This window comes from Manis javanica, chromosome 1, assembly GCF_040802235.1.
Source record: "Manis javanica isolate MJ-LG chromosome 1, MJ_LKY, whole genome shotgun sequence".
NCBI classification, from domain to species: Eukaryota; Metazoa; Chordata; class Mammalia; order Pholidota; family Manidae; genus Manis; species Manis javanica.
In genome coordinates, this window is record NC_133156.1 from 62,050,306 (window position 1) to 62,318,569 (window position 268,264).

General features: G+C 37.6%; 2 protein-coding genes and 2 long non-coding RNA genes across 8 annotated transcripts; 1 reads left to right on the plus strand and 3 right to left on the minus strand.

Moving 5' to 3' along the window:
* Positions 1-6,999: 6,999 nt before the first annotated feature.
* Positions 7,000-11,446, minus strand: TSLP (thymic stromal lymphopoietin). The gene is made up of 4 exons (XM_017677678.3): positions 11,291-11,446; positions 10,404-10,445; positions 9,652-9,786; positions 7,000-7,844 (listed from the first exon to the last, which is right to left on the minus strand). Exons 1-4 carry the CDS (start codon positions 11,444-11,446, stop codon positions 7,731-7,733), a joined length of 447 nt encoding a protein of 148 aa, XP_017533167.2. The 3' UTR covers positions 7,000-7,730.
* Positions 11,447-12,479: 1,033 nt separating this feature from the next.
* LOC108405134 (uncharacterized) lies at positions 12,480-210,773 on the plus strand. 3 transcript variants are annotated; one of them, XR_005059563.2, is made up of 7 exons: positions 12,480-12,926; positions 124,397-124,481; positions 125,865-125,956; positions 126,826-126,904; positions 208,878-209,086; positions 209,803-209,938; positions 210,225-210,770. It is a non-coding gene; the product is annotated as an uncharacterized lncRNA (long non-coding RNA). The 3 variants fall into 3 exon arrangements; XR_005059561.2 differs by having other exon boundaries at positions 209,803-210,773; XR_012129932.1 differs by having other exon boundaries at positions 125,869-125,956; positions 209,803-210,773.
* On the minus strand, positions 111,558-116,862 carry LOC140848794 (uncharacterized). Its single transcript, XR_012129931.1, has 2 exons — positions 116,018-116,862; positions 111,558-113,035 (listed from the first exon to the last, which is right to left on the minus strand). It is a non-coding gene; the product is annotated as an uncharacterized lncRNA (long non-coding RNA).
* Positions 210,774-240,224: 29,451 nt separating the features above from the next.
* Positions 240,225-263,850, minus strand: SLC25A46 (solute carrier family 25 member 46). 3 transcript variants are annotated; one of them, XM_037011926.2, is made up of 8 exons: positions 261,779-263,850; positions 259,498-259,540; positions 258,136-258,193; positions 255,883-255,960; positions 255,328-255,428; positions 247,970-248,026; positions 246,715-246,772; positions 240,225-244,228 (listed from the first exon to the last, which is right to left on the minus strand). In XM_037011926.2, the coding sequence occupies exons 1-8, from the start codon at positions 262,302-262,304 to the stop codon at positions 243,650-243,652; spliced, it is 1,500 nt and encodes a 499-aa protein (XP_036867821.2). In that variant the 5' UTR covers positions 262,305-263,850; the 3' UTR covers positions 240,225-243,649. The 3 variants fall into 3 exon arrangements, with proteins under 3 accessions (XP_036867821.2, XP_017528609.3, XP_036867822.2); XM_017673120.3 differs by having other exon boundaries at positions 262,019-263,568; XM_037011927.2 differs by having other exon boundaries at positions 262,345-262,410.
* Positions 263,851-268,264: the final 4,414 nt, after the last annotated feature.

Sequence of the window (268,264 nt, forward strand, 5' to 3'; positions counted from 1 at the left end):
ATAAGAGATACATCTAAACAAAGACACTCAGAAAAGTTGTGAGTAAAATAGTATAGTGGGCATATATTACTTAGCAAGTAAAATATTATATTTGGACATAACGATGGTAAAGAGAACAATTCTCAATAAATAGCTCTCATGAATTTTTAGGCATTAAATACAGTGTCAACAATTAGAAAGCAAAACTTTAGGCAGGGAAACAACTATAACACCAGTCAACTTTAATTCAGCTCCCTCAGCCTCTCTGATGGAAGGAGACAACAGTTAGGATATGGGTTATGTAAATAGCATAGTTAACAAGGTGGTCCCAAAAGGTATATATCCAACTCTACATGCTTAAACCAGAATTTCAAACTTCCTTTGACCATGGAACATTTATAAAACCGATCATGTATTGTCGTCAGGTCAGGGGTCCCGGATGGTGAGGATGGCGATGCCCTCCAAAAGCAGGCACCGGAGACGAGGCTCGTGGCACAAGTCTAATTTATTGAGGTGGGGTTACAGCTTATATAGTGGTCTCCTTCCTGGTTCTTGGAACTACACTACTCAGGCAGCCTCCAATCACAGCGGCACTAGCTAACCGTACTATGGGGGAGTAGGGTAGGAGAGGGCAGGTCTCCATGCTCAGAGCTTGTCTTCTGGGTACACAGTGTGCTGTGACCTATTCCGGTGAGGTGGGTTTTCCCAACTAGTGGGCCTTAGGGCCAGGGAGCTCAGTAGTCCTGGTCTCTACCCATGCCAGGTCCTACTGGTACCTTCACCATTAGGGTCTGGGCATGGCTCTGTTCTCAGGCATCCCTGAGGAAGGCTACAAAGGCAGCTGCTGCTCGTTGTATACCCACAATGTATCGGTCCACCAAGAAAACCTCAATACATTTCAAAAGTAGAAATATATAATTCACATGTGTTTTTTACATTTGGAAAAGTTCTTACTAGATTAATGCAGTGCGTCATCTTGCACATATCTTGGCTTGGGTGCTATGGCTAGGATGGCCCCTTGCACTGGTGTTCAGAACATTCTGAGTGGAACATGAATGAGACTGTACCCGTGGCTCTTACAGGAGACATTCAAGAATGGGAGAATAGATTTGACAGTCGTTGTTTACCTTTGCATCCTTGGTCTCTTCCAGGTGTGGAATTTAAATGATTACTTTTATATTAAAACGTATCTTGGATAAACAGAAGAAGAAAATACAAAGATTACATGATTTTTAAGTAATGACAAAAACTCAAACGCATTCATTGGGATGACTGTGAGCTCTTTTCAATCCTTCATTCCTCTATGCTCAAAAGTAAATACGGTAAAAACCTTGAGAAAAATTGTGAGGGTGTTTCTTTACAGTTTAGTGAATTCTACAGTCAGTGAATCTGTGGAGTTAATAGGTTTTATCATCCCCTTCCCCATCTTTTGCATAGGAAATTAATTAATTAATAGTGGCCTATGCTAGACCCCAGGGAGTTTTCTGTTATGAGCTTTTAAGGTGCTAAGTCTCTAGGGGAAGGTTTTTGGAAAAAAGGAATGTTCTGATATCCCTCAGGTCAAAGGAAACTGCCTATTTAGCTACCCTCTGAGCTTCTTGCTAAGAGCTGAGTCTTTTGTATCCCCAGTCTTTGGCTAAAGGCCTGGCACTGTAGATGCTCTGTAAATGCTTATTGGATACATAATGTAAGCTTCTTCTTACCTGTAGGCAGTGAAGATGCATTTAGGGACATGGCACCTCCCTCTGCTATCAGCACCAGCCCTCAGGGCAGTAATCAGGGGAAAATTGCCATTCATAGGAAAAATCCTTATCTTCCTATCTGTTCTCTTTTGGCCTGGGCTTTGTGGCTAGGGAGAACCCTGCCACAGGTGTTGACAGCGTTCTGAGTGAAAGATGAGTGAGAGGGTGTCTGTGGCTCTAGTTTGCATCATGTATTCAGAAACAGAATGGATTTGACCTTCCTTGTTTACCTTTGCATCCTTTGTCTCTTCTAGGTGTGGGAAAAGTTCATGGGAAAGAAGGAAGAACTTGAGACAGAATTTAAGAGGATGACTGGAATGCATCCTGAAGCCAAGAACTCTCTCCCCAGGTATTCTCCCTAGAGGCCAAGTCACAAAGCAAGAGGGGAGTGGTCAACGGGCTCCAGCAGAGGGGAGGTAAAGAACTGAAGAAGAGTAAATCTTAAATGTTCTCATCATAAGAAAAGAGAATTATGCAACTAAGTATGGTGACAGATGTTAACTAAACTTTTGGGGTGATCATTTCTGTAAGGTTGAAGGCACTGAGGGGGAGGGGTGAGCACATCAGACACTGATGACTGCCAAAGTCCCCGGCTGCTGCCCCTCCCAACCTGAAAAATGTGCCTTAGGCTAGCCAATCCTCGCAGCGCTGTAAATCTAAGCTCTCCCTCCCCCTACCTTCTTTAAAAACTTGCTGCCTGGGCACGACTTTCCCAGCCTCCATTTCTGTAGACTGAGAAACCTCGCCTAGGAATTGCATTCAAATAAACTACCTGGCCCTTTGTTGCCTCTCGTCGTCTGCTTATTTCGGCTAGAATTTATCTTACATTTGGTGCTGAAATCCCAGGAAGGAGCATGAGCGTGGGGCCCCGACCAGCCACCGGTGGCCCTGTCCCCTCCTTCCCAGACCCGGAACCTCAGCCTACTCTCCACTGCATGGACTATTTTCCGGTGAGTCCCTCAGTTTCCCCTGGTCTGCTTCCCTTCCTAACTCCATTTCACCTGGTCTGTTAGAAATCTTAGCTACATCCAGGTGGGGGCATCTGGCCCCTGGGCATTCAGCCCACCCTCTGCGGGCACCCGGCCCGCCCCTGGCCCTGCAGTACGGGAGACGTCCCTACCCCAGGCCCCAGGCCGTCTCCCCTGACGGCATACTTGGGACGCTGGGTGCTCCTCTCAGTGGAATTAGTTGGGAAGTGGCGCACACATGGGGAACCAGGCCTCGAAAGCAGAGGCTCAGACCCTGTTGCGGTGTCTCATTTCTAATCTGGCTACTCTATTTGTCCCGGGAAGTTCGCAAATAGAAGCTAGTCTTTCTTTGCTCCAAGGCCAGGCCTCAGTATCCCTTGGACAATCAATGTCTCTGGCCCCCTGAGGGAAGTTTCGATTTTAGCCTCCTCACCAACTTAACTAATTATTGCCACCAGAGCAGAGAGTAGGGTGAAATCCCATATGTGCAGGTTTTTTGGATATTGCGCAACCACCCAGACCTTTATGTTGTGTTCAACGACTCAGGTTCTCCTGGCCCGATCTCCAGTTAAAGATTGTCAGCCTCTTACTCTGCCCAGTCCTTCTTCCTTTTCAGATCTGCCAGAAGGCCTCAGTCACCCGCCTCCCTCAGCTCACAACCCCCTCCCCCTCTCTTCACCACCATCTTTAAGTCCTTTGTCTTCACATGTTGCCACCATCTTAAAGTCCTACATTCTCAACCATGCTGTTGTCCTGCTCTCCTCTTCCAGTGGCTGCACCACCCCCTCCCCTCTCCTTCCGCCTTCACCACCCTCTTCCCCCACCAGAACACACTCCTCCTGCCCTCTGGTTCCAGAAGCCATGGACAGGAAGCTGAGAAAGGAGAAAGCAATTAGATATAAGTTATTCAAATCACTGTATCAGTGTATCTGTCTGTGTATATGTTCTTCTATGAAAAGTATTACTAACTGTAGTCATTATGTCTCAAGTTTGTATGTTTGTGTGTCTAAGTGTGTAGATGAAAAATATTTTCCTAATTCCAGATGGTATTAATAAAAATTGATTTAAAAACAAGCGCTTGTGAAAATTGGGTATTCTAAAACTTCCAGAATATCTGATAAAAAATGTTAAGCATTAATGCTAATTTGGGTTTGGCTGAGGCAGGCATGTCCTTGTGGTTATTAGCTGCCTAAGTTTACCTAAGGTCATTTAAGTTGATGTTATCTGCTAAATCTTTTAAGAATAAAATGCTTAAAGGCTTAGCTTTGTCTAATATCCAGTAAAAGTTTTGTAAATAACCTCACATAGTTAAGAATAAGTGAACTAAATAAGTGAACTAAATAAACACCTTAGTAATTGTGTGTTACAGTGTGTATACCTATCTACAGCCTGGAAATCTTTGTGGTAACCTAAAACCTTAAAGCTTTGCTAAGTTAAAAAGATATACTTTGTGCTTAGTGAGAGATTGTGTTGTAAAGCTCATAGTTAACAGAAATTATAAAATGTTCATAAATTTGTCAATCCAAAGAATACTAGTGTAACAATTTATAATAGCCTACTTCTCAGTATTCACTAAATATTAAAGTACCTAATGGTTTTAAGTTCTAATTAAAACTACTTAAAGTAATAAAGAAAACATTTCTGCATACTAAAGAATGTGTCTTGGTAAAAGAAAGTAACTGTTCTAAAGTACAGCTGTTTATTTAGAAAGAGAACTCTAAATGTAAGAAGAAAGTTGTAGAAAGTTTGTAGAAAAATTTAATATGGTCATGATATATAAAATTAAAGCAAATAAGTATCAATATCAAGTACACAGCAAATTAGAATTTTCAGTTAAAAAGACGAAGTTTTCTTAACTGTTAGTTTGCTCTTCATGTTGAAAGATTGCAAAGGGTTCTCTAATTGTTTTATCAAAGCAGTTTCTCATGCTTAAAGTCTCAGTGAGTTGTCAAGAGTATTTAAAAAAATGAGATCTTAATATTAAAAGGACTAAAAGCTAAACTATGCTAACAACTGTGTAACCTTCCTCATTTGCCTTTGAGGTATTTTGCTGTCATTCTGGTTAAATAGATAAGTATTGCTTCATGGCAACCTATAATCCTATTTAAGCAAGTGCCAAAGAAACTTTCTTCTGACAACTTCCTAAAATCAAATGCGAAAAGGTGCTTTTACCTCAAGTTAACTGATATTTTCCAAAGGGCCCCTAAAACATGTCAAAAGAACTTTTTCTCATTGGAGAAAGTATTTAGCTAATTTAGCTTATTTTTATCTGATATATAATTACCTGCTTAATTACCTGAAAAGCACTGTCAAAAAGAATAATGCTAAACTTCGTTACTGAATATTTTGTTACAGAAATATCAGAATTTCCTTATGTCAACTGTCCTACAGTAAGCTCTCATCAGATCTTTAACCATTGTCATTTCTAAGTCTTTTATCATTTGTAGTCACTGTTTATTACTCCTAAACTAGTAAAGAACTAGATTTCAGCAGAACTAGTATTAGTTACATAAGATTAAGTAAACTAAGGAAGATAATTTTGTGACTTTTTGTTTCAAATGTTGCTGATAAAGTGTTTTAAGCTTTTTCTCTTAAACTGACAATAGTTCTGTCAATGACAATACCTTTATGAGCAGATTGAAACTTAATCTTTCTCTCTACCTGATACCTCCAGAATTTAAAAACTCTCAGTGACTATTTTTATATTTCATGGCAGTATGTTTATTTGCACAAGTTCAATAAGAATCTACTTTCCTTGTAAGAAGACCAATTAAAAACACTAGTTATATTACCAAGGCTTTGACTGGAACATCATACCTGAGAGACACATGCATAAACTCAGATATAAACAGCTTTAAGGAACTAAGGTTGACTTTATAAAGCCAAGAAAGCCCCTTGGAAGAACTGGCCTGGTACCTTGCTTACAGAGTTCCCAGCAGCCTTACCAGGTAAGGAAGGTCACTTCCTGGCAGGTGCAGAAACCTCAAGATCTCTTAGAGACCTCAAGAAGAGAGGAATTCACCCAAATCTACAGGTACTGCAGGCGAAGTCTGATGGCAAGTCTGGCTTGGCTGTCTGGCCTCAAGAGGCCTTTAAAAGTTCAATCTGAAATTCCTTACAAGAAGTTCCAGCAAAGCATATTTAAAAGAGCCTATGTAATCAATTGCTCTTCTTGCTGCACTTATGCAAATAATCAAGCCAACTGTTAATTATTTTCTTAATCTGGCTACTTCTAATAAAAATAAGGGTGATTTTAGAGAAAAGCATTGTTTCAATAATGCAGTCTTATGTATACTAAATCCTAATACTAGTCATTGAGATGTAAACTCGATCCAGAACTTCAGTTTCCCCATAATACCTGGCTATGATTCTCAATTAGATTCTTCATAATTCTAGTTCTCACATTCAGCCATGCATTCTTAATCTCATCAAGTTTGTCCATTCAGAATAAAAGCGCCAACCTTCTGAGGCCCTCTCAACTGACCAGTGATAGAAACCTAGCTGCACCCTTTACTGCACCCCTTCTCAGCATGAAGCAGCTGGAGTGGTCATCGCCCCTTTTCCCTAGAAGCAGCTAGAGTCTCTATCTGTAGAAGAGATAATGAAGCAGAGACCATAAGCTTAGACAGATTAAAGTGAGAGCCTCTGGAAAAGGCAAGGCAAGATATTTGCAGTCGGAGCAATGTAACTACATGGTATGAAACTGCCCCCCGCCCCCACTGCCACGATGCCCCTTGTCAGCCAGAAATAGCCAGATCAAGTCGTTGCCCATTATGACCAAAAGGCTGGAATGTAAGGTTGAAGGCACTGAGGGGGAGGAGTGAGCACGTCAGACACTGATGATGTGCCAAAGTCCCTGGCTGCTGCCCCCTCCCAACCTGAAAATGTGCCTTAGGCTAGCCAATCCTCACACCGCTGTAAATTTAAGCTCTCCCTTCCCCTACCTTCTTTAAAAACTTGCTGCCTGCCCTTCTGGGTGCGACTTTCCCAGCCTCCATTTCTGTAGACTGAGAAACCTCGCCCAGGAATTGCATTCAAATAAACTACCTGGCCCTTTGTTGCCTCTCTTCACCTGCTTATTTCAGTCAGAATTTATCTTACAATTTCCAATATATACAATTATCAAATCAGTATATTATATGCTTGAAAGTAATATAATGCTGTATGCCAATTACACCTCAATACAATTTTTTAATTAAAAAAATAGAAATTAAGACTACGTCCCCCGAAAAAAAGAAGTGATGAAAGTGGTGCCCCTCAAGAAAGTGTGTATGGAATTATCAAACTACACTAAAAAAATTCACAAGAAACCAATTTGAAAATTGTTTTATTAAGAAATACAGATAGTGTCAATTATAGAAGAATATATACTTCTTAAAAATGCTTACAAAATAAATTAAAATATAGTCCATAGGTTTAAAAATATATATATTTTAGCTTTAACAAAGGCAGTTCTTCAGGATCTGCTTGCATACACCACTCTTGTCTGTCAGATCACTTAAAATTCAGTATTTTCACAATATTTTGCTTGGAAGTTCTTTCAAATGGCTTCACTCTAGGTACAATTTTTTGTGCAGCCCCTTTTGCTTTTATTTTCTTCTCTTGTCAATTTTGAGTATGAGAACACGAGAAGTGTCAGCACATGTAGAAGAAATACCTGCCTTTTAAACAGAGGTTTACATGCTATTCAGTTCAACCTTCTTTTTCAAGGGAAAAAGCCCTCCTGCCACTTCACTTTAAGAATCTTCCCCTGGAGTAAGGCTTATGTAGTTCCAGCTGAGAGTTACTGTCACAAAGCTAGTGGCTGAGGCATCAAAGCTACAAAGTCTTCCCAGACATTTGAGGGCTATTACTTCTCCCACATTATAGACCTACATTAAGCAATAAAAGTTTACAAAAATAAGTTAAGACACCCTCCGGTAATTAAAAAAATAATGATTTGTGATCCTTTAAATGTCACAGTTAGAGTTAATGTTCCATCTACATAATAAATATTTATTTTGTTACTTGAAATATGATGTGAACAAAGGTTATTTTGTTTCTAAGAAATGCGACTGAAACGATGCCACAAATATATTAAGTATGAGACTTGTTCCAGGCATTTGTTTGTTGTGACTTCTCTGTTCTTTCTTTCCTTCATTGCCTGAGTATTTATCTGTGGAATAGGAGAATTAATAGTCAAAATTAATTGTCATTATCTTTAACAACTGTTGAATGGCAGGTTATATTGTCATTTCTATGCAAATCCATCACTCACTGCGTCCCCAAAACACCTGCTTACTTTGAGCTCCTATGTTCTTTCTCCAGAGAATAGCCCTCCCTTCTTTCCACCCACCTAGACTCACTTCAAGGCTGAGTTACCACCTCCTTCCAAAGGTCTCTGCTAAGTGCTCAGACCTTTCTTTTGGAAACTCTTCTAGCGCTTCTTTCATTGAACTTGGCTCACTTACATGCTGGTTTTGGTGTTTTCCATAGTGCTGAGCACAATGTCTTCTAAGTAGGACACATTAAATATTTATTGAAAGATTAAATAGGTTGATGATTTCATGATGTTCCTGATAAGATCACAAGTTCCTCAAGAACAAGACTTATGTTAATGCCTTTTTATAGGTATAACTCAGTAAACCTATTATTTACACCAATACATCAGTCTCTCCCACTAGCTAGGTGTGCCACACACCCTTAAGGCTTATTGTGAAGAGGAGTCTAAACTTGAGAGAAAAAGATCACAATAATCTTCCTGTGTATTCCTTCACCTGAATTACTCTTGAGTAGTAACAGACTGGGCATCCTAGACACGCAGAACCCAGATCGATAAAGTTCACCAGGTCACTAAGCAAAAACCTTGCAATCTAAAATCTGCTAAATCATAATCAAATATTACTAATCTTCGGGCTCTCCTTTTGGGCTTGGGAGGGGGCTGAAACAAAATCCTCCAGACTCTCCCTTTCTCACATTCTGTCCAGAATTTGATTTAGCTTGTGTTCTGTGTTCTTCTCAAATGATGAATTTTGTTGTGGCCATCTGTAGATTTGCTTGGATCTCCCTAATAGAAGGTATACAGCCAAACAGGTTTTTCACATGGTTGCCTGGTATTGAGTACCCAACTCAAGCTCAATCCAGACTGACTCTGTGGCTTCCATCTTTTATCTTTAACCTAAGGACAGCTTTAGCCACCCAGACACTCAAGAGTGCAGACTGACAAAGTCCCTTGGTTAATAGGCAGCAATCATACACATCTGCACCTATCTTTGTCTTTTTAAGATTTATCATCAGGAAGATTAATTCCCTGCTTTACTTGCCTGCTGAAATAAATCTTTTTTTATGTGCCAGGCACTTTTACAAGTGCTTTTACGTATATTGATTCATTTAATCCACATTACCACTCTAAGGGACTTGCTAATATGATCCATCCTTTTGCAGATGAAACTGAGCATACACAGGCTAAGTAATTTACCCAAGTTTTCACATTAGAAGTTATGGGTGAGGATTCAGTCAGGCATTAGTGTCCAGACTTCCTGCTTCTGGCTCTATACTATTCTATTGAAAGCTATACACTCACTTAAGCGCACGTAACTGCATTATGCAAAAATCCATTACGTAAAAACACCACCATCCTCACAAACAACTAAGCAAACAGGGATGGAGATTTCATATAACATTTTAAGAAGGTAGCACACAGCTATTAAGGTATTTGACTAGACAATGATCCTCAAACTTCTTGAAACACTGGCTTACAGTTTAGACCCATAGTTCTGTCCAAAGAATCGGAACTCTAAAAATAAATACATTTGGGACTAGGTGTCAGTGTGGGACTGACAATCTACAGTTTTTACCAGCTCATTTGCTTAGAATGATAGAATCTGAATAAAAATAACAACGACGCATGCACCGAAGCCCAACTTTAATTCAATATTAGCTCCAATGTTAGAAAGCTCTGAGAGTCCAGTGCATTGGCTTACCTGAATTCCGTAGTAGCCTGGGCACTGGAGAATGAGCGTAGCATTAGTTCTTACTGCGAAAATTTCCTTGGGAAGTGACGGACAGCCGTGCGTGGGGTTGAAGTTAATTTGTTCTATTTTAGTGAGGCAATCCGGCTGCTCACAGGCGGCAAAGTTCACGAGAAAAGGAGAAAACGCCAGGAGAAAAAAGAAAAAAAAAGGAAGTTAAGAAATGAGTGAAAGGGGCAGCGTGGGTAGGGAGCAGAGGGAGGCGCAGCAAAAGCGATGGGAGTAAGAGGAAAGGTTTCGGTCGAGAAGAGGGGGTAAGAGCCCACGAAGGGGAAGGAAGGAAGGGCGACCTGGGCGCAGCCGAGGGTGCAGGAGGAGAAAGGGCGGGCCGACGCTTGCTCCGCCCAAGGCTCGCGGCCGCGCGGCGGACCGCAGGGAGGCGGCGCCAAGCGCCGGGGCTCCGGTTCGGGAGGGGCTCCCCCGACCGCGTTCCCGGGTCCCAGTTCCCTATTTCTCTTTTCTCCTAGGGGATGCGGAAAGGGGAAGATTCTCCCGGAATCCCTCTCGGGCAAGAGACTTCCGCGCCCTAAATTGGAACAGAAGCGGCGAGCCAGGCTGGACATCCGGCAGCCCACTTGTCCCTACTCCACCGGCGTCACCTGGGAGCCCAGTCACCGCCTGGGGTTCTACACCGCTGGATTCTGCCTCCCCGGAATGCCTGGCGTCTCTCTGGAGAAAGCCAGAAGCACCCATCACCGACTCACCGGGTCTTTACAGGAGATGGAGTTGAACTTTGTACTCTTGGTCTGGAAGAAAGAAAAAAAGCATAGGACAAGAAGGGCACTGACTTAAGTACACAGGAGAAATCATCCCTCACTTGCTTCCATGTTTTAAAAATGCTCTGAAAGCCATTTCCACTTAGGCACTTGTTTCCCATGCACCTGTTCTTTGGAGTCTTCAGATAGTGCCTGCCATTATTTCAAACTGGATATCAAAGGATCCTGGTCCTAGAGAGAGAAATCCCCTTTCCCAAAGTGGCACGCCTGTACACAGGGGCTACACATGTGAGCAATGATGCTTTTTTTGAAATGCCCCCATCTGCCCTGTAGCCATTCACTCATTGCACACATGAATGTTCTTTTCAGAAATTCGAATAATCAGGAAAGTGGTTACTACTGTATTAAAAATATCTGAAGGGCACCTTATCCCATTATGTCATCCTAAGACGTGTAGACCGCTGGAAAGACGAAGTGCACCTTCTCCATGGCTGTCCTCACAGGTTAGGGCTTAGTTCACAAGAATTCCCTCTCTTTTACTTCTATTTCTTTCTCAAAACCTTATCCACTGTCCTTTTTTTTACTGTATGATAGACAACATTTTAGCAGAGGATAGACATCCTTCATGCATAATGTGTTACCTAGCAGTATTTGCTCCTAATTAACATCTGCCTACTTAATGTGTGCCAGTTTCTAGATAGTCTTTTTCAGAAGCCAATATTTTTCAGTAAGACTTGTAAAAATTTTCAACAAAATGCTAGGCTATGATTTTCGTATTCAAGTTATTTCTCTTTCCTTGTAAGTTAAATTGCATGTGTACATACTTACTCTTGTGACAGAAACAATTATTTTTAAAAAAATGTTTCTTCACTTACCCCATTCATATATTCCTTCAGGGCTGGATAAATGACATAGTGATACCTTTTTTTAATCTTCTCAAAGTCACAGTCAGTGAAATTGTAGGTTAGCACGAGCCCTACCAATTGCAAGATGAAGATCTTCCTGAAAAAAACTGGCAGAATAATAGGCATTTAATAGCAAATAATAAGACAATGCACTTGGAAACCCAATTCCACTGGTTTAACACTAAACTCCACCAACACTGAATTGCCTCCAGATCTGCAAGGCCTGCCTTAGGGGCAAGAGCCCAGGAACCTTTCTTTGCCTCTCATTCCCAGTGCACGAGAAGCCCATATTCACCCATGCTGTTGCCTTAAGTTGGAGTCTTCCTGATGGTCTAGAGCTTTCTGGCTTCACATATATAATACCTAAACGCCTACGGGCTCTTTTCTCTTAGACCAATGATTTTCCTTGATGTCATTCTCTTCCTTTATAGAATTCTGAATTGATGACATGAAAGGAAAAAATAGGATTAGCCAAATATATGGAATTTTAATGTTGGTAAAATCATCAGGAATTTCCCTCATCTTCTTCCTTTCATCTTTGCCCTAAACCCTTGACATGTTCTGAATGTGTTTCAAGAAAGAGACATCTACATCTTTCTCCTACAGGAAAACCAAGCCCCTTGTTGGGGAAAAACACCCCAACACAGCAGCCACTTTCACGATGAGGTACCACTGCTCCTGCATGGGTCCATCTGAGCATTTCCTTTGGCTGCTTTCCCTGTTCCGTGGCTACTAAGAAAACTCACGTGGTTACTTAATGCACTGCTTCGGAAGGTGGGTACAGTCTCAGGCTTGTACCGTGCTTCCACCTGAAAGCATTAAATATGCAATAGTGGCCAGAACTTTAGGGGCAGGGACGATAAAGAGTTGAAATGAACGGGGAAAGGTCTGATGGGTCTCGCCCTCAAAACACTTTTCAAAGCGCCCTTATCAATTTCAGGAAAGAAGCGCCTACCCCTGGGTGACTGGAGGCGCTCTAGGGGCTGCGGTCTCCTCTAGCCCATTCTATAGGTGTCAAGAACTTTTAGAACCTCCAAGTTCAGCGCCTATCCACCCGCACAGCTCCACTCTTCAGGCCGGCGTAACAAGAGGCGTGGCGGGACCGCGCGGCGCGGGGCGCGACGGGCGCGCCCGGGGAAGGTGCTGTCCTGTGCGCCGCTCTCCCGGGCGCGCGCACGATTCGTGCGCCCCGCAGCCGCGGCGCCGGGCCCCACTTTGCGCAGCCTAGACGGCCACGGTTGCCACGGGTGTGAGTTTAGGTACAAAAGCAACGCGATGGCAGGGTTAGATTTGTACTTGCAAACCCTTGTTGATCCTGAAAAGGGAGTTTAAACGCAGCGAAGTGAGTCAGGGAGAGCTCCTAAGAGGATGCCTAGCCGCCTTCTGGGCTGTAGCAGCGCGCACAGAAGGTGGAAGGGACGGCGAGCCGACACCGACTGGACTTCTGCGGGACGAACCCCGCTCCGCCCGAGCTGGGCCCGCGCGGCCCGGGCTCCTTCCTCCTCACACGCCCACCTCTTGCGTGTCAAAGCTACAGAGCTCTGGTCCTTGGGAAGTTCCTAGGAATCATCGTCGAAGCCAAAGCTGCCGAGGTTGGGCGCCCCACGTGAGTCCTAGCAAATGTCACAGGCCACGCGGCGCCTGGGAACAGCAGCAGGGGGTGGCGAGGGAAGCGGGAAAAGCACACACTCGGGGGTGGGGTGGGGTGGGGACTCGAACCAGAAGTGAACTTTTTTCATAGAAGGCATTCAACAACCGTGCCAGTACAGCTGGGACCTGTTCCCTGGTTATAGCCTAGGAATAAAAATTGGGGTGCTAACAGGAGCGTTGGAAAGCCTCTGATTCATCACTGACTTCAAAGATGGGCTTTTCTGGAACCCTCAGAGTGTAGGGTTTAATGTCATGGCAGCATGCTTTGGGAAAGAAATCGCTCCGCCCCTCTCCCCAGTTACCACCTTTTCAGGATGTTATGAGATGATGCCAAAGCTTGCTTCATTTGCTGTGACATCAGAGATGTTTCTGGTCAGCAGCCGGATATTGGATAGGCAGACGGTAGCTAGAGACATAGATTTCTTCACTAGGTTGGGCAGGGACAGAAGAAAGCAGCCCTCGCTGAAGTTCAGCTTACATTCTTCTAGAGTATAACTGAGCTGCTTTTCTTCCCACTTAAAAACGAAGTTTTCAAGGTAACTATGTTAGTCTGTGCTGAGTTGAGGCAGACAGGGTGCCTTCTCTTCCGGCATCCTGGAAGATTTATCTTTGCCTTTAAACAAACTGCTAAACCCTTGTCCCTGGGGCCTCCGATTTTCCTTATCTATAAATATATGTGGCATCTTAGAAAACTTCCATCATATCAATTTTATACTAAAGAACTCTTGGTAGACTCCGAATTGCCTTGTCATTTATAATCATCCCTCCAAACTTGGCTCCAAGCTGTCTTTCCAGCCGAATCTCCTCCATCCAGGTAGGCTTCTTACAAATCATACTTGAAATTAATATGCTCTAAAGGTGCCCTAAGCTTTCTTCATTCCAACCTCATGCCCTCAGGTGCTGGCATTCTCCTGTCATTCAATGCTCAGTTCACTGGACATCTCTTCCAAAAATGGTCTCTTATCTGGCTGTGACCTCACTTTCTTTTTTAAGCCATATTTATTTTGTACTTCCTTCTTTTGACTTCCACTCATTATGTAATAGTTTAATAATGTTTTACAACCTTTTTATTAGACTGTGAGTTCTTTAGAAGCAGAAAATCTTTTATAATAAGTGATTTATTCAATATTAGTTTACTTTTCCAAAAACATTTGAAGTGACTTGCAGCAAATATGTTAGTGCCAAAATGTAAATAACAGTCAAGGTGAGGCAAAAGAAAGGAACCAAGGAATAAAGGAGGCGAGGATCAGGTGCAGGGAAGGCCACAGAAAAAAACATTATTAGGAACTGGAGAATAAAGGCAAGCTCAAAAGTGAGTTCTGCTATTCCAAACAACCTTGCAAAGGAGACAGTGTGTGATGTGCTCTGAAAGTACACTAGGGGAAGCCAGTTTTATTTATGGTCATTATCATGGCCAACCTAGGGGTCAGTCTTAGGGTTTGTATATAATAGATACTCAATAAATCCTCAATAGGCTGAAGTATATTAACCTTCTTTGAAGATCATTGTCAGGAAACAAATTATTTCCTAGTGAAATAATTTCTCTATAAAGATCTCTTTTTCTAGTTTTTTTTTGCTGCCATATTGCTGGAATCCACTTATGCCTTGCCTAGAACAACCATTCATGTTGAAAGGACATCGCTGAAGATTCCTGGTGGGCTGAAGAGCTTCCTATTTTTCTTTCTATTTGTTCAAATGCTAAAGATGTGAACAGTATCTGTATGTGTGGAGTTTGTGAAATCCTAGGTTAGGTCAAGAATGGTGTCTTCCTTATGGAAGGAAACGGAAGTGAGATTATTTGGTGCACTGTGATTACTCAGAGAGCTTAGGCAATATTTTTACCCATGAGATGGACCAAAAAATGATCCATAACACCGTTCTCTTTTTTCCTTCCTTCAATAGAAAGATCTGTCATTCATTTAGTTCCTTAACATTTTTATTTTTCTTGTTTTAATAATAGTTCCCTTTTTCACTGCTTTATTCTTTCCCTCCCTCATTTTAAATTTACTTCTTTCTTCCTCTTCTTTTAACTGTCATGAATATTTAAAGTTGGCCAGTCCTCATGCAAAACTCAATTTGGTTTTGAAAAAGTAGATCTAAGTTGTCAGGAAAAAAGGATGTTACTGTTTTTTTACCTGGTAAATCATAGAGTTGTTGGACTTAAAAAAATGGATGTCAGATAGGTTACCAGTGAAAAATGGGAGCAATCTCCCTCTGTGGACTAAGAAAAGTAGATGACCAACCTTCACTTGCTAATATTTTAGGAAGTGTGACAATGGACCTTCCCTAGCCAATGGGTGTTCTTTTGGGTCTGGAAGTGAAGTGATTGCTGTAGGTTCCCCAGGACTCTGGTCGTAATAATCATTTCACCTCTGATTTTCATATGCAAATGCAGAAACGAAGGGCCAGACTTTGCAGAGGTGAGTACTCTTTCTAGATATTCTATCCTCATTGTTCATAGTCAGGTATAGTGTTTATGCTATAAGAGGTCGAGTTTATTTATTAACACTTTATTAAGTTTTTATGATGTAAGTAGTTAAATGGTCCATGTATAGTTTGTGCTGACTGTAGCACATGTCCCTTTTGCCCATTAATTTTCATTATACATTTGTAATCAAGCAGCCATGCTGTTGGTCTGAATCATTGATTGGTTTCACCAAACTCCATACTTCCTCTAAGAGCCTTTGGCAGGGGGGGTTCATTTGTAAACCAGTAAGTGGAGTAAGGGACTTTCCACAACAAATGCAAGAATCATCCCTTTTATTTTATTTTATTCTCAAGCTAGTGATACCTGCATAGTCAGACTATGGCTGAGAAATGTTGCCAGATATTTTTGAGTTGTGGAGGCCAAAAGTGTGCATGAAAACCTAGTATTTGCTCTCATTTCTCTGTAAAGAAACAGTTTTACCTTCAGCTAGATGGAGGTAAACATTTTTGCTCACTTAACTGTTTTTCTACAATCTAATAAGAAATTAACAGGGAAAAGAAGGAAGAAGCTGAGCTTTCTTATATTATTTCAAAAGAGTGTGGAAAAGGACAGAACTGAAGGGCAGTTCTAATTTTGGATACCTTTCTCAAGGATATTTATTATGCCGGATATCTCCTATTTTCCCCTCCAGGTAGTCTCTCCCCCTTTCCCTATCCTTCTTTGTACCCCTGGGAAGCTGACCCACAAGGACCACATCAATGGGCTCTCTTGACTTCCAGCTTCAGATTGGGTCTGGCCAATGTTCACAGGATATTGGCAAGAGATCAGAGGGTAGGATGACATATATATATATATATATATATATATATATATATATATATATATATATATATATATATAAATTATATTATTATTTCATCTTGCTACCTTCCAGGTTATATACATTATGTGATTACTGTTGATTTCCCTAATTATGCCCTTTGTACATAGTTCCTTTGTTAAACTCTCCTACAGTTAGCCAGTTTGAGCATGCGATTAGTTTCCTGTGGACCCCTGACCAATAGAGCTATCTATAGTCGTTACCAGTATGTCATCACTTGAAGCCATCAACTAACATTCCTTTCTTCACCTTTTGCGTCTTCCTTGCGGCATTATATTAGTTCTATAACTTTTACATAGGAAATAGTGGTTCTTAATGTCTAATTAAATTCGAATTTTTAGAAAAAAGTTACTCTGCTCTTAACTGTGAAAGATGAGTTATAAGAAATTCTGTGATTTTCCTTTTTATTCAAATGACATCTCTTCCTAGTAATATTGTCACCCAGGATTTGCAGGAAAGCTACACACCTACTTGTATAACTTGCTTCATAGTTGAGCCCTCATTGTTTTTGTATAAAAGTATCTTAAGAAAAAGTGACCATTATGTGAGTCAGGTGGTAGCCATAGGCTTATTTCTCATGTGTTATGTCTGATACTCCAAGTATCTCCTGTATGGTGAATCCTGCTATTATCAATAATGTTATGTGGGTTAAACAATTACCCTAAGTATGTTCTCTCTTAAATCTAATAAGCCCCTAACAATCATTTTATGATCATGTCTTATTAGGGGCTACTTTCTTCCTATAGAGCCAGTCAGGGTTTCTGAGAAAGAACAGCCCAAGAATTCCAGACACATGGTGGTGGTCATGGGAGAACAGAAAAGGAGGAGACTGGAAAGTTGAGGATGATAAGTGGACAGCAAAGAAATATGGAGTCTGAGTTTGACCTGGGGCCAGTCCTCAGGTAGGACCATCAAATAGACAAGATGCTGGGAGGTCAGAGCATGGAGTCAGCAAACTACAGCCCATAGGCCAAATCCTGTCCACCTGCCTGTTTTTGTAAATAGAGCTTATTGTAACACAGCCATATCTATTTATATATAGCATTCTCTTTGGCTGTTTTTGTGCTGTGAAGTCAGTTAAATAGTTGAAATGAAAACCATCTGGCCTGCAAAGCTTCAAATATTTGGTATCGGGCCATGTACAGAAAAAAAATGTATAGACCTCTGGTTTAGAGAATCACACCACTTAGTCTTATGATAGGGTTGGTTGTTGACTCTCTGCAATGTTTACAGTCCTTTTGTTAAATAGAAGATCATCAGCAGTGTGTAAGGGTTCTGTGGCCCCGAATCAGTAATTTCTCCCTGACTGTAGTCTTTTTATCAAGGGTATTTTCCCTCTTTTTGTTCTGCTTTTTACCGTTGTTCATCCAGATTTGTAGTATAAATTTCCCATTTACATTCAGTACCTAGGAATATTGATTAATTGTATTCCCAAGTTCTCCAGTTCTTTCTCATGTACTCCTAATGGTTTTAAGGATTAAACCTCTTTTAGAGAATTGTTGTTTCAGAAATGCATTTGAAAAGAAGAGATGGAATTTAAAAACAAAGATACATAGTAAGTACTTCATACTTAGTTATTTTACAAAACCAGTAAACAACCTCAATGACTCTGTATCTCAGAGATATAGGATACTATCAACTGTTTGAAAAAAAGAGATTTACATACTTGTAGTGCAGTTGTTACACCTATTAGAAGAATGTGCCAGTTTATAACTTCATTGTAATTTAATTCAATGGAATATATTTGATTTTCCTCTAAACTCCCAAACTTCTCTTCTCATATGAGTTGAGTTACTTTCCCTGTATATATTCATATTTTTGTAAAGTCTGAGGCTTTTCATTGGTGACTAATCCTGAAGGGATTTATTCTAGGGACAATAGTTTTTGAGTAATCTTGCTAATTTCAGACCTATATGTTTGAATTTATATCATGATGCTTATATCTGCTTTTTGTTTAGGGCCTAACACATGCCTCAATATCTTAATGTAACTCAATTCTATTTAATGTTCATTAAGCAATTATCAGTTGTACAGAAGTAAATCCAAAGATTCACATAATGTGTAATGGTATTGGTGTTCTGTTTTATAACTCAATGATTAAAAAGGAGACGTGGAAGTTAATAATTAAAATTGCTATTAAATTACTAAAAACGAACAATAATCAAAATAGTTAAAATTAAAATATAGTGATTCTATGAGTAGTACTCAGGAGATGAGGTCAAATGGTTCTAACTATGACCCAAGGCAATTGCTTACAAATTCTGTTTTCTCTTTTTGCCTCACTGGGATAATTTTCAAAGGAGTTAATATATACAAAAACCCTTGAGTGTTTGGGAAAAAGCCCAATTGTGCATTTTATGCATTAAAATGCAAAACACTGAGCATACAGGTCTCCTTTCATCTTCAGACAAACTGCCCACCACTAGGTGTCTCAGTGGGAGTACACAGCATCACATGCACCTGAGAAACCATGTTCCTAGCGTAATTATGTAACGAGCAGCCTTGAGCAATTTTATCTCCTTTTGCAAAGTTCTTGGAATAATCATCTTTGTGAGTCATTTTTCAGTTGCACAGTGAGGCTAAGTATTTGTCCACCTCTGCTAGGGCCGCTGTAGCAGAGTACCACACAGTCTGGGTAGCTTAAACAGACATTTATTTCTCACAACTTTGGGAGTCCATGATCAAGGTGTTGGCCAGTTTGATTTCTGGTGGGAGCTCTCTTCCTGGGCTATAGATAAGTGTATCTTGTCACATAATGAAGAAGGCCAGATCATCTTTCTAGTGTCTTTTCTTAGGACACTAGTTAGAATTAGGACACTAATCCCACCAAGAGGCCTCCACACTCATGACCTAATTACTTCCCAAAGGCCCCATCTCCAAATACCATCACACTGGGGTTAGGGCTTCAACATCTGAATTTTGGGAGCACGCAAACATTCAGTCCATAACATTCATATCTATCTGACAAGTTGTGAAAAGAACCATTTCCTTAAGTGGAAACTATTTAACCATCTTTTCCTTGTTTCCTTTTTCTCTTTTCCTGCCTTTTAAATGAATTCAGTCTCTTTTTTAAAAATTTCATTTTATTGCTTTATTTGCTTATTACAATGGTTATTTTTGTGTGTGTGGCTGCTTTAGAGTTTAGGGCACATATCTTTAGATTATCATAGTCTACTTTCATGTAATATACCATTTCATGTGTAGTATATTATCAAAGTGTGTATTTCTTTTTCTCCTCTTAGCTGTCATATACATTATTTCTACACATTTTTAAAACTCTATAATACATCATTATTCTCTTCAGTCAGTTGTCTTTAAAGATATTTTTGAAATAAGAACAATTTATATATTTACCCATTTATTTCCTGTGCCTTTCTTTTATTGTTGTTTAGGTACATGTTTCCCTCAGGTACAGGAATTTCTTTAGCATTTTTTGTAGTTTCGATCTGCAGGTGATGAATTCTTTCAGCTTTTGTATGTCTGAACCACCTTCTCCACCTTTTTTTTCAAAGATATTTTGCTCAATACAGGAGGTTTTTTCTTTCATTATTTTAAAATTTTATGTAATGTATAATGGCTTGCATCATTTCAAAAAGAAATTTGTCATCCTTATGACATATGGGTAAACATAACATGTCTTTTTCCTCTGGCTGTTTTTAAGATTTTCTCTTCATTTTTTCCCCTAGTTTTATTGAAATATTATTGATATATAGTATGTAAGTTTAAGGTGTACAAACTGATGATTCAATACATTTAAATATTGCAAAATGCTTACCACCATGAGGTTAGCTAATACCTACATCACTTCAAATAATTACTGTTTCTTTTTTGTGGTAAGAACATTTAAAATCTATTCTCTTAGTAATGTTAATGTACGTCATACAATATTATGATCTATAATCACTATATTGTACCTTAGATCCCCAGAAGAAAACTTGGGTAGCTATATTATACCAGACAAAATAGATATTAAAACAAAGACTGTAGTAAAGACAAAGAAGGTCATTATGTAATGGTAAAGAGATCAATTCATCTGTATATATCAAGAGTATATAACAGTTGTAAATATTTATACACCCAACATATAAGCACCCAAATATATAGAGAAAATATTAACAGACCTGAAGGGAGAAATATACAGCAAGATAATAATAGTAGGAGACTTCTGTACCTCACTTTCAACAATGGATAGATTATTCAGACAAAAAAAATCAACAAGGAAACATTGAACTTAAAACACATGGAATGTTCTCCAGGATAGATAATATGTTAGGCCACAAAACAAATGTTAGCAAGTGTAAGAAGATTAAAATCACATCAATCATCCTTTCTAACCACAATGGTATGAAACTAGAAACCATTTACTAGCAAGTAAACTGCAAAATTCATAAATATGTGCAGACTAAACAACATGTTCTGGAACAACCAGTGGGTCAAAGATAAAATTTTTGAAAAGAAATTTAAAACACTTGAGAAAAGTGAAGATGGAAACACAGCATACCAACAGTTCTGGGAAGCAGCAAAAGTAATCTAAGAGGAAAGGTCATAGTGATAAATGCTTACATTAAGAAAAAGAAAGACCTCAAAAAAACAACTTCAGTATACACATCCAGGAATGAGAAAAAGAACAAACTAAACCCAAAGTCAGCAGGAAAATGATATAATGAAGATCAGAGTGGAAATAAATGAAATAGAGGCTAAAAAGACAGTAGAAAAGATCAATGAAACTAAGAGCTGATTTATTGAAAAAATAAACAAAATAGATAAACCATTAGATAGACTAACCAAAGAAAAAAGAGAAAGGACTCAAATAAAAAAGATTATAAATAACAGTAGACATTACTGATGCCATACAAATACAAAGGATCATAAGAAACTATTATGAACAATTATACACAAACAAATTGGATAACCTAGAAGAAACGAATAAATTCCTAAAAACATACAACCTATGAAGACCCAATAACAAAGAAATAGAAAATCTGAACAGATTAATTACTTGTAAGGAGATTGAATCAGTAATTAATAACCTCTCAACAAAGAAAAATCTAGGACCATATGTCTTCACTGATGAATTCTACCAAACATTTAAAGAAGAAATTATACCAATCCTTCCAAACTCTTCCAAAGAGTAGAAGAGAAGGGAATACTTCCAAACTCACTTGACAAGGCCAGCATTACCCTGATATCAAAACCAGACAGGGACACTACAAATAAAATTATAAGCCAATATTGCTGCTGAACATGGATGCAAAAATCCTCAATAAAATATTAGCAAGCCAAGTTCATCAGTACATTAAAAAGATCATGCACTATGATCAAGTGAGATCTAGTCCAGCAATGCAAGGATTGCTCAACATCTCAAATCAATCAGTGTGATACACTACATTACAAAATTAAGAATAAAAATCATAGATCATCTCAACAGATGCAGAAAAAGCATATGGCAAAATTGAACATCCTTTCATGCTAGAAGCTAAACAAAATGAGTATGGAAGGCATATACCTTAACCTAAGGTATATGGTTATACCTTATACCTTAAATATGTTAAATATGGCAAAAGTTAAATATGGCAAGCCCCTAGGTAACATATACAGTGGTGAAAATCTAAAAGCTTTTCCTCTAAGATCAGGAACAAGACTGGAATATCCACTCTCACCACTTTTATGCAACATAGTACAGGAAGTCCTATAGCTCACTTAGGCAAGAAAAAGAAATAAAAGGCATTCAAATCAGAAAGGAAGAAGTAATATTGTTACCAAATGTAGACAACATGATATTATATATAGAAAACCCTAAAGACTCCAAAAAAACTGTTAGAATAAACAAATTCAGTAAGATTGCAGAATGTAAAATCAATATAGAAAATCAGTTGCAGTTCTGTACACTAATAATGAACTATCAGAGAGAGAAATCAAGAAAGCAACTCAATTTACAATAGCATTATAAAGTATAAAATCATGATTTGTAAGTTATTTCATTATGATGTGCTTTAATATAGTTTTCACATGTTTTGTGCTTGGGGTTTGTTGCACTTGAATCTGTAGATTTATAGTTTCCATCAAATTTGGCAAATGGTCATTATTTCTTCAAATATTTTTTCTGCCCTATTCTTTGAGAACACCAATTACATGTATACTGGGCCACTTGAAGTTGTCCTGAAGCTCACTGATGCATTATGCATTTTCTCAACATTTTGTATGTGTTTCATTTTGAATTGGTTCTATTTTTATATGTTTAAGATAACCATTTTTTTCTCCACTGAGTCTAATATGCTGTTAATTTCATCCAGTGTAGTTTTAATTTCAGCTGTTGCATTTTTCCTTTCTAGAAATTTGATTTCAAATTTTGATGTCTTTTATGTTTCTTTGTAACAAGCTCAATCTTTTCTCTATCTTATCAAACATGTGGAATACAGTTATATTAACTATTTGATGCCCTTTCTACTAATTATTTTATCTCTGTCATTTCTAGATTTGTTTCTACTGGTTTATTTTTTTCTACTCATTATGGATAGCATTTTTTTTTTATTTCTTGCATTCAGTTTTTGATAGGATGAGCAATACTGTAGATTTTACCTTGTTAGGAGTTGAATATTTTTGTATCAATATTTTATGCTTTGTTCTGAGACACAGTTATTAGGAAAGTTTTATTCTTTTGAGTCCTGCATTTAAGCTTTGTTAGGCGACATCAGAGTAGTCTAGGGCTAATTTTTCCTCAGGACATGGCTACAATTTTCTAAGAACTCTACCTGATGACTTATGAATTATGAGCTTTTCCACTTCTGTCACATATTATTCTTGGTCGTGTGTGTGCACTAGGGATTATTCCCAGTGCTTCTTTTGGGTGATTCTTTTCCTGGCATTGGTATTATCCTTATATGCATGTGCCAATTAGTATGCAGCTGAAGGCTCCAGGGGGACCTGCATAGTATCCTATAAAGAGAACATGCTTTATAGTGACACAAACTTGCATTCTAATTCCAGCTTTACCAGTTACTAGTTGTGTAATTTTGGTCAACTCGCTTAAATTTCCCTAGTCTCAAGTTCTCATTTGTAAAACAGTAATAATAATAATAACATGTGAAAAATGGAATAATAACAGTAATAATACTCTGGGAGGATATATGTTGTTGGTCCCAGCACAGTTCCTGGCACATGGAAAGTTTTAAATGCCACTGTAGAAGGAAATGGAGATAGTGAATGTTAGTGGAATATAATTTTAAAAAGTAAAGCACACTGTTCAAAATTTGGAAACAAAATTTACTAGAAATGGAAAATCTGTAGTTGATTGTATAAACAGGATTATAACCTTCCAATTCAACTTCCTGCTAAAGATGTGCCAAAGAGATTAGTAAAAAGAAAATGATTCTTTACTTTGAAAATTCATTGTATTATAGTGTAATTTCTTATTTTGCCTTGCATAAATGTAATAAAATATAATGTTTTATTATCTTTTTCAAAAAATTCAATATTTTATATATATGAGTAAGGCTAAGTTACTTACTGTTGGCCACTAATTATTAATGACAGAACTTAAACTAGAATGCAGTTATTTTTCTGCATCTCCAGGTAGCCTGAGTGGAGGAAGTAGAAACACATTTTGTTAAAAATGTCTGAATAATTTTTTCTTAAATCATCCATTTTAGTATTAATTTTCCAAAAACATTAGACTGGCTTTATGTTGCTTTGGTCATTGCACCTTTACTTGGTTGCCTTTACATATACAACCTCAGAAATTCGATCTTATTGCTGCTATATTATCTTGTTTATTTGATTATGAAGTTTGTTTTTAATTTGATTATAAAAGTTAGTTTCTGTATGTTGTTTCATATATATTTGATTATAAAAGGTCTTCTAAATTCAGTTTGTTTTTCATTCCAACATTGACAGTTGAGCTATTATTGTTTCTTTTGTTCCTCTGTTCCTGTTCTCTTACTTTGCTTTATTTCATTTCACTTCATTTCAAATGTTGGCTGATACTGTTTATTTTCACTACAGGCAAGCCTTGCTTCAGTGTTGTGCAGACAATAATGGGTCAGCTCTGGGTTTGAATAGAACCTGATGGGTTTGATTGTTACTCTGGCTTTCAGCTGCTCTAATGTATGTGGCTTAATCCATTACCTCCACTCTTTTGCATTATCTGCCTCCAACTACGGTCACTTCATTTCAGTCATCCTTCTCCCTGTGTCCATCTCCTGCTCAAGGTTCCCAATGGCTCTCTGCTGCCAGAAGGTCGGCAGTGGATGGAAAGGGAGTAGTATGGCAATTACTACTAAAATTGAACATCTATCCAAAATCTGCTGTTCTTCTCTAAATATGTGCTTAGTCTTCTTACAGTTTTCTTTAAGATTGATTTGGGCAATATTAATTTTGTGTTAAATAAAGTTCACATTGGGTTGAACCATTTTGCTTTGTCATTTGCTTTTTACTACTTCAATTCCACATCTGCTTTTTTCTGTTCTCTGCTTTTGCTACCATTTCTCTTTTTGCTTTTCCTACTTTCCTAGGCCAACTTTCGCTCTGTGGTCCATCATGGTACTCATCATTCTATTTTCATTCCCATCTAGTAGCATGGAATTGTATAGTATTACCAGTTAATTATTAAGCTGGTGTCTACTGGAATATGAACAGCTATTCCATCTTGCTCATAATGGACAGATTCTGGCTCGGATGCATTTGCTTCCAATGAATAAGTATTTATTAAGTACTTTATAAGTTTTGCATTTTTCTGATTACTACTGATACGGTGTCTTTAACAAGTTTTCAGTCTTTTAGAAGTGTGCACAGAAGATTAATACATAATGAAGCACTGGAGAGACTAGTATGAATCAATATTGTAAGATAAGAAAAAATGAAAAACAATGTGGCTTGAAATTATTCATTAAAAAACACTTTTTAACATGGTAGAATAGTAGGATTGGAGGACTTAGTTTTATTGGATGTGAGGTCACTATGAGAATCTGACATAAACCAGTTTACAAAAAACTTAGAAGATATTGATATTAAAAGATACCTATCTTTCACATGATTTAAAAAATCTCATCAATTCACTGATTCACCTCAATGAAATGAGGTATCTTTTCATTAAGTCCCACTTGTGAGTGCAGTAGAGATTTCCAGCTATCCTCCAAAAACTGTTCTGTTCTTCTTGACATTAATAAAATTGTGAGCAGAGAGTGACTGTCCACCTGGGGGCTGTATTTCCTAGTTCTCCTTGCAGCTAGGCATTTATGCTCTGTTGTTTGAGAAAGACATGCATTCTTTACTCTTTGAATGACTGGTCTTTGTTCCAGGAGCTGGTCTATCCTAATTAACACAGTGGTAGTCTACCAAAACAGAGTACAAGTTTAAAATAAACCCTCTAGTTCTGCGACAATTAAGACTCTCATGTGTTCTGATACAATTTTGTGGGATATGTTCTATTTGGAGAATTGTTAACTCCAATTTAACCTGTTTCTTTCAAGTCCAATGTACTTGAATCGTGGATGCCACCATCTATAATTAGTCAGCTCCAGATTTCTAAGAGAGCCATGTATAACTTTCCTCAGCTTTTACTTTTGCTCCCTATCAGTTTTGCTACCACTTTTCTCACAGCCACATTGTCCATTATAAAATATTTAAGAAGGGTAATAGTTCTGACCAATGTCTTAAACTGTGCTTGTATGCAACTACTGAGACTTTCTCTTTTAATTTCAACATTGGCTCCAGCCTACACTGTCTCCTTGGAGCAGTGGCAGTCAGCAGAAAATAAGTCCATCCTTGAAATTTGGCTGTACCAATTCTGAAGTCCTGGGGCAATCCTACAGGACCTAGGAACCAGTATTGAGTTCAGGAATATAAATCATATGGCTGACTAAAACACAACAGCAGGAGATTTATTTCAAAGTCTGTAAGTGGTTATTCTGTTGCTTTCAAAGAGGGTAATTAGTAAAAGTAAAGAAAAAAAGTAAAATTGAAACCAATGAATTCTTGATAGCACCTAGTCAGAGATTTGCTGGGAGAAGTTAACAGTGATAGCTAAGGAGAGGTGAGAAGCTTTAGGGTGATTTTGTGGATGTCTCCCATTCTCATGTCACTTAGGTGCATATTTGAAGAGACCACATTTTCCTATGTATCAAATTTCTTAACTGTAGAGTAAATTTAATATTGTCTCTAAATATCCAGATTTCAGATTCTGTTTCTATAATTTTTTCTACGTCAGCGTTCACATGAACCAGAGAAAAGGGAAAAACACTGAACTCATACTGGCTTGCTTATATTGTTTACTAAGCGCTTGTTTCAATGGTTAGTAATAATTATTTTATTAGAATGAACCAATTATCAACAGGTAATTTTGGGAAGAACAGTCATATAAAGCTAGGGTATGTATGCATGTATGTATCTACCTACATATCGATCGTCTATCTACTTGTATACCATTTTTTGGTGTGCCAGACACTGCTCTAATCACTTTATAGATATTGATTCATTTATCCCATTATCCCAGCAATCCTATGAGGTAGATACTATTAATTTGCAAATGAGAAAACTGAAGTATAGGGAGGTAAGTTACTTTCTAAAAGTCATACAGCTAGTATCTGGTGGATTGAAACTCAAACAACTGGGCTCCGGAGGCTGTGATTTTTATGTAAAATGCTGTATTGACAGAAAAAATATCCAAAAAGTTTCCCAGTGATAAAAGACAAAGGACAAAAATACCTACTTGCTTCCCATCCTCATTTTTTAAAGTGTCCATGGGCACACTAAAGTAATAGATACTAAAATTTACTGTGTTCTTATTCTGTGCCTGAAACTGTGATATGATCATCACATAATGCTATCCATTTAATGTTTAAACTACTCCAAGAAGTGTTGCTGTTAGACTGAACTGTACAAAATTGTCCACATTTAACCATTTCTGATTTACAAAATAACAATATCATAAAGTTCCACCTATTGTTGTTACCCTTAACTGCTGAAAGAAGGTAGTATGAATAAGTTACTTTTCCAAAGTTACATAGATTGTGAATGATGGCACTAGTAGCTTTAAATAAAATTTGTGAAATCTAGACCTCATGCTTTCAAACAAAATGCTGTTCTTCTTGTGCCGATGCTGTTTCATAGGACTTCATTACATGGCTATATATTCTACTCTTCTGTTCCTATGTCGACACACATCTTTGCACATACTCAGAGGGCTACTGCTTGTGGTGGCTTCTTTTTAACATTTAGGCCACTTTCAGGCCTTCCTACTCAAAGCGTTGTTTGTGGATCAGCAGCATGGCACTACTTGATGGAAATGCAGAATCTCAGACAGTATGCAGGACTACTGAATCAGAAACTGAATTTTAACAAAATCTTCATAAATGGACATAAAAGTTTGATAAGCACTGTTAGAGCACTCTAAAGGCTCTCTAAAAGCATAAAACACTAGTGAATAAAGGCAGTATAACATTCTTTTTTTTTCTTTTGGTATCATTAATATACAATCACATGAGCAACATTGTGGCTACTAGATTCCCCCCATTATCAAGTCCCCACCACATACCCCATTACAGTCACTATCCATCAGTGTAGTAAGATGCTATAGAGTCACTACTTGTCTTCTCTGTGCTATACTGCCTTCCCTGTGTACCCCCGCTACATTATGTGTGCTAATCGTAATGCCCCTTATTCCCCTTCTCCCTCCATTCCCACCCACCCTCCCTCATCCCTCCCTTTTGGTAACTGTTAGCCTCTTCTTGGAGTCTGTGAGTCTGCTGCTGTCTTGTTCCTTCAGTTTTGCTTCTTTGTTGTTATACTCCACAAATGAGTGAAATCATTTGGTACTTGTCTTTCTCCACCTGGCTTATTTCACTGAGCATAACACCCTCTAGCTCCATCTATGTTGTTGCAAATGGTAGGATTTGTTTTCTTCTTATGCCTGAATAATATTCCATTGAGTATATGTACTACCTCTTCTTTATCCATTCATCTACTGATGGATATGTAGGTTGCTTCCATATTTTGGCTATTGTAAATAGTGCTGCAATAAACATAGGGTTGCAGCTGTCTTTATGAATTGGAGAACTTGTTTTCTTTGGGTAAATTCCTAAGAGTGGCGTTCCTGGGTCAAATGGTATTTCTGTTTTGAGTTTTTTGAGGAACCTCCATACTGCTTTTCACAGTGGTTGAACTATTTTACATTCCCACTAGCAGTGTAGGAGAGTTCGCCTTTCTCTGCATCCTCGCCAGCATTTGTTGTTCCTAGGCTTTTCTATGTTGGCCATCCTAACTGGTGTGAGATGATATGTCATTGTGGTTTTTATTTGCATTTCCCTGGTAATTAGCAATGTGGAGCATTATTTTATGTGCCTGTTGGCCATCTGAATTTCTTCTTTGGAGAAGTGTCTGTTCATATCCTCCACCCATCTTTTAATAGGGTTATTTGCTTTTAGGGTGTTGAGGAGTGTGTGAGTTCTTTATATATTTTGGATGTAAACCCCTTGTTGGATATGTCATTTACAAAATATATTCTCTCATACTGTAGAATGCCTTTTTGTTCTGCTGATGGTGTCCTTTGCTGTACAGAAACTTTTTAGCATGAAGTAGTCCCATTTGTTCATCTTTTATTTTGTTTCCCTTGTCCAAGGAGATGTGTTCAGGAAAAAGTTGCTCATGTTTATATTCAAGAGATTTTTGCTTATGTTTTCTTCTAAGAGTTTTATGGTTTCATGACTTACATTCAGGTCTTTGATCCATTTTGAGTTTACTTTTGTGTATGGGTTAGACAATAATCCAGTTTCATTCTCTTGAATGTAGCTCTCCAGTTTTGCCAACACCAGTTGTTGAAGAGGCTGTCATTTCCTCATTGTATGTCCATGGCTCCTTTATTGTATATTAATTGACCATATATGCTTGGGTTTATATCTGGACTCTCTAGTCTGTTCAATTGGTCTATGGGTCTGTTCTTGGCAGTATAATATTCTTAAGTGGAAGAAATGGGGAACAAATGTACCCTATCATATGTATAATTCTTATGCATCCAGATAGGTGGGACTCACAAGATGAATTTTGCAAGATGTTCAGAAAGTTCAGATGTTGGGATCCTTGCTGAAAGAGAGAAGTGAATTTGTAAGATCTTATCTAATTGGCCAACCCTGTGAGGCTTCTTAATTTCTCTGTCCCTAATGTCAATCTTCTATTGGCTCTATCCCCACCTTATAAAAACAGCTCCATTCCTAAAAATGCTGGTAAAAATTTCATTTTCTCATTTTTGAGGTGTTTAAAAATAAGATGCTAAAAAAAGTGTAAATAAAAAGTTTACTCTAATCCAAGGGTATTTAACCCAGCTCTGATTCATATCCTATTAACTGCAGGGAAAGCCTTCATCCATGCTAAAAGAACTCACAGGAAGAAGTTTTTTCAATTAGGTAGAACATGAATCAGCCCTTGGGAAATCCCAGGAGCTAGAATATAGTTCTATGAGGACATAATTAGGATTTCAGTCTGAGCCAGCAGATACCAAGGATAACAAAAAATGACCAAGGTGGTGAGAAATATGCTGAGGCAATAGATTAGACCTGTGCCATGTGCTGATGTGATTACAGTCCCCACCCCACCAAACCCCCAGTTTAATAGAACTATGAATTGCTACTTCACAGGTAATGGGAGCAAAGAGCACATGATGCATATCAGTTAGTCATATTGTAGCTGGATTAGGCAAGGATGTTAGGTTAGAAAAGATTAAGCCAATGAATATAAAGTTATCATTATTTTAATCAATTTATGTTTTGCATTAATGAAAATTATTATTTTTGTTTCAAATGGTAATTATGAGCATCTGTTTCAAAATTCCAGTTGTACACAGTGGTATTCACAGAAAGTTTCCCACCAAATTCTCAGTTCCTTTCTTAAGAAGCCATCAACATTACCCTTTCCTTGTGATTTTTTTCTGAAGAGAATAATTTCAAGAACTTTTTTACACAATGATAGCTTACTGTAAGCATTGTTTTGCCCTCTAATCTTTTTGCTAAATAGTATATCATGGAGATTGTTCCACATTAGTATATATAAAACTGCCTCATTTTTAATAGCTGTGTAGTGGTCTGCTGGATGTTTGTCATAATTTACTAAACCAATCCCCCTTTTTTTTAAATTAAAGTATCATTGATAGACAATTTTATGTTGGTTTCAAGTATACAACACAGTGGTTCAACAGTTACCCATATTATTAAATTTTCACCCCCTCTAGTGTGGTCACTGTCTATCAACATAGTAAGATGTTACAGAACCATTAACTGTATTCTCTATACTGTACTACTGTCCCCATGACCAACCTATATTGTGCCCCTTAATCCCCTTCTCCCTCTCCCAACACCCTAACCAACCACCCCCCGCCTTGGTAACCACTAGTCTCTTCTTGGTGTCTGTGAGTTCTACTGCTATTTTGTTCCTTCTGTTTTGCTTTGTTTTTATACTCCCCAAAAAAGTGAAACCATTTGGTATTTGTCTTTCTGTGCCTGGCTTATTTCACTGAGCATAATACCCTCTCTATCCATCCATGTTGTTGAAAATGGAAAGATTTCTTTTTATGGCTGAATAATATTCCATTTCGTATATGTACCACCTCTTCTTTATCCATTCATCTGTTGATGGACACTTAGGTTGCTTCCATAGTTTGGCTATTGCAAATAGTGCTGTGATAAACATAGGGATGCATATATCTTTTTGAATCAGCTTTGGGTAAATTCCTAGGAGTGGAATTACTGGGTTAAATGGTGTTTCTATTTTTAGTTTTTTGAGGTGCCTCCATATTACTTTCCATAATGGTTGCATCAATTTATGTCCGACCAACAGTGTAGAAGGGATCCCCTTTATTGTATCCTCACCAGCATTTATTATTTCTTGTCTTTTGGATATTGACCATCCTAACTGGTGTGGGGTTTTAATTTGCATTTCCCTGATGATTAGTTATGTGGAGCATCTTTTCATGTATTGTTTGGCCATCTGAATTTCTTCTTTGGAGAAGTGTCTTTTCAGGGCCTTCACCCATTTTTTAATCGAGTTACTTTAAACCAATCCCTTCTTGATGGACATTTATGTTCCTTTCCATCCTTTGCTTTCATATGTCTTTGTGCATGAGAGAGAACAGTTAAGAGTAGACACTGGAGATGAACTGATTGGATTTAAATCCCTGGTCTCTCAATTACTAGTTAGTGGGGAAGTGACTATACACTCCATGTCTTCTGCCACATGGTAAACAGTATAGTATGCAAGGGTGAGCTGATTTTACTTGAGATGATTGATATATCTCTAGGATTAATTTCTGGAAGTGAAATTGCTATATCAGTGGGTATGTGCCTTCAAATTGTGTTTATAACTTACACAAAAAGTGATTGTGCCTTTTCCTCCATATTCTCTCCAACATTGAGTATGTGAAGTATATTGGGAAGCAAATCTTAAATCTTTTTCTATTTATCAATCAGTTAAAATTCTTATCACTCATAAAGCTTAGAGATTATTGAAGGAGAACCAAAGTCAAAGAGTAAGGTTAAAATAAATTGTTCTCCATTTTTTTCTAGGGTATAATTTATTATTGCTGAACGAGTTAAATGTAATTCAATTTTCATCAACCTAAGTGCTGTGAGACTTCAGTAAACCTTTAGAATTCGTGTCTTATGTGGCAAAGAGCAGCTTGTCTTCTCCAATTATTTCTGTTCTTTCTTCACTTCTACAAGGATAGATTTTATTTTCCAGTGGTCTTGCATTTAAGAGAGGCCATGTGAGTAGTCTGTGTCAGTATAAAGTCAGTGAAAAAAAGAATATAAAGTTGCATCCCCTGCCAAGCCAGTCACCTAGAATATCCTGTATTATCTTCTGTTTGCTCTTTCTTTGTTCTTTGGGTAGCCAGATGTAGAGGATCCTGGAAGGTTCTCAGAGACCCTAGGGAATATAATAGCATTCAGACCCTCGGGATTTATACAAGCTGGAAGGATCCTGGGTTCCTGTACGGCTCTTGGAGGAGAGCACACTTCATGGTCTCCACTAACTAGCATCAACCCCCTTTGAAGGGTGGAGTTCCCAGGAAGGGTCCTTTTGCCTGGTGTCACTTATGCCAATAGAGCAACCCAAGTTCTGTTCAGTAGAGCAGGTTTATTCTCTGGTCAAGGAATGGAGAGGTGTGAGTTCATGCTCTAAAGATACCTTCTCCTCGAAGGGGATGTATGGGAGACTTTTAAGGGGCCAGGAGGTCAGGGGCAGTGATGGGGCATCAGGATTCAGGGGAAAGGGGTATAGTTTCCAGGAGTGGCTGGTGCGCACACAGACTCTCAGGCTCCTTTGCACCCAGCACTGAGTGCCAGGCAGGGCATACCTCTATCCCTGTGGACGGCGATCTTAGTGTGGTGATATATTAGAATAAGGATATAAAGAGCTTAAGAGTAGGTTTAAAGTGAAACCGCGTTGTCATCTTGTACTCCTCTGGTTCTAGCCAGCTCTGTGGTTTGGCCTTTGTGACAGGTATCAGCCTCTGTCTTGTTTCCTGTAAGCAACTACAGCTGTGAAAAGACAGTTAGTTTTTTCTCTTTTCTGGAGCTGTTTTAGAAGGGGACAGGTAAAAGTACTGGAAGAGGGGTGAGGGTCTATGCCTAGGTGGCAATATCAGTGACAAAATAACTGTTCTGTAAATCCACTGAGATTTGTTTGTTATAGCAGATTAGTCTGCTCCAGTGTTTCTCGATATTATTATCACCTCTCAAAGTAGACTTACAGCACTTATGTTCTCATTTGCCCCTTCATGAAATTTTAATGCCACAGGTATTGTATTTATACTTATGTACTATATGTATAGCTTTGCTTTTTAAATAAAAAGTAAGGATTTTTTGCTTGCCATTCCCTTGCCAAGGACGAATTTTACCCCCTTGTGGGTGCAGTTACTATTATTGGTAATGCATGGCCTACCCTGACTAATATCCTTTGAGACACTTTGAGAAAAATCTTTAAATTTTCCTTGGGGTAGTTCAAAACAATAGTACCCAGGAAATAAAGGAGGAAAAAAATTGGCCGACACTCCAGGAGTTATTTTCACTCTAAATTTCTGTTTCGCATTCACAGTCTTCGTAAAGTGCTCTGATTTGCCTGGTAGTCACTGCCAGGAATTTGGGCGGAGCTTGTGCCCCTGAACTCACTCATTACAACACACTGATTCTTCTGTTTGTATGCAGGTGGGGGAGGTAGGAGGTGGAGAGGGAGTTGGGGAAGGGGAGAGTAGCTTATCCTGTTTTGCATTATAGTCATTTTAATGTGACCAGATTGCATAATTAACCATCAGGTGCCCCAGTGCCTCATGGGAGTGAGCAGAGGCAGGATGAGAAGGCCCAAGACCACTGAGGGATGAACATGGGGCTGCTTGGGTTAACATGTTCATAGGAGTCTGTATTTGAAAGGACACTGTCATCTTTACTTTTTCAAAAAATAAGTATCCCAGAAACTTCCTAAAAAGACTAGGAAGGGAGACAGACACAAACACAAGAACTCCTTTTATGTGAACCAAATACTCTGTGTGATGTACGCAAGCATAAATTCTTGCCAGCACTTGTTAATTTTCTGTTTTTCTTTTTGTTTGCTTTGGATAGTAGCCGTCTAATAGGTATCATTTCTTGGTTGGCAACCTTATTTTATAAGGTTGGCATCAGCTTATTTTTCCAATTTGCTATCCAGCTGACCTCATGCTCTTTATTAGGTAATACAATTTACTCCTGCAAATTTGAAATGCCACCTCTGTTACATATTAAATAATCATGTTGTTTTCTAGATTTTATTAGTTATAATATTAAAAAAATTTTTAATTATAAAATTTTCTGGATTCTGTTTCATGTTCATTTGCTGAAACATAGTGTTGCTGGAGGGGAACACAACAGATTGGTAACAGTAGTGACTGTTGCAAGGGGAATAGGGAAGAGGGTAACTGTAGGAAAAGGGAAAGACAGACTTATGTTCCTCTGTGTACTCCTATATCTATACATAGTTTTGGATGAAACCATTAAATATTTACTGTTTTTTTTTAACAAGACAGAAGATAAGTATTGCTGGGTTTGGTTTATTGTCCCAGCAATGTCATCAAGAATCCAGGTCCTTCTGCACTTTCTATTTTGCCATCCACTGGGCACCTCTCATGTCTCCTGTTGGTTTTCATATGAATTTTCTTTCCTTTTCTATAGGCTTTTTTTAAAGAATATTTGAGATGTAGTATTACATTAATTTCAGGTGTGTACCTCCTATGTACATTTCTGAGTCTGGTACTATTTGCAATAATAAAGCTAAGAGGAAAATAGATGCCTGTGGCAGAGATTGCCACTGACTAGGTCTCAAATGTCACTCAGTGGTCTCAGGGTTAAGGTCCTCTGTCCTGAGACTAGAAGGCTCCATGTTCTCAGTTCTCAGACCTGGCACTTTTGGACCTAGGTAGAGGTAGTGGGTTTATTCAGTCTCAGTGAGCCTTGTTTGTGTCCTGACATTAGGAGCTGGTGGGAATGTTCACAGTTGTCATGTTGTGTCATTATAAAGGAATGCCCTAAGATACAGCTCTCAACTCAGGCAATGCATTAGAAGGACTCAGGGAAACTTAAAAACTAGACCCAAGCCATACCCAGGCCAGTTAAATAGGAATTTCTAACATTGGGCTCTAGATTGGGTCTTTTTTTTTAAAGCATCCCAGATGATTTTAATATACTTCCAAAGCTGAGCCACAGCTGTAATGATCCAGTAGGTACTATTGCGAATCTGCAGTTCACCAACAGGGGCACAAAAGACAATAAACAAATTTCTTACTTTTTAGGTCAGTGGTACTCAGGCTTCTCCTGGCCATTTGTGATTAAACCTGTAGTTCTGGAGGAGTTCTAATTTCTGGATCAGAGGATTCTAATATAAAACCATTTGTCAAGTGATCAGTAGTGATTCCAAAAGAGTTGGACTGTCTCTGAAATGATGTAGGAATCAGAGGAGACAGCATGAGATACTAAGACACCCTAATGGATCTCTTGTATTCCAAACACACTCTTCCTTGCCCCCACTGTGGAGTAGTAATCCAAATTCCCCTTAGTGGTCAGTATCAGTCACTCCAGCCAGCACAGTAACTCCCTTCCTTGCCCATTGATTCAGAAAAATGAGAAACCCAAAGTGACCATATGGCAGTCTTAACTTCCAGTTCAGTGGAATCATTTTTGTGTCTCCTGGTGGAAGTATTCTTCCCTCTGGAATTAAGACTTCTAGGCCTGCAGAGCATAAGATTGCAGGAACAGGAAGAAAAAATTTTGCTAGTGGGTCTCTGGGGATAATAGTGGTGCCATTCCCATTTCCACCTGTTAATTCCTGGACCCATGAATTCTGGCAATGGAGGAATAGAACCATATATTGGACACAGATTCAGAGCATACAGCCTCTGGAAAACCGTTGCAAGGTATGTCCACCTTAATGGGACTGTAACTGAGTCTTCAAAGGGCCATTGCACTGTTCCTTTACTGTCTCAGAGGGACAGAGAACATAGGAAAACGGATTTCATGAACATGGGTCCATCGCCATGCTTCTTTTACAGTGAAGTGAATTCCTTGATCAGAAATAGTGCTGTGTGGATACCAAGACGTGAATAAGGCAATGTCATTCTGAAGTCCATGGATGGTAGTTTGGCGGAAGCATTGCATAGGGAAGGCAAAAGTATTAAAATAAAAAGGACATTGTTCTCATGAGATCAAATCAGGAGGAGATTGAGAAAGAATAAATTTGTCAGTGTTTATCACTGGACAAAGGTAAAAGAGGACTGGATCTGGCAGAAATGAGCAGTTTGCTCAGTAAAAATCTGAGGCAGAGTGCCCTCCATTGCAGCTTAGATGAACTCTGAGTCAAGACTCTTGACTCTTTTCTGTGTGATCTGGTTTGACAGGCTTTTAGATCCCAAGTAGGGAATAATTTGCAGATAGAGTAAGAGTAATCTGTCACTGGTAGTTTTCTCTTTTTAAATTAATTCATTGACAAGTATATAAGTAAGTTTTGAGGAGTAGGAACAAGTTTTACAGGGTCTGAGCATCATTTAGACAGAATTTGTTCAATTTATATATTATCATTGAAGCAGAATTAGAAAATGCAATTCTGCAAAAGAAAAATATATCAAATGAAAGTACTATCACTAAAAATGACCATTGTTAACATATTTGGTTCAACTAGAATATCTCTGACTTGACTCCTTCTTAACTGATAGATTGAACAAGATTATTGGTGCTCCCTGTCCCATCCACACAGCATAATTTCGGTTGTCACGGTGTGCTGGACAAGGGTGGCTGCTGAGTACTGACACTTGTTCCTTCAACTGAGTTCTCTCCTCACAGGATCATCAGCTGTTTGTAACTAATTCTTAATTATGTAACTGTTAACCAAGTGTTAAGTGAAATATGAACAAAAAAAGAATGTCATCAATTCTATGCAAACTAGGTTGAATGCTCTGAGAAAATGTGATGAATGGTGGTACATAAATTGAATAATGAATTGAGTGATTTGGTATGAGCAAGATAGCTATAAAAGATAAAAGAATAAAATGAAAATCTAGAAAGATTTTGCATTCAGAATTCTTTAAAACTGTATAGATTTGTTTTTGATTTTTGTAAAATGAAATCACATATGTAATCTTTGGAGAATTTTTTCTTCACTTGGCCGTTTGTGAGTTTCTGTAGTAAAAATTGATTCTATCGTTATAACTCATTCATTTTCACTGCTATGTAGTGTTCAATATCATATTCGTAAATGCAGTAAAATGTATGAGTCCATTATTCTGTTGATAGACACTTTAGTTTGTTTTAATATTTACTTCTATAAACAATCTTGTGATAGAATCTCATTAATAGTACTTTCAGCAAATTTTGGTGGGCAATAAACCCTCTTAGATTAAATGCCCAAAAGTGTATTTATTTTCCATTGACTGAAAATAATAACTTATTCAGATAAATAAGTTGAGGTTCATAGTTTCTTAATTTATTATTTTGAATATATGACTTAATTACCTTCTATATTCTTTTGTTGCAGTGGCATGTCTGCTCTGAGTATAAGTAATTTCTTTGTGAGTAAGCTCTCTTTTTATTTTGATAGTCTGTGGTTTTCTAGTGTGCTTCCAATGTGAATATTCACATCCTTATGGAACATGCTGAGCACTATTTTTTTTAATATTGTACTTTGTCATTCCCTGTATTCTTTTCTTTCAGATTGCTATTGAAAATATGTTCAAAATGTCTGCCACTCAAATATTTCATAACTTTTAATCTCCTTATCTCTCTGTGAAATTTTCTTGGTGAATTCATTTTTACTATATTCTACTTTGATGACTATTATTTCTATTTAGAACTTGTCCCATAAACTCTATTTTCAATTGATGATTTATTATACTGTGTTCTGTGTGTGTGTATGGGCTCCAGCAACATTCATTACTTTGTAATGAGTTTTAATATGAAGGAGCTGCTTACTAAATTGCAGACACGTGGAGAGGAGAGAACAAACTGCAGACCCTTGTGGAGCTTGCCAAGCAAGGTGTTGCCTTCTGAGGTCCAGCTTGAACTGCCAACTGTGCCAACCTTTAACTACACACTTCCAAAAATTTCCACTTCACATTGCTGAAATGAATCATGAAAACTAGCTATGTGAGACAGTAAGTGATAGCAGAAAGACTGACAGGCACACCTCACTCCACAGTTACCAGTCATATGGCCTGTGTGATCTATCAACAAAAATAACAAAAACTGGTTAGTAACTTATAAGTTTTATAGAAGCTATGGCCCATTGAAAATTATTTCCAGCCATGGCTTAATGTCATTTTTATAATTAAGTCATTTTCTATGTAAGTTCTATATGTGGGCATATGGTTACTAAGACATGTGTTGTTTGGGTTGATATCCAGGAAGATAGGAATGACCCAATAGGGGAATTTCTACCCTAAATCTGAGCCTTTTCTGAATCTTAATTTCTCAAACATAAAACTAAAATAAACACTTTTTTTTACCAAAAGGTTGATAAAAATTATTTACATCAAACTAATACGTTGAATTGTAAGAGACATGTCATAAATTTAATCTTACATAGCTTGAGCTGTAATTTTTATAAAAAGCAAGATTTACCCTTTTTTGGATGGATTGTAAAAGTAAAGATTTACCTGGGAAAATATAAAACAGAAAAGCTTCAGGTACTAGGATACTCAAGGAAACTTTTCTTACTTATTGGCAATAACATTGCCAGAGGGTTAAAACTCTAATTTCAAAGGTAACATAGGTTAATTGCAAGAAAATTTAAGGATAGGTAAAAGCTTAAACGAAAAAAAAGTCACTCCTAAATCCACACTACATATATCACTTTCAGCCATTTATCTACGTAAAGTAATGAGTAAATACAGAGCCATACTAGTCAAACTATTTAGTAATAATATGGCAGTAATATTTCCCAATGTTATTTTATATTTTTCTACACATGATTTTACTGGTTACATAATAATCCATATATATCCTATAGATTATATTCCCCTATTGTGGAGCATTTAGATTGCTTCTGTACATGTGGTACTACATTAAAGTCACTTATTTTGTGGAGTTTAGGTTCTAAAATCAACATGCAAGGTAAAATCTCATAGACAAAATTATATCTGAAATTCTCTTAAGCATTTGCCATTTGTAGTGTCACATCAAATGACACTGATATTTGGTCTCTCCATGGGCTCTGTCTTGGTCAGTTTTCCTTCTGGAGTATCTGTATTTTTTTGGTTGTAGGCAACAATATCTACCTCTGGCATTTTTAAGCAAAAGGGTTCTTTATTAGAAGATTATGGGAGATTTTCCTTCATTGGGAATCAATCACTGGATTTGGAAAATGGGCAAAAATCAAGAGATCTTCAAAGGTTGGGCTGCAAGAATAGTCTGGTCCATGCTTCAGAACTCTACTACAATGGATTAGAGCTTTGAATAGTCATTCTATCTGTGTGTCCTTTTCTTATTATTAAAAGTTCTGATTGGTCAAGCTCAGGTTATGTGCTCACTGCTTAGCTATACCAGGGGCAGACAAGAAAGAACCAGGCTCTCTCGGCTTTTGTGGTAGGACATGCCCATTTACAAGAACCTTAATCATTGGGAAATTCCACCCAAAGGGAATTCAGGATATTAACAAGGGGTGGGAAAGCAGTTGGGTACAGGAAGCCAAGAGACAACAACTATTGCCAGTTCAGTGTGCATTTTTCTTGGGAGTTAAATTCCAATGCCCTCATTAGATGTTTACTGGGGGCCATGACCCACAAAAGAATAAAAAGCATCTTTGCATCTCTTTCCTAACATCCAAATGAAGCCATAAAAGACATGAGGCTTACAGCATTGCTTTTAAGCTGAGCAATCCTAAAGAAAGAGTAGTCTGTAAGAAAAATTTGGGTCACAGTGTCCTTTGGCAGCCTCTTTTCCCCTGGCCATCCTGGAAAGCCTCATTATGTCATTTCAGTGGGTCAGCTTAAAGTAATGGATGTCTAGGGATATGCGAGCATTGCTGTGAGACTAAAGAGTTCATTTTCCTTTTGGGAACAGTGACTCCTTTTACTGTGATCCACACATCATACAGAAGCCCATGACTTCTTAGAGTTCCTATTAGGTATTCCTGTTATAAAATCTTATTTGCTGAGAAAGACAAGTACCAAATGACTTCACTCATCTGTGGAGCATAAGAACAAAGCAAAAACTGAAGGCACAAAACAGCAGCAGGCTCACAGAACCCAAGAATGGACTAACAGTTGCCAAAGGGAAAGGGACTGGGGAGGAGGGTGGGAAGGGAGGGAGAAGGGGAATAAGGGTCATTATGATTAGCACACATGACGTGGGTCGGTGGGCACAGGGAAGGCTGTATAGCACAGAGAAGACAAATAGTGACTCTGTAGCATCTTACTATGCTGATGGACAGTGACTGTAATGGGGTGTGTGGTGGGGACTTGATAATGGGGGGAATCTAGTAACCACAGTGTTGCTCATTTGTGATTATATATTAATAATACCAAAATAAAAAAATTAAAAAAAAGAAAATGTGAAAAGCACGAAAAAAAAATCTTAGGTATTTTTTTAGGTGCAAATTAGAACACTGCTCCACATCATCAAAAAAATCTTATTTGCTATTCTTGATATAAATTCATAGTATCAATGTATGGGGCATTTGAAGTTCTCTTTTCTTTCCTTCTGTGCAAAAAATCTACTCCACAGCATCTCTTACCCTATCTAAGCCCTTCCTGTAACTGTTTCTTTCTTCATAAATTAGGGTTTTAATTTTGAACATTTAGCCTAATAAACCATTTAAAATAAATTTTTATCTTACTCTTTCACTTATAAAAAAAGTTTCCCTATTGAATTTTCTTGAGATGGTTGAGCCTCAATAAAGTGCACACATATTTGTCATTTTTTAGCATTTTACAGCTCTCATAACCTTATCGATTGTCCTTGATTCTTTCTTCTCTCATTTCTATTTATTTTCCTGGCTTCTCCACCTTTGCTAGCTTCCCCTTCTATCATCTTCCTGTGTACATTCTCATCCCACAACAGCTGTTTGTCCTCATTGTCTTTCATTTACCTTCAATACGGTGGTCCTGTCTCATTAATAAGATTATCATTTTTTGGAGATCAATTCTTATTACTTTGTTCATTCTGGATTCAAAGCTCTAGTTTATTTGCCCACATCTAAATGGTTATTTCCCTTCCTCTGTGCTACTGCATTTACAAACCATCTTTTAAGATCTATCCTTTTCTCATCTCCCCTTTCTTATCTGGATTCCTACAACTATGATTGTCCAGAACAATCAACTTGGTAACAAAAGACCTATTGTATTGTGTATATGCTTCTTTTCAGCTATATAGGACATTCTTAGAATAATAGGGCTCTATCTTTTAATTATTTTATTATTCTCTTTCTATTAATAACACTTAGCACCTAACATGGCACTGAATACACAAGAAGTAGTTTATCATTTAGTTATTTGGTTCCAAACAAAAGAAAACAACTATGGCTAATATAAGCAAAAGCAAAATTGTAGTAAGGATTTGGGGACCTCTTGGAGCTGATGGGAGCTAGAGCACCAGAGGTCCTCCAGCCCATAATCAGAATGCTGCTGTTGGTCAGGATGGGATTCCAACCCTTCTAAGTCTCAGCCTTACTGCTGAAGATGCAAATGAGAGATAAGAGCATCTGAATGGCTTAGCTGAGATCTCCTGCTCTTCCACTAAGGGAAGAAAGGTCACTAATTAAAGTCTCATCGTGTTGTTTAGAAAGGAAAGAAGCAATTCTACCAAAAATATTACATTGCTGCTAGGAAAGAAAAAAGGACATTGGGAAACAAAACCCCAAAATGTTATATAATATTTTGGTGCTAAATGAACATTTGTTGAATGAATGAGTTAATAACCTTGTGACATTAATCACCAAATTTAGGTTAGTTCTGCAAGACTAGCACATTTATTTGCATGTATTCTTTCTGATTAAAGCTAAGTCAACATGCATGTGATAATTGGAACCTCATAAATTCAGGAGCAGAGAGCCATGCAGGTCATGTATGTTGTCAGGGTAACTTCAGAAACTGCCAAGAAAGCAGGCCCTCATTTGGATGTTTAGATTCTAGACTGCTTGCTAAGAGATAAGTCGAAGCATTTGGTCATATGTTGTCTGAACTCTACTTCAGATTGCATCTAAAATTTAGGAAGAAAAAGCTGCAAAATATAGAAATTGGTTTCAAGATCAGCATGGTAATGAAGAGTTCTAACCCTAGCTCTGCTCTTCCACCAATTCTCTTTGCTGTTAACGAGATCACTTTACCCCTTTTGCTTCTCTGATTCCTCATCAGTAAAAAAGGGGTTTGAAACAGATGAAATTTAAAGTACCATTGTTAAAAATCCTACAGAATCTCTCATTCATGTTTGTTATGGCTTTAACATGCTCCATGATTAAACATCACTTTCAGGAATCACTGAAATGGTGGAGTACTTTTATTGGTTGCTTATCTAGAAATGCCAAACGACTTCAAAAAACTCCTCATAGACTTATTCAGATCAACCCTGAGATGTTCATATGAAATTATGCCCCTTCTCTGCTTTTAGCAGACTATCCCCTGGCCTTCAATGCTGGTCTAAGTCCAACCCTTTTGCTGGTCCCTGAAATCTTTAGCAGTGACAAAATCCAGAGCTCTAGCTGCCACTTTAGTTCTCTCCAGATTTGTGCTCATCTAGGAGAGATTTCTGCCTCTTCACTGGCCTTTCTTTCTTAAAAATGGCTATTTTGCAGCTCACTGGGCCCAAATCTTTAGTCCCAGTTTTTAGATATCTTCCTCTTTGTTTAAAGAGATATGGCTGACAGTTACAGGATCTCATAAATATATATTGCACTAGAATTAGTGCCTAGGTGTACATCCTTTTTATGGGACTTGTACAGACTAACCTTAGGGAGCTTAGCTCTGACTAAGCATTCACATCAAGAGTTTTAAAGTTTAAAGACTCTCCCATAGTTCACAGCTTCACCCAGATTAGATGATGATAAAGAATTAAAGTCATGTGCTTATATAGAGGGGTTTTTTGTCTTATGGACAAAGCAATGTAATTAGGTAAAATTTCACTAATGAATGAACTATTATACTGAAGTGACTTTAATATCCTTGTTGTGAGTGACAAGGCTTTATGGATACCATACTTCTTCCCATCCCAATCCCCAGCACCCTACCATTATATACAGTTATGAAGGTTTTGCACCATACCTCCCCAGCTGTCACCATTCACACTGTACTCTAAAGCAAATGGTGCTACCTGGATTTACTGATTCTTGGGCCAGCCAGAAGAATCTTGAGGGTAGAGGAAATTACTTCCTCCCTAACACATACTTCATCATTCTGTCATGCTCCTCCTCTCTAAGATATATTTTAAGTTCTGTGATTCATAAAACTAAGACATGATGACTATAATTAAACATTATGCTATGTATTACTAGACATATGCCACTTCTAAAATTCTGTTATTGCTCTTATACTTGTCATGCTCTGTTGTACTTACTGCTTTTCTTACTGGAGTGTGAAGTCTTTGGGTATCAAGAATCATGACTTACATATCTTTACAAGCTTAGCAAAGATCATGGTTCCTGGAACACAGTAGGCATATCATCAAAGTTTTTGGAAAAATGGTTCAACAAATGGAGGATGAATGCTTTTTTAGATCTTTGTGAGACAGGGACCGTGGGTGTAGTCAGAGTAGAGTGAGGACCTCTGGAAAAAGCAAAGCAAGGTAATTGCACACTGAGCAATGTAACAATGTGCAAAGAAGTCCCCATCAAAGCTCTGTGTTAAGCATTATGCAAAGTCAAGGTCATACTAATTCTCTAGGGTAAAGATACCAGACTAGGAATATAGACATCTTCAGTGAGATCAGTTAAAGCTCAAAAGGCCAGGAGCAACTTGGCCTGGAATGTTTGAGTGTTCCATAAATAAAAAAGGGAGGGTATCTCAATATAACCCATGACTTCACTGTATCTCAATTATAAACAGCCCTAGCAAACAGACAACTCAGCCCACCTTGGGGGCAGGGCAGGTGGTACAAGTCTGCATCCCTAGCCCTAGCCACATTCCTGAAAATCTCAACCAACTATGAATCCCCTAGACAACACACCATCACAGGCTCTCTTGTCCTCTCCTGGCATGAGCCAGGAGCTCTGTCCTCTCAATAAAAGCCTCTACCTGGCTCTCCTACCTTGGGTGTTTGCTGAGTTCATTCTTCAACTCTGCAAATAACCCCGGCATCATTTGTTTTATGAAGATTTCAATCATTCTAGTGCAAGTATTAGGTTAGAGAAGACAGTAGGGCAGATAATTTAGTAGGTTAGCTGTTTGCTTGCATTTTGTCCTGTGTAGTGATTTGTTTGTTCTATTAAATAACAAAATTCATCCAAGCAAATTTGATGATCTAATTGGCTTTATTAAGTGATTCGTGAATAGGACAGCATTCCACCTAGCAAGCAGAGAGATGTTCCAAATATGAAATGGAAGGTTTTCATAGACAGGAGGGTGGGAGAAGGTTATTAGCAAAATAAATGGGATTGTTTCAGGCAAGTCACTTTTTCTTAGGGGGAAGAGCAGGAAGTCTTAGGGGGAAGATGCGGATCACTCCATCTTCTGTTAGGGTGTATGGAGATGCTCATGGGACAGATTATCTTACTGATGGTGCTGACCAGAAAATTCCTGACTGGCCATGTTTCTGGGGTAGGTTGAGATTGTAATTGGGTTTAAGTATTAGGCCCAGGTTTGGGGACATGACCTAGCAGAAGTGACTCCATGTTGGGCCTGCATGTTTTTTTTAAACAGATTGTTTTATATTATCCTTTTCTCTCAAAAGAATAAAAGTAGCTTACACATATACATAAATTATAATAGGATAAAAGAATACTGGTGAATAAATATGACTAAAGGTAAAATCAGCATAGGAAATTAAAATGTGCCAGGGATACAGTTAATTAAAAAATCCATACCAAGAGTTGCTACATATTTGTTAGAAAGTGAGATATGAAAGCACTTCTGAGCATTCCTCCAACAAAATAAAGAAACAAGCCTAGTAGTGAAATTCATAGTGTTCATGGGCTAAAAAGAAACCATGTACTGAGAAGGCCAGTTTTTATTTGATCCTTAAATAAGCTTTTGGACAATGTCAGATTTGAAGGTGTTTCTATCATGACTCTTCCCCAGTAAGATTCCAAGTGATGCGGTAGGCAGATTATCAAGTAAAACCATGATAAAGAGGATGAGTTTTATTGCTTTTCATTATTCCTCAGAAAATTAGATACCATGATGTGAACTCAAAGAAATAATTGTTTTTAAGTAGCCAAAACAGTATGTTATAGTTAGAGCTATTTAATTTTAGGCCAGATGTAAACACCTGGTAAATTGTATAAATTATACATTATTTTAGGCAATCACCCAAGAATATTGTGTCACACAACCAAGCAGATAGTAAACATTGTCCATTAAAAGTTGATTTACAGAATATATTATCAATGGAAAAGAAAGTAGGGTTGACACACTTTTGTCAAAAATCAGAAATATATTTATTTAATTTATTCGAACATCTATATCTTTGTGATGATCATTCTGTCACTACATGGAGATTGGCCACAGCTTAAACTAGGTTCTTGGTCTACTCTAACATGTTGGAGAGTGGCTGACAGTGGTCTTCTGACTTTCATACAGGAAACAGTTAAAATAATTTTAGCTATTAAATTTTCAAAAGAGAACTTAGAAAAAACTTTATAAGGTCATCAATAATTCAAAACAAAGCACCTAACTTATTATAATTTTTTGTGATTCTTTCAAGCTGATTTAGATTTAAAATATACCTTTCATTCCTAATTAAGTTGATGCCATGATTAGGTTGTTGGATATATTCCCATTGTTACTGTCAGTCCACAGAAAGCGGAGCCTTTCCTTGTTCTGTGTTGAAAAGCCAATATAGGATATGCAAAGTGAATGTCAAGCAGTGCAGACTTTATTCAATGGTCAGAGAATGGAGGAGGAACACAGCTCACAAATCAGCGGCTTGTGAGAGTTGGAAAGTTGTAGATTCAGAGGAAATTTAATGAAGGGATTTGGCACTAAAAGTAAGGGGAGGAATATATGTTTTTTATTGGGATGGTCAGGGAACCTCTGTGTAACTCTGGGGGAAAATCCTAGGGCAAAATACCTTTGAAACCAAAATCAGTCAAAGGGAGAAATAAAGTGGGAGAAACTTATTTCTTACAAGAAGCCGTCCACTTCTGCTCTCCCATGTCTTTTGTGACCTGGCTGCAGAAGAAGAGACCCCACCCAACCTCTCCCGGTCCAGATAAGCCCTCACCCTCGCAATTGCCTATAGATATGGAGATAGACTACTTCTCCCCACCCCTTGGAAACACCTATTGATATGGAGATGCACTAAGGCCAGCTGGGAGATTCTGGAAATACTGTGATCTTACCCACACTCTGAAAACCTCTTAGGGTTACTTGTGGTCATTGTCATGATGATTGTCAAATGTAATGGCGCTAGTTGGAGTGTTATTTAGTATGGAAAGTACATTATAATGAAGTCAGACGTGCTTTTGAGGTCACGTGAGCGCCATCGTGGATCCCACCGGCGTCAGAAGGTCTGGTCCTGAGGAGGAGACTCCTGACTGTAGGTATCTTGTTAATCAAAGCAGGGTGAAAGTTCAGCTAGGACGCTTATACATTACAAAAACTATTGTTTGTTGGAAGATTGCCACCAAAAATACTGATTTTTTATTTTGCTGTAGTCGATTTTAAGGCTGTTTTTGTTGTTATTAGGTGGTAGAATCTGAATTGAAGTCACTCCTATGTAGTTCATACAATAAGCCCATGTTATCAGCATGTAGTATCTTCTATCTATTATCTATAGTAGGTGGTAAGGCGAGCATAGAGACAAATCATCAGAAAGCAGTTTCAAGGTAATAAGGTACCCATTAAAAATAAAAGAGATTCCAGTGTGATATTGCAGGCTGAGCATAGACATTTGAAAGGAAAGGAGCGAAGCGACACATAGCAGCAATTCACCGGAGAGTTCCGCTTTATTAGGGAAAGGTGCTGGGTTATATAGGAGGGGGCATGAATTGATTGAGGTATCACTTCTACGGGGCTGGTGGCTGTTGGCTAGGTGCTGGGATTGGGAGGGGGGCGAGAGGTGATTGGGCTTCAGGTGGCGCCGGCGGGAACTGAGGACCCCGAAGAGAAGCCGGAAGTTTGCCATCTTACTGGTGGGGACCCTTCATTCCCCCCTTTCTCCTCTATGGGTTTGTGGACGTTGCTTTCTCTCTGGCTGCTTCCTGCTGAACAGGGGCGGAGAAGGGAGTGAGGGCTTGAGGATTGGGAGGAAAGGGTTGATAGGACTCCCCGCAGTAAGGACGAGTAGATGTGGACTTCTTCAGGTTTGGAAATCAATGAAGGTTCCCTGTAACCATAGGTTGGCCAAGAGGATATGGGTGTCAGGAGCCAGGCGTCTGTGGCTATTGTTTCCAGGAACAGTTTCCAGTGGAGAGAGGGGTCCATCTCACCGTGTGGTGAGGAGGTCACGTGAGGGTGAGGGATCTTCTGTGGCCAGAAGCTGGTAGTTCCTGAGTAAAAGCTGGTTGAAAGCTTGATTAGAGATTTTTCCGACTTGGGATTTGATGAACTTTATTATACAGGGTAAGAAGAGACAGGTGAGAAGAATGATTATTATGGGGCCTGCAATGGGCCAGAGCCAGGTGAGGAGGGGGTTTGTTAGTATTGACGAGAATGGGTTGGAATTGGAAGCAAAGTGGAGACTGGAGGCAAGGTCAGTGAGTTTGGTAATGTCAGTTTCTACAATGCCAGATTCGTTGATGTAATAGCAGCACTCTTCCCAGAGGAAGACGCAGGTGTCGCCCTTCTCGGCTGTAAGCAGATCTAGGGCCCGCCGGTTTTGAAGGGTGACTTTAGCTAGCGAAGTGACCTGTCTTTGGAGAGAGGCTAGAGAATCGGCAGTGGATGTCAGGGCTCCCTCAAGTTTGGCGTTGAGATCTCTAACTGCCTATAGAGAGTGACCCAAGGCTTCTCCCGAAAACCCTGCCCCAATGGCTGAGGTGATCAAAGAGCTACTGACCATGATGGGAAGGAAAGCAGCTCTTTTTGTGCGCGAGGGCAAGGGAGGTTGGAGCTCAAGGAATTCTGCCATGCTGTAAAGTGTTAACTGTGGGATTAGGGTGATGAGAATGCAGGGTGTATCGGAGTTGAGAGGCAGTGAGTTGAAAAGACTGCTATTACACTAAAAGAAGTGTCCCGGTTGCGTAAAAGTCTTAGAGCCGGAGGTAGGGGTGTAGATAGAGAGGCAGTGAAGTGCGCTGGAGGGGGGTGGAGTTGGGCTTACACAGTGGTGGATGGTGAGATTATCTGCGTATTCTGGTTCCCATAGGGGTATGTCTGCCAGGGGGCAGAGGGGTTGTCTTTCTGCATGGAAGGAGTAGTTGGAAATATTAAGGGGCACGGCAGCCAGCAGTGGGCGCTGTAGTGATGCACACAAGAAACAATTGGCTGTGTTAAGGGTGTGGTTGAGAAAGATGGTGGTGTCCTGAATGAGCTGTAATGAAGAGTAGGAGAAATGGGAAGAGGGGTGGGGATAAGAAGATGAAGAGGCACTATCAAGAGTTTGGATAATGACTTTTTCGGAATGTCTGCTATCTGATGCAACTTGAGAGATCTGGGAATGAGAGGGAACATACTTTCGAGAGATATGAAGGGTACTGTGGGGGGTCGAGGACCCCCCGTAGTAAACTGAGGCTGTGACTCTGGCAGCCCATCGAGAGTCTCAGGGATCTGGGATTGATAAGGAGAATGAGCCATTGGGATATTTCATGAAACGGTTGGAAGAGTAATACTGTGGGTACTGGAAGTTACCTATGTAGTGAATGGTGTAAGACTAGTAGGGACATCTCCTGTAGGTATCTGGCCATCGCCTGCAATAGGCTTGCTTTTGGTCACAGAGGAAGCAGAGGTAGGGAGAATAAGGGTAGCTGCTAGTGAACACTTCAGTGGAGGGAGGAAAGTGGAGGTATAAAGGCTCAGAGCAGCTTTTCAGAGGGCAGTCTGGTGTGGCAATGAGGGCAGTAACTTTTGTTTGATGCTGTGTGTAAGTCTGTCTGACTTTGAATCACCATACAAAGGCTGGGGTGGTGGGGAAGACAATAGGAATGAGGAAAAAAAGCGAGAGAGCAGTAAAGGAGGAAAAAGTCATGATTCGGGTATGGATGGCAAAGGGGGTGAACGGGATTTTGGAGGAAAGAGAACAGTAAGGTCAGGAGTCTGGAGGGAGGGAGAGTCTGTAAACTTTTGTAGGTTAAGAGATCTTTTAGGTGATGTGGGGACAGAATGGTAAGGGGCACTCTGAATGTCAGTTTATGAGCTTCTTTCTGCAAGAGCTGTCTAGCGGCTAATGCTCGTAGGCAGGGGGCCCATCCCTGAACTGTGCGGTCTAATTGCTTGGAGATATAAGCTACTGGGGCAAAGCATATTGGCCTAGGACTCCTAGAGCTTGACTGGACCTCTCATGAATGTATAATGAGAAGGGCTTCGACAAATCAGGAAGATGGAGAGCTGGGGCTTCTACAAGGGCTTGATGGAGCTTAATGAAGGAGTGTCGGGATGAGGAGGATAATGGTTTTTTAGGGGGGCTCTTGCTGAGGTTGTATAGGGGTCTTGCCAACAGGGTGCAGGGAGAAGTTAGGGATCTATGTTCTAAAATATCTAGCTTGGCTTTGAAAGGGCCTAGAAAGGAAAGGATTTTTGTCTTGGTTTTGGGAATGGGCAGGTCAGAGAGGAGCCATTTTCTGTCTAAGGTAATGGACTTTCTTTGTTGAGATAGAAGGAATCTGAGGTAAGTGATAGGAGGGGAAGAGATTTGAGCTTTGACGGGGGATACTCGGTAACTTCTGGAAGCTAGAAGGTTAAGTAGGGAGTCAGTGTCAAGTTGAGACTGTTCCCACGAGAGACTGCAGAGTAGAAGATTGTCTATGTATTATAAGGTGGACTTGGAGTGATCATGATGAAACTGTTTGAGGTCCTGAGCTAGGACCTGTCTAAAAATATGGGGACTATCTCGGAAGCTTTGTGGCAAAACTGACCAAGTGAGTTGTTTAGAATGTCTTGTGTATGGGTCCATCCAGGTGAAGATGAAAAAATCTTGGGAGCAGGGGTCTAGAGGGATAGAAAAACGGGTCTTTGAGATCTAGGACTGAGAAGTGGGATGCTGAGGCTGTATGGATTTGGAACTAAGGGATGGATAGGGACAATGGCTATGTTGATGAGGCGAAGGTCTTAGACAAGGCGGAAAGATCTGTTAGTTTTTTTAACAGCTAATATGGGGGTAGTAAATGGGGAGTGAGTGGGTCTGCTTGAATGATGGGTTGGAGGCCTATGAGGGCTGAAGTGGTTAGGGGGTATTGGGCCTGACAGATATACTGAGAGGGGTCACATAATTTGATAGAGGCAGGGGGACATAGGGCCACGGAGGGGCTTGTAATGTCCCAAACTTTGGGATTTACAGGGTGTATGAGGGCAGAACTGGAGCTTTCATTGGGTAGAGGGGGGTCGTCGGCTATGAGGGCCATCAGAAAGGGAGTACTGGGGGCTGTGGGAGTGGATATAGTTATGGAAACATGGAGGAGGGAAAGGATGTCTCGTCCTAGTAAAGGGATGGGACACTGGGGCATAACCAGGAAGGAGTGGGAGAAAGTTATGGGATTGTCTTGGAATGTGCATAAAAGGGTGGGTGGGGGGTTTAATGGGAAAATCTGTTTACCTCCTACTCTGACTGTAGGAGTAATGGCTGGCGTGGTAGGGCCCCAGTATTCTCGCAAGACTGAGAAGGTGGCTCCTGTATCTAGGAGGAAGGAGATGGGGTGACCGTCTACTGTTAAAGTAACCCTGGGCTCCTGTTTGGTGATGGAAATGGTCGGGCAAGAAGCCCCCGGGCCCCATCAATCTTCTTCTGCCAGCCCCACTACGGCGGGCTTAGGATGGGGGTTGTTCGTCCAGCCTCCCCTTCGGGTGGTTGGGCAATTAGACCCCCAGTGGCCCTTTTTGTGGCATCTGGGGCATGGGGTGGTAGGAGATCTTGGGGAGGGGCACGCCCTTGACCAATGTCCCTCTTTTCCGCACTTGAAACAAGCTCCTGGGGGGGCTTGTTTGTAGAGGGGCGCCCAGGTTGTGGTTTTATCAGCTGGGCCAACATCTGGAAATTGGCCTGATCAGCCTTTTGTTTACGGCATTCTTTCTCCTCCTCCCTCTTATGGAAGACTTTAAAGGCCACTGTTAGGATCTCAGTCTGTGGGGTAGCGGGGCCCTGTTCTAACTTTTTGAGTTTAGCTTTAATGTCGGGGTAGCCTTGAGCTAGGAAGTATGTCATAAGGACATGTCTTCCTTCAGGTGTTTCTGGGTCCAGGCTGGTATACTATAATAGGGCTTGAGTGAGTCTGTCTAAGAACTCGGAGGGGATTTCGTCTCTCTTTTGAATTATGTCTTGGAGCTTTTGAAAATTGACTACTTTACAAGCTGCCCTTTTTCAGACCTGCTATTAAGCAGGAGGCAAAAATATCTCGAGAGCGGAGACTCATGGCAGTGTTATAATTTCAGTGTGGGTCTTGTTCGTGGACAGCAGTGGGGCCAGGGAGATAGGTGGGGTCAGTCCTGTGGGTTTCAGTAGCCTGCATTTGGGCGTAGTCCTAAACTCGTCTACGCTCTTCAGGGAGGAGAGTATTGGCCAGGAGCATTAAAATGTCATGATGTGTGAGGCTGTAAGACTGGAGGGTCTATTGAAACTCCCTGATGTATGTCATGGGATCAGTGGAAAAGGAACTTAGGCATTTCTCTAGTTAGGCTAAATCTCTTAAGGAGAAAGGGACGTGAACGCGCACGATGCCTTCGGATCCTGCTACCTCCCGGAGGGGGGCGATAATTTTGGGAGGCTCTCGGGACTGAGTCTGAGGGGGACTGAAGGGTTCTGGCTCAGTCTGTGGGGGAGTGATGCGGTCTAGCTGTGCCTAGTCGAGCAGGTCCTGAAGTGCAGAAGGGGGGCAAAGAAAATAAAGAAAGATAGAATCGGACCCACATGTCGCCAGCTAGCAGCCCAGCTGCTTGCCTCTACTGCTTTAGTTGGGCTTGAGCTCATGACTCTGAGGTTAAGAGTCCCATGCTCTACTGAGCTACAGCAGGGCTCCAGTTAATTGCTTATGGAATGCATTGTTTTCTATTCCTGCCACATCGGCAAGTGGGGGAAGGGCATAGCTAGAAGCAGGGGTGGTGTTTCTACACATCTTCAAGGTCTCCCTATTTTCAGAGTGAGGAGTCTTGGCAAGATATGTTTTTGTGGACAGATAACTTCTAAGGACTGCACCGGTTGTTCTCTAGCTTGTGCTTTCCCATGCTGCGTTCAGACATGGGGGGAGGTGCTTTCCCATTCTCTCTACAAACATGTGAGAAGACAAAGGCGGTCCCTAACGGGAGAAACAGGTGATGAGGGCAAAGACGGAGGAGACCCCTGGAACCTAGTTAAAGGGGAGCTGAAAGGCTCAGGCTTAATCTGCAGGGAATGAAGGTGGAGGAGATGAGATGGGGGAGGAGATGGTTGGGGAGGAAGGGAGAAGGGCTGTTGTAGGAGAAGAAGGGGAAGGGAGTGAATGGGAGGCTTCTGCGGGGGCGGCGGCTTGCAGGCTAGGAGAACTTGGGAGGGGGCGGGGAGAGGAGGAGGCGGAAAGCTTCGATATAGGGAATCTCCTTCCATTTTTTCAGGCGCTGGCAGTAGTTAAAAAGATCGCGAGTGATGTTAGGATCAAGAGTTCCCCCTGCGGGCCATTGGTTTTTATTGTCTAGGGGGTATGTCGGCCAATCTTGGGAGCAATATTTACGGAGAAGTTTTGGTTTTATATCAGGCATCAGGGAGAGGGTAGCCAGATGCTTAAGCAGGCATTCAAGAGGTGAACTTTCAGGGAGGGATGAGGAGGCTCCCATGGTAAAGGACAGAGAAGAAGACAAACAGGGGAAGACGAGCGGAGATCCTCGGAGTGGAAGCAGACCGCAAGGAGACAAAGGGCGTCCCCGATGATCCTTGGTGGTCTGCGGAAACTCGTATATGAGTCGTAATTTCTTGGGAAGTGTGGGTCGTCACCCAGACTTCCCTAAGAAGGTAGAGTGCCGGAGTCACGAGGTACCTAGCGCTAGGCGTTTTCGGCAGATGGAGCAGAAGGAGGAGGGGGGGAAAAGGGAGCGTTCTCATCCTCGAAGGAGTCACCTCGTTTATGGCTGTTGGAGGGGGGTGCCTGAGAGTTGGCCGAAGCCATAAAGGCTTGAGGTGGGGATTTATGACTATCAGAGGAGGGGCCTGAGCGTCCGCCGCAGCCGTAAAGGCTTGAGGCGGGGATTTATGGCTGTTTGGGGAGGGGCCTGAGGGTCCGCCGCAGCCGTGAAGGCCTTAGGCGGGGAGAGTTCCCTCCTCATCCCCGAGCGTCAGGGCCTTGCCAGACGATCACGGTCAATGGCACTGCAATAGCTCGGGGAAGAGTGGCCCACTCCTGGGGGAAAACTTACCTAAAGGCCAGAGAGGAGTGGTGAGTGTTATGAGCCAGCGCCGGAAAAAGAGGACGAGGGCAAGCTGCTGCTGGTGTCGCGGGGAAGACGGGGCCCAGTTGGGGTGTCCCGTCTCCCGGGTTTCGGCACCAATGAAAGGAAAGGAGCGACACATAGCAGCAATTCACCGGAGAGTTCCGCTTTATTAGGGAAAGGTGCTGGGTTATATAGGAGGGGGCATGAATTGATTGAGGTGTCACTTCTACGGGGCTGGTGGCTGTTGGCTAGGTGCTGGGATTGGGAGGGGGGCGAGAGGTGATTGGGCTTCAGGTGGCACCGGCGGGAACTGAGGACCCCCCCAAAGAGAAGCCGGAAGTTTGCCATCTTACTGGTGGGGACCCTTCACATTTGTTTCCCCTGTCTGTCAGTATCTTTACAATAAATGCAGACTAGGGGGAAGGGAAACCCCTAACAATTGTTCCAGGTAAAATTTAGAATTAGTACCAATTTCCTTCTCTTTACCAAATACCATGTATTTATGGGGGCTGGTGGAAGATTTCTAGGGGAAAATTACTTTTAATGAAAATTACCTTTTAATTACTTTTAATGAAAATTACCTTTTAACTCAGAGCTTCCCTAAACAACTATGTGGCTGAGATTTAAAGGAGTTGTTTAAAAAAAATAAGGCATTTGTTTTTATTTACAAAAGCTAACTGGAAAAGTTCAGCTTTGTGAACTAGTCAGTTAGATGGGTTTCCTTTATTTAGCAAAAAAGGTGGTCTATAGTCCAGAACACTTGTAACTGCATGGATATGTAGATTCATGGGATATCAAATGGCATTTACTTATCTGACTATCTAGAATTAGTAATTTGCATTCTAAAAGAGAGGGCTTGGTTTAAGGTGTAATTTAGTGAATGATATTCTCCAGCAGTATGAAGCAATAAAGTCATTTTTTATAAGGACTATCTCTGTTCCAGTATTTAGTGAAAAATATGAGAGCAGAGGACACCAACAAATAAGAAATTTCAACAAATCTGAAAGAAAGTGTTTGGAGACAGGTTGATGGATAAAACATAGCAAAAAGCTCCACAGCACAGAATGTATTCTGGAAATTATATTGGGGAGGTGGGAGCTGATCCCATTGGTGGAAGTCACAGAATCCATGTGAAGAGTTGCCAGTACCAAGGATACAGTGGATGGGAGGAATAGCTGAAACTAGGGGAAATAATTGGAAATCTCTCTATGAAACAGAAGTCTCTTCAGCTACACAGAACATATCTGTATTCCTTGTTTAAGAATTATTTTTAATTGCAGTAAGATATACATAACATCAAATTTCCCCTATTAACCACATTAAGTGTACAGTTCAGTGATGTTAAGTACATTCACATTGCTGTGCAACCATCACTTCCCTTCATGCCAGAACTCTTTAGCCTACAAATCTCAAACTCTGTATCATTAAACAACATCTCCACATTTCTCCCTAACCCCAGCCCCCTTGCAACCACCCTTCTACTTTTTTTCTCTATGAATTTGACAACTCTAGGTGCTTCATGTAAATGGAATCATGCGGTATTTGTTTTTGTGACTGGTTTAGTTCATGTAGTACAGTGTCCTCAAGGTTCACCCATGTTGTCTCATGTGTCATAATTTCCTTTCCTTTTAAGGCTGAGCAATATTTCATTGTATGTATATATCATGTTTGTTTCTCCATTCATCTGTCTCTGGACACTTGGGTTGCTTGTAAGTTTTGTTTACTGTGAAGAATGCTGCTATGAGCATGTTGCACAAATAGCTGTTTGAGACCCTGCTTTCAGTTCTTTCAGGTATATATACTCAGAAGTGGACTTGATGATGATATGGCAATTTTAATCTTTCCAGGAATCACTGTACTGTTTTCTACAGTAGGTCCACCATTTTACATACCTACCAAGTTCTCTGGGGTTCCAAGTTCTCCATATCCTTACTGACACTCATCATTTCCTTCCTTCCTAACTTCCTTCCTTACTCTCCCCTTTCCTCCCTCCCTTCTTCCTTCCTTCCTTTCCTTTATTTACTTGCTTCCTTCCTTTCTTTCTCTCTCTTTTTTTTTTTTTGGATAGTAGACATCTCAATGGGTGTGAGGTGGTATCTCATTATGGTTTTGATCTGCATTCTCCTAGTGATTAGGGATACTGAGAATCTTTTCATGTGCTTGTTGGACATTTATATATCTTCTTTGGAGAAATCTGTATTCAAGTCCTTTTCCCATTATTTAATCAGATCTTTTTTATTGTTGTTGAATTATTGTAGTTCTTTACATATTCTGTACTTTAAGCCTCTATCAGATATGTGATTTGCAAATGTTTTCTCCCATTCCATGGATTGCTTACTCATTCTGTCAGTTGTGTCCTTTGATACAAAGAAGTTTTTCATTTTGATGTAGTCCAATTATTTATTTTTTCTTTTGTTTCCTGTGCTTTTGGTATCATATTCAAGAAATCATTTCCAAATTGTATTCTTCATTTTTAATATGAGTAAAAAACCCAGATGATCCCAATTTTATTACAATCTTTTCCAAACAATTGCAAAATTGCAAAAAGGAATTGCCTCCAAACTGCTTCTATGAGAATTGGATAATCCTGATACCAAAATAAGATAAGGACATTATGAAAAAAGAAAACTACAGGTCTGTTTTGCTTATTACCGTAAATACAAAGAAAATATTTACAAAAAAAATCCAATAATTATTAAAACATATAATATACTATAGCCATTTGGATCTATCCCAGAACATAAGAAATGTTTAATATTAGAAAAATTCATAAATACAGTTAACCCCTTAATAGATTGAAAAAGAAAAATTCATGTAATTAGCTCAAAAAAAAAACCCCACAAAAATCCATAGGAAACATTTGATAGTATACCCCTCCATTATTTACAACTCTTTGTAAGTTAGAATGGAACTTCTTTAACCTGATAAGCAGCAAATACAATGTCATGCCATAAAGCACTCAAATCAGATGAATTATAGTGGCATTTAAAAAGATAGATAAATCTTAACATAATAAAGACATCCTTTTCACAAAGCTAAAAATAGCATATTCTTAAGACTATATAGATGCAAAAACATATTAGAGCCAATAAATGATTAACATAGGATTCAAGAGGATGGCACCTGAGAAGGGGAAGGCAGGGAGATGGTGGGGAAGGCTGGATGTTTATCTGGAAGACGTGGCTTTCGTTTGGGATGGTGCTTTCATAGCAACTTATTACATAGTTAAAAATAAAGAATCATTCAAATAAATAAAGTGTACCATGCTTGGACTGATGACCACCAATCAACATGAACCATGGATTATGATTAATAGAGTTTCGTAAACCTGAGGTCAAATGAAAGAAAGATCATGGACCATTATTATGTGGGGAATAAAATAGTAGAACAGTACTTGGAGGGTACATGCTGGAGAAATTTGTTTCTTATTTTTTTAAGAATTGCAAGGCTTTGAGGATGATTGTATGCTGATGGAGAAGACGCAGTAATGATAATGAGGCTGAGGACATAGGGGAGAAGGAGAATAACCGGAGCAGGTGGAGCTGACCAGAAGGGCTGGAAAGAAAACACTGGGAGAGATGAGCCTTTGAGGGGAGCATTCTCGTCCCTCCATCAAGGGAAAGAGGGGGGAGCAGTGAGGATGTGGAAACCTGGGCAAGCGTGGTGGCAGGAATTTGAGGGATTCCCCCTGTTATGACTTATATTTTCTCTTTAAAGTGGGAATTGGGTCATCTTCTGAGCGAAAGGGTTTGTGTCTGGGTAAGAAGTGTGGGGAGAGCTGTGGATGCTTGAAATGGCAGTCTGTGCGATGGTGGGTATGAACTCTCGCCTGCACCAGCCCCTTTAGGTTTAGGCACTGACTCCCAGAGGGCCGGTGGATGATAACATATTCTGTGTTTCTGTTGCCACAATGCATCTCTTCATCCTTTTTCCTCCTCTCTTTTTTTTACCCTTACCCATCTTCAGTTCCTGTCAAAAATATCTCCATAAGGACCATATTTCATCTAGCTTTGGTAACACGTCCTTTCTGTATCTCACAGTATGGAACTATGAGTACTCAGGCTTGGCCAGGTGCCTCCCTGGACCATCCACGGTGGACAGTGGGTGGGATCTGCAAGAAGGTGCCATCTCCCATTCTCAGAAGAAGGGGAGGTACTATTTTGGGCATGCAAAAAAATTGAAATCCAGCACATTATTGTAATAATGAATATTATCGAGATTAGGAAGTAAAACTAAATAGAGCAACAATTTCTGGCCAGTATGGAGGCCCTGGTTGAAGTCAGAGAGCATGAATTTCTAATCACAACAATCTATAATGGAATTCTATATGATTTTCACCAGCAGCACTAAGTAACTGATGCAGATGGACTTTGCATTAATCTAAATTTGTCTTTTTCAGAGAGATGGGACAGAAAATAAGTGGGGCAAGACAGTTGATAATATTGGCAAGAGAGAGGATGAAGAGATAGGTGGATGATATGATTAAAAATGTGTATGAAAGGAGGCAAGGAGAAGAGGAAGGACTGGGAGAAAATAGATTAAAAAATAAGTTTATTGGGAAAATATATGTTAGGGAGCTGAAATGGTTTGAGATCGTGGTCAGGGAATTGGAAGTCAATGTTTCAAGAGTGGCTAATTATTTGGGATAATAAGTTTTAGTATCTGGCTGTGGAAGTAGTTTACTAATGTGGAATAAATACAATGGAAATGAGAAGTTAAAAAAACAGATGCCAAGCCTTGGATGGATCATTCATGTAGACACTGGTGTCTTCCAGATTACTGCAAAGTCTGGGGTCAGAGGAGGACATTAAAGCAGATGCTAAAGCCATCAGTGAAAGAGAGGGCAGATACTCTTTTTTCACTTGCTCAGTTTATTAGTTCTGATCAGGAACTATGTTACCCCTAGGGTCTTCAGACTGGGAATGTAGTTTCTTGCCACATATTTATCTTAACATCTTATAACACTTTGGATATGGAGCTTGCTAGAAAAGAATTTTATTGGAGGGAAGCTAGGGTTAATGAATTAATGAATATATTTAATATAATGCTTGTTATGCAGCTAGTATTAGATGTTGTGAGAGTTATTAAAGTTACATTCTCTGACCTTAAAGAGTTTGTGATTTGTTGTGGAAGTTAGGTTTACACACACAAAACAATAAGAATAGCAAAGTAGTGCAGGGTACAACTTGAAAAGGACAGTAGATGTGTATAACAGCTGTGTGGATAAAGGAAAGGTTTTATTAGGCTTTTATAAGAACTTTGAAGAAAAGGAATGATGTTGACTGCTTTAGGAACTCCTCTACTTGTATGGCTTGGAAATATATATATAATACATACAAATGTATGATTTCTTCATCTAAGATGAAACATGTTGTCCAAGAACAGGATAGCCTTTTATTCATTTTCTATTGAGGAGCTCATCAATTGTCTATAACATTTAAAATTTTATGACTCAAGGGAAATTCCCAGTATCGTTCTCTTTATCCTTTCTTTTCTCCAAAGTATATGCTCTCTATTTTGGGAATTTCAAAAAAGCATTACTCATTTTTCCAAAAACTCATAGAGAAAAGTTTTATTTAATGTAATGCTTTTTTCTTTGATTTCTGCCCTAAGTTTTCATAATTTCCATTGATCCATGTACAGTTGAAGTAATAGCTTCTTTTCCATGATCTGAGCAGGAGGCTGTCATCTCTATTTAGCATGAAAAAAATCAATTGGTTTTTTGCAGAGGTTATTAAAAATTAAACTATTCAGTTTATTAAAATTATGCCCTTGGGCTAGTCAGTAGTGCCATGATGAGCCTCAGCTAAAATGCCTTTTCAGCCAGTCACAATATTGTTATTCAGGTTTCCTTGCTAGGAGACGTGTCCTAACTCTTGCCATGGCAAACTCAACAGTGCCACAGCCAACAGTGCCTTTGCCAACTAGAAAATCCTTCTCAAGACAGATACAAGAGAAAGGAATCTTTCTTCTTGCAGTGAGGCCACAGTAGTAAAAGCTCATTGAATTACTTCATATTCAGCAAGTCTTGTAGGGGGAAAAGCTAACAAAACTTACAAAGTAATAATTTCCTTAAATCTTCCAACTGAGAAAGCCAAAGAAAAAAATGATAGTTTTGGTATTCCTGTTACAGGGCTCGCCCAATGGTGTGGCCCAAAAACCTTGGACTGAAACTGAAGGCAGGTGAGAGAGGAAAAACTATAAAAAGAAATTACCATCTAAAGTGAAATAATTTTAAAAAATCTAGTGACCTGAGAACAAATAATAATGAGTCTGCCAATAGTTTTGCCTTTGAATGTAAATTTCTTTCTATATATACCTCTTGGGAAAATCCCTGTAATTTAGAATTATGTTCCTACTTCATTTTCCCATTTTCACCTTATCATTGACTGTAAAACCTTAAGGAGCACACTTGATCTACAACACCTAGGGATTCTAGTACTTTCAAGGAAAAGCAAACTGTTAAGTAAATACTCCTTTCAAATGAAAAATGATTGGCAGAGTGAATATTAGAGAGCAGAGGAAAACCCTTCGACCCTCAGGCTGGAGGAGAGGTGGGGCCGGCAAGTGTGTGTGTTTCCCAGATGCTCTCTCCTGTATTCGAAGAGAAGACAGCAAGGCTAAGACCCTGAGAAACTTTAAGACTGAGGATTTCATCTTTGTGGTCCATAACCAGATACAAACAAACAATGGCCATTACTCCTGCTGGCTTTTCCTTGGGGACCCCCAGCATGACAAGTCAGGGGAGTGGGGCTGACTTCATGTCTGCCAGCTACAGATTTTGTGGCTTCCTGACAGCAGCTGTTTTCATTAGGTTCACAGAGAACTGAAGGTAGTGGGCCAGCCCCTCCTCCCATGAGTGGGTGACAGGAGAAGGGGAGAAGGTTGCAGGCATAAGCATAGTAGGTTTGTTATCCTGTTTCTCCAGTTCAGAGCCCTGAACTCAGTCTGCTTCAGGCACATGGTGCCCGTCCCTTGGCCAGGAGCCAGGCCACAGAATTCTGAGGCAGAGATAGATGATCCATATTATGAGTCCATTTTCAGTGAGTCTCTCTGTCAACCAAGCACTCAGTTTCCATGCTGACCAAATGCCCAGTGATGAGTTGTGATCATGGATAGAGGCTGCACTTAGCTGAACTATGTGGGTTTCCCAGCTAGGCCAATTATTTGGCAACCCATCAAACTGATAATGTTAAACACTCCTCTAATAGTTACTTAATGGGCAGGCTGAGAGCTGACAGGAGAAAAGGGCAAAATGGAAGATTAGGGGTGGCAGCCCTTAACTTTTCCCACAATTCAGCTCTTTTGCAGTCTAACCTAAACTTGCAAACACTACACACCAAAACAAAGTTAACTGAAGTTAGCAGGAATCATCCTTTTAGGAATGAAAATTAATAATTAGTTATTTCCTTCAGTTAAAACCCTTATTGGGGATTATAGTAAGAGATTTTCCTCCTTACTTTCAGAGATATCATAAATGTGTGACCAGTGAACAATTTCAGTTCGGTCCCATCAAAACTGTAGTATCTGGTAATTCCTCTTTGTATCTGGAAATATTTTTACTGGTCCCAGTTTTCAAGATGATGAATTGTGAGGCAGTTACTGTATCATAATCTTTGGGGCAAAACCATCTGGGATAGATTACTGGCTGTGCCCTTTCTAGCTGTGTGAATTTAGGCAAATTACTTAACCTCTCAGTTCCTCAGTTACCTGGTTCATAATGTAAGAGTAATAATAAAAGTACTGTAAGGTTATTGTGAACATTAAATGAGCTAATATATGTATATCTCTCAGAATCTTGCCTACCACATAATAAATACTAATACTAACTATTAGATGTTATACTTTTCCTTCCATTCTTTAGTGAAATATTGGATTGGCTGAATCAGAGGCAAGTAATAAAATGACCTTGTAAACTAGATATTTGTGACGCATTGTTGAAGATCCTAATCTTAAATAATCCTCCCAATAGACTAGAAATCCCACCTATGGATTTGGTCTGTTTAAGGTCCCTGTGGAGACTTGAAATTTACTGCTGTCCATCTTGGCACTAAATTGTATGTTTAGTTATCCCACTGAACAGTAAATCTCTAGAAGGACCCTGCTCTTTTACTAGTGTTTAGCATCCGGCTTGGGATGTAGTAGGTGAATAATGAATAAGCTGTAAATGAAATTGATTGGACTCTTTTGAGTTGTTGGAATCTCCAGGCCTCCAAGTTCATTCTCCCTTTATGACTGACACCATTTTTGCCTCAAGCTAAACACATGTCCACCCTGATGAATGACTGCAGTAAAGCCATCAGCACCCTTCAATTTCTTCCCTCCCCAGGGGTCTGCAGACCCAAGAGCTGGCTCCCAAGAGCTATTTACTTACCAGTTCTTGCTCCAAAGCTTTACAACTCTGCAAGGAAGAGAAAAAACCCCCATAATCTGTGGATGAGTGAGTGACATGCGTGTTTTAAGAATTTCAACTCCACTGCTTTTTGGAAATCCTAACCTGCACCTAGTCATTTCCCTTCATACATGGATATTCACAAATACCTCAGAAATCCCATTTTTTTATGTCTTATTCCTAGCCGCTAACTTTTTCCTTTACATAACAGAAAATACAGACCACAGGATGTGAATAACCTTACCTTTCTTGCTTCTCGATTCCTAGTATTATTTCCTTGCCTCTGTCCCCCAACCATTTTTCCCCCAAACTACTTTCTAGTTCCTCCAAGATCTTAATCTGTCAATTACATCTTTTTTCTTTTATTACAATCTCTTCCTTTATATTGTCTTTTTTCCTAGATCAGAAAACTTGAGTCTTGATATAAAAATTTTCTTTGTGAGCCTATCCACTAAATATCTTAAAGTAGTAGTCCACATTTTTCTTTTCAACTTCCTTAGCTCAATTTACCTCTCAACCATCATTCTATGACTTCTATTAATATCTCTTTTTAAAAAAGGCTTTTATTGAAGTTTTTTTATTTCAGGTTACCAAATATGTTTATCGTCCTCATCTGTCTTTGGATAATATATCCTGCTGGGCCATTCCCTTTTTGACATTCTCTTCTTCCTGATACTCCTTGACACACACTCCCTAGATTACCTCCTCTCTTTCTGATCTGTCCTCAACATTTTTCATTAATTTACCCTTCTTTTTCCACTATTACATACTGGTGTTCCCCATAATTCTTCCTTGGACTTTTTAGTTATTTCTTTTGATGACATCATCCCATTCCACAGTTCTAGCTACTGCCAAATTATCAACTCTCAAAGGAGTATCTCCTCTTTTACTTTTCTCCTGAGTTGCATACGTACATTTCCAACTGCATGCTAGATATCTCAGTATGAATGTCTACTAAGCATTTTAGATTCAGCGTGGTCCAAATCAAACTCTTCATCTCATTCCTTCTGAATCTGTTCTTTTTTGTGGATTCATTATATGATAAATAATTTTACTTAGTTCAGGATAAAGAAACTGAAGATATTCTATGCTTACTGAATCCTTACCCACTACATATAGTTACCAGTTTCTTGAAGTCAAGCTCAACACATTTTAAATTTATTTCTCTGTGCCCACTGCACTGCCTTGTGTCAGGCCTCTCTCATCTATTACTCAGATTGTTGCATCAGCCTCTTATTTTCTCTCTTGCTTGGGCACTGCCACCTCCAATTCATCCTCCGCAACTCATTCAGTATCTAAGTTTCTTTACTTACTAAATAAATTAAAAAATATATCTTCTAACACCACTCTTCTGCTAATAAACCTCTGTAGTGTCCCAATAGCTACCATTAATTGTAGCCTACTTTATCCCTTATCTCTCTTAGGATTTCTATCCATTCCCTTGGGCCACATAGGAGCATTTGTGATGAACTGATTATGCCATGTTTCTTTACTAGTTTCCTTTCCTTAAATTTCCTTGACCATTTTATTCTTCCCTCAGAATTAAAAAAATACTGAAATATAATAGAAATAATAAATTAAAAGAAATCATCCTTCTAGTCTCAGTTCAAGTATTTTCAGCAGGAAGCCTTTAAAATCCCTGCCAAAAAGCACAACCATTTCCTCTTTTCCCACAAATCTTTATTAATAATTATGTCTTAAGATCATTTAAATTGCATTATAATTAAGTTTGCCTGCCAGGCTCATTGAACCCTGTGTCTTTATTCCTAGACATGGAAAAATAAGTGGGATTTTAACAGTGGTTGAATATATGAAGACACGAGTAAAGAGTTCAAGCATTCCCCTCACTCATTACAGATGTTAGTTCATTTTTACTTCTGGATGTCACTGAGTAAAGAAAAAAGCCCTGAGGGAAGTGACTCGTGTGATGACTAATGCTTGTTGGAGGTGATGGTAAGAAGAACTGGGCTGGGAAGATCCCAAATCGGGGAATCTTCCTAGGCAGACAGATGAGGAGAGTCTGGAGCAGAAGAAAATCCCGGTCTCTAAATATACGGCATGTGGTCACAGGGCTGTGGGGCCCCAGAAGGCAGGACCAAGCTGAGAGAGTCCAGTCGGGGAAGTTGGAGGACAGCACCTGAGTCAGACTTCCCCAACTGCTCAGTTCTGCCTGGGATAGGCCTGAGGCTCCCACATTGGTTCTGAATGGCTCATCCTCTGGAACAAACCTCAAGGAAATGGTATACTTCTTTGGCATTGGGAAATTCACAATGTGTACTATTTGCTGCAAGTTGGCCTAAACATTTCTATATAATGCTTTGTTCCTTCTCTCCACCAGAAATGTTAGTGGTCTTCAGGAGGATAAATTTGAAAGAAATTAGAGCAGAGAATCTATTTCAATGTAGAAGAATACCTGCTATTCCTTTTCCTTTTTTATTTTTACATTTTTTTAGTTCTTTTCCCTTTGTCCTTGTTACTACTGCTTTCCATTTCTCTTGAATTACTTTGAGAGCATGTCATTATTTAAAGTTCTCTGTGTACTTTGAAGTTTTAGGACACACTCTATTCTCTGTGAGGATGGAATACATGTTTGTTGTCAAAATCGTTCACTGAATAAGATCTGGCCTATTTGAAGAAATAAATGGCTAATAGAAGCTCAACAATAAAAACAAAGAAGCAGAACTCTGAACCCACCTCTCAGAGACTTGCTAAGCAATTTAGTATTTAGTGAAAACTTTTACCTCCTTCTTCATGTGTTAAACATCTTTTTTCTAAGAATGTCTCCCCACTGCTCCACAAAAGAGGATTATTTGTGTATTGCTTCTAAATTGTACAGTGACATATATTTGATAGAACTGTAGAAATTGTATTTGTTAGAGTACAACCAAAAATAATGAATATGCCATTTGAGCCCTCTACTCACAAATAGACTAATACTTGGGTACATAACCTTAAGATTATATTTAGTTTACTAGATATTTACACATTCAAATATATATAGCAAGCAATTAACATGTATATATATATGTGTGTGTGTGTGTGTTTTGTAACATTTTTCATAATACAAAAAGACTTTGTAAAAAGTTGATAAATATATATCATGTAGATATTTTAAAACACATTTATAAACCTGTTGATACTTTCTTTCCATCCTCTCCAAAGTTAGAGTTTAATTCTTCTCCCCTTTGAATATGGCTGCCTTAGTAACTTGATTGTAAGAAATATAATGTGGCAGAGTGAAACTGTATTTATTCTGGTTGTAAGTTATTCTGTGTTGTAAAAGGCGACACAGCTTCTGCTTGGCTCTTTCCCTTTTTGAACATTCATTTATGTTCAGAGCCCTGACATGTAAAAAGTCTGGCTGTCTTGAAACAGCCCTGCTGGAGAGAACAGGTGGAGGAGAGGAGAGAGAGGGAGGGAGAGAAAAAGAAAAGGAGAGAGAAAGAGAGGAGTTGCCCCAGCGTAAAGTCACCAGATAATGTGATAATTTCAGTCCCCAGCCTTTGAGCGACCCCAGACTCTGAATAATGGAGACCCAAGTAATTTTTGCAGAACTCTGCACAAATTGCAGAATTATGAGGAAAATGTATGCTATTTGTTTTAAGCCATTAAGTTTGGGGATGTTTTGTTATATAGCAATAGGTAACTGGAACATACCTACTAAATCTCTCTTAATAACTTTATCGTGTTGTCATATTAATGGCATGTGATATTTAATCAGTGCCCAATTATTGGACATTGTGGGTTCTTTTTTTCCCATGTTTTAGTTGTTATAAAATCACTGAATAATCTTGAACATATATGTCTGAGGACTTGTCCAATTATCATTTTAAATTGAATTCTTAGGAAATTCTAGGTAGTACATAGAAATGTGTCTTGGTGATTGTCTTTTCATAAGGATTCCAAATTGTATATGCTTATCTTTTTTAATCCTTGCCAATCTAATGCAGAAAATAGTATAATTTTTATACTATTATAATAGTATAAAATTGCCTGGCAAAAATGATATAATGATATAATTCTACAGTGGGAATGGCAGTTATCCCTGTCATATTTCTAACTTCAAAGCATTCTTTTCTTTCAATTTGAGGGCAGAGTACATTTTAGAATACCATATAAGATATTCTCAAAGTGTACAGATAGTTGCTATTTTCTGACCTCTCTACACAGCCTCCTTCCCCTCCTGGCACTTGATTGAGAACCATCCCTTTAGTGGGACTACCTCCAATTAAGGTAAACTGGAGGGAGGTTAGGGTTGTCTACCTGGAATATGAAGAAAGAAATCATTGCATTTTCTTTATATTATAAGAAAAATAAAATATAATGTATTGGGGCAGATATCAGTCATTGAATTTGAATAAAGCTATCAGGATATATGCTTGAAATGGTTACACACAATACCTTGATGAAGGTGTGGTGATGTTCTATTTAAATTCTTGTAGATTATTATCAGCAAGAAACTTTATTCATACAGGTAGATAATTAAATTTTAAAGTACAGTTTTTATCCATTAACATTTTTTCTATTTCAACAGTTGAAATAGTATTTCAAGCTAAAGATTTACCTTTTATTTCATTGACAAATGCAATGTTGACATTTCTTGTGATAATTGTGAGTGAATTTTGAATCTGATCAAACTTTTTTACATTAAGTATTTCAAAATAATGACAAGGCTTTTATTTGGAGAATATGCATGCATTGTAAGAATAGTCCCCTATCACTAGGTTGAAGACCTCTGAAGGGAATGTGAGCCAGAAACACACTGGGTTCACAGCTGGGAGATGTGCCCCCAGGTTACCTTTGTCTTGTCATACCCATTGTCTATCAGAGCAGGCGTCTAACTGCTGACGTTGATGTCCAGGAGTTACCATCTCTTTGGCAGTGCTTAGCAGGTTGTAGCAGAATAGCAAGTTCTGGGTGTAGCTCCTTCCTCTGCTTGCATTCTGTCTGTGGCAATAGGTCTGTTGCCATTCTGTCTTTTGCTGTTTGTTTTCTAATTTACTATTTGTTTGAAAACTTACTTCTTATTTATTTTCCCCCCAGAAGAATCCCCTAAGCCCTCCCTTACCCCATCCATCCACCCAGCTCAGATTTTCTCCCCCACCACCAAGATTATCACTGTCTGAGGAGAAAGGTGTTGGGCTCAAGCTGTCCAAACTTTGTCCTGTTGTCTTGTGGGCTGAGAGAAGTCATTACTCCCCACCATAACTTCATCCAGTTTGCAGCACACCGATATCCCTAGTTGGGAAGCTTTGCACTAACTGATTGGATTTCTAAAATTTTTTTGTGAATTTTGCGTAGATACTCATAATTACATTTTAACTCTATTTCCCTTTCTTGTGGTACTTATTGTTGGATTCCCCTGAGGAAGGCGCCGCCCCAAATCACTCACTAAAGACGTTTCTTGATGCAACAAGCAAGAGGAATTTATTCGGAAGCCAACTAGTTGGGGTCCAAGTCAGCCTGTCGCAGCAGGTCTCAACGAGGACCCCGAGCACACTAAGGCAGAAGGTTTTATAGTATTTTCAAAAGGGGTAAAATTTTCCATAATCACAATACAGAGTTTTTTCTATAGGCTCATAAATCTTTTGCTGGCGCCACATCCTGGGGTCTGATTAGATGAGATCACCTACGGAATGTCTAGGGTGGTTCTAGTAAGATAAGCTAGGCATATATGATTAACTGATTTACGGTTAGCTAACTAAAGGTCACTACAATTGACACAGAAAGGTCACTACAATTGACACAGGCTAACTAACTTGTTTTTCAAGATTCTAATGATTTTGCTTCTTCTGGGTTAGGGGGTGGTATTTAGGCCTTAAGATGGCTGTACTTATGCTAACTTTTGATTCTTCAGATCCTACATTTCCCCATTTCTCTTTTTGGGGCATTCCAATCATGGAATGTTTGTATCTTCTTATGAGTTGAGTGAGTGGTATTGTTGCTTCAACATTAGTACATGAACGGCACTCACTCTTTCTCTAACAAAAGTTATTAACCGGTTTAACATGCAGGGTCCTAAAGTTAGAAGCAACACAAGGATGAGTAGGGGCCCAGCCAGAGTGGATATCAGGGTTGTAAACCACGGGGACCTGGTGAACCAAGATTCAAACAGTCCTTGGCCTGCTTCTCGCTCTCTCTTCCTCTGATCTAGCCTCTCTCTAAGTTTTGACATTGAATCTCTTACTATCCCGGAATGATCTGCATAAAAGCAGCATTCTTCTCTTAAAGCTGCACACAGTCCTCCTTCTTTTAGGAACAGTAGATCCAGCCCTCGTCTATTCTGTAAGACTACTTCAGAGAGGGAAGTTAGAGATTCTTCAAGTTTTGTAATGGATTGCTCTATTGTTTTTAGGTCTTCATCAATAGCAGTCCTTAGTCCTTCATAATGCTGGTTCCCTTGAACAATAGCGGCTGCCCCCGTTCTCACTCCGGCTGCAACTCCTATCCCTAACAACACGGCTAAGGTCAGCGAGACCGGCTCTCTTTTGTATCTATGCCTAGGTTCAAATTCAGTTACGAATGAGAGATCATCATGATACATTAACCTGGGTACTAGCTGAACTATAATACAGAAATCGCGAGAGGAATTGAAGGCAGAAGTAGAGACACATGGGGTCACTCCAGTATTACAAGCCCACCATCCCTCGGGGGGAGGGACTAGATACTCATTTTTACCTGAGGGGGTTATAGCTACGGTTTCATTACACAAGGCTTTATGGGTGGGGGGGACTGTACTTAAACATTTTCCTTTTCCAGTTACTTCAGTTAGAGTTAGTTTCCGGTGGCTTCCCCAGCTACAGATCTCGTGACGGGTTGTTTTATTAAAATTGCCTAACAATCTTAATCCTTCATAATAAGGCGGCCCAGAAGAGAAACACAACTAACAGGATTCAGTAGTTTTAGGATTGGTGGTGTTTAAGGCCTGAAAAGCTCCTTCAAGGAGGTTAAGGAGGCGTCGTCCTGTGCTAGGGAAAGGGGCAACTTGACCAGGAGTGGAAACAGAGGGAGCGGCGGTAGAGACTACAGGGGGGGCTGGGGTCTGCTCGGGGGCCGGGGCTGGGAGACGCGGCCGGTCCTGCAGGACAGTGTTGGGTCCCACTGGGATAGCCGGGAGAGTTTCTACTTTTAGCCTGAGCATAAATAAGACTCCATTGTCATACCCACTCTGGTACAGTCTTAGTCCCTAAGTAAGCCCCTTTTCCCAGTTTGCTGCCCTTTTTCTTGCATCTGTGAAGGAGATATCAATGAGATTGCAGGTGGGATGAGTCTTGCACTGGGCATGAGTGGCACCTCGTTGGATTTTTATAAGGCCTGGAGGGGGTCTCCCTGCGCTTCCTGTCAGCCAATGGCATGTCCCTGTCTGTTCACAACCCCAATTCTTACAGAAAAAATCTGTCTGCCCTCCACATTGTGAGACCTCGGCATCAGTTGAGGGGGCCGGGCATACATAAAAGCAGGCACTTTGAATTTCTTTCATAGTCCCAGAGCCCCAATGCACTATATAATCCCGAGTGCTACATCTGGGTACTCCAACTGTGTCCTCATACCTAGGGTCTTGCTTGAAAAGAGTGCATACGTCTACAGTGAGGGTAGGCCACCAGGTTCCCTTAGGGTGTTGTCCTGTTATCTGGACTACTATTTGGCGGGAAGCTGGGGTAATGATTTGCCATGTCAGTAACCTGGGCTCATGAGGGTTAGGGTTCTGGTGGGTTGGAGGTAGCAGAAACATCAGAATTACTAACAGCATAATTCTTTTTACACAAGCGAAGCTTAAGGGGGTTATCAGTCCGAGTTACTCGCCAGTCTGGGTCCGGGGGTGCCTTCTTTAGATGTGAAGCGTGTATCCAGGAAGAGACGCCGTCCACTTTTACAGCTGTGGGAGTAGTCAGGAGGACGACGAAAGGCCCCTTCCACCGTGGCTCGAGGTTTCCTGTCCGGTGCCTTCTTACATAGACAGGGTCTCCCACCTGGAACTGGTGAGGCACTGAGAGTTCCTCTGGCCGATAGGCTTCCTTGATGGAGGCCCACACCTCTTTCTGCACAGCTTCTAAGGCTCGTAACCTTTCAAGCAAAAACTTATTAGTTGCACACTCAGGGAATACATGAAGATGTGCTGACTGAAGCGGAGCTGGGGCCCCAAACATTATTTCAAAAGGCGTTAGTCCAAAGCGGCCGGGAGTGTTCCTGACTCTAAATAGGGCGAAGGGAAGGAGGACTAACTAATCACATAAGCCAGTCTCTATGGACAATTTAGTCAAGGTCTCTTTTAGAGTTCTGTTCATCTTTTCTACCTGTCCTGAGCTCTGGGGCCTGTATGCACAATGCAATTTCCAGTCCGTCCCCAGGATCTTGGCCAATCCCTGACTTACCTGGGCAACAAAAGCAGGGCCGTTGTCGGAGCCGATTACCTTTGGGATTCCAAACCTGGGAAATATTTCTTCAAGGATCTTTTTAGACACCGTCTGAGCTGTCTCAGTTTTGGTGGGGAACGCCTCTGTCCATCCTGAAAATGTGTCTAGAAAAACTAGAAGGTACTTATATCTATACTTGGCAGGCTTAATTTCAGTGAAGTCAACTTCCCAATAAGCTCCTGGGCGATCTCCTCGAAGTCTTTTCCCGGATATTGCTTGATTTTTGCTCACGTTTACTAATTGACAGGGAACACAATTTTTTACAATCTCATCAGCTAATTTTCCTAATTTAATAACATGATAAGGGGAGTCTCGAACTAAGGTCTTTAGGTTTTTTGCTCCCAAATGTGTCAGTTGATGTAATTGCCTTAAGTATTCTGCTGCCTCTCTCTGGGGCAGGACAACTTTCCCTTTTTCAGACTTGTATATCTCTTGGGGCAAAGAATTTTTGAACCCTAATTTGTCTATACAAATGAGATCTTCAGGTGTGTACTGGAAGCTCTTGATGTGAGTGGCTTCCGGACACACTTGGAGGGGCAAAATGTTCATTCCCTGAGCCGCTTGCTTTGCGGCTTGGTCTGCTCTCCGGTTTCCTCGAGCTATTGGAGAGTCATCTTTCTGGTGTCCAGGGCAATGTATTATTGCTACTTCTTTAGGCCTATGGATGGCTTCTAGCAAATCTAAAATTTCTTGTTTGTTTTTAACATCTCTCCCGGCAGAAGTTAACAGCCCTCTCTGTCTATAAATAGCCCCGTGTATATGAGCAGTGGCAAAGGCGTATCTGCTGTCAGTGTAGACGTTAAGTCTCTTACCTTCTGCCATCCTTAGGGCCTGAGTTAGAGCGATGAGTTCTGCTCGCTGTGCAGAGGTGCCCGTTGGGAGTCCACTGGCCCATACAACTCGGTCATCATCCACTACTGCAGCTCCAGCCATTCTTTTACTATCCATGATGTAACTGCTCCCGTCCGTGTACCAAGTCAGGAGTCCTGTTCTCCTTAAGGGCTGGTCTTGCAAGTCCTGGCGGGTTCCTGTCTCTTCAGCCAGGATTTCCTGGCAGGTATGAAGCACTTCTTTCCCTAACTCGGGGAGCAGAGTGGCCGGGTTTAGGATGGCAGGGGGGGCAAACTCTACTCGATCACGATTCAGGAGTAAGGTTTGGTAGTGAGTCATTCTGGCATTTGACATCCATCTCTCGGGTGGCTGCCGAATCACACTCTCTAACGCATGTGGAGCAACCACAGTAAGTTTCTGTCCCAGTGTCAGTTTGTCAGAATCTTTAACTAGGAGGGCCACAGCTGCCACTACTCTCAAACAGGCAGGCCATCCACTACTTACTGGGTCTAATTTTTTTGACAAATAGGCGACAGGTCTCTTCCAAGGTCCCCATTGTTGGGTCAACACTCCCCGAGCTACTCTACTCCGTTCATCCACAAAAAGGACGAACGGCTTAGATACGTCTGGGAGGGCCAGAGCAGGTGCCGACAGGAGGGCCTTCTTGATCTCATCAAAGGCCTGTTGCTGTTGGGGTCCCCAAACAAACGGGGCTGCCCCTTTGGTCAGGGGGTACAGGGGGGCAGCTAAGGTGGCATATCCGGGTATCTATAATCTGCAGAACCCTGCTGTTCCCAGAAACTCGCGGACTTGGCGCGGAGTAGTAGGGACCGGGATCTGCGTCACAGTCTGCTTCCGGGCTTCAGTAAGCCACCTTTTCCCTTCTCTCAGGGAATACCCTAAATAAGTCACTTGTTGTTGGCAGATCTGTGCTTTTTTGGCAGATGCTCTATACCCCAGCCTAGCAAGTTCAGTCAAAAGGGCTTCAGTAGCCGCTTGGCAGACTTCCTGTGTAGGAGCGGCTATCAGTAAGTCATCAACATATTGTAACAAGGTTACCTGCGGGTTGGAGGCTCGGTAAAAGGCCAAGTCCTGGTGTAAAGCCTCGTCGAAGAGGGTAGGTGAGTTCTTGAATCCTTGTGGCAAGCGAGTCCAGGTCAATTGTCCAGTAGTTCCTGTGGAGGGGTCTTTCCACTCAAAGGCAAACAGCGGTTGACTACTCTGATGCAGGCGCAAACAAAAGAAGGCGTCTTTTAAATCTAAGACTGTGTACCAAGTGTTTTCTGGGGCCAGAGAGCTTAGCAGGTTGTAAGGATTCGGCACAGTGGGATGAATGTCCTGTGTTCTCTTATTAACTTTTCTTAAATCTTGCACTGGTCGATAATCTCCTGTTCCCGCCTTCTTTACGGGCAGCAAGGGAGTGTTCCATGGGGATTTACATTTTACTAATATCCCCTGCTCTATGAGCCTCTGGATATGGGGCCTAATCCCATCTCTGGCCTCTTTACTCATCGGATATTGTCTCACAGTTACTGGTGAGGCTGAGGCTTTCAATTCTATGACTACCGGGGGCTGGTTTACAGCAAGTCCCATACCTGCCATTTCTGCCCAGGCCCCTGGAAACTGGTTGAGCCACCTCTGATTAACTCGGGAGGGTTCTGGTTCTTTAAAAAGGCGGTACTCGTCTTCTAACTTTATGGACAGGATGCTTAGGCCTAAAGGTCTCTTTCTGCTATCAGTCACTTGGGTATCTTCAGTCTGAAAGGATATTTGGGCCCCGACTTTGGTCAAGATGTCTCTTCCCAACAAGGGTGTAGGGCATTCTGGTATAACAAGGAATGAGTGGTTTACTTGTCCCACTCCTAAGTCCACTGTTCTTTGGGTAGTCCATGCATATTGTTTCTGACCCGTGGCCCCGAACACCCAAGACTTTTTACTAGAAAGGGGGCCTCTAGCTTGGGTCAGTACTGAATGTTGAGCACCGGTATCTACCAGAAACTTAACGGGTTGCCCCTCCACTTTCAGAGTTACCCTAGGCTCGGGGAGGGGCTCCGAGCCCCGTCTTCCCTAATCTTCATCTTCTAGCAGGGACAACACTTTCTTCGGAGGTCCCCGTGGTGGTTTCTTAGGGCATTCTTTCACCCAATGCCCCTTTTCCTTGCAGTACGCACACTGATCTTTATCTAAAGGAGGTCGGTTGCCCAGGGACCCTGCCTTACTAGTTTTACCACTAGAGGGCGGTCGTCCCTTACTTTCTACTATTGCGGCCAAGATCTTTGTTAAATTTCTCTCATGCTTTCTATCTCTCTTTTCTTCTTTACTTTCCCTCTCCTTCTCTTTCCTTAACTCTTTCTCTTCCTCAGTCTCTCTCTTATGATAAACTTTCTCTGCTTCTTTCACTAAATCTTTCAGCGACAAATCCTGTAAGCCTTCCAATCTCTGAAGTTTTTTCCTAATGTCGGGTGCCGATTGCCCGATAAAAGCAAGGGCCACTGAAGCACTATGCCCCTCAGAAGTGGGATCAAAGGGAGTATACCGCCTGAAGGCTTCTATCAGGCGTTCTAAGAATACTGCAGGTGCTTCAGTGGCTCCCTGGCTGACCTCTCTTACCTTGGCCAAATTGGTGGGGCGTCTGGCGGCCCCACGGAGACCCGCCATCAGAGCCTGGCGATAGATGGTTAGTCGCTCCCTACCTTCTGGAGAATTAAAGTTCCAGTTGGGTCTAGTCAACGGGAACCCCCTCTCTATGTCATGAGGGAGTTGCGAAGGCCGTCCGTCGGTTCCAGGCACATTCTTCCGTGCCTCCAGGAGAATCCTCTCTCTCTCTTCCGTGGTGAAGAGCACCTGTAAAAGCTGCTGACAGTCATCCCAGGTGGGCTGGTGGGAAAACATCAGAGACTCTACTAAACCAGTTAGTTTCTGCGGTTCCTCTGAAAAGGGCGGGTGGTTAGCTTTCCAATTATACAAATCAGCAGAGGAGAAGGGCCAATATTGCAGAGGTTGGAAAGGCGGTTCCCCTTCTTCTCCAAGGATGGGAACTCTATAAGACCGGAGAGGAAAGATACCCGGTGGGTCCAAGATGGCCCCTCGGCGGCGCCGGGTGCCCTGGGCAGGTCCCGGAGCCGGCCCTACTGCCTCAGCATCAGGGACTGAGGGTGCCGGAGCTGGGGGTGCTGGGGGTACTGGGGCCGGGGGCACCGGGGGTGCCGTGGGGGCAGGAGGGTAAGGAGGGGGAGGGGGATCATCAATTATAAGCGAATCTTGAGTATCAGGGTAAACTTTGGTAGTTTCTTTTTCTTTTTTCTGAGGTTGAGTCTGGGCAGCTAAAACTCGAGGGCCCATTTTCTTTTGCACCCAGGGCTTTACCCAGGGTGGTGGGTTCTCCACCAACTCTTGCCAGACTACAATGTAGGGTTGCTGATCTGGGTGTCCTTGAGACGAATCCTGAAAAACAATAGCTTTTACTGCTAGTAAAGTGGGGAGATCAAAAGTCCCCTCCGAGGGCCACCCAACATTGAAGGTGGGCCATTCGGAGGAACAGAAAGTCTGCCATGGTCCCTTTTTCACCTCTACTGACAAGTTACGTGCCCTCGCTCTAACTTCCGTCCAATGATCTAGTGTCAGGCTAAGGGGGGTCGTCACTGTCTGTCCCATTGTCAGTATAACAATAATCAGACACGTAAAGGACACAAAAAACAAAGACACACACAGATTAGACACACAGCGGCCGCTTTTGGTTCTTTTCAGAGCCTCGAACAGAAACCGAAAGGAATCAGAGGGTTGAAATTCTCGGCGCCCAAAAATCAACCCTATCTCATCAGGTTCAGTTTGCCGGAAAAACAGACGGGAGGCTACCAGGCGTCCCTGGCCCCCCAACCTCCCTGAGGCGTCCCCCAGGGTTGCAGCCTGCGGTGCTCTAGTACGTCTACCGACCGCAGTCACAGCCCCTGTACGGGATTGAGACGGCTGCCAGACAACGGGTACCCTTCAGAACTCTGACCGGTCTCACTGAAACAGAAAACAGAACACAAACAACAACTCAAGGCGCCACTAATCTTACCTCTTCCTCCAAGAGCGACTTCGGGAGTGAAGCGGGGTGGACAACCGATCCCGGACGAGCCCCCAAATGTTGGATTCCCCTGAGGAAGGCGCCGCCCCAAATCACTCACCAAAGACGTTTCTTGATGCAACAAGCAAGAGGAATTTATTCGGAAGCCAACTAGTTGGGGTCCAAGTCAGCCTGTCGCAGCAGGTCTCAACGAGGACCCCGAGCACACTAAGGCAGAAGGTTTTATAGTATTTTCAAAAGGGGTAAAATTTTCCATAATCACAATACAGAGTTTTTTCTATAGGCTCATAAATCTTTTGCTGGCGCCACATCCTGGGGTCTGATTAGATGAGATCACCTACGGAATGTCTAGGGTGGTTCTAGTAAGATAAGCTAGGCATATATGATTAACTGATTTACGGTTAGCTAACTAAAGGTCACTACAATTGACACAGAAAGGTCACTACAATTGACACAGGCTAACTAACTTGTTTTTCAAGATTCTAATGATTTTGCTTCTTCTGGGTTAGGGGGTGGTATTTAGGCCTTAAGATGGCTGTACTTATGCTAACTTTTGATTCTTCAGATCCTACATTATCTGTGGGCTATGACATCAGCTAACTATGTTGTCTTTATACAAATTGAGTAGTTTTCCATTTTATTCTCTTTTCTGGAAAGTAAGTAAGATAAGTATGGTCTGCTGGTTGAAGTTATTCTAGAACTTATTTCTAAAAAATACCTGGATTCAGAGTTTTGGGAGTAATACCTTTTTAACTTGATTTTTTAATTCAGATAATCTCCATACCAAATTTTTCATACATTTTGATAATTTACATTTTCTTAGAAATGGATCCTTTTCACTGAAGTTTTTAATTTTTCAATAGATTGGCATATACTATTCTCTCATAATTTAAATAATTTTCTCTGAATTAGCATTTTTCTCCATGACTGCAACTGCAGACTACAAAGTATGCAGGATTTCAGTATTGATATTATCATTTTCTTGCTCTGTGGCTTGAACAGTCTCCTTTGCTCACCTGAAAATTGGAATACAAATGATATCTACCTGATACGGTATACTAAATGTGCTAATGATTATATATCACTCAACAGAATTTCTGGCACATAGCCATTAGTGAATGGTAGTTTTCATTGTTCTTTTATTTCTTATTCTAATTGTTATGTTTTTGTACCTTTTTTCCTGCTTTTTTGGATTACTTTTGCCATTTCATATTATGTATTTTTTTGAAGGAAAAAGTTCTTGACTTTATACATTTATCATAGTGTGTTTCCTAATTTACTATTAAAATTTTTTTTATTAAGGTATTGTTGATATACACTCCTATAAAAGTTTTACATGAGCAAATTGTGGTCACTACAGTCAACCATATTATTAAATCCCCACCACACCCCATTGCAGTCACTGTCCACGAGCATAGTAAGATGCCACAGAGTCACTACTTCTCTGTGCTACACTGTCATACCATAACCACCTCCTACACACACCATGTGTGTCAATCACAATGCCCTTCAAACACTTCTCCGTCCCTCATCAACCAACCTCCCCCACCCCTCCCCTTTGGTAACTGTTACCCCTTCTTGGAGTCTGTGAGTCTGCTGCTGTCTTGTTCCTTCAGTTTTGCTGCTTTGTTGTTATACTCCACAAATGAGTGAAATCATTTTGTACTTGTCTTTCTCTGCCTGGCTTACTTCACTGAGCATAATGCCCTCTAGCTCCATTCATGTTGTTGCAAATGGTCAGATGTGTTTTCTTCTTATGGCTAAATAATATTCCATTGTGTATATGTACCACCTCTTCTTTATCCATTAATCTACTGATGGACACTTAGGTTTCTTCCATATCTTGGCTATTGTAAATAGTGCTGTGATAAACATAGGGGTGCATATTTCTTTTTGAATGTGAGATCCTGCATTCTTAAGGTAAATTCCTAGGAGTGGAATTCCCGGGTCAAATGGTATTTATATTTTTAGTTTTTTGAGGAACTTCCACATTGCTTTCCACAATGGTTGAACTAGTTTACATTCTCACCAGCAGTGTAGGAGGGTTCCCCTTTCTCTGCATCCTTGCCAGCATTTGTTGTTTCTTCTCTTTTCAATGTTGGCCATCCTAACTGGTGTGAGGTGATATTACATCATGGTTTTAATTTGCATTTTCATGATGATTAGCAATATGGAGCATCTTTTCATGTGCCTGTTGGCCATCTGAACTTCGAGAAGTGTTTGTTCAGATTCTCTGCTCATTTTTTAATTGGGTTACTTGCTTTTTGGGTTTTGAGGCATGTGAGTTCTTTATAAATTTTGGATGTTAAGCCCTTGTCAGATATGACATTTATGAATATGTTCTCCCATGTTGTAGGATGCTCTTTTGTTCTACAGTGGTGTCCTTTATTGTACAGAATTTTTTAGTTTAATATAGTCCCATTTCTTCATTTTTGCTTTTGTTTCCCTTGCCTGAGGAGATGCATTCAGGAAAAAGTTGCTCATGTTTATATTCAAAAGATTTTTGCTTATGTTTTCTTCCAAGAGTTTTATGGTTTCATAACTTCACTCAGTCTTTGATCCATTTTGAGTTCACTTTTGTGTATGGAGTCAGATAGTAATCCAGTTTCATTCTCTTACATGTAGCAGTCAAGTTTTGCCAACAGTAGTTGTTGAAGAGGCTGTCATTTCCTAATTGTATATCCATGGCTTCTTTATCTTATGTTAATTGACCATATATGCTTGGGTTTATCTCTGGGCTCTGTAGTCTGTTCCATTGATCTATGGGTCTGTTCTCGTGCCAGTACCAAATTTTCTTGATTATTGTGGCTTTGTAGTAGAGCTTAAAGTCAGGGAGCATAATCCCCCCCAGCTTTATCCTTCCTTCTTAGGATTGCTTCAGGGTCTTTTCTGGTTCCATATGAATTTTAGAACTATTTGCTCTAGTTGATTGAAGAATGCCATTGGAATTTTGAAATGGATTGCACTGAATCTGTAGATTGCTTTAGGCAGATGGCCATTTTGACAATATTAATTCCTCCTATCCATGACCATAGGATACATTTCCCTTTATTGGTATCTTCTTTAATTTCTTTCATAAGTGTCTTGTTTTCAGGATTTAGGTCTTTCAGTTCATTCATTAGGTTTATTCCTAGTTATTTTATACTTTTAGATGCAATTGTGAATGGAGTTGTTTTCCTGATTTCTATTTCAGCTAGCTCAACGTTAGTGTATAGGGATGCAACAGATTCTGTGTATTGATTTTATATCCTGCAACTTTACTGAATTCAGTTATTATATCTAGTAGTTTTGAGGTGGATTCTTTAGGGTTTTTTTAATACAATATCATGTCATCTGCAAACAGTGACAGTTTGACTTCTTCCTTACCAATCTAGAGGCCTTTTAATTTTTTGATTTCTGATTGCCATGGCTAGGACCTACAGAACTATGTTGAATAAAAGTGGGGAAAGTGGGCATCTTTGTCTTGTTCCCTATCTTAAAGGAAAAGCTTTCAGCTTCTCACTGTTAAGTATGAAGTTAGCTGTGGGTTTGTCATATATGGCCTTTATTATGTTGAGGTACTTGTCCTCTGTAACCAATTTCATTAAAAATTTTTATTGTGAATGGGCATTGTTGAATTTTGTTGAATGTTTTTTCAGCATCTATGGAGATGATCATATGGTTTTTGTCCTTTTTGTTGATATGGTGTATGATGTTGATGGATTTTTGAATATTGTACCATCCTTGCATCCCTGGAATAAATTGTACTTGACCATGATACACCATGTTTTTGATTTATTTTTTAACTCAATTTTCCAATATTCTGTTGAGTATTTTTGCATCTATATTCATCAGGGATATTGGTTTGTAATTTTCTTTTTCTGTGGTGTCTTTGCCTGGTTTTGGTATTAGAGTGATGCTGGCCTCATAGAATGAGTTTGGAAGTATTCCTTCCTCTTCTACTTGTTGGAAAACTTTAAGGAGGATGCATATTAGTTCTTCACTAAATGTTTTGTAAAATTCAGTGATGAAGCCATCATCTTTTTTCTTAGATAGACTTTTGATTACCAATTCAATTTTGTTGCTGGTAATTGGTCTGTTGAGATTTTTTGTTTCTTCCTAGGTCACCTTGGAAGGTTGTATTTTTCTAGAAAGTCGTCCATTTCTTCTAGGTTATCCAGTTTGTTAGCATAATTTTTCATAGTATTCTGTAGTTATTTGTATTTCTGTGACATCTGTAGTGATTTTTCCTTTCTCATTTCCTATTCTGTTTATGTGTGTAGACTGTCTTTTCTTGTCAATAAGTCTGACTAGAGTTTTACCTATTTTATTAATTTTCTTGAAGAACCAACTCTTGCTTTCATTGATTCTTTCTACTGTTTTATTATTCTCAATTTTATTTATTTCTGCTCTGTTCTTTATTATGTCCCTCCTTCTACTGACTTTAGAGCTCATTTGTTCTTCTTTTTCCAGTTTCATTAATTGTGAGTTTAGACTGTTCATATGGTATTGTTCTTCTTTCCGGAAGTAAGTCCGTATTGCAATGTACTTCCCGTTTAACACAGCTTTTGCTACATTGCATAGATTTTGCAGTGTTATTGTTTTCAAAATATCTCCATATGTTGCTTGATCTCTATCTTAATTTGGTCATTGATCCATTGATTATTTAGGTGCATTTTGTTAAGCAGCCATGAGTTTAGGGATGTTTTTGTATTCTTTGCATAATTTATTTCTAGTTTCATACCTTCATGATCTGAGAGCTGGTTGGTACAATTTCAATCTTTTTAAATTTACTCAGGCTCTGTTTTTGGCCTAGTATATGATCTATTCTTGAAAATGTTCCATGTGCACTTGAGAAGAATGTGTATCCTGCTGCTTTTGGGTGGAATGTTCTGGAGATGTCTGTTAGGTCCACCTGTTCCAATGTGTTGTTCAGTGCCTCTGTTTCCTTACTTATTTTCTGTATGGTTGATTTGTCCTGTGGAATGAGTGGTGTGCTGAAGTTTCCTAAAATGAAGGCATTGCATTCTATTTCCCCCTTTTATTCTGTTTCAATTTGTTTCACATATGTAGGTACTCATGTGTTGGGGGAATAGATTTTTATAATAGTTATATCCTCTTGTTGGACTGTCCCTTTTATCATTATGTCCTTTTTTGTGTCTTGCTATTTTCTTTCCTTTGAAGTCTGTTTTGTGTGATACAAGTACTGCAACTCCTGCTTTTTTCTTCCTATTGTTTGCATGAAATATCTTTTTCCATCCCTTCACTTTTAATCTGTGTATATCTTTGGGTTTGAAGTGAGTCTCTTTTAGGCAGCATATAGAAGGGTCTTGCTTTTTTATCTACTCAGTGACTCCATGTTTTTTGATTGGTGCATTCAGACCATTTACATTTAGGGTGATTATCAATAGATATGTACTTATTGCCATTCTGGACTTAGATTCATGGTTACCAAAGGTTCAAGGGTAGATTATTTACTATCTAACAGTCTAACTTAACTCACTTAGTAAGGTTTTTCAAACAATATATAGGTTCTCTTTTTTTCCTCCCCTTCTTTTACTTCTTCCTCCAATTTTTATATATCAGGTTCATATTCTATACTCTTTGTGTATCCCTTGACTGAATTTTGGTGTAATTGACACATTTGCATTTGCTTAGTAATTAGTTAATCTACTTCCTTTACTGTGGTTTTATTTCCTGTAGTGACAGCTATTTAGCCTTAGGAACACTTCCATCTATAGCAGTCCCTCCAAAATGCACTGTAGAGATGGTTTGTGGGAGGTAAATTCTCTCAGTTTTTGCTTATCTGGGAATTGTTTAATCCCTCCTTCAAATTTAAATGATAATCTTGATGGTTGAGTATTCTTGGTTCAAAGCTCTTCTTTTTCATTGCATTAAATATATCATGCCACTTCTGGCCATTAAGTTTTCTGTTGAGAAGTCTGATGATAGCCTGATGGGTTTTCCTTTGTATGTGATCCTTTTTCTCTCTCTGGCTGCTTTTCATAGTCTTTTCTTATCCTTGATCTTTGCCATTTTAATTTTATATGTCTTGGTGTTGTCTTCCTTGGGTCCCTTGTGTTGGGAGATCTGTGGATCTCCATGGCCTGAGAGACTATCTCCTGCCCCAGATTGGGGAAGTTTTCAGCAACCACCTCCTCAAAGTCACTTTCTATCCCTTTCTCTCTCTCTTCTTCTTCTGGTACCCCTATAATGCGAATATTGTTCCTTTAGGATTGGTCACACAGTTCTCTTAATATTCTTTCATTCCTAAAGATCCTTTTATCTCTCTGTGCCTGGCTTCTTTGTATTTGTGTTCTCTAATTTCTATTCCATTTACTCTCTCCTCTACCTCATCTAATCTGGTTTTAAATCTCTCCATTTTATGTTTCATTTTGGATACTGTATTTTTCACACTTTCTTTCTCTTTTTTGAATTCCTCTCTGGGGTCTTGAATATTTTTCTGTAGCTCTGTAAGCATGTTTATGATTTTTATTTTGAAATCTTTTTCAGGAAGATTGGTTAGTTCTGTTTCACTTGTCCCTCTTTCTGGTGTTTGTGGGATTCTGGTTTGTACCAGTTTCTTCTGACATTTTGTATTTGTAAAAATATCTTGGTGTAGGCAGCACTCTCTTGTGCCCAGAAGCTCTACTCTCTGGAGTTGCTTATTCCCTGGAGTGATGGCTGGGGTCACAGGTGAGCAACAATGGTGCCTACTGGGAGGAAGGAGCTCTTTCCTGCCTCCCAGCTGCAGTGCTCACCTCCACTGCCAGGGCCAGTGGCCTGAGCACACAGGGAGGAGCCTCTACATTATGCCCTTTTAGCTGTCATTGGTGGGGCCACCCTCTGGCTGGCCTGGTGCAATGACCAGAGAGAGGAGGAAGGAGCAGCAGGTTGTGTATCACTGTTGGGGGTCTTGGAGCTGCGTTGCCAGCCAGGTGGATGGAGTTCCTGAAGCTTCTGAAAGTTCCCAACCTCCTTGGCTGCATGCCCTGGGGAAATTTTTTCCACCTGTCTTTTCTCCTGCACATCAAGCTCTGTGAAGTCCTTGCCCCTTTAGCAGCTGTCTTCCTGTTGGGAAGTCTCTTAGAGTGCCCTCCTTTATTTTATCCCAGAGCAGCCAGCTGTGGATACTTGTTCTCCACAAGTGGCTGGAATCTCAATCTCTCCAAGTATTCTTCCAGTCTTAGCTTTCCAACCCTATATACTCCAGTGCACCATGTAATGTAAGCTTGTGCTCCTGGAGCAGATCTCCAGGGCTGGGTGTTCAGCATTTCTAGGCCTCCAGCCCCTCCTTGCTCCATTTCTCTTCTACACTCTGCTCAGGTAAGGTAGGGGAAGGGCTTGGGTCCCACCAGCTCATGGCTTTGGTACTTTACCCTTTTCCATGAGATCTGATATTTTCTCCAGATATAGGCAGTCTGTTGCAGCCTTCTTTCATGTTGCTCTTTCAGGATTAGGTGTATTTGCTATATTTTCCTATTAGATGTGGTTTTGGGAGGCGGTTTCTGTCTCATCTCTCACACTGCCATCTTTAAGCCAGTCCCCTAAAAAATATTTTTTGAAAGGAAAACTTTTCCTACTGGTAAATTTATATTTACTTTAATTGACCTCCTTTTGGGTTACTGTAAATTTTTGTGATTGACTTAGAATACTCATTTACTTCTCATAAAAGCACAATATCTCCTTTCTCTGAATATAATATTCTTATAGCACTAAAGGTGATAGAAGATACATTCTGCCTGAATTATTCTTTATCTGTAGTTTATCCTAAAATGGAAGATACAATTGAATGTTTGTTGTCATTAATAAACAGTTTATCAATAAATACTAGCTCCAGTAGTTAAACAAAAAATTCATAAAATTCCTCTCATTCAACATTCAACTCTATAATGAACGTCTTCCTTATACAATTGTTCAGGGAGATATATATATACCTAATTCTTCTTATTTGTGGCTGTTTGACTCTTTCTTCTATACACAATGTGGTGCCCTTTGTATCCACATTACTCTTTTTTCCCAGTTAACTTTTGTTAGGAGAAAGAAATGCTAGGATTAGTGTTATAAGGAAGCCAAACTAAAATAAACAGATCAATATTTTTGTGCAGGTAATTGAACTAAGAACAGAACCAAATAGTGTAGTAAACTGCATATATTTACATAACTCTAAAATAATTTATTAATTCCCTTGCTTGAATGAAGTGAGAGGTGTTTGTGTGTGTGCATGTGTGAAACTGAAAAAGGAGGGCTCATTTTCACATTAGGGTCAATAGTATGGATACCAGAACAACACATTGGAACATGTAAGCCATAGGTCCTCTAAGAAGATAAGAACCTTAGGAAACAAAGGGAAAAAAACTCATAATATAGTGCCATTCAAGCTTGCTTGACATAGATTTTTAGTGTTGGGATGCCCCAGCCCTAGAATTATGTTGTGGAATTATAAGATCAAAAGAGGTATTCCATTCCAACTATCCTTTTAGTTTTATTTGAACTAGAATTGTAGGATTCCTAAGAGTGTCATGCAAAACAAAACCAGGATGTTTCACTAAATATACAAAAATGTCAGGTGAGCTATATTTGCCTCCACTAAAAGAAGAGAAGGTTTTGTGAAGTAATAGAAACAAGAACAGGTTGGTGGTTGCCAGAGATGGGTGATGTAGGGTGGGAGAAATGGTTGAAGGTGGTCAAAAGATACACTCTTCCAGTTATAAATAAATCCCAAGGATGTAATGTGCAGCTTGGTGACTATAGTTTACAATACTATATTGTATATTTGAAAGTTACTAAGAGAGTAGATCTTAAAAGTTCTCATTACAAGAAAAAAATTGTACCTGTGATGGATGTTAAGTAAACTTATTATGGTGATCATTTCATAATACATACATATATCAAATCATTACGTTGTAAATCTGAAAGTAATGCAATGTTATATGTTAATTATATCTCAATAAAATTGAAAAAAGAAATGAGGCTTCTGACAGGACAACCAAATGAATACCTGCTAATGCTTCTTGAAATACTCCTGTACTTCCCACACCACAACCTTGAGACACATGCCTTGCTAAGAGCTTTTTTTTTTTCTCTTTAGAATAACGAAGGCATGACTGGCAAAATTCTTGCCTCACAGCATTTACTCTATTCTTTCTTCTGATCTTGCTATTCAGGATGTTTTGAAATACCTAATTCTGAGGTGAAAGCATGCATGATGCAATTTATTTTACATGAAATAAAATCTATATATTCATAGATAATTACATTTGGCAAGAAGTTGTCGAAACTTACCATAGGCAATGTAACTTGATCTTGCTTGTAAAATTTTTCTTTTTTGGTGTTGTGTGCATGCCATTTTCCTCTATGGGCTTACTGAGAACTGTGATAGGGGAAGTGACACTGTGCAGGAAAAATTAATAATGCTATTCAAATGCTTCAGCATCACCTGCATTAAAATATTTCAAGTATACTTTGAAATAAAATTTTTGGAGTCTAATGGGTCCTTGAATTGGGTCTCTTGTATCAATTATGGAATAATACATTTCATTAAAGGTACCCAACTAATTGACACCAGATGGTATATCTTCACAAAACATTTATGTATATGCATGTTCTCAGCCTGTTCTCATATCTTTAAGAGGACTTTTTACCAAGAATAGTCCCCTGTTTCTATCACAGTCATGTTTACATTACATACACTCACTGTCCTGAACAATGGGTCAGAAGCAGGTACAGACCCTTGATTCAAATAAGCCAAGTATTCTCTTTTGGAGGAATATGGTATTGGAATTTAGAAGCAAGAGTCTGTGATAAGACTTGAGCTGGGAAAGGATGTGCATTGTAAAACACTACAAAAAGTCCATTTGTGGAGAAAGATAAGGATCAAATAAGGAACAAAAAGGAAGAGAGGCAAAGACCAAAAAGACAGTTAGAAAGAATAAGACATTGGCTTGTCTTATTTTGAAAATCTGTCCCAAATTTATGTGTTCTTATAATAAATGCCCTCTTTAGAAATTTTTTTATTGAGATATGATTGACATATAACATTACATTAGTTTTGGGTGTAACTATACTTGTATGTATTCCAAAATGATCAGTACACTAAATCTAGTTAACATCCACCATCACACATAGCCACAAATTTTTTCCTTTGTGATGAGAACTTTTAATCTCTTAGTGATTTTCAAAAATACAATACAGTATTATTATAGTCACCATGCTGTACATTTTTCAAAAAATTTTGTATGAGATTTTATACTTACATCTTGTGACTCATATTATCTCTGCCCTGACCATCCCTGCCCTGGTCCTCAAAGTCTACCATATGAGCTTTACAAATAGCTACTTTCCTAAGGCAGGTATTTTTTTTGAATTAATCTGCTTTTAATGCCCTATGTTAAGGGCATTATAAGAAGTGTCATTTTGTATTACTAATAGGGGAGTGACTTGAACCAAAATTATGAAACTGAATTAGTATGATGGCTGGAATGATTATGCTTTTGATATTGTTCCAGCAATCACTCTTACTTATTTATTATCATATTGCATTTCAGGGTGAAAAACATTTCCACTTTAAATTTGGGTTGACGCTAGAAAATGTCTGCAGCTAAAAGAGGAAAATGTGTTAAAAGTATCTGTTCTATCACTGACCACAGTACCCCCAACACAACAACCAAGCACTGAATATTTGTGGAAAGAAGGATATGACTGGCATGTCCTGTGTGAATAATGGCATTTCATGGCAAAGGAAGGTGATGTTTAAGTCCCAAATAACTAACTTTTCCTTTGCAAAAACAGAAAGGGTGCAATGAGAATTCTTTGCAATTTGTGAGCATTAATCCATAGTGACTGATAATGTGTAGTAAGGTACAGAGGATCATTTTTCTCATAGGAAAAGTTGAGTTAGGCCTTTCTTAGATAAAAACAGTATGAATCCACCACATACAGTGGACTTGCACATTCAGTTATGAACACGGCAGTCCCACTTACATGCAGTTTCACTCTCCACGGCTTCAGTTAACCTGCTATCAACTGGAAGCTTATGATCTTCTTTCTGAAGAATCATCAGCAAGTCTATAGTTGCCTAATACTGAGTCACAATGCCCCTGTCATTCACCTTCATCATGGCATGTAGGCATAGTATCATCTCATGCCAACCCATGAAGATGGGTGAGTACAGTACAAGTATTTTGAGAGACCACATTCACAAACTTTAATTGCAATATACTGTCATAATTGCTCTATTATTAGTTATTGTTTTTAATGTCTTACTAGGCTAGAAAAAAAGTATATATAGGGTTTGGTACTGCTCATAGTTTCAGGCATCTCCTGGGGTTACTTTATATTCCCCATGAATAAGGGGGACCATGATAATTAATGAATAACATTAAGATAAAAGATAATATATTGAGCATTTTATTGACAGAAATATATTGAGAGAAACTTTCACTCATTCATGCAGTAATTTTTTTTTTCCTGGAGACATGCCCTTCCTAGAGCTAGTCAAGTTCAACCAACCACCCACCACAAAGTAAACTAAACTGTGTCTGGAACAAAAATAAACAAACCAATAGACTACCACCAAGCCTCCTGCCTTGATTTGGCAATGGCTAACTGTTTACAACCTTTCTTTGAAGTCAGTAAGCATGCTGCCAACATCCAGCCAAACTGGCCTATGATGTCCTTGTGTTCCTCACTGGTTGCATCTCAAACTACTTGATACTCCACTTTAACTCTTTAGCTTCTGACGCTCCTTTGTTCTTTTACTAGGAAAGATGATTTTGTGCCATGCATCTCACATTTCCATAGATGGGAGAAAATTCCCACTCCACTGCCAAAGATGAGTTGGTATTAGTGAAATGCTTCTGGTCCCCTCTCCACTCTCTTCATTACTGTCTCTCCACCAGAGGGACACAAGCACATGATTTTGACAACAGCCTGATTCTCACTGGGTGGAATTTGCATGTTCAAAGTCATAGACCAGTTTGATAGATTTCTCTCTTTGTTCTTGGACTAAGACAGGATAGAATCTCTGTCTTCCTTGATCGTTGATACTTTAATATGCTGAAGATGCTCTGAAGTTTCACTTCTTCCCATATGTGGATCCCAAGACCTAGACTTGAGAGAAAGTAGTAGGAGGCCCCCATGTTGACTGCAGATCCTAGCTTACACCTCCCAATTCAACTTTGCAAACAACAAAGGAGGTAATAAATTTAACTCAGGCTTGGCTTCTGTTCTGTTTATCACCTGTTTCAGGTTTTGTAGTGGAGAAACTGAGGAATTAGGCTCACAGCAAATTAGGGGACTTCACAACCCTCCCTCAGCAAACCAAGGGAATTTTCTTGGTCATTTGGAATGTTACAATTCTTCCTTCACTTCTGAGCACATGGATTGGGCAAATTATTAAGAAGTATTAAGAAAGCATAGATTAGGCCATTCTATTTCCTCAAGATAGAGATGATTTATGTAAGGTATAACTAGGCTATGGGACAAGTATATACCATGTCTTTCTGTCTTAACATACTATGCTTTATCATGATAATTTTTACATGCTTGTTATCTTGGTATATTTCTGATAGAAAATAATGGAGTCTACCTCTTGATGCTTTAATGAGAAAGGAAAAGTTGTCATCAGACACAATTACTCTCTAATGTCTTGGGTATAAATGAGATAGCAAATCCTTTTGAGAAGGAGAAGGAATAAGCAGCTCACATCCATGGAAATTTGTTTGCCCAACTTAAACCAGAGACTCTCTGAACAAGAACTATCAAGGACTAGTTTTAATGGACAGCCAGACTCCTGTAGTCTGTTACTAGGGCATGAGGGAATCTTGGTAAGGACTCTTCCCAAATTTGGCTCCGTAAGAACTGGATGTGCTGGAGGAAATTAGCATTTTATACATGAAGAACAAGTGAATGGAGATTATTATGGCCCAAAGTTGGGCCAAGGAAAACTATTAAAGGAGTCAAGGAAGTTGGTAAAAAGGCTGTCTACACTGCTAGCCAGATCAGCAAAAAAGATTTCCTCAGTCACCCATATAATTTGATTGTCATTGAAATGCAAAGAAATTGGCTTCTTTACTCTTACCAAAGATTTCAATCATCCTCTCTCTATTGCTTTTTCTATTGAGAAGTGTTGCTGTAAAGAATGATAATGAGGAAGATTTTGAGCAGTCTGTTTCTTGCTTTGTTTATATATCAGTCATCTAGCATAATGGAGATAATGTGTCTGGATACAACAAATTCATTTTGTGATAACAGCACTTCAAATCCTCAACAAAACTAGTTTTGAATTAATAAGATTACAAAGTTTGTTGATGCAGCACTGGAAAAATGATGCTCAAGAGCTGTAGGAACAACTGAAGTGCTGAACCAGAACCAGAGTCATGGTAGACTGTTTACCTGAACAGCACAAAGTTCTGGGGCTGAGAACAGAGAAAGAACACCAGGATAAGGAGGTAAAGGTCTTAAGGGTGAATTACTTTCTATACTGAAACATTAAGCAGTGATATTTTAATTTTAATTTTTAAATAGTGCTTTGAATGTTTAAATCTTATTTTAAAAGTCTTATTTAAAAAATTTTAAATGTATTCTCATCTCTCTGAAGTTAAAGAAACTTGGCCTTGTAACTCCACTGTCTTTTCCCTTAAGATGTGTTAAAAGATCACAGCTCTTAATTATCAGAGAAATGCAAATTAAAACTACAATGAGGTATCACCTCACACCAGTAAGGATGGCTGCTATCCAAAAGACAAACAACAACAAATGTTGGCAAGGCTGTGGAGAAAGGGGAACCCTCCTACAGTGCTGGTGGGAATGTAAATTAGTTCAGCCATTGTGGAAAGCAGTATGGAGGTTCATCAAAATGCTCAAAACAGACCTACCATTTGACTCAGGAATTCCACTCCTAGGAATTTACCCTAAGAATGCAGCAATCAAGTTTGAGAAAGACAGATGCACCCCTATGTTTATCGCGGCACTATTTACAATAGCCAAGAATTGGAAGCAACCTAAATGTCCATCGGTAGATGAATGGATAAAGAAGATGTGGTACATATACACAATGGAATACTACTCAGCCATAAGAAGAGGGAAAATCCTACCATTTGCAGCAACATGGATGGAGCTGGAGAGTATTATGCTCAGTGAAATAAGCCAAGCGGAGAAAGAGAAATACCAAATGATTTCACTCATCTGAGGAGTATAAGAACAAAGGAAAAACTGAAGGAACAAAACAGCAGCGGAATTACAGAACCCAAAAATGGACTAACAGGTGCCAAAGGGAAAGGAACTGGGGAGGATGGGTGGGCAGGGAGGGATAAGGGAGGGGAAGAAGAAAGGGGGTGTTAAGATTAGCATGCATAGTGGGGGAAGGGAGAAAGGGGATGGAGGACTTGCCATTGGAATGAGGAGGGAGATGTCTAGGCTGGCATGTGCATACAGTGAGACAACATATTTGAGTGGATCTGTACCGTTGGAAGTCAACGAGGAGTTGGGAGGGGTGCAAGTTGTAGTGCTCCAAAATCTTACCACTATAGACTATCTACAGTTAAAAGAACATATGGGATGTGAACAGATCCCAGAAATGGGTTGCTTTAATTTGTCTGATTTCTCTCAGACTGTTCAAGTACAGTTGGACAATATCCATCATATCATAGACAAATTTTCACAAATACCTAGGCTGCCTAACTGGTTTTCTTGGCTTCACTGGAGATGGCTGGTAATTATAGATTTGCTTTGTTATGTCACCATATTCCTATTATGTTAATATGTGTGCGCAAGTTTGTTAGTAGTTTAAAACCTATACATGCTTAAGGTACTCTACAAGAAGATATGTCAAAGAAATAATCAATCCTCCCATGTTTTCTTCCATATGATACCTCTATAGCTTTTCTTCTTCCTTCCTAATTACAACCCTTAAATAGAATTCGTGCCTCATATTGAATTTACTGAGTATCATAATTCCTCCAGGTGGTAAAGATACCTCGAGACAAGTGCTGGGCATAGAAGCCACAGGGCATAAATCTGCAAAGAAGTAAAAAGCTAACCTTTTCAAACAATATGGCTTCTCTCTCACTTACCAACTTTACATTTCCCTGTATGGCCCCGGAAGATGACTGGTTAGCCAGAGACGGGTAAGATTCCTCAAGGGAGGAACAACCTAAGACAGGCACAGTCGCAGGGGGGCCATCAGGTGAGAAATCGGGGAACAACAGTGGTGAAGCTTAGAACCTCACTCCCCCCTGTTTTGAGAGAAAGCTTCTGCATCCGTGGATGTTTTATTGCCCTTGTCTAGCTCGGATTAGCACATAGTCTACAGGCACACACATGATCATCTACAATTGCTCTCTTACAACACTAAACTATGTTTTATACCTTTTTCTTGCATCTACCTACCACTTCAGCATTTTATTAAAAAAAATAATAATAATAATTAAGGGAGAAATGTGGGATCCACATATAAATCAAGTATAAAAATCAAACGAATATTCATATTTGACCTGATTGTTTATAGTTCATAATGCGTGATCAAAACCAAAAGTTTCTGTGATGACTGCCCTTGTACTGTTCACCATGTAAGAACTTATTCACTATGTAAGAATTCGTTCACCATGTAAGAACTTGTTCATTATGCTTCAGAAGATTGGAGACTGACAAGAATTAGGCTTGAGATGGATTAATGATTGTGCATTGAGCACTGACCTCCCTATACAGAATTTTATTGTTGTTAACAACAATAAATATGAGAGATGCCCTCTCAAAAAAAAAAAAAGATCACAGCTCTTTTGGGGGAATCATAGGTCCTAAATAAATCTGAGTATACATATTTAAGAAAAACAGTATATTCAAGAATATCAGGGATGACAGGAGTAATTATAACTCCAGTAAACTTGGAACTGATGAGAACGAATTTCACTACCGCAGGATATGGAGGAAAAATATTGAATTATAGGGTTGTGCTAAAATTATAAGTTGGACACAGAGGACCAAAGAAATTTCTGAAGATGAATTTACCTCCTCCTGAGTATATACTGCAATAATTTTTTATCTCAGTAGTCAGTAAGGCCCTCTTGATTGGATAGAACTCACAGAGTGCAGAGTATTGGCCAGTAGGTATGCCAAATAGGAAGGTCTGGAGTAACATAGACCCACTAAAATAAAAATATGCTGTTCCGGATTCCAGAGGTAGTGGAGGCTCTGGTAGGGATATTGGAGAGACAGAGATAGGTCAGGGGGTTGAGTGGTTGCTGATCTTTCCTAACAACCCTCTATTCATTTTCCAATTTGGCCATCCATACTTCCATGGGAAACAGTAAGTAGGGAATACAGAAAGGAAAGGGAATTGTGAACCATGGCAAATGCTGTGCTTGATGTGGTTTCTGTTAAGAAAGATCTCTAAATTAGCCCTACCTGATAAATGAAGATATTCTTTCCAAGAATAATATATTTTAATTCCCAGCAGTAGTTTGCCTTCATTTGGCAATATCAGAAGTTTATTATCTGTTGTGCTACCACAGGGATATTTAAATTCCCCTACACCATGTCATAATCTGATTATGTAGATTTGAACAGTGTCTGAGCCTAACTCAAATATTGAATTAACATTCTTACCAATGACATCTGGGTCAGGGGTGATTCAGAGAAATGCTTTAGACTCTCTGACTTTTCTTATCTATTTTATGATAAGGGATAAGAGATACAACCTTTACATAGAAAAAAAATTCAGGTGTTCATTCAGACATAAGCTTTCTTGGAAAACTGGAATTTGGGAACAAACAGAGAAAGCTTGTCAAAGACCTTTAGTTTAGACCAACTACCAGCAATGAAATTGAACCTGTAATAAAAAAAACTACCCAAGAACAAAAGCTCCAGACCAGAAGAATTCACCGCTGAATTTTATCACACATTTAAAGGAGACATAATACCCATTCTCCTTAAAGTTTTCCAAAAAATAAAAAAGGAGGGAATACTCCCAAACTCATTCCATGAAGCCAGCATCACACTAATACCAAAACCAGGCAAAGACAACCACATCACCAAAAAGGAAAATTACAGGCCAATATCCCTGATGAACATAGATGCAAAAATACTCAACAAAATATTAGCACACCAAATTCAAAAGCACATCAATAGGATCATCCACCATGACCAAGTGGGGTTCATCCCAGGGATGCAAGGATGGTACAACATTCGAAAAATCCATGAACATCATCCACCACATCAACAAAAAGAAGGACAAAAACCACATGATCATCTCCATAGATGCTGAAAAAGCATTTGACAAAATTCAACATCCATTCATGATAAAAACTCTCAACAAAATGGGCATAGAGGAAAGGTACCTCAACATAATAAAGGCCATATATGATAAACCCACAGCCAACATCATACTTAACAGTGAGAAGCTGAAAGCTGTTCCTCTAAGATCAGGAACAAGACAGGGATGCCCACTCTCCCCACATTTATTCAACATAGTTCTGGAGGTCCTAGCCATGGCAATCAGACAAAACAAAGAAATAAAAGGCATCCAGATTGGTGAGGAGGAAGTTAAAGTGTCCCTGTTTGCAGATGAAATGATATTGTGCATAAAAAACCCTAAAGACTCCACTCCAAAACTACTAGAACTAATATCTGAATTCAACAAAGCTGTAAGATACAAAATTAATACACAGAAATCTGTTGCATTCCTATACATTAATGATGGACTAGCAGAAATAGAAATTAGGAAAACAATTCCATTCACAATTGCATCAAAAAGAATAAAATACCTAGGAATAAACCTAATGAATGAAGTGAAAGATCTATACCCTGAAAACTACAAGAGACTTCTAAGAGAAATTAAAGAGGAAACTAGTAAATAGAAATTCATCCCATGCTCTTGGGTAGGAAGAATTAATATTGTTAAAATGGCATCCTGCCTAAAAAAATCTACAGATTCAATGCAATCCCTATCAAAATACTGACAGCATTCTTCAAAGAACTGGAACAAATAGTTCTAAAATTCATATGGAACCACAAAAGACCCTGAATAGCCAAAGCAATCCTGAGAAGGAAGAATAAAGCAGGGGGGATCTTGCTTCCCAACTTCAAGCTCTACTACAGAGCCACAGTAATCAAGACAATTTGGTACTGGCACAAAAGCAGACCCATAGACCAGTGGAACAGAACAGAGAGTCCAGATATTAACCCAAGCATATATGATCCATTGATATATGATAAAGGAGCCATGGACATACAATGGGGAAATGACAGCCTCTTCAACAGCTGGTGTTGATGAAAGTGGATAGCTACATGCAAGAGAATGAAACTTGATTACTGTCTAACTCCATACACAAAGTAAACTAGAAATGGATCAAAGATCTGAGTGTAAGTCATGAAACCATAAAACCCTTAGAAGTAATCTAGGCAAAATTCTCTTGAATATAAACATGAACAACTTCTTCCTGAACGCATCTCCATGGGCAAGGGAAACAAAAACAAACATGAACAAGTGGGGCTATATCAAACTAAAAAGCTTCTGTACCCCAAAGGACACCATCAGTAAAACAAAAAGGCATCCTACAGTATGGGAGAATATATTCATAAATGACATATCTGATAAGGGGTTGACATCCAAAATATGCAAAGAGCTCGTGCACCTCAACAAATAAAAAGCAAATAATCTAATTTAAAAATGGGCAGGGGATCTGAACAGACATTTCTCCAAAGAAGAAATTCAGATGGCCAACAGGCACATGAAAAGATGCTCCACATTGCTAATCATCACAGAAATGAAAATTAAAACCACAATGAGATATCACCTCACAGCAGTTAGGATGGCCAACATCCAAAAGACTAACAATAACAAATGTTCATGAGGATGTGAAGAAAGGGGAACCCTTCTACACTGCTGGTGGGGATGTAAATTGGTTCAAACTTTGTGGAAAGCAGTATGGAGGTTACTCAAAAAACTAAAAATAGAAATACCATTTGACCCAGGAATTTCATTCCTAGGCATTTACCCTAAGACTGCAGGAGCCCAGTTTTAAAAAGCCATATGCACTTCTATGTTTAGCGCAGCACTATTTACAATAGCCAAGAGATGGAAGCAACCTAAGTGTCCATCAGTAGATGAATGGATAAAGAAGATGTGGTACATATACACAATGGAATACTACAAGGCCGTAAGAAGAAAACAAATCCTACCATTTACAACAACATGGATGGAGCTGGAGGGTATTTTGCTCAGTGAATTAAACCAGATAGAGAAAGGCAAGTATCAGATGATTTCACTCATTTGTGGAGCATAAAACAAAGCAAAAAACTTAAGGAACAAAACAGCAGCAGACTCACAGAGGCCAAGAATTTACTAACAGTTACCAAAGGGAAGGGAACGGGGGAGGATTGGGGGAGGGAGGGATAAGGGGAAAAAGGGGCATTATGTTTAGCACACATAATGTAGGGGGGTACATGGGGAAGGCAGTAAAACACAGAGAAGACAATTCTATAGCATCTTATTATGCTGATGGACAGTGACTGTAGTGGGGTGTGTGGTGGGGCCTTGATAGTGGGGAGAATCTAGTGGCCACAATGTTGTTCATGCAAGTGTATATTAATGATACCAATAAATAAATAAATAAATGATTTAAAAATACCTTTAGTTTCTATCACCATTTCCAGTTTGGTCCTTCAAAACCTGTTTGTCCTAATAACGACTGCTACATCTCTAGATTGGCACTATAATTTGAAGGCATCTGATTTTCCCAAGCTTCTGCATGAATGGGACTGGCAATGTGAAACTATTTATTCTAGTGGGAAAGCAGCACAATTTACAGCAAGTCTGATATCTTTTCTCTTGGTATTTACTACTCATGCCAACATGGGCACTTGATGGAAAATAGCTATGGACTCTAATCATCATTAATTTCCAGCCACAGACTTGCAAATATTTGTGACTAGAGGCCAGGTGTGGGTGTTACATCTCTCTAAGGAAAGGATCAAACTGTTGTACTTTAGAAATTGAGAAAAAAACTCACAATGGATTCAAATTGACAATAATTACAGGTATAAAGTAATCTCAAATCAGACTCCAGGGAACTGGTTGACTCAAGAGCAGTTTTGGGCAAATGCCTTCCTAGAATGGTCCATTTCTGCCAGGCCAAACTTTACCTGAGGGCAGAATCTTTGTCAGATTCCCTGTGGCTTCTCATATAGGACCAAGCAGGCTGAATGAGTGAAAACTCTGTGGTTGTGAAAAATGAAAGTGTCCCATACTTAGTGACAATTGCGTTTAGTTAGGGTTAGATTTAGTTGCGTATAACAGGAAATTGTAAATAATCAGTAGTTTATTTATGTGGAAGTCTGGGTATAGGAAATACAGGTCTGGTAGGATAGTGCCATGGTCACCAGAAACTCTGGCCCCTTCTGTCATGCTACTTTGGCCTTCCTTGTTACCGATGCCATCATGGCCCTGGATTGCAGCTGGAGCCATCACATACATATGCTTTTAAGGAGGCTTTCTAGAAGTCTCACACATTGCTACTTTTGTATTTATGGCCAAATGTTAGTCACATGGCTAAATCTAGCTGCAAAGGAGGATAGGAAATATATATTTTTCTATCAAGTGTTCAACTGAGATCTACATTTCAGATACTAAGGAATAAAGGGAGACTGAATACTCAGCATCAATTAGGAAGTATCTCAGATGATCTGAAAAAGAAAATCTTCTGGGCAACTCCCTGTTCATTGGACACGATGCATGTGCCAAGCCATTCTGACTTCCTGTTCTGACTCCTGCTGCACCTTATGGGCATCACAACTGTCTGGTTCTGTGCCTGCTTGGATGGATTATAGTGGTGGAGTATCACACACACATGAAAAAGTGTTGCACATACACAATATTTGAGAGTAAGTTGCAGACATCATGGTCATTTAATCCTAAATACTTCAGTGAGTATTCCTATGATTAGACATATTATCCTACATAACCACAGTACAGTTGCTGTGTTCAGTATATCTATCAATGATACAATAATTTAAGTTAATCTACCTTCTACATTCCAGTGCTGTCAATTTACTCAAAACTTTCCTTTACAGCCAAATTACTCACATTTGGATTTCTTTTTGCCAAGGCCATCTAGGTTTTCAATCTTTCCTCAGTCCCTTTGTTCTTAATTTCTTTCCCAATGTTTAAAAAACATGTTTTTAAAAACAGGAAAAAATGTTTAAAAAAGATAATTGTATTACTTTATAAGGCAAACAGTTTTGTATTAACTAAAACCAGAGAAAGTATGTTTTGATAAGAATTGAATTCTGTACATACTTTCTTTGTATGGTGGTATTCAAGTATTTATAAATCTTTAATCCCTTAAGAGAGTGAACATTTTGTCTAACCCAAAATTTATTTTTTATTTTTTTATTATTTTTATTTTGGTATCATTAATCTACAATTACATGAGGAACATTATGTTTACTAGACTCCCCCCTTCACCAAGTCTCCCCCACATACCCCATTAGTCACTGTCCATCAGTGTAGTAAGATGCTGTAAAATCACTACTTCTCTGTGTTGCACAGCCCTCCCTTTGCCCCCCTCCTCCACACTATACATGCTAATAGTAATGCCCCCTTTCTTTTCCCCCCCTTATCCCCTTATCCCTCCCTTGCCACCCATCCTCCCCAGTCCCTTTCCCTTTGGTAACTGTTAGTCGATTCTTGGGTTCTGTGATTATGTTTCAAAATATCTTTATACCAAGCAACCCTTTCTTTTCACAGATCAATGATTCTTAAATCTGTATCATAGAATCTCCTGGGAAGCCTATGAAAAAGATTTAAGTAACAGATTTTTGTGTGCCTAAGTGTGTGCCAGACACTGTTTTGTGAAAAAGGAAACCATGGAAAGCTTTGGGAAGAGAAATAACATGATCTTATATTTGGATGTGGGCTGTGAGATTAAAAAGCAGACTTGAGAGTAACTCCACGATTTTGGCCTGAGAAACCTTTCTCCATATTTTAGGAATTAGGATGGAGAAATACCAGGTAAATGTGGTGCACTGATTGTCTAACAGCCAAATTTATAGTGATATGTTTAAATACATAAAAATATTTTCTACTAAATTAGACCCCAACAACAAAACAAACAGCTCAATTAGAAAATGAACCAAAGGTCTTAATGTACCTTGCAACAAAGTACAGATGGCAAATAAGCATATGAAAAGATGCTCCATATCATACATCATCAGGGAGATGCAAATTAAAACAACAATGAGACACCACTGTGCATCTATTTAAACGGCCAAAATCTGGAAGACTGCCAACACCAAATACTGAGGAGAATGTAGTATAATAGCAACTCTCATTCATTGGGAATACAAAATGGTACTGCAACTTCCGAAGGCAGTTTGGCAGTTTCTTACAAAAACATTTTTTCTGCATGATCCAGTAATTGTGTTCATTGATATTTGCCCAGAGGAGTTGAAAAGTTATGTCTGTATGAAAACTTGAGCACCGATATTTATAGCAGCTTTATTTATAATTGCCAAAACTGGGAAGCAACCAAGATGTCCTTCAGCAGGTTGAGTGAATAAATTAGCTATGGTAGACCTAGACAATGGAATACTATTCAGAACTAAAAGGAAATGAGCTGTCAAGCCAAGAAAAGACATGGAAGAAACTTAAATGTATACTACTAAGTGAAAGAAGCCAATTTGAAAAGGCTACATACTGTATGATTCCAACTTTATGACATTCTGTAAAAGGCAAAACTATGGAGACAGTAAAAAGTCAGTGGTTACCAGGGTATTTTTAGGGCAAAGAAAATACTCTGTGTGATACCATAATAATGGATACATTTGTTCAAACCCATTGTATGTACACCAAGAGAGAATCCTAATGCAAACTATGTGCTCTAAATGATTGTGATGTTAATTAACACTCAGGTGGGGAGTGTTTGTAATGGGAGAGGCTATGCTTATGTGAGGGCAGGATGCCTTCCTCACAATTTTGCTGTGAACCTAAAGGTTCTCTAAAAAATAAAGTCTTAAACAAACAAACAGAACTCCTCAAATCTGTAAATCTGAGGAGATGATACCTGAGACTCTGTTTTTTTTTTTTTTGGAAAGAGGGAAGTTTAAATATAATTTTTCCTAAGCTTCCATATAGCATTGGAATCTTCGCCACCTGTTTCTTCATTTCAAGTCTCTGTTTCACACTTTCATTGATGTAGAGCTCAGTATTGGTAAGGTGCTAACTAGATTTTGAATAGGCTGAAGTTAGGAAATTCTGCATTGAGGTGACATCTCATTGTGGTTTTCATTAGCACGTCCCTGATAGTTAATGATGTTGAGCATCTTCTCATGTGTCCGTTGGATACTTGTATGTCTTCATTGGAAAAATGTCTTTTCTGGTCCTTTGCCCATTTTTTGATTCAGTTGTTTATTTTTTTGTGGTTGACTTGTATTTGTTTTTTATGTATTTTTGGATATTGTACCTTATCAGATACACCATTTCCATATATCTTCTCCCATTCAATAGGTTACCCTTTTGTTTTGTTGATGGTTTCCTTTGCTCTACACAAGCTTTTAAGTTTTGATGTAGTCCCACTGGTTTATTTTTGTTTTTGTTTCTCTTGCATAGGGAGGCATATCCAGAAAAAAATTGTTAATGCTGATGTTCAAGAGTTGACTGCCTGTGTTTTCTTCTAGAAATTTTATGGTTTCACATCTTATATTTAGGTCTTTAATCCATTTCAAGTTTATTTTTGTGTATGGTGTAACACAGTGATCCAGTGTCATTCTTTTGCAGGTGGCTTTTTAGTTTTCCTAAAACCATTTATTTATGAGACCATATATGGCATATTTACTGTAGAGTCTTGCCTCCTTTTTCATGTATTAGTTGACCATATAAAGCATGGGTCTATTTCTGGGCTTTCTCTTTGCTCTACTGAGCTATGTGTCTGTTTTTGGGCCAGTGCCATACTATTTTGATCACTATAGCTTTGTAGTATTGTTTGAAATTGAGTAGTATGATACCTGAAGCTTTGTTCTTCTTTCTTAAGAGTGCTTTGGCTATTCAGGGTCTTTTGTAGTTACATAAAAATGTTAGGATTATTTGCCCTCATTCTGTGAAAAATGCTATTGGTATTTTGATTGGGATTGCATTGAATCTGTAGGTTACTTTGGGTAGTGTTGCCATTTTAACAATTTTAATCCCTCTTTCCATGACCATAGACTATCTTTCAATTTATTTGTTATCTTTAATTTCTTTTATCAGTGTCTTATAATTGCAAAGTAAAAATCTTTCACTTCCTTGGTTGGATTTATCCTCAGGTATTTTATTCTTTTTGGTGCAATTATAAATGAGATTTAAAAAATTCTCTGCTAGTTTATTATTTGTATATAGAAACATAACATATTTCTGTGTATTGATTTTGTATCCTGTGACTTTACTGAATTCACTTATTAGTTCAAATAGTTTTTTTGTGGAGTCTTTAAGGCTTTCTATATAAAGTATCATGTCATCTGTAAATAATGACAGTTTTACTTCTTTTATACCAGTTTGGCTGCCTTTTATTTCTTTTTCTTCTCTAATTGCTGTGGCTAGGACCTCCAGTACTATGTTGAGTAAAAGTGGTGAGTGAGCATCGTAATCTTGTTCCTGACCTTAGAGGAAAAGCTTTCAGTTTTTCACCATTGGGTATGATGTTAGCTATGGGTTTGTCATATGTGACCTCTGTTGTGTTGAGATGTGTTACCTCTATACCCACTTTGTTGAGAGGTTTTGTCATGAATGAATGTTGAATTTTGCTAAATGATTTTCAGCATCTATTGAGATATTAATAAGGTTTTTATCCTTCCTTTTGTTAATGTAGTATATGACATTGATTGACTTACGAATATTGCACCATCCTTGCATCCCTGAAATAAATCCCACTTGGTCATGGTGAATGATCCTCCTAGTATTTTTTAATTTGATTTGTTAACGTTTTGTTGAGGATTGGGGATATTCTTTATGAATAGTGGTCTGTAATTTTCTTTTTTTGTAGTATCTTTGTCTGGTATTGGTATTAGAGTGATGCTTCTTCACTGAATGAATTTGGATCTCTGAGATGAATCCCACTTGGTCGTGGTGTATGATCCTCTTGATATATTTTTGAATTTGGTTTGCTAATATTTTGTAGAGTATTTTTGCACCTATATTCTTCAGGGATATTGGTCTGTAATTTTCTTTTTTGGTGGGGTCTTTGCCTGGTTTTGGTATTAGGGTGATATTGGCTTCATAGAATGAGTTTGGGAGTATTCCCTCCTCTTCTATTTTTTGGAATACTTTAAGGAGAATGGGTGTTATGTCTTCTCTGTATGTCATAAAATTCTGAAGTAAATCCATCTGGCCTGGTCGTTTTGCTTTTGGGTAGTTTTTTGATTACTGCTTCAATTTCGTTGCTGGTAATTGGTCTGTTTAGATTTTCTGTTTCTTCCTTGGTCAGTCTTGGAAGGTTGTATTTTTCTAGGAAGTTGTCCATTTCTCCTAGGTTTTGCAGCTTCTTAGCATATAGGTTTATACTATTCTCTAATAATCCTTTGTATTTCTGTGGGGTCCGTTGTGATTTTTCCTTTCTCATTTCTGATTCTGTTGATGTGTGTTGATTCTCTTTTTCTCTTAATAAGTCTGGCTAGAGGCTTATCTATTTTGTTTATTTTCTCAAAGAACCAGCTCTTGGTTTCATTGATTTTTTTCTATTGTTTTATTCTTCTCTATTTTATTTGTTCCTACTCTGATCTTTATTATGTCCCTCCTTATGCTGACTTTAGGTCTCATTTGTTGTTCTTTTTCCAGTTTCGATAAGTGTGATGTTAGACTATTCATTTGGGATTGTTCTTCCTTCTTTAAATAGTTCTGGATTGCTATATACTTTCCTCTTAAAACTGCTTTCGCTGCATCCCACAGAAGTTGCGACTTTGTGTTGTTGTTGTCATTTGTTTCCATATATTGCTGGATCTCCATTTTAATTTGGTTGTTGATCCATTGATTATTTAGGAGCATGTTGTTAAGCCTCCATGTGTTTGTGAGCCTTTTTGCTTCTTTGTACAATTTATTTCTAGTTTTATACCTTTGTGGTCTGAGAAGTTGGTTGGTAGAATTTCAATCTTCTTGAATTTACTGAGGCTTTTTTTGTGGCCTAGTATGTGGTCTATTCTGGAGAATGTTCCATGTGCACTGAAGAAGAATGTGTATCCTGTTGCTTTTGGGTGTAGAGTTCTACAGGTGTCTATTAGGTCCATGTGTTCTAGTGTGTTGTTCAGTGCCTCTGTGTCCTTACTTATTTTCTGTCTAGTGGATCTGTCCTTTGGAGTAAGTGGTGTGTTGAGGTCTCCTAAAATGAATGCATTGCATTCTATTTCCTCCTTTAATTCTATTAGTATTTGTTTCACATATGTTGATGCTCCTGTATTGGGGGCATATATATGTTTATAATGGTTATATCCTCTTGTTGGACTGACCCCTTTATCATTATGTAATGTCCTTCTTTATCTCTTGTTACTTTCTTTGTTTTGAAGTCTATTTTGTCTGACGCTAGTACTGTAACACCTGCATTTTTCTCCCTGTTGGTTGCATGAAATGTCTTTTTACATCCCTTGACTTTTAGTCTGTGCATGTCTTTGGGTTTGAGGTGAGTCTTGTAAGCAGCATATAGATGGGTCTTGCTTTTTTATCCATTCTATTACTCTGTGTTTTTTGATTGGTGCATTCAGTCCATTACATTTAGGGTGATTATTGAAAGATATGCACTTATTGCCATTGCAGGCTTTAGATTAGTGCTTACCAAAGGTTCAAGGTTAGCTTCTTTACTATCTTTCTGTCTATCTTAAGTTGCTTATTGAGCTATAATAAGCACAGTCTGATGATTCTTTATTTCTCTCCCTTCTTATTCCTCCTCCTCCATTCTCTATATGTTGAGTGTTTTATTTTGTGCTCTTTTGTGTTTCCTTTGACTGCTTTTGTGGATAGTTGATTTTATTTTGCCTTTAGGTAGTATTTGATTGGTCTGCTTTCTTTCCTGTGATTTTATTTTCTCTGGTGACATCTATTTAGCCTTAGGAGTGCTTCCATCTAGAGAAGTCCCTCTAGAATACCCTGTATTTGTGGTTTGTGGGAGGCAAATTCCGTCAACTTTTGCTTGTCTGGAAATTGTTTAATCCCTCCTTCATATTTAAATGATAATCATGCTGGATACAGTATTCTTGTTTCAAGACCCTTCTGTCTCATTGCATTAAATATATCATGCCGTTCTCTTCTGGCCTGTAAGGTTTCTGTTAAGAAGTCAGATGATAGCCTGATGGGTTTTCCTTTGTAGGTGACCTTTTTTCTCTCTCTGGCTGCCTTTAATACTCTGTCCCTGTCTTTGATCTTTGCCATTTTAATTTTTATATGTGTTGATGTTGTCCTCCTTGGGTCCCTTGTGTTGGGAGATCTGTGGGCTTCCATGTTCTGAGAGACTATTTCCTCCCCCAGTTTGGGGAAGTTTTCAGCAATTATTTCTTCAAATACACTTTTTACCCTTTTTCTCTCTCTTCTTCTTCTGGTACCCCTATAATGCAGATATTGTTCCATTTGGATTGGTCACACAGTTCTCTTAATATTCTTTCATTGCTGGAGAGCCTTTTATCTCTCTCTGCATCAGCTTCTCTGCATTCCTGTTCTCTGATTCCTATTCCATTAATGGCCTCTTGCACCTCATCTGTTCTGCTTTTAAATCCTTCCAAAGATTGTTTTATTTGTGTGTTCTCCCTCCCAACTTTATCCGTTAGCTCTTGCATTTTTCTCTTCAACTCCATCAGCATGGCTTTGGCCTTTATTTTGAATTCTTTTTCAGGAAGATTGATTAACTCTATCTTCCCATGTTCCCTCTCAGGGGATGTCTGGTATATCCTTGTCTGTATCAAATTCTTCTGTCTTTTCAATGCGATAGAGGTAGTTGTAGGCAGTTGGCGCATGTGTCAGCTGGGAGAACAAAGTCCCTTCTTGCTTGCCTGTTGCCTTCCCTTCCTGTGAGAACGGCGACCCCTAACCACTTGAGCTGAGCAGCAGCTCACTGATGGGGCCTCTTAGTCTGGCCCAGGTGGCTGCGGAGGTGGCTCTGCATGGCTGCTGTGGGCATGGCTGGTCTCAGGCTGCTGCTCCACTGTGTCAGGTCCATACCAGAGGGGGAATGGGTGGGAGGTTTTTATCACTGTGAAGGGCCTCAGAGCTGTGCTGCTGCCCAGGGGGTTATGGCTCCCAGAGTTCCCCAGGATTCCCAGCTGCTGGGCTAAGTGTGTCGGTATGCTTCCATCCAGCTGTGAGGCTCCTGTCCCTTTAAGACTTGCAAAAAGTACTCGCTTTTCTTTTGTCCCAGGGGTGCCAGCTGCGGGGACCCGCTCGCAGGTTTTATTTTTTCTGTTTCCCTAGTATCCAGCACACCGCACACTGTATGTCTGTGCTCTCGGTGTGGATGACTAGGGCTGGGTATTTAGCAGTCCTGGGCTCCCACTCCCTCCCCGCTCTGACTCCTGTCCTCCCACCAGGGAACTGGGGTGGGGGACATGCTCAGGTCCCACCAGGCCATGGCTTGTATCTTACTCCCTTTGTGAGGTGCTGGGTTCTCACAGGTGTAGTTGTAGTCTGGCTGTTGTGCTGTATCTTCTGGTCTCTCTTTTAGGAATAGTTGTATTTCTTGTATTTTCAAAAATATATATGGTTTGGGAGGATATTTATGCTGCCCTACTTATGCCACCATCTTGGCTCCTAGAGAGCCATTGAATGAATTTGGAAGCATTCTTTCCACTTCAATTTTTTAGAATAGTGTAAGGAAGATAGTTATTAACTCATCTTTAAATGTTGGTAGAATTCTCCTATAAATTCATCTGTTTATGGACTTTTGTTTGTTGGAAGTTCTTTGATTACTGATTTAATTGTTACTGGTAATTGGTCTGTTCAGATACCCTGTTTCTTTCCAGTCTGTCTAGAAAAATTGCATGTTTCTAGGAATTTATCCATTTCTTCTAAATTGTCCAATATGTTGCTGTATAATTTTATCATAGTAATCTTTTGTAATCCTTTGTATATCTGTGCTGTCAGTTGTAACTTCTCCTCTTTCATTTCTGATTTCATTGATTTGAATCCTCTTTTTTCTTTTTCTTTTCTTTTTAAATTTTTTATTATGGTATTATTGATATACACTCTTATCAAGGTTTCACATGAAAAACAATGTGGTTACTACATTTACCCATATTATCAAACCCCCACCCTTACCCCAATGCAGGCATTGTCCATCAGTGTAGTAAGAAGCCACAGTGAATCCTTTTTTTTTCTTGATGAGTTTAGCTAAGGTTTGTCAATTTTGTTTGTCTTTTCAAAGAACCAGCTGTTGGTTTCATTGCTCATTTGTATTATTTTTTAGTCTCTATTTCATTTACTTCTACTCTGTTCATCATTCTTTCCTTCTTTTTGCTAACTTTGGGCTTTGTTTGTTTTTTTCTAGTTCCTTTATGTATAGGGTTAGATTGAGATTTTTATTATTTCTTGAGGTAGGCCTATTTTTGCTATAAACTTCCTTTTTAGAACTGCATGCCAAAGATTTGGAATCATTATGTTTCTATTTTCGTTATTTTCTAATTATTTTCTAACTTCTTCATTGACCCATTGGTTGTTTACTGGAATGCTGTTTGGCATCCACATGTTTATATTTTTCCTACTTTTTCCTATAAATGATTTCTGGTTTCATGCTGTTGTGGTCAGAAAAGATGCATGGTATGATTTCAGTATTCTTAAATTTACTGAGGCTTCTTTTGTGGCCTAAAGTCATATATGTTGGTGAATGTTCTGTGTGCACTTGAAAAGAGTGTGCATTTTGCTGTTTTAGGATATAATGTTCTGTACATGTCTATAAAGTCCATCTGGTCTAATGTGTCATCCAAATCCAATCCACTGTTTTCTTATTGATTTTCTGCCTAGGTATTCTATCCATTGATGTAAGTGGGGTGTTAAAGAAGGTACCCTACTGTAATTGTATTGCCACTTTCTCCCTTTATGTCTGTTAATATTTGCTTTATGTATTTAGGAGCTTCTCTGCTTGGTGCATAGATATTTGCAGTTGTTATGTCTTGCTGGATTGAGCCCTTAATCTTTATGAAATGTCTTTCCTCGTCTCTTGCTACAATCTTTGTTTTAGAGCCTATTTGTCTGATACAAGTACTGCTATTACAGCTTTTTTTTTCACCCCTACTTGCATGGACTATCTTTCTCTATCGCTTCAGTTTCAGTCTATGTGTGTCTTTATGTCTGAAGTGAGTCTCTTATAGGCTGTTTATGTTCTGTTCCCCATAGATAGGGTCCAGATACTTCTTTCAGTATTCTATCCTCACACAGGATGTCCAAATGCTCTTCCTTCTGTTAAGGAGCTAGGAAGTTTCCAGAACCACTGAACTGTGGGTTGTCCTTAGGTCAGTGACAACTTAGGTGAATGAATATCTTTTGATGCCAACTCTTGAGTCCATTTGATCATTTTTGCCACTTCTATTCTGCTTCTTGTCATTTGAGACAGAAGGTGTTCCTTCTTCCTTCCAGAAAGACTACTCTTTTTTCTGTCCTATTTTTGTTCTGTCTTGCCTTCCTCTTTGCCTTCTGTCCTACCACCCCACAACTCCTCTAGTCTATTAAACAAGAAATCTGGCTCTGCAAGCCTAGATCTCAGAATCTTCCTCTCAGATTGAATTTTGTTTCTGTTTTGTTAGAGGCTGGATGAGGAAAACCAGTTTGAGTAAGAGTGAATGAACCAGGAAAGTAAAATGCATAGAAAGCACCATACTAATATTTTGAACTTACACATACAATATTTTGAGATAATAAAGTTGAAGTAAATGTCTGTCTCTTCTTAAAAAGGACCAGGTGGTCTGAGACAAGAAAGCATTTCAGGGAGTTGGTTTGGTCTCCTGGTGATATGTCCTTTGCTTGTAAGTGATAGAAAGCAAACTTGAACTACCCTTGGTTAATAAGAAAATTTATTGGAGAGACACAATGATGTCTGCTAAAATAAAATAGAAGAAACCATCTAGTTATATGAAAGGCAGGGATTCAGCTGGGCCTTGGGAACAGGCTCTGCCGTGCTCCCAGGGCTCTTTTCCCTATGTCTATAAACTGGCTTTCTCTAAATGGTGGAAACATGACCACTCATTAATGCCTAGATGTACCTTTGTAATTGGAAGAAGTAAATATCCCCTTTCCATCTAAGAAAGAGAAAAATAAGACAATTTGAGTAGAATATTTAATGGCCGAAAACTTACTTTAGACCTTAAAAGGACAAATTTCAGAGCCTCTACTGGAACATTGTAAGTAAAAGAGGCAACTATTAAGAGGTATATTTTGACAATGAGTTTATTTTTCAGCCCTAGCAGATGGCTGACAAAATTCAAGTGCAAGTTAGAGATGAAAGAAAGGAACTATAATATTAAATATTTCACTGTAGGATTGCTGAATTTTCAAAGTCTGTGTTTGGTAAAAAAAACTATCTTTCACTTCATGGGTTGAGACTGTACTTCTTTCTAAGAGTTGATATTCATGCTTTGAAAGTGTGTGTGTGTGTTTCTACTGTTACCTGCTATTGGAATTAGGAAGATTGATAAGTTCTGTTATACATGTGTAGAGAACTTTAGAATCCATTAATTGTTATTTCAGATGGAATAACTCAGCAAAATATGGACATAGTTTCCCAAAAGGCATATGAAGCATCACAGAGGACAGGCCTGAAGAGAAGGGAGTGTGGTTAGTGATAAGGGACATCCATGAGAGGCTACTCTATACATTTTTTATATTCTTTGTTGCTTTTCCTTAAATGGTGTATACAACAGATAACAGCCAACAAATATATCGTTATGGAAAGTTACAGCACTTCAAGAATTATCTATCTAGAGAAGAAACAAGACAGTGTGGAACAAGCATGGGTACAGTATACAGGGAAGATTCCTATATACTTCTTGGTCTCACAGAGAGTCACAGGCCGTATTTTATCAGATATATGGATTGATTGCCTAGGGTACATTTCTGCATCTGAGAAACTGCTCATGTTCTTCCTTTGCCAGTGTCTACATTTCTTCCTTTTGTGTGAGTCAGAGGCACATTTGCAGTGTTCAACTAAACAAGACATGTAGCACATATAATTTAACAGAATACATGTTTGGACAAAAAGAAGTAATCTATAACATTTTCAGGTTATTCATACTTTTGGATGATTGCCTTTGTATGGTTCATGGTCTGGACATCTCCACATGAAGTTATAATATCTATTTTGGTAGATATTATATTAATTATTTAGTTTAATTTTCTCCCTTTTTATGTTGTAACTTCATTTTGTTTCCCTAATCATTCTGTAAAAGAAAAAAAAACTTCCTGTAAGGATTGTTAAACCTCTTGTAATGGTACTTTGTGAAATTAAGCAATGAGCAGTACAGGAAATGCATCCTAAAACAGAGTAACCCTCTTCTTGGTACCACTACACAGAGAGCATGTGCTATTGAGGTGACCATGTTCTGGCAGATGGGATGACCAGCAGTGATGTAAAGTTTTCTTTTTTAAAAAAATTAATCAATTAATTTATTTTTATTAACGTATCATTGATATACAATCATATGAAGGTTTCACATAGGCAACATTGTGGTTATTACATTCACCCATATTATCAAGTCCCTCCCCCCTTCATTGCAGTCACTATCCATCAGTGTAGTAAGATGCTATAGGGTCACTACTTGTCTTCTCTGTGCTATACTGCCTTCCCATGAACCCCCTACATTAAGTGTGCTAATCATAATGCCCCTTAATCCACTTTTCCCTCCCTCCCCACCCACCCTCTCTACTCCCATCCCTTTGGTAACTGCTAGTCCCTTCTTGGAGTCTGTGAATCTGCTGCTGTTTTGTCATTTCAGTTTTGCTTTGTTCTTATACTCCACAAATGAGGGAAATCATCTGGTACTTGTCTTACTCTGCCTGGCTTATTTCACTGAGCATAATACTGTCTAGCTCCATCCATGTTGTTGCAAATATTAGGATTTGTTTTCTTCTTATGGCTGAATAATATTCCATTGCGTGTATGTACCACATCTCTTTTATCTATTCATCTACTTATGGACACTTAGGTTACTTTCAAATCTTGGCTATTATAAATAGTGCTGTGATAAATGTAGGGGTGATGTGAAGTTTTCTTATGGAGGAGCTGGGAATATTGGGGTGAATCACTTTTATCATGAATGATATTGAATTTTGTCAAATTTTGTCATATAATTTTTATCCTTCATTCTGTTATTATGGTGTATTGCATTTATTGATTTTCATGTATTGAATTATCCTTGCTTTCTAAGGATAAATCTGACTTGGTCATAGTGTATGATACTTTTCATGTGCTTTCAAATTTATTTTACTAGCATTTTGTTGAGGATTTTTGCATCTGTGTTCATCAGGATACTGGTCTGCATTTTCTTTTCTGGTAGAATCCTTATCTGGCTTTGGTAATGCTGGCCTTGTAAAGTCAGTTTGGAAGTATTCCTTTCTCTTAAGTTTGTTTGGAAGAGTTTAAGAAGAATTGGAACTAATTCTTTAAACATTTTGTAGTTTTTACCAGTGAAGCTGGTGGGCCTTTCTTTATTGGGAGATTTCTTTCTATTACTGTCTATTTCTATTACTGCTCTCAATTACTGTTTTGCTTATTATTCCTCCATTCAGATTTTTTATTTCTTCATGATTCTGTCTTGGTAGACATTTATTTATAGCAATTTTTCCATTTCTTCTAGGTTATCCAATTTGTTGGATTATATTTGTTCATACTAGTCTCTTATGATCCTTTGTATTTCTGTGGTACCAGTCACTGTCATTTATAATTTTTTTGAGTCTTCTTTCTTTTTTTCTTGGTTAGTTGGATTAGAAGTTTCTCAATTGCATTTATTTTTTTTTAAAATCAACTTAAAAGTTTTATTGATTTTTTCTATTGTCTAGTTCTAGTCTGTGTTTCTGCTCTAATCATTACTATTTTATGCCTTTTACAAGTTTGCACTTAGTAACTTCTTATTTTTCTAGTTCCTTGAAGTATACAGTTGGATTATTTATTATTTATTTGAGATCTTTCTTGTTTCTTAATGTAGGCATTTAGTCTACAGGGTTCCTATTAAACTGCTTTGTCTGTATCCCATAAATTTTGGTGTGCTGTGTTTCTATTTTTGTTTGTATCAGATGCTTTTTGATTTTCCTTTTGATTTCTTCTTTGACCCGTTGCCTGTTCAGGTATGTGTAGTTTAATTTGTACATATTTGTGAATTTTCCAATTTTCCTTCAGTTATTGATTTCTAATTTTATATCACTGTGAAAAGAAAAGATACTTGGGATGATTTCAATCTTAATTTTTATAAGACTTGGTTTGTGGCCAACATATGTTGTGTCCTGGAGGATATTTCATTTGTATCTGAGAAAAATGTGCATTCAGGTGCTGTTGGAGGGAATGTTCTGTATGTTTATTAGGTTCATTTGGTCTACAGTGTTATTCAAGTCCATTATTTCCTTACTTACTGTCTGTCTGGATGATACATCCAAAGTTGAAATACTCTATTATTGTATTGTTGTCTATTCCTTCCCTCGATTGTGTTAATATTTGCTTTAAATATTTAGGTACTCCATTGTTGTGTGCATAAATATTTGCAGTTGTTACATCCTCTTTATGAAATGATCCCTTTATAACTATCTAGTGACCTTCTTTGTCATTTGGTATTGACTATGACTAGAAATCTATTCTCTCTGATGTAAGTATAGCCACTCCTGTTCTCTTTCATTATCATATGCATGAAATATCTTTTCCTAGCCCTTGACTTTCAGCCTATGTGTGTATACACTTAAACCAGAATCAGTTTATTTTGAGAGGGGAAAATGGCAGAGTAGGAAGATCCTGAGCTCACCTCTTCCTGTAGATACACCAAGGCTGCAAATACATATAGAGCAAGTCTCTCTGAGAATTACCTGAAGGCTAGCAAAGCAGATCGTTAACAGCTAGAGATATAAAGAAAAAAATCACATAGAGAAGGGTAAGATGGTCAGAGACACTGCAGGAACCAAATCCCCAGCACTGTGACCCACAAATAGAAGGGATATCATAGATGTTGGAGGTCCTCCCTGAGAAGTGAGGGGTTCAAGTCCCATATTAGGTATCTCCTGCCTTGAGGATCTGCATAGAGAAGATGAACCCCTATAATTTTCTGTGTTTGAAGATCATTGGGGCTTAACTCCATGAATTTTGAAAATCCCAGGACTTTAACTCTGGGACAGCTAGGGGATTATAGGAAACCAAGACTATACCTTTAAAGGGCCCACATAGAATCTCATTAGCTCTGAGACTCAGCAGAGGCATCAGTTTGAAAAGTGCCTGGACCACACATGAAGATCTATTGACTGATTTTAGGGCAAGAATAAATAAAAGCACCAAGAGAAATACAACTAACTTATAATATATCCCCCATAAGACTACCAGCTGATTTTTGAGCAGAAACTTTGCAGGCCAGAAGGGAGTGGCATCATATATTCAAAGTGCTAAAAGGAAAAAACCTAAACCAAGAATGTTCTAACCAGCAAGGTTATCATTCAGAATTGAAGGAGAGATAAAGAGTTTTCCACACAAGCCAAAGGTTAAAGCAATTCCTCAGCACTAATCCAGCCTTACAAGAAATATTAAAGGGACTTCTTTTAGTGGAAAATAGATGGCTGTAATGAGAAGCAAAATTATGGAAGAAAAAATTCATTGGTAAGAGCAAGCATATAGTAAAATTAGTAGATTAATCACTCATAAAACCAGTGTGAAAGTTAAAAGACAAATGTAGCAAAATCAACTATATCTAAAAAATTTAGTTAAGGGATACACAAAATTAAAAAACATAAAACATGACATCAAATGCATAAAACATGATGTGGGTATTAAAAGTGTAGTGTTTTTAGGATGTGTTCTAACTTAAGAGACCATCACTTGAAAAGAGACTGCTGTATATATAGGGTGTTGTGTATGAACCCATATGATAACCAAAAACCTATAATAGATACACAAGAAATGAAGAGAAAAGAATCTATGCATAATACCAAAGAAAGCAATCAAATCGCAAGGAAGAGAGCAAGAGCAGAAGAAAGGAACTAAGAACCACAGAAACAACTAGAAAACAATGAACAAAATGGCAATAAGAACATACCTACCAATAATTACTTTAAATGTAAATGGACTAAATGCTCCAATCAACAGATATAGTAGGGTGATAGAATGGATAAATAAACAAGACCCATCTATACAAGTTGCCTGCAAGAAACTCACTTCAGACCTAAGACACACTCAGCCTGAAAGTGAAGGATTGGAAAAAGATATTCCATGCAAATGGGGTGGAAAAAAGCTGGTGTTGTTGGATTCCCCTGAGGAAGGCGCCACCCCAAATCACTCACCAAAGACGTTTCTTGATGCAACAAGCAAGAGGAATTTATTCAGAAGCCAACTAGCTGGGGTCCACGTCAGCCCGTCGCAGCGGGTCTCAACGAGGACCCAGAGCGCACAAAGCCAGAAGGTTTTATAGCATTTTCAAAAGGGGTAAAATTTTCCATAATTACAATACAGGGTTTTTTCTATAGGCTCATAAATCTTTTGCTGGCGCCACATCCTGGGGTCTGGTTAGATGAGATCACCTTCGGAATGTCTAGGGTGGTTCTAGCAAGATAAGCTAGGCATGTATGATTAACTGATTTACGGTTGGCTAACTAAAGGTCACTACAATTGACACAGGCTAACTAACTTGTTTTTCAAGATTCTAATGATTTTCCTTCTTCTGGGTTAGGGGGTGGTATTTAGGCCTTAAGATGGCTGTACTTATGCTAACTTTTGATTCTTCAGATCCTACATTTCCCCACTTCTCTTTTTGGGGCATTCCAATCATGGAATGTTTGTATCTTCTTGTGAGGTGAGTGAGTGGTATTGTTGCTTCAACATTAGTACATGAACAGCACTCACTCTTTTTCTAACAAAAGTTATCAACCGGTTTAATATGCAGGGTCTCAAAGTTAGGAGCAACACAAGGATGAGTAGGGGCCTAGTCAGAGTGGATATCAGGGTTGTAAACCACGGGGACCTAGTGAACTAAGATTCAAACAGTCCTTGGCCTGCTTCTCGCTCTCTCTTCTTCTGATCTAGCCTTTCTCTAAGTTTTGACATTGAATCTCTTACTATCCCGGAATGATCTGCATAAAAGCAGCATTCTTCTCTTAAAGCTGCACACAGTCCTCCTCCTTTTAGGAACAGCAGATCTAGCCCTCGTCTATTCTGTAAGACTACCTCAGAGAGGGAAGTCAGAGATTCTTCAAGTTTTGTAATGGATTGCTCTATGGTTTTTAGGTCTTCATCAATAGCAGTCCTTAGTCTTTCATAATGCTGGTTCCCTTGAACAATAGCGGCTGCCTCCGTTCCCACTCCAGCTGCGACTCTTATCTCTAACAACACGGCTAAGGTCAGCGAGACCGGCTCTCTCTTATATCTATGCTTAGGTTCAAATTCAGCTACGAATGAGAGATCATCATGATACATCAACCTGGGCACCAGCTGGACCATGATACAGAAATCACGGGAGGAGTTGAAGGCAGAAGTAGAGACACATGGGGTCACTCCAGTGTTACAAGCCCACTATCCCTCGGGAGGAGGGATTAAATACCTGTTTTTACCAGGGAAGGCTATGGGTATGGTCTCATTCTTTCTTCTACAGATAGAGACTCTAGCTGCTGCTAGGGAAGAGGGGTGATGACCGCTCTGGCTGCTTCATGCTGAGAAGGGGGCGCAGTAAAGGGTGCAGCTAGGTCTCCATCACTGGTCAGTTGAGAGGGCTTCAGAAGGCTGGCGCTTCTATTCTGGGTTTCATTTTTATTACTATTTGCAGTTTTGTGGCTTCTAGGCAAGATAAAACAAATTGTGTTATTAGGTTATGTAGCAACATCTGGAGTTGGATTTTTTATTCTGGAAGGAGGCTGCATTATTGAAACGATACTTCTCTCTAAAATCACTCTCATTTTTACTAGAAGTAACTAGGTTAAGAAAATAATTAACAGCTGGCTTGATTATTTGCACAGGTGCAGCAAGAAGAGCAATTGATTACACAGGCTCTTTTAAATATGCTTTGCTGGAACTTTTTGTAAGGAATTTCAGATTGAACTTTTAAAGGCCTCTTGAGGCCAGACAGCCAAGCCAGACTTGCCATCAGGCTTTGCCTGCAGTACCTGTAGATTTGGATGAATTCTTCTCTTCTCGAGGTCTCTGCACCTGCCAGGAAGTGACCTTCTTTACTCACCTGGTAAGGCTGCTGGGAACTCTGTAAGCAAGGTACCAGGCCAGTTCTTCCAAGGGGCTTTGTTGGCTTTATAAAGTCAATCTTAGTTCTTTAAAGTTGTTCACATCTGAGTTTATACACATGTCTCTCAGGTACGACATTCCAGTCAAAGCCCTGGTAGTATAACCAGTGTTCTTAAGTAGTCTTCTCACAAGGAAAGCAGATTCTTATTGAACTCGTGCAAATAAACATACTGCCATGGAATACAAAAACAGTCACTGAAAGTTTTTAAACTCTGGAGGGATCAAGTAGAGAGAAGGATGTTTCAATTCTGCTCATAAAGATAGTCATTTACTAAACTGTTGTCAGTTTCAGAGAACAAGGTTAAAACACTTTACCAGCAACATTTGAAACAAAAAGACACAAAATCATTTTCTTTAGTTTATGTAATCTTATGTAACTAATACCTGTTCTGCTGAAATCTAGTTCTTTACCAGTTTAGGGATAATACTATAAATGACAAAAGACTTACAAATGACAATGGTTAAAGATATGATGAGAGCTTACTGTAAAACAGTTGACATAAGGAAATTCTGATATTTCTGTAATACAAAACATTCAGTAACAAAGTTTAGCATCATTCTCTTTGACAGTGCTTTCTTGGTAAATAAATATATATATATATCAGACAAATAAGCCAAATTAGTCAAATACTTTGTCTAGTGAGAAAAAATTCTTCTGACATGTTCCAGGGGCCCTCTGGAAAATATCAGAGTTAACTAGAGGTAGAAGCACCTTTTTGCATTTAATTTTTTTAGAACTATCATTACACATTTATTGTCTATATACTCAGCACAGTAAACGAGATATCTTAAAAAGTGGGGCAGCAGGGGAGACTGCTGCTGTCAATTTTTAAAGACAACATACAGAAAGTCAAACTAATTCTAGGTTACTAAGCATTCTTGAGAGAATGGTAGCAGATGGTAGATTCTTCTGCTTTCATCTTCAGGAGGGGAAAAAAGCTACAATAAGAATTCATATTTAGCTGAAAGAACTGTCTAAACTCAAGGCAGAGTATAATATTACTAGGCATACAAAAGACCTGTTAGAGATACATACAAAGAATGAATATGGCTATAGTCAAATTCAACTTAAAAGTTTAAGCAGAATCTCAAATTTAAATGTCTCTTTCTTTCACACAGATATTCAGATATGACCAGAAATATGCTTTGAGATGAAAGAGATCAGGCATTTTACTTTTTCATTTAGGGACTGAGAAATGATGACCTTTGGCTTACAATCAATAGCTTACAAACAGTGAAAATAATAAGAACATAACTCAGCATAAGTGTCTAAGACCAGATACAAAAAACAGAGAAAGTGCTTAAGTTTACAGGTCTTCCCTGAAAGCTTCAAGAATGTTTTACTCTTTAATAGTAGATTCCCCCATGTTTTTTTTTTTTTTTTTTTTTAAACATACAGCATATAAATTAAACAAGAAGACCTGGTGGTTCTCAAAAAATCTATTACAACTTTTTTCAAAAGTGGTCACACGTTCGTCTATCTAAGCCTTCACAGTGAAACCTGTTTTTCTGGGAGAAACATAATCTTGTCCAGATTCTACAGTTTAATAAATTTTGGTTTGTTAACTAAGTGCATTTAATCAGCTGAAAAAAGCTTTGTTACTATTCTGCTTAGGAATTCAATTTTTCAGGCCATGCAATCATTTTTAATAACAAAATATTTCAAAGGCAAATAAAGGTTATACAGTTGTTAACAAACTTTAGCTTTTAGTCCCTTTAACATTACGATTTCATGGCAACTCACTGAGACTTTAAGCATGAGAAACTGCTGTGATCTTTCAACATTAAGAGCAGACTAACAGTTAAAGAAAACTGTTTAACTGGAAATGAGATTTTAATTTTGCTGTGCACTTGATATCAAGACTCACTTGCTTTAATTTCACTAGGCATGACTATATCTGTAAGAATATAGTAATTTATTCTTCATTTGCCCCATGGTCCCAAGCACATAAGCCGGTGAGAATTATGCCTGGGCTTGCCTGCGGCTTGACTGGGTTTATCTCACTTTATCTCTAAACATCCTAACCCTCCCCCCAAAGCAACAGGCTGAGCGGATCTTCTACAACAAAAGGCACCACGCTGTTTTCTCTCTTTGTCTCTCTTTAAAAAAATAGCTGTACTTTAGAACAAAGTTACTTTCTTTTATCACAAAACACATTCTTTAGCATGCAGAAGAGTTTTCATTTTTTATACTTTTTCTTATTAAAACATACATCTTTTAGCATAGAGAAATGTTTTTCTTTATTACTTTAAGTGGTTTTAATTAGAACTTAAAACCATTAGAAACTTTAACTTCTAGTGAACACTGAGAAGTAGGACACTGCAAACTGTCAAACTAACATTTTCTAGACCAACAAACTCACGAACACATTCTACAATTTCTGCAACCATGAGCTTCACAGCACAATCTCCCAGCAAACACAGAGCACATCTTCTCAACTTAACAAAACTCTAAGGCTTTAAGTTACTACAAAGATTCTCAGGCTGCAGGTAGGCATACACACTGCAACACAGTTCACCTACCTGCAACAACTATGCTAGCCTACTCACAAGACCCCCACTGAACACTAGACAAAGCCAAGCTTCTAAGCATTCTATTCTTAAAAGATTTAGCAGATAACATGACTCAAATGACTCTAGGTAAACTCAGGCAGCCGACAACTACCAGGACATGCCCGCCTCAGGCAAACTCAAATTAGCATTAATGCTTAACACTTTTTTACCAGGTTTTCTGGAAGTTTTAGAACACTCAATTTTCACAAGCGCTTGTCTTTAAATCAATTTCATTAATACCATCCGGAGGTAGAAAGATATATTCATTTACACACTTAGGGGGTTGTCTGAGTCTGTCCCATTGTCAGTATAACAATTATTAGGCACATGAAAGACACAAAAAACAGAGACACACACAGATTAGACACACAGCGGCTGCTTTTTGTTTTTTCTCAGATTTTCAAACAGAAACCGAAAGGAATCAGAGGGTTGATATTCCTGGCACCTGAAAATCAACCCTATCTCATCAGATTCACCTTGCCGGAAAAACAGACGGGAGGCTACCAGGCGTCCCTGGCCTCCCAACCTCCCCGAGGCGTCCCCCAGGGTTGCAGCCTGCGGTGCTCCTAGTACGTCTACCGACCGCAGTCTCGACCCCTTTACGGGATCGGGACAGCTGCCAGACAGTGGGTACCCCCTTTCAGAATTCTGACCGGTCTCACTGAAAAACAGAAAACAGAACACAGACAAACCAAGGCGCCACTAATCTTACCTCTTCCTCCAAGAGCGACTTCGGGAGTGAAGCGGGGTGAGCGCATGATCCCGGACGAGCCCCCAAATGTTGGATTCCCCTGAGGAAGGCGCCGCCCCAAATCACTCACCAAAGACGTTTCTTGATGCAACAAGCAAGAGGAATTTATTCAGAAGCCAACTAGCTGGGGTCCACGTCAGCCCGTCGCAGCGGGTCTCAACAAGGACCCAGAGCACACAAAGCCAGAAGGTTTTATAGCATTTTCAAAAGGGGTAAAATTTTCCATAATTACAATACAGGGTTTTTTCTATAGGCTCATAAATCTTTTGCTGGCGCCACATCCTGGGGTCTGGTTAGATGAGATCACCTTCGGAATGTTTAGGGTGGTTCTAGCAAGATAAGCTAGGCATGTATGATAAACTGATTTACGGTTGGCTAACTAAAGGTCACTACAATTGACACAGGCTAACTAACTTGTTTTTCAAGATTCTAATGATTTTCCTTCTTCTGGGTTAGGGGGTGGTATTTAGGCCTTAAGATGGCTGTACTTATGCTAACTTTTGATTCTTCAGATCCTACAGTGTGGCAATATTTACATCAGACAAAATAGACTTGAAAACAAAGACTGCAATAAGAGGCAAAAATAAAGAATAAACAAAGTCCAAGACAAAGAATAAACAAAGTCCAAAGTTAGTAGAAGCAAGGAAATAATGATTAGAGCAGAAATAAATGAAATAGAAAAATTTATGTTAAAATTATAATAGATGACTAATCTCCCTAAGGGAAGGTCTTTCAGATCTTTTACAGATAACTGTACAAAAGTTTAAAATTCTTGATTCAAGTGGGGTCATGTACACTATTAATGAGACAGGGACCATGGGTGTAGTCAGAGTAGGGTGAGGGCCTCCGCGGGGGCAGGGGTGGGGTGAGGGAGGCAGGGCGGAATATTTACAGTCAGAGCAATGTAACAATGGGCAAAGAAGTCCCTATTGAAACTCTGTGTTAAGCATTATGCAAAGTCAAGGTCACACTAATTCTCTAGGGAGAGATACCAGACTAAGAATATAGACATCTTTAGTGAGATCAGTTAAAGGTCAAAAGGCCAGGAGCAACTTGGCCTGGAATGATTGAATGATTGAGTGTTCAGCAAGGGTATCTCAGCATCACCCGTGTCTTCATTGTAAAGAGCCCTAGCAGACAGACAATAGCCCAGCCCACCTTGAGGGCAGGGCAGGTGATGCAAGTCCACACCCCTAAGCCTTTTTTTCATGTTCCCCCAAATCCTCAAATGCCTATAAAACCCCTAGACAACGCACCATTGCGGGCTCTCCTGTCCCCTCCTGGCGTGAGCCAGGAGCTCTTTTCTCTCACTTAATTTCTAAATAAAAGCCTCTGCCCTGGCTCTCCTACCTTGGGTGTTTGTGAAGCTCATTCTTTGGCTTCATGAACAAGAACCCTGGCATCAATAATATTTATGTTTCATAGTAAGTTTAAATAGTGGTTAGGAATGGTGGGTGGTGGGGAGAGTAGAAAAGCAAAAGGAAAATCAGATCTGAGATTCTAGTTAGCTTGAAAATAGTTGCTTCTGGGTACAAGTTAGAGTTTTAAAAACTAAACCTGTATCTACTATGTGATTTATCTGAAGATCTAGGATTAAATGGGCAGAAGATACTATCCATCTAATCTTGAGGTCCATTCAGAGCTTCTTTAAGTAAACTCTTGAACTCTCTACTCAGGCTGAGTTCAGTGACCTCAGGAGCCCACGTTGTAGGAAAGCAGGGAGGGTGCTGCACGTATTGAGAGGCCAAAGATGTCACCTCTTTCTCCTCTTATTTATCCCAGCTCATGAAGAGGGAAAAGGTGAATGTACAGAACTTGAGAGACTTTGAGACAAGTGCTAAATAAAACCACTGGGTCATATTAATTAATTAAATTAAAATAGTTTTTAAACTAATATAAAACTAAAATTAAAATTAATTAAAATAACTAAAAGATGGTTATCAAATAACTACTATATTAAATTGCTCTGCTAGGTACCATTTTGATTGTTGTGGATAAAGGATGATGATAATACATCATCTCTTATCCAAAGAATTTGCAACCCAATTTTGTCTAGACAAAGTTAACACACATGAAAATTTAAATGTTACATACGCAGTAATGCAAGAGATATCATAAACCAATGATGTTGGTGATTTTATCATTAAATGGTGGAGGACTGGATGGGTTTCTAGATAGCTGAACCACTTCGGGAAGCTGTTTAAATAAGTGAGCAGCATTTTTGAACACAGCAATGTTCTAAAATAGTAACTGCCGAACAGTAACTCCTAGGAAAGGACACTAGCACCGGAAACAGGAGAAACTGGGGCTACTCCATGCTCTTTCTACAGCTAAGTAAAAAGCCTTAAAACTGCACCATGACTAAAATTACACCACTGCTGAATCTAAGAGGTATTGGCCATTGTAGCCTGGAAGAGCCACTAGTTTGTTGGTATATTCTTTTTAGATTAATTTAAACCACAGGAAAAAGCAGTATTTGACTTCTGGATGATAGTGGATGTTGAGGGACTTCAGTTAGATGAGGTGTGTGTGTGTGTTTTGAAGATGAGAAGCAGGGTGAAGACAAGGTGGAAGCAGCACAGTGTTTCTTGCCATCAAACTGCATGCCTCCAAATTCTGAAAAACATAGTGTAGGTGATGACATAAATAATATTTTTTGTTAGTTTTTAAATATATCACATAATTTGTATGTTAACTGAGGTTTCAGATAATGTCATTTTCTCATATAAACCATTTTTAGTGTATAGCAGCATCTATCAGAAGCAGTGGTGACACTGCACTTTAATTCGAAGCCATTTCAGAAGTCTTAAACCCAGGCACATTATTTCTTCATGTGAAAACATGGGTTGAACCTCTATATGCCCTCCTCCCAGATACCACCCCAGAGCCCACTTCCTAACCTTCAGAGGTATTTCATTCACTGAAGCCTTAAAATTAACATTGTCTACACCCCCAGCTCTATTCAATTTTACCTAATTTGAGGTGCCTAATTTTGACAAACCTTTTTACCTATATTGCTATGAAAATAATGGATTGCTGCAGATATTCCAGGACAACTGGTTGTCTCTCAGATACATCCTGTAGCATAACTTTCACATCATTGCAGCCCTGTGTGGGCAAAATGGCCTCTTCTTCCCTGTGGGAACTAAAACTGCTGCGCTAGTTGACAAAGCCAGCACTGACTTTAGGTCCCCCACTCACTTCTGTGAGCCCCATGCTGTGTCTGTTCTCTTGTAAGTTCATAAGGCACAGCACCTCTCTACATAGTCATAACACCCAGCTCTCCTCTACCTACAGAAAGGCCTTGCTAACCAAGCTCTCCAACATCTTATATTATTGTAACGCTTTAAATCCAATCATCCTCAGACTCGTTCCTGATGACAGAGAGCCCAACTCCATTCCACTTGATTGCCTTGAAACTGTAGAAATGATCTCAAAGCAACAAGAGGATCTCTTAGACATCTCCTTAGACAACCCAGACTTTTATTTTGTGATGTCTCCTGTAAGTGAAATTGCCATACTGTTATGCCATAACTGGTTTCCATAACCAGTTGTGCCATGATTTCCCCACTTGAAACATACACTTTGTTGATTGTAAAGTCAGTCCAAGCCACTAAGCCCATAGCTCTAACTGGCATTTTCACACTGACAAAAGGGCAAACTGTTATGATTAACACTGACTCCAGATATGTTCCTGGAATTTGCTGTGCTATTGGCACAATTTGGAAATCCTGCAGCTTCTTAGCCTCTGCTGGTATTCCTATTGCCAATGGGCATGTAACTGCTGCCCAATTACAGGCTATTCACCTCCCCACTAAAATTGCTATTGTTTATTTTCCTTGTTCAAATGACTTCAAGGATCAGGCCCAAAAGTCCTGCAGAGCACTTTTCTGTCATTCCGTATATTAACCAATCAATGCACCAGCTTCATGTTTTTCAGACTTTAAAACAGTTTTAGTGAGCAGAGTTCTATTTTCCTCCAATAAATTCTTATGTTGAAACCCAAGTTACAAATCAGATAAAGATAATACCATGGGAGGGCTGAGGTTTAGAAATAACCTCTTCAGCCCCATGTCTTTGATCTGATGGAGGTCATCTGAATACCCTATTTCTGGGTCAATGGACCACTCTCTGGTCCTAGGGCACTGAGCACCTCCACCTTCTTGACTAATTTTATGTCCTTGTTTCTAACAGAGCCACAGACAAAAATGTTCTTCCTCTGCTTCCATTCCCATTTAGTCCTGTTAAAAACATTCTTTCTTCAAATACTGCCTCTTCCCTGAGTACTTCTTGGATTGCCAAGCCAAAAGCTCTCTTTCACTCCCATGGGGTTCTTGGCTCTTGACTTGAACTTCTGTTGTGACATTTAATGCATTCTGATCAGCATCAGAATTGTATGATTATTCTCATCTTCATTAGTATGGAAGCCCCTTGAGAACAGGACCTGTGGTTTTCTTATCCCACAGTAGCTGGCACGATGCCTGTGTTTAGCAGACTTTTGGTTAGTGCTCACTGATAAATGGGTGCATAGAAAAATGAACATTGGTTTTCTTGGTTTTACTCTGACTTGGATTCATTGTCTGGCTTTTGACCCTTAGCATGCTCTAATTCTTGATACCTGTTTTTCTCTTCTCACACTCTTACTTCTTTTTCCACTCGTGGAATTTGGACAAGCATTATAGTGGACAACTAAACTTGCCAGCTCCACATGACTTTGAGATCTATGTAGAAATGTGTCTTGAGAGTCTCCCCCCTCTTCCTGTGTCAAGCTCTTCACCCAAAACCTAGGACAGTGCCTGGGACATCATAGGTAATCAACATCTTTTGTTGAATTCTTGAATACATGAGAATGATTTATAAAAAGAGAAATTTTCTTTTTAAGCCAAAGCTAGCAGTGTTTTTAGCCTGAGCTGCTGTAGAGAATCAGCTGTAGCAACTTCATAGGTATCCATGGAAAGATGATGGTAGTGGTTCTGGAAATTATCTATGGCTTTCCAGTTCAAATCTGGGGCTGCCTGCTTAGTTCTACAACTCAGCAGTCAGTCATATCTATACAAACCTCTTATTTGTACTGCATTTTTAGCTTGGCTTTTCCCTTGAATGCTGTTCTTGATAATGACTTACAAATTTTTATTCTCAATAAAAATGTCAGAATTAGAGTGCGACTCTTCTGAGGCCCTGTAATTGTCTGCAGAAGGCCTTAACCATAACCACAGTGGTCAGAGCAGTGCAGGTTACAGCAGGTGGCTTACTGAGAGACTGTGCTTGCTTGATGGGTTTTTTAATTTCTTGAGGGTAAAGAAGATTAAAGTGATGTTTTTGGCTTGAATAACTACCTTTGAAATCATACGAAGGTTATACCCTGGATTCCCAAACTTCTTCACCTGTTTTCCACTGCAACTTGCAGAAAAATGCACTATCACACACACACACACACACACACACACACAAATTAAGGCATTACAAATGCTAATTTCTTGGTTTAAAATTCCATAAATACATTCATTTAAAAAGATTCGAATACAAAGTATTTGAACAGTATACAAAGTATAGTGATCAAAACTAGAGCATTTGCCTTCTCATGTCTAATTTACTTTCTAAGTTGCAACCACACTTCTAAGTTGACTGGTCATCTTTTCAGTCCATTTTACATAGACATCTATGTTTTCCTATATTATTTTATTCTGACACACATTATACATAGATTAAACTGCATGTATCAGTTAGGGTTTAATTTTAGCTGCAGTACCAAAAATAAATGACTTAACCAAATGAGCATTTATCTATACAAACTAATACAAAGTCCAGGAATGGTAGGAAGATCCACAATGCTATGAGGGTCCCAGGCTCTTTCTATCTTTCCAATTTTACCCTTAGTTAAAACTTTAACCTACACACTTTTTGTCTCATGACCCCCAAATAGCTGCTAAATCACCAACATTTTTCTACATTCCAGAAAGGAGGAGGGAAAGGACAAAGAGCAATGACTTCTTGTTGGAACCAGTCAGCCAGAATGCTGCCACTTAACCTCACCAAGCTGCCAAGAAGTCCAGGATACAGTTTTTAAATGTTTTTAAAATTGGGCACATTGTCTCCCTGAATAAGATCTTACTCAATAGATACATTTCAGCATAATATAATTGTGAAAATGAAATGAGAAAGTGGACATAAAGGCACTTTGTAACTGCAAAGCATTCCATAATAAAGTAACCTAAAATAACCACAATAAAGTAACTTTATCATAGTCTATTGTTATTGGCTGTGATAATTAAAATACATTAAATTGTATTTTAATTTACCAATATCTTCCTAAGAAAGATAATTCTTAGATTGAGATTTTCCTAAGAAAACCATATCTCCTACATACACTGTGTGTGTTTTAATTGTCTTGCAAAATTTACATAGAAATGATTCTGATGTTGGGGACATGCTTATCTTGGAAAGCTTTGTGCCCACAGAAAAATCAACATAGAATACACTTGCTTGGTGTCATTATGACTTCTGCACACTACCAGCCCATCTTGGGGATTAATTACGACAAGAAGTTCTCAGTCTTACAAGGGGTATTTAAAGAAAAAATCTGCTACCTTTATACAAATACCTTGTGCCAATACCAAATTCCTGGTTTTGAAATATAATTATGAAAGATGGAACCACTGAGAGCTGAGTACAGGGTATATTGCAACTACCTGTGAACTTATAATTATTTCCAAATAAAAGTGTAAAATAAAATTCTGCTCCCTCAAAAAGGAAAGAATTAGGAAACACATTATTGATATCAAGTAATGTAAAAGTAGAGACTGGGAGGTAACTGGCTGTTCCATTTTTAGAGGACTTGCACTGCCCTCAGGGTAAGCTGGCAGCACCAGAGAGAGGTGCGAGAGATGAGGTGAGCTGTGTTTGCAAGCTCATGAGGCTCTCACTCACATGGTGTTTTTCCAGGGAATGCTGCCAAACAGTCTGTTTAAGAAAGACTGGGCAAATCATACCACAGATAGGTTGGGCAAAATCACAGGGGAGGAGGCCTGATGAAAATACCTTCCTCTCTGGAAAGGACAGAAAAGATTGATTGTCCTGAGTTGTGCCTTTTCTTATTCCCATCTGTTTCCTCCCTCTTCCTATAATCATGCTGGAGCCAGTGAAGAGGGCAAGGTGGGGGCAGTTAAACCAGAGAGATGGAAGGATGTCTCCACAGGTCATTAATATTGATTTAGGAAGGGCACATTCATGTTAATGAAATTCACAGTCTCCCAGGCTGGAAGTAAGCTTTTCCTCTGTACTCCCATTGCACCAACTTCCTTGCCATCTTATGGCCTGAAGATTATTTTGTCACCTTTTCTGGTTATTCTCTGTTCTCTCCTCAAGTAAACTGTAAGTTCCTTCAAGTTTCTGTTTTTGCAAGACATTATCTGTCTTAATCTTTCCAGTTAATACCATTTGTATCAATGGCAGCAACACTATAATTCTTAGTATCTCACATTAACTAGTCAGTAAGGATTTATTTTAACAGTAGGAGTGGAAATAGGAGGACAGGGACACACAAGAATGTCAGGCTTCACACTTGTGTTAAAAACTCAAAATTACTTTCTTTTCTGTAGCAAAACTGTACAGCAAATTTCAGGATTAATCCCATGACTCATCCATCATCTATGGGACTGGGAGTTCATGAAGAAGCAAAGCTTGGTATGTTCAAAGTTCTGTTGCCTTGATAATTGTTTTGAATGTCAGTGGATGCAAACACATTTCCTCTTGTACTGTCACTGAAGCCAGGAACATATGTACTAAGAGCAGTTTCTTCCAGCTGTGCAGGAGCCTGCTGAATATCCAAAGGTACTCTTACTACAGGAAGGCTGTGCTAAATGGTTATCTGAGTGAGCATCTAGAACGTAAATAGCCGTGCCAGTGCTCCCACAGTGACCAGTAACAGGACTCAAGGGATACATTCGCCATGACTGGAGGAATATCAAAATCAATAACTTACTGAACATTTTCTTATATTTTAATTGAAATATCATTGACATACAATCTTATGTTGGTTTCAAATGAACATTTTTAATATCCAGCCCTCTGGCAGTTACTGGAGTAGCTCCAAGAACTGGGCTCTTTTGGCCAAAAATCCCTGAAGAGATTGCTTTTCACTTCCTGTTCCAGATCACTCTGAATACTTGTAGTTGCTATTTTTTCTTGACAAAGAAAAGTTGCAATAAAATCTGCTTTATTCTTAGTTTCAACAACACTGTAGTTCTTTTATTACCAATGTTTTGTAGAGTTCCTACAAGTTTTTCTCTTTTTGAGTGTTAACCAACTTGGAGAATGGTCTGCTCAGCATCTCTATGTGCTCCACCTAACTTGTCCAACAGCCACAAACAAATAATTCAACTTCTAAAACTCCCCTGCCAAGTTTTGAATTTCCTCTGGAAAAATTACACTGAGCATAAGCGTTTGATGTTGTTCCTTTGATGGCATGCCTAGATAGGAATTAGCTCTTTGTCTCTGCTCCAAAATCCTTATCAAGCATGCAGTCAGCTTTATCTAAACTTAGTATTTGAGTTTTCTGAGACCAGTTTCTTTCTTTGCCTGTGATATCCACTTATCTGCCAAGGATAGTGACACATAATACATCACAGCCTTATAATGTCTGAATGAGAAAGGAAGGGAATGCCATTCTTGGTTCAGGCACTCTGTAGGCAACTGACATACTTCTCTGGATTTATCTTTACATGTTCTTAGAGATAGGGGTTACTATTTTCACTTTACATACAACAGATGTCGGATAATTTATCTTGTAAGTGACAGAGGCAGGAATCCAACTAAGCTCTGTCTGATTTCAAAGTTCACATTACTTCTGTTACCCTGTCTTCATCTCTCAGTTCTCTGCTGTTGACAGTTAATTGGCTTTCCACAAATATTTGTTGACCACATGGAGAAATGGATGAATGGCTGAAATGATTGAAAGAAACCATCTGAGACTTCATGGACAACGCTAATCTGAGAAACAGAAATGCTAATAGGCATCTTTATAAAATTGGTTTGCATTTCTAAGTAGTTCTGTCTCTTCTGCCAAAGAAAGCCTGCTCCAACCTTCTTGTGAAGTGAGAAGAGAAACACTGTGCTCCACTGTACCTGCAGCTGGGACAGACTTCAGCCAAAATTGATAAGTAAGTGAAGTGAGATTTAGGGGCCCTTCCATCTCAGCACTTGGTGGCTCCCCCTTAGCACTATCCATGTAGCCACTCCCTGAGCTGAGTCTGGGCCATTCTTCAGAATTAACTCCACTTTCCCTAGTTGTGCAGTCTTAGGTATTGGTCACAGAGGGAAAGTAATCCCAGAAGAGAATTCTCATGAGGAAGTTTAGTTTATAGAATTTGGAACCAAGTAGCCTGGGTTCAGAAAATGTATGGGCTTCACTTTTTTTGGGGGGGGGGGGGCTTCACTTTTTAGTTCCGTTCCAAAACTTTGGAGTGTGTGAATGTCCTCACACGGTTGGTAGGAGGATAAAAGTTGATGTAGATAAAGGCTGAGGATCACAGTAGAAACTCATTGAAATGTAGCTATTACATATAGGTTTTAGCTCAATTTTTGGGACCCAGGAGGCCTCTACTTTTCCAACCAAAAATAAAGAAACATTTTGGAGATTTGTGATATTTTATTTACATCATAAACATTACAAAATTCAAAAACATAGTTAAATAATTTGCAATCACCTTTATTAAGGAGAAAAGCCATATACATTTGGAACTATACTAGAACTTGGGCTTACCTTGCTAACTTTGGGTTTTCACCTTAATTTAATTCTCTTTGGAGAAGTTCTGTTCTAAAATATACAGCAGATGTTCAATTTGTGAGCACTGGGGTCCTACTGAGTATAGGACATTGTCCAATGTACACCCTCTGCACTCCCACCTTGGAAACAAAAGGGAAGCTCCCACAAAAGTGTTGGGAGATAATTCTCTGTGGTCTCTCATGTTTCTGCAAAATTTTCAAGCAGAACTAACTGCATTTTTCATTCTAGTTTATCTTTTCACAGATGTTTGTTGAGTGGAAACCTTGGAAAATAGCCTCTCTTTGAAGAGCAAAGCACAGGTTTATTGTCCAGTACAATAAAGGTAATATTTCCATTTGGGATAAAAGTTGGCAGGGTCTGTTCTCAGTCCATTAACAGGTTCAGGTTCTCTAAGCTCAGGATTTCACTGCATGCTCTGCTCCCCTGGGCCCCCTCTACCTCAGCACCAGGGACTTGGGGAGCAAGGGGAACCACTCAAATGTAAAGCTCATGTTGTTTGCTATGCTATGATTTATAAAGTCCATTGTCTCTAATCCAGGATTCTCTTGTCTTCTGCCAGTATGAAACTATGACAGGCTTACTTGTTAGCTTGAGATTATACAAAAATTCACATCCTTTCCAGTTCTTGATGAAGAGCTTGTGAAAGCCCTTCGATGTGCTATTGTCAGCCCAGAGGACTCAGAAATTTCTTCTGACTGAGGATTGAAGGTCACTTAGGGAAATCGTCCCAGGAGAGGTAATACCAGAGCTGGGTCTTGACTGATGAGTAGAAGCTGTCGAGACAAAAATGAGGTGCAGATGTGCATATGTTTGAAAATTGTAATGCTAGTGCTTGATTGTAAGGGGATGGGCATGACAGGAGGTAATTTAGAAAGCAGTTCGGGAGTATATTGCAAAAAAACAACGGAAAATGATTTCTGCATTTTCTGCTCTACTAAGTCTGATGTGGATTGTCTCATTTAACTAGCACAGCATTTTTCTGCGGTGGGTATTACCAACCTTTTTGAAGAAATTAAGCCTCAGAGAATTCAAATAATTTCTCTGAGATCAGCGAGCCCAATAACTACCACCACAACAATGTAAAACCCATACTTTTTCCAAACATCTTCAGCCACTCAGGGAGGAGTTTTAGACTGTTGTTCTGTGGGTCACATTAGGAACCATCTCTGTTTTGTTGTTGTTGTTTCCTTCTTCCTTTAGATCAAGAGGCCCTGATCAAGTCCATGGTAAAAGGGCAGTTTGGAAGCAGCAGAGGTATTGGAAATCTGGCAAGAGTGAGAGTAGTTATAATTGTAGTGATCCATTTGAGCATTTTTAAGTGGCCTGGAACTGGGTTATGCCATTTGTGATGAAGAAGAGTGAATAATTCATGGAGTTTGGAAGGCTAGTGTACATATTGTAAAGGTGAAATGATTTTTTTTTTTTAAGGTACAGAGCTTTGTGGTTTGGATAACTAGAGGATTTCAATGCAATTAAATAGATGATTCTGATGGAGAACCTTTGAGGGACAACATTATTAATTAAGTTTATAAATAAGTGGGATCGCAGAGTGAGTTTTTGATAGTGAAATTTCAGACAGCTTTTGCTTTGGGAAAGGTGCATTTTGGAACAAAAGATGTTCAGTTTTTCATTGAGTTGACAAATTAGTTTTTCATTGGTAATTGTTGATGAAAAGAAAATCCTAAAGTTCTAGAATATAATTATATTAGAGTTTTATTTGAGTCCAGATTGAGGACAGCTGCTTGGGAAACACAGCCTTTCTGAAGAAAAGTGTTCCAGGAGAAGATATCTTTTTTGCAAGGCTATATATGCTTTTAAACAGAGGATATAAGTCACAGTATCAATAGATACCTCTTACAGAATCGTACATACAGAAATGGGTGGTACAGGGTATTTCTTTGACCATTATCTAGGCACAAGGTATTGTAAAACTATTCAGAGGTAAAACAGATGTACAGTGTTTACCCTACAGACCATAAAATCAGGTCTCTGTTTTAGATAACCCAAGTGTTAAGTCCAGGCACTTCTCAGATGCACATATTCTTAGAATTTCTTCTTGACATAATTAGAACCTAATAATTAAAATGATACAGCTGATGATAAGACAGCATTTAAAAGACGTGTTTACCAACCAGTAAGAAACAAGATCATACACAGAAGAATTTATAAGAAGCATGTGAATGCTTATTTACCCACTCTAGCTTTTACTGTATTTCATTAAAAGTCTTATTGGTAACATTGTTATTTCAGATTTTTACTGAAATAAAACTCCCCTCCCTTACTAAACAATTTTGGCTTAAAACAACAGATTCGTCCTTTCTTATACCCTTCCATCAGCTGTCTCTGAAACTCCCTCCAAAAACTGAGTCCTTGAAAATATTTGAAGCAAGCATTACTCATAAGCAGAGAAAAGGCCAAAATTTCTGTGACACTGGTGATTCTCTTCTTCTTTACACTAGTTTTAAAAAGAAAACCTGAATGATTCATACCATCTGTGGATTTAAATGTTTCTCCTATCACTTAAAAGAATATAACTTTTCTCTGAAAATGAAAAAAATGTTTTTTTTTACAAATCTTTTTCTCTAATGAAATATATATGCACACAGCAAGTTTCAGATCATTGTTTAGTCAGAGCTCCAGTTAACTGGCTGATTCACCACCCTGTCAATACCAAGATAATTTTTCTCAATGACAGGGACAACTGGCTGGATGTTAGCCAATGTTTATTCATCTAGGTGTGTTGCCTAATAACTAACTCATTCTTAAGTTTTTCATGAGGGAACACACACACACACACACACGCAAATACAAACAAAAGCCTGGGAAGAGAGAGAGACAAGAGAGACAGAGACAGAGGAGAAGGGAAGTAAGAGCAAATGCGAGGTGGTACATTGATGGAAATAAACACTTGAAGGTGTGATTTCTTTATTAGCCTGCAAAGGCAATTTATTCCTCAAATTCCTGTACAGAAATATACTTAACAGCAGACAGTATGAATGTTTGAATAGGAAAGGGAGGGCAGTTCTTTTTATATTACAAGTTTAAAATTAGCAATGGTAATATGTCTATTGGAATTCGAAATCAGTTTTTTTAAACTTTGCTATCAATGAATGGAGAGGCTTCAGCCAGAGCCAAGATCAGGTTCAACCAATGACTTTTACTTACTATGGTAAATAAGTCATATGAAATTTCTTTGACTAGAGAAAAGTATAAACAACACATGGTCAGCAATTGAAAATAATTTTTACATGTTTTTTTTACATGTTTTGCTATTATTAATCCTACAGATGAAACTTCTTTAGATTCCACAAAAATAGTACCCCAGAATATTATAGCTACATGTTTTGCTAGAGCAATGGAATCATAGCTTATTAAATGATTTTGGTAAATATAACTCTATAAACCATTAAAATATACTCTTAGCACTCACTTTCAGATGAGTTCCAGGAGGTTTTAGGGAAAAAGTGTTTGACCACATATTCATTTAGTATAGAGACATTAAGAAAATATGTGACTTCTTTGATGTAGTCAAAGCTTGGTTTCATAGTAAACCAAAGGTATTTATTTGCTGAAAATGCTATCATAGTAAGCTAAGCCTTCAGTGTTGGATCTGCAAACAGAAAGGCTTTAGGAATTGAGGTGAATTATCCTCTCCATTGCAGGGATCACCAGGCACTGATCACCATATTTTTTCTATAAAAGACTGAATAGCAAATATTTTCAGCTTTGATGGTCATGGTCTCGGTCTACAACTGCTCATCTGCACTCTTCTAGTGTGAAAGCGCCATAGACAACACAAAAATGCCTGAGTGTAGCTTTGTCCAATTAAATTTTATTACAAAATCAGGTTACAGACTGGACGTGGCCTGTGAGCTATAGATTGCCAACACCTGGTCTAAATTACGTGTGTATTTGCATTCAAGCCTCCATTCTCCAGCACTTAATAATTAAGATTTGTTGAATGAATAAATGAATTTTTAAAGTAGACTGATAGAATGAATATACAAATTCAGTCAAAAATTTAACAAGTGTACATTCAGATTTAGACACAGGACACACAATTTTAGACTCTAGAGATACAAGAGTTGAATAAACAGGCCAAAAAATAAAATCCCTGCCCTTACAGAGAGTTATATTTGTGAGGGACAGCAGACAATATAAAGAGAAATTCCAAAATATATAGTATGTTAGATGGAAACAGGCAATAAGGAAATAAGGAAGGCATAGGGGTTAGGACTTGTCAGGAAAATTACCTCATTTTAGATTAGGTAATGAAGAAGGTTTCGTATAAAGGTTATGTTTGAGTAAAAGCCAGAAGTGGGAGAAACATGTTCTAGGCATAAATAACAACAAATACAAAGGTTCTTAAAGGGTATTTGTAATATAGTTAATATAAATTAGTAATTTCAAATAAGATATTATTTATATGTAATGAAATGAACCTGAGGTATGGCAGGGACATGGGACAAGCATCGCCATTAATTTTTCCTACCTATGATGAGAAGGCCTAGATATAAAAAGTATAGTAAAAACAGGAAGGATTCCATTTCAAGGGTAAGATTTCACTTTCAAAAAAGCAGGCAATTAAGAGGTAAAATTCTTAACATATTTTATGGTAGTCAGCCAGTAACTAGCCCTATCTTAAGGTGGGGCAAGCAGCCATAAATGGTATGTCTCCATAGCTTGAGGGTAACCACTATCTTGGAGAAGAACAGGATAAAAGAATTCCTTATGTTAAGTTTATCTAACAGAATCTCTAGAGGACTGACTATGGATGATCACATAAAGTCTCTCACCTGAGATAGAGCTGGACATCATGAGACCTCATAGCAAGCCTACGACCCACCCCCAACCCGGCAACCCTTGACCCTTTGCCCCATTCTTGAAATCCGTAAAAGAGGGAATCCTAAGCTTCTAAGCACGTCTCCTCTCCGAGGTTGGGTTGCCTACACTCCTTTCTGAGTGTGTACTGTCTTATATCAAATAAACTTCTTTTCTGCATAAACTGAAGGCTCTTGTCTTTGAGCTCTTTTCTGTAATAAAGATAAGAATTCTCCAACCTTCACCTCTGGTGGTAAATATCTTTGTCATTTTCCTATTTCATTCAGCTTTCTAGACTTAAGCACAAGTCTTAAGCACTCTCTCTGTCCTACTTCAGACAAGTAGGGAAGGGCTACTAAGATCTCTGATTTGGGCTTGCAAGTTCCCATTGCCTGGGTGAGCCAGAGGGGCTGCAGCTGTGCAATCATGCTCTTCAGTAGTCTGTCTGAAAACTCCTTTCTTTGCTTTGGGGAAGTTCCAGAATATAATCTCACTCCATCCAGTGCTCTGCGGCTCCCCCAAATCCTGGGGTGGTAGAGGCTTAGTTTCCATGCTGTGCAGATTCAAGTGGACACTGGACGCCAGGTGACCCTGGCTCTAGGAGTTGGCAAGGGGTTTGCCCTGTGCTTAGTAGGAGTTCAATGAGCTTCCCTTTCCTCCCTCTGTTCTTCCTTGCTTTCTGTTGCCTGCCCAGCTGCTGCCATTTGCTGCACCTCTTGCTTTAATGAATTTGTTCCTTACCTACACTCATCTGACCTGGTCAAGAATTCTTTCTCAACCTCCCAGATACAGCTGCCTGACAACAAACCCACGTTAAGTGTAATGAATGTAGTTTCTGATATCATGGGTTCTATTAATTCTTTAATGTTTGAGACCCCCCCCAAACAGATAATATCCTAAAATAGCCAAAGAACCTGTTGTGAAAAAAGCATAATCCACATGAACTAAAAGAAAATTTCTCACACACATTTTATCCTGGGCAACTATTTAGTAAGAACATCAATTTAATACAAAAGCTCAACAATTAAATAAAGACATATATAGTTTCCATTTTTTAGAACATCTAGTGGTTGCCTTTATGATTCTCATAATTTGCTTAATCCTTGATTTTTTGAGGTAATCCTTTAGAGAGTTGTACTGTAACATACAGTAGACCCTCCTTTTTAATAAGGTGCCACTAGCCATGTATGGCTACTGTTGTACTCTAAGAACAAAATTCATGTCAGATTTCAAAGACTTTCAGAAAAAATGTGAAATAACTCATTCATAATTTTACATTCATATATAGTGAAATGGTAATATTTTGATATATTAGGCTAAGAAAATATATCACTAAAATTAATTTCACCAGTTTGTTTTTACTTTTTAATGTGGCTACTAGAAAATTTAAAATTACATGTGTAGCTCATTGTATTTCTGTTGGGCAGTACTGCACTAGATGTCATAGCTGACTCCTCTACCTGATTTCTCAGTAACATATGCTTTATACATTTTCATGATTTAAAAAATTCACATTTCTTTGTTTTTTTTTGCATTTGATTTTTGAGATCTGTGAGGTTACTTTTTTTGTCTCCTTCCTTTTACCCCATCACTTCTTTCCTATGCCTATTTCCTTAAGTTCCTTGATTCCCAAGATTGGTCCTTGGTCAAGATTAGGACTATTTTGTTGCCCACTTTTTCTAATGCTGATTTTAAAATAAATTAGGAACATATAACAAAGTGTATAAATATAGAAGTTACTATATTAGCGAATATATAAGGCTTAAATTAGCTGATAACATTTTGACATATATGCTTCAGATTTCTTTTTGAGAAATTAAATGTTAACAACATATGCTTTTCTTCTCTTTTCCTCCCAAGTTTATTATTATCCTGATATTATCACAGTTCATGTCTTTGCATGTTTTTTGAAGTAGGCCTACAAATATTTGTGGTCATAAACTAGATAAAGTAATTGCTTTTTGAGTCAAGAATTAAAAAATATTATACTGATTCTTTCAGGCTATTTCACTTTTTAAAAATAAAAATTACTTTGAGAGAGTTACTTATGGTGATACATGTACAGTCATTTAATATATTTTAACTACTGAATAGTTTTTCATTGTAAAAAAAATTTTATTTATTCTGTACCCTACAGAAGGACAATTAGAATTTATCAAATTTTTGGCTATTATGAACAGTGTTGTTATGAATATCCTAGTAAATATTTTCTTTATGAGAGTGTATTTAGGGGCATATATGTGGAAGCAGGATTGTTGGATCATGGAGTATATGCACATACCAACTTTAATAAGTAAAACCAAATAATTCTCTAAATAGCTTGTACCAATTTACTTCCATCATCAGGATGTGAGATACTGTTTCTTGACATCCTTACTAATTAGATGTATTAATTTGTCAGTTCTAATTGATGTGGAACAGAATTTCAATGTGGTCATGATTTTTATGATTAAGTTTGAACACTTAAAAAATCTTTATTAGCCATTTAGCTTTTCTTTACTGTGAATTGTCTTTTTACATCCTTGATCGTTTTCTTCAGATTATCTGCCTTTTAATATTTTTTCCAAATATACTTTAGTACTAGTTTTTTGAAAGTTATATATGTTTAAGTATCTTTTTATAGTCAATGGCCCTGACTTTCCATTTTTGTTTATAGTATTATTGTACAGAAATTTAAAATTTTATTCTAAATAAGTTTTTTGATCTTTTTATGACTTGGGGATTTTTTAATCTTATTTTTTAATTGAGATATAATTGAAATATAAATTGTGAAAATTTAGGTTGTGCAATGTGTTGATTTGATATGTTTTTATATTGCAAATATGATTACCACCTATTAACACTGTAGTGCTAGCTAATACCTCCCTCACCCACATAATTATCATTTCTAATTTGTGATGAGAACATTTAAGATCTAGTCTGTTAGCAACTTTAAAGTATCTGATCAGTACTGATAACTACAATCACAATGGTATACATTAGATCTCCAGAAATTACTCATCCTCTAACTACAAGTTTATACTCTTTGACTAACGTCTCTCCAGTTCCCCTGGTAAAAAAAAAAAAAAACCCAACCATGGTAACCACTATTCAACCATTTCTATGAGTTCAGCTTTTTCAGATTCCACATATAAGTGAGATCATACAGTATTTGGTTTTCTCTGACTTATTTCACTTAGCATAATACCCTCAAGGTCTATCCATGTGATCACAAATGGTGGGATTTCCTTCTTTCTCATGGCTGAATAATATATACCATATTTTCTTTATCCATTTATCCATTGATGGACACTTAGGTTATTTCCATATCTAGGCTATTTTGAATAATGCTGCAGTAAAAATGGGAGTGCCAATATCTTTTTGAGATCTTGATTTCATTTCCTTTGGGTGTATAATTAGAAGTGGGATTTCTGAATGATATCATCATTCTTTTTTTTTTTTTTTTTTTGAGAAGCCTCTATACTGTTTTCCATAGTGGCTGAACCAATTAATATTTCCAAATTCAACAGCATATTAATAGGATCTCAGAGTTTATCCCTGCAACACATGCAAATCAGAAAATGTGATACATTACATTAATAGAAGGAAAACATAAAAATTATATGATCATCTCAACAGATGCAGAAAAAGTATTAAACAAAATATGACATCCTTTCATGATAAAAATCCTCAATAAATTGGGTTTAAAAGAAATGTATCTCAACACAATAAAGACCATATAGACAAACTCACAGCTAGTATCACACTCAACAGTGAAATGTTGAAAACTTTTCCTCTAAGATTAGAAAGACAAGGGTTCCCACTAATACTGCTCCTATTCTATACAGTTCTAGAAGTTCTAGCTAGAGCAATCAGGCAAAATAAGGAAATTAAAAGCCTTTTTAATATGCCTTATCTAATCTAATATGTCTTATTTAAGTTGCTACTTTAAAAACAATATTTTTTCTTATAATATTAATTAAATACTAAAATTTGCTTCAATTTTCACAAGTAATGAAGCCCCTATTTTGATGGTAAAATATTTTAGGGGTTAAGTTTAAATATATGGTCACTTCCCTTATGAGGAAATGTATAATACTCTTGTCCCCACACAACATATAAAACTTAACCATTTATAACTTCTGAAATACATGCATACTAAGAAGTTTGGAGATAAGGTGTTAGTCTAGTAAAGAGAAAAAGTCCTCTGATTTAATTGTTGTAATTATTTTCAGAAATTTCTGTTTGCTGAGAGTTTCTCTGATAGGAGATAGTTGCTCTTCACTTATATTAATTTATTAATAAGACTTTAAAAGGTTTAAAATTTTATAAATTTAGCAACTTTCCTATGGACTGGTTCAAATATATAATCTATTTTGGTGACTTCTGTAGAATTTAAACTTTAATTACTTTTTAAAACTAATGTTGAAAATTATTAGTTAACAGCCATTTTGACTGTAGGGCAAATTGAGATACATCTAAATCTGCCCAGTTATTCAAAAGGACAGTTGATGGACCTTTATCACAATATGCTTGCTGGTATAGAGGAACTTTGATAGTACTTTAATTATCCCTATCCCTATATGGAACCTCCTTTATTGATAGGTAGAAGGGCCACAGTGAAGTGACATATTGTTCAATAATCTGTGTAGCTACTATATTTATTATGATCTTTTACATTACTTGCTTAAATTATAAGAAAAATAACCACTTAATAACAAGCCTGGAGCTGATTATATATGCCTATTTCTCTCTCTCCTGTACACCTTCTTATGTATGCATACAGCCTAAATCTACCCTGACTACTGCCTGTGAATTTTAATACTCAGTCTTGAATCATTGCCATTATCTTCCTCTATCAGCACAAATTTGAAGTGTTTTTTCTCTGTATTGTTTTCTATCCCTCCTGTGGAAGAATTCTTGATTTTACCTACATGTTGCCCTTTATCTCAGAGTTTCTGCTATACCCTGCTTTCTTCTATTCCTCTTTTATGTGGAAGCTCAAGTGTTATGCAGCCTCGAATTAAATTATTGTCTTGGGGAAAATATTCAGGTGGTGCTGAGAGGTGGGACAACGTTCTAGTGTCATACTAGGCATATGACATCCTTAGGTATTCAAGGGCTTCATAACGTTTGTCACCTTGTGAGTCCTTGTGCTCCCTACTCTCTTTTGAGTAAGAATCACTTTTTCCTGTCACACAGGTGTACCCTTACATGGAAATCAGCCCCAGGCAGAGATCATTATGGTAGCTTACAATTATTGAGGCACCTACTAGGTGTCAGGAACTCTTGCTAAGTGCTTTATGTGTATTCTATCATTAGGGAAACACAATGAAATTTATAACGTAAGTGAATATTTTGTTTTCATTTTACCAGCGAAGAAGCTAGAGCTTAATAATGTAAAATAGCATAGATAGTAAACAATAGATTTTTAAACATTTACCCATTTCAGTCAGCTTAAAAAGTATAACATTTAACCACTATACTATTTTGCTTCAGTATGAGGGGAAAATGCTGAAGGCAACGTGAGAAAGAACCCTCTTCTCAGTGCTCAGAAAAATATGCCTCAAGCATGTTGTTGGTCATTAAGGTGAATTATGCAGTCTAATAATTTAAAAGAACACATTTTTTCTCAGCACTATTGTATTTTTGAATACGTTTATATCATTGTGTGCTGTACTCAATCTGCTGTAACTCACTCACTCCCATTGTTAGAAGGTCCAGCAGATTGTTAGTAATTCCAACAGTGAATGTTTGGCAGGAAATGAGGGAATGAATGCACAACGTAAACGTCACAGATAGTGTAATCGTGAGTTAAATTTCAAAGTCAAAACACCCACTTTAGTATTTTCCTCTGACTTGATTACTGTTAATTATGTAAAATCTGTATCACTGTGCACTGAGTAAGATAAAATTACTGTGTTTCCAGTTATTTCTTCCTTTTTCGTCCTTTCTGAATTTTTTTTTTTTTTTTACTCTCCTACTCATATTGTTGAGTAAGATAGCACTGCCTTATTTCAAACTACTGCTTCCTTTTTGCCATTTGGATCTGTTTTGCTTTTCTTCCCATTCTTATATGTGTGACTAAGCTGACACTGCCAGTTTTTAAGCTATCCTTTTTTTTTGTCCCATTTGTATTTTACTTTTCAGTTAGCATTCGTGGAAGCCAAAGGAAAATAAGAATTTGGAAGATACTGTAAAATATAGAAATGTGGATAACTATATATTTCATCCCACTTCATTCCAAAATAGATTTAATATGACTTTTAGAAATACATGCAGAAAAACAACAACTTGAGTGAGAAGAAAGTATGGAAAATGCAGTAATGGGAGAAAAAAAGATGGAAAATAAGAGAGGGAGGGCAAAAAATATAGAAGATAAAATATAAAGATCTAACGTATTTAATTAAAGTCTAAGAATTATAGAAGAAAGCATATGGGGAAGAGGCAATATTTAAAGAGACACTGGCTGTTGATTTCCTAGAATTGATGAAGATACCAATATGCAAATTAGATTCCAAAAAAATTCAAAGCAAAACAAATGAAAAGAAATACACACCTGGAAATATAATAGTGAAATTGCTGAAAACCAAAAATAAAGAGAAAAATCTGATAATCAGCCAGAGAAATAAGAGTAAATGTAACATTAATAGCTGATTTCTCAATACCAAAATGGAAGTCAAAGCTGATGTAATGTCACCTATGATTTACTTAAGGAAAGCAACTGCCAACCTGGAATTCTATATATAGGAAAAATTCAAGGAATAAAAATAATCAAAACCTATGTTGGACAAATTGAGTTTGCCTTCAGAAGATCTATACTATGGGAAATTATAAAATATATATAAAAATGCACTTTAAGCAGAAGGAAAATAATTCCAGATAGAAAGTCAGAAATGAAGTCAGAGTGAAGAACAGATAATATGATACATACGTAAGGAAATATAAATAATATTGATGGTATAAAATTATGATTAAAATATGTCATGGTGTTTAAAATACAGAATCACTATTATACAAGAGAATATAAGGAAATGAATGGGACAAATGGGTTTAAATGATTCTAAGGTTACTGTCCAGGAGGAAGGGTAAAAGAAATTTATCTGGGGAAACAAACAAACAAAACAGTAAGTTTAAGGAACATTTAACACTTTTAACAAACTTACTTAATTGTTAAGCAGTGTTAAAAGCAACACATTTAGCAAGTGTCATTTTAAAAAATGGATATTTATTGATAAAAATGGACATTTGTAAGTTAAATGTGAATATTCTTATTTGTGGAGCAGTCACCAAAAGATAATAGAATACGTAATTTATAAACTAGAAACAAAATCATAATAATAAATAATAAATCCAAGAGAAGGAGATAAAGAAAAACAGAAAGAGAATAGATGGAATATATAGGAATCAAAGAATATAATGTTAAACTCATACCCAAATATATGTTATAACACAACATAAATGAATGAAATGTTTGAGTTATGAGACCAACATGTCAGGCTGGATTAAAAAACAAAGACAAAAATATTTCTGCTACTTATTTTAGTTACATATAACTCATAACAATATAGATATTTTGTAACTGAAAGGATAGAAAGGACTAATGATAACAATAAAGCTAGGTAGCTATCTTAATACTTCATAAAATAGACTTTAAGGGAAAATCATTGAGTTAAAAATCCTTTGTAATAGTTAAAGATTCAGTTTACCAGAGATAAAGTTTTATTAAATCTGTATGCACTCAATAATGTAGCCTCAAAATATGTAAAACAAAGATTGGGAGTTCTATAAGGAGACTGAAGTAGAAATACTGAAATCCACAATTACTATGGGAGATTTTCACACAATTCCCTCAGTATCTTGGGGAAACAAACTAACAAAACAGTAAGTTTAAGGAACATTTAACATTTTAAGCAAACTTACTTAAGTGGATATGTATTAGAATACCGCATCCAACAATTACACATTACACATTCTTTTCAAACAAAAAAACCTTTCACACAAAAAGTCCATATACATTCAAAGGACTGAAATTATAAAAAGGATGTTCTCTGAAGTTAAAACAGAAGTCAATAACAAATGGTTAAATAAAATAGTGCCATATTTTTAAAAATTAGAAAATCTCTTCCAATTCATGTTCAATTTTAAAATCCTGAAAGACATAAAAATATACTTAATTTAATATAATAATATTACATATTAACATTTGTAGATGTGCATTAACAGCATAATATCCATAGCCTTACAATGTGTTAGAAGAGACTGAAAATTAATTGAGCCAATGCCATCATGTGGAGAATTTTTTTTTTAATTCCAAAATAAAACAAAAGATTTTGGTAATGGTGAAGTATCTTGTACTAGGCTAATCCTGACACAGAAAACAATTATAAACTATAGACAAAGTTTAAGACAAGTAGTGATGTTACTGTGTGATCAAAAGCAAGCAGAAAGGGGAGGGGCTTTGACCCTTAAAAGAAGGTAATTATCCTAGGTGAAATTCTACAATATATGACTCTTTTACTGAAGGCACAAGGTAAGAACTCAAGCCGTTACAAGTCATATGTTGTACATCAATAATAGTAAAGTAGCTGGAAAAGGGGAAATTTGGGGAAGGAGAAATCCATAGATTATAGGGCCAAAAATTCTGTGTATAAATTAAGTGAAAAATTCTTAGATGATCTATGAAATGCATATTCACAGTGGAGACAGACTCAAGCAGCCCAACCCCAAAGAGATAAAGACAACAGTTGAGAGGCTAAAAGAACTGAGCATTGATTTTAGTTGATATACATAGAGTTTGGAGTTTAAGACAGCCAAGTCAACTACTTACCAAAACAAAAAATCAGCAATCTTCAAAAGAAATAACATAATCCAGACTTGACAATATATTCTCTACAACATTCAATATAGAATAAAAAACTACAAACCATATATACAAACACAAAACTATAAACCATTGTCAAAAGTAAAAGTAGTTGAAAGAAATTGGTCCTGTTAGAATCAGCAGACAAGAACATTAAAGCATTTATTGCAAGTATGTTCAAGGACTTGAAAAAAATATACCTATAATAATTGAATTGATAGAGCATTTCAACAGAGAAAAGACAATTCTACAAAGGAAAGAAAAGAAATTCTACATCTAAAAATAGAATACAAAAATGAAAGCCTTACAGAATGGGCTTAATAGCATATGAAAATAGAGCAATATAAGTTATCCAAACTCAAAAATAGAGAAAAAAACCTTGTGCAAAAATTAAACAAGGCCTCAGGAACCTATGGGAAATTTCAGTACTAACATAAATGTAACTGGAATCCTAAGAGAAGAGAAAAACGGAACAGAAAATATTTAAAAATGGCTGAAAAGTTCCCAGATTTTGTGTGAAACATGAAACCACATATACAATAAACTCAATTCATCTCAAGCAGGATTAATACAAAGAAAATCATACCTAGACACATCATGGTCAAACTTTTGAAGAGAAAAATCTCAGAAACATACAGGAAAATAGTACATTGCATACAGGGGAAGATTGATATGAATTACAGATAACTTCTAACCAGAAACAGTAGAGGTGAGAAAACAATGGGACTTCTTTAAAGTGTACAAGAAAAAAAAGTGAACCCTGAATTTATATCCAGTGATAATATCCTTTAAAATGCAAAGGAAATAATGACATTTTCAGATAAATAAGAACAGCAATTTTAACACCAAGAGATGTACACTCAAAGATTGCTAAGGGAATTTTTTAAGACTACCAGATAGAAAATTGGAAGATATGAGAAGCACCAGAAGTATTAAATATGTGGACAAATACAAAAGAAATTTTTTGTCAGTCTGTTTAAAAGATATATGAATATTTAAAGCAAAAATTATAACATTGCATATGAAGGATGTCTATGTAATAACATATTATAAATATACCACATTTTAGCTAACATAGAAATGGAAGAGGGGATAAAGAAAATTTGTTAACATATATATATACAATTATATTCATATTGCCATAAAATATTCCTAATTTCTCGAGTACTCATTATTGTAATTTAGGTTGGTTATAATTTGTTATTTTTGGGGATGACCTTTCACCTCTAAAGGGTTTCTCCATTAACATTTATGACTATAATGGGTATTTTAATTTTCCCTTACTTTTTACTACAAAATATGGAAGTAATAAGAGGAGATACAGAATATTTCTGCATTTCAGGCATAGATCTTCCTGCCCTTTTGCAATAGGTATCTATTATCCTTTCTGCAGTCAGGATCAATTACTCTAGCCAATAAATAATCCCTTCTTGGCCCGTTCATTCATTAACATGAGTAGTCTAAATCTGCCAGATGGCAATGTTATTCCTAGTTTATTGGAATCACTATTATGCTTTGTGGTAAAAACATTAACTCCTTGGGAATTAAGACCTCTAAACCAGCAGAGTCTAAACTTGTGAAGACAGGAAACCACTTCCACGTCTGGTCCTTAACTCTAAGATTCTTAATCTCAGCCATGGGAGAAAAAGAACAAAAATAGTCACTGGTTCAGAAAACATACTGTATTGTGGAGGCCATTACTCCATCCCCTCAAGTGTTTTGTCCAAGCTGGCACCAGAATTGGGTTTAAAAAATGGTATTTCACTATTGACTCAGGTCATCTGCTTTAGAGTTATAAGGAACATAAGACAAATAAATTCCCTAAGTATGAGCTATTGCCATATTACAATTGGCTAGAATATGAATTCCATGGTTAGAAGCAATTCTGTGAATGACAATCAAAAAGGCATTCTATAAGACTGTGGGTGGTGGTTTTGCCAGAAATTAATGTGGTCAGAGAAGGCAGATTCTTTCTAGAGTAAAATCTACTCCAGTGATAACAAAGTGCTGTCCTTTTTTATGATGAAAATAGCCTAATATAATTAATCTGCTACTGGTAGCTACCTAGCCTTCTGGTGAATGATGCCATATCAAGAGTTCATGGCTGGTCCCCGCTATTGGCAAATTAGGCACTCGGCAGTGGCTATATGGCCAGTTCAGCCTGAGAGAGTAGAAATCATTTGATGAGGCCATACATAATTTCTAACCCTGCTTGCATGGACAATTTATTCAGAAGCCCGCTTATCAAGTACAGAGGTAGCTGGAAAAGAGGCTGATGGGTAGAACAGATCATCTTGTCTACCTGATTATTAAGATCCATCTTTGTTCAAATTATTGTTGGTGAGCATTCACATGGAACAAATGCCTGCACAATCTTTACTCGCTTGGAAAAGTTCTACAAACAGCATTTCCTCACATCTCCTTTTCATCATTTACCCAATCATGTACCTTCCAAGTATGATGGTCCCAGTCAAGCCATTAGTCATCGCTCATGAATCAGCAGAAAAGCAAACTTTGGTCATCTCTTCTTCTGGGTAAAATGAACATTCAGACTGACCACTGGGAACATTTCCATTCAACCCTCTCAGGACTACTCATGGAAAAGTCTATATGCCCTAAATGTCCATTTTCAGGAGAAGCTGGCATGTAATCCAGAACCATCCGTAAACCATTCCTTTCTCGCCTCAGGTCCCAGAGCTTCCCTTGAAGATATAGGTGTTGATATAGAGAAAGGAGACAAGTAGCAGGAGTAGAATCTGGAAATATAAAAGACTTAAAATGTCATTTTCTTTCTCCAATTCAAGTGTACTTAAAAATAATCAATCAACCCTATGTTTCTGTATCCATTAAAATGTCTTATGGTATGCTCACCCAAAATTGCAATTCACAGTCATTTGATAACAGATGAGTATAAGTAATAATTGAAATTACTATTTTACTACTGCATGCAGTGGATTATTGGTATTCCATTTACCATTGGCAATAATTCATTAAAGCCCTTAAATCTAAGTGGAAACAACATTCCCATAATTTCTTCCATGTTTGGCTTTGAATTAGAGTTAGCCAAATGAGAATTTTTGCATAAAATTTGGAACGCACAAGTGAAGCAGCAGCTATTACTTTATAAAGGCCATCCCATCCCATCTGGCAACTAGAAGTGCCTGACTCCCTAGATACCCTTACCAAATGCAAATTGTCTAATCATAGTGTTTCTTCAGGAGGGTGGACAGTTTTCCAGAAGAGAGAACACAGCTGCCTAATGAATTTTCTCTGACCCACCAACAGAACCTCCTGGACTCATTTCTCCAACATTCTACAGTTGTTTTAGGGAATGTATCACTCACTCTATAATATTCATAATGGCTTTGTTTTGTGATTGAACCTTTACTAACATAATAAAAGCCACAAACTGGAAATAAATGTAAAAAGGATATCACTGCAGAACATTAAATAGATAATAAGTAAATAGTATAAACAACTTGCTCCTAGTATATTTGAAAATTTAGATTAAACTGTACAAATTCCTTGAGAAACTCAACCACCAAAACTGACACAATATGAAATATACTATCTGAATAGCTCTGTATCAAAGAATTGAATTAAAAACCAATAACCTTATTCAGAAGTAACCTCCAGGCTCAGATATTTTTATTGTTGAATTCCATCACATGAGAACAATCTTATACAAGTATTCAGGAAGAAATAATAACATTCTTATACAAACTCTCAGAAAATAGAGGAGGCTGAAAGACATCCACATTTGATTTTGTTATGTATATATGTACATCTGTGTGTGTATGTATGTATATATAAACACTCACAACTTTATAGAAAAGAAGAAAAAATGATTTTTTCATGAGTATTTCAAAGTAAGATGCAGTCCTGGTGCCTTGACACTTAACGCTGCTGACCTAGAATATTGGAAATTAAAGGAAATCCCATTCTGGCCGGGTAAATTGACACAGAAATATTGACCCTGAAATAGGTCTGCTTTTACACAATGGGAACAGAAAGGAATGTTTTGTAGCCACATAATCCCCTGAATTCCTCTTTTTTTATACTTCCCTGCCCAATTTGATAGTAAATGGACAAGTGCAATAGCCATCGCCTGAGACAGGTTTCATGATTGGAAACTTAGACACCTTAATTAAGGACAAGGTGAACAGAAATGTTTTTCATATGACTCAAAGAAACAGCATTTGAACTTAAAGTGAGGTATGTTTTAACTAATGAATGTGTTATTTGTCTTAAATAATAAGCAAATGAAAATAATTGATCAGAAAATTACTACAGACAGGTAGTACTATATGCATCAATAAAAATTTACGAATGGAAGAACCATCCTTTTATAAAAGTCAGAGACACACCTTATTAAAAATAATCATCAGGAAGACCATCCATGCCTTGGGGTTAGTATTGGCCAGAGATCATTTGCTCTAGATACCCATGGATCTGAATCATGCTCCAGTATAGACATTCTTAAGCATTTATGCAAAGTCAGATTAAATGTTCTAATCAGACAATTTTTAAAGTGGTGGCTTAATGGCTTTGTGCTTAAAACTTCAAGACTAGATGCACTAGCATAATTTAGCACCTCCTTAATGTCAGTGAATGAAAAGATTTGCAAGTTTTTCTTCATATGGCATTCTACTCCTTGAATGTCTATGAAATTTATGTCAGCTGAACTAAACAATTTATGACATGTCTTAATTATCTAGACACAGAATTGTTGGAGAATTTCCTCACATGCAGTGACAGGTTTTAGATTCTAGCTTTTCTTTTTTCTTTGCATGGCAATAATTTACATTCTTTGGCACTACCAAGCGAAGTGTCAGTAAGAATGTTAAAGGACTCCTGTACTACAAGGTTTCACTGCTACAATATTTGACATCACCATGCTGGCAAGATGATAGGATGTTGTCCATAGGAAACTCTGAAGGAAACTTGAAATAAAGTTCTAGTGCTATATCCTGTCTGATAGTATGACATCATTAGAACCTATTCACGGTCCAATTTCTCTCTTATCTGAAGTTTGTTACGAGACATAATTATGAAAAACCATGTCTTGAGAAGTATTATAGGAAAAAAGCTAAAACCCAAAAACTGTCACTGTGTATCACTGCAACAATTCTGTGTCAAGACGACTAAGACATGTCACAAATTATTTAGTGAAAAATTTAGTAAAATGTTACAGCTGCTTAATGTGAAGTGGTTAAATCCTGCACTTTATCAGTTACTCTTTCATGATCAGAAGTGAAGTAGTTAGAATGGAATCATAGATCCCTAAATTTACGTATAAATTGTGATGTCTCTGGAAGTTATTTCATAAGCGCAGTGTAGAAGAAGCTTAATCTGATAAAATATGGCATTAAATGTGATTCCTTAGTGGTATATTATTTTATAAGCTACTCAGTTGTTACACAAAATGAAACCCTATTTTTGGTGATACAAATTATGTTACACTTAATGACAGAATGTCATGGTTCAAATAAAAATCTTCAATTTAATTTATTTAATAAATATATCCAAGTGCTTTTTGTGTTTGCAGCACTAAGCTAGATCCTTAGAGGGATTTATAAAAATAGCCTTTATTTACAGAAATCCAAATTTCATAAGGTACATGTCACCTAAAATTTATCAAATTCAAAGTGGAATTTACTATTTAGATCAACAAATCTGCTATCTGTCAAATAGCAAAACTGCCCCACTTCTGTCAATAACAACCATGCCAAATCTCAGTGGTTCCTTTCTTCTTTGATAGGCTATATTTCATTAATCAGTATGTTTCTCTCTTTCCTCCTGTGTACTCTCTATCCCCTTTTCTATCCTATCCAAAGCCTTTAAAATATCATACTTTTGATCAAATTCTCTTTCTTGTATTTCTTGTCTTCAATTTCTTGTTCTACCTAACCAATTATCTTAAATTTTCCATCTCTTATTACCCTGTGTGAACACCTCTGAATTGCCTGTAATATTAGATACAGAATCTCAGCATGTGCCTATTACCTTACCTCTACCTCATCCCAGACTTTTCTCAGACATCTCATTGTTCCTGATACTTGGATTTTTTTGCTCATTCTTGTCTCAAGATCTCAAATTCTCTCTCCTCATCTCTACAACTATCTAAATCTTACTCATTCTCTATAGCACAACTCAAGGGTCATTCCTCATCTTTTCTGGCTGTAGCAGTCCACGCTGATTTTGCCCTTCTTTGAAGCTCTATAATTTAGATTATCTCTCCATGTCTGGAAAACAATTCAAACAGAGTACTTAATGTTTATTAAATGAGTAATATCCAAGCCCTAAACACAAGTTGTTTATAATCTGTAAGTTTTTAAGTAAAGCACCAATTTTCATCATTCTCAGATAAAGATTGGATTTCAATTTATGCCTGTTTTTAGAAAGATGACTTGAAAGAATACTAATATGCAGAGTGGGATCAGTATAATTTGCAGCCTCAACTCATTTGTGTGAAATTGAAATACTAAGGTTTGAACTTCTTAGATAATCCAACAAACTCACCTTATTTTAGATTTCACTTTTCTTTTCCACAATGTGTTATTTGCAGTTTTTAAAAAAGTTCTCCAAACTGAAATGGCAGCCAAATAAGATAGAGCATTTTGGAGAAATTAAAAAATGAGTATTTACCAGCCTGGATTGTGATCAATGAGGGGGCAGTGGCTGCTTACATAGCACCCATAGGCCATCTCAGAGTTCAAGAGCACTTGTATCACGATCAACTTTTTTTCCAACACTTGAATATCAGTTAAACTCAAAAAAGATATCCAAATCTCTAAGACTTTATTAGTATATTTATTTAAAACTATAACATATAGTGGTTTGAAAATTTAATATTGTCATCATCATTATCTAATACTGTACACTCACCATATTCCAGACATTGTTTTAAGTCCTTACTTTTATTACCTGATGTGATCATTACAATAGTCTCATGGTTAAGTATTATTTATTATTTCATAATTATTCTCATTTTTAAGAGGATACTGAGGCAGGGAGATGTTATATAATTTGCCTAAGGACACATAGTTAGAAATTCAAATTCAAGCAGAATAGTATATGGATTCAGGAATTTAATAATGAGCAGAAATCACAATAAATATACTTTTTTCTTTATTAAAATTCTTCATTGGTTTCTAATTCTATTACATTACTTATCATAGTTGCTACCTCTTAGAATTAGTTTTTGCCTTTGCCTTTCTGGGGAAGAGTTGGAGCCAGAAGCTTATATTCTTACAATGCAAACTGAATTGCCTAATTGCTTATAGATATATTTTTGTTGGGGGATAAAGCTGTAGTTAATGCTTAAGATTAGGTTGAGTAACACAGAAGGAAAGTAATAACCTTTTATAGAACTTGTATGTTATCATGGACAAATAAGAGTTAAAATGTCTGAGTCTACAGAGATGTGGGCTGAATTTCAAAATCTACATCAAATTTTATCTATCGAATTGACTTCATCCCCATATTACTCTTACAGATCAGTTGTAAGTTCTTGATGGCTCTTCAAAGGACCCAAATAACTGAAAGAGCAACCAATGGTTTCAATAAATTCCAATCAGATTTAAGGCTTGTATTCAGAAAAAATTCCAAATGACTTCTCTGTAATAATCAGGTAAAGGAATGCATTTTATGCTGCATCCTACTAGTCAATCATGCATTCAATTTTGGCTCCATTTTACATTTCTATAAGGAATTGAATGGAATGTGAGCTATTTAAATGTGAGTTACTTGGCAATTTCATTCTGATTTCAACTCATTTGTTCAAATTACACTAGGGTCCAGTAAAAAATTAGATAACAATTTGATATGCTCTCCAAATAAAAATACATAAAGGAGATAGTTAATAAAAGCAGAGCTATTCACTCATGCTACTCTTTATTAAAAAGATCAAGGAAAAATAAAAAATGATAAACTAGATTTAGTGTCTTTTATGATCTTCCCTGCCTTATTACCATAGTACATAGCATCACCTGATTCTGATTTCCAGAATTTAAACAGCATCTCAAAATTTTCCTGATAGACCTAGTTTAAATAACAAATGATAAAATAAGCAATCACAGGAAATAATTTTGTGAAACAGTTTAGTGTCTAGAACCTTGAAAAAAACATTGGTTTAGATTCCAAATCTTCATGGCTACTGGAGCTCATGCCTCTCCTGAGCCTCCCTCCTGAATCCCACTGCAATGAGCATGACAACACACTGGAGGAAACAAATGCATAATAGAACTGAGAACAGGGAATGTGGGACATCAGGAGACTAGACAGTTTAAAGGGATAAAGCAAGTAAGCGCTCCTTATATGAGCAGAAATGAAAACCAATCTGTGTTTTAGAGGGACCACAAAATCAACCGGTGTGAAGGGCAGGATTGTTTTGTGGGATGCTAATAGTAATTGAGGTTATTACAAAAATACATACTGAACTGTAGTGTCCTGCATACCATGCATACAAGTCCACCACTCCCGTCCTTGTGCCTACAGAGAGCAGGAAATGTGGCCATAACCTAGAAGTGGAAATAGCAGATCTATACTTTAAAGATGGCTGTACTCCCTAATGTGAATGTCAGGGGCCTACAATGAAGTACCTTTATTTTGGCACGGAAGTGGATGAGAGTTGCTAAGAAACAGCTACTCTAAGATGTCCAGATCATTAAGCTATTATCTCTTGGCCTTAAGTCCACCCATCTAACCTCTGTGATGCTGGAGTTGTGTGGGGTAAATGGAAGTTTTAACCCAGAATTTCCTGCCTGGCCTTAGTCCATTCACGTACCAATGGATGTTTTCCATGGCAGAGTCTCCAGTTCATCTGCGGCAAAGGGTGGAGAGAACAGTCATTTTATCCTCTCCTCAGTTACTGGTACCTAATTAGCCTGGGGCCCACCAGTCAGCAGGGACACAGCCATAGAGTTCCTGCCAGAAGGGGCAGGCAGGGGAAAGAGCATGGACTGCAGCCACAAGGGACCGTTGGAGCTGGATTTTGTTGGCGGGGGCCAGAGAGGAAGGACTTGGGAGTGCGCCAGGGGAAACCGAGCAAGAGACTGAGCTTTGAGCAGTAAAAAACCTTTCTCCCAACTGCCCTTTCCCTTGTCCTCCTTCAGTTTCAAAGGATTCATAGGAAACTTGCCATTGGCAGAGAAAGAACCCCGTTACTCCCAGAGTGACAGTCTGGAACTGTCCAAATTACAGTTTTCCTTTGTTGGCTTGTTCTTCTTAGATAAGTCTCTCAAGACTACAAGTCTTGTAGTCAACTGATCCTTTTTACATGTCATCAAATACTCAAAATCAGGCCACCCTAAAATTTGCTTCATATTGAGATCAGGTCCTTCTATATAGTTTTAAGTACACCTTGTGCTTCTTTGAGTTTCTTTCCTCTTGTGGACAAATTTATGACTATCTTTTTGCTAAGGTGATGAAATATGGATAAGGCCATCCATTTTCTTCTTAAATGTTCTTGGTACTATGTGACCTTACAACTCTGGAATGACTCCCATAGATTTTTGTATAAGTAACTCTCTAGATTTTATTTTGCACTTACTTGTAATTAAGGTCTCTTTCTCCTTAGATTGCATTTCTTTTTCTTAAACTCCTTTATTATTTTAACTCAATGATCCCTAAATGTTTTTTTTTTTAAAGAAAAGTGAATTGTAGAAAACTTGTTTTCATACACATCTGAAAAAAGGTTTATTTTACTTTGACAATCTATTGACAGTTTGGTTAAGTAGAACTTACATGTTCATTATTTTTCTTCCATCTTTGAAGACACTTCTCTATTTTCATCCAGCATTCACAATGCAGATATGAAGCCCAAATCACAATACTTTTTAGGTGATTTGTTTTAGGCTCTGGGTGGTTATAGGATTGTCCTTTTTTAATCTTTAGTGTCCTTAAATTCCATGAGGCTCTAAAATTAGGTAAGTGTATTCTAAGTATTGGTTATTTTAAAAAATTACACTTACTGAAGTTGTCACCTTTAAGAACACTTTACTATATGTCTCTCTTTTTTGTAACAGGTTTTTTTTATTCAGTTGCAATACCTTTCATATTTTAGAGGGTGCAAGGTGTAAGTATTACAAGTTCTTTCTGTACATTTCCTAATGTAGCTCTACTTTCTACAGTGTTATTTGGTCTATCTGTTTATATTGGACTTTATATTTTGTGCTGTTTTTCTATTTTCAAATAACTCATAGCCCTTGTTTTTCTGTTTTGGTGATAAGTGAAAGACTAAGTTTATTAACTTTATTTCTGCCATAAATCTATTATGTCTGCTTTGACAGCAAGCCTCCTACCTGACCGGGAGCACTGGCTTTAAAGTTTGTATTTGTGGGTGGAATTCATTTCTGTACCACTCAGGGTCTAATCAAGAGACAAAAACATCCCTTCTTATTTTAATAAAAAGTATTTAATATAAAGAATCAACAGTCAGTTACAAAAAAACTAAAAATGCAAAAAGGAACACTGAGTTATCACAAAGGTAGTAACTTCAGTGAGAAGTTGACACCCTGAGTTGTCAAAACTTGGGGGAAGAAAGGGGAGAAGTTATAATTATCACAACTTCAAAGCTTGCAGGGCAGATCCTGTGGCACTAAGGTCACACCTCTGAGGAAGGGCGCTGCTCGGTAACACAGGTGCCTCAGGAGCTCAGAAGCAGCTGGGGCCAGGATGCAGACATCTGAGGAGGAAGCACTCCTCCTGTCCTGGTGCTCAGAAGCTCAGGGACAGGGCTCTGTGGAGCCAAAACCCAAAAGCTCTGAAGAGGGGAGTCAGCACGGTTGGTGTTGAGGTCTGAGGATCAGCAAAAAGCTGATTCTGTGAGTATTAAAAGAAACAAGAACTGCAAATTAGAACCAACACTTATTATTGGAATAATAAGAAATGCTACTGCAGTTCATGCCACTGGAAAGCCTCTAGTCTCCCTTTAGTGCTCTTGGTCAGCAGAGCCTAACAGGGCCCCCCCCACACATGGAGGGAAACTGCCTCACATTTGAATGTTATGAGCAAAAACATTAACCTCTAATTTACTAGGTCACTGAGTAAAATAATAATTAAAAAACAAGAATGGAGAAAACTAAGTGAAAAACAGTGTAAATGATCTAAAATAGTTCATCATTCCTAACAAAACATCAGTAGATAATGTCAAAAATTCATAACAAGTAATGTAGACACAAATACATAAGGTAGAAAGAAATTTGATGGCAATCACCAGAAAAAAAAAACCCCAGCAAACTAGAAACAGCAGGGATTAAGAGTGGATACCTCTGGAGAGCAGATGAAGTCTCATAAAGTTTGGTGTCCAACAACACCTCTGTCATTTATTACATATGTGATCTTAGGCAAATTATTTTATTTCTCTTCACTCTAGTTTCCTTTTGTATAATACAGAAAGTATAACTACCTTAAAGCACTCTAAAATAAAGCACATGAAAAATAAAATAAGCCCAGTCAGGCTAGAAAAATATGTATTTCAAAAGTCTAAGTGGAACAGTAATGCCCCCTACAATGATCATATTTCATCATCTTATAATGTATATATATTTAAAATTCATAGATATATGGGTATAAAACTTATAATCATAAAATTAAAGTCATTTATATTAATATATTTCTATATACTTTTCACTGTACTTTAGTAATTTTACTCTATTTCCAAAACTGCTTTTTCTATAAGTAAAGAGGTCTTTTAATTCCTATTTTACTAAAAAAAAAAAAACCCTGAGTCGCTCTATAACTATTAGTAGTAGTTATGATTTCAGTTTGGTTTTTGCCTGAAAGATAACTGTCTCTATTGTATCAAAATTGAAACCATGATAGTGGACAAGACCAGTGCAGGAAAAGAAGGTTTAAGTCATGATCCTCACTCAGGAAAAGCAACATTTAAACAAAAGGCAGAATAGTGTGTAGATGAAGTATAAATGGCCAAAGAGGAAGCAGACCAGGGGAGCGGGTGAAATATCACCAAAGAAAAAGAATGAGAATATTTCATTAAAAAGTAATAGAGTGGTTTACAAGGTTCAATTATGTTAAAAGAAAATGTATGTTGGATTTAGGAACAAAGAAGCCATTGACATTTTGGGCAAGAGAAATATTAATGGGGTGGCAGAAGCAGAAGGTAGAATAACGAATGGAAGAGTGACTCGAAGGCGAGGTGGTTTGCAGAACCATTGATAAGAAGTCTGTGAAGGAAGGAGAATGATGGGGAAGTAGCTAGAGGACAGTATAGGGTCATGGAGAGATTCATTTTGTGTTTTGTTTTAAGATGGTAGAAACTTAAACATGTTTAAATATTAGTAAGAACAAACCAATAAAATTTGAGGATACAGGAAAGGAAAGTAATAATAGGAAAGTAATAATCAGTAAACTGAGGTCTTTGAGTGAGGGATCATCACGAATGTATACCATATATAAAAAGGTGATATTTTCACAAGCAGGAGGAGAAGAAGAAGGGATGGTATGGCTACAAGCAAGTGTGTATATTTGCTTGGGAAAGGAGTTTGCATAAGATGACTTTTATTAATTTTGAGAAGTAATAGGGGAAGTGTAAAGGGATTAAAGATTTGAATCAAGTGGAAAATGGAAATAATAACTTAATTGGGAAACTTTGGATTTCCAGGCAGCATCAAGAATTGAGCTAAAGTTGGAGAAGATGAATTTATAGGGCCATTAACCAACATAGTTTTGTGATTTTTCTCCAGTAGCAATAAGCAAATGAGTAGTTGGTATAGCATCAAAATCTAAAAAAATAAAATAAACTGCCTACCTATTGACATGTGCAAACACATAAATTTCAGGTAAATTTGGAAGGCTTTCAGAAATATCTCTACATCTCCTGATACTGAAAGCTTACCCAGTTACCTAAGAAGCAGGTTTATTCATGTCAGACATGCTCCATGCTATCAGAATCACATTTATATAACTTCTGAACAACTGAACCGGAAGCTTAAATCTGTAGTTACCAGACTGATTCTATAATCACAAGAAAACCTATGAAAAGTAAATGTATCCTTTCTTCATAAGTTATGAATTTTATGTGATGTAGTAAAATTCTGACAATGTACTTTGCTTTGCAAATAGGGAAGTTCTAAAGCCATTGTCTGTCACAGATTAACTGGTTCCACTCCTTAATCGCTTAATCTAAACGCTTTAGATTTTTTCAGATTCTTTACATATGCAGAGCTTTTTTTATTTGACCTACAACAAAAACAAAAGCTGTTTTCAAAATTTAAGACAGCATTTTTAATACCATTTTAGCATTTTCAAGATTGAACGCTATTAATTGTTCACTGTTCCCTCCTTGTTCCTTATTCTGCACTACCTCCCAAGATAATAAGCTCTCCTGGATTTCCACCTTACCTGATGCTCTTTCTCCTTCCTGTTTGATTCTGCTTACCTTCTTGTCCTTTAAATCTGACATAGGAAGACTGCAAAGAACAGACTGTACGTTGTCCAGTGAGAAGTCACCAGGCCATCTCAACAAGCTCTGCACTAGGCTAGGACTTAGCTGTGATAAAATACCTTACAAACTACTGCAAGTTTGAGCCACACTGAAAGCAAATGTGAAAAGGCGAGTCATGTATACAACTGTCCTCAAGTATGTGAGCGCTAAACACGTTCTGGGTATTATTAAGTATGATGTCCCAGATAAATCAAGGCACAATTTACCTGTATCTAACCAAATTCAAATGACTCTGGAGCACTCTTCTGGTCCTGAAGTCAAGGAGTCCTCTTTGCTTTAAATAAGCCTATCTTTAAAGCAATATAGATCTCTAGCCACAATTCATTCAATTAGCCCAGGAAAATTACAAACATGACAGTGCCAGAGGTCTACCAGAAGAGAAAAAGTAAACGTATAAGACCAGAAAGTAGTAAATTGTTTCTGGCAGCAAATTGGACACCACTTCAAGCACTGCCTCACAGAGTATCAAAAACATCACACCGAATGGAAAACTGCCATTTGCCAGTTCATATCATTGCCAGTATTCTTTTTATGTTCTACCTTCCCTTCCTACAGTACAGCTCACTCTTTAGTTGCCCTATAGAAACTAGTTTTCTTAGCACCAGCAGGAAACACAGGCTTGGAGAGAACTGTGGAAGAGATATGAATCAACCTGTTAGCACTGACTTGGAAAACTAGGTGGTTAAAGTAGTATTAATAGTGGCTGAGTTTTCTGGGCAAGTGGACTTCACTCAGGGACATCGTATTCCAGGCCTTTGACAAGGATGATGAATCTCACCCATTCCTGTGTTCCCATAGTAATATTTATCATAGGGGTACCATTTTTCATAATCTACTTTATTCCCTCCTCATTTAAAAAAAAATCTGGTCCTTTCTCTCCCTAAATTATGAGGCATGCCTTATTCACCTTTGTATCCAACGCAGAACTGATACTGAGTCTTTTCCAGGGATACTGCAGCAGCCATGCAAGTGGGGCATTCAGTTTTCCTGGGGTTTTCCTCCTGGTCCTTTATTTAACTAGCCAGTCATAATTGGGCAAATATCTTCACTACTTCATACCACATAGTCTCTTCACCTTAATATCAGGAGGTTGGACTAAGTGTTCTAACATTTTTCTTCCAACTCTTCATTCTATGATTTAAATCCCACAAAATAATTGTTTTGGACCAATTGGTGCTTCACTGTGTATTAGCTGACAATAATTTGTTTGCATACATCTGGGATGCTGTCCTTCTCCTCTGTCAAGTTAATAGAAAATGCAAGTTAAAAATAGATATCATTTAAATTAGTATCAATGATAAAATATATTTCTTTTTTTAAAATGCTGAGTTTCTGAAGAAGACATAGAGAAAATCTCACCTAATGTCTTCATGCTATAGACCTGGAAAATATGAGCCAAAAGGGGAAATGGGAAGTGTCTTAGATTACACCACCGTAGGGTTCCAGAGTTCTGGAAGAACTCAGCAGAACCTACTTTCTATCCACTGTTTGTTTCACCAGCCCATATTTTGTGGCATATATTTGTAGGCAGCAGGGTTTCTAAAGGATTTTGGAAGCAAAGAGTAGTTAGAGTTGCTCTTTTGTTTGTCTTATTAAGTAGATTGCTCCTGCTAAATGAAACCTAAAACTGTTTATTTCCATTATAGTGTTTCTCATTAGTTCCCTAGTGTACTCTTGGCTAGAGATATTGGTAGTTTAGGGGCAGCCTGGATGCCAAATATTTGACTACTAGGAGAGGGTTTTTGGCAATCTTCGAAGAGAATTTATCTTCCCTATAACAGGAAGAAGCATGACTTCCTGGAAGGAGACTGAACTCAGATGTGATGCTGTCTGCTGCAGCCTGGTCTGCTCTGTGCCCATTTGGAGCTCTGGGTCTTGGTGAGAAAAGGCTAATTTAACACAGCACTGGCGAATGCTCAGGACGGGATTCATCACATGGCTCTCCACTCCATGCCCTACTGGGCTGCAGAATTTTGTGCTAAGAGCATTGGCACATGCTAGGATGGAAAGAACCTAGAGGAAAATAAGGGAGGTGCTGCTGTGTTCCGCCTTGTCCCCAACCCTTGATGAGACTGGACACATGATGACATGTGGTTCTCATGCTTTTATTCAAGTGGATTTTGAAAGTGCATTGGGTCATGTGAGTTTGGAAGTTTTAACAAAAAAATGTTTTTCATTATAAGCAAAATAGGGGAAGGAGATTAAGAGGTATAAATATCCAGTTATAAGATAAATAAGAGGATAAAAAGAAAACGTTTTTTAGTTTTAAAAAAGTAATAATATTAATAGTTATCATTCACTTAGCTGTCACTGAGTATCAGGCAGTTCTCTAAGCATTTTGCCTTTATTATTTCTTCTGATCATCACAAATCTTATCAATATGCTGCTTCTATACCCCATGGGGTTGGGGAGTTGAAAGAAACTTAGGTGTCCCCATTGTTAGGGAAATGGCTAAATAATACATGGATGATAAGACACACAGCCCTTTTTCCTTTGGCCTAGCTGCTGTAGGATTGCAGTTTCCAGCAGACCGTTAGCCCGATGGCTAAGCCACAGCCTCAATTTTGGAGAAATTCAGTGAAAACGAAGAGTAACATGGAATCTTTGAGGAATATACAAGTTGATTAAATTTTCTATTGATTTGAATATTTAGTTTAAATCTTATGAAATATAAAGAATGAAATATTTCAAATTAACAAAGATAGGTGATGAGTACACAGGACTGTGTAAAGTCTTGTAGAAGGTAGCTGATGATGGGCAGAGAGCTGAAAATAAATACCAGTAGCCATACAATGCTGGTCAAAGTTGAATATGTCAATCAGTCAGAGTGGAGCGACCTCACTGAGTTCACTGAGCATTTAGTTGAGAACTGTATTAGTCTGCTCAGATCACCACAGTAAATACCACAGGCTGAGGGGCTTAAACACCAAAAATTTCATTCTCATGGTTCTGGAGACTGGAAGTCCAAGATTGATGTGCCTGGAGAGTTGGTTTCTGGAGAGAGAAGTCTTCCTGACTTATAAATGGCTGACTTCTTGCTGTGTCTTCACAAGAACTTTCCTTTCTGTGCACACAACCCTGGTGTATTTTCTTCTTCTTATAAGGATACTAGTCCTATCAGATTAGAGCCTCACCTTTATGATCTCATTTAACCTTAATTATTTCCTTAAAGGCTCTATTTCCAAATACAGTCACTTTGGGACCTAGAGCTTCAATATATGAATTTTGGGGAGGACACAGTTTAGACCCTAACAAGATCCCAAAATGGTTGTGCTCTAAGCCAAAGAACTACATACCAAAACCCAATATCATTAGAAGCAGGATGACAATTTTACCACTTGTTTGGTGAAATCTAAACCAACATGTTTAGTGGAAGAAGTCAATCAAGATTCCCTAAGATGTATCTTCATGTTATCTGTAAGACAATATAAAATTACTGTGTATGCAAAATACCAGGAAAATGAGTCCCATAACCAAGATTAGAAGCAGTAAGTAGATGCATCTGAGATAACTTTAATGTTGGAATTAGTGTACAGAAATTTCAAACATGTATAAGCAATGTCTATAAGAATTTAAAGGAAAACATACAAAATGAATGAAACTATGAGATTTCATCAGAAATTCAAACAATAACTAAATAAAAATTCTAGAAATAAGAAATACAATATCTGAAATGAAAAGGTCACTGAATGGACTTAGAAGAAGATTATGTGCTATGGAATTAAGGATCAGTGAACTTTAAGATAGGTCAATAGATATTATCAAATCCAAAAAGCAAAGAGAAAAATATTTGAATAAAAAGTGAACAGTTTCAGTGATCTGTAGGACAATATCAAATAATTTATATAGGTGTAACTTGATTTTTTTCCATAAAAAGAAGAGATATAGAATAAGGCCAGAATTATTAAAGAAATAATGACCCCAAAGTTTGGTTTAAAGATGGCAGCATGAGAGGTGAGACAGAAACCCCCTCCCAAAACCACATACAGTATGAAAATATAGTAAATACAACTAATTCTGAAAGAGCAACTGAAAGAAGGCTGCAACAGACTGCCTACATCAGGGGAAAAGAGGAAACCTCGCAGAAAAGAATAAGTACTAAAGCCGTGATCGTACAGGGCCCAACCCCTTTCTCCACCCCAGCTCACCAGTGGGAGGAAGAGAAACGGAGCAGGGTGGAGGGCTAGAACTGCTGAACATCCCAACCCAGAAATCTGCTCTGGGAGCACAACCTACATTACATGGTGCTGTGGAGATTGGTGGGATTGGAAAGCTAAGACAGGTGGAATACTTGGAGGGACTGAGATTCCAGCTGCTTGTGGAGAACAAGTATCCACAGCTGGCTGCTCTGGGATAAAAGAAACGAGGGCACTCTGAGAGACTTCCCAATAGTGACTGGGCTGTTAAGGGGCAAAGATTTCACAAAGCTTGCTTTTCAGGAGAAAGGACAGAATGACAAAATTGTCCCAGGGTATTCAGCAAGGAGGTTGGAAATTTTCAGGAGCTTCATACACTCTATCCCCTGGCTGGTAACACAGCTCCGAGGCCCCCAACCACAATATGCAGCCTGCTGTTCCTTCATCCCATCCCTGGTCATTGTGCCAGGCCAGCCAGAGGGTTGCCCCACCTACAGCAGGTACAAGGGCATAGCATAGAGCCTCCGCCCTATGTGCTCAGCTCACTGACCCTGGCAGGGGAGACAGACACTGCAGCCAGGAAGCAGGAAAGAGCTTTTCATCCCAGTAGGCACCAGAATAGCAAGCCTGCAATGCCTGCCATCGCTCCACGGGCTGAGCAGCTCCAGAAAGTAGAGCTTCTGGGCACTAGAGGGTGTTGCCTACACCATGATATTACTACAAATATAAAACTCAAAAGAGCCTGGGTACAAACCAAAATCCTACAAAAACCAGAAAGAGGGCCAAGTGAAACTGAACTCATCAATCTTCCTGAAAAAGGTTTCAAGCTAAAATCATAAACATGCTCATGGAGCTACAGAAGAACTTTCAAGACCTCAGGGAGAAATTCAAGACAGAGATAGAAACTTTGAAAAATACAGTATCCGAAATGAAACATACAGTGGAGGACTTAAAAGCAGATGAAGTAGAGGAGACAGTAAATGAAATGGAAATTAGAGAACAGGAATACAAAGAAGCTGAGGCACAGAGAGAAAAAAGCATCTCTGTGAATGAAAGAATATTAAAAGAACTGTGTAACCAATGTTAATGTAAAAATATTCACATTATAGGGGTACCAGAAGAAGAAGAAGAGAGAAAAAGGGATAGTGTCTTTGAGGAGGTAATTGCTGAAAACATCTCCAATCTGGGGAAGGAGATAGTCTCTCAGACCATGGAGGTATACAGATCTCCCAACAAAAGGGACCTAAGGAAGATAACACCAAGGCATAAAAGTTAAAATGGAAAAGATCAAGGAGTATTAAAAGCAGCCAGAGAGAGAAAAAAGATCACATACAAACAAAAACCCATCAGGCTATCATCAGACTTCTCAACAGAAACATGACAGGACAGAAGGGAGTGGCATGATATATTTAATGCAATGAAGTAGAAGGGCTGGGAAACAAGAATACTCTACCCGGCAAGATTATCATTTAAATTTGAAGGAGGAATTTAAAAGTTTCCATATAAACGAAAGCTGAGAGAATTTGCCTCCCACAGATAATCTCTACAGTGTATTTTGGAGGGACTGCTATAGATGGAAGTGTTTATAAGGCTAAATAGCTGTTACCAGAGGAAATAAAACCACAGTAAAGAAAGTAGACCAACTAATTACTAAGCAAATGCAAAATCAAATCAACTACCCCCAAAGTCAGTCAAGGGATGGACGAAGAGTACAGAATATGATACCTAATATATAAAGAATGGATGAGGAAGAAAAAGGAGGAATAAAAAAGAACCTTGATATTGTGTTTGTAATAGCATACTAAGAGAGTTAAGTTGACAGACAGTTAAGGAAGCTACCCTTGAACTTTTGATAACCATGAATCTAAAGCCTGCAATAGCAATAAGTACATATCTATCAATAATCACCCTAAATGTAAATTGTCTGAATACACCAATCAAAAGACATAGAATCACTGAATGGATAAAAAAGCAAGACCCATCTGTACGCTGCCTGCAAGATACTCACTTCAAACCCAAAGACATACAGAGACTAAAAGTGAAGGGATGGAAAAAGATATTTCATGCAACTAATAGGGAGGAAAAAGCAGGAGTTTCAGTAATTGTATTAGACAAATTAGACATCAATACAAAAAAATTAACAAGACAAAGAAAGACATTACATAATGATGAAGGGGTCATTCCAACAAGAGGATATAACCATTATAAATATGTATGCATCCAACATAGGAGCACCTACATATGTGAAAGAAATGCTAACAGAATAAAAGGGGAAAATAAAATGCAATGCATTCATTTTAGGAGACTTCAACACACCATTCACTCCAAAGGACAGACCAACCAGGCAGAAAATAACCAAGGACACAGAGGCACTGAACAACATATTGGAACAGATGGACCTAACAGACATCTACAGAACACTCCACCCAAAAGCAGCTGGATACACATTCTCAAGTGTACATGGAACATTTTCAAAAATAGATCACATACTAGGACACGAAAAGAGCCTCAGTTATTTCAGAAGGACTGAAATTGTACCAAACAGCTTCTCAGACCACAAAGGTATGAAACTAGAAATAAAATTTGCTTAGAAAACAAAAAGGACACAAACATATGGAGGATTAACAACATGCTCCTAAATAATCAATGGATCAGTAAGCAAATAAAAACAGAGATCAATATTTGGAGACAAATGACAATAATAAGACCACAAAATCGGAGGATGCTGTGAAGGCCATGCTAAGAGGGAAGTATATAGCAATTCAGGCTTACCTCAGGAAAGAAGAACAATCCTATATGAACAATCTAACTCACAGTTAATGAAACTAGAAAAAGAAGAATAAATGAGGTCCAAAGTCAGTAGAAGTAGGGACATAATAAAGATCAGAGCAGAAATAAATAAAATTGAGAAGAATAAAACAGTTGAAAGAATCTATGAAAGCAGGAGTTTGTTCAAGAAAATTAACAAATAGGTAAACCCCTAGACAGACTTATCAAGAAAAAGAGTCTGTACACATAAACAAAATCAGAAATGGGAAAGCAAAAATCACTACAGACATCACAGAAATGCAAATACTAGAGAAAACTATGAAAAGTTATGCTAACAAATTGGACAACCTAAAAGAAATGGACAACTTTCTAGAAAAATACAACCTTCCAAGGCTGACCCAGGAACAAACAGAAAATCTGAACAGACCAATTACCAGCAACGAAATTGAACTGGTAATCAAAAAACGACCTAATAACAAAATTCCCGAACTAGATGGGTTCACTGCTGAATTTTATCAAGCATTTAGTAAGACCTAATATGCATTCTCCTTAAAGTTTTCCAAAAAGTAGAAGAGGAGAGAATACTTCCAAATACATTCTATGAGGCCAGCATCACTCTAATAGGAAAACCAAAGATTCCAAAAAAAAAAAAAAAGAAAATTACAAACCAATATCCCTGATGAACATAGATGTGAAAATACTCAACAAAATATCAGCAAACCCAGTTCAAAAATACATCAAAAAGATCATCCATCATGATCAAGTAGGATTTATTGCAGGGAGGCAAGGATGGTACAGTATTCTAAAATCCATCAACATCATCCAACACATCAAAAAAGAAGGAAAAAAATCACATGATCATCTCCATAGATTTTGAAAAGCATTTGACAAAATTCAGCATCCATTCATGATAAAAACACTCAACAAAATGGGGATAGAGGGCAAGTAACTCAACATAATAAGGGCCATGTATGACAAACCCACAGCCAACATTGTACTTAACATTGAAAAGCTGAAAGCTTTTCCTTTAGTATTGGCAACAAGATAAGGATGCCCACTCTCCCCACTTTTATTCAACATAGGACTGGAGGTCCTAGTTGCAGCAATCAAACAACACAAAGAAATAAAAGGCATCTAGATTGGTAAGGAAGAAGTTAACCTGTCTCTGTTTGCAGATGACATGATATTGTACATAAAAAAACCTGCAAAATCCACTTGAAAACTTCTAGAATGAGTAACTGAATTCAGCAAAGTTGCAGGATACAAAATCAATACAGAGACATCTGTTGCATTCTCATATACTAACAATGAACTAGCAGAAAGAGAAATCAGGAAAACAATTCCATTGACAATTGCATCAAAAAGAATAAAATACTTAGGAGTAAACCTAACCAAGAGGTGAAATACCTATACCCTGAAAACTACAAGACACTCATGAGAGAAATTAAAGAAGACACCAAGGAATGGAAATACATCCTGTGCTCATGGATAGGAAGAATTAGTATTGTCAAAAGGGCCATCCTGCATAAAGCAATCTACAGAGTCAATGCAATCCTTATCAAAATACCAACAGCATTCTGCAATGAACTAGAACAAATAGTTCTAAAATTCATATGGAACCACAAAAGAACCCAAATAGTCAAAGCAATTCTGAAAAGGAAGAATAAACCTGTGGGTATTATGCTCCCAGACTTCAAGATCTAGTACAAACCACAGTAATCAAGACAATTTGGTACTGGCACAAGAGCAGACCCATAGATCAGTGGAACAGAATCAAGAGCCCAGATATAAACCCCAGCATACATGGTCAATAAATATATGATAAAGGAGCCATGGATATACAATGGGGTAATGACAGCCTCTTCAACAACTAGTGTTGGCAAAACTGAACAGCTACATGTGAGAGAAAGAAACTGGATTATTGTCTAACTTCATACACAAAAGTAAACTGAAAATGGATCACAGACCTGAACATAAATCATGAAACCATAAAACTCTTAGACAAAACATAGGCAAAAATCTCTTGAATATAAACATGAGCAGCTTTTTCATGAACATATCTCCCTGGGCAAGGGAAACAAAAGCAAAAATGAACAATTGGGACTATATCAAACTAAAATCCTTCTGTACAGCAAAGGACACCATCAGTTGAATAAAAAGACTTCCTACTGTAGGGGAGAATATATTAATAAATGACATATCCAAAAAGGGGTTGGAATCCAAAATATATAAAGAGCTCCCTAAAAGCATATAACTCAATTAAAAAATAAGTAGAGGATCTGAATAGACACTTCTCCAAAGAAGAAATTCAGATGGCCAACAGGCACATGAAAAGATGCTCCACATTGCTAATCATCAGGGAAATGCAAATTAAAACCACAATGAAATATCACCTCACACCAGCTATGATGGCCAACCTCTAAAAGCCAAACAACAACAAATGTTAGTGAAGATGTGGAGAAAGGGAAACCCTCCTACACTACTGGTGGGAATGTACATTAGTTCAACCATTGTAGAAAGCAGTATGTAGTTCCTCAAAAAACTAAAAATAGAAATACCATTTGACCCAGGAATTCCACTCCTAGGAATTTACCCAAATAATACAAGTTCTCAGGTTCAAAAAGACATATGCTCCCCTACATTTATTGCAGCACTATTTACCATAGCCAAGATACCCAAGTGTTCATCAGTAGACGAATGGATAATGAAGAGGTGGTACATACACCCAATGGAATACTATTCAGCCATAATAAGAAAACAAATCCTACCATTTGCAACAAGGATGGAGCTAGAGGGTATTATGCTTGGTGAAATAGCCAGGCAGAGAAAGACAAGTACCAAATTATTTCCCTAATTTGTGGAGTATAAAAACGAAGCAAAAGTGAAGGAACAAAGTAGCAGCAGAATCATGGACTCCAAGAAGGGACTATCGGTTAGCAAAGCAGAGGGGTGGGAGAGTGTCAGTGGGCAGGGAGGGAGAAGAGGATTGTGGGGTATTGTGATTGGTGCACATGGTGTCCTGGGGGGGTCATGGGGAAGACAGTGTAGCACAAGAAGGCAAGTAGTGATTGTGAATCTTACTAAGCTGATGGACATTGACTGCAATGAGGTGTTGGGGGGGACTTGATGATATGGGTGAAGGTAGTAGCCACAATGTTTTTCATGTGAAATCTTCATAATATTGTATATCAATGATACTTTAATGAAAAAAATAGAATGAAAATGAAAAAATTAAGTTTAAGAAAAGAAATAATGACCCTAAAGTTCTGAAATACATTGACAAACACCAACTTTAAGATCCAAGATGCTCAGCAAATCCCATACTGAATAAATGCATAACAACCCACACCTATGGACATCATTGCCAAACTACTCAAAACCAATCAATCAATGGAACACATCCCAGCTGAAATACGATCATATTTTTGCTGAAGTTGCCAAACTGCATCTAAAATATATATGAATGATCACAGGAAGATGGTGGCATGAGTAGTTCAGAGGAAATCTCCTCCCCAAAACATATATATTTATGAAAATACAATAAATACAACTATTCCTAAAAGAGACACCAGTGGATGCAGTACAACAGCCAGGATACATCTACATCTGCGAGAACTCAGCATCACAGAAGGGGGTCAGATACAAGCCATGGCCAGGCGGGACCCGAATGCTCCCCCACCCCAAAACCCGACGGGAAGAGAGGAGTCAGAATGGGGAGGGAGTGAAAGCACAGGACTGCTAAACAACCAGCTCTAGAAATCCGCACCCAGAATGCAGACACAAGTTGCATGGGGTGCTGGATACTAGAGAAACAGAAAAGCAAAACCTGTGGGCAGGTCTCTGCAACCAGTGCCCCTGAGACAAAAGAAAAGCGAGTGCTTTCTGCAAGTCTTAAGGAGACAGGGACCCCATAGCTGGACGAACTTGTCCCGGTAGCTGGGAACACTGGGGAAACTTAGGCACCCTAAACGGAGGCAGTGCAGCTCTGAAGTCCCTCACAGGACTAGGCAGCCTGCCAGTCATTCCTCCAACTGGCGGAGACCCCGACACACAGACCCAGTAGCAGGAGAGTGGGAGTGCACACTGAGGGCAGAAGCACTAGAAGGAACTGAGAGCAGATCCGTGTGCAGCAGGGCTAGTCCGCAGCAGCACAACCGAACAGCCAGGGTGTGGCTTGCGCACACCGGTGGCAGTGAAGCCAGAGCCCAGTAGAAGCCTGCACAGAAAAGCCCCGTGCACACTGGCAGTGGAGCCAGTGGGAGCAGGTGTGCTCTCAGGAGCCGACCGGAATCCCAGCCCAATGCACAGCTGCCCAGGCCAGCCCCTAAGGCTGCTGCTGCCACACAGCTACCCGGCAGGGTCGCCGCTAGCATGGAGGAGTGCACCTGGCATGCCTGCCACTCCCTGCAGGGCTCTGTGCTGCTGTGACAGACACCCCGCCCACAGCAACTTAGGAGATTAACCCGGTGGCTGCTCCAGGTGTGCAGGTAGCCGTCACAGGCAGCGGAGAAGGGTAAGGTATCCAGCAAGCCGAAAAGGACTTTCTTCTCCCAGCTGGCACACCTGCAACCTGCCTACAGCCATTGCAATCACCATGAAAAGGCAAAAAAAATCTGGTCCAGACCAAGATAGTTACACCTGAGAAAGGATCTCCAGAGGGAGACCTAACCAGTCTCCCTGCAAAAGAATTCAAAATAAAAATCATAAACATGCTGACAGAGCTGCAGAGAAATATACAAGAGCTAAGGGATGAAGTCTGGAGGGAGATTACAGACGTCCGGAGGGATATCACAGATGTCTGGAGGGAGATTACAGAAGTGAAACAAACTCCAGAAGGATTTATAAGCAGAATGGATAAGATGCAAGAGGTCATTGATGGAATAGAAACCAGAGAACAGGAACGCATAGAAGCTGATGCAGAGAGAGATAAAAGGATCTCCAGGAATGAAACAATATTAAGAGAACTCTGTGACCCATCCAAAAGGAACAATATCCACATTATAGGGGTACCAGAGGAAGAAGAGAGAGAAAAAAGGGATAGAAAGTGTCTTTGAAGAAATAATTGCTGAGAACTTCCCCAAACTGGGGGAGGAAATAGTTGCTCAGACTGCGGAGGCACAGAGAACTCCCGAGAGATGGAATCCAAAGAGGTCAACACCAAGACACATAATTATTAAAATGGCAAAGATCAAGGACAGGGACAGAGTATTAAAGGCAGCCAGAGAGAGTAAAAAGGTCACCTACAAAGGAAAACCCATCAAGCTATCATCAGACTTCTCAACAGAAACGTTTCAGGCCAGAAGATAATGGCATGATGTGTTTAATGCAATGAAACAGAAAGGCCTTGAACCAAGGATACTGTATCCAGCATGATCATCATTTAAATATTAAGGAGGGATTAAACAATTCCCAGACAAGTAAAAGTTGAGGGAATTTGCTTCCCACAAACCACCTCTCCAGGGTATCTTAGAGGGACTGCTCTAGATGGGAGCACTCCTAAAAAGAGCACAGAACAAAACACCCAACATATAAAGAATGGAGGAGGAGGAAAAAGAAGGGAAAAAAATAATCATCAGACTGTGTTTATAACAGCTCAATAAGTGAGTGAGGTCAGACAGTAAGGTAGTAAACAAGCTAACCTTTTACCTTTGGTAACCACAAATCTAAAGCCTGCAATGGCAATAAGTACATATCTTTCAATAATCACCCTAAAGGTAAATGGACTGAATGCACCAATCAAAAGACACAGAGTAATAGAATGGATAAAAAAGCAAGACCCATCTATATGTTGCTTACAAGAGATTCACCTCAAACCCAAAGACATGCACAGATTAAAAGTCAAGGGTTGGAGAAAGATATTTCATTCAAACAACAGAGAGAAAAAAGCAGGTGTTGCAATACTAGTATCAGACAAAATAGACCTTAAAATAAAGAAAGTAACAAGAGATAAAGAAAGACATTACATAATGATAAAGGGCTCAGTTCCAACAAGAGGATATAACCATTATAAACATATATGCACCCAATACAGGAGCACCAATATATGTGAAACAAATACTAATAGAATTAAAGGAGGAAATAGAATGCAATGCATTCATTTTGGGAGACTTTAACACACCACTCGCCCCAAAGGATAGATCCACCAGACAGAAAATAAGTAAGGACACAGAGGCACTGAACAACACACTAGAACACATGGACCTAATAGACACCTGTAGAACTCTACACCCAAAAGCAACAGGATACACATTCTTCTTAAGTGCACATGGAACATTCTCCAGAATAGACCACATACTAGGCCACAAAAAGAACCTCAGTAAATTCCAAAAGATTGAAATCCTACCATCCAACTTTTCAGACCACAAAGGTATAAAACTAGAAATAAATTTTACAAAGAAAGCAAAAAGGCTCACAAACACATGGAGGCTTAACAACATTTTCCTAAATAATCAATGGATCAATGACCAAATTAAAATGGAGATCCAGCAATATATGGAAACAAATGACAACAATAACGCAAAGCCCCAACTTCTGTGGGATGCAGCGAAAGCAGTCTTAAGAGGAAAGTATATAGCAATCCAGGCCTCTTTAAAGAAGGAAGAACAATCCCAAATGAATAGTCAAATGTCACAATTGTTGAAATTGGAAAAAGAAGAACAATGAGGCCTAAGGTCAGCAGATGGAGGGACATAATAAAGATCAGAGAAGAAATAAATAAAATTGAGAAGAATAAAACAGTAGAAAAAATCAATGAAACCAAGAGCTGGTTCTTCGAGAAAATAAACAAAATAGATAAGCCTCTAACCAGACTTATTAAGAGAAAAAGAGAGTCAACACACATCAACAGAATTAGAAACGAGAAAGGAAAAATCATGACGGACCCCACAGAATTACAAAGAATTATTAGAGAATACTATGAAAACCTATATGCTAACAAGCTGGAAAACCTAGAAGAAATGGACAACTTCCTAGAAAAATACAACCTCCCAAGACTGACCAAGGAAGAAACACAATGGGGAAATGACAGTCTATTCAGCAGATGGTGCTGGCAAAACTGGACAGCTACCTGTAAGAGAATAAAACTTGATCACTGCCTAACCCCATACACAAAAGTAAATTCAAAATGGATCAAAGACCTGAATGTAAGTCATGAAACCATAAAACTCTTAGAAAAAAGCATAGGCAAAAATCTCATGGACATAAACATGAGTGACTTCTTCATGAACATATCTCCCCGGGCCAGAGAAACAAAGGCAAATATGAACAAGTGGGACTATGTCAAGCTAAAAAGCTTCTGTACAGCAAAGGATACCATCAATTAGAACAAAAAGGTATCCTACAGTATGGGAGAATATATTCATAAATGACTGATCTGATAAAGGGTTGACATCCAAAATATATAAAGAGCTCACATGCCTCAATAAACAAAAAGCAAATAATCCAATTAAAAGATGGGCAGAGGATTTGAATAGACAGTTCTCTAAAGAAGAAATCCAGACGGCCAACAGGCACATGAAAAGATGCTCCACATCGCTAATCATCAGAGAAATGCAAATTAAAACCACAATGAGATATCACCTCACACCAGTAAGGATGGCTACCATCCAAAAGACAAACAACAACAAATGTTGGTGAGGTTGTGGAGAAAGGGGAACCCTCCTACACTGCTGGTGGGAATGTAAATTAGTTCAACCATTGTGGAAAGCAGTATGGAGGTTCCTCAGAATGCTCAAAATAGAAATACCATTTGACCCAGGAATTCCACTTCTAGGAATTTACCCTAAGAATGCAGCACTCCAGTTTGAAAAAGACATATGCACCCCTATGTTTATCGCTGCACTGTTTACAATAGCCAAGATATGGAAGCAACCTAAATGTCCATCAGTAGATGAATAGATAAAGAAGATGTGGTACATATACACAATGGAATATTACGCAGCCATAAGAAAAAACAGATCCTACCATTCACAACAACATGGATGGAGCTAGAGGGTATTTTGCTCAGTGAAATAAGCCAAGCAGAGAAGGACAAGTACCAAATAATTTCACTCATATGTGGAGTATAAGAACAAAGGAAAACTGAAGGAACAAAACAGCAGCAGAATTACAGAACCCAAGAATGGACTAACAGTTACCAAAGGGAAAGGGACTGGGGACGATGGGTGGGAAGGGAGGGATAAGGGTGGGGAAAAAGAAAGAGGGCATTACGATTAGCATGTATAGTGGGTGGGGGTTACGGGGAGGGCTGCACAACACAGAGAAGACAAGTACTGATTTTACAGCATCTTACTACGCAGATGGACAGTGACTGTGAAGGGGTATGTGGGGGGGACTTGGTGAAGGGGGGAACCTAGTAAACGTAATGTTCTTTCTGTAATTGTAAATTAATGATACCAAAATAAAAAAAGTAATAATAATAATAAAAAATTCACCTCATTCTTTGATATGCATTAAAAATATTTCACCCAAAAAATAAATAAATAAAATAAAATTTATATGGATATGTATACTATAATAGTAAATCATTCCTGTGAAAGAGTAAGAAGTTTTGAGGTCTCACAATAGCTAAAATCAAGACTTACTACGAAGTTTAATTAATCTAGATAGTGTAATTTTGACTACACTATCAATGAGAAGTTCAATGAGACAGAATCTAGAATCCAGATACATAGAGTTAGTTGACTTTTGGCAGAGATGCCAATGAAAGTCAATACAGAAAGGGTTTCTTTTAGCACATTGTGCTGGAACCTGGATAATTCTACTGAATATTATTTTTAAATTCTTCTTGATCTCTAACTATAGCATATATAAAAATTTATTTTGGAAGCATCATAGACCTAAATGTAAAAACCCAAAGTGTAGAACTTCTGGGAAAAATAAGAGAATGCTTTCAAAACCATGTAGTGGTTGAAGAGCAGTAAATATAAAAGAAAAAACAGAATCAAATTTCTTCAAATTAAAGAAAAAAAAAACCTCATCAAAAGATACTCTTAAGCAAATGAAAAGTCCTGGGGAGAGTATTCATAATACATATATTTGATGAAGGTCTTATATCCAAACTATAAAAACCTCTCTTACAACTTAAAAATAACAAGAAGAACAGCTCAATTTAAAAATGAGCCAAAGTTGTGAGCAGATACTTCATAAAATGTGATATTTGAAAAAGCAATAAGTAGTTGAAAAGGTTCTCAATAGTCAGAAGGGATATGAAAATTAAAACTACAATGAGATGCCACTGTATACTCCCTAAAATGGTTATAATTTAAAAAATACAGAAACAAAAATAGTGACCAAAACAAATGGTAAGAATATGAATACCTGGAAGACTTATATTTATTGGAACCTAACAATTCTTCCCAGGTATTTATTCAAGTAAATAAAAATATATATGTTTAAAAAGATTTGTGCAAAAATATTCATACTTTGTTCAAATATCCTTCATTGGGAGAATGAATACAATAATTGTAGTACACTCATTTAATGGAATATACTTTGGTAATATAAAGAATGAACTACCCATATGCACAACATCAAGGAATCACAAAAATGCTGTGTTAAAGGAACAAATAGATAAAAAAGAGGACAAACTGAGTGGTTCATTTTCTTCGATGCTTACCAATATGTAAAACCTATGTTTATAGAATAGTACACTGATTGCCTCTGTACGTTGGGGAATTTGACTAGAAGAGGGCAGGAGGGAATTATCTGGAGTGAGGGAAGTGTCCTGTACCTTGACTAGGATGTTCTTTACTTAGGTATATACATTATTAAAACTCATTGACCTGTATAATTATGATATGCTCTTTTCATTATATGCAAGTTTTATCTCAATTAAAATAAACTTATAAGGGTTATTGTCCACCTCAGTTTTGAGAGTATGAAAACATAGGAAAGCCTCTTAGATAATGGTATTCTGACACTATAATTCCTGGAGAAATAATGTCCCAAGTCAGCAGTTTCCCCGAGTCATATTTTTCTAGTCACCAGACCATTTATTTCACTGCTTCTGCTGAGTTCAGTCAAATCATGAGTGATTCCTAATGATTCATATACTTTTATTTTTATTAGCACTTTTTCATGATATATTGCTTAACTGAGATCAGACAACCATGTTATCTCAACTTGCTTTATTAATATATACAGATAGTAAGAACATCTTCTCAAGACAGAGCATATAGATCGATTCCATTATTTTAATGGGATGCAGAGTATGTCACAGCTTGAATATTTAAAAATCTATTTAACTCTTTTCTTATTGATGGTCATTTGATTTGTGGAATTTGTTGCCTTGTTTTGTTTTGTGATACTACAGCTAGTTCTTCAACGAATATTGCATTTGGTTTTATGAATTTATACATTTGTTTCTAAAGATTCCACACTTACTGCCATAATTTACTTACTTTCTATATTCTTAATAATACTTCAAACTCCATTAAGGCTGCCATATATTGATTAATAAATTCTTGATCCCTACAGATACTTGGTGCACAGTAGGTTTTCATTAAGTGTTGGTTGAATGAACTAATAATTGAATGGGTATGCATTTGCATATTCATTTGGTAACAAACTTAAGGAGCAGTTGATGAGCTGTGTAGTCCAGTACATTTAATTTCAAGCTTCTAATACAAAAATTATTTAAGGAAAGAATGCCAGGTGTATATAAAATTACTGAGAGGAAAGCCTCAGTTTGACAAATTCACTTTCACAATCAGAAGAGAATTAAACACTCAGCACAGATTACAGAGAATAAACCTGAGGAAAAGCTGTTAAACTGAAAGAAAATCTAAGCTTAGATTTTGTTGTTAGGTGATTTAAGTGAATTTCAGTCACATTAAAGTGAGGATGTATTTATTTCAGCTCAGTTCAGTTTTAAGGTGAAGTGTTTTGAATTCTTGTACCACAGAGGAACTTGGGCAAACAAGGACATGGTTTTTTTATTGTTGTGGGGAGCTCAACCAGAAATTACAAGGAAGAGAATGGCTCCCAAAATATGACAAAGGGACAAACCTAGGGGGTGTCTTTGATGCGAGACACTGTCAGTAGAAGTCCCTATATTTTTTGTGAATGTATTTGATTTTCCCCAGGACACTGCAGTCATGAGGGGTATGTTTGTGTGTGTGCACATGGTTGGTCCTGTTCTATTAGCAACGCTAGAAAGTAGTGCAGGCACTTACTTAATACTGTTTAATTAAGCTGGAGATGGGGGAAGGGGAAGAGCTACAAATGCTGACCTTGAGGCTCCTGGGAAGAGAGGGCCATAGAGACTGTGCTCCTCCGTACTAAGGGTATCTTAAACAACTAAAATGCATCTGCAGGGACACCCAGCTTATTGTTAAAGATTTAAGACTCAGAATCCAAATCTATTGAATGCCAGTCAATCCAAATCTATTGAAAGCATGTGCTTTCAAATGTTAAATGGGTCAGTCTTATGAATTAAGATTGCAAGTTTGAATCATATGGTATATACCAATATTTATTTTCATATTTAAAACATTTTAAAATGTAAAGGGCAACAAGGCTAATTCTATGAGCTAAGAGTAGAAAGATGAATATTGATTTGCTGTTCTGTTCCCCTATCTTCATGAGGGAAAATATTACTACCTGCCCTTTTGCACATGACCATCTTCTTGGGTAATAATGGTTTCAAAGCCATTTAGGTAACCTCCTGATGATCTTGCTCCACTGGAATGTTGCTGATCTTAGAGTTATTTTGTCCAATGTTTTTCTTCTGAATTTGGAGGCCACTTTTTATTTAAAATATTCTTCTTCTCAAATATAATATAACATTAGCTTTCTTTATACCAACACCAGTAAATTAATTTGCTAGGGCTGTCATATCAAAGTAGCACAGAAGGAATGGCTTAACCAACAGAAATTTATTTCTTGAAACTTTGGGGACTGGAAGTTTGAGATCATGTGGCAACAGGCTTGGTTTCTTTTGAAGCCTCTCTCCTTGGCTTAGAGGTGGCTGTCTTCTCTGTGTTTTCACATGGTCTCCCTTTGTGTGTGTCTGTGTCCTAGTCTCTTTTTCCTATAAGGACACCAGTCAGATCAAATTTGGGCCCACCTATATGACCTTTTCACTTTTGGGACCCTATCTCCAAACACAATCATATTCTGAGGTATTGGTGATTTCACATATGAATTTTTGGGGAGCACAATTCAGCTCTGATATAATGCAGGTCTTTACTGCAGTCTTGGTGAGAACTGGCTCACTGTGAACCATGTTGATACTGTACTTCTTAGTTGATGTACAGAAAAACAGCTTCCTCTTATTTTTGATCTTGCGGTGCTTCTGGTAGTTTTTCAAGAGATGCCTGATGTTTGGTGTTCATTGGAAAGAAATAGGAGATTCATTTTTTCCTTTAAAAATATTTACCTAACAGTTGGATCTCTTATTTGTTCCATCTTCCTATATTTTGCCCACTTTAATAGCTCACTTAATGAATGGAGGGGCAACTTTAAGTGAGTTGGTTGACCAGAGCAATTCTAAAGGTAGATTTTGAGATAACATGGAAGAATTGGTTTTTTTTCTCAGACCTCTAATTAAATTGAGTCTAGCTATCCACTTTTTCATAATTAAACCCAATATGACAAAAAAGTCAAAGATTAGCTTGCTGTCTTCAATTTGAAGTGTTTTTTGTCTTACAATGGCAAGGTTAGCTTATTTTGTATTTTGTTCACCTTGTCCTCAGTGCTAGTACCTCCTAGATTAGCCTTGTGCCAATCATAATGTATGCCTGCGGTACAACTGGTTGAAGAGAGATTTGTTCTCGCTGTTGGGCTGACAAACTTAGTCTTATTTCAATTTGGCTAGAGACGATTTCTAAGAATTGCTCTGTGTGTGTGTGCGTGCACGCGCATGTGTATGTGTACTTGTTTCATATCTGAATAGGATTAAACCAATATCTGTTTATCACTAATAATTTCCTCTCTGAGATTATACAAAAGATGTTTGAAAGAGTAGTTATGATTCTTAATAATAATTTGACATGATTAACTGATCTTACAGACACTTATAGCTTTAAAATTCAATTTATAAGAACAAGTACAATTTGTAATGCTTTTCGTAACTGAATTCACTATTAGCACAGTTACACATCATTGCCCAAGTACAGTGAGTCACATGTGAACTTTATTTAGAAAGATAAATTAAAATTTTTATATATCAGTTTTAACTTAAGAAACAATTTGGAATGAAAGTGTTCAAGATCTCTGCAGAAAATTACAAAACGTTGCTGAGAAAAGTTCAAGAAGACCCAGGTAATGGAGAACTCTGTCAGCATAAATTAGATGATTAATATTAAGATGTCAATTTTCCTCAAAGTAACCTATAAACACAGTAAAGTCCAAATATAAAAAAGGCCCAGGAACTTTCTTTTTCAATGGAAATTGGTAGTCTAATTCAAAGTTCAATATGGAAATGCAAAGGCCATAGAATCCAAAAATATCTGAAAGACACAGAACAACATTGGGAATTTAAACTAGCAGATGCTAAGTCTTACTATAAACTCATAGCAACTGAGACATATTGATGCAGGAATAAGCAATATCAAAGAAAATGAAGTGTCCAAAAACAGATCCACACACATACAGTGATCTGATTTATAACTAAGATGCCAGTCCAGTTCAGTGGGAAAAAGAGTTTTCTCAGTAATGTTTCTGGAACAATAGGATAGCATACAGGAGGAAATTAATCTGATTATTATTTCACACCATACATAAAAACTAGTGATGTTTTATGTAATTCAGGCAACTATAATGAAAAAACACAGACTGGGTGGTTTAAGTAACAGAAATTAATTTTCTTACAGTTCTGGAGGCTGGGTAGTCCCAGATCAAGGTGCCAGCACATTTGGTAAGACCAAGGAGCATGAGCCCATTACTGACTTTGCAGGTGGTGACTTCATTGATCAGAAACAATGCTGTGTGGAACACCATGATGATGGATAAGACATTCTCTAAATCCATGGATGATAGTTTTGGCAGAAGCATTGTATGCAGGGAAAGCAAGTCTATAACCAGATGGAAATGATTTCATATAATAACCCTGCCACTAGTAGCTGGCTGATCACCTGGGGGAATGTATATCAGGAACTCATTGCTGGTCTTTGCTGTTGGCAGATTCGGCACTCAAAGTTGTCCATAGCCAAGTGAGCCTTGGTGAGGTGAAGTCCATGTACTGAGCGCATGCATCACCTCCACCACTGCCACCATGGCCACTTAGTTCATCCCCCACTGGACAATAACACAGGTGGCTAGATAAAGACATTGACTGGTATCTATAGTACAGATCCTCTCACCCACTTGATTTTAATATCCTCTTCTGCTAGTTCATCCTTTGACAAACATTCACATGGCACACAAATATCATCACATTTTTTTCCCAGAGAGTTCTATACACATACCTCTTCCCAAAATTGCCTTGCCACCAATTTTCCAATCATATTCCTTACAAGTTCCTGAACATCCAGCTATGAATTGGTATATAATTGCACATCTGGCCACTGTATCCAAGAAACTTTATATATAAAAACATATACAGATTAAAAATAAAACTATGGAGTAAATATATATCATCCTAACAAATATAAACTTCTGCAATTGTATTTGTTGTTATAAATCAGAAGAAAGCTGGAGTAACTATATTAATTCTAGACAAAACAGACTTTGGAACAAGGAAAAGATGTCATCGATCAAGAGGAATATTGCATAATGATGTAGAAGTCAACTAGATCTAGTAGAAGAATCTACTCACAAAGATGGAGACTTCAACATCTCTTTATTAATAGTTTATTAATAATCCAGTAGGCAGAAAATCAGTAAGGGCACAGTTGAACTGAACAGCATCGTCTACCAACTGGATCTAATTGACATTTATAGGATGCTCAATAGAACAGCAGCAGAATATATGTTTTTCTCAAACTCACATGGAACATTCACTGAGATAGATCACATTCTGGCCCATAAAACACACCTTAATAAGTTTTAAAAAATAAGGATCATATAAGGGCATTATTTGTAATTTAAAAACAATCTAGGGAAGGTTTCTGCCCTCAGAAATCTTAAAAGTTTAATTGAAGAGGCAAGCATATTCATTACCCATTCATATGAGAAATATTTATTGAGTGCCCACCATGTGTTTGGCATTCTTCTAGGCCCTGCTGATATAATGGTGAACAAGAAAGCTATGGCCTTTCTCTCCTAGAACTTACATACCAGTCAGGAAATAAGGATGAATAAACAAGCAATAGTGTGGTCAGTTCTATTATAAAGTGAATAGTGATGCAAACCCCAACTTGGGATTCACAGAAAGCTTACTGAAGGCAGAGATATTTAACCTAATATCAGAAGCATGGACATGAGTTCATTTAGGTAAACTTGGGAAGAGATGACCAACAATAATCCTGGCAAAGGTGTACACAAAGGCTCGGTGGCACATGGTGCATTCAAGGAACTAAAATTTCTTTAAATGGCTAGAGCACAGCATTGAAAATTGATCAGAGATAAAAATGGAAGTAAGCTGGGATTGAATCATATAAAGTTTTGTAAACTCAGATTAAAAAGATTCAACTTTTTCCTAACAACAGCAAGAACTCTTTGAAGCAGGAAAGAAATATATATTTCTATTCTATGAAAGACATGCTGGCTAGGGTATGAAGTATGGACTGGAGGAATGTAAGATCATGAATCAGGAGGACATCAGTTTTTATACTTTGGCAAATATCTCATCTAATGAGAAATGTGGATGATCTAATCAAGGGAAGTAGGAAAGATAGGAAGAAGTGGATAAAGTCTCTGAATATATTACTTCTGAATTAGTAAAGACAATTTCTTCGTTTCCATCATGAGCAAGTGTCTGAATTTATGTTATAAGGTACTAGAGGAGGAGTAGTTTGGTATAATATGAAAATGACCTTGGTTTTTTTCTATATTGAGTTTCAAGTATGCAGGAAATCTAGGCATATTGATTGAATGGGCCATTGGTGAACCCACTTACTCATGAACGAAGCTCAGGAAAGATAAATGGAAGGGAGATAAAACAATTTAGATTCATCAGTCTATATGGTAGAATTGAAGTCATTAGGGTGTATGAGATTATTGAATACAAGAATGCAGGAGAAGAGAGCCTAGGAGTAAATCTGTAGGAAGACCACTATTTTACAGAAAGTCAGAAGAAAAAGACTTTACAAAAACAATTGAATAGGAATCCAGAATAGTAGCTAGAAACCAGAAGAGAGTGGCACCTTCAAAGGCAAGAGAAAGTCTTCCAAGAGGGAATATGAAGTTAACAGGACCAAATAATGCAGCAAAGGTGAACATTGAAAGGTCACTTGGTTTTTACATCAAGTTTCTTTTTCTGATCATACCAAAAGGAATTGTGGTGGAACTGTGGGGTTGAAGCCAGATTGTCATGGGGTTTGAACTGAACTATAAGGAGAAAGAATAAGGACACATAAGAACTGTAGGAAGCTTGTTTCTGAAGGGGTAAATGGAAAGAAAGATAAAGGATAAGCTGGTAGGAATATAGGGAATTTTCTGTTTTATACTTTTAGGATGGGCAACACAGAATAGATTTAAATCCTGACTGGAAGATTCCTAAAAAGGAAACAGTGAATTTTAGCAGTGAGAAGTGATCCCTGAGTAGATGGGAAAGGATGACATCTAAAAAACAAGTAAAGGAATTAACTTTGAGCAAGGTTAAAGAAGTATCTTCCATTTTAACTGTTGTAGATGAGTGTGGAAATATTTTTGCAGGTTACATAACAGAAATTGTTATATTTCTAAGTTAAATAAGATATGTCACTGGTCCAGGATCTGTGGAAATTGTAAGGTCAAAGATTGAAGAAAGTAAAGATTTTTTTTTTGCATTCTTTCTGTACCTTACTTGAAATCACTTTGATGAAGGATATGTGTTTATTACTGGGGGCATTTACTTTTAAAAATACACATAATAAGTAGATAGTTTGGTAAGTACAAGACTCATCTCACACCATTCCTTTTTTTTAATTAAAATATCATTGGTATACAGTCTTATGATGGTTTCACATAAACAACAGTGGTTTCCACATTCACCCATATTATCAAGTCCTCACCCCCTCTATTGAAATCACTATCAGCGTAGTAAGATGTTACAGAGTCATTACTTGTCATCTTTGTTCTGTACTGCCTTCTCTGTGACCTACCTATATTGTGTATGCTAAGTATAGTGTCCTTTAATCCTCTTCTCCTTCCGCACCCACCCTCCCCAGTCCCTCCCCTTTCATAACCACTAGTCCCTTCTCAGAGTCTGTGAGTCCGTTGATATTTTGGAGGAAAGTAGAGATTTTAAATACTGTGAGGAATGGGAGAAAAACAGGTAAAAACTGAAAGACTGTTGTTTATGTTAAATATATGGACAAAGTCTTAGTATATCATGAGAATTTATAGTTTTACCCATCTGCATGCACTGTGCTATGTACTGAATATCTGTGCTTCTCCCAAAATTCATATGTTGGAGCACTAACCCCCATCTGACTGTATTGTAGATAGGGCCTTTAAAGAGGTATTTAAGGTTAAATGATGTCCTACTAAAAGAGGAAGAGACAGCAGTGATCACTGTCTCCACCATATGACAATGTAACAGAAGGTGGCTGTCTGCATGCTAGGAAGAAAGCCCTCATCAGAAACCAATCCTGCCAGGCCTTGATCTGGGATTTCTTGCCTCCAGAACTGTGAGAAAATAAAATTTTGTTGTTTAAGTTATCAAGTCTTTAGTATTTTGTTATGGTAGCCTGAATAGACAAATAGATGAAATAACAATTTTACAAAATTCAGTCACTTAGATGTAGAAATGAACAAAGTCGATTTTTAGCTTGATTCAGAGCTGTGATATTACCAGATTAGTGCAACAGAGAAAAATATATTCTTTAGGTATTCGAGATTGTTAGCAAAAAAATGAAAAGCCATGGAAATGCACGGATTCTCAACTTTCTGAATGGCATGAAGATTATTTTAAGCTAAATTTATTTGAGTAAACCATATCTAAATTTCTTTTTGCTGACTTAAAAAATGCCTCCTCCAAAATACAATCACCATAGATCCTCTCCCTGCTGGACTTATCAGCTAGAAAGAAAACTCATCATTAGCACCAGGGTGAGAGATTTCATAAAGAAACACTATCACAAAATGTCACACCTTCCATTTGTTTCCCTAAAAGCCCATTAGTCTTTCCTTAAAGTCCATTTTTGGTTTTCCCTATTAAGTTGATATATAAATTCCTATCTCTAGTTTTAGAAAACCGCTTCATGTTCTTCCATACACATATGTGTAAGTTTTGTTTTTTCTCTTGTTTACCTGTCTCTTGGTAGTTGATTTGCAGGAGCCCAATCAAAATAGTAGAGGAAAAATTTTCCTCCCAACAGAAACTGTGCTGAAAAGAAAATGAGAGAAACATGGATGAGGCAGTTTATAGAAGTGAGAAAGTCAGTATTTAATATCTAACTCATAGGATTGCTTTGAAAGATAAAATAATGCATATATTTTAAAACATGTAAAATCATGTTAGACATAATATGTATTCAGTGAATGTTGTTATTCTATCAGTGATCTCCAATGCTTTGTGAGATAAATGCTACTATTTCCTCCTATATATAGATGAAGAAATAGGACTCTAATATTAAACAGCTTACACAAGGTTACATATATGGTAAGAGATAGGAATAGGATTTGAACCCACAAAATCTTGCCCAGACACTGTGCCATTGACCAGCATGCTTTGTAATCACACAAACTCTATTGAGAAATAAAAAAGTGAAAGAGTTGGAGGAATAGGGGTTGAGTAAGAAAGGAAAACATATGAATTTATGATTTCAGAAACAGGGTGGTTCTCAAAGGAACAAGGAACTCAGCCAGACATTGGGTGAGTTCAGCCTTCACTTCTTACCAGTGCTCATGGAGCCTTGAGAAGCCACTTTCCTCTCTGAGCTTCTCTTTTTAATCTGTAAAATGGGCACAATAACCCATCCTGTCCTCCTCACAGGGTTGTTGGGAAGCTCCAATGAGGTAAAGGATGTGCATGTTTTGGGAACTGCAAGGCTGGGAGGGTTCTGATGCAGTCATTGTGTCAGACACAGGGCCTGGGTCTCAAGGCTCTCTAGAGTTCAAGGACATGGTGGGGACATAAGCAGGATGTGGAGCATCAGAGGAGAGGGGCCTCATCGGGTAGGGTGTGCTGACCATGTCCGGGCAGTCTGTAGCCAGGGAAAGTGCAGGGGCCCCTTTGCAGGAAGAGCCTTCCCTTCCCCAATCCATGCAGAAAAGTGCAGTGAATCCAAATGCAGAAATATATCAGAAAGAATAAGGAACATGGAAAAGTTAAGGCACCTAAGAAGAGAAATACTGGGAAGAAGTTCAGGATTAATACTTTGAAGAATTCAGATTGCAAGATGGTCCAGGGCCAATACAAATGGAACAATATTATCATTATAGGGGTACCAGAAGAAGAAAAGAGAGAAAAAGGGATAGAAAGCATCTTTGAAGAACTACTTGCTGAAAACTTTCCCAATCTGGGAGAGGAAATAGTCGTTCAGACCACGGAAGCACACAGAACTCCCAATACAAAGGATCTAAGGAATGGTGATCCAAGGAGGACAACACCAACACACATAATAATTAAAATGGTAAAAATCAAAGACAAGGACAGAATATTAAAAGCAACCAGAGAGAGAAAAAAGATCACCTACAAAGGAAAACCCACCAGGCTATCGTCAGACTTCTCAGCAAAAACCTTACAGTCCAGAAGGGAATGGCTTGATATATTCAATGCAATGAAACAGAAGGGCCTCAAACCAAGAATACGGTATCTAGCAAGATTATCATTTAAATTGGAAGGAGGGATTAAACAATTCCCAGATAAGCAAAAGTTGAAGGAATTTGCCTCCCACAAACCATCTCTACAGTGTATCTTAAAGGGGCAGCTCTAGATGTAAATATGCTCAAGGCTAAATAGCTGTCACCAGAGAAAATAAAACCACAGCAAACGAAGTAGACCAACTAAATACTAACTAAATGCAAAATTAAATCAGCTATCCACAAAGCCAGCCAAGGGATACATAAAGAGTACAGAATAAAACACCTAACATATAAAGAGTGGAGGAGGAAGAAACAGAAGGGAGAGAAAAAAAGAATCATCAGACTGCATTTATAATAGTGAGTTAAATAAGTGAGTTAAATTAGATGGTTAGGTAGTAAAGAAGTACCTTGAACCTTGGCAACCATGAATCCAAAGCCTGTAATGGCAATTAGTACATATCTGTTGACAATTACCCTAAATGTGAATAGACTGAATGCACCAATCACAAGACACAGAGTTACAGAGAGGATAAAAAATCAAAACCCATCTATATGCTACCTACAAGAGACTTCCTTTAAAAACCCAAAGACATACACAGAATAAAAGGGAAGGGATGGAAAAAGATATTTCATGCAAACAATAGGGAGATAAAAGCAGGTATTGCAGTACTTGTATCAGAAAAAATAGACTTCAAAACAAAGAGAGTAACAAGAGACAAAGAAGGACATTGTATAGTGCTAAAGAGGTCTGTCCAACAAGAGAATATAACCATTATAAATATCCATGGACCCAACACAGGAGCAACTACATATGTGAAACAAATACTAACAGAATTAAAGGAGGAAATAGAATGCATTGTATTCATTTTAGGAGACTTCAACACAGCACTCACTCCAAAGGACATATCAACCAAACAGAAAATAAGTAAGGACACAGAGGCACTGAACAACACATTAGAACAGATGGAGCTAACAGACATCTGTACAACATTCCACCCAAAAGCAGCAAGATACACATTCTTCACAAGAGCACATGGAACATTTTCAAGAATAGAACACATACTAGGCCACAAAAAGAGAATCAGCAAATTCAAAAAGACAAAAGTTATAAAAACCAACTTCTCAGATCACAAAAGTATAAAAGTAGAAATAAGTTATACAAAAAAAATAATAAATTGTCCTCACAAACACATGGAGGCTTAACAACATGTTCCTAAATAATCAATGGATCAATGACCAAATTAAACAGAGATCAAGCAATGTATGTAGACAAATGAAAACAATAGCAAAATGCCCCAACTTCTGTGGAATGCAGCAAAGGCAGTTCCAAGAGGAAAGTATATAGCAATCCAGGGCTATTTAAAGAAGGAAGATAAATCCCAAATGAATAGTCTAAATACACAATTATTGAAACTGTAAAGCAAAGGACACAAGAGTCCCAAAGAGAGTAGAAGGAGGGACACAATAAAGATCAGAGAAGAAATAAATAAATTGAGAAGAATAAAACAATAGAATTAATGAAACCAAGAGCTACTTCTCTGAGAAAATGAACAAAATAAATAAACCCCCAGCCAGGCTTATCAAGAAAAAAAGAGAACCTATACACATAAACAGAATCAGAAATGAGAAAGAAAAAATCTCTATGGACAACACAGAAATACAAAGAGTTGTTAGAGAATACTATGAAATATTATATGCTAACAAACTGGATAACCTAGAAGAAATGGACAACTTTCTAGGAAAAAATAACCTCTAAGACTGACCCAGGAAGAAAGAAAAAATTTAAACAGACCAAGTATCAGCAATGAAATTGAGTCAGTAATAAAAAAAACTACCCAAGAACAAAACTCCAGGACCAGATGGATTCACTGCTGAATTTTATCAGACATTTAGAGAAGACATAATACCCATTCTCCTTAAGGTTCTCCAAAAAATAGAAGAGGAGGGAATACTTCCAAACTTGTTGTATGAAGGCAGCATCACTCTAATACAAAAACCAGGCAAAGGAACCATGAAAAAAGAAAACTATAGACCAATATCCCTGATGAACATAGGTGCAAAAATACTCAACAAAATATTAGCAAACTGAATTCAAAAATACATCAAGAGGATCATACATCATGATTGAGTGGAATTCATTCCAGGGATGCAAGGATGGTACAACATATGAAAATCCACCAACTATGTCAATAAAAAGGAGGACAAAAATCACATGATCATCTTCATAGATGCTGAAAAAGCATTTGACAAAATTCAACATCCATTCATGATAAAAACTCTCAGCAAAATGGGTATAGAGGGCAAGTACCTCAACATAATAAAGGCCATATATGACAAATCCACAGCAAACATCATACTTAGCAGTGAAAAGCTGAAAGCTTTTCCTCTAAGATCAGGAATAAAACAAGGATGTCCATTCTCCCTGCTTTTACTCTACATAATACAGGAGGTCCTAGCCATGGCAATCAGACAACACAAAGAAATAAAAGGCATCCAGATTGGTAAGGAAGAAGTTAATCTGTCATGTTTGCAAATGACATGATATTATACATAAAGAAAACAAAGAATCCACTCCAAAACTACTAGAACTAATATCTGAACTCAGCAAAGTTGTAGGATCCAAAATTAATACACAGAAATCTGTTGCATTCTTATACACTAACGATGAACTAGCAGAAAGAGAAATCAGGAAGGCAATTCCATTCACACTTACATCTAAAAGAATAAAATACCTAGGAATAAGCCTAACCAAGAAAGTGAGAGACCTATACCCTGAAAACTATAAGACACTTTTAATAGAAATTAAAGAGGACACTAATAAATGGAAATTCATCCCATGCTATTGGGTAGAGTCAATATTGTCAAATGGTCATCCTCCCTAAAGCAATCTACAGGTTCAATGCAATCCCTATCAAAATACAAAGAGCATTCTTCAATGAACTATAATAGTTCTAAAATTCATATGGAACCACAAAAGACCCTGAAGAGCCAAAGCAATCCTGAGAAGGATGAATAAAGCAAGGGGTGTCTCACTTCCCAACTTCAAGCTCTACTACAAAGCCACAGTAATCAAGACAATTTGGTACTGGCACAAGAACAGACCCATAGTCCATTGGAACAGAACAGAGAATCCAGATATTAACTCAAGCATATATGGTCCATTAATATATGATAATGGAGCCATGGATATACAATGGGGAAATGACAGCCTCTTCAACAACTGGTGTTGGCCAAACTGGGCAGCTATGTGTAAGAAAATGAAACTGGATTATTGTCTTACTCCATACACAAAAGTAAACTCAAAAGGATCAATGACCTGAATGTAAGTCATGAAACCATAAAACTCTTAGAAGAAATCATAGGCAAAAACTCTTGAATATAAACACGAGCAACTTTTGCATGAACATATCTCCTCAAGCAAGGGAAGCAAAAGCCAAAATGAACAAGTGGGAGAGATTAAAGATGGCAGTGTGAGAGGTGAGACAGAGACCTCCTCCTAAAACCACATATAATATGAAAATATAATTAATACAACTAATCCTGAAAGAGCAACAGAAAAGAAGGTTTTGCAAGACTGCATATACCTGGAGAAAAGAACAGACCTCATGGAACAGGGTAACATACCAAAGCCCTTCCCCCACCCCAGCTCACCAGTAGGAGGAAGGGAAATGGAGCAAGCAGGGAGTGGAGGCCTGGGACTGCTAAACACCTAGCCCTGGAGATCTGCTCTGGTAGGATGAACATACATTGCATGGTGCTCTGGTGATTAGTGGGTTTGGAAAGCTAATACAGGTGGAATACCTGGAGAGACTGAGATTCCAGCTGTTTGTGGAGAACAGGGATTCATATCTGGCTTATCTGGGCAGACATTTTGAGAGAATTCCTAAAAGAGAGAGCACTGCTAAAGGGACAAGGATTACACAGAGCTTACTGTTCAGGAAGAAGGACAGGTAGACAAAATTATCCAGGTGCACTCTACCCAGCAGGATGGGAACGTAAATGATCTTCAGATGCTCTATCCCCCTTACTGGCCACACAGCTCCAAGGCCCCCCACCATGATAGGAACCTGCTGCACCTATGACCAGCCCACAACTGGCTTGCAAACCAGCAAATGCTACCCTGGCATCAGGCCAGCCAGAGGGAAGGCCCGCCTACCGCAGCTACAAATGCAAAGCATAGAGGCTTACACCTGTGTGTTTGGCCCACTGTTTCTGGCAGTGGAGACAGGCATAGCAGCCAGGAAGCAGAAAGCAGGAAGCAGCTCTTTCCTGCCCCCAGGCACCAGCACCACTCCCCTGAGACACCCAGCATTACTCCAGGGGCTGAGCAGCTCCAGAGAGTAGAGCTTCTGGACACTAGAGGGTGCCACATAGAAATATGAAACATCAAAGGAAACTGGTTCAAAGCAAAAATATCAACAGCAGAAAGTCGAGTGAGACTGAACTAATAAATCTCCCTGAAAGAGATTTCAAAATAAAAATCATAAACATGCTCCTGGAGGTAGAGGAAAATATTCAAGAACTGAGGAATGAATTTAGGATGGAGATCCAATCATTGAGGAGCACAATGGAGGGTTTTGAAAGCAGATTAGATATGGTGGAGGAGACAATAAATGAAATAGAAATTAGAGAAGAGGGATACAAAGAAGCTGAGGCACAGAGAGAAAAAAGGGATCTCTAGAAATGAAAGAATACTGAGAGAACTTTGTGACCAATCCAAACGGAACAATATTCATATTATATGGATACTAGAAGAAGAAGAAGAGAGAAAAAGGGATAGAAAGTGTCTTTCAGGAAGTAATTGCTGAAAAATCCCCCCATCTGGGGAAAGATAGTCTCTTAGACCATGGAAATGCACAGATCTCACAACACAGGGGACCCAAGGAAGACAACACCAACATATATAATAATTAAAATGACAAAGATCAAGGATAAGAACAAACTATTAAAAGCAGCTGGAGAGAGAAATAAGATCATATACAAAGGTAAGGAGTGAACTTAGCAAATGCCCAGGGAGGGAGAGCCAGGGAGAGGCTTTTACTTAGAGATGCTGTGAGAGGACAGAGCTCCTGGCTTATGCCAGGAGGGACAAGAGAGACCATAGTTGTGTGCTATCTAGGGGTTTTATAGACAGTTGAGGATTTGGGGAAACATGAAAAAAGGCTTAACAGTGCGAACTTGTTAAGTGATCTCTGAATATTTAGAATTAACTTAACACAATGAACTTCCTACTCTGATTTCTCCCTGAGATACCAGCATTTTGGTCTGTTTACCAAAGAGAAAGTTAAGACTCTTACTTCTTGACTTGTGTATTAAAAAGCAACCTTACTTTTTTTTAAAAAAGAAGTGTGACTATGTCAAACTAAAAAGTTCTGTACTTCAAGGGACACCATCAGTAGAACAAAAAGATCCTATGATATGGGAGAATATATTCATAAATGACATATCAGATAAGGGGCTGACATCCAAAATATATAAAGAGCTCATGCTCCTCAACAACCAAAAACCAAATAATCCAATTAAAAATGGGCAGAGGATCTGAATAGACACTTCTCGAAAGAAGAAAATCAGATGGCAAACAGGCACATGAAAAGATGCTCCATATCACTAATCATCAGGGAAATGCACATTAAAACTGATGCTGGGGTTATTGTTCATGGAGTTGAAGAATGAACTTAGGAAACAGTCAAGGTAGGAGAGCCAGGGAGACTTTTATTGAGAGATACACTGGGAGGACAGACAGAGCTCCTGGTGTGAGCCAGGAGGGGACAAGAGAGCCCATGGTGGTGTGTTGTCTAGGGGTTTTATAGGCAGTTGAGGAAAAAAACTTAGGGGTGTGGACTTGTTAAGTGGTCCCTGAATATTAAAAATCAATTTAACATAAGGAATTTTCTGCCTTGATTTCTTTCTGGGATACCGGCGTCTTGGTCTGGGGGCATATCAAAAGGCTGCCTGCCCAGCTCCCAAGGCGGGCTGAGGTATTGTCTGTTTGCTAAAGAGTAAGTTAAGAATCTTACTTGTTAAACTTCCTGGGTGTTAAAATGCAATCTTATCTTTAAGGTGGAATCCTTCCTGCCTTTTACTATGTTGTATACAGCTGGGTCTGTATGCTAAATTAGTTGCCCAGTTTGCAAATCACTTCATCAGGTCTGAAGGAGGAAAGAAGCACATAGGCCTGGGCCTTTCAGCATGCTAAAGTGAATCTTACACATGATTACAAATGATTAGAATAATAAAAACATGTGCTACCTTCTTAATCTGGGGAATATTAAATGATCTCACTGAAGAATGACCCTAGAGCTTAATGATTAACACAGAGTTTTGGTAGGGGGTTTCTTTGCATGTAGTTACATTGCTCTGACTGTAAATATCCTGCCTTGATTTTTCCAGAGGCCCTCACCCTACTCTGTCCAAACTCATGGTCCCTGTCTCAAAACCACAATGAGGTATTACCTCACACTACTTAGGATGGCCAACATCCAAAAGGCAGACAACAACAAATGCTGATGAGGATGTGGAGTAATGGGAAGCCTCCTACACTTCTGGTGGGAATGTAAATTAGTTCAACCATTGTGGAAAGCAGTATGGAGGTTCCTCATAAAACTAAAAATAGAAATACCACTTGACCCTGGAATTCCACTCATAGGAATTTACCAAAAGATCCCTGATTCAAAATGACATATGCACCCCTGTTTATTGCAGCACTATTTACAATAGCCAAGATATGGAAGCAACCTAAGTGTCCATCAGTAAATAAATGGATAAAGAAGATATGGTACATTTACACAATGGAGTATTATTCAGCCATAAGAAAACAAATCCTACCATTTGCAGCAACATGGATGGAGCTAGAGAGTATTACACTCAGTGAAATAAGCCAGGTGCAGAAAGATAACTTCCAAATTATTTCATTCACTTGTGGAGTATAACAACAAAATAAAACTGAAGGAACAAAATAGCAGCAGACTCACAGACTCCAAGAAGGGACTAGCAGTTACCAAAGCGAAAGGGGATGGGGAGGGTAGGTGGGCAAGGAGGGAGAGGGTATTAGGGGATATTATGATTAGCACACATAATGTGTTGGGGGACATGGGGAAATCAGTATAGCACAGAGAAGACAAGTGGTGGCTCTATAGCATCTTACTATGCTGATGAACAGTGACTGTAATGGGGTATGTGGTGGGGACTTGATATTGGGGGTAATCTAGTAACCACAGTGTTGCGCATGTGATTCTATATTAACAATACAAAAATGAATGAATGAATGAATGAATTAATTAAATAAAGATGGTCCCAGGAAAAATTGGACTTAACTAGGGTATGGGGTAGGCAGCCACCAAAAATGAAGAGTGGTCTGTACAGAATGAAAGTGTAACAGATGTTATTAGCCATAGAGGAAGTGACACAAGGAAGCAAATAATTACAACCATAGGGAAAGTATAGTAGGTGATTCCAAAAGAGGTTCATAGAGTTCAGTAGAAGACTAAAGCAGGGAGAGGCTAGTTAGAACCCCAAGAATTTTTATTGCATTTTGGGTGTTGAAAAAAGTTATTTAACTTATGGGTATTGAAAAAATGTGGTTCAATTATATTTGGTAAATATTGATTTTTCCCTTTCCATAAAGTCTAAGGTAAATAATTGCTCTTAAGAACCTGAAGTGAATGTACTTTCCCTGACCATCATGGTGAAGATTTGGGTGTCCAGGGGAAACAAGGTTACTTAAAGAATTTTGTCTTACTAGAACTTTTTCTGCCTGGATGAGCTACATGCTTCAGTGTGACTTCAGAACACCCCTGAATAGCATAAATCCCAAATTTCTTCACTTGCTGGAAGAAAACTTAAATTCCTTAAATAGAAATAAAAATTTTCCATTTCAACATCAGAAAAAAAATTAACATATAAATCTTGTCTGAAGGAACATGTTGACTCAAATGTTTTCATTTTAATATGTAATTCATCCAAACTCATCCCATATAAATGGCTCATATTACTAACATTTCCTGTTTGACCATAAATGAAGGGAATTTTCAGAAAGAAGACTCCGGGCAACTGAAAAAAGGTAGCAGTTGTATCATGCCATGAGAAGCAGGAGGCACTGAGAAAACATATTCAAATAGTATTATCTCATTTCCATCATTTAATAACAGGATATGACACAGGAGGGAGAAAGGCATTAAGGACATACAGTGGAAAGAAAAATGCTACCAATATGAAGCAGAAAGGAGAAGTACATGGGAGAAGCTCCTGGTGCAAAAGACTTCCTTTGCAGACTTTCCAATTTTGTACAGAGCTGCACTTTCAAAGGGGAAGTAAATCTCTTCCAGGCTATTTTTCCTCATTAAACTGTGCCTACTCAGTTTATTTTTTAATTTATTTTTTCATTAATTAATTAATTACTTTTTTATTATGGTATCATTGATATAAAATATTATGCTCAGGTTTCACATGAATAGCGCTGTGCTTATTACATTCCACCTACTATCAAGTCCCCACCACATACCCCATTATAGTCACTGTCCATCAACATAGTAACATGCTATAGAGTCACTACTTCTCTTTGGTGTGCTATAGTTCCATCCCTGTGACACCCTATATTATGTGCACTAATCATAATGCCCCTTATTCCTCCCTTCTCACCCACCCTCCCCATTCCCTTTCCCTTTGGTAACTGTTAGTCCATTCTTGGGTTCTGTGAGTTCTGTTTTGTTCCTTCAGTTTTTGCTTTGTTGTTATACTCCACAGATGAGTGAAATCATTTGGTACTTGTCTTTCTCCACCTGGCTTATTTCACTGAGCGTAATACCCTCTAGCTCCATCCATGTTGTTGCAAATGATAGGATTTCCAACATGTTGCAAATATTTTCTTCTTATGGCTGAATAATATTCCATTGTGTATATGTACCACATCTTTATCCATTCATCTACTGATGGACACTTAGGTTGCTTCCATTACTTGGCTATCGTAAATAGTACTGCAATAAAAATAGGCATGCATATGTCTTTTTGAATCTGTGATCCTGTTTTCTTTGGTTAAATTCCTAGGAGTGGAATTCCTGGGTCAAATGGCATTTCTATTTTTAGTTTTTTTGTGAAACCTCCATATTATTTTTCACAGCGGTTGAACTAATTTACATTCCCACCAGCAGTGTAGGAGCTTTCTCCACATCTTCACCAGCATTTGTTGTTGCTTGTCTTTAGCATGTTGGCCATCATAGCTGGTTGGCCATAATATCTCATTATGGTTTTAATTTGCATTTCTCTGATGATTAGCGATGCAAACCATCTTTACATGCCTGTTGGCCATCTGAATTTCTTCTTTGGAGAAGTGTCTGTTCTGATCCTCTGCCCATTTTTTAATCAGGTTATTTGGTTTTTGGTTGTTGAGAAGTGTGAGCTCTTTATGTATTTTGGATGTCAACCCCTTATCAGATATGTCATTTGTGAATATGTTGTCCAATACTATAGAATGCCTTTTTGTTCTACTGATGGTGCCTTTGCTGTACAAAATCTTTTTAGTTGGATATAGTCCCACTTGGCCATTTTTGCTTGTTTCCCTTGCTTGAGGAGATATGTTCATGCAAAAGTTGCTCATGTTTATACTCAAGGGATTTTCGCCTGTGTTTTCTTCTAAGAGTTTTATGGTTTCATGACTTCCATGCAGGTCTTTGATCCATTTTGAGTTTACTTTTGCATATGGATTTAGACAGTAATCCAGTTTCATTTTCTTACACATAGCTGCCCAGTTTGGCCAACACCAGTTGTTGAAGAGGCTGTCATTTCCCCATTGTATATCCATGGCTCCATTATCATATATTAATGGACCATATATGCTTGAGTTAATATCTGGATTCTCTGTTCTGTTCTAATGGACTATGGGTCTGTTCTTGTGCCAGTACCAAATTGTCTTGATTACTGTGGCTTTGTAGTAGTGCTTGAAGTTGGGAAGTGAGACACCCCTTGCTTTATTCATCCTTCTCAGGATTGCTTTGGCTCTTCAGGGTCTTTTGTGGTTCCATATGAATTTTAGAACTATTATAGTTCATTGAAGAATGCTCTTTGTATTTTGATAGGGATTGCATTGAACCTGTAGATTGCTTTAGGGAGGATGACCATTTGACAATATTGACTCTACCCAATAGCATGGGATGAATTTCCATTTATTAGTGTCCTCTTTAATTTCTATTAAAAGTGTCTTATAGTTTTCAGGGTATAGGTCTCTCACTTTCTTGGTTAGGCTTATTCCTAGGTATTTTATTCTTTTAGATGTAAGTGTGAATGGAATTGCCTTCCTGATTTCTCTTTCTGCTAGTTCATCGTTAGTGTATAAGAATGCAACAGATTTCTGTGTATTAATTTTGGATCCTACAACTTTGCTGAGTTCAGATATTAGTTCTAGTAGTTTTGGAGTGGATTCTTTGTTTTCTTTATGTATAATATCATGTCATTTGCAAACATGACAGATTAACTTCTTCCTTACCAATCTGGATGCCTTTTATTTCTTTGTGTTGTCTGATTGCCATGGCTAGGACCTCCTGTATTATGTAGAGTAAAAGCAGGGAGAATGGACATCCTTGTTTTATTCCTGATCTTAGAGGAAAAGCTTTCAGCTTTTCACTGCTAAGTATGATGTTTGCTGTGGATTTGTCATATATGGCCTTTATTATGTTGAGGTACTTGCCCTCTATACCCATTTTGTTGAGAGTTTTTATCATGAATGGATGTTGAATTTTGTCAAATGCTTTTTCAGCATCTATGAAGATGATCATGTGATTTTTGTCCTCCTTTTTATTGACATAGTGGATGATGTTGGTGGATTTTCATATGTTGTACCATCCTTGCATCCCTTGGATGAATCCCACTCGATCATGGTGTGTGATCCTCTTGATGTATTTTTGAATTCAGTTTGCTAATATTTTGTTGAGTATTTTTGCACCTATGTTCATCAGGGATATTGGTCTATAGTTTTCTTTTTTCGTGGTTCCTTTGCCTGGTTTTGTTTTATTAGAGTTTTGCTGGCTTCATAGAAAGAGTTTGGAAGTATTCCCTCCTCTCCTATTTTTTAGAAAACTTTAAGGAGAATGGGCATTATGTCTTCTTAAAATGTTTGATAAAATGCAGCAGTGAATCCATCTTATTCTGGGGGTTTTGTTCTTGGGTAGTTTTTCAATTACCAATTCAATTTTGTTGCTGGTAATTGTTCACTTTAGATTTTCTGTGTCTTCCTGGATCAGTCTTAGAGGTTGCATTTTTCTAGAAAGTTGTCCATTTCTTCTAAGTTATCCAGTTTGCTAGCATATAATATTTCATAGTATTCTCTAATAATTCTTTGTATTTTTGTCATGTCAGTAGTGATTTTTCCTTTCTCATTTTAATTCAGTTTATGTTTGTATATTCTCTTTCTTTCTTGCTGGGGGTTTATCTCTTTTGTTTACTTTCTTGGAGAAGTAGCTCTTGGTTTCATTAATTCTTTCTATTGTTTTATTCTTCTAAATTTTAGTTATTTCTCTGATCTTTATTATGTCCCTCCTTCTACTGACTTTGGCCTCATTTGTTCTTCCTTTTCCACCTTCAATAATTGTGAATTTAGACTAGTCTTTTGGGATTGTTCTTCCTTATTTAAATAGTCCTGAATTTCTATGTACTTTTCACTTTAACTGCCTTTGCTGTGTACCACAGAAGTTGAAGTGTTGAGCTGTTGTTTTCATTTGTCTCCATATATTGCTTGATGTCTATTTGTCTTTGGTCATTGATCTATTGATTACTTACGACCATGTTGTTAACCCTCGATGTGTTTGTGAAGACAAATTATTTGTTTTCTTTGTACACTTTATTTCTAGTTTCATACCTTTGGGATCTGAGAAGTTGGTTCATATACTTTCAATCTTTTTGAATTTTCTTAAGCCCTTTTTGTGGCCTAGTATGTGATCTATTCTGCAAAATGTTCCATGTGCACCTGAGAAGAATATGTGTCCTGCTGCTTTTGGGTGGAATGTTCTATAGATGTCTATTAGGTCCATCTGTTCTAATGTGTTGTTCAGTGCCTATGTGTCCTTACTTATTTTCTGTCTGGTTGATCTGTCCTTTGGAATGAGTGATGTGTTGAAGTCTCCTGAAGTGAAAACCCTGCATTATAGTTCCCCCTTTAATTCTGTTAGTATTTGTTGTACATATTTTTGTGCTCCTATGATGCACAGCCTGATTAGAAGTCTGATGACAGCCTGATGGATTTTCCTTCATAGGTGATCTTTTTTCTCTCTCTGGCTGTTTTCAATATTCTGTCCTTGTATCTTTGCCATTTTTATGTTTATAATTGTTATATCCTCTTGTTCAACTGACCCTTTATCATTATGTAACGTCCTTCTTTGTCTCTTATTACTTCCTTTGTTTTGAGGTCTATTTTATCTTGTCCAAGTATTGAAACTCCTGCTTTTTTCTCCCTATTGTTTGTATGGAATATCATTTTCCATCCCTTCACTTTTAGTCTGTGTATGTCTTTGTGTTTGAAGTGAGTCTCTTGTAGGCAGCATATAGAAGGGTCTTGCTTTTTTATCCATTCTGTGACTCTGTCTTTTGATTTTTCCATTCACTCCATTTACATTTAGGGTGATTATTGATAGATATGTACTTATTGCCATTGCAGACTTTGGATTCGTGATTACCAAAGGTTCAAGGGCCGCATATTTACTATCCAGCAGTCAAACTTAACTCACTTATTATGCTATTATTATAAACACACTCTAAAGACTCTTTTTTTTTTCTCCCTTCTTTTTCTTCCTTCTCCACTTTCTATATGTTAGGTGTCATATTCTGTACTCTTTGTATATCCCTTGACTGACTTCTGTGGGTATCTAATTTAATTTTGCATTTGGATAGTATTTAATTGGTCTAATTCCTTTACTGTGGTTTTATTTTCTCTGGTAACAGCTATTTAGCCTTAGGTACACTTCCATCTACAGCAGGCCCTTTAAAATACACTGTAGAGATGTTTTGTGAGAGGTTAATTTCCTCAATTTTTGCTTATCTGGGAAGTGTTTAATCTCTCCTTCAAATTTAAATGATAATCCTGTTGGGTAGAGCATTCTTGTTTCAAAGCCCTTCTGCTTCATTGAATTAATTATATCATGTCATTCCCTTCTGGCCTGTAAGGTTTCTGATTAGAAGTCTGATGACAGCCTGATGGGTTTTCCTTCATAGGTGATCTTTTTTCTCTCTCTGGCTGCTTTTAATATTCTGTCCTTGTATCTTTGCCATTTTTATTATTATATGTTTTGGTGTTGTCTTTCTTGGGTCCTTTGTGTTGGGAGATCTGCGCACTTCCATGGACTGAGAAATTATTTCCTTCCCCAGACTGGGGAGGTTTTCAGCAATGATTTCTTCAAAGACACTTTCTGCCCCTTTTTTTCTCTCTTCTTCTGGTGCCTCTGTAATGTGAATATTGTTTTATTTGGATTGGTCACACAATTCTCTTAATAGTCTTTCATTCTTGGAGATCCTTTTTTCTTCTCCCTCAGCTTCTTTGTATTCCTGTGCTCTAATTTCTGTTCCATTTACTGTCTCCTGTACCTCATCTAATCTGCTTTAAAATCCCTCCATGGTTTGTTTCATTTTAGTTACTGTATTTTTAAGGTGTCTATCTCCCTCCTGAATTCATCCCTTAGCTCTTGAATGTTTTTCTCTAGCTCCATTAGCATCCTTATGACTTTTATTTTGAATTCTTTTTTCAGGAAGATTGGTGACTTCTGTCTCACAGAGGCCTCTTTCTGGTGTTTGAGGGATTTTGGATTGAACAAGGTTCTTCTGCCTTTTCATATGGAGCAATGGGAGTGATCTCAGGCAAGTGGTGTGCATGTCTGCCAGGAGTACAAAGTCTTTTCCTGCTTTCCAGTTGCAGTGCCTGTCTCTGCTGTCTGGGCTGGTTAGTCATAATCAGGGAGCAGCCTCTGGGTTAATCCCCTAAACTGCTGTGGGAGGAGTGGCCCTCAGGAAGGCCTAGGATGATGGTAGCATTCAGAGAGGCACAGGTATCTGTTGGTGGGAAAAGCCCTTTTGGGCTTCTCGGTTGCAGTGCCTGCCTCTGCTGTCAGGGCCAGTTGGCCACATGCAGGGAAAAGCCTCTGCATTAAGCTGTGTATTTGCTGTAGGCAGGGATGCCTTCAGGCTGGTCTGCAGCAATGGTGCAGAAAGCAGTTTTGTGTGCAGGTGCCAGCAGGGTAGAAGAAGCAACAGGCTGCTTATCATGGTGAGGGAACTCAGAGCTCCATTGCCAGCCATGGGTTTGGAGCTCCTGAAACTCCTGAAATTCCCAGCCTGCTGTGTTGAGTGTGCTGGGACAATTTTGTCCACCTGTTCCTTCTCCTAAATCTTTGCTTCTTTAGCAGCTCTCTCACTGCTGAGAAGTCTTTTAAAGTGCCTGCTTTTCTTTTTTCCCAGGTCATCTGGTTGTGGGATCCTGTTCGCAGTCTTAGTCTCTGACTTCGGTTTTCAGCCCCTCTAATCTCCAGAGCACCATGCAATGTGGGTCTGTGCTCCTGGAGTAGATTTCTAGGGCTTGATATTTAGCAGTCCTGGGCTTTTACCCCTTCCCCACTCTTATTCTCTTCCTCCCACCTGTGATCTCAGGTAGGGTGGAGTTCTCAGGTCCTGCTGGGTCTTGGCTTTTTTACTTTATCATTTTCCATGAGATGTTCACTTCTCCCAGATGTACACCGGCTGGTGCACTCTTAGTTCAGGTCACTCTTTTAGGAATAGTTGTATTTGCTATATTTTCAAAACATATGTGGTTTTGTGAGATTTCTGCCTCAGTTCTCACACTGCCATCTTTTTTCCTCTCTTCTACCTACTCAGTTTAATGTAAGCATTTCCATCTATCAGCATTGCTTTTAAAATTTATCCCATTTTGTAAATATGCGTACATTTAATACAGGAATTTTTTTGTCTGAAATCATATATTACTTTGGTTCCATCTTAGTATGAGTTACCACTTCAGCATAAGAGCACATAAAATCATTATGTTCTGGCATTTACTCCTTGTCCGAGTTCTGTTAACTACATTTATAATGTAAAGCTCCAACTTGTATTAATGTCACTCAGTTTACATGTTTATTGTCAATTTACAAGCATGCTTACTTAAATGAGTACTTTCTCAATTGCCGGGAAAATTACTGACTGTAAACAATAAAAATCTTTTTGAATTTCCAAGGTTTAGTTATTTAATGATCATTTACTGAGGACTTACACATTTGGTGCTTTGGTCTATATAAGCATTCAAAATAAGTATAAGTCACCCTTACAAACCACATGAGATGTACAACTTGAGGAGAAGATAAAGCCTTGAAACATGAATGAACAATAATGTAATTCAGCTAATCAAATGCTCAAAAGTGCTGTATAAAGAAAATCCTACCCTCCACATACACAGTATACTCAGTATTCACACCTACAACTTTGATCCATTAAAAACGGTTACAGTCCCCAAAATGCAATGGCACATATGTCCTTATAATGTTTGCACATGGGGTTCTTGTTCATCTCTTCCAGTTTTGTCATCTAGCCATATTTATCCTTCAAAACCCAGCTGTGTCACTTTGTCCTGAAAGCCTTCTCTGGGAGATAGAATAGTTTGAGTAGTTCCAGGTCCCTCTGCAGACACTGCCTTGTATATATTATGTGTACTTTATTCTGTGCAGGAAGTATTGTACATTTTCCTCTGGAATAGGGAAGAAATACATAGGTAAATATAAACATTTGTGAGGAGTGTGATAAAATAATGGAGTTAACAATGAGTGGCCTTAATTTTCTCAGGGTAGAACAGAGCTATTTCATTTATTTAAGGGAAGGAGATATAGATCTTTTTATATACAGGGAACTTTTCTAGAAGCTATTAACACATTTAACCATTACAATAATCTTATGATTCATATTATCCATGTAACTATATTATTAATAACTATTATTATCATCCCATTTTATAGATGAGGTATTTCAGACAGAGGGAGTTTATGCAACATGCTCAAGGTCACTGAGTTAGTGAACTCTAGAACCAGGTTGCAAACTCAGGCAACACCCCTCCAGAGACCTGCACCTAATGACCTGAAAAATACAATAAAGGCTTAGAATTGCTGTTGTGGGATTATAAAAGAAAAGTGATTTAAGCCTCATAAAATAATTTAATGGCCTGAAAGATTATTTAATGGCTTTGCAGATTATTAAAATTTAATGAGTTTAGGTTTTATGTGACCGAGATCATAAGCAAACAGTGACAGACTTCATATGGCTTTTTGAATTTCTTGATTCCCTAAGTGTAGTATCAGATGATACATATGTCTGGAGATCAACTAATAGGGATTAGATATGGGTGAGAAAAGTAGAGTGATGAGATGGAAGGATGGTATGAGTGTGGCTAGGTAAGGGCATGAGCAGAGCTGAGTGGGCAGAGTGAGGACTGACTGTAGCTAGGAAGTTTCACATGGCAGACTGAACACTCTTGTTTATCTCTGCTTCCTACCCAAAACCACTCCAGGGAATAAAAAGATATGACCCTACAAGGACCAAAAGGAGACACAGCAGAAAAAGAGATGTGAAGAATTTTGAAAGATGAAATATTCCTAGAGGGTGGAACTGAGTTAGCAGAGACAGACAAAGCTGAACTTAAATCCTAAGGAGGTGGAGGAAGCCAAACAGGAGTAAACGCATTCTTCCTGCTGGATCCCCTAATCAAGAAAATGAAGGAGACACCAATTAAGTCTGATATGGTTTAGATGATGGGATTGTGAGTGTTTCAAAATTTATATAATGATCAATTATTACTTTCCTTAAAGAAAAAGAAATTTTCTGAAACAAGATTTCAAATATGGGTCAGTGCTAGATGATGGCAAAATCCAGACAGTACTAAGGGATCAAGCTATGACATAGAGACAGAGTCCCTTAAACCTGAACACATTCAGGCTATATATCACATTATTAACATATATACTGAAATTAAATAAGATGATGATAAATCTTGTGAGCAATAAGCCAGGGAGATGGAGAATGGGAAGGAGATTGAGATCTGAAGCGAGCTGTGGAAAGCACAAGCCCATGAGCCATTGCTTGTTACTATCTCTGAGGCTTTCTGCATCTTCAATAATGAAAATTCACTATTTAACAAAAGAAACAACTGACATTCCTAAACCATGTAGAGATCTAGCCTGCATAGGTGTCTTCTTGGTATCTTCAGCAGTTCCTGAGTGAGACTCCAAACAAGCACCTATCAAATTTTTGAGCATTCACCGAAAACAAAGAGCCCAAAATGCACTATCAGACTCTCTGTATGCACCTCAGGCTCACTCTTAAGGTTGCCTTTCCAGGGAAGGAATTCTGATATCACAGTTTCATTCCTGTGCTTAATCCTTATGAGGAAAATCAAAGTGCACAGGAAGGTGAAACAACAAATTGCTAGGTATGCTGAGTGAATCATGAATATTTATACAAGGAGCTGCAAGACTCTCAATTAAAAAAGAATCATGTTTTCACTTGACAATGCATCTGTGAACCTTCATCATCTCAGTAATTCAAGAAGAAATACCCACCTTCTAAACCTAAATTTCAAGGACTTCATCACCTTGCTTCATCTTAATTCACTCAGTTTTTTCATGTTCTCACTCTTTCCACAGACACTTTCCAAACTTCAACTTTCACCAGGGGCACCTCCTTCTTGGACCTACAATGGCTTATTTCCCTTTCCCTTCCGGGCTTTTAGTGTAAGCCATCTTCTATGTGTGTAACTGATGTTGTGACCTAGTCCAGTTAATAGGAATATATAGCAATATACTGTTTTCAGCATCATGCTAGACACTGAAAGTATGATTAGAATGTTAATAATTCAGACAATGATAAACAAAGGAATGGAGAAACAAAGAGAAATAAAAATATTCAAAAGTAAAAATGAATTTCACCCCATTTTATTAGGGAATTAACTAAAATATTTGCTCTCTATGACAGTTACTGAATAAGTACGATATGAACACAAATGACATTAACTCCATGTACCTTAGCAAATATGTATAAAGTTTCCTTTATACATATTTTCCTTCAGATATCTATATTTAGTTTGACCCCAGAATGTACCTTTATTTACATTATGAAATATATGTGTGTTAGGATGGATCTAATTGGGTTATTAGAACATTCCTGCTTAAAATGTAGCTATCTAGTAGAAATCTTTACTTTCCCTTTTTTACATCCTTAAATAAGCAAGTTTGTTATTCTGTTATATTATGTTTCTTCATCTACTGAATATAGTCACCTGTTAATATTTTGAACTTACTTTGACAAATTGTTTTGTCTTACTCTTTCCCCAAGTTGGTATTGATGATTTATGTAATTTTTATATTCACTTGATCTATTGACCATGGATATGAGGAGGACCGAAGCCAAATTTTTAGAATCCAAATTCAACTTTCAGTCATAATGGTAATGCTGAAAGGTATTTTTCTAAAAATGTATGCAAAGCCTTGTTAAAGAATGTTATGGGATGTTTGCACAACTATGTGAAGTTGCCAAAATTGTTGGATTTTTTTTTAACAATTGGCTTTAAGCCAGGTGAAACAGATCCTCAGCTTAGGTCCTATGGATCAATGAGCATCATGGTATCTATAAAATAGATGAAGATTCTGTGAGTTAATCAAACTCTTCTGCATCTTCAATTTATGCAATTTACGCATCTTCCCTCTGTTACCCTACAGCTTTGTTTCATGTCTTTGTCTAATTTCTCTTAGTATATGAATGCAAGACATTGCAATAAGGTAGAATCTTATTAATAAAATACTTGATAAATAACTCCCCTTAATTATAGCCCTGAGTGTAAAACAACAAAACACCCAGAAGGACTAATAAGAAAAAGTAAAGAAAATGTGTACAAGGTGAGAAAGTTAAGGGGCAATTTCATTTAAGGAAGTATTAAAGGGCACAGAGAACAGGATTAAGCATGCAGAACAGGGTTAAGGAGCATCTGGAAGTGAATAGCAACAATTCAGTTTCTATTGTTGACTGAAGGAATGAAGTGATATCACTTAAGGGAGCCTTGAAAATGAGAATGGTCAGTTTTTCCTGGGAACTGCATTTTTTCTTTGGTTGACTGGCTAAGTCAGGAATGTGCATATATGCATGTCACAAATACTCAAAGCTGTACTATTGTTTTCCAATATTATTTAAAAAATCTCACTTGTTAAATCTAGACTTGTTTGGGGGACTAGTAATCCCTTGCAGTCTTCAGACATGCTACTATTTGCTCTGCCACTGTGAGTGATGCATGTCAGAGGCTCAAAATACTTCATAAATATGTATACATTGGGGAGAACTTTCTGTAACAATTAGAATACTCTTGGAGAGCTAGAAGCCTCTTAATTCTTCCTTGAGGTTACTCTTTGGCTATTCCAAGTTCAACAGTTTTAACAAAGTTAAAAATTGAATTCCTGCATTAGATTCACCCATCTGTTTTTACTGTCTCTGTTCTTTATGTATTAAGTATTCTGAAGGTTCATCATATTCTCCCTTTTATCATAGTTATCTTTCACTACAGGAAATGGGCCTGTGTTCTTCTATATTCAGAGATTGGTGTATTTTTTAACTTTTTATTTTGAAATAATTAAGGTTCAGTAGAGGTCATAAAAATAGTAGTCTTATGCGCCCTTCACCCAGCTTCCCCAAACAGTGACCTTTTATATAGGTGTAGTACAATATCAAAACTAGGAAATTGACATTAGTACATGCCCTGTTAACTATGAATCTTATTCAGCTTTTACCATTTTTTAAAAATTGCAATCATTCTGTGTGTGTTTGTGTATAGTTCTATGCAATGTTATTCCATGTATATATGCATGTAATCACAACAATCAAGATACAGAATTATTCTATCACCACAAAAGAACTCCCTCATGTCACCTCTTTGTATTCTTATGCTCCCACTCCAAGTTCCTGTCTCCAGCAACCACTAATATATTCTCCATCTCTATGGTTCTGGTTAATGATATTGAATATTTTTCATGTGCCTACTTGCCACCATATTATCCCTTTAATGAAATAGACATTCATGGATATTGCCCATTTTATAAGATTATGTGGGGTTTTTTTGTAGGTTTTTTGTTTTTTTGTTTTTTTTTACTGTTGAGTTTTGACAGTTCTTTATACAGTCTAGTCTAGGTATATAAAATATGTTGGATCTGTAGTTAGCAAATACTTCTCTCCAGATTTATAGTTTGTCTTTTTCATCCTCTTAACAGTCTTTCATAGTGCAAAAAAATTTTTGATGGAGCCCAACTTATTGATTATTTTCTCTTATGGATCATGTATTTGATTTCATATCTAGGAATTCATTGCCCTCAATCCCAAAGATGTTCTCCTATGTTTTCATCATAGTTATGTTTTACATGTAAACCAAGAATCCTTTTGGAATTAATGTTTATATACAGTATGAAGTTTAGGTTAAGATTCATATTTTTGTCTACATATGTCCAATTGTTCCAGTACCATTTATTGAAAAGACTACCTTTCCTCCACTGAAGTGCTTTTGAACCTTCATTGAAAAATCAATTATCATACCAAAAAAGCTTTCTTCTAGTTTTAGTTTTGAAGTTTTGTTACTGGTTTAGGATTTTTATGTCTTTCTAAGATGCTGACTCATTTGTCTTAATGGAATGCTTTTTTCTATCTCTGGTAATTCTCCTTGTTTTGAAGTCTTCCTTGTTTGATATTGGTACAGCCACATCAGCTGACTCAAGCTTACTGTTTACATGATATATGTATTTTTCATCATTTTGATTTTCATGTCTATGTCATTATTTTGAATTAAATATATTATAGAGAGCACATACTTGGAAGTTGATAACTTTTATATCCAGTCTGTCATTGTTTACTTTTTTATCAGTGTCTAACCTATTACATTTAATATATGTATTGATATGTTTGGGCTTACCATATTGCTATTTATTTTCTATCATTTCCATCTGCTTTTTGTTCCTTTTCCCTATTTACAAACTATTTTATTTTCTCTAATGACATGTTAGCTATATTTCTTTGTATAATTTTTTAAAATTGTTCTATGGATAACAATATCTGTTTTTGTCTTATGGTCTACTTAGACTTAATAGTGTGATACTAAAAATTTTTATGATAGAAAAATTGCACTAAACTCCCCTATATTGTGTGCTATTTATTTTAACTTCTCACATATGCATATCACAATATAATATTATATTTTATTTAAATAATCACTCATCTTTCAAAGAAAGCTACCTATTGCTGAGGCTAAGTCCCTGGTGAGTGAAGTTGAGATGTGGGACCCCTTTCTTCTACTAGGTTTCACCACAGCTGAATGGAGGCTCTACAATGGACACAGCATCCTGAATATATTGGAGCTCTGATTATCCTTGCTTTATTCATGTAGTGGTGATTCCATATCAAGAGAGGCAAGCAAAAATGACATCAGGCTGCTTCCTCCAACTCCACCAAGCACTCTGCTCCTAGAGGAAGAACATCAGTCAGAGAGAACTTTCCACTGACCCCACCCCCCAGCTCCAGATCCCTGGCTCAGAAACTTCCTGGCGTGGAGAAGCAAGGCAAAAAATGGGTAACTTTTTATCTCTTCCCAAAGGAACTGCTTTCATTTGCAACAGAGTATGGAGAGGTTCAAGCTTGAAGAGAGAACAGTGGAGGTTATGGTAAAAGGCAGTGGGGAGAAGATTCAAGATAAAGGCTAAACTGTAGGCTGACTGGTGTTCAAGAGAGAACCAGGAAATAAGACATTCTTTTCTCCTCACTCCCTTTAAGTTGTCATAAATTACATTTATACAGTATATGTCCATTAACATAGGTTTGTAATTACTATTTTATACAATTGTCTTTTAATCATTTTGAAAATAGCAAAAGGTATTACAGAACAAAAAATATATTAATACTGGCCTTTAGATTTATCTATACAGTTGCCTTTACCAGTGTTCTTTATTCCCTCATATGTCTTTGAATTATTATCTAGTGTTCTTTCATTTCAGACTGAAGGACTTTAGCATTTCTTGTGGATCAGGTCTACAAGCAAAGAACTCCCTTAACTTTGGTTTATCTGGGATGTCTTAGTTTCTCCTTCATTTTTGAAGGATAGTTTTGTCTTGACAGCTTTTTTTTCCTTTAGGACTTTACATGTATCATCCCATTGCCTTTTAGTCTCCATGGTCCTGATGAAAAACTGGCTGTTAATCTCGCCAAGAATTCCTTATACATGACCAGTGACTTTCTTTTTGCTGCTTAACATTTTCTGTTTGTTTTTGTCTTTGGTTTGATTTTATTGTGCTGAGTGTTGATCTCTGCATTTATCCTACTTGAAGTTTGCTGAGTTTTTTGTATGTGCAGATTCTAGTCTTTCATCAAATTTTGGATGTTTTCAGCCATTTTTTCAAATATTTTTTCTTCCATTTTCTCTTTCCCTTTTCCTACTCAGACTCTCATAGAGCATCTGTTGATCTGCTTTATGGCAACCTGCAAGTTGCTGTTCACTTTTCTTCATTCTTTTTCTATTTATAGTGTTAAGACTGGATAATTTACCCAGGCATGACTTCAAATACACAAATTTTTTCTACTGCTCGAATCTTCTGTTAAATCCTTTAGGGAATTTTTCATTTCAATTATTGTACTTTTATCTCTTGAGTTTCTATTTGGTTCCTTTTATAAAATTTCTACTTCAAAATTGATACTCTTATTTTGCCCATACATCACATCATATTTCTTTTAGCTTTTTTGTCTGTAGTTTTCTTTAACATTTTGTGTTTATTTGACATAGCTGGTTTAAATCTTTTTCCAGTAAGTCAAATGTTTGGGCTTCCTCAGGGCCAGTCTATATGTCTGTCACCTTAGTGTTCTCCTTGGAATGGAGCATCTTTACTGTTTCTTTGTATTCCCTCTAATTTTTGTTGTTATTATTGAAAATTGAGCATTTTAAATATTGTCATGTGGTAATGCTGGGAATCAAATTTTCTCCCTTCTCCAGGATTATCTGTTGTCAGTTATTGAGTCATTCAGTTGTCGGTGAATTCCAAACTACTTTTATAAAGACTATATTCTTTGTCATATCAGGATACTGAAATATTTCCATTATTTCAGTTGTAAGTCAGTGACCTGACAGAGATTTCCTTAAATGACTGGAGCCAAAAAGATGAAAATAAATATTACTCTTTAAGTCTTTGGAGCTTGACTGTGAGCTTTATCACTAATCCAGGCTGCTTAGAACTCTGCTTAGACTTCATCTATTGGTTGAGCAGATCCCAGAAACTACAGGTCTGTCAGATACAAGCTTAGGGTCCTCTCAGTTTTTTCTGATGTGTCTGGTTCTGGGCACTATACTTATTTCAGTAAATGAGGTGGCCCTTCTGAGCACTTATTCATCCTAGTAACTTTATCCTCAGCCTTTTTTCTGGGTTTTGGATCTGTCTGCTACTTGTCTTGCCCTGTCCACTAGGTTCCTATTTCTATGACAGATCTTCAATCAGCTTTCCAGTCTTTTCTATGAAAATTGGTCTACTCATGCTTTGCACATCTTGGATTAATTTTAATAATTTGTAGTTTACCTGGAAAATACATATTTCTTCTTAAAACTTCAAATGTGTTTCAATAGAATTGCATGTAGTATTCTCTTACAATTATGATCATCTTTCCTATACCCACAGTTATGTCTTCTGATTCCCAATATTGCCTATTTTTGGGCTTTTGCCTGCTCTCTCTCTTCTTCCTTCCCTCCCATTTTCTTTCTCTTTCACCCTCCCTCCTTCTCTCTCTCTCTCTCTCTCTCTCTCTCTCTCTCTCTTTCTTATTTATACAAAGGTTCAAGGGAAGATTTATTTGCTCCATTTTCTATTTTATTTTCCTACTTTAAAAATTTCAGCTTTTTCTCCTTCTATTCTTTATTCCTAGTTTTTCAAATTATTTTTGTTTTTCATGTATTTCTCACTTTTATCATTAGTTTTCAATAAGAACATTTAAAGACATTTAAAGAAGGGTTTTAAACCCTCCCTTTGATACAACTTTCATTGTGCTCAAAGATTCTATTATCAAATTTTTATTGCTTTCTAGATAGTTTGTAATTTTTTTTAGTTCCTTTTTAATTTAGGTGCTGTCTATGTGTTTCTAAAATTTTAAATGTTAAGCTTGTATTATCAATTTGTAATTTTTGGATTATAGTAAAAATATGGTTTTAAAAATATTTTAAGGTTTCTTTTTAACCAGATATATGTGGAATTTATTTAAATGTTCAATGGATTAAAATATATAATGTCCCTTAAATCCTGCATTTGTGTGCATGTATGTATGTGTGCATGTGTAGTATATGAGATTATTTAGGTCTACTGAGTCAAAGCTATTGACTGAGTCATACTATTCCCCTAGTTCCTTTTTCCTTGTTTAATCAAGAGTGAGGGTATTCGTTGTATACGTGTCCAATTCTGACAATAGTGTGTCTAAAATTTCATTTTTAACATCTCCTTCTAAAAGACTTTATGTATTCATATGTGATGTTTGGGGGCCATAGAGGTTATAATTGCTGTATATTCATACATGATGTTTTTTATCATTATATGATACCATTATTATCTTGTTTAGTTCTCTTAATATTAAATGTTAAATAGGTTGTTACTGATATTTTCACTCTGGACATTTTTTGTTTTGCTTGGATTTAGCCGGGATTTGTTTGGCAATCACCTCAATTTCAAACCCATCTTTATCACTGTTTTTAAGTGTATCTTTTTATAAAAAGCATGTAACTTTTATTTTAATAGCCAATTTGACTATCATTTTCTCCTATTTAGAAAAAGCAGTCCGTTTTCTCTCAGTAAAATTAATTGTGTTTATTTATTCCATCTTAATTGATGCTGTTTTAAATTTACTTAATTTGTTTTACTCTTTTCTCTTTCCAGTTCCAAATTTCTTTTCTAGTTTGATTAAATTGTATTCATTTCATTAATTCCTAATGCATATTGAAAGTCCTACTTTACTCTTCTATTGCATTAATGTCTACTTTCCCTCTTCCCATTTTCATAATCATGTGCATTTCTATAAGAGTGTTTAAAAATAAAATACAAATGCATTTTCTCACAATATAAACTATTCTCCCTGCTTCTTTCCAACCCAAATAGGACAAGAGACCTGAAAAATACTTTTTACTCTCTCCCTACACCCCTTCCTCCCCACCCTACCCCAGTCCACTGGATATTTTCTACCCACTCTTACCCCAAATTTGTAGGTCTTGCTGAGATAATTTAGAAATTTTTATTCTAGACTACTTGAACTACATCAGGATTTTCTTTACATCATTTGCCTTCCAACTCCAGATTCCAAAGCATTTATATATGACAGTTTATTCTTATTAGGGTCCTCTTTTGAACCAAAATTCCTAGAGCCCACAGAAGCCTTTTAGCTGAGACATGAAAACAGAGGGGAAATGAGTTTCATTCAGGCCACATATTCCCAATACTTTTATTTGTAAATCATTTTTTAAATGTTGTTTCATAGTATATACTCATTCCATTGTATACTTGACTTTCATCACTATCTAACATGTTATACATTTCAGTTATTTATCTTGTTTAATGACCTTCTCACCCTACTGAAAGGGACTCACGTAGCCATGAGGGCACAGATTTTGTCTAAAATGTTCACTGCTTAAATGAATGGATAGAGAAGATGTGGTACTTATACACAATGGAATACTACTCAGCCATAAGAAAGAAACAAATTCTGCAATTTGCAACAACATGGATGGAGCTGGAGGATATTATGCTCAGTGAAATAAGCTAGGCAGAGAAAGACAAGTACCAAATAATTTCCCTCATTTGTGAAGTATAACAATGAAGCAAAACTGAAGGAGCAAAACAGCAACAGACTCACAGACTCCAAGAAGGGACTAATGGTTACCAAAGGGGAGGGGTGTGGGAGGGCGGGTGGGGAGGGAGGGAGAAGGGGATTCAGGGGAATTACGATTGGCACACATGGTGTAGGGGTATCAGGAGGAAGACAGTGTAGCACAGAGAAGGCAAATAGTGACTCTGTGGCATCTTACTACACTGATGGACAGTGACTGCAATGTGGTCTGGGGGGGACTTGGTCACAGGGGGGAATGTTGTAACCACATTGTTTTTTCATGTGAAACCTTCATAAGAGTGTATATCAATAATACTTTAATAAAAAAATAGTAAAATAAAATAAAATGTTAACTGCTGTATCTCTACCACCTGCCACAGTACCTCATATAGTCAGAACTCAGTATTATTATTTGAATAGGTTATTGACTGAGTTATACTATTCCCCTAGTTCCTTTTTCCTTACTTGTAAAACAATTACATGTGTTTCAAAGTATACATAGTTTTTTCTTTTACATGCTTTTCAAGTGTTTCTAAAGTAACGTGCATTAATCTCACATTAACATAAGAGTAAACTTATTTTTTCTCCCTCCCTCCCTCTCTCCCTTCCCCATCCCTCCCTCCCTCCCTTCCCTCCTTCCTTCCTTCCTTCCTTCCTTCCTTCCTTCCTTCCTTCCTTCCTTCCTTCCTTCCTTCCTTCCTTCCTTCCTTCCTTCCTTCCTTCCTTCCTTCCTTCCTTCCTTCCTTCCTTCCTTCTTTCCTTCCTTCCTTTAATGGAATGTACCAGGCTTCCTACACCAGACCTAGATCTGAGGCTAGGATTCATTGCTTGTTATATGAATGGTTTTAGGCAAATCACTTTAATATGCTGAAGATTTAATTTCCTTCTATAAAACAGAGATGATAAAAAGTGCTTTTCCCGTATTACAGGGTGGATGTGCTTATCAGAAACAACAATGCACATAAAGGACTTTGTAACTAGATAATTACCACATATACCACATATCTGATTGGAATTTTCTTTTGATGCATGTTGGTAAGAATCATAGGGACAGTCTAAAATGGACACTGCTGAAGGGGCAGAGAAGAGATGGTGGACTTATGGACTGATTACATTTACTTTTCCTTCTGCCCAAAATGTTCTTTCCGAAATGATTCTTAAGTTTCACTCTTTTACTCTATTCTGGCCTCTGTTCATATGTCTCTTCAGAGCAGACTTCCTTAATACAGAAGTCCCCTTTGGTCAATCTCTTTCCTGTTTTATATTTCATGATAGTACTTATCACTTTTTAACATATTATATAACCACTCTTTATTGCCTTTCTCATCCACCTTAATGTAAACCCCATACCAGCAAATATAATATTTTTACTTTTTACTCACTGCTGTAGTCCAAGTACCTAGAATCATTACCAACACATGAAGATCCCTCAATAATTCCTTTCAAGTGAATAAATTAATAGTTAGAAAAATCATCACTAGCTAATGAATAAGTTTAATTTCTCTCAATTATTCAAATAACTTATTTATTCTTTCCAATATATGGTGGAAAAAAGAGCTCATAATTTTTAAGAAAATGGAATTCTTGAAAAATTGAGGTTCAATATTAGAAAATTTTAAACATTAACAACTTTGTTTACTTGATACATACTTTGTCTTATATTTTCATGTAATTTTATTATTTTCAATAGAATCAACTTTTCAAAATTGAAGTTATTTTATGTTTATATCGTTGAAATAATTTTTCCTATACTCAATATATATATACACATATATTTTGTCACACCACATGTCATGAAGAGAATTCTTTTTCAGATTTCAGCCATTTTCAGACCACATTTATAATTTTTGGCCATAAACATACACTTGTCACATGTAATTTTTAATTTTGTTTAATCCTTCTATAAGCCAACTCTGTCTCCTATTTTTAACTTGCCCTAACTACTACTTGTGAAACCATAAATATGTTATAGTGTTTAAATATACATAGAGTGAGTTAAATATGTGATTATTAAAACTAAAGTTTCATCTATGTGTGCCCAAATCTTGCCTAATATCCCCAGTGCAACAGAATTTGGAACAGAGTGATAGAGAACAGGGTAAAGGATTATAGCAGCAAGTGATATCGGTGTGCCAATGAGGTTTTCTGAGGTGTGATTTATTTGTGTGAAAAATAAGAGGATGAAATGGTAAGACTCTTAAGTTTTTGTTGTCCTTCTCATAGTCATTCTCCTAAGAGTGATGACTGGATCTAGAAAGACTTCCCAGGAAAGACTGAAGTTGCTTTCCTTGCACCCCAACTTATACATGAATAAGGAAATGACTTCACCAGGCCCTTTCTGAACCCTTACATCCTAGACAATGAGAAACTAGGGGCTTTATTATGAAGTTCAAACAAGATCACATAAATATTAAGTCCATCTGCACATTAAGTACAAAAATACAAAGCAAGTAACTATTATTCTCCAGAAATTTACTTATAATATGAATTATCTGAATTATCTGGGGTTGAATTATCTGGATGAACATCTTCCATTTTTCCTTCCATGCAGGAGCAACCTGATTTTCATAAAGGGTTCTAAGCTGGAACTGTCCTGAGGACCATGTCCAGATCAAGTAGCCAACAAATGGCATTCTGCATGCAACAAAACTGCTAAGTGCTGTCACGATATAGACAGTTTCCAAGGCTTAAGCTGCACCAAGGGAAACATGGCCATCCACAAACCTCGCACTCATTGTGAAGTTATTCATAGGAATAATGGTATTGAAACCATACATTTATATACCCTTTCTATTTTATATACTATGTAAACTGATATACTATTATTTGATGTATGTACTTTTCCATTTTTATTAATGCTAATTAATTTTCACAACAATTGTGTGTGTAGGAACAGCTGTCATTAATCCCTTTTGTAATAAGATTTATAAAAGATTTATAACTCTGGGGAAACTTGGTCTTTATTGGTGTCCTTGTGCCCCATGGGCATAATTACCATGTATTTCTGAAAGAAAATAACAAAGCATAAAATGTGAGAATTAAAAATATATTAAAAGGGGAAATAAGAAACATTTGGAGTAAAACTGTCCTAGGAATTCTGGTTACCTGTGTATGTGGTTGCTACCTAAGAAAAGATGAGTAAGTGGGGTTTGGCGTTTCCATCAGTCCCTTAGTTTCCTGATCAATTAGTTGAGCAGTTTTGGTTAAACCTAACTCAAACTAGCTTATGCAAATAAGAATATGAAAAAGAGTAAGAATAAAGTAATTTATTGAACCACATAACAGAAGCCTGTGAGTAGAGTTGGTCAGGCCAGTTAAGTCCAGGTATTCAAATATTATTTTCCAGTGTCTCGCTCACACACACTCACACACTTATTCTCACTCTTCCCAAAGTTGCCATGAGGAGCTAAAGATAACATAATCCTTTATCTTTACCAAGGCCAACAGAAAAACAATTTATCTTTTTTAATACGTAGATATATATAGGTGAAATCCCTGAACTCTACTGCTTGAATCAACATAGAATCTGCAATACAGAAGAGTCTGACCCTCTGAACAACGGGGTTGGTGGGTCTCGGTTCTCTCCACCTCCAGCGCGGGAGCTGATACTAGGTAAGGAAACCCCCAGAAGAACCTCAGTGCTTTTACCACAAGGGGGAGTTGTGTGCTGTTACATGAGATGAGATAAAATCAAGGTAGTAAAATCTTCATTAGGCTGTGTTCTGCCAGTCACTGCGGATTAGTATAAGATATTCAAACTGACACCTTCAAAGGGATGCCCCCTAAACCTCAGGAAGCATTGTGTAGACCATAGGGAACTACAGACAATATATAGCACCATGTTCTACAACTTCTGATATTTTTTATCTTCATACTTTTGAACTTGCCCCTTGAAAAGAATGGTTTCACTGTGGAACTATCCAAAGGACTCTGGAGCCTGCTACGACCTGCCCCTTGAATTGGTCACAATTCAAGATCAGAGAGCAGGCACGGAGGAAGAATGAGGGAAGCAGTGCCTGCAAGCTGCTGCCGCCCTGGAGTTTCAGTGCAGGGACCCGCTGCCGGTGGAGCCACATCAGGGAAGAGCCCTTGCAGATGGGAGCAGCTGTTGGTTTCCCGTGCCAGGAGCGTCTGCCAAAAGGAGCTGCTGGGAAGTCACTTTGGAAGCAGAAATATCAATAGTCTCCACCCTTTTTATCATGCCTTCATAAGTAAGCACAGAGGTCTCACATGAGAGTAAGATCATTGCTGTTTCTAAATACCATGTTTTTATATCTGTGTCTACGTTGACATATATAGATCTCAGTATACTATATATTTCTGTGTATTCCACTCTACAGTAGAAGCTAAAATTCGTTCCTGTCATCACTTACTCAATTAATGTTTTTGTACCTCCGCTCTGTAAAAGATGTAATAAAAAGATTTTAATTTTGTACTTCTGATGTGATTGCCATCTAGTGGAAGAAAGAAGTATGTACACAAATGTTTAGAATACAGTACAACAGGAATAGTTGCAGAATGTTAGTTATCTGGGGAAGCCCAAGGGAGCCCAAAAGAGCTGCTTTTGCCCAAAGAACTTGAGTAAGGCTTTACCAAAGATGACCCATTCATTGGGATCTTAATGAACGGAAGGCCCAGAAATTCCAGCAGGAGTACAAACCTGCTACAGAGCTGGAAATCAGTCTTCACTATACAAAATGTCACCAACAGGAGTGTTGTGGACATCACAACTGAACTGAAGAAATAAGGTAACTGGCTAGCAATAGTGCATAGGTTAGGTGTCAGGTGAATTTTTTTTTTTTTTGCTTATGTCTCTTTTTTTTCTTATTTTTTAATTAAGGTATGATTGATTTACACTCCTATGAAGGTTTCACATGAAAAAACAATGTGGTCACTACATTTACCCATATTATCAAGTCCCCACCCATACCCTAATGCAGTCACTGTCCATCAGTGCAGCAAGATGCCGCAGATTCACTATGTGCTTTCTCTGTGCTACAGTGTTCTCCCTGTGATCCCCCACACCATGTGTACTAAACACAATACCCCTTAGTCTCATTCTCTCCCTCCCCACCCACCCACCCACACCCCTCCCCTTTGGTAAACACTAGTTCATTCTTGGAGTCTCTGAGTCTGCTGCCATTTTGTTCCTTCAGTTTTTCTTCATTGTTATACTCCACAAATGAGGGAAATCATTTGGCATTTCTCTTTCTCTGCCTGGCTTATTACTGAGCATAATGTGCTCCAGCTCCATCCATGTTGTTGCAAATGGTAGGATTGTTTCTTTCTTATGGCTGAATAGTATTCCATTGTGTTCATCTACTGATAGACACTTAGGTTGTTTCCATATCTTGGCTATTGTGAAAAGTGCTGAGATAGGGGTGCATATGTCTTTTTGAATCTGAGAACTTGTATTGTTTGGGTAAATTCCAAGGAGTGGGATTCCCAGGTCAAATGGTATTTCTATTTTTAGTTTTTTGAGGAACCTCCTCCATATTGATTTCTGCAATGGTTGAACAAATTTACATTCCCACCAGCAGTATAGGAGGGTTCCCCTTTCTTCACATCCTTGCCAGCATTTGTTGTTCTTAGTTTTTTCCATGCTGGCCATCCTTACTGGTGTGAGGTGATATCTCATTGTGGATTTTATTTGCATTTCCCTGATGATTAGTGATGTGGAGCATCTTCTCATGTGTCTGTTGGCCATCTGAATTTCTTCTTTGGAGAATTATCTCTTCATATCCTCTTCCCATTTGTTAATCAGGTTATTTGCTTTTTGGGTGTTGAGGTGTGTAAATTCTTTATATATTTTGGATGTCAACCCCTTGTCAGATATGTCATTTACAACTATATTCTCCCATACTGTAGGATTCCTTTTTGTTCTGTAGATGGTGTCCTTTGCTGTACAGAAACTTTTCAGTTTGGTGTACTCCCATGAGTTCATTTTTGCTTTTGTTTCCCTTTCTCAAGGAGATGCGTTCAGGAAGAAGTTGCTCTTGCTTATGTTCAGGAGATGTTTGCCTATGTTGTCTTTTAAGAGTTTTATAGTTTCATGACTTACATTCAAGTCTTTAATTCATTTTGAGTTTACTTTTATGTATGGGGTTTCATTCTCTTGCATGTAGCTGTCCAGTTTTGCCACCACCAGCTGTTGAAGAGGCTATCATTTCCCCATTGTATGTCCATGGCTCCTTTATCATATATTAATTGACCATATGTGGTTGGGTTTACATCAGGGCTCTCTAATCTGTTCCATTGGTCTATGGGTCTGGTTCTTGTGCCAGTACCAAATTGTCTTGATTACTGTGGCTTTGTAGTAGAGCTTGAAGTTGGGGAGCATAATTCCTCCTGCTTTATTCTTCCTTCTCTGTATTCTTTTGGCTATTCGGGTCTTTTGTGGTTCCATATGAATTTTAGGACAATTTTCTCTAGTTTGTTGAAGAATGCTGTTGGTATTTTAATAGGAATTGCATTGAACCTATAGACTGCTTTAGGCAGGATGGCCATTTTGACAATATTAATTCTTCCTATCCATGAGCATGGAATGTGTTTCCATTTATTGGTATCTTCTTTAATTTCTCTCATGAGTGTCTTACAGTTTTCAGAGGATAGGTCTTTCACTTCCTTGGTTAGGTTTATTCCTACGTATTTTATTCTTTATCATGCAATTGTGAATGTAATTATTTTTCTGATTTCTGTTTCTGCTACTTCATTATTAGTGAATAGGAATGCCGCAGATTTCTGTGTATTAATTTTGTATCCTGCAACTTTGCTGAATTCAGATATTAGATCTAGTAGTTTTGAAATGGATTCTTTAGGGTTTTTTATGTACAATATCATATCATCTGCAAACAGGGACAGTTTAACTTCTTCCTTGCCAATCTGGATGCCCTTTATTTCTTTGTGCTGTCTCATTGCTGTGGTTAGGACCTCCAGTACTATGTTAAATAGATGTGGGGAAAGTGGGCATCCTTGTCTTGTTCCCAATCTTAAAGGAAAAGCTTTCAGCTTCTCGCTGTTAAGTACAATTTTGGCTGTGGGGTTGTTATATATGGCCTTTATTATGTTGAGGTACTTGCCCTCTCTACCCATTTTGTTGAGAATTTTTATCATGAATGGATGTTGAATTTTGTCAAATGCTTTTTCAGCATCTATGGAGATGATCCTGTGGTTTTTGTCCTTCTTTTTGTTGTGGTAGTGGATGATATTGATGGATTTTTTAATGTTGTACCATCCTTGTATCCCCGGAATAAATCCTACTTGATCATGTATTTTTGAGTTAGGTTTGCTAATATTTTGTTTAGAATTTTTGGATCTATGTTTCTTTTTTGTGGTGTCATTGCCTGGTTTTGGTATTAGAGTGATGCTGGACTCATATAATGAGTTTAGAAGTATTCCCTCCTCTTCTATTTTTTGGAAAACTTTAAGAAGAATGGGTATTAGGTCTTCACTAAATGTTTGATAAAATTTAGCAGTGTATCCATCTGGTCCAGAGATTTTGTTCTTAGGTAGGTTTTTGATTACCAATTCAATTTCTTTACTGGTAATTGGTGTGTTCAGATTTTCTGTTTCCTTCTTGGTCAGCCATGGAAGGTTGTATTTTTCTAGAAAGTTGGAGCCGCATTTGTTCTTATTTTTCTAGTTTCATTAATTGTGAGTTTAGACTACTTATATGGGATTGTTCTTCTCTCCTAACGTAGGCTTGTATTGCAATATACTTTCCTCTTAACATGGCCTTGGCTGTGTCCCACAGATTTTGTGGTGTTGAATTATTGTTGTCATTTGTATCCATATATTTCTTGATCTCTGTTTTTATTTGGTCATTGATCCATTGGTTATTTAGGAGCATGCTGTGAATCCTCCGTGTGTTTGTAGGATTTTTCATGTTCTTGGTGTAATTTATTTCTGGTTTCATATCTTTCTGGTCTGGTCTGAGAAACTTGTTGGTAGAATATCAATCTTTTTGAATTTACTGAGGCTCTTTTTGTGAGCTAGTATATGATCTGTTCTTGAAAATGTTCCATGTGCACTTGAGAAGAATGTGTATTCTGCTGCTTTTGGGAGTAGAGTTCTGTAGATGTCTGTTAGGTCCATCTGTTGTAATGTGTTGTTCAGTGCTTCTGTGTCCTTACTTATTTTCTGTCTGGTTGATCTGTCCTTCAGAGTGAGTGGAGTGTTGAAGTCTCCTGGAATGAATGCATTGCATTATATTTCCCCTTTTAATTCAGTTATAATTTGTTTCACATATGTAGGTGCTCCTGTGTTGGGAGCATAGATATTTATAATGGTTATATCTTCTTGTTGGATTGACCTCTTTATCATTATGTAATGTCCTTCTTTGTCTCTTGCGACTTTCTTTGTTTTGAAGTCTATTTTGTCTGATACAAGTACTGCAACTCCTACTTTTTCCTCTCTATTAGTTGCATGAAATATCTTTTTCCATCCCTTCACTTTTAGTCTGTGTATGTCTTTGGGTTTAAAGTGAGTCTCTTTTAGGCAGCATATAGATGAGTCTTTTTTTTTATCCATTCAGTGACTCTATGTCTTTTGATTGGTGCATTCTGTCCATTTATATTTAGGATTATTATTGATAGGTATGTACTTATTGCCATTGCAGACTTTAGTTTCATGGTTACCAAAGATTCAAGGTTAGCTTCTTTACTATCTAAGAGTCTAGCTTAACTCACTTAATATGCTATTACAAACACAATCTATAGGTTCTTTTCTTTTTCTCCTCTTTTTTCTTCCTACTCCATTCTTCATATATTAGGTATCATATTCTGTACCCTTTGTCTATCCCTTGATTGACTTTGGGGATAGTTAATTTAATTTTTCATTTGCTTAGTAATTACCTGTTCTACTTTCTTTACTGTGGTTTTATTACCTCTGGTGACAACCAGTAAACCTTAGGAACACTTCCATCTATAGCAGTCCCTCCAAAATAGACTGTAGAGATGGTTCTCTCAGCTTTTGCTTATCTGGAAATTTTTTAATCTCTCCTTCAAATTTAAATGATAATCTTGCCAGATAAAGTAATCTTAGTTCCAGGCCCTTCTGCTTCATGGCATTAAATACATCATGCCACCCGCTTCTGGCCTGTAAGGTTTCTGCTGAGAAGTCTGATGATAGCCAGATGGGCTTTCCTTTGTATGTGATCTTATTTCTCTCTCTGGCTGCTTTTAATAGTCTGTTCTGATCCTTGATCTTTGACATTGTAATTACTGTATGTCTTGTGCTGTCTTCCTTGGGTTCCTTGTGTTGGAAGATCTGTGCACCTCCATGGCTTGAGAGACTTTCTCCTTCCCCAGATTGGGGAAGTTTTCAGCAATTACCTCCTCAAAAACACTTTCTATCCCTTACTGTCTCTCTTCTTCTTATGGTACCCCTATAATGTGAATATTGTTCTGTTTGGATTGGTCACACAGTTCTCTCAACAGTCTTTGATTCTTAGAGATCCTTTTTTTTCTCTGTGCCTCAGCTTCATTGTATTCCTCTTCTCTAGTTTCTATTTCATTTGTCGTCTCCTCCGCCATATCCAATCTGCTTTTAATTCCCTCCATTGTGCTCTGCAACGATTGGATCTCTGACCGGAATTAATTTTTCAGTTCTTGAATGTATTTCCTTACCTCTATTAGCATTTTAGTGATTTTTATTTTCAACTCCCTTTCAGGAAGAGTCGTGAGGTCCATGTCATCTTTCTCAGGAGTTATATTGATTTTACTCTGAACCAGGTTCCTTTGGCATTTCATATTTCTATGTGGTGCCCTCTAGTGTCCAGAAGCTCTACTTTCTGGAGCTGCTCCACTCCTGAAGCAATGTCGGGGGTCGCAGGTGAGTGGTATTAGTGCCTGGGGTGAGGAAAGAGCTGTTTCCTGCTTCCTGGCTGCTATGCCTGTCTCCATTGCCTGAACCAGTGGGCCAAGCACATAGGCATATGCCTCTATGCCTTGCGTTTGCAGTTGCTGTAGACAGATCTTCCCTCTGGCTGGCCTAACGCCAGGGTAGGGTTTGCTGGTTTGCAAGCCAGGTGAGACTGGCCGGGAGAAAGGCCCATCATGGAGGGAGTCCCTGGAGGAATGTAGCCAGCCAGGGAGCTGGAGCACCTGGAAATCATGAAAGCTCCCAACCTGCTGGGCGAAGTGCACCTGGACAATTTTGTCTACCTGTTCTTTCTCCTGAGAAGTAAGCTCTGTGCAATCCTTGCCCCTTAGCAGCCCTCCTGCTAAAGGCTTCCTTATTAAGAAGTCTCTCAGACTGCCCTCCCGTCCTTTGTCCCAGAACAGCTGGGTATAGATCCCTGCTTTCCACAAGTGGCTGGAATCTCACTTTCTCCAGGAATTCTGCCTATCCTAGCTTTCCAATCCTCCAATCATGAGAGTATCATGAAAGCACCACTAAATGTAGGTTTGTGCTCCCAGAGAAGATCTCCGGAGTTAGGTATTCAGCAGTCCCAGGCCTCCACTCCCTTCCCACTCTGTTTCTCTTCCTCCAGCTGGTGAGCTGGGGTGGAGGAGGGGCTTAGGTTCTGCCAGGCCACAACTTTGGTACATTACCATGTTCTGTGAGGTCTACCCTTTTCTCCAGGTGTATGCAGTCTGGCACAGTCCTCCTTCCTGGTGCTCTTTCAGGATTAGTTGTATTAATTATATTTTTGTATTATATGCAGTTTTAGGAGGAAGCCTCTGTCTCACCTCTCACACTGCCATCTTTAATCTTATTGCCAGGTGAATATTTTGAAAACTATATTTAGTGGACTAAAAGAATATTTCAAGTGCTTGATACATGCTGCATAATACATACTGTTTCATCCCAAAGCTTGATATGATGTATTCCTAGATAATGTGAATTAAAATTCATAAATATAATTGATTTTATCCTTTACTTTTCTACCCTGTTCCTTCTCATGCACTTTCATTTTTCTATATTTCTTCTCCCGAGTTTATAACAAACAGGAGAAACAGGGTCCCATTGCCTAACTTAAATTAACATTTAAGAAACTATTATTAAGTAATAATAGATTTTAAGCATTTCCTGAAAGTTATGATGTTATAGGCAGTATACTATACAATCTACAGGTATTAAGTATTTTAAATCCCTTTAAAATACTGTAAAAAACATTGCATTAATAGTCCAATTTTATAGTAAAGAAACTGAGGTTTAGTAACTTTAAGTATCACATAGCTCTGGATGACAGTGTTATTATCCTAGCTAGACTCTAACTTCAGGTGATTACAACACTAAAATAAAAGAACTGGAAATCATAGCATAAACTGCTCTAAGGATTTCAGTGCATTTTAAGGTGACTATCTTATTACTTTCTTAGCTCAAAAAGTGCAATTTTGTCCTTCCAAATATTTTATCCAACTTATAAAATGATACCAAATGCCTAAATACCATGTCTTATACTTTCTTTATACACAAACATCTAAAGCCAAGACTGAAACTAAAGCCATACAGAAATATTTTTAGTGACTCTCAAATCAACTTAGATGCCAGGTAACCAGATGCCAACATATCATTTAGCAGAACAGGTACGATTTCAAATGTGGAAACCAGGCCAACTAAGCTGCTAGTTTATAAGCTTTTCAACTGTCTACTGATTTCTTCCAGATGATCTCCAAACTCATAAAGCTTTATAAGTTCTCAGTGATCCTTCCAAAATACTGAAGAAACTGTTGAGATAGAATCCCATCTCACTTGAAGTGCTTTTATTAACATGCAATGAAGTTAAATACTGTATGACCTCACTTATGTGTGCAGTCTAATACAAACAAACACAAACTCATACAGAAAGATCAGATTTGTGGTTTCCACAGGTAGGGGTTGTGAGGAATTGGATCAAAGTCGTTGAAAAGTACAACCTTCCAGTTACAAAATAAATAAGTACTAGGGATCTAACTGTGGATAAAGTGAAGGTTCCTATGGTCAGGATTCTCACCTGGCCCTGGTCAGCTTGCTCACTACACACATGTGGGCAATACCTTGTTATTGACTCTATATAAAGAGCTCCACCCAGTGCTCTAGGCCACACGGCAGCAGGAGAGCAGAGATGAGACTGGAGTGGTAGCACCAAGGAGGATAGAGACTGAGATGTCTGTGGGTATAGAGAGGCCCAGGGGCAGAAACCAGCTTGCTGCATGCAGACTCACTCTGAGTGGATGGGATTCTAATGATTGACCTGCCACCATGGGAATAAACTTGAGAATAACCCTTTTGCCCCAAAAACATTCCACTGTCATTTCTTTGGTATCACTGAATCCATAGTGAACTTAGTTGGGGCTGAAACCCATTGGCAAGACATATGGACAGCATGATGACTGTAATTCACACTGATGTATGGCATATTTGAAAGTTTTTAAGAGAGTAAATCCTAAGAGCTTTCATCACAAGGAAATAAAAACTTTATTTTTTGTATCTGTGTGAGATGATGGATATTAACTAAACTTATTGTGAAAATTGTATCACAATACATGTAAATTATCATTTTGTACACCTTGAACTAACATAGTGCTGTATATCAATTATATCACAATAAAACTGGGGGAAAAACGAGTTAGACACAGTTTTTATCAAATAGCTGATACATGAAGAGGTGAGAGATCTGCCAGCGAGGTCCTGGACTATGCATAATATGACAGTTCATCTGAATTAATAAAGTAGCTTATAAAATTATAATAACACAAGTTATGTAACAGCTGGTTGCTCTCATTGCAATTCCCACTCTTACATTGGATATTACAGCCTCAAGTTAAACTCTTGAATGCTTCCCAGCTTCCTTATTTAGTTGGCCACAATCAACTGTTGGATAGAAATGGTAAGCAGAGGCAAAGCAGTGTAATGACAAGAATCATGGGGGAAGAAATATAAAAAGTGAAAGTCCAGTGTCTTGCCTGAGGGTTTCAGCCCTGGGCAAGTACACTATGGATTTGCTGAGAAGAAGCAATGACAAAGGGACGTTCTTGAGGCAAATGGGTTTACACCTGGCTTTATTCTCTCCATGGTGGGTCAAGCACTAGAAGCATGTCTGCACCCAGCTGTTTGTGGTCCATAATCCACCTCTGTCTCTGCCCCTGCCCAGAGAACGGGAAAGAGTTCTTTATAAAGGGACTCAGTCAATAATAGCTCATTGCCAATGGGTTTGGAAGCAGTAGCCTAGCAGCAGGCCAGTTACATCATCAAGTAGTTTAGGATCAGGTGAGGATCCTGGCCATAGGAGCTTCCATTTTCCTCACATCCAATCCAGGTTTGGCTGGCTTGCTGTATGGTTAAATTAGAAAGCCATCCAGACTCTGTGGAGCTATCAGGTTCCAGATCTGTAAAAGGGGAATGAAGGCCACCACCTGTGCCTCTTAATGAGCATGAGACAAAAGCGTAATGATTAAAGTGAGCAAGCATTGTGGTTACATGGTATTAGTTTATTATTTTCTGATTTGCTACAAATAACTGCAATTTATCCTTCATTTTTGACCAGACTCTCCAAGGTATTGTAAGATCATTAATTAATGGTGTTAGTTACCAACTACTGTGTAACAAATTACCATAAAACTTAGCAGCTGTAAAAAACCACAACCATGTATTATCTCACGTAGTTTCTGAAGGTCAGGAATCTGGGAGTGGTCTAGCTGGGTTGCTGGCTTGGGGTCTCTATGAAGTTGCAGTCAAGCTACCATTCAGGGCTGTGCTCATGTCTATGTTCAGGTAGATTTGAAGTATCTGCTTCCAAACTCACACACAGGGTAGTTAGTAGGCCTTTGGTCCTCTACGGCTGTGAGGGAATGATCCAGAGAGAGGGAGAGATAAGAAAGAGAGAGAGAGAACATAGACCCATGGAGGCAATCTTTAATAACCTAATCTTAGAAGTGACATACTATGCATAAACTAATTTTCCCACAGACTCTCCCTGGCACAATGTGGGAGGGGACTACACAAGAGGGTGAATTCTGCAGGGAGGACAATTAGAGGCCATCTTAGAGACTGTTTGCCACTGGTTAAGTAGAAAAAAGACTAATTAATAGGGCTTAGTAACTGAGTGTGTAAGTGGAGAGGTAAGCTTGTGAATGAGTGCACAACCTCATGTCCCTCACCAGACTACTGAATCAGACCACCTTGTAAAGAGTTCCCTAAATGAGTTGTGTGAGTGTTGAGGGGTGAGAAACCCTACTGTGTGAATGTGACTTATTCCCTGAAAAAAAATCCCTAATTATTCTTAGTATGCCCTAGCAATTTAAACCCTTGTCCTTCCAATGGGTTTCAGCCACTGGCAAGTTCACTATGGATTCAGTGAGACCAAGGAATGACAATGGAATGTTCTTGGGATAAAAGATTTTGTTACCTGGCTTGTTCTCCCAGTGATAGGTCAAGCAATAGAATTATGTCTGCACCCAACAGTCTACAGGTCTGTAATCTTCCTTTATCTCTGCCTCCACACAGAGCATTGGGAAGAGCTCTTTATATAGTGACTGAGTCAGTAATAGCTTATTGCCCATGGGCGTGGAAATATTAGCCTAGCAGCAGACCAGTTAATCATCAAGTAGTTTAGGATCAGGTGAGAATCCTGGCCTCAGGAACTTCATTTTCCACACACCTGCCAATGAAACCAGTAATATCTTTTGGAGAAACATCCTAATAAAGGCATTCATTTACATGATATTGTTTTGTCATCTCTCATCAGGATGTGTTTATGACATGCTATAGATTTGTCATAGACAATATCTCTGATGAAACATTTTTCTTTTCACTATAAAAATGGGTAATCTGTATGGTACCTTATTTTATTTATACAGTTTTATACATTGTTTACTACTACTTAGATCTGCTGGGCCTTACCTCATGTTCTAAGCTGCAGGGCAACCTGCAGAGGGAAAGATGTTGTTTGACACAAGTATGTATGTTCTAAATATCTATGAAGCAAAGCAAAAATTTTACCTTAAGATCTGGCAGTAACCTAGGGTAACAACTATCTTTAGAAAAAATTTTTCATTAAGTTATATAGCATAGAAGATTGTTGTATAGTAGAGGCAACTTTTTTATTAAAGGATCAGATAGTAAAAATTTTTGTCTTGAAGACTGGGTGGTAGGATCTTGTCAACCTGAAAATAAAGAGCTATAATGAAAGGCAAATGAGCATTTATTTGGGATTAAAGAAGTGCAATTCATGGAGCACCAATTTAGGTGAATACCCAAATAGGGTTCCTGCTTGTGGGGTGAAAACAAGGATTTTTAATAAGGAAAAGTGGAGGGAAGGGGCAGTTACATGAGTTAATAGGGGGAAAAAGGTTTATATGTGTGTTTTAACAAGCTGAGCTACTCTTGGTTATATATCGGTTAACTACTGAATCTATCTTCAGAAAGTCCACATCATCAGATTTGTGATCTGGATGTCTGTTCCACTGACTTCTCAAGCAGTTTCTTAAACAATTGCCACTTGCCCTATCCACACATGTGACCCAGTACCAAGGTGGGTAAGGGAGTTTCTCTGCAGTGGCCTCTGACACCATTTTAAAAGGGCTCCAGTAATGTCAATTTTTCACAAAGTCTGGTAAAAAGTCATTATTCAGGCTCCTTGAGAGTTAATGTAAGTCAGTAATTATAAAGGATCAAGAAAGGGGTAGTTTCCTACCTAGATGAATAAATGTGAGACAGAGCTAAAGTAGAGAATGGAGGCATATAATCATTAGAAAGTCAGTCTGCCCACTGAATATGTAGAAATTTTTCAGTTGGTTTTGGATTTCCCCAAGCCATGGAGTTGTTTTTTATTCTACAAAGTGGCTTGTATTCTTTTCTTTCTTTACTTTTTTTTTTTTAAATTAGAGTATCACTGATACACAATCTTATATTGGTTTCAAATACAACTAAGTGGTTCAACAGATACCCTTATTAATAAATCCTCACCCCTACTAGTGCAGCTACTGTCTGTCAACATAGAAAGATGTTACAGAATCATTGACCATATTCTCCATGCTGTACTACCATCCCAGTGACCAACTTATATTATAACTGAGAATTTCTGTGCCCTTTTATTCTCCTCACCTTTACTCCCGCCCTAACCCCTCCCCCATGGTAACCACCAGTAATTTCTCAGTGTCTGTGAATCTACTCCTATTTTGTTCATTTTGTTTTGTTTTGTTTTTAGATTCTACAAATAAGTGAAATCATATGGTATTTGTCTTTCTCTGCCTGACTTTATTTCACTTAGTATAACCCTTTAGGACCATCCACATTGTTGCGAATGGCAGGATTTTTTTTATATGGATGAATAATACTCCATTTTGTATATTTACCACCTCTTCTTTATCCGTTTATCTATTGGTGGATACTTTGGTTGCTTCCATATCTTGGCTATTGGAAATAATTCAGCAATGAATGTAGGGGTTCATATAACTTTTTGAATCAGGGATTTTTTTGCGGGGGGGGAGTAATTTCCTAGAAGTGGAATTTCTATTTTTAGTTTTTTGAGGAACTTCCATGCTACATTCCACAGCGGCTGCACAAACTGATGTTCCCACCAACAGTGTGGGAAAGTTCCCTTTTCTCCACATCCTCACCAACACTTGCTATTTCTTGTCTCTTGGATAGTAACCATTCTGACTGGTGTGAAGGGATATCTCATTGTGGTTTTGATTTACCATTTCCCTGATAGTTAGTGATGTAGAGCATCTTTTCATGTGTCTGCTCATATTTCTTCTTTGGAGAAATGTATGTACAGGTCCCCCACCCATTTTTTAATCTAGTTATTTGTTTTGTGGATGTTGAGGTATATGAGTTCTTTATATATTTTGGATATTAAACCCTTATCAGATAAATCATCTATGAATATATTCTCCCATATTGTAGGTTACTTATTTGTTCTGCTGATGGTGTCTGTTGCTGTACAGAAGCTTTTTAGTTTGATGTAGTCCCACTTGTTCATTTTCTATTTTGTTTCCCTTGCCTAAGGAGATGTGTCCAGGAAAAATTGCTCATGCTTATGTTCAAGAGATTTTTGCCTCTGTTTTCTTCTAAGAGTTTTATGATTTCATGTCTTACATTCAGGTCTTTGGTCCATTTTTTTTTTTTGCTCATTATTTTTTTAAGAATTTCTTTTATTAAGGTATTATTGATATGCACTCTTATGAAGATTTCACATGAAAAACAGTGTGGTTACTACATTCACCCATATTCTCAAATGCCCCCCCATACCCTGTTGCAGTCATTGTCCATCAGTGTAGTAAGATGCCAGAGTCACTACTTGTCTTCTCTGTGCTTCACTGTCTTCCCCATGAAAACCCCCACACCATGTGTACTAATCATCATACTCCTTAATCCCCTTCTCCCTCCCTCCCTCCCCACCTGATCATAGTCTATTATTTCCTTAGTGTGGTGTTGTATCTTCTTTGCTAATATTATATTTAACATGTTTGTATCAATATTCATAAATGATATTGGCTTTCAATTTTTCTGTGCTAACAGGTCCAGTTATATATGCTATACAAAGATAATTAGGACGTTTTCCTATATTTTTAGTGCTCTGGAACAATTTATGGAGTATTGGGACTATCTCTGATCTTTGGCATTTCTTAGAAATCTCCTGTGAAACCACCTAGCCTGTGCTTCTGTGGGATAATTCTTTGATAAATTTTTCATTTTTTTTCTTAAAATTAGCCTGTTTAAGCTTTTACTTTCAAATGGTGTTGCTTTTGGTAATCTGTGTCTCACTTACAGTAAGTTATGAAATTTATCTAGTTTTTCAAATGTGTTTGCATAGAGCTCTGCAAAGTGGCCTCTTATACTTTCTAAAATTTCTTCCGTTTGACTGCCTCTTTTCATTTATTATTTTGTTTATCTGTGCTTCTCCTTTTGCTTCTTGCTCAAATTATCTTGTGGTTTGTTTATTTTATTAATCTTTTCAAAATTATGTTCATTTCTTTTCTCTCCCTCATTAATTCTGCTTTATCAACATTTCCATTTATGGTTCCTTTTTGTTTACTTTGTTGGGTATTTTCAAGCTTGGAATTTAATTAATTTATTTTAATTCTCTTGCTCTTATTGAGAAAATGTATAGTACTATGAGTTTTCTTTTGATAATTGTTTTAAATATATTCTATAGGTTCTGATAGTGTTTTGTTTTCATTATTTCAGTTTTTATTTTCTCTTTCATTCAATAACTATTCAGTAGAAAATTTTATTAATTTTTACATAAAGAGGACTTAAAAATTTTTTTAAAATAATTTTTAGTTGCTTTCATGATACATAAGTATAACAAATCATCAAGTTGTATGAATTAAAGTTACACAGTGTTGTCAATTATATGTCAATAAAGATGGTAGGGTAAGGGAGAGACAAAAAGTAATCCTTTCTAGTTGTATGGCAGCTAGAGAGTATTGTTTATAATATTTCTATTTTATACAATTTATTGATGTTGACTTTGTAACCTAACACATGATCAATATTTTGTAAGCATTCAATTAATAAGTTTTGTTCTAATGGTATATTGAGAAGAGGATCTATTCCCTAGTGTCAAGATATAACATTTGATCTGTAACTATGAAATCTACATGATTATTTATGTTGCTTAGATATTTAATATCAATGTATATTTTTGTCCATTTTATCTTATACTGAGAATGGCATGTTAAAGTTTGATATCATTAATTGAAAACTTTTCTTTGCATCTTGAGTACTTTTTGATTTATAAAGTTAGTTTCTGTTATTTGTTGCATATGTATTCATAAATGTCACATATTTTTAGTAAATTTTGACTCAACAATAAATGTGCCTTCTATACATGAGCTTATTCTGTTATAAAAATAAATGAATAGGAAAGTTATTTGTAAAATTTTCTAATTAATATTCTCAAAAGGAGATATAGAAATAGAGAATTATCACTGGGTACACATCACAGTAATTTTTATTTTATTTTGGTATCATTAATATACAATTACATGAGCAACATTATGGGTACTATACTCTCTCCATCATCTAGTCCCCACCACATACTCAATTACAGTCACTGTCCATCAGTGTAGTAAGATGCTATAGAATCACTATTTGTCTTCTCTGTGTTATACTGCTATCCCCATGCCCAAACCCCTACATTATGTGTGCTAATCATAATGCCCCTTTTTCCCCCTTATCCTCCTTCCCACCCATCATCTCCAGTCCCTTTGGTAACTGTTAGCCCATTCTTGGGTTTTGTGAGTCTGCTGCTGTTTTGTTCCTTATACTCCATGGATGGGTGAAATCATTTGATACTTGTCTTTCTCTGCCTTGCTTATTTCACTGAGCATAATACCCTCTAGCTCCATCAATGTTGTTGCAAATGGTAGGATCTGTTTTCTTCTTACGGCTGAACAATATTTCATTGTGTATATGTATCACATCTTCTTTAATCCATTCATCTACTGATGGACACTTAGGTTGCTTCCATCTCTTGGCTATTGTAAATAGTGCTGCTATAAACATAGGGGTGCATATGTCTTTTTCAAACTGGGCTCCTGCATTCTTAGGGTAAATTCCTAGAAGTGGAACTCCTGGGTCAAATGGTATTTCTATTTTTAGTTTTTTGAGGAACCTCCATACTGCTTTCCACAATGGTTGAACTAATTTACATTCCAACCATCCTCGCCAACATTTGTTGTTCCTTGTCTTTGGCTGGTGGCCACCGTAACTGGTGTGAGGTGATATCTCATGGTTTAAATTTGCATTTCTCTGTTGATTAGTGATGTGAAGCATCTTTTCATGTGCCTGTTGGCCTGTTGGAGAAGTGTCTGTTCAGATCCTCTGCCCATTTTTGAATTGGATTATTTGCTGTTTGTTAAGTAGAGTGAGTTTTTTATAAATTTTGGATGTCAACCCCTTATTGGATATGTCATTTATGAATATATTCTCCAATACTGTAGGTTGCTTTTTGTTCTACTGATGGTGTCCTTTGCTGCACAGAAGCTTTTTAGTTTGATGTAGTCCCACTTGTACATTTTTTTACATGAGGAACATTATGTTTACTAGACTCCCCCCTTCACCAAGTCCCCCCTACATACCCCATTAGTCACTGTCCATCAGCTGTAAAATCACTACTTGTCTTCTCTGTGTTGCACAGCCTTCCCAGTGCCCACCTCCACATTATACATGCTAATCGTAATGCCCCCTTTCTTTTTCCCCACCCTTATCCCTCCCTTCCCACCCATCCTCCCCAGTCCCTTTCTCTTTGGTAACTGTTAGTCCTTTCTTGGGTTCTGTAATTCTGCTGATGTTTTGTTCCTTCAGTTTTCCTTTGTTCTTATACTCCACAGATGAGTGAAATCATTTGGCACTTGTCTTTCTCTGCCTGGCTTATTTCACTGAGCATAATAGCCTCTAGCTCCATCCATGCTTTTGCAAATGGTAGGATTTTTCCTCTAAAGGCTGAATAATATTCCATTGTGTATATGTACCACATCTTCTTTATCCATTCATCTACTGATGGACACTTAGGGTTGCTTCCATGTCTTGGCTATTGTAAATAGTGCTGTAATAAACATAGGGGTGCATATGTCTTTTTGAACCTGGGATCCTGTATTCTTAGGGTAAATTCCTAGGACTGAATTCCTGGTTCAAATGGTATTTCTATTTTTTAGTTTTTTGAGGAACCTCTATACTGCTTTCCACGATGGTTGAACTAATTTACATTCCCACCAGCAGTATAGGAGGGTTCCCTTTTCTCCACAACCTCGCCAAAATTTGTTGTTGTTTGTCTTTTGGATGTTAGACATCCTTACTGGTGTGAGCTGATATCTCATTGTGGTTTTAATTTGCATTTCTCTGATGACTAGCAATGTGGAGCATCTTTCATGTGCCTGTTGGCCATCTGAATTTCTTCTTTGGAGAACTGTCTGTTCAGCTCCTCTTCCCATTTTTTAATTGGATTGTTCACTTTTTGTTGGTTGAGGTGTGTGAGCTCTTTATATATTTTGGATGTCAACCCTTTATCAGATCTGTCATTTATGAATATATTCTCCCATACTGTAGGATGTGTTTTTGTTCTATTGATGGTGTCCTTTGCTGTACAGAAGCTTTTCAGCTTGATATAGTCCTGCTTGTTCATTTTTGCTTTTGTTTCCCTTGCCCGGGGAGATATGTTCATGAAGAAGTTGCTCATGTTTATGTCAAAAAGGGTACTGCCTATGTTTTTTTCTAAGAGTTTTATGGTTTCATGACTTACATTCAGGTCTCTGATTCATTTTGAGTTTACTTTTGTATATGGTGTTAGTCAGTAATCCAGTTTCATTCTCTTAATTGTAGCTGTCCAGTTTTGCCAACACCAGCTGTTGAGAGGCTGTCATTTCCCCATTGTATATCCATGGCTCCTTTATCATATATTAATGAACCATATATGTTTGGGTTAATATCTGGACTCTCTATTATGTTCCATTGGTCTATAGGTCTGTTTTTGTGCCAGTACCAAATTGTCTTGATTACTGTGGCTTTGTAGTAGAGCTTGAAGTTGGGAAGCGAGATCCCCCCTGCTTTATTCTTCCTTCTCAGGATTGCTTTGGCTATTCGGGGTCTTTGGTGGCTCCATATGAATTTTAAAACTATTAGTTCCTGTTCATTGAAGAATGCTGCTGGTTTTTTGATAGGGATTGCATTGAATCTGTAGATTGCTTTAGGCAGGATGGCCATTTTTACAGTATTAATTCTTCCTACTCAAGAGCATGGGATCAATTTCCATTTATTAGTTTCCTCTTTAAGTTTTCTTTAGAATGTTATATACTTTTCAGTGTATAGGTCTTTTACTTCCCTGGTTAGGTTTATTCCTAGGTATTTTATTCTTTTTAGTTCAATTGTGAATGGAATTTTCCTGATTTATCTTTCTGCTAAGTCATCGATAGTGTATAGGAATGCAACATATTTCTGGGTCATAGTTTTGTATACTGCAACTTTGCTGAATTCAGATATTCATTCTAGTAGTTTTGGAGTGGATTCTTTAGGGTTTTTTATGTACAATATCATGTCATCTGCAAACTGACAGTTTGATTTCTTCCTTACCAATCTGGATGTATTTTATTTATTTGTGTTGTCTGATTGCCATGGCTAGGACCTCCAGTACTATGTTCAATAAAAGCAGGGAGTGTGGGCATCCTTCTCTTGTTCCTGGTCTTAGAGGAAAAGCTTTCAGCTTCTCCCTGTTAAGTATGATGTTGGCTGTGGGTTTGTCATATATGGTCTGTATTGTGTTGAGGTACTTTCCCTCTATACCCATTTTGTTGAGAGTTTTTCTCACAAATGGATGTTGAATTTTGTTGTATGCTTTTTCAGCAACTACGGGGAAGATCACGAGGTTTTTGTCTTTCTTTTTGTTGATGTGGTGGGTGATGTTGATGGATTTTCATATGTTGTACCATCCTTGCATCCCTGAGATGAATCCCAGTTGTTCATGGTGTATGATCCTCTGGATATATTTGTGAATTCGCTTTGCTAATGTTTTTTTTATTATTTTTGCATCTATATTTAAGTTTTCTTTTTTTGTGATGTCTTTGCCTGGTTTTGGTAGTAGAGTAATGCTGGCTTCATAGAAAGAGTTTGGGAGTATTCCCTCCTCTTCTATTTTTTGTAAAACTTTAAGGAGAATTGGTATTATGTCTTCTCTAAACATCTGATAAAATTCAGTGGCAAATCCATCTGGTCTGGGAGTTTTGTTCTTGTGTAGTTTTTTGAATACTGATTCAATTTCATTGCTGGTAATTGTTCTGTTTAGATTTTTTGTTTCTCCTTTGGTCAGTCTTGGAAGGTTGTATTTTTCTAGAAAGTTGTCCATTTCTTCTAGGTTATCCAGTTTGTTCACATATAATTTTCATAGTATTTTCTAATAATTCTTTGTTACTGTGCTGTCCTTCATGATTTTTCCTTTCTCAATTCTGATTCTGTTTATGTGTGTAGATTCTCTTTTTCTCTTAATAATTCTGAATAGGGGTTTATCTATTTTCTTAATTTTCTCAAAGAACCAGCTCTTGGTTTCATTAGTTTTTTCTAGTGTTTTATTCTTCTCAATTTAATTATTTCTTCTCTGATCCTCATTATGTCCCTCTTTTTGCTGACTTTGGGCCTCATTGATTCTTTTTACAGTTTCAATAATTGTGAATTTAGAGTATTTGGGATTGTTCTTCCTTCTTTAAATAGGCCTAGATTGCTATATACAATCCTTTTAGAACTGCCTTCACTGTATCCCACAGAAGTTGGGGCATTGTGCTATTGTTTTCATTTGTCTCCATATATTGCTTTGTCTTTGTTTTAATTTGGCCATTTACCCATTGATTATTTAGGAGCATGTTGTTAAACCTCCATGTGTTTGTGAGCCTTTTTGCTTTCTTTGTATAATTCATTTCCAGTTTTATATCTTTGTGATGTGAGAAGTTGCTTGATAGGATTTCAATCCTTTTGAATTTACTGAGGCTCTTTTTGTGGCCTAGTATGTGGTCTATTCTGGAAAATGTTCCATGTGCACTTGAGAAGAATGTGTATCATGCTACTTTGGGATGTAGAGTTGCGTAGATGTCTGTTAGGTCCATCTGTTCTGGTGTGTTGTTCAGTGCCTCTGTCCTTACTTACTTTCTGTCTGGTTGATCTGTCCTTTGGAGTGAGTGTTGTGTTGAAGTCTCCTAAAATGAATGCTTGCATTTTGTTTCCCACTTTAATTCTGTCAGTATTTGTTTCACCTATGTAGGTGCTCCTGTGTTGGGTGCATAGATATTTATAATGGTTATATCCTCTTGTTGGATTGACCCCTTTATCACAATACAATGTCCTTCTTTGTCTCTTGTTACTTTCTTTGTTTTGAAGTCTATTTTGTCTGATACAAGTACTGCAACACCTGCTTTTTTCTCCCTATTATTTGCATGAAATATCTTTTTCCATCCCTTCACTTTTAGTCTGTGTATGTCTGTTGGTTTGAGGTGAGTCTGTTGTAGGCAGCATATGATGGGTCTTACTTTTTGATCCATTCTATTACTCTGCATCTTTAGATTGGTATACATTCAGTCCATACCATTTAGGGTGATTATCCATAGATATGTACTTATTGCCATTGCAGGCTTTGGATTTGTGGTTACCAAAGATTCTAGGGTAGCTTCTTTACTGTGTAACCATCTAACTTAGCTCACTTATTAAGCTATTATAAACACAGTCTGATGATTCTTTATTTCTCTCCATTCGTTTTCTTCCTCCTCCACTCTTTGTATGTTACGTGTTTTATTCTGTACTCTTTATGTTTCCCTTGACTGACTTTGTGGATAGATTATTTAATTTTACATTTATTTAGTATTTGATTGGTCTACTCTCTTTGCTGTCATTTTATTTTCTCTGATGACATCTAATTAGCTATCTCAAGCAATCCCTTTAAAATCTACTGTACAGATGGGTTGTGGGAGGTAAATTCCCCCAACTTTTGCTTATCTTGGAATTGTTTAATCCCTCCTTCCAATTTAAATAATAATCTTCCTGAATGCAATATTCCTGGTTCAAGGCCCTTCTGTTTCATTGCATTGAAAATATCAAGCCATTCCCTTCTGGCCTGTAAGGTTTCTGCTGAGAAGTCTGATGATAGCCTGATGGGTTTTCCTTTGTAGGTGTTCTTTTTTCTCTCTGGCTGCTTTGAATACTCTGTCCTTGTCTTTGATCTTTGCCATTTTAATTATTATATGTCTTGGTGTTGTCCTCCTTGGGTCCCTTGTGTTGGGAGATATGTGGAGTTTCATGGTCTGAGAGACTATTTCCTTCCACAGATTGGGGAATTTTTCCACAATTATTTCTTCAAAGACACTTTCAATCTCTTTTTCTCTCTCTTCTTCTGGTACTCCTATAATGCAGATATTGTTCCGTTTCGATTGGTCACACAGTTCTCTTAATATTCTTTCATTCCTAAATCCTTTTATCTCTCTCTGCCTCAGCTTCTCTTTATTCCTGCTTTCTGATTTCTATTCCATTAACAATCTGTTCTACCTGATTCAGTATGCTCTTAAATCCTTCCATTGTTTGTTTCATTTCTGTCATCTCCCTCTGGAATTCATCCCTTAGCTCTTGCATATTTCTCTGTAGCTCCATCAGCATGCTTATGACTTTTATTTTGAATTATTTTTCAGGAAGATTGGTGATTTCAGTCTCACCAGGCCCCTCTTTCTGTTGTTTGAGGAATTTTGGACTGAACAAGGTTCTTCTGCATTTCCATGGTGATAGAAGTGATTGCTGGTGAGTGGCACATGTGTCAGCTGGGAGAACAAAGTCCCTTCCTGCTTGCTGGTCACCCTATCTCTGATACCTGTGCCATTCAACTGCACACAGCCTCTGGGTTAGTTTCCTGAGCTGCTGTGGGTGGGGCAGCCCTTGGGATGGCCTAGGTCACTGATGGGGTCACTGGCCCACAGCACATGTGCACCACCGGAACAGAGCCCCTTCATTCCTCCTGGATTCTGGGCTTGTCTCCTTTGTCTGTGCCAGTTAACCATGCACAGGGGGCAGCCTCTTGTTCTGGGACAGTTAGCTGTATGCAGGGAGAAGCTTCTGGGTGGTTGCTGTGGGCAGGGCTGCTCCCTGGCTATTCCATAGCAATGGCGGGTTAGCTGGTTTGCTTGCAGTGGCAGTAGGGGGGGATGAATGGCAGGCTGATTATTGCTGTGAGGGGCTTTGGAGCTGTGTTGCCACCCATGGAGTTAGGGTGCCTGAAGTTCCTTAAAGTTCCCATCCTGCTGGGCTGAGTGTGCCATGATGATTTTGTCCATCTGTTAAACCCTTTTCCCTTTAGGACTTTTAAAGGACCCACTTTTCTTTTGTCCCAGGGCAGCCAGCTGTGGAAACCTGTTCACAGTTTTAGTCTCAGATTTTGCTTTTCTGTTCCGCTAATATCCAGTACACCAACCATGCAATGAGTGTCTGTGCTCCCACTGCAGATTACACAGCTGCTTATTTAGCAGTCCTAGGCTTCCACTCCCTCCCCACTCTGATTCTTTTCTTCCCATTGGTGTGCTGGGGTGGGGGGAATGTTCATGTCCCTCTGGGTCATGGCATTCTAGCTTACTCTTTCCTGTGAGATGTTGAGTTCTTGCAGATGTAGATGTAGCCTGGCTGGTGTATTGTATCTTCCGGTCACTCTTTTAGGAATAGATTTATTTGCTGTATTTTCAAAATATATATGGGTTTGGGAGGAGATTTACACCACCCTACTCACACCGCCATCTTTACAATCTTCACTGTAGTAATTTTTAGAGGCAAGATATACCAATGAATACTAAAATTAGTGGGTAAAAATTTTATAATAAATATAATCTGTGTAGTTTCAAAGTATCTGGTTTAAGATACTTCTATTAACTACAGAGGAAAAGATAAAAACTTTACAGAGGAGAAATTCAGCAGACACCATCTTAATCAAGTAATTAAGGTTAACATCTACAGTAATAAGATACAGTGACATTATAAATCTCTTGATAAAAAGAAAGACACACTACTATTTTAATTCTTGACAAATAAGGCATAACCTCATTTCAAGCATGAGGAAACATAAGACAAATCCAGATTGAGGGAAAAACTACAAAATAACTGATCAGTAGTCTTCAAAAGTATCAAGGTAACAAAAGACCAAAATAGAACTAAATGCATTGTGAGATACTGGATGTTATCCTGGGACAGGAAAAGAACATCAGTTTAATTAACGATACAATTCCAAAATTAATTTTCTGTTCTTATTAATTTTACTATGGTTATATAGGATGTTAACATTGGAGGAAACATGTTGAGGGATAAATGAAAACTATTTGTATATTAAAAAAATTAATCGACTTATTTTTTACAAGTTTTTGACCTACAGAAAAATTGAGCAAGTAGTGCAGAGAGTTCCCATATATTCACCACCTTCCTACCAGTTTCCCCTATTAACTTGCATTAGTGTGGTACATTTGCTATAATTAAAGAATGAATACTAATCTATTACTATTAACTGAATATTTAACATTAACTTTTGCTTTTTGTGTTGTACAGTCTGTAGGTTTTGACAAATACACAATGTAATGCGTCTGCCATTACAGTATTGTACAGATGAGTTTCACTGCTCTAAAAAATCATCCCTACCTTTCTTCCCTACTCCCAAACCCCTGGCAACCACTGATTTCTTTGTAGCATCTCCACCATTTTGCCTTTTTCTAGAATGTCATAAATTGTAATCATAGTATGTAGCCTTTTCAGACTGGCTTCTTTCACTTAGTAATAAACATTTAAGTTTCCCTCATGTCTTTTTGTGACTTAGTAGCTCATTTTTTAAAATCACTGAATCATACACCTTTGTATGGATGTACCACAGTTTGTTTATCCATTCATTTATTGAAGGACATCTCCCTTGCTTCCAATTTTTGGCAATTATGAATAAAACCACTATAAACATTTGTGCACAGGCTTTTGTGTGGATATAAATTTTTAACTCAGTTAGATAAATACCAAGGAGCATGATTGCTTGATTGTATGGTAAGACTAATTTAGTTTTGTAATAAAACAGCCAAACTGTCTTCCAAAGTTGCTATATCACTTTGTATTTCCACCACAGTGAATTAGAGAGTCCCTGTTGCTTCACATCCTTAGCAGCATTTGGTGTTGCCATTGTTTTGGATTTTAGCCATTCTAATAGGTATGTATTGATATCTCACTGTTTCATTTTGCAGTCTCTAATGACATATGATGTTCAGCATCTTTTCATATTCTTATTTTCCAACTATATATTTTTTGGTGAGATGTCTGTGTCTCTCAGATCTTTTGTCCCCTTTTAAGTTGGGTTATTTTCTTATTGAATTTTAAGAGTTCTTTGCATATTTTGGATGTAAATACATGTTCAACAAATACTGCCTCCCCCCCAGCCCTCAGATCTATGGCTTGTCTTTTACCTTATATTTTGAAGGTGAATATTTTAATAAAGAGCAGAGATCAGCAGAATTATCAAATGCTGTCTTTGATGGCTACACTATATACATAGATATATGTCACTATAAATGTTACAATTTTATTTTAAGTGGGGTTAGATCTTTCTACAGAGCCATTATGAACAGAGCCTTTTTGTTGTCCTTGAAAAGAACTAATATCGTTTCAGGATCTAATTCAAGAAAATGCTTCATCCAGAGTTATATAAGAGAGATTTTTCTATATTCCTTCCCTTAGGTCTATAAAAGGATGGGAATGATACCAGTACTGTGGATTTTTCAGTAACAATGATGGCAAACTTTGTAACTGAGAATAGATCTTTTGTATTATCCAAAGCCTGGTCATGTCAAGTTTATCTTTTCCCCAAGATTGAGACCATAGATCTTCCTTTTCTGCCTGGCTTGGAATTACTTCAGCTGGCAAAAAAATGTCATTTGCTCACTGGTTGCAGCATATCATAGGTCTTTTTAGAGAAATAAATGTACTTGGGCCTTATGTTTCCACTGTTTGATGTTGGAGTCTTGTGACTAAACCAGTAATTAAAGAAGTTGTTATGTCAAACACATATTTTTCCTGGGCACTGTGTGTTGGAGCAAGGCACAGAAGGTTTTCCTCTGTCAACAGCTTGGATCTGATGAGTAACAGTTTACAACAGCCAAAAACAGCCTTGGTTCAGAATACTTCAAACTTCTGTATAAAAGTAGTTTCAATCAGATTCCAGTAGAATGTGACTTAGGGGTAGATTCTCTAAGTAGTATTAAAAGTCCAGATTTGTCTTGAGAACCATTCCTCAAGGTAGACCTCTAATTGGTCCCTAGTCTCAGGGTTGGATTTTAGGCTGGTAATTAGAAGAGTTCTAGACTCATTCTCTAGAGATGAGAATCTGATTATCAAAAGGGTCCCTTCTACATTGTAAGATTACCATCTTTGCAAGCTGCTTTCTCTGGTAAATACCATTGGTATCTTTGGATATTTATATGTATGAAGAAATGTGCTAGGTAGTGGAGTGGGATGGAATGATGAGATTATTTCTAATCTTGGGAAGGCTGATTGCAAGGTAAGAAAAGTAACAGATGTATAATTAGCCAGCCAGATGTCCTACTACTAAGTACGTGCTAGGAATCTGACTTTCACCAATTTATGGGCATTTTTAAGCTTTTATCTTCTCTTATTTAAATGAGATAATAATATATCATATTTTAATTAGATTAATATGAGTATTATATTTTCATATCTTCTTTTTATTTTTTATATTTGTTATTTATATTATAATTAAAATTATATTTTATTATGTAATAATCATATGATATATAAAATAAAAATGAGAATAATAACCCTCATGGAGTCTCAGCAAGGATTCAAGGAAATAATGCTTGTAAAGTTTGTAAGTAATAAATAATATTTGTAAGGCATTTAATACAGTGACACACAGCTGAAGGAGAGCAGAATATGCCACCCATAATATGCCTGTAACTCCTGGGGAAAAATATCTTCCCAGCCCAGGGCAAGCTACCTCTGATGCCAAAATCAGTCAAAGGGAGAAATAAAGTGGGAGAGACCCATTTATTGCTTATAAGCAGTTGTCACTTCTGTTCACCTGTGTGTCTCACAACCTGGATGCAAAAAAAGTCCCCACCCAACCTCTCTGGTCCAGATATGGACTTGCTCCCCCTTGTAATCACCTATTGATATGGAGATGGACTACTTCTTTCCACCCCTTAGAAACAGTTATTGATATGGAGATGACTAAGGCCAGGCAACAGATTCTGGAAATGTTGCAATTTTACCCACAATGCCCCTTTGACATATTGATTGTTTTGAATTAAAGTTACATTAAGAAACAGCCAGTGCAAAAGCACTTGGATCCTCCTTTGTCCTGCTAAAAGCAGGAAATAAATCTCTTACGTTAAAGGTACCCTCTCTGTACCAGGAAGTTAGAGGCATTCTTAACACCAGAGATATGGAATTTAAGGCTAGGAGGCTGTATGAACAGACCTTATTACTTTTTCACGAATTTCAAGCTCAAACCCTTTGGTCTTTTCAATTCTTTACAAGTTATTTTTTCCTTGGCTAAAAGGCATAAAAGCTACCTGTTTCGGTCACTTCTTTGCATCTCATATTTTTATGGGCTACTGTATACACATAATTCAATTTTTTCTCCAGTTAGTATGCCTTATCTTGACATTATTAGACCAGCCAAAGAACCTAGAAGGAAAGATGGGAAATATTTTCCTTCCCTACGGATCCAACACTCAATAAAATTTAGCCATTAGTAATATGGAGATTAGAGCCTTGTTGAAAGAATAATAATTGTAGTTGTTAAATAAGAAATCCATGATACCTTCCAGAAGATATGCTAAAGGTGATTATTTCTCTAAGACTTTAAAGAAGGAAAGGTAGATGTGCATAGGAAATGGAGAGCTTGAGAAAGCCTGGCTGAAAGCGCCTTATGCATGTGGTGGGGTCTTATTCATAGCTCCTCTCCTGCTATGTCAGGGTGCTTCGCTTATAAAATGTGCTCATTGAACACTGATCATTTGAGTTCTCCTTTGAGTTAGGAATCCCAGAGATCATTAGGGTTTGTACAATGAGAGGATATAATCTCAGTGGAGCATAAATGGAACAAAGATGCAAAGGCAGGAACAAGAATGGCCTGAGTGCTGAGTGACCTTGATTACACTAGACCCCTCTCACACGGGCTGGCAGCGGGCAGCCAAAGGAAGCCCAGGAAGACATGGCAAGCCTTTGGGAAGGCTTAAGTACCTAGATGGAGAGTAGAAACTTAATTTTAGTAGCTTTGGGTGGTTAAAAAGCAATTGAACAAGGAAGCAATGTTCATAAAATTTTAGCTAAGAAGAATCTGTGATAGTCATGCAGAATGATTAAAAGGTAAAGCTATAGGGAAAAATTATCACTCACATCTAAGACAATGAGAATTTCAATTTCAATGGTAGAAAGCAGACTGGAAAAGGGAAAACTTTCAATATTGCAGGTTATTTACAGATACTGTTTCATTTAATCTTCAGTGAAGTAAGCCTTACCCTCATTTCACAGGTAAAGAAACCAAGGCTAAGAGAGATTACTAGTATGCATGGAACCAGAATTTAAAGCCAGGTTTTCCAAGTGTCAAGGCATGATTGGGATCATGCCCACATTATTGAGAAAAGAGAGCCAGTTTGCAAAAGATAATGAATTTAGCTTTCAAAATATTGAATCTGAGGCAAGAGTAGGGAACAAAAGTGCTGAAATGTGTGAAATAATTTCAAGGACAAATTAGAGCTGAAGGTAAACATTCAGAAGCCAGTTGAAACAATGTCCTAAGCATAAAAAAGTAAAATCTTAGAGTCAGGAACATTCTAAGGGCAGGATTAAAAGTTGAAATTATAACGAAAATAGAAATTAGAATTAAAAAAGTAACAAATGATATAAGTAATGTGCAAATAGATTTTTTTTTGAAAGTAGGATCTATCAAGTGCCACTGAACTCAGAGTTTCAGGTGTTTATTTGTGTATATACATGTAGATAAGAAGGAGGGAGTCAGTGGTGAATGAATAACAACAGGCAGTGTGATATCAGAGCAAAAGACTAGCCCGGAGAATGGGAAGATCTGGGTTGCAGCCCCAGCTGTTTTTCTGTGACCTCAGTAAAATCATCAAACTTCCCTAGGACTTAGTTTACAAATTCGGGAAGTGAGGGATTTAGTAGAGATAATTCCCAAATGTCACTCTTAGTGTTGACATTGTAAGCTAAAAGGGAATAAGTTTTCAAAACAAGATAAGGTTGGGTGCACAATTTTATGATTCGTGTATTCAATCAACATCTATGATGTCTGTGTAATTTATTACATCTATGTCTCTGTATGTGTAGTGGGAGTGGGGAGAAAACTTGATGTCTACTGTCAAGTTAGAGAACTGAAGAGATGCTCATGGTTAATTACAAAGTAGAAATTTCCATCTGTCACAGAAAGTATTAAGAAGCTATGAAAGCTCAAAGAAAGAGAAGTTGCTTCCAACCTTGAGAAGGGAGGCAATGGTGAGGACTTGAAGGGATCTACCAATGAGCTCTCAGAAGCCTCCCACTGTAGACCCTAGTACGGATTAAGCTGAGAAACTATTCGTCAGTTAGTGAGAACCTTTAGTCCTTCTGTTGGATGTCACTATTAAATCCAAGGCAAATTTGGCCTGGTGACCAGTCTAGGAGTGCAGGAGTCAAATCCTAGAGCTATGCTACTTACTAACTGTATGATCTTGGGCAGAATTCTTAAACCTTGCACCCTCAGTTCCTGGGTTTGTGAAATGAGATGCTGTTAGTCCCTGCTCTCCAAGGCTGCTGTAGAGAATATATGAGATAACACATTTAAGTTCTTAATGATCTGGGCATTATACTAGGTACCCAATAAATATTAGCCATTACGCTTTCATAAAGAGAAGATCCTATTAGACTATCTATTCTTACAGGTCCCGTTATGGGGAGACACTGAACTAAATTACATGAAGTAGGTTTGATTTCTGTCTTTGTAGTTAGTTGCTTAACTTTGAGGAGCGGCTCTATGTTGGAGCACTGTTTTATTACTTAGCCAGGCCATTTACGATTCTGCCTTATCTGTCACTTCTGCTTGCCCTGAGCTTAAGATCAGTCAGTGGGGAAAGTTTAGGGTCTTCTCAGTTCTTTTCTGACTTCTCTTGTCCTGGGCACATGCATGGCTTTCTAAATTCCCCAGCATACATGACCACTTTTGAATGCCCTAGTTTCCCACAGAAACTCTCTCCCAGGCTTTTCCTCTTGTTCAGACAAGTCTATTGTATGTCTCAACCCAAGCATAATTCTTTGTCCCATGAGGCTGTGGGTTTTTCAGATCACCTTACAATGTTTTTAAGCAGTGACCACCAATTTTCTGCCCTCAGTGGAGTTCCAGTTGGAGAAAACAGATAAGCACCTTGTTCCTTCAGGTAGCCAGCCCCTGGATAGGTTAGTTCAAGTAAACACAGCAACTTGTGAATACTGTCTGCTTTATTCCTTCCACAACCAAGGACCAGGTCTCACTACGGCACAAGGGCTGTTGTGTTCAAGCCTGCCATAGATCCCAGGAGACAGGTAGGGGCAAAAACAAGTAAAAACATAAAGTTTTCCTAACATTGAGTTGGCTTCCTCTTAATTCTGCATTCAACTTGGTTGCTGTAAACTTTGGTCCAGAGTTCTGACAGTTTCTGGTTGTTTAAGTTTCTACAGAGGGACAGAAGTTTGGAGCTGCCTACTCACCATCTGCTGTTGTCATTCCCCCAGTTGCTTAACAGTGGACAAATCACACTTCTCTGTATCTATTTCTTCCTAAATGGCAACACTCAGAAAATAACTGAGGACTGTTATAAGGACCAAACATGGGTATGTATAAGGCTTTTACAAAATAAAATGTATATGACACCTTATTTTTTAAAATGTTGCCTTTTTTGTAGGCCACATCATATTTACATCAGGATTTTTTAAATGGTGGGCCAAAAATATTAACTTTAGATATGTTTTTCTTGATCTTCATTTCTACTGTTAAAAAATAAAGACAGAGGCCCAACGTGGTATCACTTCTGCCAGGCCAAGTCCCCAAATCAGAGCCTAATACCCAACTTGATTGTAATTTCAACCTCTCCCAGAAATGTAGTCAGTCAGGAATTATCTGGTCAACATCAATAAGATAGTATCACATGTCTATAGTATGATCTTTTAGGAAAATAACTAGATGTATCCATGCCATACCACTTGATGTACTGATAATGTAACTTTTGTACACATATCCCATTGTAGAGGAAGTATTTAAGATAAACCCAAAGGGGGTTTATCAGAACACACTGATGGGCTGTGCTCAGGCCATGGTGCTCAGTAAGACTATGAATAAACTCTTTCTGATATTTAAGTCATGTTGATTTCTACCTACAAAAATATCTTTTCTTTTACCACCAGCCTGAGTAGTTCTCTAGCATCAGTAAAAGAAAAATGCTGGTTTTATTTCAACATTTTATTGAACCTTTTCATATTACACAATTTACCTAAAACATTTAAAATACTAGTGAGACAAAAAAAACAACTTAAAAAAACACACACACATAGAGACAAAACACCTCTTCTAGCTGAGGTAATATTGTGTAAGATTCATTGTCAAGTCACACATTTTTATTACTGTGCTATACAACCTGGTACCAGATTAATGATAATTACTCAGAAGAAAGACATTATACATCCAGTTTATATTAGAGAAAGCAGCAGAAGAGTGCAACTATTTGAAAAAGTGCCAAAGTATCGCTCAAATTCAATTGCAACCTGAATCATTTCTGAGATTACTTTATTTGCTTATTTATTATTGAAAATAATTGCTTCAAACCTATCTTTCCAAGAGCTGGCAGAATAGACTTATGTTCCAAAAGATCAAGTATGCAAACTGAGGGCAAACATCCTCCACCGTCTGTTAAAAATATATTAAAGCAGCGTGTTTTGTTTTATTTTCTGAGCAGATGTATGAATACACAGAACTATTGAAGCGTTTGTGCCCAATCAGCAAAGTGAGTGCTTCATGCAGTTGGTACGAAGCCAGTGCTAAAAAGACAGATGTGAGTAGTCTGACATATCTGCAAAAGTGAGCAAGACCTCTTACCTCTCCAGTGAATTCTGGAAACACTGGCTGAATTATCAAGTCCCCCAATCTATGACCATTTTGGAATTTGCTTGATTTTACTATTTCACTTTTATAACTAGAATGCTGAGAGTTTGGAGGCTTGAATAAATGTTATAAACCTAGGGATTATTTTTCAAGGGCCCATAGAGAAGGGTGTCAAGGAAGAGATTTACATACAGATTTAGTAAATCAATTCATAATTCACTTAACACAGTAAAATTAATATTTACCAGGTTTTTCAGTTTACAGTTCAACTGATTTCAGACTATCTTATTTAATAAAGAAATCCTGGAAGGTAAGGCAAGCACATCATACTAGCTCTGCAACCAAACTCTGGCTTGTGAAGACCACTGGGCCCACAGAACATTTTAGAAGAATCTTATTCATGATACTATCAATCACACTGAATTAAAAAATATTCTGAGCTATTATGATGTTAAGAAATATAGCCTATGGATATTTGATTTTGGCACCTATCTGCTAAAGTAAAGCAATTTTAAAAACAGAAAGAGTAAGTCCAATGTTTCATGTATTCCTTTCTAAATTCAGTTAAACGCATTTAGCCAGCATTTAAGTGCTTGGATTTGACTTTATATTTTAACTAATTTGGAATGACAATAAAAAATAATTAGCAACTTACTCGCTACATTTCAATTTTAGTTATGTTAATTTGTATTCTTTCTCTAGAGACAGAAAATAAAACCAAACTTACTTTTGTGTGGTTCAGACTATCAGTCTTGTCATGATTCTAAAATGAAGGATTCATATAACTGAATCTTCATGCTAACTTCCATCAAAGAATCTTGAAATATCTATTTTTTATCTTAAAGGACTCCATGGATTTTCACTAGTAAATACTTGATTCCATTAAGATTCTGTTCTAGAAATATTGATACTTGAAATTTTCTGAAGTTTACTCTTACTTAAAACCATCTTTTTGAATTCAATAAAAACTAAATAAAGGTTTTTAGGAGATTATAGTATAAACATCTAAAAATTTACTTAGCAGCTCAAAAGCAAAGAAAACAATTTAAATGCCATAGGCTGGACAAAATAAACCATAATCTAAAAAGATTACCCATAAAATATCATATATGCTCAGTGGTATTTAATTTTATTTTCCCTCTCTTGGTAGAATTTAAAAATGGGAAGTTTATGTGCTTTAGTAAAACACACACACACACACACACACACACACAGAGCACAAGACAGTAGAGACAGCTGCTATTTAAATACTGCTTCATACTTTTTGGATACCATTTTTTTGGTTCCAACACTATTAATAACAAAGAGTAACCATTTTGCTGACATTTAACCAGTAAAATAAATCTCAAGTTTGTATCCATTCTAGGTTGGATGACAGTGTGAAGTCACTGCACTTCAATGTGCTAAAGGGTTCATAGTAAAACTGTGATCACTCTCGTGAGGAAATAAAACTTTAAAATGTTTAATGATGGATCAGTCAAACGTATATCACTCTACTAATATAAAGAGATTTACCCACCAAATTCAATTTAGGAACAGACAGAATTTTATTAAACTGGTGAACAATTTTTTTGTTATTGTATGTTGAGACTTAACTTCTTTTCCTCATCCATAAAAAGCAAGTACAAACTCCCTTTTGTCAGTGTTCATCCAAACAAGTTTAAATAAAAGGCGATAAAGATAAACCTGCTTTTCCCTTTACTTATTACCTAGGTTGGAGAATGAAACTATGAAGAAAAACTGCTCAAAAACCAAAACTGTAGCCATTATTTAATGATGATTATACAGAAGGCAAGAGGCACAGTTTTAATTGTGTCTCCTCTAAGACACAAGTCATTCAGAAATAAAAGGTCAGTGACGTTCCTTTTAGTAAACAATTTATGATGTGGAAACAGTAATAGTCATGATTATTTTCTATTCTCTCTCTCTTAAGACTGATTCTAAAAACAACCTGATGATTCACATAATTATGTAAGCAAGTCAAACTTCATAAACGTATGACAGATTTTAAGTTGCTGGCATTGAAACATTGGGTTTAGATATGAACAAGTGTGCTATTAGCCTTAAATCTTTTGGGTACTTTGGCTTATAATGTTTTATTCTGATACTCAGGCAGAAAGTATTATGACTTCATTTTATGCAATAAGCTGATCTAAGAGTGGAAAATGTGCATGGATGAAGAAAATTCCAAGCTATATGTGTGTACATAAATGGCTTTATGTATATATATAGCCATTACAAAGTTTCAGAGGGACAATGCAATTTAAAACCCCACTCCTCTTAATAGACAGGCTGCCAAATCTCATCCTTCTCATCTTTACCATGACATATTTACTTGCTTAAAGGTAAATTGTGACCTCCTGCTACTATATATTAAGGATAACATATCAAGATCAATCTAGAAGGTGAAATAAACAGGTAATAAATATTAAAGTCAGATGGAGTAAATTGAACTCTGTGAAATTTTATGTTCACTGACAAAGTTTGCTTCTGCCCAGGATCATTTTTTAGTTCAGCATAAGTGCTATGCTAGCTAGAATTTAACTCATATACGTGTTACATTTACTCAGTTTTCAAACTTGGAATACTTAGATCCAAAATATATACCTATGTTTTAAAGAAAAAATGAAGAGTCAATATAATCAGCATGGGCTTTTCCTACCAGTTTTAGTTTCTCATCCAATTCCCCCCTAGTAGTTCACCTTTATCCTTCATAATTTTACTACAAAGTATTCACATTGTGTCTTTTAGACTAACTGGGAACTTAAATCTCACACACTGTTTTGAAGAAGGGTAGAGTAAATAACTTTGGTAATCTGTAAAACAGCTGCATGCAGTGTGTACTGTATTATAACAGTGCCAAACCCTTTATAAAAACCAAGCGTTCCTTCCTCCTGCCTTATGGTATTGATACAGTCTCTCATTCCCTCGTACTGTGTGTTAATTGGAAGCACTTCATAGCCAAGGTCTGTATTGTCAATTATCGTGCGTGTTCCTTGAATGTGAAGGCGGTGCAAAACTGTTTCCATTGGGTAAAGAATAACATCAGAGCAAAGACTGGCGGCAAAGTTAGCAATGAGTTCCGGAAAATAAGCATCCAACATACTCTGCACCGGGCTTGGGCTGTCAGCTAGGTGGCTACTGTAAGTCTTTCTTTTTAAAATCAGCAGGACAAATTTCTGGATGACTGAGCTGATGATGTAATGAAGAACCCCATGCAGCACCGTAGGGAAGACCAGGGAGAGAAGCGGGAGTAGTCGCTTGCTATGAGGCACCCCCATGCCTATCACTCTTCCAATTCCTTCTTTAACACATTCCAAAATTCCAGTATTATCTCGGATTATCTCACTCTGAAATAAAAATGATGACACGAGTAAAAGTTAACATTTGCTTCTTTTTGCTACAAGGGTGGACTTTGGTTCCTTTTAAACCCTAATTTATTGACTAAAGAGGGAAAACACATCAAGGGTTTGGCAAACTTCAAACTTCAAATCTAGACATTGGATTCTTTTTTCAAGTGAAAATTCATAACATAGTTAGCAGTAAAGCTGGGAACTATTCTTAATTGGTAAAGAGAAATAAGGGAGGTGTGTAGAGGGGGACATACCAGTTTCCCCACCCTCAGGAAACTCCTTAGAACCCACTTGGAAGAGCAACAACTACATGACACCAAAGAGGTGTATAGTGCTTAGAGTTCTTAAGTAGCATGGGTTTAAATCCTGCCTCCATTGCTTACTAGTTATGTGTCCATTATGTGTCCATGGGCAAGCTACTTCCCCTGAGTCAGTCACCATTCTATAAAAACGGGATTAGTACTACCTACATTTTATGCAGAGTTGCAAGGAGTATTAAATGAAGAAAGGCCTGGCTCCCAGAAGGCACTCAATAAATGTTAGTCATTGTCTTCCACATCTCTGCCTTTGCACAGTTTTGGAAGTCTATATAACAGTTTGTGATACAGATTATATAGGCATGGATAGGCCAAAAAGGAATAGCTAAGAGGTCAACTGTGCTGTAGCAGTGACTGAAGACAACAGTATAAAATGAAGTTAAAACTGTAGTCAGGGGCCATATCATGCCACTGCGTAGACTGTGGCTTCTAGTCAGATGGGAAATACTGACTACAACTTATGCTACACTGGCTGTTGTGCAGAAGTGGACAAGAACGGAGGCTGAGAAACCAGTTAAAAGTTACTTATACGGGAATTACTCATGGATTGGATTTGGAATATGAAAGAAAGAAGTCAAGGATGACCTCAAGGCTACTGAGCAGAGGAAGTAGAGGAAAAGTAGTGCCTTTTACTGAGTTGGGAGGTACTGCTGGGGTAGCATTTAGGGGAAGAAGATCAAGAGTTTAGCAATGTTAAGTCTAAAGTGTAAACTCCAAGTAGGTTTACAATGTAGATTATAAGGAAAAGGTCCAAGCTGGGCATATGAATGTGAGAGTTTCAGTAACAATATAGGTAAAACCATGAGATGAAAATGAGCTCACCTAATCTACTAATCCATTTCCTTATTTCTGACCCTTGATCCCTTCCCACTGCAGTCTATTTTCAACATACCAACCAAGGACTCTAAGACATAAGTCAGATCACATCACTCTTGCGCTCAAAGACTTTCTGTCTCCCTGGGCAGGCCAGTTATTACAATGGTCTCCAGTGTCCTATATGATGTCTCCCTCTTTCCTCTCGGACCTCATCTCCTCCTGTTCTCTCCCTTGCTAAGTTAAATCCAAGTATATTGGCTTCTTTTTTGCTCCTCAGACATGTACAACACAATCCCACCTCACAGTCTTTGCACTTGCTTCCCTTTGCTTAACACGTTCTTCTCCAAAACATCCATGTTTATGCTCAGACCTTTACTCAAATGTCACTTTCTCAGGCCTTTCCTCATCTTAAAAAAATAGTATACCTGTTAACTAAACCTCAACACAATGCCAAATGCATGGGGGTAGGAAAGCATATCTGAGTAGCAAGACATTAACCTTAGTTAACTGAAGTTAATTCTAAAAAAATAAAAAATAAAAAAATCAACAATGGGGTCAGAAAAGCAACTAAGTGGAAGAGTAATTACAGGAAGAAAGGCTGCTCAGTGAGGTATTCATGCAGAGGAAACTCATACATACTGAAGATGTGATGTCAGAGGCAGAAGATAGATGGTACACAGTGAGTTGATTTTCTGTTTAGGTAAAGTCAAAACCATTTTCACCTTATAGTTTTAAGGGCAGGAATCGTGAGAGAAGTACATTAATTCAACGTACCTGAAGCGCCACCATGTGGTTAAACTAGTAAAAATTTAAAATGCTAGCAGGAGACTGCTTTAGTTTGTGGTACTTAACATACCACGGCATCAAATCTTTCTTAAAGGCATATTTAAAAAAAATGCTGTTAGTAAATTACCTATGGAGACTACCTGTTCATTGTTAGGATGAATATCCATCATGTTTCATTCTCAGGTAATTAGTAATTTATTGTCTATAAGCCATAACCATTTGAACTATACATGAGGTTCTTTAAAAAGTTGAAAAAAGCCCTATAAATTCTTTGTGTTCAGAACAAGACATAGGCTAGGTTTTGAGATATCTGACTGAAAGGTACAGCTGCCTATGGAAGAGATAAAAAGAATTAAAACTAGAAGTGCAAAGTAAGTTTGCAAAGGATATATACATACCAGCAATGTGCCTAGTATATATAATCTTTGATATATGTGTGCTGTCAAATAAAAATTTTTAGAGGAATATTGTCTTAAATTTCTGTTATACAATCAGACATACACAATATATTGGAAACTCCAAAAAATATTTTAAACTAATAACAGACAATAAAAAATAGCTCACCTGTACTGTTTCAATTAGACTTGCTGAATAAAAAGGCATTGCCACCACATAAGTCAGGCTGTAGAAATAAAATAAATTTATCAGTATACTGAAACGTGCTTATACCAAATGTTTCAATATCTTCTTTAATATATCAACATAATTTATATTTAAGCCTGAATAACGTTTTTAACTTTTTCAACTATTAATACCGATAGCACAAAGAACTTGTAACATAGGATATATTATTCAACAATTAGAGATGGAAAATTAAGTATTAATAGTAACACAGGGACAGTCTGGAAAGAAAATAGATTGTATTTTAAACATGTAAAATATACACTCATTTATGATTCACACTTTGGACGTCTACCTACATATAGCTGATGTAGCTTATGTATCTAACACTTAAAATTTAGGATGAAGGATCTATTTCATTCCTTGCCTTCTTAATGATATTTGAACAAATTCACTGTTCTGCTATTTTCCTATTTATTATCACTTTCTACTCCCAGATTTCCCACCCAGGGGAACAGCCAGTCTTCAATGGTGAGTGAAGTCCCCTTTTATTATTATAAAACAATATTGTACAGCTTTGCAAAGTTGTTTCCCATAACCACTATTTAGACAAAGTAATATTACAACTTTGCAAGCCTGCAAAATACAGTTATTTAAAATATATCAAGGCGGGACTTACCTAACCCTATGGGCCAGTTCCTGGCAAGTAGTAGTTCTCAAGGTGAATGAACATCACTAAGTAACAATGTGCTGGAATGTCCCACAGAGGGAGCCAGCAAGGTGGGGGGTTTCCAATTCATAATCTTCAAAAAAAATTTAAAAAGTGAAGAGTAAAATTGTAATCTACAAAAATGGTCAGTGTTGTAAAATCACTACGTTCCTTTAGGATAATACTTTAATGATGCTAAAGTTTTGAGTTTGCTCATCATCCTACAAATAAATTTCTATCTGTGTTTAATAATAATAAAATATTTTTCCTGGCAAGTGGGTTAACAAGTTGAAGACCTTTGCTGACTTCCTAAGGATACCAAAAAAAAAAAGTTTGTGATTTCAGCCTTTCCAGTTACACTTATTTCAAGATAATATATACTTCAAGATTTTATTCCTAAACTCTGTTACTTGTCTTTTGAATCTCTAGTACCACAAATAATTTATTGCTCTAATTTCCTTCACTATATTTAATAAGATATTTTTTTCAATTCTAACACTATAAAAATTAATGAAAAATTTCAATATAAATGACTCTTTTGATACCTACGATTTCAGTAGAAGGTGTTCTCCTATTCGTTTAAGATTCCATTTATGTGAAATCTCCCTAAAAAATAAATTTAAATAAAACAAAATCCATGTTATTCAAAGCCTCAAATTAACCCAGTTTTCAAAAAGGTAACCAATCTTTAATTCTTTTTAATCTGTAAGAGAAATACATTCTAATGGTGAACATTTTCTTTCCTGGGACACACTTCAAACAACTGCAGTGGTTTGAAAACAGAGAAAATATACAAGGTGTTTTCACATGTGTTGATACAAAGGGCTGACAGAGGAGGAGTTGTGATTATAAGAATAAACATGAAAAATTAAAGGAGGAGATATAAAAATGGTAGGTTCAGGAAAAAAGGATGAGCAGGGAAGGGAAAAGGAAACAAGGGATAGAATAAAGGGGGAAAAAAGCATTAAAAAGTATGTAAGAATGGTAATTAAAAAAAGCAAAATTAAGTAACTGTAAGACAGGATGACACATTATATTTGTGTGGCAGCTAATTTCCCAAATGCCTTTACTTGCCATATAACTAGTTAGTGGTAGAACTGAATTCTAACCCTGGTCTCTATGACTTGAAGTCTGCACTCTGCCTGCACTGCCTCTCATCCCACTGGGTACAAGAAGGAACCCTGTTAACATAAACAGAGCATGTATTGTCCCATTTAATTTACTTAGGTGAAAAATAGAGGTTAAAAAGATCACAGGGTCATGTTCAAGGAGATAGGCAAAATGCCAGGTCTGAACCAAGTCCAGGACAGTGTGCCTGGAGCTATTTACGTTAATTCTGAAGCCAGAAAAGAAAGGAGAAAAGGAAGAGAGCGCGCTGAAAGAAGAACAAAACAGGAGAAAGTTACATCAAGAGAAAAGTCAACAGGAAGAAAAGAATATACAGAGTAAAAGGGAAAGAAAATGAGGGAGAAAAAATGAAAAGAAAGGCAGATAGGAGGGATGAAAGGTGGGGGAAGGAGAGGGGTGGAATGCCAGAGAGAGCGGGGTGTGAAATAGAGACTCGCTGCCAGCAGGCTCCCTGACGCCCCCTTCTCTGCACCACGGCCACAGCAGGAATCTGGGAAAAAACACTTGCTATTTGAAATGATTGAATATGAAATATGAAAAACATTAAGAAGATAAAGGAGTAAACATATTTTATATTAAAAAGGTAAAGAAATTAACCACTAATAACAATGTTCTAAAAACCATGCAGTACAATACCATGAGTGGTATGAGAACTTCTTACATTTTTCTAGGAGACTGAAAGGTCTACGGAGAAAGTTTTAGATAACAGAACAACCATATCTGATTTATAACACCTTATGGAGCCTTCCGGGTCATATTCTAATTAAATCAATACTAGAATACTACATTAGGCCTGAACAACCACAAAAAAGTATAGCTAAACATTCAATGATGAAAATGAAAAATGTTAAAAAAAAAAAAAAGTTCCGGCCTCCCATCGTATTGACAATGACTTTACAATTATCAAACAAAACGTGCAACACAGTTTGTAAATCATCTGGGCGCTATTAATTATGGCCTCAGGAAGTATTACCATTTGTTATCCTCACATTGATTTTAAAGATGAAACTCATTAACATTAGGGATAGACAGGTCTGTGAACTCTATTTCTGTAAGGACTGTACCACTTCTCTTTTGAATACAGTACTAATTTCTACTAATTCTAGAAATCATTGTTTATTATAAAAGAGAGACACATGAAATTTATAATCAGGTATAAAAAAATGTGAGACTCTCTTCCTCATACTCCTCTACTGCAGCTAAAATGGTTACGTGAAACTTATTTCCACAGCTCTCAAAATTCAAACTAGCATATTTAAATGCTTCATGAAAGCAATTAGTATAAAAATTGACTTGATTAAACTTCTTTACATTTAATTAGCAAATACCAAAATATGTGTGAATATATTTAATTCACTATTTTCATAAGCAAAACCTGCTCTTGCAAACTCTTGAGAAGCGACTTGCTTTTTCCCAAAATAGTTCTCCGTTTGATAGATTAATATATGTACTCCCATGAATAATCAATACACAAAAGCAATGGAATTTTTCAGTAACTCTATATTTAAACAATTTTTACTTACCATTGTCTCTCTTTTTTCATGTGTCAAAACAGCTGTCCTCTTAAAAAAGAAAACTTTCCTTCTATTAAGCACAAATCCCTCATCTTCTGGCTACCTCTCCTCATCTCTCTTCTTCATAGCCAACTTTATAAACTTGCTATTTCCATGTCCAAACATCTCACTCACCTCTGAACCCACTCCAAATTGGTTTCTACCCCATTATTCTATGGAAAGAGCTCTTGCCGAGGTCCACATGACCTCTGCATCACTAAGCCCAGCGGACATTTGTAAGTCTGTGCCTCATTATCCTTTCAGTAGCCATTAGGCACTGGTGTTCCTCCCTCCTTGAAGTAATCTCTGCCTCCCACTATCCCATACTCTTCTGAGGTTTTTCTGCCTCTTTTCTGGTCCCTTTGCAGGAAGGACCATTTTCTGACCCAGCCACCTATTCTGGAGTTCCTATAGGCTCAGGCCCTCTTCTTACTGTGTATGTTATACTCCTTTCCCAGGCAATTTCTTTCATCCAATATACTGGTTTAAAACCCCCCAAATCTACTATCTTCAGTTTAGACGTCTCTGTATGTCATCCTTATATCACCTGTCTACTGACAACTCTGAAGAAATCCACTGAACTGGGGAAAGATTTCATTGTGTTTAAAATAGAATGTGTTTAAAGTCAGTGAATTCAGAGGAGTCCTTAGGAGAGACAACATGAGGAGAAAACTGTCAGATGTTTACATTGGTACAACTACAAATGGGAGATGAGTCAAACTGAGCTGGAATAACCACATGGGTTTTGTGAGCGACTAGACTACACACAGCCTTGGTTATAGGCGGCTCCTCCTGTTAACGATGTGAGAAATGCCCATGGCAGGAAAGGGGACTGCAGGGTGGAGCAATACATAGTCTGCCTCACTTCACCTGAAGGAAGGTTTGGGGATGGAAAAGGAAGGGGTATGGGCAGTAGATAATGAAGAGATACAGATGATGAACCTGGGTTACATACATTTTTTTGTAAGTATAAAACGGAGAAACTGTAAGCTTGGTGACTTAACAGGCACTACTGACTAGCTCATTTTATCTCACATGTGATCATAATCAATATAAAAAAACTAAATATTGGTGAATTTATACTGTCTCACCTGTTCTAATCAGCAATCACTATTAAGGAACCTCAGTCTAGGAGACTCCAGAGCTCAGTGCCTTCGTGCTAACATCTGTGAATTGCTTTGGATTACTGCTTTGCTTCCTTGTCAGCTAGACTTTGTTTTCCCCCAACAAAGGTTAACCCTATCCAAAGAAGTTAGAATTAAAAAAAAAAAGTTTATGCTGTACTTTAGAGAATGGCTTTATCTAACATCCAGATACACAAGCCAAAATCTTAGAAGTCATTCTTGACATCTCTCTCTATCATCTACCACCTTGTGCCCATCACCAAGTTCCATCAGTTTTACCTAAGCATGTGTCAAAATTAATCCATTTACACATCCACCTCAAAAGATACTACCCTGGTCCCAGCTGCCATTCCTTCTCAACTAGATTATTGCTATAGCATATGAACATGTACCCTTTTGTCCACTTTGGTCTTCCCACAATCTATTCACCTTTAAAAACATAAATCTAATCATGTTATCGATCTCTGCTTATAACTCTTCAATCCTTAAAGTGGCCTACAAGGCCACGCATAGACTGGCTCTTACCTACTTGTCAGCATTCCCTCCCACGGTTCTCCATTGTGCTCTGAGCTCCAGTCATATGAGCCTACTCAGAATTACTTGAAAACTCTCCATGTTCCCCCAGCCACATTTATTTACACAAACTGGTCTGTGCTTCCTAATTTATTATTATTAAAAGTTCCTACCTTTTAATACTTTCAAAGAACCATATTCTTTTCCTTCAGAGAACAAATCTCAATTTGTAATTATTACTTATTAGTGGGATTACTTGACTTAATGTATATCCCTCAGATTAAGGGATTCTAAGCTTCATGGTGACAGGTACCTTTTGTCTCCTCTCCTTATTGTATATCTGAGTCCAGCACAAGGCCTCACACATAGTAGGTACTCGAGAAATATTAGCTAAGTAAATAAATGAAATTTGAGTGGGATTTATCACTAAAATTATCCAGGTAGAATACAACAAAGATAACCTTTGGTGTCTTTAATAAGATTGAAAATGACAAAGAGTAAATAACATAGCCACACAACTGACAGGTCTACATGTCTACAGAGTAAGAAAGTTACATAATAAAATTTAATGAAATTCAGTGCCCTTCCACATTCTTTTATTGTCCTTCCCTTCAACATGGAGTTAAAGTTAATACTTCATCTCTGCTTTAGAGAAATGGCATTACTTGCATGAGGTACCAAAAATAAAAAGCAGCATAGTCAGGACAAACAGTGTTTTGACAGCAAATACAGAATGCTTTACCCTTTACCATATAGAAGTTCCTGAATTGGGTTTTTATAGAATTTTGTGTTAATAGAAAAACTTCAAGGACATTTGATGACAAGTGCTAGCTTCTGATCTTATCCTGTGATATAAAAAGCAATAGAGTAAATAAAGTTAGCCAAGAACAGAAATTCAGATTTTTAAAATATGAGTATGGAGATTTCTAGCTGGGCAAACACTTTGTTTTTAACTTTTAGCAAAGGTATATTAAAGGAACTTCAAGACTTTGAGGTCCTTTGAAATCAGCCACATTGGCAAAAAGCTTGATTATCAGCCTTTCCTGCCTTCATTTCCTTCCCTTTAAAGACTGGATCCCAAGATTGAGACACTGTGGCTATATCTTCAACTACCTCACTTCCTTGTCCATCCAAAAAATATCCTGCCAGGGGCCAACTTAGGATGAACAAGCCACTCAAGGTCTTTATACTATAGCAGGGATAAAGTGTTGACACAAAATCACAGAGTCCTAACAAATAGCACCTAATCAAATGCATGATTTCCAACATTATCTATTAACATTCCTCTCATATGGTCCTTGTAAGGCCCCCTTTCTGTTATGCCCAGTGACTGCCCTGAACGTGTATCATTCTTCTCATGCTTTCCTACTGTGCGCTCAATGCTCATCCTTCTTTTACCTGGTGATCTTGTATTCTATTCCAGAGAGAAGAGAGACCCAGAAGTCAGTTTCCCCAATTTCTCTATCCTCTTCCTCCATATCTATAATCCTAATTCTCCTTTTGTGGCTTCAAGGACAGTATTGTCCTATAGCTTTATTGCTCTTTTCTATTTGTTTTGGGAGCCTTACTACTCCCCTCAACTATACCTCCTACCACACATGCACACACACACACATACTCACCCAAACACTTCCCAGGATTCTGCTCTTGGTCCATCTTCTATCATCTAGTCTACACCTTCTTAGGTAAATTCATCCACTCTGATACGTAACCTGCCACAACATTTAAAGCTATGCCTCCAGCTTCAAATTTTCTCTAAGACTCTGACCCACAGTTCCAATTCATTAGACCTGACCCCGACGTGTCTTACAGGAATCTCAAACTTTTATCTATTGAAAATTAAATTCCTTATCTTCTTTCTCACTCCAACTTACTCTTCTTCATGAATTCTCCACCTTGATTCCAATGTAGAAATCTTAGTCACTAATGACAATTCACTCTCCCATACCCCCATTCCCAATCTGTCACCAGTTACCAGTTACACTTCAGAAATATCTATCCAGTTCATCCCTTTCTGTCTGTTCCATAGTTCATCCCCTTCTCAGTCTGGCCTAGATTACTATAACAGTTCTCCACAGTCTGTCTACACCAGCTCATTTTTTTAAGCACTATAAATTGAGTTTTTGCTCAATCAAAGCATCCATATATTAAAAAAGAGAAAAAAAAAACAACTTTAGATTTTCAACTCCATAGAGAATGAAACTTAATCCCTTACAAAGGCACAACCATGCTTCAATCTAGCATCTCAGCCTCTTTTTTTATTAAGGTATCACTGATACACATTCTTATGAAGGTTTCACAAGAAAAACAGTGCGGTTATTACATTCACCCTTATTATCAAGTCCCCGCCATACCTCATTGCAGTCACTGTCCATCAGTGTAGTAAGATGCCACAGAGTCCCTATTTGTCTTCTCTGAGTTACACTGTCTTCTCTGTGACCTCACACACACACCATGTGCGCCAATGATACCCCACAATCCCCTTCTCCCTCCTTCCCCACCCACCCTCCCACATACCTCCCCTTTGGTAACCACTAGTCCCTTCTTGAGTCTGTGAGTCTGCTGCTGTTTTGTTCCTTCAGTTTTGCTTCATTGTTATACACCACAAAAGAGGCAAATCATTTGGTATTTGCCTTTCTCTGCCTGACTTATTTCACTGAGCATAATATCCTCTAGCTCCATCCATGTTGTTGCAAATGGTAGGATTTGTTTCTTAAGGATGAATAATATTCCATTGTGTATATACCACATCTTTATCCATTCATCTACTGATGGACACTTAGTTTGCTTCCATATCTTGTTTATTGTAAATAGTGCTGCAATAAACATAGGGGTGCGTGTTTCTTTTTGAATCTGAGAAGTTGTTTTCTTTGGGTAAATTCCTAGGAGTGGAGTTTCTGGGTCAAATGGTACTTCTATTTTTAGTTTTTTGAGGAACCTCCATATTGCCTTCCACAATGGTTGAACTAGTTTACATTCCCACCAGCAGGGAGGATGGTTTCTCTTTCTCCACATCCTCACCAGCTATTATTCCACTCTATACATACCCAATGGTCCAAGCATCAAGATGCTTGTGATGACCTTCAAACCTCCATAAAATTGAGCATGCTCTCTTGCCTCTGGTAGAAATGTTTCCCTTCTCTGTCAAGTCAATTCCTACTCATAATTCAAGCTCTAGCTCAGGTGTCTGTTCTCTTTTGAAATCTGTGCCAATACCTCCATGCAAAGTATTCTTTGCTATCTGAAGGGTTTGTTTAATAATAGCACCAATCACAATGTACTATAATTTGCTACATGCATCTCCTTCACCAAACTGGCTACTTAAAGAGCAGTAATTGCTCACATACCATGTCTGTTCCTTAGTGGATAGCTGCTGACATACAGCAGTAGGAGCTAAAAGATATACCTCAATAGATACTACACCAGGATGCATTTCATTATATACAAATTGAGGAAGATATAATTAACTTTATTCTCTGTTTCTTCTTGTAGCTTCAGGGAAGTTCAAGTCCATGGTATTTTTAGAAACCAACATATTCGGTCAAAATGTAATATGAGGTCAATATTGAGAAAAATGCCAAAAACATACCTTGGCAAAGGTGTGAATTCACTGATTATTCCTTCTGCTCCAAGTGTGATTCCCTGGACAATAAATGTACTTCCCATTCCTTTCCAAAGGGCCCTTGGTCCCTAAAATGAACAAAATTCATTGTTATTTCTGTTAGTGTCTAAATAAGAAACACAAAAAAGATCTTATAACTTGGTATTAAATGTTTACTGCTATTTTCCAATAAGGTATTATTCCAAAGGACATTTTAGTAGAGAACTACAACTAAATTAATTCCTAACGTTACTTTAATATTTGTTGAATGGCCTACATTTAGGCCAAGATGTACACTTCAATGAATTAAATGTCTCTAATATTGATTAAATACTAGTATTTAATTTTGGCAAAGGTGTGAATTTTGATTATTCAATGACATCTAAAATATGTCATTACCATGTTACATTAGTTTTAGTACAAGAGTTAAGATAAATTTTATTAACTAAATTAAAAGCAATTAATGTTGCTTTAATTATCATTAAGGCCAAATGGTAGTTATATTATAAATAATGTTAATAGAATCTGTACACCAATCCTCACCTGAGTTTTGTTGAAGCTATACATAATATTAATGACTGTAAATGGAGTGAGATGATAATGCCGAGCATGATAATTAACCTGTAAAAAAAAGGTATTTCATGATTATGTTGTTACTATTTTGTCAAGAAATAACAAGGCCATGAAAGATATACAGTGGAGTTAAGAGCATAAACAAAAGTTCAATTCTAAAATCATAAATTACCCATAAGCAAAATTTTTCTTGGAAATGTCTTAAATAACTTGTGTATGACACATATGATTATATATGTATATACATATGGCTATATATAAACAACTTGAAGACCAATGTATAAAATACAATGTATGTAGACTATGTAATAATGGTTTTGTTTGATCTTTCTGTTTCCTTTAATACTAGTATTACAGTCTAGTGTGGCAAAAATGTTTATGCTATTTAACATACAGGAACCACAACGAATTCAGGGTTCAGGAGATTTCTGTCTCCCAATGGCAAACATTTCTAAAACTATAAACTATAGGCAATTGGTAAATTATGAAAACAGTATAAGGGATCAGAACCAATACCTATATTAAGTGAAATAGTAAGAGTATCAGAATGCATCATACACTCTAAAGGTATTATTTCACAAAAGACATTTTTTAAAGTTACTCATATGTATGAATACATTGGACCACAATTTAGTATTTTCACAATGTAAAATATATGTCTGAAACTCATTATTCTGAGGCTATACACATACTTAAATGGCTATTTCTCTATACTTATTTTTTGGTGCTAAGCATGAACAGCTCAATTTGTAATTATTTATATATTGTTTAACTCCCATTTTCAAAGAAGATACATTGTATCATAGATTTTTGCTACAGTGTGGTCCAGTGACCCCCATGGGGTTCATTACCATTTCAGGGGATCGACCAGTTCAAAACTGTTTTCTTATTGATAACAAGCATCAATTGCCTTTTTCATTGTGTTGACATTTTCAATAGTACAAATGCAATGGAGGGTAAAAGTGTTACCTCCTTAGTATGAATCAATGCAGTGGCACCAAACTATATTTTTGAATTTACTGTATTCTTCATCCCACTCACTTGTAAGGAGGAAAAACCATTTTTACTAAAGAATGTCTTTGGTGAAGCAGTAAAATATATCAGTTTTATAAAATGTCTCTTGAATACATGCTTCTAATTAATATTCTGTGTTACATAGTAAAAAAAAACTGTCATGAGGAAAAGACTTGTCTGTTGGTGTGTAGGCTGCACTAGCCACTTTTTTCATGGAACACCATTTTTTCTGGAAAAACTGACTAACAGATTCAGTTATTCACACTTGGGAAAGAGATATTCTTAAAAACGAATAAGGTGAGTTTGACTGAAAAAACAACCCTACAACATTTGTTGCCAATGATAATGTGAGTTTACAGGAAAAAACTAGAATTCTGAAAAACCTGGATACCCCATCAAGAGCTCACTAATACTGCAACAGTTTTTTGGTGGTATCAGTAGTGATTTTAATGACTTCTTTCTTAAATATACCATATAATCAAATTTCTTAACATTTAAAGATCTATATAACTTATAAAATCTACAAAACTTAGAAAATCAGCATATTTCAAATAATCAATGCATGATATTAGAATCACACATGGGTAGAAAGTTATTCAAATGCAGTATAGAGCAACAGATTTTAATCTACTACAGAAAAGGAGTATTTTTTTGTTACAAAGAGTATTAAATGATGTGGTGTCACATTTCATATTGCAAGTAACCTTTAAGAAGTTACTATTTGTTGAATTTTCATGTAGAATCAAAGAAGAGAATCTGCCAATTACCTGGAAAAGATATAAAATACTATGTTTTCAAATACATGCATGTATAGGCTAGACTTTATCTTCCAAAATGATGCATTTCAGCAGAAACAGATATGAAATATCTGGTTGTCTGCTATTATGACAGACATTAAAGGTAAAAACAGTAAAAAAAAGTGATTTCTGTTAATAGCTAATGGATTCATTATTTTTTAATGAATTAAGGAAATATATATTAAATTTTTGATTTCTGAAATATAATAAATATTGATAGACATAAACAAAAGTTCTTTTGAGAACTCAAACTTAAGAGGTATTAAAACCCAAAAGTTTGAGAACTGATATATTTTAGATTTTGGTACATTTCCCATGGAATAATGGTTACATGATCTCAGCCATTTATCTGAATTCTGTACTTCATAACAGTTAGGATTACTGTTTGGAAGTTCATAGAAAATAAATTTACCTGACATTGGCGACGTAGAACAATGCAAGGATGGGCCAAAACATTTTCTGTAAAGAGACTAAATAAGAATAATTTATATATATATATATATATATATACACACACACACACACACACACACATACACAGAATATAGCCAAAATTTAATTTACAACATATATGTATAGGAAGTCATTTTTGCTTGAAAATCATGCATTATTTTGTTTCCCATTCTTCAAAGAAAACAAAAATTTTTAAATGCCTAGTTAGCAAATCATTCTGCCAAAACAAAATTCAATATGAAAATAATCAAAGCAAATCTGCAAACTGGTAAGCAAGGAAAACAATATATATATAATATTAATATATATAGTATAAAGATGAAACTACATCTCTGTATGTCTGATATGGGAACTCCTTTCCTAGGTAACTTAAACACCCTCTTCTATTTCTTTCAGAAGCTGTCCTATGAACTAAGTTCCTATCAGAGGAACCACCTATTCTTCATGAACCTCATTCTATAAATTTTGGTTTTGAGGTACTTTTCACTTAAGTTCTAAGGATCTTAACGACTATGTTAATTGCTTATTTTATATATCAAGTATTTTTGGTGAAAGCATTCCCCACAAACTAATTACAAATGTGGGCTTAAGCACTATTACTGACACATGTCTCCACTCCACACACAAGTGAACAATAGCTTTAAGTATAAATAGTAGAGCTAAAGAAAAATTAACTCTAGCAGAAGTAAAATTTTATACACAAATTTTGTTCCTATTGACATTAACATCTTCAGGTTTAATATATGCAAGTAAGATCATTTTTATTGATTAAAATATTTAAAGCAATGAGTTAGTCTGGTAAGACTTTTTGCAAATTTGATGTTTTTAAGAGTATTCACTAAGGATCACATATACTTAAGATCATATAATCAAGACTGGAGGCTTTTCTTACACAAAATGCTCATCAAAATTTTTTTTTAAGTGGTACTCATTAAATAATTATAAATAAAACCTAGACTCCATGTTGCTTAATATCTTGTTATTATTTGCATGCTTAGGGAGACGGTTAAATGAAAGATGACTGTTTTTTTGCAGGAGGAGATAAGACTACATTTGATTTGATTTTTTGGATAGACATCTTTTGAAAGTTTGTTACACTATTCCTTAGAAAATTATTTTGTGATTTTCAAAGTGAACGAATATTCTTATTGTAAAAAAAAAATCATAGATTAAAATAATTTTTTCTGCAAAATATTATTCAGTATTTAATTTGCTGCTCCAAAGAATCAATCTAAAGGAAGCAATACTAATCATTTAATATTATAAATTACATTTAAAAAAATTCAAATAAAAACTTAAAAATCTTTAAATTAAACATTACCTTGCAAGTCCAATCCCAAATCCAGCAAATCTATTTAACTGCTCTAAAATAGAAGGAATAAGATTACTCATAACCTATATTTAGGTTTACTGTAAAAGCAACAAAAATATTTTTTTATTATCATATTTATTTGAACTCTAGGACCCCCGACTCAAATTCTGATAGGGAAAGTTATTTGAATGAGTGAAGGACTCTGTTGGGGCTTGTGGCAAGTTACAAGGCACAACTGCTGTTCAGCTCCACAATTCATTGTTGCTATGTGGGACTGTGGGCCCAGGGTTTCGCAGCTGTGATTTATCTAAAAAGATATTCTCATTTTTATATGTTAGCTTCCAATTTTAAAATATTGGCAACTATTTTAAAAAGAGTGAAAAGTGTGTGGGCCAAATCAAACATATCTGCAGACAGAATTAAGGCTATCAGTTTTCAACTTTTGACTTCAATTAAAATTTTTTTTCTGTAGAAGGCTTTGGTTGCTACTTACACCAACAATTTTACCTCCCATGTTGTAAAATTAGTCTTCACTGTTACTGATGGGAAGCATGTATGTTCAACCAACTGTAGCAACTAAAATACCTCAAAATTATTGAATTCAAAGAGTACTTAGGGTAATCATAATGGGTAAATAAGGCTCTCTGTTTCCTCAAGTTTTAAATACTTTCAGAGAAGCTGCTTAATTAGGTCTATGTAATAGGCTACTGGGTACATGGGAGCTAATGTTGATGGCATTTCTACAGTTTTAGAAAAGTTTACAGCTAGTAACACTCCTATGCATATGCCAAAACAGAAAAAATATTCTCCTTGACTAAAAGACTCAAAATCATAATAGTGAAATACCACAACTGAGACTACTAGACATTAAATTTCAGGTCTAGTACAATATTGAGAAGGGATCATTTTTCTCTCATCCTCACTCTCTGCTGTCTTTTCTTCTCTTTGAAATGAAGCAGTGCCCTCACTATTCTTGCACAGTCAGAATAAGGCCATGTAAACAAGTCTCAGTAAATTATTTGGGTCACCCTTGCCTTGAAAAAAAGTACACGGCAAATAAAAGCTTCTTTTGTCCAGTTAAGAAACTTTCCTCCTTTCAGCCTTTCCTTCTGTATGTACAGGTCATCCCCTAATACTAACAAAAAATTCTGCTGATATTTTCTGGCATGTGTTAGGAAAATTAACTGTGTAAGTCTCTCCGGCCTCTATCCTCCTTGCAAAATTACATTCACTAGCCTCTTAACTGATGCAAATATCCCCCTGGTTCTATTAAGAGCTCTTCCTCACTGTAACCATCATCAAAATAAAAATTACGAAAAGATAGGAACATCAGCTTTACTGCTTAAGAGGGTAGCTGCAACAATCATATATGCATTTTGAATGATTTTATTTGTAACATTCCAGAACCCTTTTTGGGACCTATGGAAAGAAAACTAGACAGACTGAAAAAGCTAATTGTATGACATTAAGTCACTGATCCTCCTCTACATCCTTATTTTTGCTCATTAGACAATATTTAAGTCTGTTCCTCCCAGTTGACTCAAATTAAATACATATTATTGGGCTTCCAAGTCAATATTTTAAAAAAAGAGAATAAAACTTACGTGTAGAATATGACTTAACAGTTAATGATATAACCTATTATTTTAACGATATCAGGACACTGGGAGGTGGCAGCCATTATCTCCATTTTATGAATAAAAATAAGTTGAGAATATCTAGATTACACAGCATTGCAATTATAACACAGGTCTTACAGAAAATAATTATGTCTTGATTTCAAAGTCTTATCCTGAGATTTTTCTCGGTCTTTTTAGTGAAGTTTTTAAGTCACAAAAATGAACGCAGTAGGTGGGAAAATTAGGAGTACCTTGGGGTTCAGAAAACTGACACAAATCCCATGATTAAAAGGGAAAAGGAAGGAAACGAACATTTTTTAGCCAACTATGTGCTCCATACTGTAACAGGTATTAAGCACAGTTCATTTTAACACTCACAAAACTCTATTATTATTTTATCCAAAACAGGACGGCCTCAGAGGTTAATTAAAATCCTCAGCTTTTAAGAGTGGCAGAGCCAGGTTTGAGCCCAGGCCTGCCTTTGTTGAGAAACTTCTCTTTCCTGGACACAAGGCTACCTACGAATCAGTTAATTAAATCAAGGAAATAACGGTTGTCACTGAATGAAGTATTGTTCACGTGATTCAGGGTAACGAATCCAATTTCTCTCTTTCTTGATTCAGGTCATGGGACGTAATACGCCAAAACCCCAAACCCCTCGAAATTCCTACCACGCAGCACATAACTAACGCAGGTGTCTTTTTCGGAGGCGATCCCAGAGACAACGCTTATGCGAGGAAAAGGGAGGAGGCCCGATTCTGGGGCAGAGGACGAAAGGACGGCAGAGGGTGCGGCGCGCGACAATCCCAGCACCGGAGGCGGGACCCTCCGCGCGGCTTCCGCGGTCTGCAGGCCGCCAGCCGCGGCTCTGCCCCTGCACCCGCCCCGGCCTTGCTCCGCTCGTCCCTCACCGCTGCTCTGGCCCTGCACGCCGCCGCCGGCGCCGGCGCCGGCAAAGGGTTCCTCCGCGGGGCCCTCGAGCGGAGTGGCGGGGGCGGGCACGCCGTAGGGCGGGCTCTTCTCGCCCCAGTGCAGGTTGCGGCTACCCGGGATGTCTGGGGGAGTGGTCACCCAGTGGCTCAGGTCCGAAGCGGAGCTAAAGGACCTTGCAGGGAAAGTGCCGCCAAAGCCCTGCTCCTCGCGGGCACCACCCCGATAGCCCAGACCATCGAACCCATCCGGTCGCCGTGGATGCATCACAGACGGGGCCGATTGAGCCGAGCCCCCCGGAGCCCACCACTGCTGGAGCCCCGACGACCTCCGGCCACACTGCTTCTCCTGGGCCACCGCCGCGTCCGGGGAAATTCTGACAACCGGAAGTCACGTTTAAACACGGACGTCTACGGAACACGTGATCATAGCCTCTTCCGGCGGCCATTACAGATACGGTTGCTAGGGAGACGCGGCGGTAACCTAGGGCCAACCCTTGAAACTATCTCCGCTAGGTGTTCCGAAATGGAACACCGTGAGAGTACCAAAGAGATGCCATAAGGGAATTAGGATGGGAGGTGCGGCCTGATGAGAGGAAGATGAATAAAGATGTTTTATTGGCGGGGATAACGCGTCGGTGGAGCTGAGTTGCTGGGATCTCAGTCAGAAATGTCCCGCCACACACAAAGGCCTCAGATCTAGGTGTTTTCCTTCCTCATTGGGGTAACGCCTCTTCCGCCATAAGGGAGCTCTTAGAGGTTAGAGTTGCGGGGTGTTCGTAAAGTTCCCTGGCTTTGCCTCCTGCCCTAAGCGTTTTGGATAAAATCTATAAAGAGATCTGGTTCAGTCCAGGGAACGCAAATGTACTGTAGACGGCTAGAGCAGGATAGAAAAGAACGTCGTTCTTTTAGACGGTATTAGAAAAGAATATCGTTCAAAATGGAGCCCCTAGCTGAAAAATGAAGAGGACGTCTGAAGAGTTCTCTACTAGCTGTTTTCCTGTGCCCCGTGGGTTCTTGCGGCAGGGTCGCCCTCCCTAGGTCTGACGAAGCCTTCCATGGGTTCTTCCCGCGTGCCTTCCTCTCCGCTGGACGCGCAGGATTACGAGGGCTTTCAGACGAGAACCCTGACGCACGATTCTCCATCCTCCCGGCGTGATCCTCTATTTAAGGTGGCAATTTCCCTCCTGAGTGGACTGACATTTTTCAGTTGGGTTGTGATGTGGCTGAGGCAAATGATTGAGTCTCACCCTTAACAATTGTATCCACTATAACTGGAGTACCAGTACCAAATTTCCTGACAAAATATCAAATTAATTACTGAACACGGCAATACAAAAATATTTCTCTGTTTCTTAGGAATGATTGGCTGAAGAATAGGACTGGCTCAGGGCCAAAACTTATATGTATTAAAAAGAGGAGGAGAAAAAGGCCTATGTATGTGTGAAATACTTTAAATATAGAGGTAATGGCATCTCACAATTTCACATCCCTAGCAGTGGAGAAAGGATGAATTATTAAAAGATGGACAGCTGGGTAGCCAGTTAAGGGGAGGAAACAGTAACAGCCCCACCTCACAGCTTACTCCCATATAAATTCCAGCTGTAATACAATATATTCTTTTTCTTACATTTTTAAAAGATTGAATATTGTGAGATAAATATTCAATATTGTGAAATAAAGAAAAGCTAAACACCATACGAGGGACCACCAAAAAGATTTCTAAGGCCTACCTATTGAAAGTTTCATTAACTCTGGGAATCTCAAAATGGCCACCTTTGAAAACTTAAACTCCTCAACTCTATAATAATATCCGTTAATTAAAATCAAGTTAAAACCTAAACAAAGTATGTGTCACCACATCTGTTCTCCTTTGTTGCCCAGATACCTGCTCAAAGACAAAAGATAAGCAACAATGATTGTCCTTCCCCTTAATATCCTTTAGTGCCAAGATGTATATAGACCCCAATCCTTCTTTTAGCATTATACATTTTCTGTAAATGGAATATACCCCTCTGAAATTCTTACTTTCTTGCCTGTTTCCCCACATCCATAAAATCCTTTGTTTGTTGGACTCATTGAAACATTTCTCCTATCCATGGGAATTAGTGTTTCCAGTCTTGTAAGTCCTCAGCCAGGCTCAAATGAAACTCCATCTTTATTTCAAGGTGACACAAATGAATTTTTTCATCAACAATTGGAGGAAAATAATAGGTGAATTGATTTCTAAAAATGACAGCAAAGTCAAAGTTCATGTAGAGAAAGACTAACCAATTTGACCATATAAAACAAAAATTTCTTCATGGTAAACAAAAAAGGAAAAACATAGTAATCAAAATTGAAAGAAAATCCACACAAAAAAAATTACATTTTAACATGATTTAGGCAATGGGTCACATTATTGTAAAAAAAAAGAAAAGAGCTATTGCCAATGAATAATGGTAAATCGGTAAAAATATGACCAAAAGGACACAAAGAGACAAGTCATAAAAAAAGAAATAAAAATATAATAGTTATATGAAAAAGTCTCTGCCTTCTAGTAATTGAAGAAAGGCAAATTTAGATAATAGCCATCTTTCCCCTGTTAAAATGACAATACTTAAAAGGGAAAATGTACATTGTTAGTTCAGTATGAGTAGTACGTCATTTCTGGAATGGGATAAAATATAAATGATGGAGAGCTGTTTGGCAATATGTATCAAAACCATAAAAATCATTATCTTTTGACTCCTAAATTAAGGAAAATACATAGTATGTATATATTTACTTATGTACATGTTCAGGATATAATTGCTCATAACAGGAAAAAATGTCAGGATATTAAATATCAAGTACTTGTTATTCATTAAAATGGTATATCCATATGAGCCTTTAATCAAGTATTATTTATTGAGCACCTATCTTATGTACATAAGCAATGGAGATAGAGTGATAGATAAGCCAAAATCCATGCATTGTTAGAACTGACATTTTAGTTAGAGGAAAACAGATAAATATATTGTGTCAAATAATGAAACAAACTTATAATGCCATATCAGATGATGACACATTATGTATTTTTAAAAAATAGGTGTAAGGGACAGAGGCAGCATTTTTTAGACTGGGTTGTCAAGTTCTCTCTGAGGAAGTAATTTTTTCTTTAATTGAAATGTAGTTGTATACAATATTATATTGGTTTTGTATATACAACAGAGTGATTTGACAATTATATACATTACTAAATGATCACCATGATAAGTGTAGTTACCATCAGTCAATATACAAAGAAATTACAATACTACTGACTATACTCCCTATGCTGTACTTTCATTGCCGTGATTGATTGATTTTATAATTGGAAGTTTGTACCTCTTCATTCCCTTAATCTATTTTGTGCATTATCCCTCTACCCCATGGCAACCAGTATTCTCTGTGTTTATGGGTTTATTTCTGTTCTGTTTGCTTGTTTTTCAGATTCCACAGTTAAGTCAAATCATATGTTTTTTGCCATCTCTGACTATTACACTTAGCATAACTCTGAGGAAGTGATATTTAAACAGACCTAAATGAAGTGAGGGAATAAGCCAGGTGTGACTATCTGATAGAAAAATTTTCAAGGCAGAACTACATATACATATATATACTTACTTAGTTCAGAACTACATATACATATATATACTTACTTAGTTCAGAACTACATATACATATATATACTTACTTAGTTCTGCCTTGAAAATTTTTCTATCAGATAGTCACACCTGGCTTATTCCCTCACTTCATTTAGGTCTGTTTAAATATCACTTCCTCAGAGTTATGCTAAGTGTAATAGTATAGTCCTGATATATATATATATATAGTCCTGATGACAAGCTAGGTAGACAGTGAGCAAGGGGTCACTGAGTGCTGAAAGGAGAGTAGGGGCCAAATTTTGCATAACCTTGCAGGTGAAAATTTTCACATAATTTAGGTTTTTTAAAGAGCAGAGGAATGAGGTGATCTTAGTGATATTTTAGAAAGATCAACCTGTGTTCTATATGGCACAAAAGCAGAAGCCTCCTCTGCTTTGTAGGCCATTGCAAGCTGCCCAAGCAAGAGGATACGAAGTCCCCCTTATCCACAGTTTCGCTTTACATGGTCTCAGTTACCCACTGTCAACCACAGTGGGGAAGCAGATGATCCTCTTCTGACAAATCTTCTGAAGTTCAATAGCAGCCTAACTCTGTGTCACAATGTCTCTCTCATTCACCTCAGTTCATCTCGTCACGAAGTGATTTTGTCATCTCACATCATCACAGGAAGGAGATGGGTAAGTACAATACAATAAGGTATTTTGAATGATCGCATTCATATAACTTACTATGGTATGTAGTAATTGTTCTATTTTGTTATTAGTTATTGCTGTTAATCCCTTAGAGTGCCTAATTTGTAAATGAAACTTTATTATAGGTATGTACATATAGAAAAAGACTATATATATAGGGTTTGGTACTATCCGCAGTTTCAGGCCTTCAGTTAGAGTCTTGGAATGTAACCCCCAAAGATAAGAGGGCACTACTGAAGTAATTTGATCTTGAGTGATAGTGGTGAATGAAGTGAATAGAACTAGAATCAGTATGTTTAAAGATTATCCTAGAAAGGGATACTAAATGGCAAGTGAAAATGTTCATGTTAAATTAAAAATATACAGTATAATTTCACTTTTGTAAAAATAATAATAAAGATAGGCACATAATAAAAGTTTATATGCCAAAATGATAAATTTATGTTACATCTAGGTATAGATTTGCATGAGTTTTATTTTTTTACTTTGCATTTTCTTATTGTTCTAAAATAAAGAGGGCTTTTTGTTGTCATTTTTGTTAAGAAGAAAGATTATTTTAGAAAAAAATCAATATAATGGATTCAATTATGGGACACAGCAATAATGATCTTTCTAGATTACTAACTCTGTTCATAGCATTTAATCTGCAGTCTCAAGCACTATCAAAGTTCTGCCATCCTATATTTCTACAAAATCTTTCTAACATAATGGTGCTGAAATGGTCTAGAGTGTATAGCTTCAAACTAGATTGAGACCTCATAAGACAGAAATTGAAACATGTAATTCTCTCTGGCATTTAAAAAGTGGCCAATATGCATTTTATAAGAATAACAGTGTAATATTTTATTAGTCAGTGTTGTAGCATAACAAATTATCCCCAAACGGAGCAGATTAAAACAACATTTATCTCATAGTTTCTGTGGTTCAAGAATTCAGGAGCAGCTTAGATGAGTGATTCTGGCCCAGGGTATCTCATGAATTTACAGTCAAGGTTTCAACTTGGGGTGCACTCATTTCAGATTTAACTAAGTTTGACTGGGACTGGAGGATCCATTTCTGAGATACCCAGTTAACTAATTTGGAAATCATTCCTCCTTTTCTCACTGGCTTGCTTTCAGGAGGTCTCAGTTCCTTGCCAGAGGAGCTCTCCATAGCACTTTCGAGTGTCTCTCAGGACATGACGCTGGCTTCTTTCCCAAGCAAATGATCCAAGCGAGTGAGGAAGAAACTACCCTGTCTTTTCTGACCTAATCCCACCTCCTTATTTCTGTCACATTCTATTTTCCAGACTAAGTCCAACCCCACGCTCAAGGGGAAGGGATATAGTTCCATCTTTTAAAGGGAGGATTATCAAACAATGTGTGTTCTTATTTTTAAATCATCAAAGTCAAATCATTATATAACAATTAGTGGATAGAGATAGTGTAGGCCCTAAAAATTAATAATTAGGAAAAATTTCACTTAATTATTAATAAAATGATATGGATTAAATTTGTGGTCTTTTCTCCTAGTAAATAGATCTAAAATTAGTTTTCTTTTAAAATAATCATATGATAGAAATATTTGTAATCATGGAATAGTTTAATATTTTAAAAATTCCAGTCATTATTGAGTTAGATTTGAGTTGAAATATAAGTGAAGAATGGCAGACTATTTAGACAGTTTTCAAGAGTTGATACAGAATGATATGACCTAAGCAAAAGTACAGAACAAGCAGTTCATTCATTTATATTAATATTTTACTTAGAAATTCACCTCATAGGATAAAATAAAAATCATCTGCATTTTTTTTCAGTAATTCACTCAACAATATTTATTAAGCATTACTATGGGTAGGTCACTGTATTAGGTACTGTGATGCAACCATATACCATTTTCAAGGAGGAAATTAGAAGATATTTAAAATATGTTATTTCTCATGCATATTA

Coding starts and splice junctions, on each gene's coding strand:
- TSLP (XM_017677678.3), bottom strand. CDS start 11,446: ATGCCTATTATTCTGCCAGTTTTTTTCAGGAAGATCTTCATCTTGCAA. Junction 9,787..10,403: donor CCATCTCCTGTAAAGACCCG/GTGAGTCGGTGA, acceptor GCCTGTGAGCAG/CCGGATTGCCTCACTAAAAT. Junction 7,845..9,651: donor CAGGCTACTACGGAATTCAG/GTAAGCCAATGC, acceptor CCTATTCCACAG/ATAAATACTCAGGCAATGAA.
- SLC25A46 (XM_037011926.2), bottom strand. CDS start 262,304: ATGCATCCACGGCGACCGGATGGGTTCGATGGTCTGGGCTATCGGGGT. Junction 258,194..259,497: donor TTTGGGATTGGACTTGCAAG/GTAATGTTTAAT, acceptor ATTCTTATTTAG/TCTCTTTACAGAAAATGTTT. Junction 248,027..255,327: donor GAATTCACACCTTTGCCAAG/GTATGTTTTTGG, acceptor TTTATTTTTTAG/GGAGATTTCACATAAATGGA.